General features: G+C 51.9%; 7 protein-coding genes across 10 annotated transcripts in view; 1 reads left to right on the top strand and 6 right to left on the bottom strand.

Moving 5' to 3' along the window:
* The window catches only part of PAX7 (paired box 7), a 101,686-nt gene extending 34,044 nt beyond the window's left edge, over positions 1 to 67,642 (bottom strand). For 2 of the 3 annotated variants that reach the window (XM_059829956.1, XM_059829959.1), the window contains exons 1-7: positions 67,558 to 67,642; positions 65,340 to 65,575; positions 64,557 to 64,686; positions 63,415 to 63,543; positions 17,085 to 17,284; positions 3,600 to 3,765; positions 2,804 to 3,003 (exon numbers count right to left, since the gene is read on the bottom strand). In XM_059829956.1, coding sequence (XP_059685939.1) covers positions 2,804 to 3,003; positions 3,600 to 3,765; positions 17,085 to 17,284; positions 63,415 to 63,543; positions 64,557 to 64,686; positions 65,340 to 65,575; positions 67,558 to 67,642 — 1,146 coding nt within the window. Of the gene's footprint in view, positions 1 to 2,803; positions 3,004 to 3,599; positions 3,766 to 17,084; positions 17,285 to 63,414; positions 63,550 to 64,556; positions 64,687 to 65,339; positions 65,576 to 67,557 lie in introns of all 3 variants that reach the window. The other variant, XM_059829958.1, reaches the window with a different exon arrangement.
* A 43,835-nt stretch (positions 67,643 to 111,477) lies between these two features.
* Positions 111,478 to 113,979, bottom strand: KLHDC7A (kelch domain containing 7A). Its single transcript, XM_059829842.1, has one exon. It carries the CDS (start codon positions 113,977 to 113,979, stop codon positions 111,478 to 111,480), a length of 2,502 nt encoding a protein of 833 aa, XP_059685825.1.
* Positions 113,980 to 119,385: 5,406 nt separating this feature from the next.
* IGSF21 (immunoglobin superfamily member 21) lies at positions 119,386 to 215,417 on the bottom strand. The gene is made up of 11 exons (XM_059829841.1): positions 215,246 to 215,417; positions 160,230 to 160,343; positions 136,974 to 137,086; positions 129,701 to 129,822; positions 125,509 to 125,627; positions 124,680 to 124,795; positions 123,945 to 124,392; positions 120,480 to 120,565; positions 120,060 to 120,252; positions 119,926 to 119,964; positions 119,386 to 119,459 (listed from the first exon to the last, which is right to left on the bottom strand). Exons 1-11 carry the CDS (start codon positions 215,415 to 215,417, stop codon positions 119,386 to 119,388), a joined length of 1,596 nt encoding a protein of 531 aa, XP_059685824.1.
* A 2,785-nt stretch (positions 215,418 to 218,202) lies between these two features.
* Positions 218,203 to 235,280, bottom strand: ARHGEF10L (Rho guanine nucleotide exchange factor 10 like). Of its 2 annotated transcripts, XM_059830123.1 has the most exons (27): positions 235,244 to 235,280; positions 234,766 to 234,957; positions 234,619 to 234,646; positions 233,843 to 233,928; positions 233,642 to 233,725; positions 233,196 to 233,371; positions 232,637 to 232,753; positions 231,394 to 231,502; positions 229,943 to 230,049; positions 229,645 to 229,722; positions 229,376 to 229,555; positions 229,034 to 229,150; positions 228,852 to 228,944; positions 228,427 to 228,600; positions 227,639 to 227,784; positions 226,895 to 227,079; positions 226,683 to 226,798; positions 226,368 to 226,495; positions 226,175 to 226,275; positions 225,152 to 225,273; positions 224,780 to 224,866; positions 224,434 to 224,663; positions 224,172 to 224,326; positions 222,515 to 222,660; positions 220,957 to 221,131; positions 219,307 to 219,429; positions 218,203 to 219,216 (listed from the first exon to the last, which is right to left on the bottom strand). In XM_059830123.1, the coding sequence occupies exons 1-27, from the start codon at positions 235,278 to 235,280 to the stop codon at positions 218,732 to 218,734; spliced, it is 3,777 nt and encodes a 1,258-aa protein (XP_059686106.1). In that variant the 3' UTR covers positions 218,203 to 218,731. The 2 variants fall into 2 exon arrangements, with proteins under 2 accessions (XP_059686106.1, XP_059686107.1); XM_059830124.1 differs by lacking the exons at positions 232,637 to 232,753; positions 234,766 to 234,957; positions 235,244 to 235,280 and having other exon boundaries at positions 234,619 to 234,628.
* Positions 235,281 to 249,660: 14,380 nt separating this feature from the next.
* Positions 249,661 to 260,781, top strand: RCC2 (regulator of chromosome condensation 2). The gene is made up of 12 exons (XM_059829962.1): positions 249,661 to 249,978; positions 254,195 to 254,288; positions 256,020 to 256,163; positions 256,293 to 256,424; positions 256,565 to 256,653; positions 256,968 to 257,082; positions 257,347 to 257,513; positions 259,114 to 259,294; positions 259,401 to 259,506; positions 259,624 to 259,696; positions 259,837 to 259,914; positions 260,422 to 260,781. Exons 1-12 carry the CDS (start codon positions 249,661 to 249,663, stop codon positions 260,524 to 260,526), a joined length of 1,602 nt encoding a protein of 533 aa, XP_059685945.1. The 3' UTR covers positions 260,527 to 260,781.
* Positions 260,782 to 262,928: 2,147 nt separating this feature from the next.
* LOC132319340 (protein-arginine deiminase type-1-like) lies at positions 262,929 to 269,068 on the bottom strand. Its single transcript, XM_059830046.1, has 16 exons — positions 268,977 to 269,068; positions 267,191 to 267,371; positions 267,048 to 267,120; positions 266,909 to 266,970; positions 266,691 to 266,808; positions 266,479 to 266,604; positions 266,024 to 266,202; positions 265,828 to 265,931; positions 265,646 to 265,757; positions 265,455 to 265,562; positions 265,110 to 265,258; positions 264,820 to 264,964; positions 264,645 to 264,738; positions 264,260 to 264,339; positions 263,251 to 263,379; positions 262,929 to 263,162 (listed from the first exon to the last, which is right to left on the bottom strand). Exons 1-16 carry the CDS (start codon positions 269,066 to 269,068, stop codon positions 262,929 to 262,931), a joined length of 1,986 nt encoding a protein of 661 aa, XP_059686029.1.
* Positions 269,069 to 270,736: 1,668 nt separating this feature from the next.
* LOC104264070 (protein-arginine deiminase type-1) lies at positions 270,737 to 281,062 on the bottom strand. The gene is made up of 16 exons (XM_059829840.1): positions 280,971 to 281,062; positions 278,915 to 279,089; positions 278,368 to 278,437; positions 276,974 to 277,035; positions 276,134 to 276,251; positions 275,891 to 276,016; positions 275,088 to 275,272; positions 274,908 to 275,011; positions 274,462 to 274,585; positions 273,758 to 273,865; positions 273,522 to 273,673; positions 272,211 to 272,355; positions 271,807 to 271,900; positions 271,632 to 271,711; positions 271,072 to 271,197; positions 270,737 to 270,970 (listed from the first exon to the last, which is right to left on the bottom strand). Exons 1-16 carry the CDS (start codon positions 281,060 to 281,062, stop codon positions 270,737 to 270,739), a joined length of 1,995 nt encoding a protein of 664 aa, XP_059685823.1.
* Positions 281,063 to 282,129: the final 1,067 nt, after the last annotated feature.

Below are 282,129 nucleotides of genomic sequence, written 5' to 3'. Positions count from 1 at the left end.
GGCCGGGACACCCAATCCTAGGGTAACTGGATAGCGTGCTGAGCGGCAGCAAATGCTGGGAGCTCTCGGCCAAGCTGGCCCCCACCTCCTTGTCTAAACTGCAAAGAAATCTCCCTCCTGCTGCTGCTAAGGGATGAAACCAGAGAACTGTCTGTTTGCAGCTCAGACAAATTGCCATCATTTTGAGTTCCTAATTTTTTTTCTATCTCCTGAACTCCCTCCTTCCCTGTAGTTGATATTTACCCCTGCAGAGAGCAACCAGATACCACAGAAAGCTGGAGAGGAGGATGAGAGGGTTGAAGTGCAATGGGTTTTACCTGTAATGCCGTGGAATAGCTGAATTATGCACAGATAAGTTACACAGAGCATCCCATATTGAGACCTCACAAAACTTTTACCCACCCTGCTACATAAAAGAGGACACTTCTACGAGTTCCCCTTCATGCCATTAGGGAGTATTTCTTGCATCCTTCCACTAGGAACAGCAGAGGGCTTAGAAAGGCAGGAAGGTAGCACAATAAGTAAATATAAAGCAGTCCTAAAATAATCTGGGTTAGCCTTTCTATGCACAAAAGGAATAGAAGAATTTATATGCTGGTATCTTGGCCCTCACATTATTAAAAGCATTAGGAAAATGGGAATCTCCCCTTCCTGGGGGTGCAAAGCTCTCTTTTCTTCAGGACTGCCAGATAATGTATCCTCTCTTTCCCATACAAAGGGCTTATTGGCTCAGGACTCTATCTTCCCCTAGCCTGAGCCTGGGGGCAGGGTAATTTGGGATAGGGATAAGCATAGAAAAAAGCATTGGTCTGGTCATTTCAATGAGCCTCTGATTTACTGAGCGGGACTAGCAAGTAGATGATGAAGCTACAGAAATGGAAATTGCATGGTGGACTTGCATATGTCTAGTGCTTGCGCAGCTTATCACGTGGATCTCATCCTTAACTTATTCTATGGCGCTAAATTGCACTTGTGATAATCTGAATTAATCATGTGCCCTGGACCATCTAACCTGCAGTCTGCCTTTGAATTCCATACTATGTGCTCATCTCCCAAGCCCAGTGCTATTAGAAATCCCTTGTCAGAAAGATGTCTCCTTATTTCCCCCCCAAATTACTGTTTGAGGCAATATTCAGCCTCATGCCAGTCACACTTCTACACTTTCCATCTTAGGACCATTCAAAAAGCTAGATGTGGGATTTTTATACCATTTCAGAGAAGCTGCAAAATTTCCCTCTTTCCATTGACACTCAATGTTTGTTTTCACACTCGAGAGATCACAAGCTATTGGACCTTAAAATCTATATACCTCTCTGATGTCCCCATTTATTGGGCTCCTCTCTAAACAGTTGTAGCCTTTTCATTTCAGATGCCTACCTAATTTCTCCCTGTAGTTTCAAAATATTTTGCGCTTCCTGCCTTAAATAGCATTATTGGCCACTCTGAAACAACTGCTATAGCGCACTTCATATGTCTCCGTATTTCACAAGTGACCGAGAGCAAAAGTAAAACATATTTGGTACCCCTCCAGGATGGCAGGTACCACACGAATACAAGTCTTTGCTGTTAATTTTCAGCGTACAGTATGTGCCTTGTTCCACTTAAAAGCAAATGTGCATTTGGAAAACAGATTACATCAAGTAAACCAAAGAGAAGGTTAAAGGCTCTATCTAACAAGGTGGCAGAAAATTAGAATTCTTATCCCAGGATAGTGGTAGAGAGAGTGGGCTGTATTCTCAGGTGGCATACATCCTGGCATCTCCACTGACTTCAGTGGAGCTCACCAGCTGAGAACATAAGTCTACTCCCATGACACACACACAGCACAAGCTCAGCACTCTCTAGACCCACTGATGTTGGAGGCTTTCACTTCTCCACACTCCCGAGGCTTGCTTCTCTGCCACACGCAGCACTGAAAAGCCACGCACACAACTGGCAGCAATCTGATCAAACCTGGGACAGGGCCCTTCGGAAGGCAGCTGGGCTGAGGCCTGGAGCACAGATCCCAGAGTCAAGTCGTGGACGCTCTATTCTGAGCTCAGGCAGGGATTTTAAAATCAAGGACGCATTACATGGGGAGGTCGTGGCTGTTGCCTGGTAAACTTAAAACACACATGCTCCATTCTTTTACACAAACAGATGAATGTGAAATGTATCTTTCCTCCTTTAAAGCTTACCTACACCTCTTATTCTGACCTTGTGGAAAGCATTAGCAGAATTGTTTACACGACAGTTTCTCAAAACTAAATCCCAGATCTACATCCCTGTGTTTTGTGGAAGCTCAGATCCATGACGCTTTCCTAAGTAAGGACTTCCCATATTCCAACCAGACTGGGACAAGCTGGCTTTAGCTAATCTCTAGATCAGTCGCCCACAAATCACGGACTACTTCCAAAGAGAGCCTGCAAAAAGTAACTACAAAAGTCAAGCGTGCTGTCACTAGGCTAAAATCCACAATCGAAGGGCCCGCACCTGCACTGGAACTTTTTTGGAGGGCTGAGAAGATGAACACCGATGTTCTAGGTCCTGGTGTTTGCGATTACAGTGGGCTAACCTGAATATGGGAACTAACAAGATACAAATGCTCTGGCAGTACAGTGCTGAGCTCAGGATAGAGATACTGCCGATAAACAAATTAACTAATTGCTTTAACTAGGCAGCCTCCAAGAATTCGTGACACTAACAATAACTCCCTTGTTAACTATAATACACTGTGATAGCCTGAAGCTTGCCCTGCTCTCAGAGGGTCTGGACCAGCCAAATACTGTCAGCCAAAGAAAGAGAATGGAAGCGGGTCACATACCTGTGGAGAGAGGCCATTGCTAACAGGATTCATGTGGTTGGCAGGAGCTGCAGCATTCATGAAGCTGTCCGAGTAGCTGGAGAAGCTGTGTCGGGCTCCGTAGGCAGAGCCAGTGTCAGCAGCGGCGGCTGCAGCAAGCCCTCCCTGGTGCATGGTGGATGGCGGCAGGGGCTGGGGTCTGTGAACAGTGCTTCCCCCATCTGCGGAGAGAGCGTTCAGAGGTAAACAGTCGTGGGGTATTACAGCTGGGACTCTGCAAAGCACAGATTCATGGTTTGGCTATCCTGATCTCAGCTTCTGGGTCCCACCATCTCTGTGCTCCATGTAAACACGAGCATATCATGTGACAGCACAAAATACGCAAATCTGGGATGAAATACCTGAATTTTCTCTTAATTTTCCCCCAGACCGAAGCCATAAATTCTTTTGTAAAGACCAAGGCCAAAGCCAACTGGAATTAGCAATAGTGCTTCCACTAAGCCCCAGTATGGAGTTTTATCCAGAACAAAGGATCGCCTATATGATACTCACTTTGGACTGACGTGCTTTCCATTTCAAAGCTGAGCAGAAAAACCACAGTCATGAGACACATTGACACAGCAGAAAGGACCAGGAGACAGAGGAGAAAACTGTGGAGTTTCCATTGACTTGAGGAAAAACCTGGTCTTCCCAAGTAAAGGAAACCCACCTATGTATTAGAAGAGTCTTAGTGGGATGTCACGAATCAGAAAGGGAAGGGACAATGGGATGATGTAGGGCAAGAGAAGAGGAGCAGCGCAGACGAATGGGTGCTCACCTTGGGAAATGGTGGTTGTTGGGTAGGTGGAGTCCGGCAGCTGGTACGGGGGGAGAGTCGGCATTCCTGTCGGCGGGAAGCCCCCCGGCAGCAGGTGATTGAAAGCCGCAAGTTGGTTCGCTCCTGCCTGTTTGCGCCATCTCGCTCTTCGGTTGCTGAACCACACCTGATGGGGAAAGGAAAGACCATGTGTGACTCACTCTGAGCTGCTGTCCCATCTCACCTGGGTTGCTGATGGAAACGCATCCTGAGTTACAGCACTGGCCAGAAATAGGTTCGAGTCGCTGCCTGACGCAGACTTTGTGAGTAATCGTCTCCGTTCCTCAGTTTCCTTTCTCCCAAATGGCAATACCACTATTGCCCTGTCGCCTGGGTGAAGATACACGCATTTAAAATTGTGAAAGGTACTACTAAGAGCATGGGAGGGTGCTATCGGCAGTAGGGTGAGATGAAGAGGAATAATTTAGCTTGTGTATTCCAAGAGAGTCTACACCAAATAGATGCATTGCTACCACCTGGCCATTCTGCCTTGTTATCTGACAACTATGTGAATTATGCTGAAGGATTAAGTACCATAATAGCAACACGGCTGCACTGTTAGGAGGGATAAATAGACAGATTAGCATCATGGTTTCTATGTTAGACAAGCTAAATAGATAGAACCGCACCGGAGGGAATACAGGGTTTTCTTAGCTTCTCTGTACTGCAGCAAATCACTGTTGTCTGTATGCTAAGACATGCTCTCCTTGCAAGAGGCACTGCAGTGTGCACTAGAATTGTACTGCAGCCAATTTAAATCTCTGTGCATTAAAATAAACCCAGTATTAATGCATGTGCAAAGCTGGGCTCATGTTTCCTATAGTGGCAGTCTACCTGTAAGACTCAAGGGGAGATTTTTCTAAATGTATTTGTCTGCCCTGATGTGTTTTATCACGGGCAATCTCCCTTCTGCATAGCGGAAAGGACTTCTCAAGCTGTCTCGTGGGCTTGGTTTACTTCATTTAAACAGACAGGCTCTCAGGCCCGATCCCTGTTTGGGGTTCAGAAGTATGCGGATAAGCTTTCAAGCCAGATGAGAATGCAGCTGCTGGACTTTGTGAGGCCTAAAGGGCTAGAAAACATGATTGAATTTCACAGCAACAAGAAAAAATGGAGCAAAAATCAAGAGTATAAAGCATTCGGGGCGAAAAAATCCTCCATCAGGCTTCCAAGCTGCTGAACCTCAGATCAGAAGCTGGGGTTACAAGGGTTTGAGGCACTGCAGTCCAAACTGCCCCCACATCTTGTGAACCACAACAAAACACTCTTCCCTAGATACAGCAGAACCTTAGTCCAATGTGCCTTGCACTTCAGACATGATCCAAATCTCAAAGTGGGTATCTTTCTTTGGCCTTTAAATTGAGTCCCCCTGTAAATGGTCACTTGTTAGTTTGCCTTTTTCTTACTGGCACCTGTGCGTATGTATAATTCACTTGGCACGACAAGACAACATGTTTTCACTGAGAGATGCTTATTTAATGGAGTGTCGGCTCTCAGTCCGCATGCACTGCAGTGATGCTTGCTGCAAAAACAAGCATATGCTGAGCTTCACACACAAATTCCTGTGAGGTTCTCCAGATCACAGTCTATTATTGCTCTGTCTACATGTAACTCATCTACTAGTGTGCTGTGGAAACAGTTTGATTAAAAGCTGCTAACGATAGTTGTGTGTGACCTGCTGATAATGGCTAGGAAGGACCTAGTCCTGGGCAGTCCTTCATGTCACGCTGTTATTTACGTCCATGTACAGTGAAAACAAAAAAAGCCTGGTTTCCTTTGGAAGAGCTGGTCTCAATTAAACCCCCTGAAATGTATACAGGGCTGATGTCAGGTCCTTGGCACATAACACGTCTTTTTACAGACCTGTTCCTACTGCACTTCACTACTGGCTGAAGCAGCATAACCTCTTAGCACCTTCCAAAAGTGTGACAGAAATAGGTCAGCTTACATCCGATCTGCATTGATCAACAAAGTCCATGCAGGTCAGAATCTCTGTGTCCATTTTTGGCACCAAAAGTTGCTAGCAAAATCTAGGACAGAGTTAAGAGAGAGAAATGAATGAACATTAAGGTCTGTAGCACTTCACAACCCTTTTATGCAGTCTAATCCGTGGCACAGTTTCTAGGAGCAGTGAGCAACACAAATTAATAAATAACCTCTTGTTTGCCCTGGTCATGCAAAGAGGACAGTCCTGTCCTTTTCTCACGCATGCATGTATGTGTAGTTCATGCTTTGAATTAGGGATGGAACTTGGCTCCTCCTCTTATATAATTTGCTTCCACTTTCACAGTTAAGGACATAAAAACTGAGTATTTCTGTTAGCTGAGCATAAGGAGATAAAGAAACCTTCTCTCTGCAGAGAAAAAGGCCTAGTCCCAGGCTGGAAGAGCTTCCACTCCAAAAAAACCCCAAGATGCTGAGAAGAGCATATAAAATTCAAACACCTGAAGGGAAAACATAACCAAAGCAGCTCTGAATCCAGGAATCGAGAGGAAAGGAGAAATTGAACTCCAAGAACGTAAAAGCCACTCCAGTGATTTCTGACACTTTCCCGACATCACAAAGGGTGGGAAAGTTCCTTTTTTATAACCAAGAGCCAGATGCTGGCAAATCCACTCACAGGATTAGAAGTTCAGAAGAAACATGTGGAGTGAGATGGTCTAGTATGGGACACGTTTCTCCAACAACATCCCCACAAGTACTCGGCTCCCCTGTGGTGGTTTGTCAGTTGGCTTGGCTAACATATGATCAAAACACAACTTTGAAAAGATTTGCGTTGTCTTATGTTACACCATGTGAGGTTATTGTCGTCTGTGCACCAACTCGCACGTTTGCATCCGTTGTTCAGAATTAAAATGCACACGTGTGTACGACTCCTCCCGTCTTGCTTCTCCACATCCAGTTAAGGGTGTGTAGTTCCTTTATTTTTTAAGGGAGATAAAAGGGTACGCTGGATCCTTTTACAACCAGGTAGAGTTGTCCAAAAAGGCCTGTGCACGGGCCGCTCTTGGGGTGTCTTGCATACTTCGGTCTACAATGCGCATGGGCTTGTGAAGAAAGGCAAGCTGACTTTCAAGACAGCGGACTATCACCAGAGAAAGTAAGTCAGTTCTTAATTATGCTACGGGCTCCTTCTGTGACTTTGGAAAAGCTATTGCTTTTCTGATTTGAAGTCAGTGGAAACATTGCTGCATTCAACAAAATTTGGTCCTTACACAACCCGTGCATCAGATCACCACCTCTAAACTGAGGATAAAAAACACGTTTTCTTACAGTTCCATTTATTTCCACAATCAGCCATCTGAGATAGAGGCTCTCTTTAACTGCCAGTAGGCACCATACCCAGTGCAGCAAGATCTCTGTCTTGGCTACAGCCTCATAGCAAAACAAATAATAAATTATAATGATAGTAAATACATGTGCACCAAATGAGATTCACAACTACATGCTTAAACGTAGTGCTTCCTAACAGAGCCTGGCTGGAGAATCGAGCCACAAATAGATTGAAACCTTCCACAAAGAAATTGATAGGATTTATCTTCCTGTGCAGAGGAAGGGACATTTCATGGCCCAAACAGGTTGATTCTGCCCCTTATTTATAACCCACAGAAAAAAAGAAGATCCATTCCAGCTAATGACGTTAGCAGTTCTTTCCCTTTCCCCGCCTTAAAGGTGGCTCAGGCCTTTATGCTTATAAATCATTTTATTGGTAGTTAAAATATAGAGGCTAGAGCATCTAACTGTAATGCGAGGCGCACTTCAAAGGGAACCTCCTTTCATTTCACAACAGTTAAGGTTTTATCAGCCACTAAAGATTCCCCCTGCCAGAGGATCCTGTTACACCATGTTAAGCCTGGGGTGAAGGCTACGGCTGCTAAAACCAGACCGATGAGGAAGAGGAAGAAGTTTTGAAGCTCCTGGTCTGCCTATGAAGACATTGTTCTAGAGGATGCTGGGGCTGCACCACATGAGTTTTATTGCTGGGACAAACGTAGCCAGCGCTTGGGAAAAGGGCTGTGTGAAGAACCCAACAGCAGAAAAACCAGCATGTCAGAAACCTGCTTTTTCTTAAAAAGGCAAGTTCTTCGTGATCATTTGTCTGTGCATAGCAAGGAGATTCTGCGCCATGTAAATGTGCTGCTTTCCAAGGCTACGGAAGTATAATATAGGCCACTGAAGACAACAGTTTATACCTGCTAAAGACATTTGGGGCTTTTGTCCCTATGAATTATCTTCCAAATAATGTATTAAGTAGACAGGAGATGCGTTATAGAAACTGCTCAGCTCTACTGAGGGGAAGCAGATAAATACAAGAACGCCCTTCTGGAAAATAACTTAAAAGAAGATATCCAAGTGAGTTCTTCATGTTCTAGTCATGCCCAGGGTCCAGATAAGACCAGAGTCCCTCACTGTGCTGCGTGCACCTTGCTCAGTATGAAAGCAAGCTGCTACAAGGATCCTGAACGCTAGATGTTCACTGTAGAATATCACTCAATCTGCTACCTTCACCATCCCCTTCACAGATGGGAGTGGGAGGCACGACGAGAGGAAGAAGCCTCTCCAATTCATCACTGTCTGCCTTGCAGAACCAGCTGATTTCAGAGGAGCCCATCCTCCCAGCCAGCTTGGGTTTGGGGCAAAGGTTAGCACTGGTTCTTATTTAACCTGAACGCCTGCACCCAACCCTGCCAACGGCCGGCCCGAGATGTCCCAGCCACTTGTTCTCAACGAGCAGAGCAGCAGAGAAGGGCTGCAGAGACAGCTGCTTGCCAGGATGGGGCTGGACTGAATTATCCCCGCCGCTGCTGAGATATGGGTCAGCTCCCACAATTTGTCAGACAAGGAGAGGAAAGGAAGGTCAAAAAGAGCCTCCTGTGGGAAAGAAAGCCTGTTGTGTTCCTGCTCAGCCTAATCAGGACTTGATGTTGGAGAAAGATAGATGGGATAAATGAGCTCATAAATGGAAACAGGGATGGAAAAGCCAAGTTGTGCCTTTGCTCTTCAGCAGAATGGAAGAGATGCAACATGTCTTTGTTTTCACAGGCCCAAGAGGTTGCAGAAACCAGGTGGAATAGAATCATGTGGCCATTTATGGCCCAAGCACACCAAAAAAAATTCCACCAAAGTCAGATGAGGTCCCTCCCCAGGTTGCATACAGGCAACTGCCAAATCAGGTCCTCTCCGCGTTCTCCTTTGAACCAGGGCAAATCCCTGCAGTGCCTTGCCTTGTCCACACTAGTCATAAATGCTGCAAATCCTGGCCTTCCCAGGAGGCTGATGCAAAAGGCTTTTAGAGGGGAACTCTAACAGCAACAGCAATGAGAGACTGGGGTAGTTATTGCTCCATTCAAATGCCTTCTTTCAGATGGTACTGAGAGTCAGCCCTCCCAGACTGGAAAGGGCTGAGATGCTACAGTGAGTTGGGATCCTGTAAGTCCCTACAACAGTTTAGTAATGATGGCGCTTCCTCTGCCAGGTGCCGAGGAGTGCGAAAAACAGACATCTGAGACATACAAGCATCACTGAGACTACTGAGATAATTCTTTACAGAACAAGAAAAAAGCCCATGAGAGTGCACAGATTTTAGGTACGTAGATGTTTATCTGCACGTGTATCTAGTGACACTTTGGTTCAGTGCCTAAAACGCTGAGCCTCTGTCACTTGTGGGTGATATGGTTAAGATAAATATTAAACAAGGTTAGTGGAGCAGAACAAATGACTCTTCACAAATGAGATTATCCAATGAATTTAGCCTGTATTTCTTCTGGCATACCCCAGTTCCTGAAGCTGTTAGCTATTTATAACAATCTACTGAAGAATTTGAGCAGTTTGTGGTATGTGGATTTTTTTTTTTTTTTTAAACAAACCATTGTTAGCAGTGAAATATTTGATTGTGACATTGATTACTTTACTCTTGCAATATTCTTTCTAATCTTTGAGTGACTCTCTAAGAATTAATCACGTCACAAACACTTCCTCAACCAAAAGCCCTTTAAATGATCATCACAGTATGAACACTTCATAACTGCTAATGGATTTCATACTCCTGACGGGGAAAGAGGAGACAGGAGAAATGGCATAGATCTGTCCACTTTCACACTGAGACATTCTAAGCCCAGGTTTGAACTCCTGGCTTCACAGCTCCATGCCCAACCCTGCCCAGTGGCCCAGCTTTACCACTTACTGTAATATAAGTTAATAATACTTACAAATAAAAAAAAAATATCATTAAATGAAATAGCTATTGGATACTGAATGATTGTTTGCAAATGTTGTGTTTTCCAGCTCTACATTTTACAAACTATGCTTCTCAGTGATTACTTCAGTTGTCAGAGGAAATTCTGTTACAATAAAATAAAATTTAAAATAAAACCTCTGTTTTACTTATCTGTTTATCTCTTTACAAACCCTGTGTCTGAGGATGAACGGGACTTGTGGAAGCTGAAAGACGTCAGGATGAGTCCACTGCTGTCAGAAAGCAGCTGCAAGGTAGTGTATTTTATGAAGTGCTTTCTCTCCGCTCAGACGGCCAAGTCTTAATGGTGTTAGAGTTGCATTTAAACGTTTCAGAAGAGGCTTTGATGTTCACACCTCACGGAGGTGAATGAGATGTTGGGGGGTAGATTTCCTGCTGCTGTTGTTTGGCTAGAGATAGGCTGGGCTTTAACAGCAAACCAGCAGCACATCGATTCCCACTATAAAAATTTTCTTTGCAAAAGAAAAAACTATGAGCTTTTAAAAATAGCTTAAGCGCTACGGGAAGTGGCTCAAAGATTAAAACACCCTGGCAAACCCTCCTCCTGATTATTATAAACATTTTCCATTGTTGACCAAACAGAATCTATTTAATTGGTGTCCCAGTAAACAGAAAGCCTCCTTAGCTGGGGAGATTGAGAATAGATGAGAGCCACGCGTGCTGGCTGCTCGAAGCAACGGCACACTTGCTGACTGGCACACTCTGGGTGGTGGCTCTGCTAGAATCAGAGGTTCAGCATAGGGCATACGAGCAAAGCGTATGAGAAATATTTTGGTCCACGCCCTCGCTGGACTGGAAATTTTGCGATAAAGGTTCCTCTCATAAAACCTCTGGGAGGCCCTATTTGTTTTTAATACAATGGGACAGACACTCTGCTGCTATAAATCAGTGCAACTCCACTGACTTCCATTTAGACCAGCTGAGTGTGCAGTGTTATAGACAAGCGCTTCATCCAAGGAACTGGGATCTCGTTCATTAGTTTGGCCTCTGGGCCCTCTTGCCTTTGTAACAAAATCAAATCATTACCACATTGTTTAGGGGATCCCTTTTTCAGCTTGTGACCGTGAGGCTGGCAGTTCCGCTCCTTGGTCCAAAGCAGACCAAGAAAAGCAGACTCAGACAAACAATCAAAAAAGTCAGTTTCAGGTTTTGCATCTCAACACAAAAATCCACAGTTTTATCTAAAAATCACGTTTTACTGAACTGAATGGATTCCTCCATCTGCAGAAGCCAGCAAGTTCAAAGGAGCTCTTTCTGACATAAATTTCTCCATTTCTTTCATACAGATTCCCTGCCCCACATGTACAAAACAAGCTGGTCTTGTCAAATTATGCTGCAGGTCCTGAAATTTAGATTCATCCCTGTTGATTTCAACCAATCTTTTGCCAGAAGGATTAGGCTTATCATTTTCATCTTGAGTAAAGTATAATATACTTAATGAAATAGTGCTGACTCTCTCCAGCAAGATGCCCTCAGGCTTACATAGCTGGGACTATGTCCTCTATCAGCGGGACATTTCTATTTCCAAGGGGGCTGGTTACTGTAATTCTACTACGAATACCACAAGTGCTGATGCTTTTCTAAGCAAATGCTTAGATACAGACATAGGACGTGCTTGCCATTTTAAGAGATCATGTCTGGCTTTTCCAAAGTTCAGGTGGAAAAAGACTTGCCACTGCAGTTTGGATACCAGGTAATATACTTCACAGTTTGTTTTTGTTTACTTTTTATGTGACTAGTAGGTGGACTGAGGGCTTATGTGGAGCATATTAGCTGGGGCAAGTATGTAATGGGTTACTCTTTTCTTTAACCCAATTGTATTTCTGTTTCTAATTCAGCCTGGAGAGATGTGAAAGAACAGCAGCAATGCCGTGAGACATCAAGCATCAATTCACTAAGCAAACAGAAAGCAATGTTACAAGACTGCAGCTGACCTCTCTCTCTCATTAGCAGCATCGTTCTGCAGTGACATCTCCATAAGACATGAGGGGGAAGCATCTGGACACTCACCATCTCGGCTACATTCAGCCCTTGCTGGCTTTACCTTACAGAGCAGCTTCTTTAAAGCCGGCTGAAACAGCGCACTACCCTCACCCCGACCTCTCCCGGGAGCTGGATTCTGCTTGGCATCGCACCACCAGTCTCTCGACGTGCCTGGGCACACGCACCGGCAGCGCGGTTCTCACGGACCGGCTGCCACAGTGCCAGGGGCTGTTCTCACCATGGGCCATCTATCTGGACGCTCCGGTGTGCGAAAGCACGGCTGGCCCTGTGCCGTGAAAAACGAGGGTGCCAAGCCAGCCTCTGCCAACGAGAGCCCCAACTGCCGGCTCCTCTGCACAGCCTCTCAGTGCCCCGGCTGCTGCCAAAAACACAGGGCAGCTGTTGTGTCATAACCTCATCACAGCCCTCTTCACAAGAAATGTAAACTAGTCGGACCCTCAGGAAGAAAGAAAACATTCTCAGCTGACCTTTAAGGGAGGGGGGATTGCCTCAGAAGAGCCAGTCTGGACACATCTCAAAGGGTTTGGGAAGCAAAACACCAGGCAAACAGCATTAGGCTCCAGCAGCTTTGCATGACTCCAGTTAATGCTCAGAGCCGGGGGAGACCTGCTTACCGTCATACCGTCCCTTCACATAATACCTTCATCTTCAAAAAGCACTGTCTCAAGGAACAGGATAGACCTTTGACCACTGTGACAGCTGGTGAAAGAGCACTGGGGTCCCCACTAGCCCACAACAGAGATATTTGAGAAGTTCCTGAGAAATCCGTGTATTTTCTGAAAAGCAGACTGCAGAGTACTGCTGGTAAACAGTGGTTTTCAGCTTCTTCACACGGAGAACAGAATTGCTTTGTGAAAATTTTCAAGCAAAATTGAATGGAATTTCTTTTCTGGTGCTCCATTTGGCACGTCTGAGCCACTGCAGCATGATCTAGAATATGGCTGTTTGTTTACTACAGTTCGAAACTGTCTCATAAAATACATATTATGTGAGTAGCCTAGAAATGCACCGAGATTTCAGAGACAGAATTGCTCTGAGCCTTTTTATTAAATGAAACATCCATTTTCTCCCAGGCAGAAATCACAACGGTATCCATCATAAAAATGATCAATAAAGCATTGAGTTGCGACTCCTGCTATCTAGTTTAATTTTGTTATTGAAATAACAGTTTCTCAGTGCATGGAATTTCCTGGGGATTAATAACAGACATCAGCATCACAACGCACCCACCCCTTCACACTTCGTATCTATTTCCAGAAAGCACCCACTGCCCAAAGCATAGGAACTAGGATTAACGTACTTGCTAGCGGTATGCATGCTTGTACCCAGCTGCCTGTGGTATGACCAGCTGAATCACTCGCAGGCGATGCTGAGAAGAAAAAGCTGCCATCTATTTTTTGGGAACAATTTTGGTAGATTTCTGGGAAAGATTTTTGAGATAATACTTTGGAGCCTGCCACATCTGACTCATTTTTGTTGGGTTTGTTGGTAACTAGCCTTAAAAAAGCAATACATTTGGGCAAACAGGTCCACAAAGGGGATTGTCTAGGAGAAGGACTCCCTAGACCCATGACTGATGTACCTGGTGTCTCTCTTGACATTAGCATTGCTTTGAGAAGTCATTTCCACACCTAGACAAGAATTTCCTGACAGAACTATTTTCCTAGTGAAAAACACTGTACGGACCAAAGCTAAACTGTTTGTGAGAAAAGGGTTGTTCTGAAAAATGTCCGTTCTCTAGAAATGCCGGGGAGCAAAGTTTCAAAATTATCACAGAATCCCATTTAGGGGGTTTTTCCATATAAAAAACGTTGACATCATCAGTTTGGTAATTGCAAAAACCGGTGTGAAACCCCAAAATACATTCAAGATCAAAATCAAAGCTTCCATTAAATTCGCTAAGTGAATTGCTTAGCTGTTAGACTTAATTTTTAAATCCATGAACGCTTGGCATTCAACAGATTGTTTTCTGGAAGGATGGAAACGGGAGCTTGCAGATGGGCAAGAATTTCTTCAGTACTGGACAATTAGTGTGGACACATGAGTCAAGACATTGCATTGCACAAAAACAAGTCAGTGGGAATTTCCACTGTTGGCCTCGCTGGGCATGGATTTGGCACTGTAATCCTGATCCTTCCGGAAATCCATGGCAGTCTTGTCCCCGGCTATGCTCAATTTGGGATTAACCTTTTAATGGCTCGTACCTTTGGGTGTCTTGAAGTCTGAATGCTGGAATCCTGCATCTCAACCACACAGACACTGCAGTGACCTTGCAAAAATATTGCTCACCCTCCCGTGATCTTCCTAGCAGATGAGAAACCGGAGCCTGGAACTGCTCCCCCCCACCACCCCCTCTTGTTGCTCAGCTTGTGAATTTTATTAGCTGTCAACGTGTCAAACTTCCACTTAGCTGGACAGCTGCGTGACCAGCCAGACTCTGAGGCCTGCCAATAAAGTTTAACAGAGCTATCAGCTTTTCACGTGGAAGAGATTATGGTACGTAAATACTCAGGTATCAGAGACAACGAATGACACTTAGGTAAGTTCACCTTTCACATCGTGAAGCAAAGAGAGGTGAGAAGAAGAAAGAAGCAAAGATAGACAGGCCGGCTTATTTCTGTTCAGCGCTTGTACAGTGATGAGCAAAATGGGATTCCAGTGCAGGGATGTTGTGTATATACGGTACAGTAAGAAAGCCTGCTAGCAACACCTGTGCTGCGGTTTAGAGACTTGGGTGTGACCCGGGGAGTGTCCAGCCACGGCTGCGCAGCAGACAGACGGCACTGAGATCAAGAAGATGGATGAAACAATGACCAGACATTGAGGAGCAGCGAAGGCTGCTCTCGAGTCTCTTCTGTGACTATGGGTCACAAAATGCTTTTCATACGTCTGCCTCCCATTTTACACGCTAACATAATCAGCTTTTGGGGACAAGATAGATGGGTGGATGTTGGCATGGTCCTTAACACCCAGAAACCCTGATCTCAGCTGGCCCTAGTGTTATTACAGCCATCTTTAATCCAAAGCACGTCTCTTGGCCTTAAAAACTCTGTTGAGACAGGAGTAAGACCATAAGGTGGTAGAAGATTCCCTGCTGGACGGATACATGTGTGGATGTGTGTGGCTTTTTTTTTTTTTTCCACAAGAACTTGATTGACTAATGTTTGTAGGTCCCGAGAGCCAGTAAAAGATCTGCTCTGATATCCAGAAAATTTTACAAGAGGCGGCAGGCTTAAAAGTGGTGGGAAGAAGCTGACTCTGCCAGGATGTCGGAATGAGAAAGCCATCAGGAATGTGCCTTGGAGAACAGCTGCTACTAGAGCCCTGGCAGGAACCTCCACGCAAGCTGCCTGGGAGCAAGTAGGGGGATTCAGAGATCACAGCTTGAGACGAGGGAAAGGTTCTTTATTTATTTATTTATTTAGCTTTCCCTTTCTCTGCTTTCGCCTCCCTCCCTTCTCCCAGCCTTGTCACAGTGAGGTCAGAGCACCTTGGAAAAGAGAGAATCTGCCTCTGGTTTTTGCACTCTCTGGCACTTCAGGGCTTTTCCCTTCCTCCCCAGCATGCCCTCATCACGGCTCCTGCAATGCACGTTTCTCTCACCCCATAAGAAGGTGTTACCTAAACTCTGTTTTCCCCTGAAACTCCTTTTTTTTAGTCTGTTTGCCACAGAAACATCTCTTTTTATTTCCTCCTTAATATCTTATGCCCATCTACAACAAGCAAGACCAATTAGAAACAGAATATGCAAAACAAAAATGGGGGAATTTACACTTTCCAACTTTTGCTAGCTTAGTTGCCTAAATGAGCCACTTTCCCAGGCTCCATCTATCTATGAACCTACATGGCTAGCAAATTAATACTATCACTGTTGAACACCCTGGCATGGTCTTTTGGCTAAGATAAAAACTAGAATGAGCTTAAAGTCTGCTAGATTTTCCTTTTTGCAGTCTCCATAGCCACATCTTGAGGGATGATGGATTCAGGAAAATCCAGTACCTCTCAAGAGAAAGCTGGAAGAAGGTGAGAGGCCATCTGCAGCACTGCTGCGACTGGCCTAGCACTTCTTTGGGAAACAAGGTTAATGGAAAAAGGCCTTAACCAGTGAATGTCCCAGGTGTGGGGGGAAATGTCCATTCCCAGACAGCTGGTGGAAAACAGCAAAAAATTTTGGTGGTTTTGGCTTCTGAACAAGCACATCAAGCTCATTATCTGGAGAACCACAGAACACAAAAAAGCCTGTTTTGTTTTGGAGGAGCTGGTTAACTGACTGAGAGTTTCCCTGTCACAAGCCTGGAGCACTCTTTCCCTCCTCTCTCAGTGCGCGCAATTCCACTCTCGGCTGCATGCACAGAGACCCCTGTGCTTCTCCTGAAATCTAATCGCACTGGCCACACGGAGGACGGACTGCTGGGGTCTCCATTTCACTTCTTTAACCCAGCACAATCCTCAATCCCTCCCCCTTTCCTTCCCTTTCCCCAGGGGACTCTATTATACCCCCCGATCTGTTCACACTCCTTATCCCTCTGCGTGTTTGCACACACTGCTGACCCAGCCTTTATCTGGAAGACATAAGGGTCTCTGTGTGGAGTTCCCACAAGGGCTATTAATCGTGTAGATGTCAGAGTCCCCCGGCTCCAAACCCTCCCTTCCTGCTCCTCCCCTCTTCTTCCCTCCCTCCCACCCTTTTTGTGCTCTCTGGAGATCGAGGAAAAAAAGTTTTATGAAAATTCACACACAGAACTTGCAAACTTTGCAAAATATGATCTGCTCCCCTGGGCAAGGTTGGTAAATGGTGTGATTTCTCCTAAAACACCAAATACAAACATACACACACTCTGCTTCCTCCTAGGCAAATGGAGGAATTTCCTTCAACAGAAAACAGAGCTAAATGCCTTGCCAAGTTAGGGAAAGTTTGGCTCCTGATCCCAACCTGGATGGAAACCCTCCAGCTGGTACCTCTGCAACGGGCCAAATCCAAATGGCATATCTGCAAATCCATGGGAACGTGGGAATCTGCAGAACTGGATTTAAGTCTCAGATCCTTGTGGATGTGGCTCCAGAGAAGCACGTCCACATTACCACCTTTCAACACCCTCATCCCCCGCACTACCCTCTCCTTCCTCAAAGTAAACAAGAAGCTGTGCCACCAGGCTGACTTGTCACACACTGGCTCTAGTCCTTACCTGAACTCGGGCCTCAGTGAGCTTGGTTCTCTGAGCTAGCTCTTCTCGTGTGTAGATGTCTGGGTAGTGGGTTCTCTCGAAGGCTTTCTCCAGCTCCTCCAGCTGCTCAGCGGTGAAAGTGGTTCGACTGCGGCGTTGCTTGCGCTTCAAAGGCAGGTCTGGTTCGGATTCAACGTCAGAGCCTTCATCCAGCCTGTTACCTGGGGTGGGAAAGAAATGGGAGATGAGGTTTGCGTGGTTAAAAGCCACAGGGAGAAAGGCTGTTGGAAGAGTTAAACAGCCCAGCAAAGTAAATCTCGGTTCTACTGTGATGGCGTCCATCAAAACAAACACTCTGTCTATGTACAATACATCCACCAGTTTTCTACTATTTCTGTAGTTTCCTGATATTCTTTTCCCCACTTTGTAAAAAGCCCACCCATCAAAATCAGAACTGTTTGCAGGAAAGGGATGGTTCAAAGTCCAATATTCAAACTGCTACAGTGAAAGAACTTCCAGTTGTTCACTTATTTCAAGAAATTTCCATTTTTTATTAGAAATGACTGTGTTTCAGAGTTGCCCATTTTACATTGAAAAGATGTAGAAGCTGAAATGAGCACGTAAAAAAATTCAATGCACGATGCTTTGACTTGCGCAGCCTGATTTGCTCTTGTGTTTTGTCAAGTATCAGTGTTTGAGATTTCATTTTTTTTTTAAACCACTTCAGGAAGAAAAAAAGAAATATTAGGAATTATTACAGCTGGGAAAAACCTTTCCAACTCGGCTTCACCTCTGGGTCAGGCTGCCCACAGAAGACAGTTCCCCTTCGCTTAACTTCCCAAATTCCAGCAGGAGTTTCGCACAAGGCCAGACTCCTACAGCATTAAGATGCCAGGAAATTCCTTTACCAATGCCTAATTGGTCACTTATATCCTCCACCTTCACTTGCCCTAGACCTCTGCCTTTCCCTTCTCCCTGCCTTGAGCCCTGGACCACATCTATTGCCTCCTGATGCCCTCAGCAAATCCGAGTAAGTATAGCTGCAATAAGTAAGCCCAGTTTTGATTTTTATTTTTTTTTTTGTCCAGAGATAAAGCAGAAAGCACTACATTGATATTCACCAAGACTACAGTCAGACCCAGTGGATTTTAGAGGGGACGCACCGAGAACAGCATTAGCTGTGACTCTAGTGTTCACCAGAGGCCTCTCACAGAGCAAAGCCCGAGTTTCAAACATGTGCGATGTGCAGGTTATCCGTTCCCTGCGGTGCAGATGTTGATGTATGGAGGATCTCAGCCAGGCCAAAATTTTATGTCTGCCTTTGGGACAGTGAAAAATGTGCCACTGGTTCATTGCAGCAGAGAAGGAAGAATATGATACATTAAACCTTTCAGCTAGGTGAGACATCTGGCCTCGGTCACCTTTTCCTTCTCTCTCATGAAAATAGGAGACTCATTAAATGTGCACTAATGTTTTTTCCCCTACCAAGCTTGACTGCTATCTTTCAGACTAAGTCTGCACAGGCAGACTGAGACCCAGAATCTGCTTAAACACTGTGCTCACCGAGAAATGTTTTTTCTTTTGGCTAAACCTTTGCTAATTTAGGATTAGAAACAGGACTTACATATGCTCATCTTGACGATAAAATTCCCTAAAGTTACTAATAGTGTTTTTCAGTTCTCTCTTTTTGTTCAGCTCCTATACTATCATCATCCAAAAATCTGCCTTTTTCTTTTCAGAGCTGGGAACGGCAGCTGCGATTTCCCCAACAGCTGCTCAAGAGTGGCTGCAGTTTGAGGAGTACAAGGCAAATATCCCATCGGAGCTCGCTTGTTTATACTGAGATCACCACAAAATGCCATTGCATTCAGCTTGCTGCAATACAAAAATGCTTTTATGTCTCGGGGCTTCACGGGGAGGATGCGGTGTCAGAACTCGGCTAACTACAGTTGCACTGGAGTCAGAGAAACTCTGCTGCAGAGGAGTGGATGGCTTGTTTTGGGGGCAAACACATCACGTTATAAGAGGTTTTCCCTTCTTCTAGCTCTGGCTTATTAATACACAGGGTCTTTACACACATTCATCTTTTTAGATCAAGAACTTTTTATTCCTCACTGAAGTCAGTGAGAAATTCACTGCTGACTTCAGAGGAGCAGCATCTGTCCCACATTTTAAAGACAGTTTTACTGTACATGGAAATTTGTTACTAAACTCGCTTTTTGGTTATGTCCATTTTCTGGGCAGGTCTAGAGTCTCAAGTGGTGTAAAAGGAACATCTGTACTTGAAAATAGCAGCTCTCCACATCTGGGTCCCAGATGATTCGGGGCAGGTAGAAGCACATCTGGACCTTGGAGTACCATGCTGTGCAAAAGCACATCTGGAAAGCTATAGCATACAGTAAATTTCTTCAAGTGAATCATTTAAGTTACCAACTATTCTTGGTTTAATTATTTAGTATCTTTTCGAAAATATTTGATACGAAAAAAAGTAAGGACAGAGGTGTGTTTGGGTCTGGGATGTGAGGGGGCCAGCGTGAGGAAGTGGAAGGAAAATACACAAAGTTAAATGTCATTTAACTCTGCAGCTGAGCATATTTCTTTACAGTTAATACACATTTCCATATAGTTAGTATGCATGTTGAGCAGCAACTTTCAGCCTGTGAGCTCTTTAGCACAGGAATTGTCATTTGCGGCATGTGTCATGCCTGGTGCAACAAAGCCCCAACCTGCTTGGCAAATACTATGGTGACAGCAATGTCAAAATGACCTTTTTAAGATTAACTCTTCTCTTGGCCACTTGATAGTAATGCTGTAGCATCTGCTCATCCACTTGATTGGTCCAACTGCTTACCCAGTATACAACAAACCTGGGATCCGGTATCTCCCCAAATGAGGAAAAAAAGTCTAGAAAAGGATCTGTAACGTGTTTCATCTCCCACACTTCGCTTTGCTCACTTTTTTTGCTGCAAAAGTCTGGAAGGGAAAACGGCCAAACTGTCTTCAATAGCTTTATGCTTCTAATTAAGAATCCCTGATTTGGCCACAAAGTTTTGGGAGAGGAAAACCGATTGTCATGAACAACAATCTGTCCTATTCACAGCAGCATCGGCAACTGCGCTGGCCATCATGCTAGCTACAGGGTTAAGAGAGTAGAGAGCCAAACCTTGCAATGCAAACTGATGTAACACTTTCTATCCGCAAGTCTCCAAACAGCTCCCGACTGGCATTATCTCCATTTTACAACCGTGGCAAGGATGGCGGAAGTCACCCACCTACGATCACCCTGTGAGTCAGGAGCAAAGCTGGGAAAAGTAGCCACAGCTCGTCGTGCCAAGTCCGAGGCTCCAACAACCCGACTACAAAGATGAAACCAAGAGAGCAAGAAAAATCCCAGGGTATGTCTGGAACCAGCTGGTCTTAGTACGATGCAGCTGCTGCTGTCAGACACAGATTCATTAAATAATATAGAAAGTCTTTCAGCTGAGACAGACTGCAGTATGAGTCTATTATCTAACGCATCCTCTATCATCAGGGGACAGTCTCCCTTACCTGCCTAAGATGCAACTTGAGGATCTAACAGGTCTTTTCCATACGTAAACAGCTGAAAGCTGCGGGACAAACCATTGCCACAATTTCCACAAAGTTTCTGTGCAATGAGAAGTTTTACAAAGCTGCAGGAGTAACTCAAGAAGACTCCCTCGCTAGTCAAGCCCAGGGGGATTCATCCAAAACTTGAATGCTTCATTTTTTGCTGCACATCCCTGTGTGAAAAATGGATGCATGGCACTGCCAGCAGCATGAGCAGTGGGAGAATCCCAGTTTGCAGCCTCCAGCACAACGGGGCTACTGCCGTAGAAATAATCATTAGCATGCGCTGGTAGCATTTTACACTTACTCAGCACAGACAGCAATGAATACCCTGTAAATACGAAGGTGGAGAAATAACTAGCAGCAGCTACTTGTGTGGCTTACCAGTCACTAGTTGTGATGAAGGATGGGAAACAGCTAGCTGTCCGATATGCAGCTCCCCTAGGATATCATACTGGCTAAAGATTGACAGAAAAGAACAGAATGGAGAGGTGAATGGAGGGAAAAATCTCACGGGAGGACGAGTCAGAGAAAAGGAAAAACTAAGAGACAAGTGTGTGTATTATAGGACACACACACTGATCCCACTATGTTTTATTTTTTTAAGAGTGAGTCCATCTTTATTATTTAGCGTAACTGCTCTGTAGCTCAGAAAGAAAAAACCCAAACTGCTCAAATCTCTTTGCTTTGCAAGACTCTGAGAAATAAAGAGACATAGGCTTCATTATGGGAATGAAAGCAAGGTTGCCAGTGTGAAAATTCATAAGCTCTTCCCTCTGCTCCGGGGGTCTATTAAAACGTGCAGTCACCTTCTTGGAGCAACGATACAACACGGCTCGTGCAAGGGGGGAGAGACGACCACGTGGAGGGACTTGTTGAAGGTTTGCGTGGACCACTGTCAAGTCCCACATCTTCGGGGAGGATGAGCTGGGGAGAACCAAATAAACCAAAGGGGTTCTTTCTCCCCACGGAAATGAGTGCAGCCAGAGCATGTGCACAGGATGGCATAAGAAAGCTGACAAATATAAGCCTGGGCTTGTCCTAGGACCCATTCTAGCATGAGGAAATGTGTAAATTATGGCCCACAAACTCACATTCCTGAATAATGCTGCCGATTCAGGTTGGGGTACAATTAGCAAGAGCTGGGCAGAGTTCTCTGGAGGGGTTTGAAAGGAATAGAAGTAGACTGGAGCTCAAGGAAGGGAACAAGAAAAACGGTCTCTAATTATGGACTGGATGTGTCCTCCCTCTTCCCATTCCCTTCATCCTCTATTTCCCTTCCTCCCCCTCCGCCTTTCTCCTCTCCACCTCCATTCACTGCTTCTGGGCGCCTCTTAGCCCTGGAGTTAAATTAATCAACAGGATTAGGTGGAATCGGCCACAACAAGACCCTCCAGGCTCAGACTGAGCCCTTGATGCTCTACAAGGACCTGCTGCCTTGTCTTGAAGCACCTTGGTGCCGTCTGGAAGGATTGGCAGACAGGACCAGACATGAAAACGCATTCATTAAAGTGGGGATCGGATTTTGTTAGAGGGTAAAGGGGAGCTGCACATTCTCTCCTTCAGTATTTCTCATTTCATTTCCTCTCTCTCTTTCTCTCTTGCTTCCAGCTGCACCATCCTAAAAATTAAATGTGTGTTGGAGGGGAGAGATGAAGAGGGGGGAAGGGAATGGTTTTGTGAATAGCTTAGCTTTAACTGCACCTTTTATGCTGCAACTGGCTTTAGCAAACTCACCCATGTACTGCTGGAGCAACGGCGATGCTCTATGAAACCAGATCTGGAGGTGACTGGCTGGGAAGCTAATGCAGCCACAGGGGAACTTGGATTTAATGGCATGAGAGAAGTATGAAAATCTCACTTTGAAGGTACCAGCAAGATCTGAGCACCCCCACATTACAGCCCTGCACCAGGTCCCCCCTTCTTCACAATGCTCTCCATCCACCAAAGCTGTCGTGCTTAGTGGCCCCAACAGCTACCCCTGCATAAACATATGCATGACATTTTTCCAGTCCCATACGTACCTGAACTTCAGGTATCTAAAATAATTTCAGGTTATTTTATGGTGGAGGACAATTAAAGAGTCTCTCAATGACCTTGAAAAGGGCAGGCTTCACTTGCCACGTGATGCTTTTGCTGCCTGACATTGCCTTAATAAATGGAGCCACATTGCCATGAGGCAGTGAGGAGGTACCCATCTCCCAGGTGAAAATATCTCCCGATTGTGGGTACCTTGTCATGAGGGCCTGAAATAACAAGATACATTATAGCTGAGATCCTTGCTGTGGACCTCAGCTACAGTACATCTGTGGAGCAGGAAGAGTGGGACTGCACACCTTGCACTTTCTACTCCCCCAAAAGAATGTGGGAGGAACAAGGATCACCAAGATACAGCTGTTTATTCACAGAGCATGTCCCCTGTGCTGGACACCGCAGTCAACAGCTTCAGAAGCAAGAGCTGAAACTCTCCCTGACTTCTTAGCATCTGCCTTTCCCTCTGGCAGAAAGCAAACAAAACCCATCAAAATGCAAACAAGACTATGAAAAGCCTGAGAGAAGAGTGACACAGTGACAGCGTCGCAGGCACAGAATTGTATTGCCTTGATTTTTCTTTCCAACGTGAAAACCAGAACAACCTTTTCTCTCTCTTCTTGGAAAATGATGAAGTCCTCAGTTCACAATGAGAGAGAGGTGCATACGTGTGCACAGAATAACCCCCGCTCACCTCCAAACCTATATAACAGCAGGTGGGACTGCAAAGGGGGACAAACATGTTTCAAATTCATCTCTTGCCCACCTTTCCCCTGTCCAAGCACATTCCCAGACAAAAAAACCCAGTAATCAACACAGCACATACAATAAAGCTTGGGTTTCCCCCTCCCTCCCCTTTCCAACCTGTAAACTCCCCATTCTCCAGCATTTGCTCATGCCTGCGCAGCTGTATTACAGTTTAACATAGTTTAGAGGGCTGTGGTGTGGAGCAGCGGCAGAAAACGAATCACATAATAGTTGATATGCGTTTTAATCAAGTAATTCGGCCCAAGCAGAATGACAGTGCCTGTTGGTGGGGTGCCCTTGAATACCAAACAGACTGGGTAGCAGGCCTAGGAAAATGAAAAAGTCATTTACAGCTCAGCTGGGGACTGCAGTGTTCAGCAAAGCATTAGTGTGAGGGCCTTAGAAGATAAAGGTTTGGGTATTTTTCTTTTTTTTTTTTAATTCAGGCACTGAACTGGCCAGCTGTAACCAAACGACAGACTGAGGTAATGTCCATTATGGGCTTTACAACTTGGAAATAATACTCACAGTGGAGCCGATGCTCTTGAACAGGGAGGCAAAGACAGTATGTATCTGTCTGTCTGTCTGTCGTGAATACAGAAAAGGGGGGGAGGCAAAGAGAAAGGTGTTTCACAGCTGGATAATTCCCTCATCATGTCAAGATCTCTACTGAATGAGCGAGATCATATGTGGAAGGAGAAGCTGTAGGAAGGAGGGAGAGAGGAAAGCTGGAGGTTTAATGGGTGAAGAGGGAGCATATGCAAAAGGTATCCAAATGCGCACACCTCCCTGCACATGGGTGACGGGACACAGCCAGCTAGCTGGATGACCACAGCGAGAACCACACAACCTGTTCTGGCTTGGAACGAGGGATCCGATGATTTCTCTGTGTCTGAAGCCCAAAGATTTACCCGGAAGGAGCCCCACATCCCCATGCTGGGCTTGAAGACTCAAAGGTGGTGCAACATGTTAAGTTTTACATGGTTCTGGCTGCCCTACTTCCCTGAGCACTCACCCAACACTTACTTTCCTCTCAGCTCTGCCAGAATTTGCCTCCTAACTCATGGACTGGTTTGGGGATTTTAAGAAAACTCTTATACAGGAGTATCTCACCTGGCACTTGGCCATGAAAAACATATATCCCTCTAAAGAAAAGAATATAAATTTCTCTTTGGTTAGGGTGCCAGTTTGGGACGCACAGAGGTCCAAAATCCACCTCCATTTTCCACTATAAAAATCCCTACATCTCCTTGAACAAGTACCTTAGCCTTCTGGGCTCAGTTCTAGCCAGGTTCATAGGCACAACCACAAGTGGAGCACTACAAGATTTTGGAAGGAAAAAGCTAGAGAGACCCTGCTTTCCTTGGAACAGTCATCCATCAACAAAAGCCTCTTGCCAATACAAGGACTTGCACTGAGTGAATACATATCCAACAGTTCTCTCTGCATCAGTTGCAGCCATTCCAGGTAACTCCGTTCAGGTTGGGAACGTACCTTTGCCTTGAAACTGGAAGCTAAACTAGATGAAGGCTTTTCCAAGCCCACAAAGAAGGAACTGCATCCCTAACCAGATGCTCTTTCATAATCCATGCCACGTATATAGACCAAGCAAACCCCTTGGCTGACGTACACCAGTGCCGTTCTGGTAAAAGCCAAGAAGCTGTACTCATTTATCTCGATGGAGGGATCTGGCCCCGGAGGCTCCATCTACTCTGCATGTGAAAGTAGTAAGAGACATCAGGGCCCCAGCAAATCCTACCGCAAATCAGGGTCTGGCAGCGTAGGTACCAGCTGCAGTGCCCCCACGCAAAGACACATGGTCACAAAAAACACAACATATTCTGTTCCTTGCGAGTGGTGAACAAAACCAAATCATCCAGAACATTTGGAGGAAGATAGGGAGGGAGGGAGGGGAAAAGACAGCCTACGTCTCCAACAGCCTTTGTTAATTCCCAGCACTGGCCTGAACATAAACAGATGGAATATCCATCAACTCCAGTCGTCTTTTCTTTTCTTTCAACTTTTTTCTAGTTCTCGCCTCCCTGCCCCCTCCACCCCTAACACTCTTTCTTCTGGCTTTTGTTTGGCCTTTTAAAGAACCCCGAGGTAATGAGGCCTGCCCCAACTCCCCAGCACATCTGTGAAGTCCATAAAAGGCCCCTTTTTCACTTCAATATTCATAGCCGTGTGCTTGTGGCAGGCGCAGGATCCAGTGGAGGGCTGTACGAGAGGGACCGCAGGGGCTTGCTGGCTCCTCTATTTGAATTGAAACGATGTAGTTAGAGAGGCATCAATAGTGCTCCCAAAATCAGGAAGCAAAGGGAGACCAGCTGGGATACAGGGGAAATAAAGAGGCAGGGAGAAGAAAAGGTCTGCTCATTTTCTCTGGATTTTTCCCTTTTTTGCTTTCTTCCCTTTTCAGCTTCATCTCTCCAGTTCCCTTAAAAGAATTTCTCATAGACATAGGGAAGTTGATGGAGCAGTGCAAACATGTCCCGTTCAAGGGTCTGAGCTGCACAGGAGAACTGGGCATAGGTACCTAGGATGCTGGAAGCCTGCTAGCACTAAGGATGGGAGAGCTGACCCTTTGATAACCACCCTGACTTACAAGTCAAAGAAGCAGGCAAACCCAAGACAGAGTACCTGGCCTGCAGTGTACAAAGCCAGGCCTTTGATCCAGGCAAGAAGGACTACTGTGTATATGGCACCTGGGGCTGAAAAAACAGTAGGTGACTGACCAAAAGGGAAAATTAAATGTACGTGTTTAGTTTGGTACTGTTGTTTCAGCACTGCTCCTGCCTGGCAGAGGGACTTAGCTCTTGCCTTGGGCAGCAGTATGGCGTGACCCCAGCTCAGCATGCAGCCTCTCTCCCCGGTGCTCAACTTGGGTCCCTGACTCACCCACTAAGTTCACACCATGCCTCGGCTAGGTTGAAGCTCCAGCTGGAGGCCAAGGAGATGGAAGGAAACCCCAGTGACGCCCAGCTTGCTGTAATTCCACTCTTTGTGCTCCAGCCGTGCCCGTTTTCCCCCAGCAGCAAGCATGCATAACATCACAGACACTATAGTAAGGTGGTGAACCTCCAGGAGCCCGTTACACCAGTTTGCCTCCTCATTCTGAGCACAATGCAGTATCTAACTGCTCCCCATGTGCGTTACGACCACCCTCCGAGGGTGCCTGGAGGTACAAATACCGTAATAGAAAAAACACTGTACTATTCAAACACCTTTGTGAAAATAGCACTCAGATCCACAGGAGAGAGACTCGGAACTGACCCCAGCCAGATGACAAGCATCTCTGGCCCTTTTACCTCGGTTCTCATCTTCCGAAACTTGTGTGCTTCTATCCCAGACCCAATCCCCCATCCTTAATCTATTCCAGTACTTCTTACTTAGTAATTTTCCCAAAGCAGAAGCACCATAGCTGTCTCAGATGTTGGTGATACCTAAGCAAAAGTTACCTTTCTCCAGCTCTGGGCTGGATTCCACTCGGTGTAACGCGTTCATCAGCACATCATGTATGCACAGACATGCCATCTCAGATGTCTAGCATCCTAGTGAGGCACACAAATCCAGGTTTCACAGTTTCTCGTCTGTGACAACCTCTGCTCCCCCTGGCTTTGTCCCAGCATGGCTCTGCTCATGTACTTGAAGTACTGCCACCCCTTCTGTTCCAGTTCTGGGCCCCACACGCTCTGCCAGCACATCTCAATCTTGGCCGATAGCTGCCTTGCTATTCTTACCCTGGGGTCCCTGCACAGCTCTATCATTGCTCCTCCATCCCAATTTGCAACACCCTCTTTTATTTTCATCCTAAACCTCTGTATAGCTCTGCCAACAGCCCTTAATCTTGTCCTGTAGTTCCTCTGCTGTTCCAGCCCTGGGCCTCCCTGGCTGGGTACATCAAGTTAAAGACCTTTCAATATAAGACCCTTTCAGGAAAGATAAACAAATTTAACCTCATAAACCTTTCCCAATCCTGAAAAACCAGCCCGTGAGAATGAGGCACCAGAGACCACTTAACCACACATGAGAAACACATTCCTCCTGCTGTTTGCAAGCCCTGCTTCATTTATCTGAATGTCAGACCGACCGCCTGAAGCCAAGAGGTGTGCGAGAGCGGGCACGAGCAGCCACTTCGCTTCCTTTACTTTGTCCTCAACCGTGTCTTTGAAAACAGAGGGATGCAGCAGAAGTCGTTAAGGCAGTTGTCCTCTGAGAACATATGATTCTTTTTCCCCTCTTCTGCTTCCTTCCCTTTCCTGTGTCCTTGTGCTTTTTTATTTACATATACACACACACAATATAGATACATATGTGTGTATCTATATGCACATCCTCTCTCACTTCACTGCTACTTTCACTTGCTTTCCTGCTCTCTCTACTGCACTTCTGCCAGCTCCTCCATCTTTCTCTCCGTATTTACACCCCTCCCCTGCCTACTTTTCTCCCAACACACACAAACACTCACGGCTTTACATTAATTTCAGCCCACAGAGAAAACACCAAAGTACATGACTGTAAAGAGCTCTGGGAGTGAAGGACCCACAAGCAGAGCATGTCCCTCGTCAAGTTGGCCAACAGCAACTCCGGCTGCCACTAAAAATGTGTTGAGAAGCTGGACTGTGACATTCGCCTGCAATTGAACCCCTCTGCTTGTCTCTGCTGCTCTCTGCTAGCCGAGCCAGGAGAAGAAAGAGAAGAAAGAAAAGTATAGGGAGGAGAGAATGCAAGTGACAGAAAGAAGGATTGAATGAAGGAGTGAAAAGAAAGAAAGATATCCCTGCGCCGCTTGGTCCTTTATCAGCCCTGTCATCTGGTGCAGGGCCCTGTTCGCATTGTCTCACCTTGGACAAAACAAAAAGGCGTTTTTGTGCAGATTCCTTTAGAGCTGCCAGAGCCCGCACCTTAGGGGGTCGCTGAGGGCTGAATGTGCAGCTGACAGCCCTGCGCAGCCCGATGTGATATCAATAAACTCCGACATGTCAACTCTTCAGCACAGCTCATGTGGAAGGTACGGCTTGAATATTAAAACCTCCAGCGGCCGGGAAATAAGCCTGGGGTGGAGAGGGGGGAGGAGGTGGCTCAGAGCAAGACGAGGTCGACGAGCGAGGGGGCTGCGCTAGCACAAGCTAGGGGCAATGCAGCCAAAAAAAGAGACACCATTACAGATCTGCTACCTGCTGTCTCAGTAACTCTTCAGTGTCTTTTTGCTTTTATCCTTGGCCACCAGCGAGGACAAGAGGCATACAGGCTTGTATGGTGGCTTCCACTACGGGTCCTGGGACAGGGATTCTCTTTGAGAACCAAACTGGACAGGAGCCCAACAGCCAAAACAGAACCTGTGCACACCTGCTCGATACTACCTACATCCTCCCTCCTGCCTGGCGGACATCTGCTTCAGGGCAGGCGTAGAGTATGCACGAGAGCAAATATACTACCTCTTCACACACTGCTGTTTATTATATGATGGTGCTCAGAGGCACCCACCAGTGACAGAGCCTCAGCTGTGCTGCCAGCAAAACTTCCAGTCCAGAGTGACAAGCCAGGCCACAGAAGCGCCTGTTTTGCTGATGGAACACTGAAGCCCAGTAGCAATTTTTTTGCCGCTTCTGACACTGGAACAAGATGCTTTCCCAGGAGAGTAGGCACAGCATCGTGACAGAAGTACTGGTGAACTTTCGTGCCTGTTAGCACTGGCTACAAAACGTTTTCCTCTGCTGACACTTTCCATCACTAGGTTCCAGAGTGAACATACCCAGCTGAAATAAAAGAGGCAGCTCACTCCAAGAGAACTGAACTGTGTTAAGCTCAGAGGCAAGCTAGGCTCTCTGAAGACTACGTAATGTCCACAGCCTTCATTTCCACTCAGATCACAGCTCCGAAGTTTTATTTTTGCAGTAAAGGATGGATCATATTTTGCCCAAATTAAATACTTGGAGCCTCAGATGCCCATTCCTCTAAAGGGGTGGGGGGGAGGCCAATCCCACCACTGGAGCAGAGCTGTGCTGAACACGTCCTTTAGCCCTGATGAAGGCAGGACACAACTGTCCCATGAGGCCACGATCAAGACAGAAGTAAGTTTCAAAGTCTCCAGCCCTACAGAAGAGCTTTTTCAGGAGGTAGATAGCTATATATGCATGATATTCTGTGGGGTTTATCTGCCAAGTATTTCTCAGGATGCATGACTTCATTCTTTAGGTATTTTAAAATGTAAGGAGGGATCTTTCAGGACCTTGCGATGATCTCTTTTCCTCTTGGATTGTGATCCTATGAGGCAACTGTGCCCTGACAGACACACAACATAAGCTGAAACCTTTCACAACTACTTCTTGCTTGGGAATTCAAGATGAGGAGCAAAGTCAAAAACATTTCCCACCATCATTAAACCAGAAGGATGTGTGCAGCAGAGCTCTGCTCTTACCAGATGGAGAGACTGAATATGTACAGAATAGTGTTTTCGCCTGTCAGTCACAGACAGGAACAGGTATTTCTGCCACTAGATCTATTTTGGTTAGAACTGTGCAGATCTGGAGTTTTCCAGTTTGTCAGTCAAATCCCCCAAATGCAGGGAGGTGAGAGTGTTTCAGGATAGCCTTAAATAATTTCTGTTTGACTGGACTGTTTGGGTTTTTTTAAATAAAGAATCAAAATATTTTAATCTAAGGTAGTAGAAACATTTCAGCTGACCTGAAATGAAGAATCTTACTTTATTTTCAAGTTATTTGATTAGAATTTTTTCCATTAAGAAGTAGGTTCATTTCACAATGAAGTTGGGATTTGAGAAGACACTGAAAAGCCCTTGTATTTTTTTGATTCCTCCCTCACATGTGGCCAGTGGCTCTGGGATCTTTGCAGAGGCCTCTGGTCTTGCTTTAGTTCCATTTTGACCATGTGCCCTTTGCCAGTCACAGAAATCAAGCGAGCCAAGAGTTGGTACTGTGTTGTTTAGAAACGTGATGTCTCTAACATCAAACTGATGATTCCCCCGTGTCTACTACTGTGCAAAAAGGAAAGGATTTGTGTGCCTGGCTCTCTGAGACATGCAGTCTTCTGTGGCATGAGCTGATCTCTGGCAGTCAAGCCAGCAAGGTGGTGGGCATGTGAAATATACCTCATGAGCTACATGTAGGACTGGCACTCGCAGCTAACAACAACAGAGTCTGAGCAAAATCAGCAAATAAAATGGATACTAATGACTCTCACTCAAAAAAAAAAGTCAGAAACCCAAAGAAACCTACTTGAAAACCAAGCAGTGAAGTGTTAGAAGAAGAAAATTCTCACCCACAGCTTGAACGGACACAGCAAGTGCACAAAGTGTCACAGGAAAAATATTTTTCCAGCTACTGATGAGCCCACATGAGAATCGCTCACCCTTCAAGGGGCCCGGTAATATGTAAGTTAGTTCCACGCCATGTACAGTTTTGAAAGCCAAGCACTGACCATGCAAAAGCCTAACCCCTTTCATCCACCCCTTCTTCCCAACCAAATTTTACAGACCAGAGAAAATTAGCTGGAATGTTTAATGAATCTTTTGATATTCATACTTCTTCAGCTGGTAAATAATTTCATTCTGCACGCTGAGGACATTCAGGGTGCAAGCATGGAGATTTTCCTCTTGGGATAGGGTAAGTTGGCTTAGCTAAATTAAGAAATTACCTCCCCCTGAAATTTGAAACACTTCAAAAATGCAGTTGTCTGAATTGTCCAGATTCTCTGTGTTTCAGAGTGTGAGACAGTATTAACCGTTATTTGTATTTCTGTAGTTCCTACAGCCCATAACTAGGGTTAGGTGGGGGGGTTGCACTGTACCAAAGCAAACATGGACAAACGATGGCAGGAGGACAAGACGAGGCAACTAGATGGTGGAAATGCATTTTTACACGTCTGAGTCAATACTGGAAATAACATTTGGATGTCCTGGCTCCCAGGTGGCTGCTGGGTCCACTGGCTGATCCTTTTTAAATTATAATGCCAAAAAAAAAATTAATGACTTGGCCTGATTCCTTGCACCTTGCCAGATGTGCTGCATAACTCCTCTATTAAGTCCCAAACTCCTGGTTAGGTGAAAACATACCTTTTTGCAAGACATCACTCTGCTGAATACCACCTGCAGCTCTAACACATTATTCAAGTAATTGATTAGCCTGCCCTTCTTACTTCAACACTTTCCTCCGTGCCTAAAGATTCCCATTTCATGCTTCAAAAATCCCAGAGAGAACAAGTCTCTTGGGCTGCATGAGTTTGCTGGACAGCCCTGGAGCCGTTCGCAGCCGTAACAAGGCAGACCCCTCTACTAACCAGCCGGCAGAGCATTCAGATGCCATCTAGCAAATCCATCTAGCATCAGCAAAGGTTTGAAATCAAAGATGCCCTTTGAAAACTAGAGTGTTTATTTGTTTTAATGGGTGTTTTCTAAACAGCAGAACAGACAAGCCAATATCAGAACAACTTTCTCCACAATGCAAAATTAACTATGCAGGAAGACAGTCAGAAGAGTTGGCAACAGACCTAGGTGTGAAGCCCCAACAAAACACAAGCTGAAGAGCTGGACCTACTCCCTGGATATTAATTTTAATCCCGGGTGTGCTGTGGTTTCAGTGGGAAGAAACCCCACCGGGATATTCAAGCATCGGGCTCCAATTGGCAGCAGCAGGAGCCGAGCCCCGTTCTGGGAATGGCAGGGCTGCCCCGGGTCACGTAGCCACCGTTCCACTCCCCACTGTGAGGGGCCCCAGCGCTGGATATTTGCAACCGGCTTTAGCGTCACAGTGGGAGCTGGAGAGGACTTACCAGCCCTTTGTGATGGATACGCTTTTCGGTCCAATGCTGCCAGCGCTATCGCTATTAGAAATGCCACCAGAATACAGGATAGATTTTCCACTCCCTTCTCATCCATTATCTTATCTGTCTGTATTGTCCCCTGTTTGGTATTGGGCTCAGGGACAGCTGACACACACAGACACAACTCAAGAAGTTCCAGCGAGCCTTGAACCTCGTCGCGCAGGCCACGACTGGACCTTTTAAAGGCACGCTTTGCACACTGTGTCTCTGCGATCTGCGCGAGATGCTGATATTTCTGGGAAAAACTTTGAAAGTGCGGCGCATGCCCTGCACCTACTTAGTATTAGGTGGAGGCACCCATCTCAAACTAGCGGAGCCTGAGTGCTCCCTTTGTACCTATGAACAATCTTCCCCTCGCATTGATTATTAAAGATTTTGGCTCACGCTGCTGACTCCATGGGAGCTTTGTCGCAGTCGGTGCTGTACAGAGCCATGAAAGCACGTGGTAGTACCTGGTCCACAAGCAAATACCAGCAAAATCCAATGTATATACATTTCAACAGCTGGGTCAAAAACGTTCATGTTAAGTCCAAAACAACCGCCCATAGCCAGTCTTAGAAAACCTGTAGGAACAGCACAGGTTTTTCTTTTAGTAAAAGTGCAATCTAATATTATTTTCCTGCAGAATTTCACTTGGATCAGTTTCATTCCCAGAGGACAGAGAAGAGTTTCTCTACCAAAAACTGAAGTTTCCATCAAGAACACATACAAACTTAGAGGCACATATTTTTTTATCTAAAAAAGTAGCAGTATTTATAAAAATAAGAATTTTTAGGCACAGAAATAATGAGATTTAGATTTAAAATATTTTCTCAGTCCATAGCAATGCTACATTAAAATAGTTCCTTATAATTTGTTATCCATTTTCACAAAACCTAACTTAGTTTCTTTAAATTTTAATCCATTCTAAACACTCGGAATTCAAAGTTTTTGTTGATGTTACTCAAGATATTTCCCAAACCTGCACAATGTCACCCTCTGCTGACGCATTCAAATAGAAGTTTTTATAACAAAAGAGATAAACGGTCAATTTAATCCAGTATCCTGCCCCTGACAGCTCCCAATGCTGGATACTTCCCGACAGAGACATAGGCTACTCCGTAATTATCTCCTGCACCATTACTTCTGTTGAGTGAAGGGTAATCTTCCCAGTGCCAATTAATTCATGGCCGACTTGCAGAAACCTGGATTGCTTTTTTCATTAAAAATAGTTATTCAGTACGTAGGATCAACTGGGGCAGTACCCAAAAGTTCAGCTGCTCTCTGGGACAACTTGAGCCTGAACACCTGGGCTGGAAGAAGTCCCCCAAAAACCTCAGAGAAATCAACATTTGAAATATGTTTACATAAATAAAGAGGGGAAAAAAACTACGAACACTTCATTACTTGCCAGCAAAATTCTGCTATGAAAACCGAAAGTCTGAGAGGAGTTAGAGGCTATCTACATAAGGTCATGAATAACTATTCTTTATTAGAAAAGCTTTTATATTCATGAGACAAGGCCCGAGGCCCCTTGCTGATCTTCATCCCTCCTTGGCTCACTTTGCAGAGGTGCTCATTTAATTAACAGTTTGTCTTTTGACACACAAAAAAAAGCACAGATTTAGCACTAGGCTCTTAACACTTCCTAAGTCCTGTTATCCTGTTCTATAACTTTTAATTTGAGATTGAAAATATACTCAAATGCTTTCATCTGGTACTTACTGGGTTCAAATGACCAGGTAAATTTAAATAGAACAATACATATGACTTACTAGCAAAGGTACACACCTAAATAAAGATGGTGAAAAGCACAGTAAAGGCTAACAAACTATATACCAATAATATATGAACCTCCTTATATGCTTACATATTCTGTACACGATACCTAAAGATCTGGGCAGACATGGAGAACAGGAACAGGACTGGGGTAAGTAACAAAAGGGATAAATATAAATTACAGGCACGTGAATGAAATTGTGCTTCTGAGGTTCTTTGTGACTTCAAGTGCCATTGACAGAAGCATTTATAGCACTCATCTTGTGTCCTGCTACAGTGTTGAGCCAGTCGGCTCTGTGCTGATGCCTTGTAACAGAGAAGTGGGATTTATCCTAATAAGTGTTCTGGAGTTAGGAGTTATAAAGCCTCGCTCCAAGGTAGCTGTCACTTATCAGGTGTGCAGTGAATGTAGGCAGAAACAGAGATACAGGGGACTACATGCCTGGTGGGTTGACAAATGATGGGTGAGTTTGCTTCTTAACCTAAAAATTGTCACTAGATGGAGAAGAGAGAAAGTGGCAATGGCTGAAGGCAAGAAGTGTACTTTCATCAATATGCTAGTACCTCAAAATAAAACAGGAGGAGGGAAAAAAAAAGGAGGGAAAAAAAAAAAGGGAAGTCTGGAAGTCCTTGGGGATGAGATCATCTGTCACCACAGGCCAGCAGCGCTGTCATGAAATAAATAAATGGTCTGGATTGTCTGCAAGGGTGAGTACAAGTCAGTGACATTGATCTGCATGTCCATCTGGGTGAAAACTTGTTTGTGGGCAGACCCTTCACTCAGTGAAAAGTGCCTCCTATGGCTCCTTCTGCCCATCATTGCTTTCTCCTTTCCTTAAGTCAGAGATAATGAAGTTACAGAGCTCGCTAAGAAGGCAAGGAGGTTTTTTCCTAACCCTTCAGCTTCCTCTGAAACAAACCCAACAACAACTCAGCTGGTCTTCCTCTATTATTTTTGTTGGAGAGACTCCCCCAGCCCCTCCCTATGGATCTGCTGCTAATAAGAGTCGTGTAAGTTTGTTGTACACCTGCCAAATTTTCGGATGGGACCAGGAGCCAGCTCGCATAGTGGTTGTTTTTCCTGGACGAGAGACCCTGCAAAGGCAGGCAGGAGTGCAGCAGTACCTGAATGCTGGGGCTGGAAAACATGGTAGTAACCGCCTTGCACTCCACCACCATGGTGGGAGAGGGAGTGGGAATAAAAGGGAAGGAGAAGGATGGAAGAGCACAGGAATATTAGCACTCAGTGAAGAATGCCCTTGGAGAGTATTAAAAAGCAAATCCAGCCCCTGTGAGGTGCTTTGGGGAAAGAAGCAGAGGCTGAACCTAATGCAGTATTTACTATGCGGTATTTACTGTGTGGTATTTACTGTGCGCTGCTTTTATTGCAAAGCACGGATATTTGGGCTGTAGTAGCGCCCGGGGCTGTACAGATACATGAGCACAGCAGCACATGAAGCAAAGGAAAGCCCTGAAAGGGCTAAACCGACACACCAGCCAACTCAGACGCCTCTGGGAGCACTGCCTGGAGGCAGATGGCAATTTCAGCACAGACTGCAAGAAGGGCTCTGACCTTGCCGAGGCTGTAGCAGGTCCCCGGGTCCCCGCAGGCTGCTGGAGTAGCACCACGCTGTGTCTGGCTGGCTGTCCTGACCGCTGGACCACACCGCTCTGTGTGGGCTGACCGCAGCAAGGCTGCTCCTCCGATGACTCACCACACCGCAGCCGCCCTGACAGGCCAGCTATGGCCGCCCTGACTAACTGCCCACACCAGGGCTGCCCGGACTGGCTACCTGCCCACATTAGGACTGCCTTGACTGATTAACTGCCCAAATCAGGGCTGACTGACCCTGCCACAGCCACTCTGCCAGACAGACAGACCAACTAACTGCCAGCCCTGCCCAGACCACAGGCCGCCGAGCCCAGCAAGCAGAGGACCACCAGCAGCCTGCCTCAGCACTGCCACGCAGCTGCACCCCGACTGCCTCTTGTGAGCGGCCCGGGTCCCCTCAGGTGAGGTGGTGTGTTCCCATTGGCTCCCTGCCCTGCAGGCCCACCCCCTGCGGGTAGCCCCGCCAATCAGCACTGGGCAGGCACCCGGGTGTGGTGGAAGGTGCCAGAAGCAGGAGGTACCTCAGGTGCCTGGCGGTCATTGCTGCAGGGACTCAATGGCTGTTCCCTCAGGGACTCAGTGCCCGTGGTGGCCTGGAGAAGGGCTGAGGGGGTAGAATAAACTCCATTTTCCCTCAGCCGAAAGAAAGCAGGGCCCTGCCTTAGCTTCCCTCCTGCCTGAAGGCAGAAAGGGGTGGGGAACACCTGAGGTGTCCATTTGCTGTGAGGGAGCGGAGGGCGGCTGTGCATGCAGGCCCCTCGGCGTACCTGATCTGGAGGGTGACGACGAAGGGGCCACGGCATATTGATTATACCCATGTTATAGCATCATACCTGTGCTGTTTCACTGAGAGGGAAATTTGGCTTGTGTGCGTAAACCGTGGCCTCCGGGCTGCCGCTCACATCGCAGTGGAATCAGGGGGGCACGAGCAGCCAGAAGCTGATGGGCGGCAGCCGGGTGAAAAAACAGGGTGGGAAGAGTTTTTAGGGAAGGGCGGTTTAAGGGATTGATCTCTGAGATTTGGGAAATGGTTCACAAGGGGTGAAAGAAACGGGAGAGGAGAGGCTGGGGGGTGCAGGGAGCGAGGACGGGCAGTTATAATCAGGGTAGATTACACAGGTCCTTATGGAGAAAGAGCAGGATTTTGATGTCTCCCTGAAGAGAGAGAGATGCTCACATGAGGACTCGAGGAGAAAATGGATTTTAGCAGAATATCTCTGAATAACCGAGAAGCCGGGGAGGAAGAAATTCACAGCAAGAAAAAAAAGACTTAGTAGGTCATCTCCTGCACACGTCAGTCAGCACAAGGCTGTTCTTGCCGGTAGGAATTTTTCCTCCAAAAGTCGATAGTTCGGTTTAAGTCCCAGCGCTTTCTCTAGTGTCCAAATGCCACAAGAGAGGGAAATCCGGGCAGTCCGACTTCACTAACCACTAAGTCCTAAAATCTTTTTTTTTTTTTTTTCCCCCTGTCCCTATTTCCTTTGATTCAGACAAAACTTCCTCTGAAGTTGAGTGGACCAAATACGAGAGCATTTACTCAAAGCTCAATTCAGATGTCACTGGGGGTAAATCTCCATAATGCCAGCTGGCGCTTGCTTGAGTGAGCAGTCATTACTCTCTAAGTCGGCCGCCCAGTAAAACCTGAACCGGGCCCGCAGGAGGTGTAATGGTAAAGGGGCAAGCCTGATATTGAGGAAAATGGGGTTCAGAGCATCATAGACTTTTATTTAATTAAAGGCAAACCGTTTAGCATCTGTGTTTGCAAACGTGGATCGCAGCAGAGTCCCCAGGGAAAGGCAGTTTGCAGATATTGTGGTAATAAGACCAGGCACGCAGCTTTCTCCATAAATTGTACCAACTAAGACAACTCAGTTCATGTCACAGCATCCCGATCTGCTCTGTTGAGTTGTCTGCAGAGAGCTTTAATTGTAATTTACGGAGGCTAAGTGCCTAATAGTGAACCGGTATAAAAATCACAGGCTCTGTTGAAATTAGTGGTCCGCTGGTATAGCATGGTTAAAAATATGTCTCACAGGCTGCTAGGAACTGAGTGAGATGTCCTTGATCTTTCTTTTTTTTCACTCTGCAGGCAGGACCTCATGGTTATTTCTTCCAGCTTAAACAATATAGGACACATTAAAACAGAACAAAGCAAAAAAGCCCGAACCGAAAACCTCGATGGTAGGAGGGGGGGAAAAGTTAGCGAAAACTCAATGAAGGCAACAGCCGTTTCTTCCCGCCTCAGGTCTGATTCAATCAGGTCTTTCAAAAGAAACTCCTGTCACCACAAACTGCCTTTTCATGCCAGATTCCTCCGGCTCCCCCTCTCTGCCCCATCCCAGCGACTTCCAACAGCACCGATCAATCTCCAAGCGACACCCTGCTCCCCCCGCTCCCAGCTGCCTCCAGCCACCGCCGTTCCCAAGCAAAAGGCAGCTTCACCCAGGAAGGTGGTGGAAAAAATGTGGACAAATTTCTGATTTGCAACACTCTGGGAATGGGTTTATTGCCATTGTTTGAGTGCAAATGTATAAATAAAGCAAAACGAAGATTCCAGGGTGAGTCCGATGAAAAGCAGAAAACAAGAAATTTTATGGCCATAAGTGGCGTGGGCTAATGGTGATTTTTGAGGCACTGGACCATGGTAGTTACTTAGCTAAATGATTGCTGTGAAACCGGGCAAGAGGCTTATTTCTTAATTACTGTTACATATTATGTCAAGCTGACACTTCAAGGCGTGCTTGGGCACTGATAAAGTTAGCCAAAAAAAAAAAAAACCCCAACCAAAACACCCTTACCATTCTGAGAGGCTGTTTTTAAAGCGTGTTGCTTGGGGGTCACGGCTGGCACTGGGAAGAGGCAAGGCTGGCCCCCAAAAAGGGGTGCAGCGGGCTCACACTCTCCTTACCTCCAGATCCGTAGGGTAGGGCAGGATTGGATAAATCGCTGGGAACCTGGCACCCTTTCAGCTGGCTGAGCAGGAAAGCAATAGGGGACTGGAAGGAGCCAAGAGGGCCAGTGGCACTAGGACAGGGGAAGGGGACAGTCCCTGCTGTCTGGCCGTTCGGAAAAAGCGAGAGCCATATTTTCCTCTTGGCTGCACGGAGCCAGCCCACCGTTTTCGGAGCCCAGGATCTATAACCGGGAGCGTAATTCAGCCCTGAAGAGGGACACGCATGGGATAGATCATGGAGCAAGGCGAAGCAGCGTATTGTCCCCATCTCAGTGCAGCTCCTCTGATTTCTAGTGGCCACAGAGCTGACTGGGCTTGCGCGCAAAGCTCTCCAGAGTCCTGCCAGGATGCTAACCCCCTCCTTCCTCGGCAGGTCCAGGTATTTGAATTCAGTTTCCCTGGGGCCACCTCTTCGCTGCTGTGCCCTGAGAGCAGCGGCTGGCAACTGCTTCTCTTTTGATCGCTTTGCCCCGATGTAACATTGTGGGTAATGTGGGGCACGAGCAATCAAGCTGCTAATTCCCTGCTCTCAGACCTGTCTATCTAGCCATCATCAATTATATTACATGTATGCTTTGGTCATGTATAGCCCATATGTAAAAATCTCACTTGGAGGTATCTCAAATTTACAGTTCTTTATATATCCCGTAGGCTTACAGTCCCCACAGGCTGTAATTCTGTTACTTTCAAAATAAATATATATGTATAGAGTTCCCCAGATACTGTCCTCTCCCTTGCTCTTTGCCCAGTGCACCAGGAGGTGTACAAATCCTGAACAAAAGCATGGTCTCTGCACTAAAATGTTACAATCTGAGCACGCGTTTTTGTCGGTGTATTTCCTTCCCAGTCCAGACCAGTGCACTCCAGGAGAAGAGAGAGAAATTACACATTTGCAATGCCTTGAAATCATCGGCTCACCGCTGGGTTGAGCTGGATATAAACAAACACCAGAAAATATTGAGCTAGGAGAGATGGACAGAGTGGCATCACAGTCCCTGTTTTTAATTTCATTTAGATCAGCCAAATCAACACCTCTGGTGACCCTTCCGTTTGTGGCATGCAAAATCCAGATACTAGATGTACAGCTAGGTCAGCTTTACCCTATGTAAGTTGATTATACCCTACATTTAAAAAAAACACCCCAAACCTCACTGTGCAGGAATGCTAACAGCAAAATATATTCACAGGTTATTTAGTAACCTAAACTGCATAATTGCAACAAGTAAGCTCATCCTGAGGTGTTTAACTTATATTTTGTGAGCAGAAAATTCTTCTCCCTGAAAAAAGAATGGAAAATGAAAAGTCCTTGCTGAGACTCCTTCTCAGACTGAGAAATTTCATTCCCTTGGAATTAGTTTCTGTCCTCAAAACTCCTCTGAACAAATGTAATTATTTGTAAATCGCGGGGCTTGCTTCGCAGCTAGCTGGCCATGCTCCCGAAAATGCCTTGGTTGCCCATTGATGTTGGAGAACAAGTAAGGGCACTCTTTCAAAACTTCAGGAAAAGGAAAAAGAAAAAAAAAAGAATACAAAAAGTCAGGCTTCTTTTTTGCTTTTCCTTTCAGCTCTTTGGAATAATTTGCCTTCAAGAGCCCTGGATTCGCTCCAGTATTTTTGAGGTAGGAAACATGCAGAGGTTTAATTCTTTATTGACTCCATCAGGTTCAGGTTACATGTTGGGGTATAAAATTATAAACAAATGGACGGCATTTACATTTCTGAAGTGTTTCCAGTCCCCTCACCCTCTCGCCCCTCTGAAAGGTACATCAGAAGCCGTGCCGCCTGGGTAAAGGGAGCCAGGTGGCTTCACCGATAAACAAGACATCCTTTCTACCCTCTTCCTAGCAGTGGGCTGCTCTCTCCCTCGGGTCCCTGGCTCGAGTCCAAACTGAAATCCTACGTGCACTGAGCAGGTCAGTCTCAGCTGAGCCCCGAGGAAATCAGACTTGTGTCCCAAACCCAGAGGTCTGAGCAATTATGATTTTGTAGTCCTGGTAATGTGGAGAATAAGCTATAAGTTGCCTGTTTGTGTGAGCAGGTCACCCCTAATGGGGATCAAAGAGAAGGAGTCAAAGAAATGGGACAGGAATATGCCCAGTAATTCTTACTGCAGCTCCCTTAGCTAGTGCCACTGCATTTCTGGGGGAACATTGATCCAGATCAGCTCGGCAAACAGTCCCAGAGGTGTTTTCTCCCCTAGTTGTAAAGAATTGCCATCACTCACCCTGTTGTCATATTTGTGACTAGGAAGTGAGGAAATGGAAATTGTGAAGTCGTACAACTCTAATAGAGGCTTATGGTTCCCAGAGAGAGGAGGGACAAAGTGACACCGGCGCCGACGATGTCACTTTTTGTTCTAATGCGTTTCAAGTAGACAATCCTGCCCAACCCTCCAAGCCCCCCGCAAAGATCAGAGGCTTGAATGGCAAGAACATGCAGGCAACTGGAGGGAATGCTGGAATCAAAGCCAGCCAAGCCCAGTACAAATCACCGACAGCCCGAATTTTCCCTTGATATCACCGTTTGTTATTAGTGCTCGGAAGTGCGGCAGTTCTCACGATGACATATAACCTTGATCATTAAATGGTAACGATGCCGCTTCGCAATTAGTATCAACATGCTCCTTGGACATCACTGCGTGACTGCCAAGGCAGTGCAAGATGTAGCAAGGGCTCAGCTGAAGATCCCGACTGACATGTAACTAGTGCAAGAAGCAAGAAAAGGAGTCTGACTGCAACAGGGCAGCTTTCCATGAGGCGGACTCTCAAACACCCAAAATGGCAACAGCCTTATGTCTACTGAGTAGACTTAAGGGACTGATAATTATTAAGAGCCATCTCCTTGGAGCCTTGACAGGTACATCATCTTCGCTATTTCTGAGGCATAGTGAAGAAGTGCTAGTCCAGAGCTGGTTCACATTCACCGACTGAATTATTAACAGCAGCTCTTGCAGCACTTAGATGTTTCTTAGACATCCTCCAGCTTCAGGAGACGTTTAGCTAACCCAGAGCAGCAGCGGCATGTGTTATTATCGCAGGAATGAGATAGCTTGGTCATTTTGGTTCCCCATTACGCTAGGCACTGAATGAATGCACAGTAAGAGACTACCCTCGGTCAGACGAGACAGAGGCGGGAACTGAAACAGAGCCACGGAGAGGTAAAGCAGCTTGGTCAAAGGCAAAGCAATCCAGTGGCAGAGCCAGATTTTAAGCCTTCAGAGCCATGGTTCAGTTCCATATTCTTTAGACAAAACAGACAGCACATACAAAGCAGGGCCAGGTTGCATGTTTGCAGATTAACTAACCTGGTGGTGGTGAAATAAAAATCAGATTTTTTTTTTTAAATCAATATCTAGAGTTAACAGATGAAGTTTCTTATTTGGTGCAAGCTAAAGTAGGTCCATCAAATTCACTGGTTTATAGCAGAATCTCTCCCTTAAACCCTGTGTGTGAGCACAACTCTGCTACAGTGAGTGTATAAGGAGATCCTGCACCCTGTGGAATGCTTATTGCTAACTTGTTCAGCTGTTCACTTTTAGAGGAGGTGGTAGTGGAATTATCTTCTTAACCATGTCTGTGTTTCATACCGTGAGGCTGCTCACATGTATAAAGTTAAATATGGACATAAGTAATTGCAGGTTTGGGACATGAGACAATAAGGACCAAATTTTCAGTGGCTAAGCCTAGGCCTCCAAAACTGCATGCCTTAAATTGGGAGATGCGGTTATGAATGATCACGTTTTCATATGCCCCAGAGCTCTGAAATACACACAAACATATTTTGCATGCGCCAACCTAAGTTCTGGGCAATGAAACCCAGGCCAAAAATGTATGGATATGGAGGGGAAGTAACTGATCCCTTCTCTGATCCAAATGAGGAATCTCCTATGAAATACCCTGTTTTCCTTGCACGTAAGGAACATATTTCTAGATTGATCCTCATGAGATTTCTTAGATGTATCGGCGTGGACAATTCTTACCAACACAACGGGGCAGAGAGGGGAATCATTTGCCAAGTCATCCAAACGCTACGCCTAGAAGTGTATTAAAAAGTAGGAGATGCAGAGCTTGTGGATCGCAGACCCCAAATACCAAAAGCCCCTCCTCAAATCCACAGTTGGCGATCTACTCAATTTACAAAACTCCGTGAAGCAAAGCCACTTTACATTATTTGAGAATCTGAGTAGTTTGAGCCTCAGCACGGAGATGATTTGTGAAGATGGAGGAGGCTGTGATTGAGGGGGGAATTCCACGAGACACAGGTTCAGCTCCTTCTTTAACTCTGAGCTCCCAATGGGATATGAAGTGACATACCTATCCAGCCTGTGCTTTAATTTCCCTACCTATAAAAACACCGATTGTATTGCCCTTCTTCTGGGGTAAGAAGGGCAAAAATCCAGTAACGATGCGCGGGTGAGTATATGACATATGTGTTCCCAGATAGATTTTCCAGCTGGTCACATTTCCCTGTGACCTTTTAAAACATTTTTCTTGCTGCTACAAATACGAAATGCCTGTTACTGAGTGGAATAAACCAGCGAACATCTATTCAGTGCTTGCTTGCAAATGAAAAAAAACCCACCCACAACATTCAGAAGAGATACAAGTGTTCACAGGAGCCTTTAAATATATATTTTTGGGTTAACTGTGATGTTGCCTGTAGCTCTTTATGGCACTTTTAAAGCATCAAAGCTCAGATTTGTTATATTGAACCTGGAAAGCTTCAAAAAGTTTTTGTAAATTAAAATTAAGAAAAAAAAAAAAAAGAAGATACCAAAAGCTATGAAGTGGTATTTTTCAGATGGGAATGTGCTTTGATTTCAGTGGTTAATGCAAATAATACTCTCTCCTCCTCCTCCTCCTTCGCTTTGCACCCCCAACAGAGTTTTCAGTGCTGCAGACGGAAGGTGGGGAAAAACAAATATGACATAAATTGTCTTGGTAAACAAGTAAATAGTGTCACTTAACTCTTCCCCCTATGACTCCTTGCTGGAACTCGGAATTAGTTTATGGCAGGGCTCTGTCAAAAGGCCCCCCTCCCTGGAAACAGAGGTGAGACCTCAAAAGCCATTGTCTCTTTAGTTAATTAATTAAGGTAATATTGAGTAGAGCTTTGCTTCTAAGTTCAAGGAACCCAGCTGGGGGCAGCAGCCTCTTGTTTGATGCCATGAATACGAAGGAATGAGCTTCGGGCCCTGCATTAAAATCCAAAATCATTTAAAACGCGCTGGGGAGGAGGGGATGGGGGGAAGGAGCTGGCGGGGGGAGCCCAGTTTACGGAGCTTTACAGCAGGGTCCAGCCTTCTTCAAACAACTACGGGGGGTCACTTTGCATTTTACACCACCGCCAGCTAAGTGGCGACCAGTTCCTCGGTTCGTGGCTCTTGTCTTTCAAGCCTAAGACTAGAGGAGGCTGTTTAAGTTTTGCAGAGCTGATTTCTTTCCCTGCACAGCCTCCTTCGGCTGGGGAATGCTTCTTACCGGTGCCTGGCCCAATCCCTATAAATGTCATATTGGTCAATTTTGCTTACATGGGGAATCCTCTCACAGACATGGGATGGGATGACTCCTTTGGATAAAGTCGCCCACAAACGTAAGCCTTTGCAGGCCTAAGCTGGAAATGTGTTTTATTTCCAAGCAGCATCTAGTTGTTTGCTCTGTGAGCTGATTTGCCTCTAAAGAAGAAAAAGAAAAAGAAAAAAAAAAGAGAAAAAGCCAAATCTCCTGGTCCATATTCAATCTCTGGGTAAAACTCCTGCAGATACCATGGGAAATTTCCTACGTAAAACCACCAGGTTTTGAAGAAAAAAAGGCTGTGGATGGGGCTCTGCTTAGTCATTTTTACACAAGGTTCCAGTCTTGGCTTTGCCGCTGATACACCATGGGAACCTGGGCAAGCTGCTTCACTTCGGTTATCCCCCGGCTCTTTTCCACGCTGCAAGCTGGCTCTGGCCGTGCAGCCGTACACTGCCTAACGCACCGGCTGCAAATCTCAGTCGCGGCCCATGAAGCAAATAATACTCATCCATCCCATCCGCAAAGCAAAGCGTGATGCCCTGCCTCCATCCCTAGCCTCATGCCGCAGGCTCCCCGCGCGTAAACACGCATCTATTTCTTTCGCTTTTCCTACAAAACAGGAACTAACGAGCCAACGGGTGCGGGATTTAATGCCTGGAGATCGCATGATCTTTGTGGATTTGAACCTCTCTTTTTCCCCTCATCCCCACAGGCTGTGTGTTAACGCCTGCCGCTGTGTTAAGTCTAATTTAGTTTGGTATCTTCTCAGGGGAGAGGTTGGCTCTCGTCTGTCCGTGGCTGCCGAGCGCCGGGCACACCAGTGGCACTGTATAAATAACAGCGATCATAAATAGCTGACAACACCTGCTGGTTTTGAATCGGCAACAAGTGATAATCCTGCGAGCAGCTAAATGGGACTTTGGGATTGCGGTATTGGCCTGGTTAACTGGTTCCTTGGTTTGATTATGTGTTTGTGTTTTCCCATTTCTTTGTTGCTTTTGAAATGCCTCGGGGAGCCACTATGGGAACAGGAATGACCCAAAATCTGTTGGTCTTTCATCACATCAACTCCTCATCTGTTTCTTTTTTTCCTCTCCCCGGCCCCATTTGCGATGCTTTCAGGCAAATGTACCTTATGGAAACCCCAAAAGGAAATAATAAAAATATTCCTGCACTTGAGGGGCTGCAAAGGATCCCCTGTCCTGCAAAAACCTGGGCCCATCAGCAAGTCCCTTTACTCGTATCCATAAAATCAAACGTGGATGCGTTTCCTTGGAGGGTCAGAGGCCTGATTAATTCTAGCGTGGGGCCAAATTGCCATGCTTCTCTGAAAATAATCCCTACAAACAGGGCTTGGGACTGGGCACGTGGGTAGGTTTGTTCGGGAGCTGGTCTGAGGCACTAAGATGCTGCCACTGCCCGCGTGCCTACGCACCGTCCCTTTGCGGAAAGCATCGCCGCCAGTAAACCGCAGCTGAGGGTGGGGATGCTTGACTGATGCTAAAGCCCTTCTTGGGTTTGCAAAGAGTTAAACAGCAGGACTGTCACCAAAACTGGGGTTGGGGTTCCTGTTCCCTGCAAACTATTGCCCTAGCTGATTAAACAGGTATTTCCCTAACTGGGAAACGCTTCTGGTTTGGTTGTTTTTTTTTTTTTTTTCTTTTGCTCAGTGTTTCTTCTCCTCCCTGTTGCTGTTTCGGGGTGGTTTTTTTTAAATAGATTGCTTTTGCCCCTGTGGCTCCGTCTCCATTCAGGTCACCTCTCCAGGAGCACCGCGTCTCCTTTGGAAAGCACTAAGTACAGGTTAGGAGGGTCATAAGTCGCATAACCCCCTTGAGGGAAGTTTGGCTTTAGCTAGCCATGAAATAGCAACTCTTCCGCTGCAGAGGGGAAGGTGAGGCTGGGGAAAGGGGGGTAATTTTATTATTATTATCATCGCTTGACCTCCCAACCCGGCGCTCGGAGCTGTCTCTCGTTAAGAAGCGTGCAGACAGGCTCTGAAAGCACCAGCGACCCGCTAGACCGATCCATCATGCCAGTTATCAGCCCCCAAAACACCCTCGCTGTGGCAGCCGGGCCGAGATGCTCCCACCTCGGAGGGAACCCCTCGACATGACAATGGGGACCCACCAACTCCCAGGGCTGGGATGTGAAGGCGAGGACCGAGGCGTTTGGGTGGGCTGGAAAATCTCTGCGTTCAGGTTTACGCCCTGCCTGGGCTATTTGCTGTGGTCTACGCCTCTAGGAGTTATTTCGAAGGCCAAAGTGATGAGAAACTCACTCTTTCCCTATTTTTTTCCACTGTCCAGGCAACAAAATACCCTGAGATCATAGAGCTAAAATGCTGTCAACTGCAAACACACATTAATACCCCCTCTCCCCTCCCAAGGCTTTAAAAAACTTTTCTGAATTAACCTTAGTGGAGGTGGAAAGTGTCTGAAAGAGGCGAAGAGGGGGAACCGGGCGCTCGTACAGCTTGTTGCAGTTTTATGGGAGAAACCAAAGCTGCTCGTTATTACCCAAATTTACCCAAACGCTGCTCGACCCTGTCCCCTCCGGCCGCGACACAGAGTCTGGAGCCGGCAGCGGTGCGTGAAAGCAAGGAGACCCGCAGCAGCAGGTTTGGGCATTAATTTTGGGACTTTCCTGGGCACCCATCGCCAGGTTTGCAGTCCCCTTGCCTCTCTCCGCGGGATGCTCAGGGCGTTTCTCCCCGCCACCTCAAGGCCACTATCCCGGGGAAAGAAAAAAAAAAAAAATAAAATAAATCCATCAAAGCCTATTAGTTAAATTGCTCTGTGCAAACCTAATTGACCACGAGGGATCTCCTCGACAAGCAGGCCGTAAATCGCGATTTTAACAGCGACGGGGGAAAGGAGAGAGGAGGAGGAGGAGGGAAAGAGAGAGGGGGAAGAAAGTTTGCGATTGCTGGGGATCATTTTAGGCGACGGCCTGGCTGGAGGCTGCGGAGAAAGGAGGGCTGATCTGCAGCATATGGTGCAAAGAGCCGGTGCTGGGGGTGGAAGAATAAAAACCCCGAAGGCCGCAGATCCTCAGGAGCTATTTATTCCTCCCCCTGCAGATGTACATTAATGCAGGAGGAGCAGGGGGAGCAGATCTTTGGGTTGGAGAGAGAGAAACAGCGCTCCTTCCTTTTAACATGCTGTTGTCTGGCTTGATCTTGTCACTCCAAAGGGACCCATTCAGAGGTATTCATGCATCTGCCTCGGGGGGACAATGGGACCTTAGTTTATAAACTGTCTGTCCAGTTGCCTGCGGCCTTTAGTCCTTTTGTTTTCGCTTCTCTTAATAAACTTTTTGGGGGAGTTCATCAATACGCTTGAATAGCTGATGTTCTCATTCTCAGAGAGGGGAATAACAGAAGGTCTCGAAGGGTGTTTTTTTTTTTTTTTTAATAGGGGTGGGGGTGGGTTTTTTTTTTCCCCTTAAAGGGGAACCGAGGCTTGAAAAGCATCAGAATAAACCCTTTAAAAAAAAAAAAAAATCTGAATCAACTCCAAACAAAACCTCTATTCAAAAGAGATGGAGAAATGCGCAACATTTAATTGCCACCCCCCCGAAAGCAATTTTCGTCCTGCCGACAGAATTAAGACGATCTCCGACTAATTTTACAGCTCTCAAAATATTTTGGGTAGGGGAATTGGGAAGGAATTTCGGAGACCAGGCTCATTTCCAGGGGATTTAGGGCTGAAAGCTGGCTCTAACCTTTCCCCCTCCGTTCCCCCCCATTCCCCCTTCCCCCGGCAATTGCAGAAATCGCAGCCCGGCAGATACATTTCCCCCACACACCCCCTCAAATCCCGGGGAACGTCCCCAAACCGAAGTCGCCCGCCGGGCCCGGCCCCTCGGGCAGCCCGCGGTGCCCTCCCCTTCCCCGGCGCCTCCTTTGTAGCCGAGCCCGGAGGCGGCGGAGGGGGGGGGGGGGTGCGGAGATGCCCCTATTTCTAAGGCACAGCCCCCTCCCCGTGCCGGCTCCCCTCTCTCCTCCCTTGATTTCTCTTTTAAGGCGTTTATTTTCCTGGCAGCCCCTTTCTCCCGCCCCGCGAAGCCGAGGGAGCCCGGCTGCAGCCCGGCGCGGAGGCGATGCTCGGCTGCCCCCCCTCCCCACCTCTCCTTCCCGAGGAGCCCCCCACCAACCGCTCTCCCCAGTGACTCCAGTTCAGCGTTTTAAGGCCCTAATGAGTGTTGACAAGTTTAATGAGTTTGTTTTAAAGAGGAAAAAACTGGTCAAGTCGAGATTTCCGAGTCAAATCCATTAGGAGATCCCATTCAAACCCCTCCTGACAGCTCAGCCGCTCTCACACTCCACCAGCCAGCGCAGGGCCGGGCTGCTGTGCCAACCCGATCCCCCTGCCCCACCGCGGGGACCCCCGCCCCACCGCGGGGACCCCCGCCCGGGATGCGGCGAGCCGGCGGTGCCGTTGCCCGGGGAGAGCAGCCCGTTGCCGGCGCCTCTTTGCGGGGACGGACCCCGGGTTGCCCGGGATGGAGGATCGGCCCCCCCGGGGAGGGGGCGAGCCTCGGGGCCGCCCCCCGAAGAGGCTGGAGGGGGCTTAGCCCCCCCCCCCAGGGGGGCAGGGAGCCCGCCCGACGGGGCAAGGAGCGAGAGCAGCCGGCGGCCAAAGGGGACCGTCCAGCCAGGCAATAACCTCGCATTTCTATAGGAAATTTCATTAAACGCCCCGCTATCCCCCCCCCCCGTCCCCTTTCTGTCTCCCCCCAACCCTCATATAAGCAAACAGCCCCGCGAAGCCGAGGTGGAGGTCACGTTAAGTCATGCAGTCTGACTTGGTGAACTTTGAGCTGGGTGATTAGGAGGGGGGTTCTCCTTTTTCAATTTCGCCACTTCCTAGGTCTCTCCATTGTTCCAATTCCAAACAGCTGCTGGTGCTAATCTTTCGGTTATTTGCAATCAGGAGGAAGAAATACCCACACCCTAGAGTGCTCCGGTATTAGCCCTGCCAGCGGAGTAAAGAGACCACTGGAAGCTGGGGAGATGGAGGAAAACAAAACAGACCCAAGTTATTGAACTCAGTTTGACTCTGAGCCTTTCAGGTACCTCTCAATCCCAAAGCCGCGCCGGCAGAAAGCCATGGAAATCAGGCTTACAGGTACCACCACATCACTTAAGGCCAGACCTGACTTCTTTATTTTTTTTTTTTTTTCCCCCCCAAAGGTTAAACTCCTCCATCCACTTAAAGTCTGGCCAGGGCGGGAGGGGAGCGGGGAAAATACCAACCCAGGGCGAGCTGGGAGGAAAAGAAACGACCACAAAAGCCCAGTTGGAAGCAAACCTGGAGAGCTACGCCCAGGAGGGTTTTTCTCGAGCTGGCTCTGAAGGATTTTTCTTTTTTTTTTTAAGCTATTATTAAGAAGGGAAGGAGAAACTAAAGGCTCGAAGGGACCTGCAGTTCCCTTGGTGCGGGAGAAACCGTCCTACTTAGGCGTGTGGAGGTGGCGATACGCGGGAGTGCTCTGCCCCGTACGGGTGGGTCGGATATCCCCTTCTAACTCATTTATTCCCCTAATAAATGGGGCGATGGGTGCCGGGTAATGATGGGTGCCGGGTGGTGATGGGTGCCTACCCTGAGGCATCCCGAAGGAGAGAAGGGAATCGCCCCTCGCATCCCAAACAGCACCGACAACTCAAACCTTTGCCAAGAGCCTTAAAAACCGACCTCCTAAAATTGCTGGGGTGGCCCCACGCGTGTCCAGGTCGGGAATAACCCCCCCGTTTTCTCGGGGGTTCATTAATATGCGGCCCTGGCCCTGCCGGGGGGGGGCCATTAGGCCCTGATGGTCCCACCCAGCCCCTGCCTGGCCCGCAGCCCTCTCACCAGCAACGCGGAGCCTTTATTGGTTTACTTAGGTGTTAATCCCTTAACAATCGAGTTGTCTGACCACGGAGCCCCGTCTCTATTCTTGTTTACATCTAATTACGGGGCTGAAATGCCACTTCCCTTCCCAGCCCCCCCACCCAAGCCTTCATTTCACCCCCTTTAAGCAGGTAAAGCCCCTTCTCCCGGGGAAGCAATTGAGGGTAATTACGGCGGCGGTGGCTGGGCAGCATCTCGGCCGGCTCCGCCGGGAGCGGAGGGCTGGGGGAGAGAGGGGTCTGGGCACCGAAAAAACTGCCCCCCGCCCTTGGAGGTGGCGTGGCCCTTCTCTCCTGCATCCACCCTCCCGTCCCCCCCGCCCCGGGGGGGGGGTCCGGTCCCCGAGATGAAAGGACGAGCTCTCCCATCCCGGTGTCCCAACCATCTCGGAGCTTCCCTTAATTCAATTAAACCTCCTAACTCCAGGAAACCAGCGGAGATCCACCCGAGCGAGCCCGTAGCCGGGGCTAACAAAGGACCTTTCTTTCCAGAGGGTGCAGGGACCCCGCTGGCCCCCGTGTCCTCCGCACCGGCGAGTCCTGCCTCCTCGGGGTTAACGATTCCGACACCGGCTGCGAGCTCCGGGACTGCAACTTGGCTCGGAGAGCGGCTCAGCCCTGGGGCAATTCCTCTAAATCAATTTTCAAAACAATCAGTTTAGGGGCTTTTAATTAAGCTTTAAAGCGGTGGTTAAAAATAGCAGTTTACTTCTTTGGGATGCAAACTAGGCTAGCGTAAAAATAAATCAGAGAGACGGGCCCGCTGCCTTTTGGGATTCGGGGAGACGTAGATTATATACGTCCCAAGATTACGAGGATTTTTTTTTTTTCTTTCTTTCTTCTAATACTTATTCTCTCCCGCAGCAGCTGCTCTTTCCCTGCCAGGCAGCGAGCTGGCCCTGGGACCGCCGAGCCGGGGGACGCCGCGCAGCTTTCCCAAAGCAAAGCAACATTTCGGCGAGGAAACCTCGCCACCCCGGTCCTGGGGCAGGTTCCCCGCCTTGTTCTGTACGCCACGAAGGGGAAAAAAAAAAATAAATAAAAGAAAATAAACCAAATTCTCCGGCTGGGTTTATGGCAAGGAGGAAAAGCCCAGCCAACCCTTCAGCCCGGAGGTGGGAAGGCTGCAAACCCACCCTGCTCTCCCCAAAGATGAATTTCGCTTAAGAGCTGAATTTAGGCTCCTTTTGTGCCTTTGTAGTTTAAATCGGATCCTCCAGGTTCTTCCCACCTCCCCGCCACCCTCTTCCTTTGTTTAATACTTCTGTGATCACAGCAAAAGGGATGCTCGCAGGGCCCAGCCCGAAACACACGCTCCGCACCTTTAAATCCCTTAAGCTGGAGCAGGTTTTTGGCTCCCCAGCCTCGGCCGGGAAGCAGATGCTTAAACGCAGCTCTTGCACCAAAAGCAGCTCTTTAAAGGGACCACTGCGTTAGGTTGATTAAAGAGTAATTAAGGGCGGCGGGACTCCTTTGGTACCGCTTCTAGGACTCTCCGCACCCGGAGGATTTCTCCCTAGGTGACCCGGAGAAATGACAGATAGGGCTGAAATAACTTTTGTCCACGACGGGCCGGGATGAGCCTGGACCGCAAATCCCCGCTCAGCAGTGGCTAATGAGGCAGTCATGCAAAACGCAGCCAGTTAAACCTGAAAAGCAGCGGCGTGGGGTGACTTCTCCTCCCTGCCAGACCCGCGGGGGCTTCGCAGGCAGGTTTCCCCCCCCCCGCATCCCCATCCCTCGCAGCCCCCCAGTTCCCAACCTTTCTGCGGGGAGCCCCGGGAGCAAGCCCGGCTCCTCGGCCGAACGCACAGCCGAGACCTTGACCCAGTTTATTCCCAGTTTGGGGAGAAAACCGTCTCCGTGCTGCAGCAGCGGGTTGGGGGGGGGATTTTCCCATGCCCTGTGTGTCCTCCCCCAGACTTTGGGGGGAGACTTATCTTGGGGGTACCCCCAGTTTGGGGAGAGATGCTGCGGCCAACCCGGGGAGGATGCGCAGGTCGGCGGGGTGGGGAGCCCCGCACCATCCCGGCCGTGTCCCCAAGAAGCAGGGCTTGGGTTTCTCCCCCTCTTTTTTTTTGGGGGGGGGAAAGATCCAAATTCTCCATGGGGAAGAGGGAGAAGAGCTTTAAAAAAAAATTAAATCTCGCCACGAGGGGAGACAAGGGGGTCGGAGAGCGGGTGGGAGCTTTCCCCGGTCAACCTGCTCTCGGGCGGGGAGGGAGAAAAACCTCTCCACAGCTGGTTTCATTCCCCCAAAAAGTCTCTCCTTCCCCTTCCCCGCTACTTTCAAAGACTTGCTGCTGCTGCTTTTCCTCCGCTCCTTCCCTGAGCATCCCCCCCCCCCCGCAAGCGCCTTCCCCCCCTTTAGATCTCAGCGTGTTTGCTCTTGACTTCATCCACTAAGTCAATAGTTTGGAGATGCCCTCATCCTCAGAGGCCCGAGCCCCCGTGTCCCCTCCCTGTTTTCTCCTGCGGATAATGGCAGCCTTTTGTCGTGTAATCAAGCTCCCGAGGGGTTGGGAGACAGATATAGATTCTTGGCATTTGTCGGTGAAAATGAAAGCTGGATTAGGCAGAGGCGGCTGCACACTCCATGGTAAAGGACAACAACTATTCCCCCATTGAAAGTCCCATTCTGGTTTGGTTATTTTATCTTTAAAAGTTGTTTGTATTTCTAAAGTGGCTATTGATGCACTTAGAAAGTGTAGCAAGCTGTAAAGCCTCGCTTCAAATGAAAGGCGGACAAAAAAAAGAGGAGGTTAAGGGGAGAAAACAGAGTGAGAAAAAAATACCGTCAGCCGTCAGAAAAGGAGGGGGGGGAGAGAGGAGGGGGGGGGTGGCAAAAGAGTTAAAAAGATCAAATTCAGCCTGGGTAAAGTTTAAAATCGGAGAGAAAAGTCACGAAGTCACAGCAGCCGGGAGAGGAGCGAGGGCGCGGGGGTTTGGGCTCCGCTGTCGCCCTTCGCTGCCCGTTTCCCTGCCCTGGGCAAAACCCATCACAATATTTAGGTTTCCCTCCTGCGCATCGAGCTGGCGGGGAGGGGGGGGGACGGGGATATTTTTTTCTCCTCGGGGACACTTGACTCTTTGCAGCTGAGCTCTAGAGCCGAGCAGCTTGCTGCTCCGCGCCGAAGTTATTTTATTCTTTAGTTGATGGCAACCACCACCCTATTTTTCTCCCTGACCGAGATTTGCTCAGACGCTCTTGCCAAGCAGAAACGGGAAGATTGTCCTCCTCTGCACTATTAACCTCTGAGCATTTTCCCTTGAGGAGCACGGAGATTTTGACACTCTCTCTCTATAATTTTCCCCCAAACATCACTCGGGTTTAACCATCTCGGATCCCCTCGTCCTTTAGACGCGTCTTAATCTGGGGCTGCACCGTCTCTCCCTCTTTACACACCCCCCTCCAGCGAACAGGGGGTGGCGAGAACCGCCTTATTTTGTTTGTTTGTTGAAAAAACAACATTTGTTAACCCCCCCAAAAAAACTTTTCTCCTCCTTTTGCTGCAGTTTTAGGAATGGAAATTGCAGCTTCCCCGCTGCGAGCATATTCAGCCGCACGCACAAGGGAGGGTTTGTGGCTGGAAGGAGATTAAGGGGAAAACTCCGGGAAAAAGGAACAGAGCACCAAGGTACAACCCCAATATTCGCATTCTCGGGAAAAAAAGAAAAAAAAAAGGAAAAAAAAGCTTCAAATAGCTCAATTTGCTGCTATTTAGCATCAAACAGGCGCCTTCTGCAGAAGTGGGGAAAGAATTTAAGTCACTGCGCAGAAATAACGAATCCCTCCGGAAAACGCCAGCTTTTTACTAAATCCCCGCGTCTATACGTAGGTGTGTATATATATATATATATATAGTCCTTTAAAATCACCAGCAGCTCGGGCTATCCGCCCTCTCTTGGCTAATTTACACCATACAAAGGTTGGGGGCTATTAATCCCGTCCCCCCCAGCCCCCATTCCTATTCATGTCAGTGTTTCTTTCTTTTTCCGAGCAATCAAATGTGCCGGAGACAATTGTAGCGAATTTAAACATGACTGTCCCCTGAATATCCCTCGACATCGAAGTGTCCTTTGTACCTTCACCCTCTCCTTTTAAAGACGTTTATACATTTAAAAATGCAAAATAATGCAGCCGGTGGATCTTTATTAAAGGGCAAGGCGAGGCTCTGGGTGGATCGATTTTTCACAAGGAAAAAACCAAAACAATAATAATCTTTACGAAGTTGTTTAACAGTGGGAAGTTTCACGGCCGATTTAAGACCCCTTCTTCTAACTTTAGGCGAGGCGAAAATCACCCGAGTATTTTTAACTCCCCTCGGGGAGGAGTTGCTCAAAAGCAGTTTCTCGTTGAGCAATCCTGTCGAGTCAACTTTCCTCCCTCTCCTTTAATTCCCAATAAAAATGCAAATCAATTCGTCCCTATAATGGGAACGGGGGAGGAAATAAATAAATAAATTCCAGAATTGCGGTCGCTCCGGATTTTCCCCTCCAATCCCCGTTTGGAGGCGAATGGAAGTGGCAGCGGGGCAGGTTTTCCCCTTTCCCGTCGAAAATAGGAAAATAACATTTTTTTCCGCCCCCCCCCCCCCCCCCCGCGGGGTTTGGGGACCGCAGTTTCATAACTGGCTTCCCCCCTCCTCTCCCTCCTTTAAAGATGCCACCAGGTCACTTTGATCCGCGGTCTTTAGGGTCTCCGGACAAAGGCGGCAGTGAAGGCTGAAGGCTGCCGGGGGTGTCCCCCCCCCAGCTGCCCGCACCCCCCCGGGAGGGAGCCCCGCCGGCAGCCCTGCCCTCAGCCCCGCTCCCCAGGGTCAGGCAGAGTGCTGCCTTCCAATTTTAGCAACAGCAACAACAACAACAAGAAAAAAAAAAAAAACCCACACAAGAGAAGAGTGAAAACCAAGAAGGGTTTTTCCTCTCTCTTCCCGAGAGAGAGGGGAGCCCGGGGGCAGGGGACAGCCGGCTTCAAGGGGAGAGCGGGTGTAAAAATAGTTTGCCTTCCCCTGCCTCCGCCGAACCCCCCCGAAACCTCCCGCGGGGCATCCCTCCGTGGGGCCGCGGGCATCCCTCCGTGGGACCGCGGGGCATCCCTCCGTGGGGCCGCGGGGCATCCCTCCGTGGGGCCGCGAGGCATCCCTCCGTGGGGCCGCGGGGCATCCCTCCGCGGGGCATCCCTCCGTGGGGCCGCGAGGCATCCCTCCGTGGGGCCGCGGGGCATCCCTCCGCGGGGCATCCCTCCGTGGGGCCGCGGGGCATCCCTCCGTGGGGCATCCCCCCGTGGGGCGGCGGAGCGTCCCTCCGCGCCCCCCCAGCCCACCTCCGGTGGGGCAGGGCAGCGGGGGGCCGGTGAGCCATAGGAAAGGCAGCCCCCGCTTTGAAGCCCAGCTTCCCCCCCCCAAAAAAGGACCTTTTTCCTCCGTTGGCAGGTGGAGGTGCAAGGGGAGCATCCCTCGGGTGGGATGCTCTCGAGGGGAGGGGAAACCCTCCACTTCCAGCGCGACCCCCTCGCCTGACTAGCCCTCTCTCCGAGGAGACTTGCCTAGTCTCCTCTAGTTATTTTTTTAACATTTTTCTTTCTTTTAACCAGGCGCTTCCCCCCAGCCGACCCCTCCAGGAGCCCCAGAGCCCCGCAGCCGCCCGCAAAATGGACGAGCTAAGATGTCTCCCCAGCTGCAGACTTCATGAATGAGCCACCCCCTTCCCCTCTCCCTCCCCAGCTCCGGCTATAGATTGATGGATATAGATATATTTCATGAATGAGCCGAGGGTCCTCCCCGCCTCCCCCTGCCCCGGCTATCCCTGCAGAGCCTCTCGACAGCAACGGCCCTTCGCAGCAATTCATCACAGGACCCAGAGCCATCCAAGCAAATAATATGGAGCCTCAGATCTCGTGTGTCCCACAAGACAGAGCGCCCGCTAATTAATAGACAGTGATTCCTGCGAGCAGCCCTAGCAGTCTGTAATATGATGAACTTCCTTTGTACCGGTGTCACCACAAATGTTTCTGATAAGGAAAAGCATCCAAGGATCAAAGACTATAAGCTTCTCAATTTCCTCAAGCTGCCTCTACTTTTCCTCACCTACTTTTTCTTTTTCTCTCTCTTTTTTTTTTCCCCCCTCCTTCGTCCCTTCCCAGCCCCCCCCCCCAAGAGACGGTATCCCCTCCCAAGGAGACGGTATCCCCGCAAAGAGACGATATCCCCCCCAAAGAGACTATGTCCTCCCAAAGAGACGGTATCCCCCCCAAGGAGACGATATCCCCCCCAAAAGAGACGGTATCCCCCCCAAAAGAGACTATATCTCCCCAAAGAGATGGTATCCCCCCCAAGGAGACGATATCCCCCCCAAGGAGACGATATCCCCCCCAAAAGAGACGGTATCCCCCCCCAAGGAGACGGTATCCCCCCCCAAGGAGACGGTATCCCCCCCAAAAGAGACGGTATCCCCCCCCTAAAGAGACGATATCCCCCCCCTAAAGAGAGGGTACCCCCCCAAGGAGATGCAGTCCCCCTTCTCCCTCCCGCCAGCCCCGAGGTCCGCTCAAGCGCAGGGGTCAGTCCCCGTCTGTGCCCCCAAAATATCGGCAGCATCGTTTGCACCTTCATATTCTGCCTTAAAAAAAAAAAAAAACCCAAACCAAACCAAACCCCCAAAAGCTCTCGTGGTTACCGCCCTCCCCCGCACCTCCTCAGCCCTTCCCCACCTCTCCCCAGCTCCGGGTGACAAATGTCTTTATAAACAGGCATTAGCTGACATCTAATTTCTTTTGTGGCGAGATCACGCCAAGTGCGAGCGCGGAGGCGAGCCCTCCCCAGCGAGGGGACCAGCCCCGGGGCGGAGGAAGCTTTTTGGGGAGGGGGGAGATGCCGGCAGCCCTGGGGAGGGGGGGAGGGATGCAGCAAACCTCCCCCCCGGGGGTCACGCCGGCAAAGCTGCATCCCCATCCCAACCTCCTCTCCCTCCCTGAGCTGCACCTGCGCTTCCCAATTCCTTCATTTCCTTTTTTCCTGGGGAGGAGGGGACAAGGAGCCCCCCCAAAACCCAACCCCCCCGGGCTCTGCTTGCTCCACCTGCACCTTCAGGGCTCCGGGGAGGGGGAAGCGGTGCCCGGCCGGGCAGGAGCAGCTCCCACCCGGGGAAGGGGGGGTTCCCCTCCCCGTTCCCCCCCGGCTCGGAGCCCTCCGCTGTTTCCCGGTCTGGGACACCCCTCCCAGCATCTTCTCGCTGTAAAAAACCAGAGCCCAAACCAGACTGAAGTTCAGATTAAATAATAAAATTAAAAAAAAAAAGAAAGAAAAAAAAACCCAGAAGCCGGTGGTGGAGAAGAGAGTAATGTGGCAGCTGATTGAAATGGGCTTTTTTTTTTTAAGAATAGTCTCTATAAATGTATAATATCTCCAAAGCTCAGGTCTTAAGAGGGTGCCTTATTTGCTTATTTCTTTTGTAGCAAACGTAATTTTCAGAAAGATACTTCCCCCCCCCCCGCCTTACCCTAATGCTCAAGTAAGTACCTTACAGCTTTAAGGCTAGTGTTATATGTGCTTTAAAATCCTGCCATGTAAATTCCCCTGAAAAATTTGGAAAGCTTCTCGGGGGGGGCTTGGGGGGGGGGGGGGGAACCGGGGGAGGGGGAGAAAGGGGAGGTTAATCCGGGTTTAATGCTATGATGCAGTCACAGGACCAGGGCTAGGCTGATTGTGTTATCTCTTCCCAACATTTGGGTCTCCCATATTTCACCCAGCCAAATAGCTGCGAGAAAAAAGTGCGTATGGAGGCACTCCTGACGCCTCAGGAAAATATGTTATTAATATCTAAATAACTTCCCAATACTGTCTCTAAATCTCCCCTTCACCACTCCAGATGATGAATTCGTTTGAAGTGTTCTCCCGTCTCATCTTTTCAGTGTCTCTCTCTCGCTCCCTTTTTTTATAACCAGGCTTATTTCAAACTGGTAAATATCTAATTCCTTTAACCACACTGCAGACACGTCTCTCCCCTCTTATATACAATTCTCATTTGGAGAGATCCCCATATACATGTCTCTATAAAAGAGAATAACACACACACACACACAGCCTTAAACTACTTCTTTAAATTATTGGGGGGTTAAGAGGGGTGGGTTTGGGGGGGGATCCGTTTGGTTGCCACCAACCCCTGCACGCACCTGGATCCCCCGTTGCCCTCGCAGCCCTCCTGCTGACTCCAACCCCCCCAGTTCTCCCCTCTCCTCCCCTAATTCCGGGCGAAAACTCGGATTAGAAACAGACCTTACCGCCCCCCCCCCGCCCCATCACGGCACCCATCGCCCCCAACCCGCTTCCGAGCCCTCCCGGTGCTCTGTAATCTACCATCCACCTGCAAATTCTAGATTATAAGGTCTAGAATGTATTTCCTTCCCCTTCCGAGCTGAACCCCGGGCACACCCCCCCCTCCCCGCCAGCCAGCGCTCCTGGTACCAATATTTGCCTTCTATTTTCCCCGGTCTATAATGGAACCTATTCTTCTCCCCCAAAGAAGGGGAGGGGGGATGATGTAGAAAAAGAAAAATAAAAAACAAACCCCAAACAAACCCTGGATCACAAACATCTCCCTTATATTATTTCACTTCCCACTGTATAATTGAACCTCTCTCCCCGCATCCTTGTCTTAAGTTTGTTTTTTAAAACGTCTTGTATTAGATTGTACTCGTTTATTCCCCCTTCCACCCTTATCTCTCCTCCTCTCTTCTCTCCTTCCCGTCACACTTGATTTAGGCAGGAGTTTATCTTGCAAACATTTGCCTACTTTGTTTATGTAGACCAGGTTCTGCAGCTACTTGTTCCCGAAAGCCACTGTTTGCCTTTGTAATTGTTATCTGTGTTTATTGTTGTACCTCATTTGTCTCAGCTTTTTTTGTGACATGTAAGCTCCGTGTGTGCTCACATCCAGCCCCCCCTTCTCCCTCTCCCTGCCTTTTTTTTTTTTTTTTCCCTCCTTTTCCCTCCTCTTTCTCCCTGAAATATGCACAGAATAACTCAGCCTAAAGCCAATGAATTGCTTGACACTACCCTATCTCTCTCCTGCCCCCCATTATTAGAGCTGATCCCCCTCGCAACACTCACAAATCCCGCCTGGTCTCTGTTTGATTAGATTGCCAACCTTTCGTAATCCCTTCATTTGATGAAGTGCCTGTCCCCCCCCCCCTAAACACACAGTTACAGGGAAAGCGCTTGTTGGTTTTAAATCGATGCAGATTGTTTGCTGATAAATTCGCTCCGTCTCCCCTCTCCCCCCGCCCCAGCTTGGGAAACAAAGCCCCTTTCCAGCTGGGGGGGGTCCCCCTCTTCTTTCTCCCTATCCTTTCCCCCCCCTCCGACCCTAATTAAATTTCCCAGGACCCCGTACCCCCCGTCCTCCCGGCTCAGCCCCCCCAAACCCCATCCCCAGTGGCAGGGACTGCTACCGCCTTCAGTGGTTCTCCCCTCCAAGGGTCCCAGTCCCCCCCCAACTCCTCTCCGCACCTGTACGCGTTCCCCACCCCCGAGAAAAAAAACACCCCTCTGCTCCCCCCGCCTTTCACCCTCCCCTGTCCCCGTCCCCCGCGGTATTTCCACGCTGTCACGGGCCGCGGGTGGGTACCGAAGGAAAAAGCCGGCGGCGATCGGGGGGAGAAACTCCGTGCGGTAACGCGGAGCTCAGAGGAATGACATGCGGGGGGGGGGGGGGGGGGGGGGAGAAATGAATTCAACCCACCCGCGGGTCCCCCGCTGCCCCCAGCAGCCGCGGGCGGGGCCGGTGGCCCCCACGCGTGACCGTGGGCTGAGCCGCTCAACTCCCCTCTCCCCCGGCGCGGGCAGATCGCCTTCCCCGTAACCCCACGGGCCCCCCCCCCGCCGCCTGCTTGCAATTAGTACCCCGCCAGGATGAGCCCCTTGAAGGCTGAGCACCTTCCCCAGCACCCCCTCGGATTTGGGGTTGGGCACCCACACCCCCCCCCATCCCGGGATCTGCGGGGAGAACAGCGCATCACCCACGCGTGACCCTCCCTCATAAACTCCTAATAAATAACAACAACCACAAATAATAATAATAATAACTCGGTCTTAACAAGGAGAAAAAAAAAATAAAATAAAAAAATAAAGCGAAGCCTCATGAATATATGCCCAGGGCTAGCTGGAGTGAGCCGTTTAAAGATGAAAGTGCAAAGAAATAAAGGCTCAATTTAATCTGCCTTAAACCCCTTCAACTTCACGTTTGTGCTGGGAACTCAGAGAGTGAGTACTGATTGGGGATAAATACATTTCTTAGCATGCCTTGGAGCTATTACACCCTTCTCCAACACAGCTCCCTATTCAACAGCCACAGTTTTCATTACCAGCTCTAATAAGTCTTAACGTTATTAAATGCCAAGCAGACGATAGAAAGAAACAGGCGCAGGGTGGAAGCTTTCTTTCCCACTTAAAAAGAGAGAGCATTTAGGGCTGTCTTCCTCCGGCTCCCCGCGAGGAGAACCCGCAAATGGAGCGAAGGCGTTTGTCAAGAGGAAAAAAGCCCCAAACAAAGTTGCTTTTCCCCCCACCTCCCCGTCGGCAACCGTCATAAAAATGTATTAAAAAAGAAAACTCCCCCCCCACGCGAGAAAAGCGGAGCTGGAGGACAAGTGTGGGGAGGGCGCTGGGATTTTTACTTTTAACGCAAAGCTCGCGGGAAAAGTGGTAGGGTGAAAATGGGGTGGTGGTAGTGGGGGGAATCTCTCCAGAATATTATTCTTTCCGAGCAAAAAAATAAAGAAAAGGAAAAACAGGCAGCGCCCACTCACCGCCTCTGCGTGTTTTACAAGTCGGATCATCAATTACCTTAATTGGGGCCATTAAAACTTTTCCAGACGCCAAAATAGACGTTGTCGGCGGTAGATTTGCTTTATTTATTTATTTTTATTTTAATGCTGATTTTTTAATTGCGCCCGAGGGCGGCAGCGCGGGGTCCCACCGCGGCCAACGCGCCGCTCCCGCGGTCGCTGCTCCCCCCTCCCGCACCCCAAACCTCAGCTTTTTCGGGGGGTTTCTCCCCAAAATCTCCCGAGTCAGGGCGCGATTACGGGCGAGGGGAGAAAAAAAAATAGAAAACCCACCCCAAACCCAATAAATCCCGATTTATTGGTTTCTCGCCCGGGCTGGGAGAGGAGCGGAGCCTGCGCGCTCGGAGGTTACGCGGCGCTCCGCGGGCTCCGGCATCAGGAATTTTGCCCAAATTAGCGCTCGATTCAAACCTGGTTTCACGAAGAAACGGGGGCTCGTGTTTTATTTCTCCGCGATATTACCCACGAAGGAAGAAGAGAGAGTTTTCTTTCGCTTAGTGCCGCGCACTCCTGCGTGCTCGTAGGGGATAAAAACCTTCTTTAAAAAGTTTTTTGATTTTGGGGGTGCTGATGGGGAAAACACGCACGGACAAGGGGGAAAAAATCATTCCGCAGTTTAAAAATAAATTATTTTTTTTTTCCGAGCCACGATTCTTAAATAAAATAAATCTTAAACCCCCCAAAGCTCCCCCCCCCCCCCAATAAAATCAAAACCACCCCAAAGTGATGGGGGGGAGCTTTCGGCGGACACAATAGCCCCGATTTGCAAATGAGCATCGCCTGTTTCCAAATCACAAGCAACATTTTGCAACGTCCAACGGCTCGCCTTTTTCCAACAGACGGTCCTATAATATTACAAAACTATCTAACAGCAGGGAGTTTTGAATAATTTATCTCCCTTTCTTCCCTTCCTTGGCCCTTTGTCCCAACTTTTTCTCCTCCTTGCAGAATTTTGAATGAGAATAGACAAGCCCTCCCTCCCCCATCCCTTTACTCCATTTTTAAGGCAGCCTAGGGTTTTTCCCCCTTTCCCCCCCCTTTCTTTTTTTTTTCCTTTTCTTTTTTTTTTTTCCCCCCTTTTTCTTTTTTTTTTTTTCCTTCGACTGTTTGCTTTTGTGGCCAGGAATCTTTTGCTTATAAAGCTTCAATAGACTTGAAGGTCTTTGTAAGTGAAGTTCATCTTCAAGGTTGGATAAAAGAAAAAGAAAAAAAAAAAAAAAAGGATCGGATCCTTAAAGAACCCCCTTTTGTGCACCTTCATTTAAAACTCCCAGGAACGTTTGATGGTGACACGGAGAAGCTTTTTGGGTTTTCTGCCCTAAATTCCCCTCCACTTCAATACTTCCCCACGTTGTCCCAAAAATGGGGAAAACTTTGTGGCCAGCGAGAAACTTTGTGAGTGATCCCCCACCCCCACCCCCGGCCTGGGGACCCCCTCCCCAGGGCAAAGGACTCCCACCCCACTCCCTCTTGGCCCGACACCGATACCGCAAATCCCCCGAAACTCCGACCGACCCAATGCCGGGAGGCCTAGGCCATCTTGCCATCAATTTTGGAGAAAAATAGCAACCCCCAATTTCTTGAAGCCCACCCCCAAAACTTGTATAACTGCTGGTTGTCCCCCCCAAAAAAGCACCGAGCTCTGCGCCACGAGGAAATAATTTTCTGCCTAAACCCACACGGCAGCTCCTCCTTCCCATCGCTTTAAACTTCCCCCTCTTTGCAAACGCCCTCACTGATAAACCTCAATTCTGCCCCCTGAAAATGCCACCTTTCTGCCCTTTTTTTGGGGGGGGAAGGAGAATCATCGCCCCCACCGAGCTCGCCAAAAATAACCTTACACGCGCCGCAGTGGCCGGGCCTCGCTCCCCACCCCACGTTCGCAGCACAGGAGCTTTAAAAACCTCCATTTTTCCTCCCTTGATAGAAGACCCCCAACCATGGGGGGGTGACCACAGGGCCCCCCACCCCAGCCTGGCCTCAAGCCCTTCCTCTGAAATGCCTGGTTGATTTTTTTTTTCCTGATTTCATTTAGGGGTGCAGACCCCCCACCAACACCCCGTTTCCTCCCAACAGAGGACCCCCCCATCTCCCCCCGGCGCTCCCCCGGCAGCGGGGGCTCTGCGGCAGCCCCAGCGCTGCGCCCACCCCGGCTTCTCTAATTGATATTGATTGGCCAAATCGGTCAACTGTCAGCCGGAGTTTCAGGGGACCACTTAGAGAGCGGGAGAGAAATCTGTTTAACAAATTCATTTAGGAATCAGAGAGGCCTCCCCCCCCCCAGCCACCTCCTGTCCCCCGCTATAAATAATTGATCCAGAGCAAAACACCGACAACTCTTCCTCCTGGGAAAGCATCCTCAGCCCGAGGGGCTGGGGACCACCTTCCCCTCCCTGCGCCCCGCATCACGCCCTCGACGCTGCCATCACTCATTTTCGGAAAGGACAAACGCAAGAGGCTCTGGAGCCGTCCCCTCTATTCCTCTTGGCAGGGAGGGACATGTCCCCTCTCCCAAATGTCCCCTCCAGCTTAGGCCCAGTGCACGCACGGCCACCTTTACCTTTGTCGCCCAGGATGCCGTCTATGCTGTGCTTGGCCTTCTTCTCCCCATCTTCCTCCTTCTTGTCGCAGTCCTCCTCTTCCTCTTTCTTCCCGAATTTGATGCGTAGCACACGGCTAATCGAACTCACTAAACCTCAGACAGTCAAAGACAAAAAGGCAAGTATAAGCTGCCTGGGAAGGCAAGGTGGGAGCCGGCTGGGAAAGCCCAAGCCGGGGCTGCGCGACTTGGGCAGGAGGCCTTGCACAGGCGCGAGGAGCATCTGCACCCCCTTTTCCCAGGGGTACGCACCATCCCGGTCCTCCGTGCCCTCCGCAACCTCCCTGGGTTCACCCCCGCCATCGCACCCAGCCGCCAAGCTGGACACCCAAAGTCGGACGCGCTTGTCACCGTCCCCCTGAGACACCCGGCACGAGCAGCGCCCGGTTGTGCGCAACACCCCACGGAGCGTCGCGGCCGGTGCATCACCCCGGGGCGCGCACCCCCAGGGTTACCGCCTGCTCTGTAACAGGGGAAAGGCCCCCCAATACCCAGCTTTCACCCCAGCCCCAAATGGGACCCTCAGCCTGGAGTCACACCCGGACCCTGTCCTGGATCCTGCTTTGGGGAGGAGATGTGCCCTGCAGAGAAGGCTCAGCCCCCCGAAAACAGAGGGGAGCTCTCAGCCAGGACCCTGAAGAGCTCACACCCCCCGATGTTGGGGTACAGGGTCGCTTTCCGCCAGCGATGGGGATCCCTGGCCGATGGATCGCCGCTCTGCAGCCCCCACTGAGCAAGCAAGTCCCAACAGTGCAACCGGGGGCCCCCTTAGCCCCCGGATTTGGGGTCTGCCTCCATGCACGCTGCCTCCACGCCGGGAGCCCCCCTGCTTTCCAGGGAACTGGAAGAAGTCGGGAGAAGGGCTTTGTTAGTGTTTGTTTTCCCAGCGGACGGCGGCGCGGCCGGGGCCCAAACCCCTCTCGCCTGGTGTTTATTTGCTGCTGTGGGTTTGCTTGGGGGGATATTTTTCCCCCCCTTCCTCTATCAAAGCAAAGGCCGAGGGGATGTTTGTAGCCCCTGGAACCATTTTTGGTGGCGATAATCATTTCCCTCCGTCTTCCTAAGGGTATCGGGGTGTCCTTCTTGCCAAGCTGCCTTCTCACCTGAGGGGACGGTGCTCCGGTCGCAGTGCCCATCCTTCAGGAGCCTGTCTCGGATCTCCCAGCTAAACATCCCGGGGTTTTCCCTCTTGTATTCCTCGATTTTCTTCTCCACGTCGGGAGTCGCAACCTGCTTTTGTGATCAAGGGACAGCGGTGCGCGCCCGCGTGTGCAGAGAGAGGGAAGGGAGAGGAGAAAAGGAAAAAAAAAAGCGCTTTTAATTGAAAAGAGAAGCTGTTCAGCTCGGTTCAACCCTCCTCACCCTGGCTGCTGGTTTTGGGGCTAAAGATAGGGATTTGGAGGGGGAAAAGGAGGAAAATAAAGCTGGGGAAAGGCCCTCCTCTCCCAAATGTTGGCCACCCTAAAAGTAGAGTCTCTGGGGGCTGAGGAGCCCTGAGCCCTGGGGGGGGAAGGAGGCTGGAGGGGGTGCAGGGGATGTTTTTTTGGGGTGTTTATATGCACCCAGCGATTTATTATTCCCTGAAACACCCCGGCTTGCCTCCTCCCCGCACACCGGGGCCGAAGCGAACGCTTGAACGCGCGCCACTTGTTGCACATGGAGAAAAAAAAAAAACAAAAAAAGGAAAAAAAAGAAGAAAAAAAAAATCACTTTAATTTATTCATAGCCTTCAACTCTGTACCCATTCCTCCCCATCCGAGCCCGCAAACCGCAGCTTGCTTAAAACCCCTTCCCCTCTTCCCCTGCGTGTCCACCTGGAAAAAGTTACACCCTTCCAAAAAGAACTTGGGAATTTTTGGCAGTGGGGGGGGACACACGGCACTCACCCTGGGCTTGCTGCCCCCGATGGCTCCGGGGCGGATGGAGCCCGTCTCCTGGTACCTGCAGAGGATTTTGGAGACGCAGCCGTGGGAGACCCGCAGCTGCCGGGAGATGACGCAGGGCCGGATCCCGTGGTGGGCCATCTCCACGATCTTGTGGCGGATGTGGTTGGGCAGCGGGCGGCCGTTGATGAAGACCCCTCCGAGCTGGTTCACCCTACCCTGGCCCAGTGGGGTGGAAACTGGGGAGCCAAGGGGAAAGAAAACGCGAAGTCACCCAACAAAAGGGGAAAAAACACACACACACACACACACACAAAAGTTATAAAAAGGGAAAACCCAGCAAAACCCCTCCCCGCACCTTCAGCTGCTCGCCCGGTGTTTGAATTTCTAAAAGAAGGGAGAAACCTCTCACCCATCCCCTGACCCCGGCGTTTCTCTCCGCATCACGGGAGGGGGAATTTTTTTTTTCCCCCCATCGATAGAGGGGAAAATAAAAGCAGCCCGCGACCCCCGGGCCCCTCGCCCCGCTCCCCGCTATCCTTCCGTCCATGCGTATATATATATTTTTAACATTTCCCACCTATATTTTCAATCATAGCCGACGGTTTTACAGGCAACGATTTAAAACCGTTCCGCAACCCCCCCCAAATTTCCCATTTCCCCCCCTCAAAAAGCGCTCTCCACTCCTTGCTTCAAACCACGGGGCGCTCTGCTTTCGAACAAACTTTTGGAAATAACTTCTTAAAATACCCTCGAGGGGCTTTTTGGTTGGGTTTGTTTTTTTTTTTTTTGGGGGGGGGGGTGTTGGTGGGGTTTCGTGAAGCGGTTTGGGAAGGTGCGGAATAAGCGCGGATCCTCCGCGGCCGCGCTGCTTCCCCAGCACCTTGCGCGGCGCATCCCCGCCCGGAGCGGGGGACCCGTTAACCCCCCTCCCCGATTTGTTTTATATCTCGCCGTGTAGATCTGGCAGATTAAATATGATTTCACAGGCTGGAAATTAAAAAAAAAAAAAAAATAAAGGGGGGGAGAGCAAAAAAATAAAGTGGTGGTGGGAGAACTCAGCTGGGTAATTTGCAGAGGGGCTGGAGGGGGCGAGGGATGGGGAAGGCGAGGGGGGGGATTTTGCTCTTTATCCAAAGAAAAGTCGTTTCCAGAAATTGCCTCGCGATTTAGCGAGAATCATGCACCACTAATTCCGAGTCACTCGGCCGGCCCTCCCTGGATATATCATTATCGACAGATAACACTCGAGTGGCCAATTTTACATTCAAGAGGTCCTAAACCCGCCGGCCGCTCTCTCTTTTCATTATTCCCAGTCATGTTGTGCAAATATTGTTGTAATCCTTTGATCCTTTCCCTTGCCGTCTGTTTTACTTCATTTGCTACAGAAAAGCACTTCAACAAATCCCCCCAGCTTGTGTGTTTTGCAGCCTGCGTGGTTTTCCACAGCTTTGAGTTTCCCCACTTGATCACGGGCTGGATGAAATTTTCCTGTTTAATAAATGCGGGGAGAGGGGCGGGGGGGGGGGAGCTCTCATTTTCCCTTTTTTTTAAATTTTTTTATTTCATTTGGGTTTTTTTCCCCTCCCGTGCGTGTGTGCCTAGAAATAATAACCCCGTAGCACAAAGAACAAGCAGCTGATGGGGAAAGTTGAGGCGCTGCGAGGTGGGGCTGACACTCAGAGAGGTGACAGCTACAAAGTCCCCCCCCCTTTCCCCTCGCCAGCCCCGGTCAGGGACACCTCGGCTGCCCGCAGCCGGGGGGATGCTCTAGCTTAAGGGTTTTTTTTTATTCCCCCCCCCCCCGAAAAGTTGAAAATAACCCATTTAGTTGGTTTTCCCCATCTTTCCGGGGAGATCATCGGGATATTTGCGGGTTTAAAAAAAAAAAACCCACTCAAACCATGAGAACCTGCCCCCCCCCCCCGCCCCAAATCATCTGCGGGATGTCTGAAACGCCTCGAAATTGCGGAGAACCCCCCCCCAAAAAAAAAAAAAAAACAAACACCCAACCCCGGTGATTTCGCGGGGACGGAGCAACTACAGCGGGAAGGAGGTGAATAAATACCGGCGAGAAGTTGGATGCTCCGCTCGGGAAACCCTCCCCGGCTGCAAAGTTTAGGTGTACCCCCCCCCCTTCCGCAGCCCAGCGCGGCCCCCCCCGGTTGTAGCGGGGTGCCGGGGGAAGGGGTGGTGTAGCGGGGTGCTGCCCCAGACCTACCTTCCAGGGGGAAGCCTGTGCGAGGGTAGTTTTGCCCCGGAGCCGGGCGCATCATCCGAGGCACCGTCCCGGGCAGAGCTGCCATGGTACGGGGGGTTCGGGGCGGCGGAGGGGGTCCGGTCCAAACCGGGGCTGGGGGGGGGCACCCCTTGGCCCCGGGAGGGGGTGTGTGGGGGGTGTGTGGGGTCGCTTCTCCTCGGAGCCGAAGCGCTTCTCTCTTCCAGCCCGCGGCTGCAAAATAAGGGAGAAATCTTTGCTCCAAGGGAAAAATGAATGGGAAAAAAAAAAAAATAAAAATATAGAGACTAGAAGAGGGGGTGGGGAAAAAAAAAAAAAAAGAGGGGGGGTGTCACCCACCAGAAATTCCTCTTAAAGTTTCAGGGCTCTGGCACAAGCGGCCTGAGCGGGCGCTCCGGAGGAATGTAACCCGGAGCGCCGGGAGAAGCAGGCGCAGCCCAAGTTGCCTCGGCGCTGGGCTGGGCTTAGGGCGGGGGGGGCAGCCCCGGCCCCCCCTGATTTTGTTGCTGCCTTTTTTTTTTTTTTTTTAAAGTGGTTGGTGCCCGTCGCTTAAGGGCTGCTCCTGCCGGGGGGGGCGGGTGGGTGGCGGGGGGGGGGGATGTCAGATGGAGGGTTTGGAAGTTGTTAAAGTTGGGGCCGGGGGGGGCCGAGCGAGCTGTGATAGGCTCCGGCTCCTTTCTTTTATTCATGGCCGGGGAAGGGGGTACCACGGCGGGGCCGAGGGACCAATAAGAGGCAGCAGCTTCCCAAGGCGCAGGCAGAGCCACCGGCTCGCCTTATTATTTTTTTTTTTTTAAGATGTTATTATTCATTACTAGGCTTGGCTTCCTTTTGATGGAAAGCTGGGGTCCCCCTCCGCCGGTTTGAGACTAGATTGGGGTGAAAGGAGCGAGGAGAAAGTTTAGGAAAGGGCTGGTTTGGGGGGGGTTTTGGGTGGGGTTTGGTTTGTTTGGTTTTTTTTTTTTTTTTTTTTTTGCCTAAGAAAGTTGGGCGCACCCAGAGCATCTCTGCGGGTCCCGGCGGGGGCTGATCCCGGCCCGGGGGCTGCAGCAGGGATTAAAAAAATAAATAAAATAAAAATAATAAAATAAATAAAATAAATAAATAAAAATAATAAAATAAATAAATAATAAAATAAAAATATAAAATAAATAAATAAATAATGAAATAAAAATATAAAATAAATAAAATAAATAAAATAAATCAAATAAAATAAATCAAATAAATAAAATAAAATAAATAAAATAAATAAAATAAAATAAATAAATAATAATAAATAACAAAATAAATACCCTCCTTAGCTGCCTGCCCGAGCCCGGCCCTGCCCGCCTTCCAGCCGGCTCCCCGGGGGGGCTGGACCCGCTTTCACCCCCTTCCCAGCGCTTTGATGGGAGGGGGCTCCTCCTGCCCCCCTCGCCCCTGGGCCAGGCACCCCCCGCACCCCCTCTCTATGGGGCCGGGGAGCAGCTGAGCGCCCCCCCCCCCCCCCCCAGGTAGCTCCCTGCGCACCTCCCTCATTAACACCCATCTTTTAATTAAGAGAAAGGCTCCGAGCTGCCCAGCTAGTACCATTTTGGGGGGACACACACAGCTTCGGGGGGCGACTCCGGTGCTCCCCGCGGTTCTCCCGCGAACTGCCCGCTCGCTCGCTCGCTGACCCGGCCCGGGCTGAACAAATAGCCAATGTTTTCCCCCCAAAATGGGAGCGGGGCAGGAATCCTCCTCGCAGCGGGGCATGACGCCAGCGCTCGCGAACCCTTTTGTTTGCAGCTGTAAAAGGACTTGCCGTGCAAACCGCTGGAAACTTCTCTTCCCCCTCCCTTAAAAGCATCCCGGGGGGGGAATAAAGCAGCCAGCGACACTTCTGACCCGTCTGGACCCAAAATGTGGTCCCTAAATCTCCTCCCTGTCCCCCCCGAGGGCATCACCACCCCTAATCCCGCCCCCCCCCCCCCCCCCCGCCTTCTCCCGGTGCTGGTTTTTGCTTTGAAATTAAAGCCCCGGCTGGACCCCTCCCAGTCCGGCCACATCTTCATCGCTCATCCTCTTCCTCCCCAGCCGCAAAGCTCAACCTAAACCCGCACCCGCCTGCCTGCGCGGCCCCGAGTTGGGTTTTTTCTCCTGTTTCCACGCCTAAAATTCGCCCAAACCCCCCTCAAAAAAAAAAAAAAAAAATCACGGGACGTGGGAAATGCACCATTGAAATTCTTTCCAAGGTGTCAAGTTCCTCCCAAAGTCTCCAAATCCCGGCGCAGCCCCGACTTTGGGGCTCCAGCAAACGAGAATCCAGCCTTTCTCCTCCCCAAAAAACGCCAAATCCCGAAGTTTTAGGCGGAAAACTAACGGGCGGAGCGGGAGGGGCCGACAGCCCCTTCCCCACCGCATTCCTCCCGCCCGGCGGTAATTCAATTATTTGCCTTTCATTTGCTTAGACGGGGGGAAAGAGCCTGGGAATAAAGTTGAAAATTAAATGTTTCTGCTCTCCCAGCACCGGGGGAAGATTAAACCGAAGCACCCGAGTCCCTGCTTTCCCCGCCGCTCTAGGGTTACCTCGCCGGGAGAAAAATAGCTCACATCAAACACAGCGTTTGTTTTCCCTCGCCCCCCCCCCCGCCCCGATTTGGGGTAAGATTTGACACTTTCAGGCAAAAAAAAAAAAAAAAAAAACACACCAAAAAACCCACAACTTCACTTTCTCCTCCAGCACTTGCTGCCGGCTCCGGGCAGCCACTAAGCAAAGTGGCTTAAAAAAATTAATTCTAAATTGTTTTTTTGGTATTTATTTCTCTTTAAGCGGTGCGGTGGCATGTGGCAGCAGCCCCTGATTATTTTTTTTTTTTGGGGGGGGGGTAAGGGGGTGACAGGGGACTGTCGCAGCCGGAGGAGGGGGGGACACTCCTGCTGGAAAGCAATTTCACAAATCATTTTTCTAACAATTAAGGAGTGTGCAGGGGTGAAATGGCGATTTCACGTGCAGGTCTGGGGGCCGGGGCTGTTACCTGCGCACCCAGGCACCCAGCCGAGACAGGGGGGAACCCCTTTTAATTTTTTTTTTATTTATTTTCCCCCTTTTTTTTTTTTTTGCCCAGTGCTCTGCTTCATTACCCACGTTCACAAAAGAGGGACCCCTTCTTTTCTCTCCCGGGAGCAGCGAGCAATAGATTAAAACAAGCATCAATCAGGAAAGGAGCAAGTAACCGCTTAAAGGAGCAGGGCGGAATTCCTCCCCGCTTTCCCCCTTCCCTGCGCATCTCCATGGTTTCCTAAGGTATGTTTCTGGTTGATAAATACCGTCTATCGCTATTCCCTTCGGAGGAACGGCTTGGAAATCAGCGCTGAAAGCCGACTCATAAGTAGAAAGGAACAGGGTTGCCTCTTGATGATGATGATGATTTTTTTTAGGAGCATCCCTCGCCCTCAGCATCCATCCCCTGCATCCCCCGGGAGGGGAAGGGGCTTCTCAGGTGCGAGGGGTCAGCTGGACCCTCGGAGGGGGCTAAGACCACCCGGGGGGGGGAAAAGGGCTGGCGAGCCAATTCAAAAAAGATGCGGACAGGTTGGGGAAACATGCCCAGAAACCCCCCCGGGGCACAAGCACCCCCAGCATCAATCCCCATTAATTACCCTTCCCCTCAAAAGCAAGCCCCACTCTTTTTTTCGGGATGCCATCCCATTTCCCGAGCGGTGCGGATCTGGGAAGGAGAAATCTCCTTTGAGATGCGTCTCATCTGGTCAACTAAAACCTGAAGAATTTGATCACAATCCCCCCCCAAGTAACAAAACCCCGCCCGGGGATGAATTATTTAATGAAAAGTTGCTGCCTTCTGCAATTACAAGAAGATTACTAATGTGGGAAGGTTTTCCATTTGAGATCTCGGAGTAATAAGCATTATTTTTTTAAGCGATTATCCAATAAATCTCTCTTTAAAGGGCGATAAATCCACCTTGAAAACCGGGGATTTAAAAAAAAATATTTCTGAGGGACTTCCGCATTTTTTAAAATGACCATTGAAAAAAAAATGGTGAGAGGGAGAGTAAGGCATTCAGCCTGAAGTGGTTGTTTTTTCTGAAAACCCAGAAAGGAGAGAAGAAATATTTGCAGGAAAAACGGGCTGCCTGGTCAAAAAGGTGGCTGCGAGCTGGAAAAGCAGCTCCCGGTCCAGGCCCGGGGAAGCCACGTCCATCCATCCTCAACATCACCAAAAAAATTCATTTTTCTTATTCGCATTAAAGCCCAGGAGCTGTCGAAGGAAGTGGATGGGATTTGGGAGCAGCCGTTCGGTGCCTGACCCCACTCAAGCCTCACGCAGCATCCCCGACCCACTGACGCAGACGTGTCCTCCCGCGCCCCAGAAGACCCCAAGTGTCCCCGGGTATCGGAGGTCCCCGGGCTCCTCCAAGGGGGCCGCAGGCAAAAAATGAACCGTGTTTATTGCCGAGCTCTGCTGCAGGTGGGTCAGAAGAAGCAAAGACAGGGTAGGGCAGGACAACTGAAGGTCTTTGCTTGGTTCCCTGGCTCCGGAGCACGGCCCTTGGGTTGGTCTCATTCTCCTCCTTCCTCCCCGTTCTTAGGGGAGCAAGGCTCTGCTTGTTGGCCAGAGATGCTCTTAACTTCATTACTGAAGGAGAAAAGTTCTGTGCAATGAGGCCGTGGGGTTTTTGAAGCCCTAAAGCAGGGAGAAAACAGTTTCTGCTGCCAGGACTGTTTCTAAAGGAAAAGTTTGCACTTGTTTTTAGCGCAGAGTGCTCCTCCACCATCAACCCTGACCCCGCAGTTTGCAAGGAACGGGGTTAGCCGCGCTATCAATTTGTGCATGTCACAGAAATTAATTTCTTTTTTTTTTTTTACTTTCCCAGGGAAGGCAAGACCCAAACCCAAGAATAAAACTCCTCCAACTCCGCTCCCCATCAGGATGGCGAACAAAAGGCAGAGTGCCACAACACCAGCAGGCTCCTTGGATCTGCCTCTCCACTGGGTCAGGTTTAATTTGCCCAGGGTGCGGTATTAATAGGATGTAAGCTGCGCCCTTGAACAATTACCTTATCAAAGCATAACATCTATGGAATGAGCAAAGTATTTTCATTAAACAAATCAAAATAATAAGGCTGGCAATGGCCTTGTTCCTTCTTTGAACCTCTAAGTGGCTTTAGAGATATTCAACAGTACCGCACCAACTTCTATTCCACTGGTAGTCCCTGCTTAGTTTTTCTAAAGAAGATTAACTACTCCTTGCTAAAAGGCTCAGTTCTACTTTTGTCAGGGTGCACAGACTAATTGGGTTTTCCCTGCATACAACGGGATTCCTGTACTCCCGCTACCGGTCTCGCTTCCCATTTCGTGTGGCTTTTCAGGACAGGGAGAACACTTTCCTCTGTGCATTTGATTTCTTCAGTGTTATGGATTAGAAATAACACCCTAAAATAGGACCTGACCATGCAGGGAGAACGATCACGTTGAGATGCTGCTGGAGCAGAATAAGGGTGCAAGGAAGAGGGGGTTTTCCTAACCTGGACCTTCCTGGAGTTCAGCAAATAAAGGATTTTCAAGGGAACAGGCTGCTGGAGAAGGTGGCAAGGGACACGGCTGGTCCCGGGGGGAAAACGCTGCAGCTGGGCACCCGGGGCCCGACGTGCTTTAAGAGGAAAGAGGACAGCCTCAAGCAAGGGGGATCGGGATTTTAGGGTGCCTTTCTTTTCGGGACGCTCAGCTTCAGGCATGCTAAAGATGGATTTACAAAGGAAAGCGGAACACCTGCCCTCAAATAATTCAAGCTGCCTCCGCACTGGATATAGATCCAAATCCCTTGTTATCTGCCTCATAACTCACCTGTTCCCGGATTAGTCCCACTCCAGTACGAAGGGCCAGAACATTTCTCACCCCCATAAAGACATCACTCTTCCTTCCCTACACCGCGGGGTAAAGAAAGCGCGCCCAGCCGCCTGCACCTAACAGCCCAGCTACTCGCAGCCGGCTGAATTTTTGGGGAGCCGAACCGACCGTAGCTCGAGTCCTTCACGCAGGCAAGAGAGACGCCAAGCTCAACGAAGCCCTCGGAGAGCCGGGTGCAGCCGAGCCCGGGGCTCGGATCTCCCAGCCTGGCCTGGCCCCAGGAGGCTGCCAGCGCCGAGGAGACCACGGCAGCAGCAAGAAGCCCTGGAAGAAGTCACGAACACAGAGGGGAGAAAACGCGAAGGGTTGGGTCTGGTCTTTCCTGGAGTGTAAGGAATCAGATGGAGCTGAGCTGCATATTTGTCTGGGTGAATTAAAAGCACAATCCTCTTTTCCCAGAGGGAGCAGTTGCTTCATATTTATACATTTAGTCTTACAGGTGTAAAATAGCTTCCCTTTATGCTTATATAATAATTTTTTCATTTGAATTTCAAGGCTTTATTCCCTTCTTTGGATTCAGGTCTCCTACCTGAGCCTGATTCTCCATATTGCCATTAATTCCTTCATCACAGAAATGAATTCTGTTCAATTCTCTATAGCAGTTGTTAAGGTAGATCAAAAAGTGCATTTGCAAAGGTTTCTTCCCCTTCTCCCTTACAGTTTCCAGCTCACCTGTGTCCTGGAAAGACTTGGATTTGAAGCCATAGCACTATTCACCACCAGGTCCTCTCATTGCAGAGAAGAAAGGGATGGACAGGAGCCCTTTTTCTCCCCCCGAGTTCACAGCTGCGGTATTTCACCCTGACTGGGATTAATAAGGTTAATTATTGAGACCAGCTGCAGAGACAGCTTCCCTGTCCCACCAGGTGAGTTAGAACTGGGTGAGACCTGGCCCCCATTGAGTTGGAAAGCTGAGACAACAGCAGAACCCAGGATTTCCATGAGGAAGAAGGCAAGGAAACAGAGAGATTTCAGGAAAAACTTCAAACACGCCGATTTTAGCAACACCAGTCCCGCTCTCAGAGGCACCATTTATGCAGAGCTTCTCTAGGCAGCTCACACTGGTGGTAATGGGAAACCAAGCAAGGCTTCCCTGCCTCTGTCAGATGCTTCCCTTTCTGATGGAGAAAGGCTTTTCCCAAGAAAAGAGGAATTAATACACAGACAGTGATTCAGAACAGCTAGTAAATAAAGGAAGAAGTTCAGTACTGTGTTTTTTCACACCTGTACATAATGCATAAGGTGACTGTAACCACACGGTACCCTGAATCCAGCTCGTCTTTGCACCATACCTTATGGAAACGCAGCAAGAACAGCTCAGCTAACCAGCTTACTGATAGAAATCAAGCAATAACAATAACACAAGACTCCCACAGACCATAACAGCCTTCAAGAAAAATGACACAATTCTATCAGGCTTGCTGCTGTAACCCCACCAGTATTCAGACTGGTTACTTGGAACCTCCTTGTTTAAAGCCCATCATTTAAAATTGCTTGGCATCTCAGTATAAAACCTGCTTTTTATTCCCATTTCAGTTTAGGTCAAGCACTGAGCTCTAGCATTGCATAAGTGGAGCTGCTTTGTTGCTAACTATACCATTGCACAAATGTATTGCTACAGCAATAAAAAAAAATAACTGGAAAGCCTCTTCTAATGCTTAATTATAGTCTTGAGAATCAAAAATCCCACCACACACCTTCACAGCTTAACTATAGCTAACAAACCTTGGGATGGTACATAGCAAAACAACATAAAAACATTGTTTTGCTGAAATAATTGATGGTCTAGGGTAAAGCACATACCAAGGAATGCAGGTCAGAATGCTGCCCAGGTATGGGAAAGGGAAATCCTGGAACCATTGGCTTTTATAGCGCTGGAGCCCTCTCTGGAACCGGTCCTATAGGAGAGGGCACGGCACACCTGGGCTATATAAGCTCCATGTGTGATTGCTTGTGGGGCTGATTGGGGAGGTGCTTGGAGTTTGGGTTGGTTGTTTTGGGGCTTGTAAGGAGTACAAGCAGATGAAGAAAGCTCTCAGAGAGTGTTTAATGTAATTCTTGAACTTCTTGTTAAGGCTACTAGAAAGCTTAGGAAAGGGATATGTGTAAGTGGTGGAAGCGATCGAGGTGTGCAAGCTCTGGAAAGCTTCATTTTTTTCCTGGGCTGGCTTCTACAACCTCAAGGTAGGTGCTCTGTAATTGCTTGGCTTTTTTTCTTCTAAAAGCTGCTAATTCTGTAGCTTTATTATTTGTGTGTTTTGTCTCTGAGCTCAAGACAAACCTGATGTAAAAACTCTCTTAAAGTAGTTTAAAAAAAGGTTAGTGTACCTTTGAAAAAAAAAGTTTTTTTTGTTATCCTTAATTTTTTTGTGGCTGAGCTGACTATTTATTGCTCCCCTCTTGTAGGGGTTTCCGAGGTGGGTGGTGGAAGGTTAGTGCTGGGAGGGCAGCTCAGGTGAAGGAATATGCTGTAGTAAGTGACCTTACAGGGAGTAAGGTAGTAGTAAGTGACCTTACAGGGAGTAAGGTAGTAGTAAGTGACCTTACAGGGAGTAAGGCAGTAGTAAGCGAGGTTAGGTCTTGATGGGTGGTTTCGGACAGGCTGGGAGGGCTTTCTTTGCTCTGAGCCCTGTGCTGGGGGGTTTGGGAGAGGATGTTCCCAAGCATCAGCAACACAGCTAAAGATGGGGATGTAGGAATAGACTGAGCTCCCTGGGAACGTTTCTTACATTAGTGATAAATATTTAATGTTCAGTTAAAAAGCACGGGGTGAGTAGTGTGAGCCTGGAAGAAGCTAGTTTAGAAGCAAAGCGACCTGTTGTCACTGAGCATGATTTACTTCTAAGGAGGCTGGTTTGCCAACTTCCCTTTGCAGTGGTAGGAGAGAGTCCTTCTGGCCGAGGCACTTGGCTTTATCCTTAACATAATGGATTTAATTCTTCCTCTTGCTATAGATTTCTTTATTTAACTTTGATGGGACCTTTTAGTAAAAGCAGGGGAATATTTCTGTTATCTCCTCGCTGCCTCGTGTGCGAGCTCTATGGGGCAATGATGATTTGCAGATCCTCCCGGGGGCTGCTCCCGAGTTTCCGAAGAGTCGTAATTCTGCAGTTTCCCTGGTGGGATTTGCATGAAGCTGTGCTTCTCTTCCTGCAAGCCGGGCTGAATTTCGGATGCTTCCAGCGCTGGGGAAGAGAGAAGCAACAAGCACAGGGGAAGAAAAGGTTAAATCCCACTGAGCAAACCTCCAATTCCCCTCTTTCATTCCCACCAGGTAGCTTCTAATTACTCCAAAAGGAAAAAGGTCAGGAGGTGGGAGGAGGCTGCCACAATAGGGAGGAAAATGTTTTATTAGCTAGTAAGTTAAGGGCTCCCACCCCCTGCCCGGGCGTCCCCCTGCACCCCGCTACTCTCTGCAGTCTTAAGACTCTCAGCAATGCTGAGCTGTTTGTTGTAGGTGATACCTTTGACGGTCAGGTATTTTTTAAAGTGGAAAAAAGTCCCTATATTGGTTGGTTATATATGACTTTAATGCTAGGGTGTGATTTCCGTATCAATTTAGATGAATGCAATGCCATTAGCTTGGGCAGTATTGCGTGGAGAAGAGCAGCGCTCTCCACTTTGGAGCTGCATTTGATTGTATTAATGGTGCATGTGGAGCCCGAAAACTATGTCTCTGTCTCCATCTCTGCCCCGAAGTGCTTGGGATGAGGGATTATCTTCTTCCCAGGCAGGCAGTAGCGATATGTCCTGCTTCTGTAAGATGCTTCCTCTGAGCTCTATTGTAAGATCTTGCTAAATTTGAGATGAAGCTGTTTGCTTTCCTCATGTGAGACTCAGTGGTGTTTTGTCTTCCTTTTAAAATGTATTTTTCTAGCTATTTTTTCTCATCCTGTAATAGTGATTACACCAATTCACAGTGAGACAAAACATTAAAGGGGAAAAAAATCCCGGTCTAAGAAATGCATATTTTTTTTGTCTGAAGGAGATAAGTCTTCAGAAACACAGAAAGAAATTTGCACGCGGCTCAGCCTCGTAGTGCTTAATCTCATGCAATAATCGCTGCTGCTTGGGTTGGTGGAAGAATAATTAAACAGATATTAAAATTGCAATCGGCTGTCACTGAAATCTAATAGGGAACGCCGGGTGACCAACATCTGAAGGGCTATCTGGGGGCGAGGAGTCAAGGGGAGCTTTCCCTGGCTGAGTTTTCCCCATCCCCGATGCAACAATTTGGATCTGGAGTTGGGGGGTGGTGGTGGTGGGGTTCGCATGGGTGCAAGCTCTGCAGCTGGAGAGCCCACAGGAGCAAACGGTGGGATAAAACCTTTTAGACCATCTGAAGTCTGTATGTATAGCGGCGGTTTGCCCCTGTGTAGCCAAGTCTGGACACAAGGTCTCTGATCTGGCTGACGCCGCTGTACCGCAGCGCATCGAGGATGCTCTTGACTTAGTTGAGCCTGGTACCGAGGTGTCAACCGTGTACAAAGTCCACGAGATCCTTTGCCGGCTGGCTTTAACTCTGAAAAAGTGTTTGAAAACATCAAGAGAAGGGAACGTTATATTATATTTAACATTAAGGAAGCAAAGGATCGACTTGGGCTCGGAAGAGCCCCTTGGTGCGCGGCTCGTGGGGGCTTGTTTTAATTTGGCGCTGACTTTTAAACATGATTTCTTTTAGTTGAGATCAGTTCAGGGGCCTGAGATGAAAGACAATCTGGTCACTAATGCACCGTAAAGCAGGGGAGAAAAAAATCCACTGACAAAACCAGTAAATAAGGCAGGAGGGTATTTTTTTTTTTCCAAGAGTCAATTCTAATTTCCTGAATTTTCATTAGAAAGGAGGGGAGAGGTTTTATTCTTTCCTCTTAATTCCCCACCATAATCAATTGTTTTGCTTTAATATTTGACATAGGTGACAAAGTGGTGAAAGTAGGTAATTTAATTTTTTTGCTTTCAACGTGCTTAAGGATTTGAAGAGTGGCCTCCTCTTTCTGACACCATTAAAGCCTACGGAGATGTCCGTCCGCGCTGGGAGGAGGGTCATGCCCATGTGAAAGAGGGCATGGTAACGGTAATACCTGACTCCTCGGACAGCAGTGGTGCAGGATCAGGTCCCCGTAAGAAAAACAGGGGAGGAGATTTTGATCTGAATTATTTTGGCCAAGATCCAAAGTAACCCGTTGACTTCAGTGCAGTTACTCCGGCTGGATGGATGCCCGGTGTAATGGAAAGCAGGGTTGGGGGGCCTCTCCTAAAAGCAGATATTTAACATTCACAAGTTACTTCTCAGCATTAGGAAAAACAAATTAACAAGCCTCCAAAAGGATTTCTTCTCCTGGAACAGTAAAATTGCTATTTTTTTTTCTTCCCCTCTTTGTCCCTCAAAACTAAAATCTTTCTGTCTTCAAGATGCTTTTTTTTGGGTTTTGGATTTTTTTTGGGAAGCCATTACCTGTATAATTTTTTAAGCCCATGGTTATATTAGCCTTGGATGATGCGGTATCTGTAAAAGAAGGGTCTTTTGCTCTAACATGCTGCCTGCACTTGACTGTTTCCTATTGATAGGAGATAGAGCAGCATGGAAAATAGCCTGCGCGAGGCCAGGTAAAGGGAGGGAAGTTAGCCAGTCTGCTCAGCATATAAAACCACCCGTTCCCTTATCATAATCCATAGACCCACTTTCCTAACATCACCTCCGCTCTTCTGGGGAGAGGTAGAGCTATCTTCCCAGGCTGGAGAGAGCTAGATAGTAGACGAGCCGCACACTTATCGCCCAGCGCAGCGGGCGTAATGGGAACTGAAAATTGCTCTAAAATAAAGTTGCTGGGGAATTAACTTCTAAAGGGTGGAAATCCTCGGAGGAGGGGGGGTTTGGGATCGGTACAGAATTAAAATCAGGCTTGTGCTTGGTCTTGCTCTGTTCCTGGGGAGTTGAAAGCCTCAGGTTGGCCAAGTTGGTTATTTTTTTTTCCCCCTGAAGACTTCAAGCTTTTGTGCAGTAGCTCTGATGGATCAGGCCCTGGAAACGCACTCCTAATGAAGGGGAGAAGGGCAGTGTGATGCAAAGCTGTGTCGCAACCCCACCGCTTTGGAGCGTGTCTTTGGGCTGACCTCGCTGGCCTGTGCCAATGCAAAAAGCACCCAGCACCTTCCTGCATTCATTTTGCTGTTGAGCGCGGCTGGCAGAGCTGAAACCAGAGCACAGCTTTAAGCTGAGCCTTCTAAAACCGGCTCCTGGACTTTGGCAAAACCACGCAGACCTTGCGTGGACACCGGAGACTTCTGCCTTCTCCCGGTGCCGGCTCAGCAGAGCGTTTTGCCTCCATCCCTGCTCAGTCAGCAGTCGCAGATGCCTGCGGGGTGTCCTCTGAAATTCAGGGGGGTTTAAGCTGTGCTTAAAGCAATTTTGACTGAGCAGGGGAGCCTAGTTAGCCTCCGCTGGAGGTAGTTAGGTATTTTGTGGCTGTGGGGCATGAAGGAAAGTGCTGCTGGGAGGAGACAGTCATGTAGGCAGACCAGGGCGGTCAGGATAGCCAGCTGCTCCCTGTAAATCCAGGGTTTTGGGGTTTTTTCCCAAGTTTTTAAATCTAGAAAGAAGGGTTGTTTTTTTTTTAGTTGGCTTGGCTCTATTGCAGTCAGAAGCTGTCTTAGTCCAGAGTTTAATCTCTTTTCTTCCCAAGATCAGGCTTGGAAATAAGTCTAGAAAAACACCCTGAAGTGCAGGTTTAATTCACCCCACCTCCCTGGAAAGATGCTTTCCTGAATGGGATAAGACCTATTGGGTGAAAGAAGAACAGCTAGCAAAAAAAGTAGTAATCTGGAAGTATATTTACCCTATCGTAATCCCAAAGAGGTCTCTGGATCGAGCTGGTTTCAGCATGGGAGTCACTGCGATGCTCCTTTCCCCTACAGCAGCCGTCGCCCAGCTTCAGCGAAGCCAAAAGACATTGTTATAACCAATGCATTGAGAGTGGAATAAAAATAAATCGCTAGTAAAATCTCTAGGGGATGCCGTGTGAATGGGAATGGAAATCGAGCCTGGCATACGTTTTTATGGACTTCAATGGCATTGCACCATGTTGTCCCCACACTTGCTTTTGGTGATAAATTACAGCGCGTTTCTGACAGGGGTGGAATGATTAAGCTCAGATGTCTTATTAAGATCTCTCCTTTCCAAAATGTCATGTTGCCTTGATGTTTAAAGGTCTCCGTTGTGCAACAAACACGGCATTGTGGAGAGCAGCAGGCTCGCCGGTGCGGGCGGGCAGGACCCGTGCGGTCGCGCTGGGAAGCACGTGGAGGGGGAGGATTGGCAGCTCCCCTCTCGCAGCCCGGGCTCTTGGCTGCTGGGGTCCCAACCCCACCGATGGCCCCGAGAAGAGGAGGAATGGGATGAGCAATGCGGGGCCTGGGGTGAAATTTGCTGGTGCCTCCAACCCTCTGTCTCCTGTGCCAACTCAACCACCGGTGCCTTCGAGTACGCCCACCAAAGTTCTCAAAGCAGGTTTGTGGCCCCTCTCTGTTTTAACACGACTGCCTGCATCTCCAGCACCATGTCCTTGCCCTGTCCCGTATCGCTGCCTGAGGGATGCGCGTACCTGGAGCTGCAGCTCATGCAGGATCAACACGTGGTCTGAGAGCGGTGTGCTTGGACGCAGCTCTCCGTCGAGGGATGGAGGAGTGTTTGAAAGCCTCCTCGAGCCTCCTGCCCCTATGCCAGCCCTTTGCAGAGCCTGGGACAACTGCAGGCTGCCTTATTCTTGCTGCTGGTCATTGAGCAGCGGAGGTGGAGCTCCAGTTCAAGTCCTTCTGCAGCATTAAGAATATATCGGTGTCCTTGTAATGGCACAAGCTTAGCGTGTGGTGAAGCATCTGGGTACATCAGGAGCTTGGCAGCACACCAAGCCCAAGAGGGCTGTGCAGGGGAGGCTGGGGCTTGGTTGCCCTCCTGGCCACGGTGCATCTGCCGGGAGGAGGGGGTTTGGGAGCTTTCAGGGGGAAAGAGGTTGTCACTTGGGGGTCACTAGTGTCCCCTGCGTCCTGCAGCGGTGACCAGTTGCGCAGAGCAGCAAAGCCAGTGCGGCACCGGAGCTGCGAAGCGATGCTCGCCTTCCCTTCTTCCGAGGGAAGACCTTCCCTGGGCTCTACCCGAAGTTTGCCAAAGCTGCTCCTCGAAGCAAACCGCTCCTCCGTTTCTCACCTCTGCCATCGTTTGGTGTGGGGGGAGCGGGGTGGGTGCGGAGCAGAGCATGGCCTCGGCTGCTCTTCCCGGGCGCTGGTCCCCGGCTGGGTGCCCGGCTCTCCATCAGCAGATGCCTGCTGCCACCCGGTGGCCTCGGCCGGGAAGTTTCGGGATGCGATGCCCTCCTGCCTTGCTCCCAGCCATCCTCATCCTCCTGAGCGGCTCCAGGCTGGACCTGGGTCAGTTATGGTCCCATCCCGGGGATGTAGAGGTGTGGGGTGCGCTGGTTCTGCCTTCCCAGGGGCAGGGAGTCCGTGTCCAGAGAAGGGCGACGGAGCTGGAGAGGGGTCTGGAGCACAAGTCTGATGAGGAGCGGCTGAGGGAGCTGGGGGTGTTCAGTCTGGAGAAGAGGAGGCTGAGGGGAGACCTCATCACTCTCTACAATGACCTGAAAGGGGGTTGTGGGGAGGGGGGTGTTGGTCTCTTCTCCCAAGTGACAAGTGACAGGACAAGAGGGAATGGCCTCAAGTTGTGCCAGGGGAGGTTTAGGCTGGATATTAGGAAAAATGTCTTTACTGGGAGAGCGGTGAAGCACTGGAAGAGGCTGCCCAGGGAGGTGGTGGAGTCACCATCACTGGAGGGGTTCAAGGAACGTGTGGCCGTGGCACTGCGGGACATGGTTTAGTGGGCATGGTGGGGTTGGGTTAAGACTTGATGGTCTTACAGGTCTTTTCCAACCTTAGTGATTCTGTGAACAAGGAGATGTTTTGGAGAAATTGGGTTCCAACGAGTTCTTGGCATCTTTGGAGCAGGGTTGGGGTGCGTGACTTGGGTTTAGAGCCAAACTGTCTGGGGGTCCCATATCAACCAGCTCCTTCAAGGCTTATTCTTGCACTTTTTTTCCTGCAGTCTGGAAAACTCGGCGGGAGTGGGGCCGGGACAGGACACAGGACAGGGAGGGAAGTAACCTGATGCTTTCTAGTTTTTTTTTTTTCCTAAAAGTTTAGTGTGATTTGGAGACTTCATTTTCTCCTCACTGGTTGAGCTTTTCCTTCTGCCTCTGGTTTGTCTGTCTCCTCCATTTGCAGTCTGGGGGACCTCCTGTGTATTTCATGGGTTCTTTGGGGTGGCAACAGGGTCAGCTGCCCCCCCCAAGCAAGTTTGGGGGGAAAGGGAATTTATGCTGACTAGCTGTGGGACTGGGATGCAACTGCTCTTCAGTTAGGCCATTGCAATCAGGATGTGTGAATAGCCCCCTGGTTTTTCTCTTCCTCCCCCAAGGATTTTAGGGATTTGGTTTGAGTCTATTTCTGTTTTATGCTTTTTTTTGGGTACTTGAGCACACGTTGACCCCTAGCTTTGCTTTTAAAGCAGGTGCTCATGTGTTTTACCGAATTCAAACTTGACTTGAATCTGACAGAAGAAAACCTCAGTGCTTTTTCTGTTTCTCATGGTTTGATGCAACAAACTAAATACAGCGGTACAGAATAGGGGGTGGGAGGGCCAGGACCTCACCTAGTCCTGATGCCTCTCCCAGCAACTGCCAATATCAGCTTAGAGGGGCTCTGTGTGGGTCCTGGGTGCTGCGGCACGGGGTGGTCACCCTTCCCTCCGCCTCGGCTTGTAAATCAGGAGCTGAGAGCGCAGCAAGTCCGCAGACGAGCCGCAAGCTTGGCTCACGTGCCGTGGGAAGTCACTCATTTCCTGCCCTGGGCTCTCCGGGGAGAGAAGCCGCTCTTTGACAAGCTTCTTAATTAGCCAGAAAGTTGGGTCATAACCACTGCTGTGTCTCCCCTTGTCATGGTTAGACTCCAGGGTGTGTGAAAAATCGAACCAGTACAATGAGCGTTTAGAGGAGCTCATGTTAATTTTAGAGAATGAAAGGAGGAATTTTTTTTTCCCCCTTGTTGATAATGATTTTTCAATACCCTCAGGAAAGGAAGAGAAAGGGGTCTCTTTCAAAAAGGCTTTAAAAACATGTCCCTCCAAAGTGCCGGTGGTTCGGGAGGGAGGCACTTGGCTCCTGGGCTGATGCAACAGGCTCCTGTACAGGATGTCTGGGGCTGTAGGAGCTTGGGCTTTGCTGTGCTCTTTGCAGGGCAATGCAGCAAAGCTAAAAGGAGATAATTTAACCCTTCTTTTTCCCTTGGTAGCCCAGAAGTGGTGCATTTAAATTGTGAGCAGTGAGTGTGATGCAGGATGGTTTGGGCAAGCTCTTGGCTTGGGGTCAAGGTCAGCAGATCCCGATGCTTGGTGAAGCATGTGCTGTGATCCCTGTTTTGATCCCACTGGCTCGAAACTTATTTTTTTCCCCCTCTACTGGCATTTTGCAAAGTACAAGGCACGCTTTCCTTGCAGCTGGGAGTTTGATGGCAAACCTGAGGATTCACTGAAGCCTGTTCTGGTCTAGGAGGGAACAGTTATGACTGTAACAGGGTGGATTTCCAAGATAATCATCCAGACTTGGCCAGTGACTTGCTTCTTACCTTTTTCTTAGCCGGTCTTCTGCTGTGCCTGAATCTGAAGCTCCTTAAGACCGTAGCAGAAGCTTGAGGTCACTTAGCCCTTCATGGGATGGGGAGATGGCCCGTCTTGTACTTTGCAGTGTCCTTGATACTTCACCTGGGTATTTGTCATTGATGTCCTTAGGTGCTAAAACATAGTCCTGGTTGCTCAGACCCTTCCTGCAGTGCCTGATAGACTTGATGGGTTGGCACCCGTGTGCAGCGAAGATGGGCCAGGGCTGCTTTGCAGATGGTGGGGTGCGGTATGCAGCAAGGATTGCTCTGCCTTCTCTAATAATGTCATTACTGGAGTATCTGATTGCAGGTTGTGATGGTGAGGAAAGGTACTTGAGCATGCTTTAAATACTCTCAGCAACCTTAGGTATGTGTGGAAGCCTTGAGAAGGGGTGTCTTAGGCTAAGGGCTTAGTGTTTTGTGCGCGAATGAGATCTGTCAGACTTTCCCCTGGTGCCAGTTGCCTTGCAGACCTGGAGGATGCTGGACTTAGTGCAATTAGCAAGGGCGAAGCCCCCGATCCTGCTTCTCGGAGCACAGAGCTCCTGGTTTTGATGGGCTAAATGTCACCTTAGTCCTTTGGATATCCTTGTCTGGGGGCCCTGGATGGCACGTTGTGTGGCCTCGACTCTTCCCAGACCCAGTGTCTAGGCAATGAAGCCTTGCCATCAAGGCTGACGAGGCATTACTGGGTGCTGAGTGTGGTTGTGGCCTCTAGCAGGAGCTGCAAGCAGAGTTTGAGCGTGCATCAGTGTCTAGTGTACTTGCAACGCAGAAGGGAGCTGAGGCTGGGAAGGACCTGCCGGAGGTGTCACCCTCTGCAAAGTGAAGAACTGAGTGTCCTGGGAGCTCTTTTTCCAGCTTAGCTGCATTCCTCTCGGCACGAACAGCTGCGTGAAGGGTCGGAGCGCTACAGGTTGTTTGTAACCCTGCTCTGTTAGTGGGTGACTTGGAAAAACAGACCCAGTTCTTGCTCAGGCCCTTTATAGATGCTGAAGGAGGCAAAGCATGATGTGTGACCAAGCTTTTATTCACTTCAGCCCCAATCTCCTTCTTCAACCATCTTAGCCAAGTTATTTCTGGAACTTGTGCCTCCTTTAGCTGCTATAATGTTCAAAGCTTTGTTTATACAACGAGAGCAGTTAAAATGATGGTAAGTGTCGTGCACAGATTTTTCTCAAAGGCACGGGAGTCCAGAAAAATCTGTATTCATTCAAAAAATAATCATTACATGGAAGGTTTCAGCAGCAGTGAAAACAGCCCTGCAGTGTTCCAAGCTGAAGGCCCGTGCCAAGCTGCTGAAGGTGAATGTCAGGTAGAGTGAAGCTGTCTCATTGCATTTCTCAGTTATTGGCTCACCCTGCCCTGGGCACGCTGCCATCCCTCCCTGCAACATCAAGCTCATGTTCCCTCTGTCTCCAGAGCCATCGAGCTACTGTGAGCACGTCCTGCCTGCCCTTGGGTCTCTCGGGGTCAGATTTGGGTCAAGGTTAGGTTTGAACTTTCCAGATTCGTGGTCGACCTCCACCAGCTAACAGGATTGCTTAAAGCAGAGTCCAGATGCCAAGAGGTGAAACGTTGCAGGTTTATCTTTGCGTTTTGGATTTTGTGTGGGGGGGAATAGCTGGGATGGAGTGTGCTGGAAAGCCTCGCTTCTCTGGCACAGCAGAGCTCTTCGTTGTTGCAATGAAGGCATCAACGTGCAGGAGTCATCAAAACTGATGGCAAAAAGGTGCTTACACTAGGACACTTCTTATTCTTTAGAGCAAGAGTAAATTAAGGTACACAAAGCCAGAAAGCAGCTTTGTGGTGTAGAGTGCTTAAGATGCAATAGATATATCAGCTATGGATGAGAGCTGAGGCTCAGAGGAAAGCAAATCTCTCCAGAAGTCTGGTTTGGTTAGAGGAGATGCAGGTTCATTGCTCCAGCCCCTTCCAGAGTGAAGGCGTTGCCTGATGCCACTGTTAATGCAGCAAATGTCAGGCCCAGAAGGTCTTATGTAGACACTAGCTCTTCATTAACCTTCCTTAATGGGGTTGGAGCAGGCAGAAAGCTGCCTTGTGATGGGGTTCTTCTCTCTTCCTTCCGACGGAAACACTTACGAAGACTAAAAATGGGTGGGAAGTCCATGTTGGTGCTGTGAAAGCGAGTCATTCCTACATCATCATGCGAGTTCTGGGTATGGTCACCTGGGTTCAGGAGGTCTCGGAGCATGAAAAGGTGGAGGAAGTGCCCCTTAAGGCTTTCCAGTTATTTTAGAGGGAGATTATAGTATGTAGGAAAAGGGAATTCGTCTCATCTGGGTAGACCTTTTCCTGTATTAAGGTATAGGGGAAAAAATGAATTAAAAGGGTGAAATCTTTTGCCTAAGCTCCCAGTGTTAGTGGCAGAGTAGGAAATATCTCATTGTGGGTAAGAGTGGAAACAGAATAAATGTCCGTTTACCACTGGCACTGTCGACAAAAGCTTTAATCTGGGTATTTGTCTTCTCCGAGGGCTGGTCCACGTGAGAGCACTCTGCCCAGGGGGTGGTTTGGAAAGAGAAATATAAGAAATAGTAATGAAATGGGACTGGCTTCCAAGGGCAAAGCTCCTTTCAAATGTCTGTGTGTGCATCTCTTCTCCTGCCTGGTCTTGCTAGAAATGTCCCTTCAGAGTTGGTGCTATGAATTCAAATGATGACTTTGTCTCTCCAAATCCTGTTAAGAAATCTCCTAAACACTGGAGAGAGATGTCAAAGGCTGAAGTTTCACCCTGTACCCCTTCCCCAGACTGACTTCAAATGCTTCTCCTCGACGGTCATGAGATGATAATTGATTTGAACCCTTCATTCCCACTTGACCTTTTAACAAAAGCCAAGTCATGTGTCCCTACGACATCTGTACGTATTTGCAGACCAACACCACCAGGCCCACAAGTACTCTATGACAGGAAACTTGCCTTGTGCTTGTTGCTTTCTAAAAGGCCAAATTTCAGCAATTTTGATGCATTTGAGATGTTTGACCTAGTGCATTTAGGAGCTGTGTCCTTCAGTGTGTTTCTGCTGCTTTTTAAGGTGGGTGGCCCCGTGAAGAAATAACAGATGTTGGGGGAAAAAGCCCCTCAAAGCTTGTAGAAAGCAATCTGTACAGGTAAGGAAGGAGTAAATGAGGGAGGAGATGCGAGGGGATAGATGGTGGTGGCTGAGACTGAAAGCTGGTATGGAGAAAGGGCAGCTCCTCCACCCGGAGAAGTGGAGCGCTGGAAACTGTGCGGCAGAGCGGCGAGGAGAGTCAAGGAGCGTGGGCTTTGAGCCAAGACTGAAGTGACTGGGAGAGAGCCAGCGGCCTTGGGGCAGGGGCTGAGGGAAACGGGGGGACGAGCTCCCAGCGCTGGGCCAGGAGATGCCTTGCTGGTGCGTTACCTCCACCGCTTGCCATCAACCAGCTATGGAGAGAGGCTTTGGGGGTAGATGTTGCTGGAGATGCAGGACTTGTCGCCTTGGGCAGCTCCATGAAAAAGCACGTCTCAAGGTGCTGCTGGCTTTGGAGGAGACCCAGAGAGTCCTGTGTCTTCGTACCAGGTGGGCCCAAATCACTGCAATGCACAAAGCCCTGATATGCTCTGATCTGCCACAATGCTTGGCATCATCAAAGCACCAGGCAGGCGCCGGGAAGCTGGCCACCTCCGGAGCTGGGCTTTCATGCAGGGTGGGTGCTTTGCGAGCTTCTCACTGCCTGTGCTGTTGGGGGGGAAAAACATCTGCAAGGACTTTATCTGCCGGGCTGGGAACCGTCCTCCTCGTGTTGCTCCTGCTGCTCATTGCATCTCGCTTGAAGCATCTCTGCAGGATGGAGAGGGGGGAAACACAGTGCTGCTGGGGCAGTTGGGTTTCTGCTGTGGGGCAGGGGGCTTCCCATCTGCAGCTCAGTTCCCCCAGGGGAGCCGGAAAAGTGCTTTGTGGTCCTTCTGAATAACTGGAAGTGTATTTATAGCCAACCTTGGGATGTTTACTGCTAATGAGACGCACGCAGGGCTTCAATCATATGAGTCAGTGTTGGCATTCTTTGCTCAACTGATTGTGTTTGTTGCTGTTAGCGGCACGCAAGGGCTTAAACAAGGAACAAAGCTCCGGGCTGCCTCTTTGGAAGAGCTGGTGGTCAAAACAGGTGAAATAAAAAGCCTTGGGGGGTACTAAAGGTGCATGGAGGGAAAGGGACTTGCACCAGGTCGCAGCAGAGGGTGGTACCGGGTGCAGGATGGATGCATCTGGGGAGCTGTGTTCATCACCTTCCCTCCTTGCTGTCAGAAACGCACAAGAGGTAGCAAAGCGTAGCGTGGGGGTCTCTGAGGATGTGTTGCCGGGAGGTTCATGTGGATTCAGTTAGGGGCGTGAAATAGTGATGCTGGTAAGAGCGCTCCCGTGCCATTTATCACTGTCTGGGTGGAGGGGTGTGGGAGATGGGTGAAGCCAGCTGACAGTCCTGCTTGGTAGCTGTAACACAGGAGTGAATAATGACAAGTGAAATCCCACCTAACACACAGCCCCCTTCTCTCCCGGCTCACCACACGCATTTCTCCACTCAATCCTGTCCTCTGCTTAGCACCTGCAACACCTCCAGCCCTGGAAAGAGGGGCTGGGGGTGTTTGTCAGCTGCTGTGAGAAATGCCCTTCATTCCTACTCAGAGCTCCTGTTCCCGGGCAGAGTCATTTGTTTCTCCAACAGAGGATTTTTTGGTAGGTCTCCCGTGCCAAGATTATGTCAAAAGGGAGCTAGGGGAGCAGGCGAATTTGGAAGACAGATGTCTCACCTGCTATGTCATGTTAGTGTCAAGGCACAGAGATCAGTGTGAATGGATATTAAGCTGGGAAACACAAGGCGGGGGGAAATAAGGTGCAGACGTAAGAAAAAGGTGCTGTCACACTGTCTGCTTGTTTGATGCAGAAGGTTTGGAGCAGCTCCGCAGTAGCTTATGAACACTGCACGCTGTGCTGCTATTTGGGGTTTATTTATCATGATTTAGTGTGATGAAGGTCATTTGAAGGCAGAAAGCAGCGTCGCTGCTTGAGGGTGGGTGCCTTCTGCCAACCATGAGTGGTCTGGCAAGGTGATGAGCTTCTGGTGATCAATATCCTTCGTATTCATCCTGTCTGGCCAGGAAGAGTGAAGGTCAGGGCTGGCTGAACCTGGGAAACTGAGCTAAAGAGGGACCGCTTGCACTGAAAGTGAGAGGTGGTAAGGGCTGGTGGGTGGGTGGGTGGATGTACCTCCTGAGAAGGAGCATCCTCCACCTGCAGTCCCACAGCCTGTGTCTGGGTGGGTTTGTTCGCAAGTCCCTCTTGCTCTGGGGTTGACTAACAAGGTGTTGCCTCTCTCTAACCCGCTAACAGGCAGCCAGGGATGTGCATTTGTTTGTGCTCTGAGTAGCATCTTCGGGGATAGAGGCAGCTGGAGGTGGGCAGAGGTTTTGCACCTCCTATTTTTGGGAGGGCAGGCGGCACAGGGGGCTCTTAGGTTGAGAAAACCAAACCCCCAACAAGAAATACTCAAATTCCCTTTAGGCTGAATAGCGATCATTCCTGAACCTGTGCCTTAAGCAAGGAAAGGACAAAACCCTTCATTTCCCTCTTGCTATTCATGTCCTTGATGTTCTGCCTCGCTTGGTTCCTGCTGAACAGCCCATGAAGCCTTGGTGCTCTCCTTCATGGGCTGTGGGCAGATGGAGCATGTCTAAACCTACGTAAGCACCAACCGCAGGGTCCAGAGAGCAGCCGTCTCCTTCTGTCAGCAGAAGGACCTCTTGAACATCTCCAACAAGCAGAGTAAATCCATCAAATGTCTATGAAGTGGATGGAAATCGGGTTAAGAGGCAGGATACGGGCTTGAGGGAAGGTGGTTGCAGGGATGCTGTGGTAGCCCTTGCTTCTAACCATGTTCTTTGGGGGTGATGAGATATAGGGAGGAAGATGTTTTGAGCTAAAAGGGCAAGCTTTGGAGAAGCCCAGGGCAGGGCTGAGCAGAGAGGCTGGGTCTTGGGGTTCTGACTCCTCTGAAGTGCCAGGTTGCTTGACTTGGTGTCTTTTATGAAGCTCTTGTATGATTAATCACCAGTAAACCAGGCTCTAGCCCAAATTATTGTCATCAGAGTCTTGTGCATGCCACGTGGAGCAGCCTCCACTGACGTGGGAGGGGAGGTTTATGTCCTGCCCTGGGGGAGTCTGAGTCTCAATTTGAGGAATCAAGCTGGTGGAGCCAGAGGCTTGAACAGCTTTGAGGTGCTGCAGTGAGAACATCAAACACCAGTTCAAAACATCTTGGGTAGGAAACCAGCTGGAGCTGGGTTAGGGCAGTCAAAGTAATTGAGACTAGTTGGTATACAAAGGTCACATTTGTGGCTTTTTCCTCCCTCTGGTCTCTTGCTGGACCACGAAAGCCTCTGAGAAGTTTGCCCCTAATTAGCACGCTGTCTGTTGAACAAACAGCCGTTGAGCCCGTGGGTCTCCACTGGCTCGAGTTGTGCAGCCTCCGGCTAAGGGATGTGGGAGACAAACATCTATTAAATTAAATGGTTTCTATTTTGATCTTAGCGGTAGCTGTGATTGGCTCCAAGTCATGGCCAGGGATGCTTGGCAAGCACGTGGCCACTGAAATAAAGCAGTCCATCATGGTTACGCATCGTAGGTGCTACATTGCCACTTGAAATGCTGTTGAGTCTGGAGGAATTGACAGCAGAAGCTGTCCACAAGGATCTCTGAGATTGGGTCTGAGTTTACTTCATATCCATGAACACTAATGGCACGAAGAGCAGAAGCAGTAGCCGTATTCCTATCTGGTCTGCGGTCACACTGTGGAAATAAGCTGATTTATCTGTGTTAGAAGTCATTATATACATAAATGAGAATAACTTGAGTCATTGTCTGGCTCTAATTTCTTTAAGCCATGATTCAGTAACTAAGTACATGTGCTTAGCTCTAAGTAAGCAGCACTACTTGTGAGCTTAGTGAAGTATTTGCAGGGTTGGGGCAGAAAACCTGTCTAAAACCTTCTGCAGTGGTGTGACAGCACCGATTTGTGCTCAGGCACTTCATCGCTAGCTAGGGACAAACGCAAGACCAGTACTCAAAGCCTGTGGTGTAGCCGTTTATAGTCAGGTAGTCTTATTAACGCCACAAGACCTGCTCTTTGCGTAAATACTCGTTGCTGCGTGTGAGCGTTTCAGCGGTCAGATTCTGAAGAAAGTCTGGTGTTGCTGCCGATCCTATGGGACAGACTTGCACGGGCCAGTTGGTGACAAAAGCTTTGTGCAAGTGACTGGATATAGATCTTGCATGTCATGAGGGGACGCCACGTGATGAGGAGAAACGGTTGTCCCCCTTCTTGTTACTCAAGGCTATAAAAAGTTGCCCTGACCCAGGTTTTTCCTTGCATGTAGCCTCTGGTCTGGTGTCTGGCTTGGATAAGTGGAGCTTGCATATATATATATAAAGTGTCAGGAAGAGGAATAATTAGCGATCTGAAGATATTTATAATGACTTTGCTCTTCATCTCCTCTCCCTGCAGCCATGCATGTGACCCAGCCTCTGCACTGGATAGACTTGTTATTGTGGTGCCTTGGTCACGGTGGGTGCTGCTGACAGATGATAGAAAGATGTCAGGGAGCCCATCAAAGCTGACTTTTCACAGGGAGCCCTTGTCTGCGTGGCGTTCCTTGGCCTGACATGAAATGAATTTGGGGCAGCAGGGGGGAAGCCTTAAATGGGCAAGATAAATTGGAAAGCCTTCTGGTCATTAGATAAAATAGTGTAGTAGAAAAAACCCATGAACACGGGGGCCTTTGCTAGATGATGAGGTGGGTTATTAGACTGACACGTGCATAGGGATGCACATGATGGGGAGTGGAGGGGTGACAGAGGCCATGTCTTGAAGGCACTTGGGGCATAGGCAGATGGGGTGAAGCCCCTCTGCCCATGCGGTTTTAGGCAAAGCCCTTCCCTTGGAGAGAAAACACTGGGCACGGACAGCTGGGTTAAATCCCTAAAATTCAAATATGCCTCTAAGTGTGGCCTTGTGTGGCTCCAGGAAACCTTGTTTTATTACTCATGACCATATTTTCCAGGTGGGTGCTGGAATCTCTGATCTTCCCTCCTGCTCTGGGCAGCTCTGTGTACTCCTCTCTGCAGCTCAGCACCAGTCAGTAATGTCCATCTCGAGTTCACCCAGATAGGTAGAAAGACTTATTTCTATATACTTCTCAGCACATTACAGCTTTCTAACCTATTTCTGACCCCTTCCCCAGGGCCAGATCACTTTGCTGTGCATTGCTTAAGGTTCATACCCAGGCAATAAAATAATTTTCCCCCTAAAAAAAGCAAAAAAGGGGAGAAAGACGTCTTTATATCTCCCGTTCAGTTGGAGAGCATGAGATGCCCCCACCTCCTGGATACCTGCGTGAGGCTCTTTATCACAGCACGCTGTTACGCATGCAGCTGGTGGAGATGAGTGGTTGCAGGGAAGATAAGGAACCGAGTCTCAGGGGCTGTAAATTATAGCTGTGCTTACAAACTGGCTGGCTGGCGAAGCAATGTACTCGAATATGTGAACTGGAGCCAGGCAGATTTATGCCACAGGCTGAGGGTGCCAGATTTGCTGGGTTTTGCTCGGGTGCCGCCGAGGCATGCCTAGCCGCAGGAGAACAGCTATCCAACAACTCCCTGGCCTTTAAATTTCCAGGGTCAGCCATGTGCTGCCACCCTTGCTTGAATCTTGCTTTCACTTGGGTGATTAGCTAGTGATAAATGTCAAGCGAAGAAGCTGCCAGCTGTGCTTATAGGCAGGAAGGCTTTTTCCAGCTCGGAAAATCCTTCCGCATGGTATTCAGGATATAGGGTGTAGTCATCCTTGTACAGGAGACCCTTTCCTTTGGTTAGGAGCAGAGCTGCATTGTTTCATAGGGAAAAGGCTGGGGAAAAGCTGTCTATTCATGCAGGCTTTTAAATCCTGATCTTTTTTTTAATGAGTGCTCAGCTGCTGTAGCTCCTGTGTAAGCCCTGGGTACCTCTGTGCTTGGAGGAAGACCTCCGTAAAGAAAGCAGAAGTCTAACAGAGTCACTGATGGATCACTTGGGAAGAGCTAGCTATGTAAGATGTGCTCCAAACGAGTTATTCCTTGCAGGCAGGAATGATGAGGCAATGCAGCTGCTGGTTCCCATATGCATAAAGCTCTCTAACCTTTGGAATATGTAGCTTAGTTAAATATAATACTGCTAGTATCACTTTCCCAGCTTGTAATGTGCTTTTTCAGCTCTTCAAACAATCTCACGCCATAAGCACACCAGGAGGCAGCATCCTCCCTGGGGGAGGATGGGAAGTTCTCAGAGCTATCTCAGATGCCAGCGTTAGAAGCCTATAAATAGATGTTTTGGATCCTCCTGAAATACATCATGGACATAAACGATGCTGAACTGTATTCAACAGTGATTCTCCAGATCTGTCCCGTCACTGATGGGGGCTTGTGGTTGATGCTACAGTAGAAGCTGCTGACCCCAAGACCTTATGGATGTCAAGTCAGGTCTCCATAATCCTATGAAAGAGAAGTTTGCCTCTTAAAAGCTTTGGGTTGGTAATAAAGATCGATGTTGGCTTAAGATCTACTGTGGAGTGGAGGGGTTTTAGAGGTCTGGGTGTCTAATCTGGCGCTGGAGTTGCTCATCTGACGGTTTGGAGCCTGGTAGCCGAAGGGTAGGTGGGACACCGGAGAGGACTATTTTAACAAGATGAGGTGACTCTCTCAATATATCCCGTACGTTGAGCTCAGAGCAAAGAAATAGCACAACAGTTGCCTGACCACATGCCCTTCAATAACCTGCAGGACCCTTTGACCTAAGGGAGGGGATGTGGATTTCTTTGCTTCCAAAAGCGTTGGCTTGGCTATCACAGCATGTTTTGGGCCAGCTCAGTGCAAATTTGTCCCTATGCCAGGTAGGGGTGTGTGTGTGCTCAGGAGAAGTTAACAGCACTGTCTGCTGTCCTGCTCAAGCTCTTGTGTTTCAAGTAAGCCATGGCTGAAGAAAGAAGCTGCAATATTTGGCTCCACTGCTCTCTTCCCCATCCGGGTGCCCTTGTCCTCAAGGAAACATGATCGGACCTAAAACTTCTCCCTAGGCTTGATTTAAAAAACACTTCGTTGCAGTGTTGAGAAGAGCTATTGCCTTCTTCAGGGTTTCTTCTGAAATTAGGAGTGAATTCTGTTGCATAGACACTTAAGGGTGTGCCAAAGGGACTTAGAGGAGCATTTCTTCTCTCTCCTTGTCCTCTTTAGGCTACAGTCCCTGTTCCTCCTGGCTTGCTGGAGCAGACCAAGATACTCTTTCCATCAGTGCATCCTAGCTGGGGTCAACATATCTACATAGCCTTGGCCAAGGGGTGATCTTGCCTGTAGTAGCTTAGCTGAGGTCTCTTCTTTAGGCTGCCCTGGAGAGTCTTCTGCTTCTCTTCCCCCATGACCTCTCCTGCACTGGGGACTACAAACACAGAGAAATGTCATGTATCTGCCCTGACCTGCTGCTCTGCTGGAGGCTGCTTCAAGGCTTGATTTCCACCGGAGGTTCCCATCAAGCTGGGAAAGAAGAGCCAGCATGACCATTGCTTTCAAGATGACCAATAACTTGATATTTGGGCCAATTCCTCGCTCTGGCAATTAAAAAGAGAAAAGATGTGGGGGGAGATGGCCTTTAGAAATTTCCAGATGAGACTGGCTGGAGGTTTTTCCTCCTCTCGCCTTCCCCAGTATGTTTTGTGTGATTTCCTCCCTCCAATTATCCTGGGCAATACCATCTCTCCTTTCATGTTGCACAGAGATGCCCTTTGATTCTCATCTTTCTGGCTGCGCCTCATCAATTTGCTCAGCTGCATTTTTCTCTAAGGTTCCCATTCCTAGTATTTAACTTTATTTTAATGCTTGTTTTCCTTCTAGAGAACATCTGCAGCAAAGTGCTGTCTATTTTTCCCCCCTGACAGCTTTGGAAGATAAGTATAAGGGGTTAATTGTTTTCTGGCTGCCTAAAAATGAAAATACAGAGAGAAATTATCAGTGAGGTACATCACACTGAAGAGGAGGAGTATTCCTGCATGCTCACTTAACAGCAGCAAGTATTATCTTGTTCCTAAACATGGTTTTGAGTGGGTTGATAGGAAGAATATGCCACTGAGTAAGCACTGAGCCTTGTCAAATAGTGATTTCCAATACAAGCTACATGATGGCAGACTAAGGCAAGCTATTGCCTGTGAAAAGGCTTATTAGTATGCCGTGAAGTGCTCTTTCTGACAACTTCTGGGCTGAACAGGGCTCTTGGGAGGGATGAAATCACAAAATACACTGTGCATGGGGGTCTCGTAGTCCTCTAAATCAGTCTTACCCTGCTAGAGCCAAGGGTCAGATCATAAATTGGCCAAAATCCACTGAAATTACAGGGTTTTTTTTACAGCTGTACTCTGCCCTTTCCTTAGTATATGGGATGAATAGTGTTGAGAAATGAGTGTCCTTCTCCACCATAGAGTGGAAGAGGGAATAAAGGTCTTGGTGTGACCGAGGGTTTGGGAGCTGTGGTGGGACTCAAAAATTACTGTGTGGCTTAAAAGATTTTTGTCAATATGGTTTTATGGCCCAACCTGAGCCTCAAGGGTGTCCTTTTGTACCTTCATGGTTTTTCCCGCAGAAACATGCAATCCTTTGCTGCGGCAGTAATAAACCTTAGAAAAACAGTAAGACTATAGTAAGATTGAAAGATGAAAACTTCTGAAGGATGCAAGCTGCAGATAAAGTAGGAGAAAAATACGGATGGAAGAGCCAAAAAAAAATTAGCATGTGTTGTCTGGTCTCATACTGCTTAAAGATTGAAATAGTTGAGGGAAAGGGGGGGAAAATAATCCCCTTTTTAGTGCTTGCACTCAAGCGAGGAGCCACTAGATGGCAAGAACACCCTGCCAGCAGTTGGGCTGCACTGTGAGGATGCTCAGAATGGTGATTTTTGGGGAGATCCTGAGCCACATTTGAAGTCGGGGTGTGTCTTCCCTTCCAGCACCGTCTCTGAGTGCATCCAGCCCATTGCTGTGACATTTAGCTTAGGGTTTGTTGCATTCTTAGCATCTCTAATGTGTGCATGGGAGGGCTGGGGTAAAGCAGTGTTTTAACTTCTCTGCTCAATCAAATACTTATGTGGGCAGGGAGAAATCTTCATCTGGTGTTGCACTTTGTTGTAGTAGCTGACAAAAAAAGCTCTTTGGAGGAAGCTGCAGGGATAGTCCGTGACCTGGTCAGTGGTCTCACCAAACCTTAAAACCTCTTTTCATGCTTATTCTTGGGCTGCCTGATTATTTCTCCTTTCTTCCTTTCACTATTGTTTCTATCTTATGCAATATCCTCCATTTAAATCACAAATATCACACGGCTAATGAATCTGGCCCTGATAAAGGCTTTGGGAGCATCTGGGGCAAGATGCAGGTCAAGAGGGTCCCCAGCTCTGTTTTAGGGTCCTGACCATCTGCAGGAGACCTCCTGGGCTGCCTTTAATCCAGTTTTATACCCTATTTATAAAGTCTAGTTCCCCTGAGGAGAGGAAAAGCACATCAACCCAGGCTTTCCAGCCTTGTCTGCAGGCTCCGAAAGCTCCATGGCAGAGTGCCTCAACCCAGGGCTGAGTGGTACAAAAGTACCTGGAGTTTGGTTAAAAGACACCTTGACCTTGGTAGTTTTTTATCCAGGACCTTCTAAAGACACCTTGACCTTGGTAGTTTTTTATCCAGGACCTTCTAAAGACACCTTGACCTTGGTAGTTTTTTATCCAGGACCTTCTAAAGACACCTTGACCTTGGTAGTTTTTTATCCAGGACCTTCTAAAGACACCTTGACCTTGGTAGTTTTTTATCCAGGACCTGAATTACTCTGGGGACAGGATCTCAAGCATGTAGTGAATCACAGCTGGTGTCTGCTTCCCTTTGGAAGAGAGACTTGTGGCTTCATTTTTAGCCATGCCCCTTGCAAGAAGGTGCCCTGCAGCCTGCCTGGAGGGTACACCCCAAGCTGGGGCCCTCTCCTGCACCGCCCCGTGTCCCTGGGGAGACGCAGGGATGCTCAGAGTTTGCTTTTCCTTTTCAGGACCGGTGAGAGCAATTGACTTTTCAGGCATCTCCTCTTCAAGACACATTCATTTTCCACCGAGGGCAAGCGCTGATGTGTGCAAGGGGATGGTGTGGGTTTATGTGTTTATAAACTACTGAAGACATCTCCTATCAGTGCTCTGCGCTTTTTATTGGCCATAAATTCCTGTTACTGCAATGCTCTATTGCACCGTAAGCAGGCAGGTGGCTGCCCCTTTTACAACCCTTAAAACGCTGCATTTCTCACCGGCTCTTGGTCTTCATCCTTTTACGCACATCCAAGGAACGGAAACGGCTTAAAGCGACTTCAGCCAGATGATAATAAATGGCAACCAGGAGTCACCTCTGGGGGCTTGGACTTGAATGGGGGGTGCGTGGTGAAGGAAATGAGTTGCTCTACATGGAGTTGACAAACGTCTGCATTGCTGAATTGCTTTGCCATCCTTCATGGTGGGAGAGGGAGAGGTGAGGGCATTGCAGAACTCGTGGGGCACCAGGGCTGGGAGGAAGGAAGCAAAGCAGCCGAAGGAAGCAAAGACTCTATATTAGGAAAAATTTCTTTACTGAGAGAGTGGTGAGACACTGCAATAAACTGCCCAGGGAGGTGATGGAGTCACCATCACTGGAGGTGTTCAAGGAACGTGTGGCCGTGGCACTGCGGGACATGGTTTAGTGGGCATGGTGGGGTTGGGTTGGTGGTTGGACTTGATGGTCTTACAGGTCTTTTCCAACCTTAGTGATTCTGTGTTTTGGGGGGCTCCAGGGCTGAGAGGGGGTTGTGGTACCCATGGGGAGCGACCTGGGGGTTTGGGCTTCTCTGTGCCATGTGTAACAGGTCTGCCCTCGACTGGCACTCCTCTGTCAGGGGGTCTCCATGGGGCTGCTTAGCTGCTGGGCATCCTCTGATGCTAAATTACCTCTGCAAGCAGCAGTTCACTGGTGAGTGCAGAAAGGCTGCAGGTATGGATTTAGACTACTTCTGCAACTGATCTCTGAAGTCCACTGCTCGTTTTTAATGATTTCTCTGGCAGTCGCTGTTAGAGTTCTCGTTCGAGTGCCTGCTTCTCTCAGTGCTGCGCTCGGGAGTTCATTATCTCGCTGGAGGGCAATGACTGAGACGAGGGAGTCAGCGGTGGGGGGTCTTGGGAGATGGAAACTGCGTGTGCCTATAGCTTCTATGTCCTCGTAGCATCCGTCTGCTTCATGCTGTAGAGACCGTGGTCCCCCTGAATTGATGCTCATCCAGGACTGCCCAGTGCCTGGTCCTGGTTTCTGTGGGATGTGGTCCAGGGCCGTTATCAGTGGATGCTGTTCTTGTTTTCTTCCTTTTGTTATTGTTTTAGGAAGGGGGAGCTAGAAAACCTGGCGAATATCTCATCTGCCCCATCTGTGGTCTTCCCGATGTCTTTTGGTGAGCAAGGGGCTCTCCAGCCATCCCTGGGATGCGGCCAGCAAGCTGGAAGCATCGAGGCTGAGCAGCGCATGGATGCCTTGGGCTGAAGACAGCCCCTGGGTGCTCTCTGGAGAGAGGGGGAAGCACTTTTGGGAGCAGGGTGGGACTCACTTTCTGGTTTCTAACAAGGAGAAGGAAGGAGAGGTGGCTGCTTGTGCAGGCTGCAGCCCAGGAGGGGTCAGCACAGCCCAAGGATTGGGAGGGGAGCAGGCAGGGGATGCCCGGGCAAGGGACCAGGGGAGGGGGGGGCCAACACAGAGCACTCGCTGCTCTGCTCTGCACCACCGTCACTCAGGGCATCGCTTGTACCAACCTCAACGGTGCAAAGTACAGGGCAGTAGCCTTGGGGACTACATCGGTACCTGTTAGGATGGTTCAGGTGAGCACCATTGGCCTTCCCTGGGGAGCTCAGATGAAACTTTGGCCCTCAGATGAAATAACACAACGATGGGCAAAGATGCTAATGAATAGCAGAGGCGGTGTGGGGTAGGTTGGTGATAGGGATGCTCAGCTGCAGGCTGATATTACTGCCAAACTGCCCGGCGTATGGGTTTCAAAATGCCACTGCCTTCTAGCATCGTGGCCGTGACTCCGGCTCTCTTAATTCCTAATTGCTGGGGGGGCCTCAGCTGCCCTAGATGAATCCTCTTCTTGTGGTGCTGCCTGCCCCAGATGCGTGCTTCCCTCTGCCAAGCTCCAGCAAGGCTTCAAAGGCTTTAGGATGCAAATCTCCATCGCCAAAGCATCCAACAGCCAGAGAGGGAGAGGGCTGGGAGAGAGACGTCTCCCGTCTGTCGCAAGCCCGTCTGTCCTTCTGCGGGGTGGAGGGGTTGAGCACGAATGCGTCTCTTTCTTTTTCCTCTCCTGCAGAAATGGGATGCGCTGGTGCCGAGTTCAGGGCCTGAACAGATGGCTTGGACCATGCCAGACCTTCGCACCGGTGCTGGCTGGCGAGGACAGGGAAAGTGACACAAACCAGTTGCTAATTAGTAATTAATCAGTGAACCATGCTGAAAGCAGGAGGCTGCAGCAGATGATGGGGATGGAGGGGGTGGACAAATGGATGGTGCCCCCGGGAAGGTGCAGATCAGGTGTTTGCAGCCTCCGTTGATAAACCAGACCTGGGATTTGCTGCTCTCTATCCTCCTCCTGTCCTTGCTGGGTGTTTGCCCAAGCAGCTGATTTTTAAGAGCCCAATCCGGGCCCCTTGCACGGGGCTTGGGCACAAGATCTGGGGGCTGGTTTGGAGCAAGCATCCTCCTGCTACGGCATCCATCCTTGCTCTGGGATCGCATGCGAGGGTTGTCAGCAGCACAGAGGGAGTTTTCCTTCTTCTTGGTGTAGCGAAACCCTGAAGGCCACATCTCAGAATAGGAAATGAGTAAATATCTCCAGACTTGGCCCTTCAGGTCGAGGCATGGTCATTGCACAGCGCCTTAGCGGTGGAAGAAAGCGTCAGAGGAGGTTTTGCCCATGTCCAGCTTCCCCTGTGGAGCTCTCTCAGTGCTTGGTAGGTCTCTGTGAGATACGTGTTAGCTTGTCAGGGTGGACATGGAAATTTCCATCTTCCTCATATCCCGGTGTAATGCCTTTGGAACTATCTCATCCATCCATTTTCCCTCTCTGATTCCAGTGGCTCGTTTGCAAAGAAGGATAACGGCCCGCCAAGGCTGGCTCGTGATGCAAGCTGCTGGTTTGGGAACTCAGGGATGGAGCCAGCAATGGCTACGATGGGACGCAGCCGTGCCTGGGGTACCCCAACACCCCCTGAGCATCCACCCAGTCCTTTTTCATGAGCAGTGGGGATGCAGAGCTGCATTCTTCCCCTGCAAAACTTTTCAGGCTAACCTGGAGCCAGCTCAGCTTTTCTTCCGCTCCTTGGGTTTCGGTTCTGCTGACGTGCCCCAAGAGACAACTTTGCACCTTCCCCGCAGCAGAACAAGGAAAAATTAAACGGAAGGGTTGGTGCCGAGAAAGCAAAATGAAAAAAAGGCTGTAAACCAGAAGTGACTGGAGTGCTGAGGTGGCTCTGAGAGCGTCTTGCTGCTGTTTAAGGGACAGAAGTGCCTAACGCGTTTGGACAGGGCTGGTGATGCTCGTGCTGCTGGCGGCTGTGGGACCCCCCTCCTACGGCTCTGCCCCGGCCAAAATTAACTTTTCTTGATCCAGCAGTAACTTTACTGGGGAGCCCAGGCAGTTCCCAGCTTTTTGGAAGTCCTAGCAGCCCCCCAGCCCAGCAAGCGGGGGGTTATGGAGCAGCCCATGAGCCCCCAAGGGATGAGATGAGGTTTCCAGGTTCAGTTTATCATGCCAAGTCCGGGAGTCTCCATCTTTTGGGGCTCCTGAGATGCCAAGCCTCATACCCATCGCTCTCCTGCAGCTCGGGGGCTGTTTCTGGCCTTTTCCCTTGGGATTCAGCGGCCTGAGTCTGGCTGCGCTTTCTCTGGGGCAGGAGCAGACCGCAAAAGTGCCAAGCCCCTTTTTTTTTTCCTTTTTCTCCTATCCCCTGTAGTTGCCGTATTCCTTGGGTTTTTTTGGCTCCAGAATATCTCCGCAGCTGATGCATTTACACAGTCAGTTAATCCAATCAATGCCGGAGTCAGCGTCGGAAGTCTGCAGCAATAGCCTAGAGCGACATATTTAAGCTTAAAAGGGCAGCGACCTCGTGGCTCCGCTCTCCTGATCTGGATCTGGGCTTTGCTCCCCACCTGGCCACTAAATCATGGGGTTACTGAGGATGCTGGAAGCAAACGGGGCCCATTACTCTCTGCCATCCGCCTGGCTCACCCCGACCATCCTGCACCTCCTCTCCCTGCATATACTCACCCCAAATCTTGGCCCAAAATTCATGTTTATGGAGGTGGCTTGCGGGCTGCTGGCTCCTCCCTGCCCATCCTGGCTGGGAATCGCCCGTCTGCTGCTGTGCTTTACCGATCCAAATAACCCTTGCAAGCAGCTGGACACTGCAATGCATCATTTTTTTTTTTTAGCTCCCTGACCCTTTTTTCCGAGCTGGATGATCTGCGGAAAAAGGTGGGGAAAGTGGAAAACTTCCCCTGCTCCGTAGGGAACCAGAGGGCTGGTGGCTTGAAGGACTTGGGATGGCTGCAAACATCTCGGCTGGTGGGGAGCAGGGCTGTTAGGTGGTCGGTTCCACGTTACTCCTGTTTATTATCTTTAAAGCCAGTGTTCTGGAGAGCTGTGTTTCTTGCCTGATGCGGATTAAGGTATTTGCAGGGCCTGGTGATGATAGATGGGTTTAAACAGCCCGGTGCCCTCGCGTTGCTGATGGAAACATCAAGGTAGAGAGGCCCCTGCTAATGAGCCACCCTGCCCTAACGAGCTCGTGTTTACCGCTGGGGAAAGAAAAAAAAAATAAAAGAAAGTCAGAAAGTACAGCCATGCTTCATTGAGACATGATTCTCTTTTATTAAGGGTGGTTTTATTACGGGTGTTTTTCCCAGCCATCCCGACCTGCTATTTCAGCCCTCGTCTGTCATCCCAAACGAGGAAGGGAGGAGGGGTTGAAAAAAAAAAAAAGAAAACAATTAACTGGGAACAAAATACTTGTAATGGCTGCATTTTAATTACAAATAAAAAGCTCTCCAAATAGGCCTATCATGCAGAAATAAAAAATTTCAGATGCTTGGCTTGGTGCAGATGCTTTTCTTTGCGCAAATGGCTGTTACGGCTTCATCTCTGTTTATTCGGTTGCAAAGAAAAGAGGGGAGAGCAGCTGCGTAGCAACCCGGGAGATCTCCTTGCAGCACATCTGGTGCCGGCGTGGCCGTATCCTCGCCTTGCCTCGATGCCAGGCTGGGAGTCCCAGGCTGGGGGTGCAAATTGAGGGGGTTAAAGCTGATGTGGGGAGCAGGCGCTCGGGCATCCGACCGCCCAGATGCGTCTCCCTTGCTCCTGGGGCCAAGCCCCTGGCAGGGCAGTGGGATTCATCCTGCATGGGTGAGGAGGGTAGTAATGGAAAATTCAGCGGTGTGAGCGGCTGGGTACCGGAGAGATGCTGCTGTGCCGGGAAAGCTGCATCCTCCTGGCAGTAGGTACCAAAATTAGGCGCAACAGGCGGGATGCTCCCCCCAGGGCCGGTTCCTGTATCCATAGGGCATCGTTTTCCCAAGGCAGAGCATGCAAACGCACCCATCCCAATCCGGCAAGCCCGGGTTTCGGAGCCCATGAAAAATTATTACAATCTACAGCCACAATGAGTCAACCCCCCTGAATTTAACTGTTATTTGCAGGAATCTGGTTTCTATATGGAGCTGGTAGCGCTGCTTTGGTGTTTCGGGCATCCAGGATTCTCTCCATGTGTGTTTCTTGTCTATGTCTGTGAAATGATTTTTAACGAGGAGGTGCCAGTTAGTGGGTTTGCGGTGCAGGTGTGACATGGCCAGGCTGGAAGGGAGCGAAGGGCGAGCATCACGTGCGATCACTGCTGGGGATGCCGGCGTCTCGCATCCGCGTCCACGTGAAACAGCTCAAGGAGGGAGCGGGGGGACAGGGTACCACGTTAGTGGGGATGGAGGCGGCTGCGTTGGCACCGGTCACCCGAAGCATCCTCTATCCTTGGTGATGGGATGTCTGGGGTGAGATCCATGTATAATAAATCCTCCAGGATGGTCGGCATCCAAGCGGAGCGGCTGGAAAGGCTGGGCCAGAGGCTTTGCAGCTGCGAATCGATAGTGCATACTGGGGCTTGCAGAAAGTTTCAGCCTCAAATGAAATGCGATTAATTCACTGCAAATTCAACCGATGGAAAATCAGGAGGGCTTCCCTTTAACCTCACTGAGTTCTTTAATTTCGTGTTGATTTGCTGGCTGGGAATTGGAAAAGAGGAAATAGGGAGAATTCTCTTCTTTTTTCACCTGGTTTGATGCAAAATTTGACCCATGGTAAGACGGACATGGATGTTTGAGGACTCTTTGCAATGGTAGCAGTGTCTTTTGGGAGGGAAAATGGTGCTGCTTTGTGATGGATATAATACTTTGGTAAAGTTTCTTCTTTTTTTGGGAGGAAAAAAAAAGAAAAGAGGCTTTATTGTCACCAAACCAAGTGCAAACCTGTTTCCAGTCTGAGGTTTTTAATTCTCCCTGTGAATATTTTGATTGTTTCTCTACTGGATGCTGTAAAAAAGCCACTTTGCTGGCATTTCATCCTGCTCTTAGAGACGGAGGCATAAACCTGGATGCCTCCCACTGAAACTGAGGGGGTGGTGGTGGCATGAAACCGATGTGAACCTTTTCATGGAAGGTTTAAACAAAAAAAACCCCCAAACCCGGCAGTAGAATTGGGAAGCCTCAGCCGTGAGCAAAATGACGGATCGAATTTGCATGTCACTGAGATTCAGTGAACTGCTATTGTGTTGATTTTTCTAAAGATCCGCAGCCATCAGAGAAATGCAACATAATTGCTGCCCTGTTTATCGATGGCGGGCACCGAAAATCCATCGTCGCGGCAAATTAACTCCCTTGCTGCCAAAATGCGGCCGAGCTGAAGCGCTCCTCCCTCCACCTCCATCGGCTTTTAGCTCTCAAGCCACACTGGGATGTTATTCCCCACAGCATCCAGTAGCTCAGCTCCTTCCCGATGTGGAAGGCATTTCTACTGATTCATAATTATATTAATTTTCTCTTTTTTCAGCTTTCTAGCTGCTTTCTTAGCAGCTGTCAGGTATCGATAGATATTGCAATAAATGCAATGCCCCTGCCACATCCTCCAGCATCTTCTTCCTCCCTCCAGGAGAGGAAGAGGAGAAGAGCTGCCTAAGTCCATGCTGTTGGGAAGGGAAACACAGCAGCTGCTGCAAGCTTGGGTTTTCCATGGGATGGCTGGGATGGAGCCAGTGTCCCCCCTCCCGGGACCCTTCCCGGAACCTTGCTGGCTCTTGGCACCGGCCCTAAGCCCTTTATCAGCCGTGGCCAGTCTGAGCGCCTTCGAGCTCGGCTGCGTCGCCGGCTGATGCCGAGGCTGGCATCTCGCTTCCCACTCATGGATAAGGCAGGGGAGTGGGGTGGAGGGGGTGAAAAATCCTCCCGAGCACAGAGCTGAGGGCTTTAAGCAGCAAGTATGGGGAGGCGGCGTGAAAAGGTCCACGCTGGGGATGCCCGTGGGAGCTGGAGGAGTCAGAGGTGATGGAGCTAAGGGGTTTTCGTGCAGGGTGTGATCCCTGGGCTATGAGCTGGGTCTAAGCAGTGTCGAGAAGCGCGGGGCCGGGAGCTTTTCTGCTACAAGCATCCCATTGACCTCACGTGCCTTGCCAGCAAATTTCCTCACACCATATTTGTGCTGTGAGCTGTATATAGGGGCTGCCGGTGCGGCTTAGAGGGAGGGTTTCTTGCTGCTGGTGCCTCCTAACCAGTGACGACGTCTTCAAAATCCCTCACTGAAACTAAGCTGGACTAAACCTAGCACTTGTGGCAACGGCAGCCACATCGGGGATCTGCTCAGGGCGGCTCCCACGGGCTGTCTGGTGGGGTTGGTGGCTCCGGACCAGCCACGAAGGTGGAGGATGCAGTTCACTGAAGGCACGTGAGGCCCTGAGACCTCTCTGGTCTTGTGTCCGGGCTACTTTTTCCTGGAGCTGGTGCTGGGCAGCCCCAAAGACCTTTGCAAGCAAAGGGAGGTGGGGAAGAGACCACAACATCCACGCTGCGGTGTGCAACATTAACTAGGGACCGCAGCATCCACGCAGCATTAACCAAGCTGCCTTTTCTGAGCTGTTTTGGAAGGAGACAGCCCCTTGCTTGGGCTTCTCTTGGCCGCCCCATCCCTGCATGGCCGATATGCTTCGCTGCTCCCATCTGTCCTGGACCGCTCACGGGATGGATGGTCCTCACACTTGGCTCTGATGGGCAATAGCGGACAAAGCTGGATGCACGTGGTGCAGTCTGCTCCGTCTCCTCTTAGCCTGGCGAGGATGTTTCCAGCGTGATGCTGTCCTTTGGTTAGAGACACCATAAATTAAGCAGATATTTAATGAAACAACAAGAACAAGCTGGGAGGACTCTGAGATCCTGAACTAGAAGGACCTAAGGGATAGGCTTCACCTTGGCTTGAGATGGGGCATTTTGTTGGGCAATCCCTTGGCCACGGATAAATTGAGCATCCCATACTGCTGCGGTGCCTGCTGTCTCCTTGGGGTCGGATCCAGGACGACCTGTGTCCTCCTTTCCACCATCGTCGATGGGGCTTGGTGGGGTGCCTTGTTCCCCTGTGAGGGGTTACAGAGCTCTCAGGGGGTGAGAGATGCTCTCACGGGCACGGTTTGGGTGATATACATGCAGCAATCCATGGGAGGTGTGTTGCCGCTCGCCCCCCTGAGCAGGTGCTGCAGGCTGGGACTGAACTAAATACTAAATTTAAATGTCTCTATTTCTGGGGAAGGCACACAGACCCGGCACTGGCACAAACCCTGCGCTGCTTTGCCAGGCCACTTGTTTCGGGGCAAAAAGACAATTTCTGCCAAAAGCTGAGCCTGGCGTGCGGGAGGTGCAAACTGAACAAATGATGTTGATTCAAAGCAACCTAAGCATCACCCAAAATCTGAGCTAAAAGGCTATTTGCCCTGGTGGGAACTGAGGTATTTTTGGGGCAGTGACCCGACATGAAGTCTGTTGCCCCCAAACCACACGCTCACCCCCCTCCATGCCCAGGACATGTTGTAGGAGAGCGATGAACCAAAATAGCTGATATAGTAATAAATCTGGTTTTATTCAGCTGGATGGAGGCTTCTTTAGAGATAGCATCTCCCCAGGTTGCCTCAGGGCAAGGGGTTTCACCCCCGGCCTTGGCACCTCTAAGGGACCTGTGGATATTTTCAACAAGGTCCATGAAAGGCAGCCGAGAAGAGCCCAGCCGCTGCTTTTCACCTTGAAATCACTGCCCAGTGCCTTGTGTTTTTGGTTGAAAACCAGCTGGAAACCATAAACACCCCTATCCCCCTTCTGCAGCTCGAGGAGTTTTCCCTTCTCCCCCTCTTTGGCTCTTCAGTAAATAAAAATGAGCTTTATTGATTTTATTTCAGTAACGGAGAAATAATTTGCCTTTGGCCCGAGCTCGCAGGATACTAAACTCCAGCCAGGAGTGTGGTTTTGGGTTTTTTTTCTTCCTTTTATAGCGTTTCTGATCTGTGTTTATGATGCCAGCGCTGACACATCCTAAACTACAGTGTGGCTATAACCCCCGGAAAAAACTCCCGGCGGGATTGAAATAGTGGCTGGCAAATGTTCCCTCCTCGCTGGAGCCTGTGAATCAAAAACCATCAACGGTTTAAGCAAAGGCTTGTGCCAGGGAGGGAGAACTTACGCCGGAGTCGATGCATATTTTATCACCGCGCTTATTCACTCGCAGCCCTTCTCCCTTCGAACGCCGCGCGGGTTTTAATTAAATAGTCATTGGCGAGGCTGTTATTCCACCTTGGAAGGCCTCCAAATGGCTGTGTTTTTTCCCCAAAACGATCACAAGGGGATGTGCTCCCATCCCCCCCGTCCTCGCCGAGATTTGTCTTCTGCAAATACCGCTAATTATGTTTGTCTGGCCGGACGCTGGCTCTGCGATAACATCTTTCATTAGCACTGACCTCTCGCGCTCGCAAGGGGCTGGCTGACGTTCCCGGAGTGGTGCCTTGCGGATGCTGCCAAAAAATGTCCCTTTGGCACTGGGCAAGCAGGTCTGGGTCTTGCAAGCGAAAGGGGTCGTGTTGAGCCTTGGTTCGTTAGTGTCCGCTTGTAAACGAGGTTCTGCAGCCTGGGTGCATCTCCCTGTCTACACAATTGGGTTGTTTCTGGTTGCAAACCAGAGCGGAGAAAGGCTGAGGTTGGTGCCTCCAGGATCAGCTCTACCAAGGGGCTGCTGGTGGCCATGCATGGGTGGTCGACTTGGATTAGGGGCAGGAGGGGTGAAGAAATGGGTGGGAGAGGACAGGACACCTCTCCTTGGCCGTAAACATCTCATGGAGGCTCTCTTGTTGGCGACGCAACCCGTAGCAGCGTAGGTGTTGCTGTAGGCAACTCTCCATAGGGTCTAGGAAAAACCACGGCTGGAGGTTGAGAGGTCCCACCTCCCTTACCAGCACCTAGAGATGCTGCGATGGGTCTTTCCCTTCCCCTGGCTTTAAATTCCCACCCGGCTCCTCAGCCACTGACACGAGTTTGCTCCTGCTTGTCGGGAACGAGATACTTAATTTGTCAGTTCGCTACGCTTAATATTTCTTTCATGTATCCCGTCGGTTTTAAATGCAAAACATGTCTGGATAAGCTCACTTTTTTGCTTTTTGTTTTTTTTTCCCACCCTGCTGTAGCCGACACATTGAAGGTAGCCGTGTTTAACTAATAAAAAAGATTTTAAAATGCTGGTTTTGCACTTCTTTAATTGACTTCCAATTTCCATTCACATGCAGCCTGGCACATTGCAAAGGAAAAAAGAGCACTGAGCAAATAAGAAATGCGTCACTCCCTGGTTCTTTATCATAATCAAAAATGTAAAAATTAAGAATCTGAATCAATGTACATTAAACTATGTAATTGCCTAAATAAACGTGGCGGGGGTAGATAATAGGTCTTCCTGATTAGAAGAAAATACCGAATTTAGTGCAAAGGTTATATTTGGTTGCAAAGCAGCACGGTTTAGCAGTTGCACCCTTCTTTTGGGAGATAAACCAGGCAGGGGGGCTCAGAGGGCAGCAATGGGTCCAGCTGCTGGTGAAGAAGGAGCTCTCTGCTGGAGAGCATCCTTGGTGCCCATCTTGAGGGAATTATAGGGATGGAAGAATTGCTAGTGGATGGTGGAAATTGGTTTTCCCAGCTCTCACCAGCCCGGTGGTGTTGTGTTTTCTCTTCCAGCACCCAGTCCTGGGGGGTCCCTGACCCAGCGAGGGTCCCAGATTGCAGTGACCAGTCTTGCAGCAAGCAAAGAGGGTCCCAAGAGCACGACCCTCCAGGTAAGCCCCCAGTCTGGATGGGTTTATTGTGACCTCTAAGTATTTATCGTTACTGGAACTTGCTCCAGGTGGTTTGTAGCTCATGGTGCACACTGTGGAGTTTTATTAGGATGCACTGCCTGCTTCCTAACCCTTTTTCTCCGTAAATCATGGCAGCTTTGCCAACCCCATCAGCAAAATAAATAATATCCCAGTGCCGCAAGCTACACTGAAACTGCTCAATGGTCTTATGGTTATCCCGAGAGCTGCAAGCCCGCAGTTTGAAGCCGCTGCCCATCAGCAGAAACACAGAGGTGGGTGTCCGGCACTGTTGGAAATCAATGACCGGGATCCGGCGGTGGTGGCAGGAGTTGGCTGGTGACGCCGCCGTTGCCACCGTGCCTACCAGCCCTCCAAAGGCTCCTCCCCTGCACTGGTATTTGGGAGCAAAAAAATGTCATCCAGGTCTGAGTATTGGTTTGCATTTGTCCTTTCCCCTTTGCTTTCCCTTAACTGCAGCCAAAAGTCATTTCACTGTCAACCACAGGATCGCTGCATGCTTTTTGCTCCGGACCTGGTTGTCCTTCCCTGCAGAACAAGCAGTGCTCCAGCACGGGATGTCCCCAGTGCTTTTAATCTCCAAAATGCCTCCCCAGGCGAATCACGTTAATATCGGAGAGTGCAGGAGCGGGGGGAGAGCTGCCCACCCACGGTCGTTGTTATTCATCGCTCACGGTCACGCTGGGGAATGAGGAAAAGCTGCTGGGTTTTGAGGTTGCAGCCTGGCAGCAAAGAGTTAAAGGAAAGGTGAAATATTAAGCGACAGCAAAGAGGCACTGTGAGAAGGGCAAGATCCCCGGAAAGCTTTTATGGGGATGAAAAAAAAAATCTGTCGCCTGGAAGGGCTCCAGCTGCCCGGCTCCCACCCAGCCAGCGTGCCCGCTGCGCCCTAGCACCCAGCCTGCCGTGGCAGGGATGCCGAAGGGGCCGAGTGCTGGAGCAGGAGTGCTGATGGGGATAAGAGGCTTTTGCAGGTCGCAAAGGGGCTGGGCTGCTCCCATGAAGCAGCTGGTACCTGGGTTTTGCTGGGGGAGAAGTAGAGATGTGTTGCAGCATGTGTGAGCCCATCTTGTTAAGCTTGCTGCTCCGAGCGCTGGCTATGGAGGTAGCTAAATAACAAGGAGTTAAATAATAATGATAATAATGAGTTTTTCTGGCTCATAAGGTTTACCGGCCCAAGCATCCCAGCCAGAGAGATGCTGGGATGCAGGAGGCTGCAGCCCCAGCACATTGTTGGTGGGGTGGTCCTCCTGCGGTGGGAAGAGGTGGCTCTAGGGCGGCTGGAAGAGGCTGGACCCTGGCAGCTTTTAGCATGAGGAGAGAATGCATCACCCACCCTCCATCAGCAGAAGCAATGTGCTACAGCTAACGAGCAAACCTCAGAGGTAGGGTTAATTAACGTAGCCTCCCAAGGTCTCCTAACATGGATGGATGCCACTGACCTTCGTAGGAAGCCCTTGAAGGCAGAAACACGAGGCCTCCAGGCAGTGACTGAGAGAAGTTAATAAATACTTTTGGGAGCACTTTGAGAGAACATTAACCTAAGCTCTCCTAAACCACCGTGAGCAGCAAGGCGTAAATGGTGATACCATGGGCTGCTCCAGCACCATCTCTTATCTCCAAGCACTTCAAGCGCATCCATGACTTCGTGCTCATGACCTGCTGCCACCAAGGAGGCAGGTACAGGAGGGTTTTGTCCGTCTGGGAGCTGTTTTTGTCCGTCTGGGGCTGACAGATGACGGATGACGAGCCATTTCTCTAGTGGCTAGAGGCGAAGAAAATGCAATTACCCAAAGTAGGCTTTTGGCAGGATATGAAGGCAGCAGAGTGAGGTCAGTGAAACCTGGGGAAAAGGGTATGAAAGACGGGCTGCTCACATCCAGAGCCCTGCTTTGCTTTTGCTTGCCTCCTCAGAGACATTGTTTGTGCAGTAATTAGCGATGTAAAACATGCATCGGCCTCTTTGTTCCCATTAGGCTTGGCTACGGCTTGAAATGATGCGCAACAGTAGCCCATGGTTAATTTTACCAAATGTTCACTTTAATTTCATTTTAAGACCAGCTGTCTATAAATCTATAGTGCCTATTTACATCACGTGCATATAAATATATATATATATATATAAAAAACTCTGTGCTGAGGAGAAGGTAACAGATAACAAGGCACTGGTAGGAGCAGTGCACCCTCTGGCCCTCAGCCTCCGACCCTGGGATGAATTGTGTAGGCAAGCCTGAAGGCTCAGTGTTGGCTTGATGCTGATGGGACTGACCTTTGAGTGATACCTCCTTCGGGATCAAACCTCCCTGCGTGTTCCTCCACCCTAAAATCCCCCGTGTGTTGCATGTCCAGGTCAATATTAAACAGCTGGTGTGTAAAGCAGCTACTTATCGGGAAGAGCCTGCAGGGAGCTGTGGTTTATTTGCATCTGAGCAAGCACACCTCTGTTTAAATACCTCTAAGCAAACAAGTCCACCCAGCTCCTTGCTTTGCTCTTCCTTGTGTCTTCAAGGCTGGGTTTACTGGCAGTACCCAAGGGCAATGTGTCTCCTTCCTTACTTACGGGGTCTGGGAGGATGCTTACTTGATGGTAGGTATGGGTAACATTTCCCTGGTAGTGTTGGTCCCATGCTATGTGGACCAATGTGGGCTGGTGGCTTCTTCTACCAGCTTTCACCATCGTATCACATCTGAGCCACCACCACTGTTGCATGAGACCCCAGCATGGAACCCTCAAACCTGTGTTTGTGCCATCCCTCCCTCTGGCAGCACCAGGACGGCTGGGAGGAGGCTGCCACGGGGCGATGGGAAGGGCTGCAGCTCCTTGGTCCCAAAGCGTGGTGAGATGTGGTCAGCCAAGAAGCGTATGTGGAAGTGCCGGCTGACACAGTGGACCAGGTTGCCCACCACGGCACACTGGAAGCTGGACAGGTCGGGCACAGCGTAGGCAGCACACTCATACCATAGCTTGGCCTTGGCGCTGCAGCGGTAGACGCTGATGCCTGTGCTGCGGTGGAGGTCAAAGCGGTAGATGAAGCCATTGGCACTCACCATCTCGGCTGTCCTGTCCTTGCCACCGCCGGCTGGGCTGACCCTCCAACTGTCCGAGCGGGCGGTGTAACGCAGCAGTACGTAGCGCAAGGTGCCCCCCGTCACGTAGATCTCCCCGTCGCACACCGTGGCCGTGTGGGCCACGGCAAAGGTGTCATGGGGCAGGGGTGCGGTGAAGGTCCAGCGGTCCTGCCGGGGGTCATAGCGCTCCACCGTGCAGAGGCACTCACCGCCGATGGCGTAGAGGTGTCCATCCAAAGCCACGAGCTTGCAGTGCGGCCGTGCTTGGTTCAGGGGGCAGATCTCCCTCCAGATGTTGGTCAGGGGGTCATAGCAAAAGACACGGTTGGAGGGTCTCTGCGTCCGGCCCGTGCCCTCGCAGCCAGCCACCACAAAGAGGTAGTTGAACATGCTGCACATGGCGCACCCCCGGGAGACCACCTCCGGTGGCACGTGGCAGAGGTGATGCCAGCAGTCCCCTCTGTCATCGTAGTAGCAGAGGCGGCTGGTGTGGAGGCCGGGCTCCTGCACGTTGACGTCTGCCACGGCCACGTACATCTTCCCCTTCATCCTCCGCCGCAGGATGAGCTCCCGCTCGCCGGCGTTGAGGCGGCTGTAGATGGAGGGTGTCCTCAGCACCTGCAGGTAGTTGTCACTCATCACCTTGTAGGCGGCCTCCTGGAGGTGGCTGAGCTTCTGCGCCTTGGCTGTGCAGAGGACCTCATAGCAGTTCCCCAGGTCCAGGTGGGTGGGTGGTGGCATTTGGAAGAGGTCAGCACTGGCCACCAGCCCTGGCCGGGGGCTTGCAGGTGGTGTGCCAGCTAGTGTGGTGGCCCCAAAACCCTCCATGGGCAGCTGAAGGTGGGGACTGTCAGCAATCTGGAGGATGCTGTCCTTGCGGCCAGGAGATGGTGGCTCAGGGGAGATCTCCAAGCTCCCTGTAGGTGGTGGAACTATGGAGGAGGTGGTGGGATCCCACGTTGCCGACACTGGGTCCAGCTCCTGGGTTGCAAAACTCTGCAGCTCTTCATTGACTCGCTCCGAGCTGCAGTGCCGGGATGTTCCCAGAGGGATGTATGGGAGAGACCTCTTCTTCGACACTGACTGGGAGATGGACTGGACGTAGTAGTCGTAGACTTTGCCTTTGAGGCTGGGGACCAGCTGCCTGGCCCCGTTCTTCGCCCGCCGCTCGGCGATGTAGTTCTCCTCCACCTGGATCTTTGTGACTGAGGAGAAAGAGTAGGAGGCATCCGACCCCACGTTGCTTGCTGTCATTGTTAGCCCCAGGTCCGAGGTGACGCTGAGGGTCTGGATTGTCCCCCCACGCGCCTCAACCTCCCGGCTCATGCCTCCGCCAGCCAAATCCTGCTCCGTGCTTTGGACATGTCCGTCACCAGCCGTCTGGGCATTAGCAATCCCAGGGGAAAGCCCGGTGCTTGGGGCGAGTGTGCCTTCCTCCCCACGGCTGCTCAGTGTTTCGGCCGTGTCCCCAGGGTCATAAGAGCTCAGCTTGCTTCCTGGCTCGCTTCCTGGCTCACTTCCCGGCTCACTTCCCAACTTGCTTCCTGGCTCGCTTCCTGGCTCACTTCCCGGCTCACTTCCCAACTTGCTTCCTGGCTTGCTTCCCAGCTTGCTTCCTGGCTCGCTTCCCCACTCGCTTCCTGGCTTGCTTGCCAGCTTACTTCCCAGCTCACTTCCTATCTGATTTCCCGGTTCTCTTCCTGGCTCACTTGCCGGCTCGCTTGCCGGCTTGCTTCCCCTCCTGCCCATCCCCGCTCTCCTGCAAGTCAGCCCCAGTTCAGAAACCATCTCCTCTCCTTCCTCCTCCTCCTCCTCCTCACCCCCTGGCAGACTTTGATCCCCCCGGAGAGGTGTGCGCCATGTCCCAGGATCGCTCGCTTGACCGCTCGCTTGTACATCCCCACCATCCCTCCTCGCCTCCTCACCAAACACCCTCCTCCGTCGCAGACCTGCCGCACCATCCTCATCCCCATCCGCATCCCGGGCAGAGTTTTCCCTCTGCTCTCCTCCCGCGTCGGCCGGCGGGATTTTGCCCCTGGCAAGCGAGCGGGACTTATAAAACCTGTACGCCAAAGTCAGGAGGAGCAGAGCGGCGGCGGAGAGGACCAGCTTGCCGGCCAGCTGCATGTCGGACTGCCAGGGCAGGGTTACCCGCTGGGGCATTTTTCTATGCCGGGAACGCGGAGAAGCCGATTAATGATTGCCGAGCGAGCCCGGAGCGTGGAGCTGAAGGTTTGGGGCAAGGTGACTTTGAGCGGGCAAAGCTGGCAGGAGATTTCCGGACAAGCTTTGCATGTTTGGGATGGGCTGGGCTCCAGGGAAAAGGTGCAGCCCAGAGCTGGCGGCACAGAGCCGGCTTTATTAGCCTGGTAAACAGAGAGGCTCAGAGAAAAGCAAAAGGAAGCACAAAGGGAGGAAAAGTATCTCCTCCCAGCAGCCCACTGGTGCTGCCTCCCCGTTTCTTTTGCTATTTAAAAGGGATCATGCCATGGAAGGGGAAAATAAGTTTTTTTCATCCGGGAGAGGTCCCTCATCCCTGGATGCAGGCACGGGGAAGGGAGGAAGAAGCAGCCCAGTGCCGGGCAGACCTTTGGTCCGACGCCGAGCAGCTGCTCCGTGGCAGAGGCGGGTGACTAATTCAGTGGCCTTCGTTTGTGACATGCTGGCTAACGAAGGGTGACGGGAAGTAACCCTAAAGCTGCTGGGGTCTCTTTGAGGCCAGCTTGGAAATGGTCAGGGGAATTAAGAGCCGGTGTAAAAGGAGATGGGGGCTTTGGGAGGAAGGAAAAATGCGGCACCAAAGAGCAAATAAAGGCAGGAGTGAAACTGCGGCTGGTGGCCGCTGCGTTCAGAGACCTGCATCCATGTGCACAGGGGTGAACTAAGGGAAGTAAACAAAAGCATCGGGACCAGGAAGAAATTTGGGCTTGGAAGGGATGGGAGAGATGTGAGTCGTCGTTTCAGATTGATGCGCTGCTGCGTGTGGGATTTCTGCAGGGATTGGAGTCACTGTGGGGAAACTGAGGCACAGAGGATGCCAGACAGTGTCACGCTTGCTTCTTTCTCCCCCTGGAAAGATGTTGGTGATGTGTCTGGTTCTGATCTGAATCTCAAAGATTTAGGGGAATTGTTGTCCCCATCATCCCCGAGGCAGCCGTGTCCCCACGCCTGGACCGCGGCGGGGGGGGGGGGGAGAGGAGGGGCCCTGGGGAATGGCATCCCTCTGCAACCGCCGCTAAAATGAGCTGAATTCAAAGGGATAAAATTAATTTCCTTTTCCCTGAGGGGAACATCTCGCACGCTGAGAGATGCATAAAGAAACGAGGCCCTCCAAGGCTGCAAAGAAACAGCCAAAATGTGGGTGGGGGTGGGCGGCCGCTCCTCTTTGTATGCGGGGACTCGCTCCCCACTAGCTTGGTCCCAATCCGGTGGGATTTGCCGGAGAAATGAACCCAAGTGATGCTAAAACAACTCCCTGTATGACGTGTGGGTGTGATGGGTCCCAACTGTATGGGTCACGGGTCTGTGAGGTGGGAGGAGGTCTCGCCATGGGTCTTTAATGGGTGGTGGGTGCTTGTGAGCTTACGCCCGGCGTCCGCAGCCTCCCAAACCGCATCCCATGCAGCAGTTGATCTCCACCAGCCGTTGCACGAGCTCAGGCACTGCCTTTTGCGATGGGGAGGAGCATCTGAACCTCCTTGGGGCACGATCCCCAACATCACCAGCATCTGCAAGCGCTGAGGTGCCCTCCCTGCCGATGCTGAGATGCTGAATTTCACCCGATGGCTTCGCACGGGGACAGTGGTAGTGCCGAAGGGGATGGGGGTGGTTGTATATCTGCCACTAGACTTGCTGTGGATGCTTGTTAGGTGGAGGACCACGTGCTCAATAGTGTAATATTTGTATATGTAGAAAGAGGATGGAAAAGAAGCAGAGGAGTAAATTCCCTGTGCTGGTTTGGCACTCCGGGACACCTGTGCGCATCCCTGCTGTGAACGGGGAGAGCCCACCAGCGGCTTTTAGGGGAATATTTGGGAAGTTGTCACCTTGTATGGGTCCAGAGTGGGGAAATGCATCAATAAAGAGGCTGGGGGAATGAGGATATTTAAATTAAAAGCTGGACTGATGCATCCTGCTCAGTTGCATCTCGAGCTTGGGCCAGGGGCCAAAACAACACCAGCTAAAACCCACCCAGCCGCTCCCCTCCAGCCTATTTGGCATGGGGACATCAAATCCATTGCCTGGGGGATTGGTCCACCAAAAACCTCGGGAAGGTATATCCTTCCTGCCTGCAAATGCGGAGGGTCCCAAAGCCGAAGTTGGAATTGGGGCAATGGGAATGTGCATCAAGGCTGGACATGTGTTTTGGGGCTCGGCTAATTGGCAAAGGGTCTGGCCACCGGTGCATGACCATGACCCTGGGTTTCTTCATCTCTCGCTGCCGCGGTTTTTAATCTGCAGGTAGAGCTGCAAAGATCCTTGTGTTTGTGAGCTGGGAAGTATGAATTATGTATGTGCTTGGTGGCCCTGTGAACCCGGCCACGGCAGTAACTGTGCCTGGTAATGAGGTGGGGGAGGCAGGGGAAGCACCGAGCAAAGCCCACCATCACTCCCACTGGCATTCCTAGCTCCATTGAGCCGGAGCATCCTCAGTTTTGTGCCCCCCCACCATCTCCCCACCGATATCCCAAAGGGCTTGGGGCTCAGATGTGCGACATCCTTGAGAGATGCAGGGCTGGGCTGCCAAAACCCCGACCGGCATTATTGCCAGGATGAGGGCGGTTATCCGCATCACCAGCGGGTTTTTATGGACCTTGGGTTGGCAAAACATGGAGCGCAGGGGGAGGCGAGGGCGTTTTGGGCAGGCAGTGTGCTCTGGGTGCTGTCACCTTCACAAATGGCAGGATGGGGACCAGAGCCTGACTGTCGAGTTTGAGCTGCAGGGGATGAAGTCGGGAAGGAGGATTCCCATGGCAAAAATTCAGGTCCGACGTATAAATGTATATTTATCTATACCTTGCGGTAAGGAGTTTGAGTGGCAGTGTAAGGGAGCAGGGGATGCAGCCGTGACGCTTCCGAGCAGCAGTGACGTCTCAGCACTTGTGACTCTAATTGAATGTAATTGCCTCCTCCAAATTTTGCTAAAACCTTTTCAAAGTCCCCTGAAATTAGGGAACATCGATAACGCCGCTCCTTGGGGTTTTCAGCTCGCGTCATCTCTAAGAAGCACGATTAATTTTTTACAAGCTAATCATATCTCTTAGGCAGGTTGTCAGCTGTGGATCCGTCATCTCTCATCAATAATGAAACAACCTGAGCAGCTCTTTCCCCCCGCCAGCCTCCTGCATTATTCACTGCCAGGTCCTCAAACAACGGGGTGGGTGGTAGGGGGGAATCAGGGATTTAATTGATGTCCTTTGTAATTACCTGCAGGAAGGTGGATGGGGACGGGGAGGCAGGGCTGGTAGGTGGTGGGTGAAGGATGAGAGGGGCAGGAGGTGAAGGCAGGGTCCAGCACAGCGTGGGAGGCTTTCTTTGGCTCGCTGCTTTGGTGGGGTGGCATCTCTCAGTGTCCCTCGCTTCGGGGACTTGGGGGACTTTGGGAAAGCAGGCAGCATCTCTGCCCAAAATGAGGAGAGACTCCCATGTCCCCTCGGTCATCGCTTTGGCTGTGCTGGTGCTGAGAAGGTCTCATCCTATAGCCTGATCCATCACCATGGGAAAGCATTAAGCATCCCGAATGCACACAGAGGATTTGGGCTACCGGCCCTCCGAGCCCACCGGTCCACTCCCAGCTGCTGGATGGGAAGGTCACGTCACTCTTGAGGTGGCACCAAGCAGAGCCGGTTGATGGTGGCACTGCCTCTCTAATGCTCCTCATTTCCATGGGTCCGGGCTAAAATCACCACATTTGCATTTAAATGGAGGTTTGGGCATCTGTAAATCCCCATTTTCAAAGCGAGAAGGCCTAATGGTTGTTTAATCACGTTGGGATGAGGTCCCCACTAGGATCTCCAATCCAGCGAGGAGGGCGAGAAGCATCCGTGCTGTGGTGGGGGGGCTCTGCTGCCTGCTCGGTAGCACGGGGGTAAACTGAGTCATGTGGATTTCCCTAAAAAATAAAGGTTCCCCTAAAAAAATGAAGGTTCCCTTCTCACCCAGGGAGCTGCGAAGGGCTGGAGCAGTGAAAGTGGTCGGGGACAGAGTCGGGGGGGTTCAGGCAGCTGGTTGGAAGGGATCCATCCAGATGCTTGGATGCTGCTGCTTTGGGATGAAAGAGGAACCGTTGACCCTCCTACATCCCAGCCAGCCCCAGTCTGTCCCTGCATTGCTGCCAGGGAAGAAACTCCTGAGCCGTTGCGTGTTTGTTCGGCTCCTTTGAGGCTGGGAAATCGCTCGCAGCAAGGTTGGCAACAGAGCATGGCAGGGGCTGAATCTGCTTAATAATAATTAATCATAATAGTAATAATAATGCTTAGCACTCGTACGGGGCTTTGGAAGATGAAGCACCGCATGGTTGCTGGCTAATCCTCTAGGATTAAGAGTTCCCCGGGGAAAAGGCAGGGGAGTGCCCTGTCCTCGGGCTCCTCTCCCCCCACATCCGCTCCCCAGGGATCCTGGCTCAGGGCTGGATGCTCTCCGGGCACCGTGGGGAGGGAAAGCAGCCAGGCAAACCGCCGGCATCCCCCAGCACCGAGCAGGATTGGGGCAAACCCACCTGTTTTTTGCAAAGAGCCGTCCTGCAGCAGGATTAACGCCGTACCGGGATGTGTCCGGTGGCACGGGGTACCATAGGAATGGTCAGGATCTGGCCATGCTGCACCGTTATCTGTTTCCACGGCGACAATTAGCCAAGAGGGATGGGGAGGGTGGCATGGACCAAAAACGGGTGCAGCACTTCAAACACGGCTGGTGCCTCCGTGCCGGCGCTGCCCGATGGGACGCGTGCTGCCCACTCATGTGTGAGCGCTGACATTTTGGGTCGGGAGCCGCCTGTCACCAGAGATTGGCCGTCCAGCCCAGGACGAGCGTTGTGCACGGCTCCCGTCTTCCAGCAAAGCTGATTTGCCCCAACCAAGGTCCTGGGGTATAAGGCCAGTGATCCGCGGCTTTCAGGCTCCCAGTGCCACCGTCCACGTGTAGGACTCGTCCCCAGTGTCCCTCATGCTGGGGACATGTGTGGTCCCTACCCTGGGGAGCTGAGACCTGAAGCAGCTCGGTGCAGTGGGAATGGTGTAAATAGTGATTTTTCCAGCAGAAATCTGGCCCCTGCATAATAGACACCCCCTCCCCAAGACCTTGCAAAGCCTCTAGGTACCCCAAAATCATTCTGGGTACCCCAGGACAAGGCAAAACATTAAGCACAGCCTTCTACTGGGCAAGATTTTTCTTTTTCCTTTTAATTAAATTGTCTGAGGAAGCCAAGACACAGACAGAAAGAGAGACCGAGACTGTAAATAGTATAGAAAAAAAAAAAAAGAGAGAGCGAGAGAACCAGTTGATGGAGGTGTAAATGCCAAGTGGAGCCGTACGGAGGAAGAAGAAGAGGAGGAAGAGGCAGGCGAAGCTTCACGTTAGCTCCAGGATCACTGTTAGGGTGAGCGCCAAAACTAGTCTGAAGCCGCAGTGGCTAATAAGTGAACCTAGGCAGGAGGAGAAAAGAGATGGGGAGTTTAGGAAGCCGTGCCTCAACGCTTGGGTTCAAAGCAGGATGGGATCACCACCTTTTTTTGGGGGGGATCCCCCTTCTAAACTTGCTATGCAGCTTGCATGTGGTGGGCATCGGGTCAGGCATGCTGCGGGGAGCATCCATGGGGCCCCTTTTGGTGCACGGACATCCCTGCTGCCAAGGGCAAGGGCTTGGGGCGATGCAGGGAGAGATGTTCAAGGGCTTGGGGTGATGCAGGGAGAGATGTTCAAGGGCTTGGGGTGATGCAAGGAGAGATGGCCAAGGGCTTGGGGTGATGCAAGGAGAGATGGCGAAGGGCTTGGGGTCATGCAAGGAGAGATGGCCAAGGGCTTGGAGCGATGCAAAGAGGGATGCTCTCTGCACGCTCCTTCCCTCCCTGGGCAGTTTCAGGTCAAAATACCAGTCCCACCATCACTCACCATTGGAGTCCTCTGTTCCTCTGGGAATGTTCGGGTTTTCTAATGGGAAAGAAATAGCAGAGAGACAGTTTTATTGCGGGGGAGATGAGTGAGGATTTGTGGAGGGAGGGCTGACCCCCGTGGTGTTGCCATACCAAAAACGATGAGCCGGGTGTGAGTATCGGTGGAGCCCAGGGGGTTCTGGGCAGTGCAGCGGTACATGGAGCCATTGAGCTCAGCCGGCACCCGCTCCAGCACCAGCTCCTTGCCGTCGTGTTCAGTGCTGCCGTCGAGGAGCCGGCTCCCCACCCGGGTCCAGGTGAAGAGGGGCTCAGGGAAGACTTCATTCTGTGGGGAGATGGGGGGCTGTGAATGGGTGTAGGGGGTGAGTAAGCCCTGCCTCACACCTGGAGCAAGGACGGGGTACAACCGAAATGTCCAGGTGTGCATCAGTGTAGGGACCATGATGCAACCCAAGGCCACCAAGCCAACCCCATAAAGTGCTGGTGTGGATGCAAGGTTGTCCATTGGCACGGCATCACCCCACGGCGATGGGGGTGGATGGGAATGCTGACCTGGAAACCCTGCACCAAGATCCGCACAGTGTCTCCGACGCGGGCTCTTGTCGGGGTCATCATGATCTTCGGGCCCTTGGGAGCAACTGCAAGGGAAGGGGACAAGAAGGGACATCAGCCAAGCGAGGGGTTCCTGGTGCTGATGAGTGCCCTTGGCTGGGGTTAATGATGGTTTGATGAACGATCGTGGTGAGGGGGTGGCACAGCATGTGCCAGCTGATGGCTGGGTGATTGATGGACAGGCTGACGGGCGTCCAAATGACTGATAGACAAGTGGGCAAGGACCCACAGGCGGATGAATGGGAAGACTGTGAGATTGATAGCTGACTGTAATGGGATGCACTGATGGCCAAGGATGTATTTCCCACCAGAGCTGCCCCCGCTCAGAAACGGCGGACAAAGCGGGGGTCAGGTTGGTTTGATGCCTTGGAGACAGGCACCTCATGGAAAGGTCCCATGTCAAGGTGGCCTCGGTGAGTCGTGCAAAAGTGCTGTTAGCATGGGAGACAGCCACAAAGCCTTGCTGGCACAAAATGCCAAGCACAGCCCTGTAAAGAGGAGAGGACCCCTTTTCCCACACCAGACTTGGGGTGCCTTTGCCCAGTGCATTGCGGGGGGAGAAGCAGTAATACAGCCAGCCATGGTGGGGTGACACCACACTGGGTCTGCTCCTTGCTCCCAGCTGGGTCGGGGTTGCGTGGATGTCCCTTCCTGGGCCACAGGTGGGATGGGACAGCCCCAGGAGCTGCCTGGACTTTGCATGGAAGGACCCTTTTGCAGGTTTGAAGGGGAAAATGGGCAGGAGGGAGACTGGGTTTTGCCAAAAGTGGGTGTTTCATCCTTTGTATATTCAACGCCGCTGTGAATGGGACAGGCTGAGCCTGGACGTCACCGCAGCATGACACAAAGGGACAAACAGCCACCAGAAAGCATATTGGTCTGTGGTGGTGGGTGCTGGCCCTTGGAAAGGGCATCCATGGCCCAGGATGCTGTGCATAGACATGGTCCAGAGACCACGGTCGTGCACCTGGACTGCAATATTCATGCAAGATCCAATCCTCCGGTGTTAAAGCAGGGGTGATGGGCTGCAGGTGATTACACCATGCTATGGTCTGTACGGAAAGACAGCTTTCTGTACCAAAGCAAGTGGTTTGTCTGGGTTTCAATGTGGCTTTTATTGAGAGTCTATATAGTGTATATATACTATTTATATATAGGGAGGGGGTTAATGGGGGATCTGCTGTGATGGTGCCAAAAACCTGGGTGTGGGCGGTGGTGGTGGGGCGCCCAGTGAGGTGCATAGGCTGAAGGCATTTTAGAGGATGAGGAGGACTGTGGATTTGGGGGGGCAGTGTGGGGTGAGCTTTGCCATTACAGGTATTGGAGCTACTGGGGATGAAGCAGCAACCCATCAAATTCTTGGCCTCATGGGGAGCCCCAGAGAGTGGACACCTGAGCTGCAGAAGGTGTGAAAATGCAGGACTTTTAGGTTATTTTTTGACTGGTTGTATGCTGGGAGAGAGCTTTAATGCTCAGTGGGCAGGAACAGATAATGGAGGGCCATCTATTAGCAAGAGAGCTGCTGCCCTCCTTGTTGACTGCCAACCTCCCCTTGACCTCCTCATTGCCACCAACCTCCCACTAATTGAGGTGGTTGATGAGCTGAAGGAAAAGAGACGGAGTACCAGCATTGAGAGGCCTCTGCACACTGAAGCCTGTGCCAAGGATGGGTGGAAAGCCAGCGAGTCAAAGCTCTCCAGGAGATGGTACATCGTTGCCGATGCAGCGAGCCAAGTGCCCTACTTGGCCAGGAGCAAAGCCCAGTCTTCTCCACCCAGCTCGAGGGGAGGAAGGCTGGAGCAGCCTACCCAGGAGGGTGCCCTGAAGATGGGCCAACTCTGGTGGAGAGCTCAGCCTCTTCTGATGAGGAACCAGGAGAAGGGAGGGGAGCCCCAGCCTTACCTGGGGGCTAGTTGACCAGCCAAGGTGGGGCAGAAGTGAGGGGCCCCACTAACTACTCTTTTCACCAGCTCCCACAGTCACTTGTGGAGCTTCTGCTCTTCCAGGGTCCTGGGCATGCTGGGAGCCAACGGGGCGGCCCTGGCCTCAATCCCACCACCCTATCACAGCTGGGGCCTCACCAGCCCCACAGGCTGCCCCTATGCAGGGGCCAGCCTGGCCCCTCACCAGCAATCCCCACTGGGATGAGTTGGGTGGTGATGGCCAACATGACATGTCCTCAGGTCTCCTGGGACTGGGTATAGATGGATGGAGCTGATGTCACTATGGGATGAAGGTGTCTGCCCCTGCCCTAATATGACCCCAGTCCAGAGGAGCTCCTGAGTCCCATCTCTTCCCAGATTTACACCCCATAGGAGGTAACATTAAGGGGCTACCAACTTCCTGACCTGCCATGCAGGTAACCAAGGCAAAGACCCACCTAACACCAGGTCCCCCACCCCAGCCCCCGCCCCCAGCTCTAACACCCCCCTTCCTGCTCATCCCTACACGCAGCACAGCCCTGGCTCCCCCCCAAACCAGCCCCTCGTTTTCCCCCCTGCCCCAGTCCTGTGTCACCTCGCTATATGCAAACACTCATCCTCTTTTTACCGAGGGAGCTTCGCCCGGCACAGATTCCCCAAAATCTAGGGCTGTGCCCACATTACCCCCTGCCACTGACATCGCTGCCTTGCTCTGAGACCTCAGAAACCTCGATTCCCCCCTAAAAGCCCCACGCATCACCCCAAACCTTCACTGCCTGAGTCTACAGCCCCCTCCCAGACCCATGCCTATATCAACCCACCAAAACCCACCCTATAGCATCCCCCATGGCTGGGGGGCCCTCAGCACCCCCGTCTGCAGGGCCAGGGCTTGCTCCCCTTTATGGGGCACTCTGAGTCTGTGAGAACTTGGGGGGCAGCAGCCCTGCAGCCTCCTTCCTTACCTCCCCCACGCACGAGGGGCTCTGCACCCCACAGACCCCAGGACAACCCCACCCAAGCACCCTTATTGCTAGCACCCAGCCCTGCCTCGCCCCCCCCCAAACTGCCCTTGCCTTCCTGCTCCTTGCACCCCCTCCTGCCCCACACAGTCCCCCCACATGCTCTGCCTCCCCTACGACACACAGCAAACCCCTTCTCCTGCCTGAGGGACCCCCCCAAACCCTCTGCCCTCACTCCTACTTTTGTGAAGCCCTGACATCGCCTCCTCCTATCGTTGCGCAGCCCTACATGGTACCCCGCTTTAACCCACGGGTGCTTGAAAAAAAACCCAAAAGAAAAGCCAAAGTGCAAAAAGTGCCAAAAATGCACAAAAAAAAAGCAAAAAAAGCAAAAAAATTTGCAAAACAATGCCAAAAAAAAAAAAAAGGGCAAAAAGAAAAAAGCAAAAAAATTGCAAAAAGTGAAAATAAAAAGCAAAAAAGCCAAGAAACCCCCCAAACCCTGCCACGGTGGCCGTGCTTACCGAGCGTCACCTCGGACTGCATGGGCATGGAGAGTGCCGGGTGCTTCACCTCGCAGCTGAAGAGCGCCTCGTTGTCGATTTGGGGGTTCAGGGTCCAGGTGAGGGTGGCCCGCGCCTCCACCGTCCCGTCGCTGACGGGCGCGTGCGTGTGGCGGAAATAGTAGATGGGCTCCGCCACGTGCACCCATCGCGGGAATTCCCGGCTTACCACCGTTTCGGGGATGGTTTCGGTGACAGGACCCCGCTCGGCTGCCAGCCCCCGCGGGGGGTCTGCCGTGGCCGGGGCTCGCCCGCCTCCCACCTCCCCTTCAGCCGCCAGCGATTTCGGCACCTTGGTGTCATCCAGGTCGCGGTGAAGGAGGTTACGGGGTGCCCAGCTCCCGGCGCCGGCCGGCGGCTCCGGCAGCGGGGTGGCCTCGATGGGCTCCCCGTCCCTCTTGAAGTACACCTGCGTGGGGACAAAAGGGACGGTGAGCCTGGTGGGGACAGCCACCACCCCAGACAACCGCAGCATCCCATCCCCTTGGGTAGCTTTGGATGGAGCTCCTTCCCAAGGTCCCCAAGGAAAGATGCTGCAGGACAAGATTTGGGTAGCAGGCAGCGACTTGCCTTATTTTGCCTCCAAAAGCAGCACATATGTATTATGTATTTTTAATATATATATTTTTTCATGCTTGCTTCATTTTATATATATATATATCTATATATGAAAGATTAAAGACCCTGGGGGCTCACCAGCGGGGCGGGCTTGCCGCCAGAGACCACGCACACCAGGGTGAAGTTCTGCGCCTGGTAGCGGCTGAAGGGTGCTGGCGTGTCAGCAGCAAGCACCGAGATGGACGTTGGAGGAGCTGCCGGGGAGCAGAGCCGAGGTGTTAGCACAGCGTCCTCGACACACACCTCTCTCCACCCCTGTCCCCATCCCCGTCCCCATCCCCACCCTCATTCCTGTCTCCGTCCCCATTTCCATCCTTGTCCCTGTCCCCATCCCCATCCTCATCCCCATCCTTGTCTCTGTCCCCATTGCTGTCCCTATCCTTATCCCCATCCTGGACCCCATCCTCGTCCCTGTCCCCATCCTCATGCCCGTCCCTGTCCCCATCCTCATCTCCATTCCCATCCCCATCCTCGTTTCCATCCCCACCCCTGACCCTATCCTCATCCCCGTCCCCATCCTCGTCCCTGTCCCCATCCCAATCCCCATCCTCATCCCCATTCCTGTCTCCATCCCCGTTGTTGTCCCCATCCTTATCCCCACCCCTGACCCCATCCATGTCCCTGTCCCCATCCTTGTCCCTGTCCCCATCCTCGTCCCTGTCCCCATCCTCATCCCTTGTCCCCGTCCTCATCTCCATTCCTGTCCCCATCCTTGTTTCCGTCCCCATCCTTGTTTCCATCCCCATCCCCGTCCCCGTCCCCATCCTTGTCCCTATTCCCATCCTCATCCCCATCCCTGTCCGCATCCCTGGGGATGGGAAAATGAACCAAATCCCTTCTGTCCCCTCACCCCAAGACCCCACAGCCCTTTTCCCTCCGGTCCCACCCAGCCGGGGGCTGCACTCACCCATCACGTTGAGGAATATGTTCCCGGAGGCCAGGACCACTTTCTCCCGTGTGGCTCGGTCGTAAATCCCCACGTGACACTCGTAGGGACCGTTGTCCGAAATGCGAACCTCGGGGAGGCTGGGGAGGAGAGACAGGGCTCACCACTTGCTCCCGCTCCATCCTGACCCTATTTTCCTGGGGGACGCAGCGGTCGGCATCCGGATGTCAAGGCGTCGGATGGGGTTGCTTTTCGCCGGTGATGGGGATCAATAAACTATTAATAACTGCAAAGGCTGCAGGAGAGAGCTGTGTAATGCAATTTAGCAGCTGGAGTTTACCGGCACTGACAGCTCCTCGGGAGAGTAAGTAATTGCATTATTGAAAGGAGAAGCGTACAGGAGGTAAAGGCACCGCCGAGAGCAAAAACCCATGAAGCGTGGACATGAAACGCCTGCGAAACGCCGATGTTAAAGGCTCGGCGCCGGACGTTACAGACCGCTTGAGCGATGCAACGGCTGTAACAAAGCCCGGTGGATAAAAAGCATCACAAGCCCAAACTCCAAGCAAATCCAGAGCACGCCTCTATCAATATATTATCTAGATTCTTTATATAGATACAAAAAAAACAGGAGAGGAAGAGATGTGCAAAAGGATTGGTGCTGCTGGAGGTGGAAACGCTCATGCCAGCTGCAAAGGAGCTGCTTTGCTGACCGGCAGCATCCCGCTTTGCCGGTCGGCAGCATCATCCCTCCTCACCAGTTGGCAGCATCTGCCTTACGGACTGGCGTCATCCCACCTCACCGGCCGGCAGCATCATCCCACCTTGCCGACCGGCATCATCCTGCCTCGCCAGCCAGCAGCATCCCACCTCGCTGGCTGGCAGCAGCATCTCGCCTTGCCGCTGGCAGCATCATCCCACCTTTGCTGGTCAGCAGCATCCTGCCTCTCCAGCCGGCATCATCATCCCACCTCAGCGGCAGCACCATCCCACCTCGTCGGCCGGCAGCATCCCACCGTGGCAAAGAGGACGGAGGCAATTCCTGCACTGAGCACCCAGCAAACCACCTCCAGCTTAAAACCCCCCACCTTTCCGGACAAATCCAGGCATGCACCTTGCGGATCTTCCCCGGCTGGGGGTGCAATCTGGCACTGATTTGCCAGACCCTTTCCAAAAACCCATGGCTGCCTTCCCACACCTCCTCCTCGCCGCGCGAGCCCCCCGCCAGCACAAACAAGCCCCCGTCGAAGCGAACATTCACTTGGCAGCTCCTTTTAATGGCCACAACGCTTTCAACTAAGCCTCCACCATCTGTTCCAGCCTCTAATTACCCACGCGTGGAGCGGGAAATCATCCACGCCCTTCGTTAGCGGCATGCAGGAGCGGTTTTGGTCCCCACCAAGCTGGGGACCCTCTCCATCCTGGCAGCTGCCCCTCGCCGTGAAGGACAAGCCCTTTGGGTTTGCACGCAGATTTGGGTGTAAAATGGTCCTAATTGGGTCGGTTTGACGTTTCTGCGCTTGGTAGGGACCAGAGGGAGGGGACCCCCAGCCCTGCAAAGACAAAACGCTGCCCGTCGCGTCCTTTGCGTCCTCTAAGCATGCTGAAAATAAGGAAAAAAATATTATATAGATATTCATAAAGCAGTGCCTTACTTGACGAGGGTGGGTTTTTAATCAGAGGAGGGGAAAAAAAAAACAGGGTTGGATATCTCCCGGCTTTGCTCTTCACATCTGAGCGGGCGGCGTTCAAAGCCGCTGTGAAAAGAGGCAGCCCCGGCAGCCCTCTGCGCCGCGCAGATAAGAGCCGCGCCACCCGGGATAACGCTCCATGGGACGGCACCGACGTGACCGTGCCATTACGAAGATTAAAAAAAAGAAAGATGAAAATACAGAAGGGTAAAATGAAAGGGAGAGAAAACCTGAGTGGCAACGGCTGGGAAGCGACTGACCCATCACCAAACCCTTCCCAATATTACTCCTTTTCTTCACCAGAGCCCAAAATAAGGCAGGACCCCCCACAAAAAAAAGCATCAAGCCAATGATTCAGAAAACAAGCTTTTTTCATAACCTCTCAGAAATATCTCCTTTCTCCCCAGGCAAGTTGCTGTTTTCCTCTGAAAAAAGGCAACTGTGTGAAAAGACTTTTACCGCGAACATCCCTGGCTCCACGGACGATTTGCCGGCGTCGTGCCGACGATTACCAATGCTTTTAAGTGCTTGGTCCTAGGGCGGTGAAATTTTCTGCTCGCAGATTCTATTAGTTCTACAATATACGGTGAAAGGGAGAAAAACGGAGGGTTTTGAGCCAAAAAAAAGCAGCTGCTTTGCCTCGCCGGGATGGTGCAACGTGCCATAACAGGGTGAATATGGCATGTCCTTGTCCCTTGCTCAAGGGATGCTCGTGATCTCTCGCTCCATGCACAGGGGATGTTTTATTCTGGTTTAATTCTCCAACGTTCCCGGTGCTCCCTGCTAGAGGAGAGCAATGGCCAAATCCAGCGCTGAGCAAAACCGTTGGGTTTATGGCAGGCAAGCAAGGCTGTTGAGTTAGGGAATGTGTAATCCGTTTGTGAAGTTGCCGAAACATCCTCCAAACAATAATTAGTCGTGTCAGAAATTTGTACAACAGCCGAGCGAGCAGCTGAGCGGAGCCCGCGCTACGTGGGGAAGCAAAATTTGAGAACCAGAGCAGCTCCTAAGCATCTCCTGAACATCCTCCTGAGCAACCTCTGATCATCCCCTGAGCATCTCCTGAGCATTCCCCTGAGCAACCTCTGATCATCACTCGAGCATCCCTTGAGCATCTCCTGAGCATCCTCTGAGCATCTCCTGAGCAGACTCTGATTATTGCCTGAGCAACTCCTGAGTATGCCCTAAGCATCCCCCTGCACAACCCCTGAGCATCCCGAGTATCTCCTGACCTTCCTGAGCACCATCTGAGCATTCCCCTGAGCAAACCCTGACCCTCCTGAGCATCTCCCTGAGCATCCTGTGAACATGTCCTGAGCATCTCCCTGAGTAACCTCTGAGCATCTCCTGACCCTCCTCCTGAGCATCTCAACCATCTCCTGAGCACCTCCTGAGCAACCCCTGAGCAACCCCTGAGCATCACCTGAGCAACCCCTGAGCATCACCTGAGCAACCCCTGAGCATCTCCCAAGCAACTGCTGAGCAACCCCTAAGCATCTCCTGACCCTCCTGAGCAACCCCTGAGCATCTCGAGCTTTTCCTGACCAAGCCCTGCACATCCTCCTGAGCAACCCTTGAGCATCCTGAGCATCCTCTGAGCATCTCCTGAGCAACCCCGATCATGTCCTCTCCAGCCCTGCCTTCCTGCTTCTTTTCTCCACTCTATATTCACATTTATTCCCATGCAGCCATCTAACACACTTGCTCTTGCTTATAACAAAACATAGCTCTGAGTGTAGCAGAAAAAACAGCAAAAAACCTCAAAAATTCAAATTCCAAAGAATTAGAAAGAATTTCATGCTTGCACACGTGCTCATCTGACGGGACAAGCCACGCCGAGCCCTTTCCAACCCGTACACGGACATTTGCAGGTGGTATGCATCACATCACCTTGAGGAAACGACTGGATTTTCCCCACCATACACAGAATTTTTATTACCCCGCGCTGGGGAAAAACGAGCTTTGAAATCCGATCAGCAAATTCTAATTTAAAAAGGAAACAAAGGAAAAAAAAAATTGTGAAAAATAAATACTTCCCCCCAGCCTTTTTGCTTTGAATAAAGTATCCCCCTGAAATTTTTTTCAGGCTCCAGTTTTGGTTTTATAACACCAGCAATAAAGCAAGTGTGTAATTAGTAATAAAGTTGACACTCCTGCAAGTGCTTTCACACTTGGAAGAAAAGCAAAGACAAGCTTCCATGCCGCCTGTTTTATAAGTATTTTTATTTTATTTTGGTGTCTTTCTTTCCCAAGCCTTGTTTTTCTCTGCCCATTTTCACCCCTGGAAATCTCTGCCGATGTCACCTTTTCCCTAGGGACAAGCAGGACTTTGGATATTTGGTGACGGCGCATTAAGGGACGATAATTTCTTTGCAATGCAAAGATACCCCACCGACAGCCGAAGAGGACACGTCGAGTATTGCCATAATACCCTCAACTGCCCCCAAATGGGGACAAATTCCTAAAAATAGGCATTAAAGAGCAGCCAACAAGTCAAAGGAGGTGATATCGGGGTGACTTACCGCACGGTGGACTGGTAGACCAGATCCTCCCTCTTCCGATAATTCTCCATGTGCGAGAAATTGGTGGAGAACATGGCATCGAAGGTGAAGATCTTCTGCTTGATGGTGCCACCATCGGTGACCTGCAAAAAAACCCCCGTACGTGAGATGCCCGTCGTCCCTTTTGCAAACACACGAGCAGCTTTGCACCCGCTTTTTAATGTTTTAAAAGATTTTTATTTTTGATATTTTTATTGTTAATATTTTTTCGTTAATATTTTTATTGTCAATATTTTATTTTTAAGTATTTTTATTAAGATTCAATAAATACTATTTATTTAGTATGAGCCTACTGACATTAAAAGCAAAACCTGCGCGTTTCTGTCCAGTTATCACGTCGCCAACTCCTATCTCCAGCTGCTCGCTGGGGTTGTAATTTTTAAGTGAAAAAAGGCTCTTTTTGGGACTGGGGAGGACTCATTTCTTCCCTGTGCCCCTCAATGCCTTCAGATTTCTCTCCCCCTCTTGCAAGGAGCAATGTTTAGTACAAAATTAAGGAGGAAAAGGCAGAGGAAAGCAAGGCAGATGGGAGATGGGCGTTCTGGGGCTAGAACAGCTCAGATCGATCCATCAGAGGGTTAGAATAGTCTTTTTTAAAAGGCCAGGCACTGGAGAAGGGGATTTTGAGGATTAACTCCCCAAAACCAGCAGCTCCTGGAAAGAGACCCCACTCTCCCCACCCAGGGCTTCTCTCCCCTCCTGGGCGAAACTCAACGGTCACTCCAAATTTTCTCTTTTCTCCCTTTTTTTATGGTAAAAATGAAGCGGAGGGGAAAGCTGTCACTAAAGCCACTGCCTCAAATTTATTCACCGAGGCTGAGGCTTTTATTGCAAAGAAAATACACGCTGGCACGGACGCGGGATAAAGAACTGCAAGAAGAATTATCGGAGCTGTAAATCTCCGGCCTTGGGAACGAGGGGAAGTTTTCAAGGACGCGTCCGATTTTTCCCGACTTTTATTTACGCCCTGAAGCTGCTTCTGGATTGAGATGCTCAAAGGGTTTTCCAGGGATTATTTCTGGGGATGCAACAGAGGATGGGGATGCTCAGGGGAAGGGGATGGGGTGCCGTGGAGGTGATGCCCATGGACGAGGAGTCTCCAGCCACATCTGGACAGATGTTGGCGAAGCAGGAAAGCCTCGAGCTAGATGGAGGATGGGAGCGGGAGGAACACAGCTCAAAGCATCCCTCACGCCGCCACTCGCCCCCCGGGACCCCTCGCATCCCCCCGAGGATGCACGGCGAGGGAAGATAGCGCAGCCCGGTCGCATCCGGGCATGCAGTTAATAGGCTCCTATGAAAAGGCGCATAGAAAATAGTCTCTCTCCAGGGATTCGACCTACTTTCAGCCTTTTATCTGCACCCTGGGGTCAATTTTTTTGGAGAGGAGCTAGATATAAAGTTGGTGAACCCACGGGGCATGCGGGAGCGGCTGAGCCCAACGCTTCTTGCCGGGAAAAAAAAAGGATGATAATTCGGCAGCATCCGATGGCGATTGCCCCGAATTATGTGCCCACACCAAGCAGCGGAAGGCAAAGGCACATTTAAGGCACCGGAGCCAAGCTCAGGCAGCCCGAGGCTGCCTGCTGCATTATTTATAAACCCCAGTAAAAATCTTATTCCTTACAAAAAACCCGGCGATTGCCACAGCGCGAGGAGACATTAACCTCCCGCTCCTTCCCGCTGGCGCGGAGGCAGCCCCCTCCTGCCTCTCCCCTCCGTCGCTCTCACCTCGCCGGCGGTTTGCTGCCCCCAAAATACGCCGTCCCCATTAATATTGCCGGAGCCTCTCGCCGGGATGCTCAGTGGGTGAGATAACTATCCGGGAGTGATGGATGGGGGACCAAGGGGATGGGAGCGAGGGATTTTGGAGGACAAAGCGGGTTGTAAAGGGACAGGAGGTCTCCATAGCACCCTGGGGCATGGGACATCGCTGGGCTCTGCTCCGGGTTCCTTCAACCATCTTCGTCCTGGGGCTGAATTTACACCCTTTCTCCAAGCAAATGCAACAAGCACTTGTGATGGGAAGAGGCAAAACATCCCAAAAGGGGCTGCAAGGGGCGACTGCAATGCTTAGTGCGCTCAGGGGGTAGCACCGGGGTTTGCAGCATCCCACGTCACAGCCGCTGGGAGAAATTCATCACATTGGAAAACCCCTTTTTAGCTTTTTTTCTGCCTCCCTCCCCAGCTCGCTTGAGCATCTGCATTTAGCTCAGCTGGCTGAAATCCCCCCTCCCACCCTGAGCTTGCTGGACCGCTTGGTCCTACCTTGCTCAGAGCCACCCAAAACACCGCAGGCATTAAATTTGGCTTCCAAAAATAAAAAGTAGTTGATTTATTTGCCCAAACCCAGATGGTTTGGTCCCAGAATGAGCACCACGACCTGTCTCCATCCCCTAAAGGGCAGCACCCATGCCGGTACCCCCCTCTCCGCCATCGCTAAACCACAGGCATGATTAAATCCATATTGCAAGAGGGTCGCGTAATTTTGGGAGGTGCAGCCCGGGCTCCCCACTGCCTCCCCAGAGCCGGAGCGATGCCCTCGCCCAGAGGTAATAGAGAGCTCAATAAACTGTGCTGATGCTTGTGACCTTCTCTCCTCGCCTGAGCATGAGGAATTAAAAGAGTTCCCCATGCTGACATTTAAATTATCATCTCCGAGGCACGGAGACGACCCAGCCGGCGCGTAGATGAATGGCACGAGTCAGACCTCTCGCAGTTACCAGCCCAAGATCTCTCCATCAGCGGCTTTGCTCAGATTTTAGAGAATTTCTCTGCAGCTGTAAAACTCGAGATTTTCCCCGAAAGGGGAGCAGGTTTATAAATCGGAGGCACGACCTGCCATGAATTGGGTTGGCTTGAAAATTTGGAGGGGGTTGCACATTTCTGGGAGATACTTTCCAGAAGCAAGAGGTAAAAAGCAGCATCCCGGTGCCTCCAGCCTGGCTCCTCCCAAGCATCCCTAAACCAGCATCCCCAAATTTGCCAAGGCTCCGGGCTTTCCCAGCACCATCGTAGGGTGTCGGAAGGGCTTGCAACAGCCTCAGCACGTTGGGTGCCCTTCGTTTGGCTCCTCCACCCCGTCTTCCCCCTCTCCTGGAGCCGCTGCTGCTGCAAGCAGTGACTTTATCATTGTCACCAGCAACATTTCCCGCTCGGAGCCACCGCGGGAGCCGCCGGCCGGGGCTGTAACATCTCATTTCTCCTAATGGGCAGTGGCAGAGGAAGCCCCCGCGGGGACCGCGCTTTGTCACCATCCATCAGGCGGCTCTGAGCGGTGCCGCCAACATCTGTAATGCGTCAGCCCCTGCTTGCCATGGCCGCGGGTTTTGGAGCCCCGGGGCCTTTGCTGGGCAGGGACCAGCCCGATGACACCCTGGATGGAGCAAAACGCTTTGCAATCCCCCCGCACCGACCCGGAGAGCTTAAAACCAAGAGCTGTTGCATGAAGGATGGAGCGAACGGCTTGCAGATGGGATGAGGGGGACCCCCGGGGTCATGGTGTACGTCCCCTCACCTGCAAAGACCACGTTAATGGGTACTATGGAGAGAAGCGCTCATGCATGGGTGCTACGGAGAGCAATGCCCGTACAGCATGGGTGCTACGGAGAGCAATGCCCGTACAGCATGGGTGCTACGGAGAGCAATGTCCATACACCATGGGTGCTACAATGAGCAACGCCTGTGCACCGGCACTGCAGACAGCAACACCAGCCCCGGCTCTGAGTTATTCTCCTTCTTGCTAATTAGACTGAGCACCAAACTCTAATTAATCGAGGCAGAGTGACTCCCCCCGGACCCGAGGGCTCCGCTCCATCCCCGGCTCTCACTGCTGTACATCCCCAGGCCAAGCTCCCGGTCACCGCCGGGCAGAGGGACGGCGAGCGTGGGAGCGCTGCTCTCCGCCGGGGAATCATGCCTGGCCCTCGCCTGCCACCAAAAATCTGCAAAACACTTTTTTGCAATTACCATCATCTCATCCGAGCCCCCGGCTGTGTGTACAGGCTGGCTGCTGCCGGCTGCCTGCTTCCCCCGCCGCTGCCAGATGTCTGTACAGAGCCAGAACAGAGACTCAGAGGATTTTCCCTCCCTCTCCCGCTTCTGTATTTTTTTTTTTTGAGCTCTGTACTGCTGCAAAAAGTAATTTTCTCCCTCCCCATCCCTTGCTGCAGCGTGGCAGTGACCATACTAATCAGGTCTCCAGTGCGACCCCTGAGACGCCTGTGATGGGAGCCAGCTAACAGCCTGACAGCTCTGTGTCTTCCCGGACTCATTACAAGCTCGTTTGCAAGGATGCCACCACCCTCGTCTCCTGCAAGGGCTTTTGGGCACTCGCCTAACGTGCAGGGGTTGGGACCCATGTTTGCACATGTTCTCGGGCAAATCACACCTTCTGGAGATGAATTTACTGCCGAGGGGAGCGGTTGGATATTAATTAACACCTCTGCAGACGGTGCGTGTTCTTGTTTACGCCGTGAAAAAGTCCCTTTGCTCACCCCAGCTTTCCTCGAGTCTTCTGCGTTTCAAGCGACTCAGAGCGGCGGTTCATGCCGAGGGGTTTTCTGACCTGAGAAAAACGTTGTCCCTTGCTGCCACCCCTGCTCACCGTCCCTCGGCGTGGGGGTCCCTGGGGACTTGCTGAAGAGGGAGTCTGGGGGGTCCCGGTTTGCAGCGCAGCGCTTCTCGGTGGGGTTTTACCTGCCTTACCCCTGGTAAGAAGCCCCTTTATGCTTCACAGCCTTCAGCCTCGGTCTGCACGCACCCCAACAGGTTATGCACCCATCCCATGGGTTATGCATGCACCCGACGGGTTATGCACCCACCCTGACGGGTTATGCACGCTCCTGATGGGTTATGCACGCATCCCGTGCGTTATGCAAGCACCCCAATGGGTTATGCACGCTCCCGACAGGTTATGCATGCACCCAGAGGGGTTATCCATGCACCTTGATGGGTTATGCACAAACTCCATGGGTTATGCACGCTCCCGATGGGTTATACATGCACCCTGATGGGTTATGCACGCTCCTGACAAGTTATGCACCCACCCTCACGGATTTTGCACCCACCCCGTGGATTATGCATGCACCCTGATGGGTTATGCATGCACCCTGATGGGTTATGCACCCACCCTGATGGGTTATACATGCACCCTGATGGGTTATGCACGCTCCTGATGGGTTATGGACCCACCCCATGGGTTATGCAGCCACCCCATGCCCTACACCAAACTGCTGCTGAGTTTGCTGCTGCACTCTCCCTCTTTTGCCTTCACCCCCCTGCAACCCGACGTGCACCCCTGGAGCAGCTCTGCATCCTTAAACTCAACGAGTTCGCTTTGCTCCCTGTAAAATAAACCAAGGGAAACGGGAGCCCCAGTGAGCCCCCACAACACCCCGCTCCACCGCTCCAGTGCTGCGCACAAAGACGCTGTCAGGATGATTTACAAATGGTATAAATATAACTCCGCAGCCCCAACATCTCCACCCCGGCTCGCCCGAGACCATCCGTCACCTCCTGCACGAGGGAGCTGCGACTGGGGCTTCGGGCAGCTGCAAAAGTCTGTGAGTGAGACAAGACGGGGGGGAAAAAGGGGAAAAAAACCCAAAATCCGGAGGGAATTTGGGAAATCCTGACATGCTCTGTGAAAAACCCAACTTTCTGAATGCGGGAAGCTCCCTGGGGAAGGAGAAAAAGGGAAGGGGGAGGTAAAAATCCTGGAAGAAAGGGGGATTTGCGGCGATAAAAATAAAAGCTGGGTTATTTTTTCCCCTCCCACTCTCTCTGTGGTTTCTCGGAGCGTAATTTGCTCGGCTGCCCCGGCGCGTCATCCTCTCACCGAGGGCTCCAGCATCCCTCCGCACAGGGGGAGATTATGCAAATCCAGCCCCAGCTCGCGGGAAAGTGGGTTAATCCAATATTACTGAGTGGAAAAGGGAAGGAAAAACCCGGTAGAGATGGCAGTGCCGGCGGAAGGAGCACCGTGCAAAAAGCCTCCTCCCCAAAATAAGGGGCAGACAAAGCCAATTGCAAGCTGCAACTTAGGGTTCGGGACAGTTTTTGGTTTATATTTTGATATTTCTCTGCTTGCATCCCCTACGCACCTAAATACACGTATTTATAGCAAACAACAGCGATGGAAATACTCCTGTGCATGCACCACGCTCCAGCAACTGAATATATATCAGTCCAGAGAGCGCCTTTTCCTATTTATGAACCTGCCTGGATGTGAAGAAGAGCTTTAAGGCAGAGATGCTCCTTGTTCAGGGAACAGAAACAAGACGGTAAAACCAAGAAAAAATATCCTCTGGCAAAGGGCAGTCACTTCATCTGACGCCACCAGCCCAATTAGCTCTTTCTTCGCCTCCTCCGCGAACAAACACGCAAGCAAAGAGCTGAGTTTTTCCCATCCTGGAAAACTTCTAAGTTTTCTCTGATCAAGCCACTGTGGGGGTTTTATTTGTGTTTGGCAGCTTATCCTGAAATTCCCCGGAGAAAGACAAAAATACTGCTCTGGACCGTTATATCTGTGGCTGGATCCAGGCAGATCATCTCATCCGGTGCAGATGAGAGTGATGCTGGTGGGGGGAAAGCTACAGCCTCCAAATCCCCCCTCCCCAAATCAAACCAGGTGCTATAAGTCTTGCTTTGCTCCAGATCAGCATCCCACCTCCCTGGGTATTTTTGGGGACAGGAACGGGAAGGGGAAAGGTTTTTGGGGGAGGCTGGAAGAGCCCGGTGTGAGGAGCCCAGCACTGCTCCCCAAGCCCCGAACACCCTCCATTTTGCATAATTTCCCCCGCAGCATGACAACCACCCTCTTTTTTGCATCATTTCACACCTGGCATGAAAATACTCTTTGCACAGCGGTGCCGACCCGAGCCCCCGGCTCCCAAACCCCGACCGGCACCAACCCTCGGCGCAAAGCCCCCAGCACCGAACCGAGCCTGCCAACCCCAAATCCACCCAGAAAACATAACGAAACGTTTGGAGAAAGCCTCATGGAGCCCTCAGGATGATTGCAAAGCCATTTTACATCTCTCCCCCCCCGCCCCGGTTTTTAAAGGCCAGCCTGCCTGCCTGCTTCGCCGAATCGATATTCACATCAGCGAGAGCGCCGTCTGCCTTTCTCTCCGCCATCCAGCCTTGACCTTCTGTTGTACAGGAGCAAAGCAGCCGGGTGGCTTCATGTCCCCGGCCCCAAGGGCAGGGAAAAGGCTCCGGCGCCGCTTACCCGGTACCAGACGATCTCCCGCATCTTCCCATCCGTCTTGAAGTTGCATTTCAGGGTGACGGCATCTCCCACCACCACGGGCGGCAGCGGCTCGATGCTGACCGTCAGGTAGGCTGGAAAAGTTAAAAAGAGGAGAAAAAGAGACGTGAGCTGCCAGGGAACGATGGGGCGGGGGGTTAAAATACTGTTCTCAAACGGTTTGATGGTATTAATAGCTCTGCCATTGGGAGCAAACGCCGGCTGCATCCCACACAGGGATAACCCATGGGCAAACCCATCAGCGTGGCATCTTGCCCCCTTGCAGTGATGAATTTCGGCTGCTCCCAACGCACCAAAAAAGCACCAGCTAGAGAAAATCCTTCCTGACCTTATTCACCAGCTCATGGTACCAAAATGCAAGGGTTGACCGTTCTGCTGCTTCCCTCGCCAGCTTTGCAAAACTGCCCGCGTTTGCCCAAATAAACCCTGGCCGCCCAGGTTTTGAGGCTCGCCTTGATCCACGCACAAAGTCCAGATCCCACCGGCCACCTTTCCCAGCTGCAAACCCAAGCCCATCCTTTCTACAGAGATATTGGCTTTGACTTTTTCTCCACCATCATCTGCCTCACAGTGGTTCTCTCCTCATTGCAGACCAAGTTCCTCCACTCAGGCTTGTTTAAAACCCTCTAAATTACACATTTCTCGTGGGAACGGGTCCAACAGATTAATCAGAGGGTGCACAAAGCCCAACCTGAGGTTTTACAGCCCAGCCTTGGCCAACCGCCTGTTTCTTCCCCATCTCCCCCATGGCTGGATGCAGGATTTGTCCTCGTAGCAGAGGGAAAATCAGAGCACGGGCAGCTCCGTCTGCCCGTTTTCGTCCCGTTTCCCCTCGATTTGCTGCAAAACCATTGCAGGAGCACGGAGCAGCCAGGGTCAGGAGGGCAGGCAATTGCATTGCTATTTTATTTTCCCCTGTTTCTTCCGGCTGCTGGAAGATGCCAGACTGACAGCCTGGCAGATCCGAGCCTTCCTCTAGCATCCTTGCCCTGACCGCACCCGTTTGACACCATCTCCAACCAGGGCATCCCCAAACAGCCCTTAAGCCATCGCAAAAATCCTTTTTTTTTTTTTTAAATTATTGCTTGCATCAAGTGGAAAAGCAACGCTGAAACAACCCAAAGCGCCTGGAAAATGGGAGCAGGTTTGGAAATAGGGCTGCAGAAACCAAGACTCCTTTGTTGAAGATCCTCCGAAAGCGGGGAAGGTGATTTTAGATGTCCCGCAGCCAGCAATTCGAGGCTCGCCTCACTTGTAAAACAAGTTGCCGGTGTTTTTGCAATAAATCTCAGCCACGACCTGAGGGAGAGCACGCTGCACGCACACGTGCCTGCTGCAACAGCAAGGCAGCGTGGCCTGGCATATTGAGCACGGGGCTGTAAAACTCAAAATCTCTTTGCGCTGCTTTTTTGGGGGCTGCAAAAGCAGGTTTGCCGCTGCGATCGGCTGGATGCAAGGAAATTGGGAAAAAAGTGGATTTTTTTGCTGGTGGTGAATACTGGAGAGTGCTTTGCAGCATTGTGCAGCGGGTGCATGGGAGACAGCAGTGCTGAGCAGGAGTGGGGGCTCAATTAAGGGCTGTTTTCAGCCCTGAAATGATGCACAGCAAGATGGGTTTTAATATTGCACCTTTGCAACCCCAGCCCGACGCCTCTCTCCTTGCCGACAGTGACCCAAATCCCCACCAGCAGCCACGCTCATTCAGGGCCGGCCGCTTTCCAGCCTCTCTCCTCGCCTGGACAGGGTTTATTTTAGCACGCTAAAGCTGGGATTAATTCCTTACGGCTACCAACGCAGCGCGCGGTCCCCTCGAATTCAGGGCTTTGCAGTGATAGAGAGGCGGCGATGGGAGAGGGAGGAGAACGGGGAGGGATGCGAGGAAGTCCAGGCGAGGTCTCGCAGTGGGTGTCCCGATTCCCCCCGCTTTGCTCTTGACATTTCCAAAAGCGAGATGAGCAACAGGCACGAAAGCAAAGGGCGGGGGATGAGCAAACGCTTTGCAGCATGGTGGCATCTGCCCAAAGGAAATCGGGGACGGATCCCCTCCGGGGACGGAGCCTCCACGCGTGCGGAAAAGCTCTGCCTCTTCATCAACCAGCGTTGGGAGCCGGCGGGTGAGATTACATCTCCCTCCTGCCCCCGGTGCGGATCAACGGGGCGATTAAATAAAGCCAGCGGTGGAAGCGACGGGTGACAAAGACAGAGCTAAGATTGCATTTTCCCTTGCGCCCACAAATTATTGAGATACAGGAGTTCCCGGCTTGTAATCGCAGCATCTCCAGATGGTTTTCCATCCCTCTTCCCGTGGCATTGCGTTTCAGACCCTGTGCACGGCAATGGGAAGCCGGAACACCCCCATCCCAGTCCAGCCAGGCGTTTTGGTGGTGCTTAGACCATCTCCTGAGGGTTGGGGGCTTTTTAAAGTCAATGATGGACAAGCTCAGGGTGGCCCCAGCCACCCATCTCTGCTCACGTGCAGCAAATGCATTGGCGCAAGCATTTACCCGAGCAAAACCCACTGCAAACACATCCCCAACCTGCATCTTCTAGATGGCTCAAAAAAAGCTAAAAATGGGCTTTTTTTTTTTTTGCTCTGCTCCCTCCACGTGCTGCAAAACCACTTTGAGATATCAGCCGGGCTGCAGCCCACCGGCTCCTACCTCTACACCCGGTAATTTGGGCTCGGCTGTGCTGGGAGGATATCTGGTCCTTAAAAATAGTGGAGTGTAACCATGAGATGCTCCTGCACTTCTCCTCCAGAGCAGTTCCTCCACGGCAAAGCCAAAGCTCTGGAGCTTCGTGATTTATTGCACCAGTGCCGGGGGGGGACAGGGACCCCGCGGAGGGCTGATGCCGGAGCCCCAGTGATGCCTGGAAGGGGAGGGAAGGTGAAATCCCCCCCGCTCAGAGCAAATTCAGAGCAAAATCACCCCAGAAGATGGGGAAAAGAAGGAGGGAAAGAGCAGGAGTGAGAGGGAGAGCAGAGAGAAGCAGATGCACGGTCCCCAGAGCAGCCAGCCCCCAAATGCTAAGGCTGTGTGTAGGGGAGGGGGAAAAGCAGGGAAAACAAAGCCAGGCACCGAAAAACAAAGCAGGAATCCAGATGGAGCCATCCAAAACCTGCTGTTTTGCTGTGGTTGACGTGCGAATCTCATTCCTCGTCCCCCGCTTCCCTTTGCTTTGTGACAGCGGAGGACAGTGAAGTGTCACCGGTTCTCAAAATCCCTGGGTTGGTCCATTTTTTTGGATTTACTGAGGAGAAGAAACCAGTGGTGACAGGCATTGCTGAATTTTAAGGACTATTTAAACAGGGCTGAGCATCAGATTTGCACCTCCAAAGGAAGAGCCCAACCCAACATCTCCATCATCCTCTGCGTTATCAGCATCCCAAAGGCAGCTCTGAATGATGGAGCTCCTCTCCTTCCCCTTTGCTCTTTTTAAATAAGACATACTTCATACGGAAAGTTGTGCCGGGCCACCCTCTGATTAGGTTCTGACCTATGGAAATTCAGCCCTCTGATTAGATCACATCCCTGGAGAGAAAAGAGTATTTTTGCTAGCGAGCGGTGGGAATTCTTGCGACATCCAGTTTAAGGAAGGGGAAAAAAAAAAAAATAAAGGGAGGGGGAAGGGAGAGATAAATGAAATGTCCTTTTAAATCAGGAGTGACACATTAATAAAAGGAGCACATTGTAACATGCTCAGCGCTTTCAATTACAAAATAGCTGCGAGGGAGGAGGCAGGTTTCACCCCGGCCGTGCAAGCGGAGGATGTGGCCGGATGCTTCCACCGAGGCGCTGGCAGAAAGCCCCGTTTCTGCCCCGTTTGAGCATCCCATCGGGGGTTTTTGCGTGCGAGAGCAGCCAATTGCCCCATGGAAATCTCTCAGGATGCAGCTGAACCCCCCAAAAAGGCTGAGGTCCCCCCTGTCCTGTTGAGGAGAGGGAGTGAGAGAGCGGCTGGGTGGGCGGCTGGCAGCCACCCAAGGGCAACCCACTGCCGCACCCCTGGGTGCCCTTGAAAACCTCAGTGTGATGGAGCCTTTCGGCGTGTCCCAGCATGGCAAAGCAACCCTTCCACGTCTTCCCCACATGCCTGATAATTTTAAGCTACATCTAAATTAAATATTAATGTATTAACATCGACCGGCACTCCTGTTCCTTGATTTCTCACCTCCCGGTGGTTTCCAATAAGCTAACCTCAAACCAATGATGGGCTTTACCCCTTCGGGACATGTCCCCAAGGTTCAACCTGTCCCCATCCTTGCATTTGAGGACGGTCAAGCGGCGTTTCCAGGGATCAGAGCAGAGCAACGCATCGGGCTGGAGCCAGAGGAGAGGACACGTGGGGACGCAGCTGCCCCATCTGCCCCCGCCGTGTATCTCCCCCATCTTTCAGGTGCCGACACGTCCCCCTCGGCGGAGGCGACGGGGAGAGATAATATTAACACATCATTATTTTAATCAGCCCGTGATTAGTGGGGCTCATACATAATTCACACCAATTCCTCCACTGCCTTCCGGCACTCGCTTTTGGAAGCTGGGGCCAGGATGGTATTTCGGGGTGCAAATACAAGGAGGGAGGGGGGAAAAAGGGACCAGCACCCCCCTAATTAGCACAGGGCTGATTTTCATCATTTTCCAGGATTTCAGGCATTTGCTGCTCGAGGCTGCACTTTGCCCCTTGCAGAAGAGCCAGATGGGATGCTAAAGGATAGCACATCACCCCCCCAGAAAAGTGGGGAGCTATCCTGCTCCCTGTTATCCACTGGAGGAAGATGATGGTTAGCACGAGGGGAGATCACCGGCACGCAAGGGTTCACGGCTGTGCGTGAAGCCCCGGGGACAGGGATGCCACCCGCCACATGCCGGGGCTGAGGAACATTAAGTAAACGCGCTTTGACTTGCAGCACTTTGCAACATCTTGTTCATTAAAGATTAAACGCCAGCAGTTGCTCCCGTTCCTGTGAGCAAATACCTTCTCCCTCCCGCCCCAGCTCCGGCAATGCCTTATTTATGATATTCCAGGATGATTTACAATTATAATGTGTTGCTGCCTCTTCTTGCTAACCCGGGAGGGCTGCAAGGGCCATGAACTGGCGAAGGATTCGCATCTGTCCCAATCCGGAGTGGCCAAATTTTGCTGAATCTTGAGCTTTTCCTCCTGGAAAGCTACTGCACTGATATATATTTTTTTTAAATGGAGGAGCAAGTGTTTTAACACAGGTTTAACAACAGTGAGTGGAACGGGATGTGACAGATGGACTCAGCATCGCGCTTCCAAAGGAGAAGGTCCTTTTGCAAAGGAAAAAATGGGTTGGGGTGAGCCCGTTTGTGTTTCTAAAGGTATGAACTGCTTGAGTTTTGCTTGCATTTCTAGCCTTTCCTTCAAGAAAACCAAAAGCTGAGCGCCAGCAGGGCTGAGCATCCCCAAACCCCCCGCTGCCCACCCAAAAATTGGGCTGGTTTTTGCAAAACGGGGCTGTTTTGTGAAATAAACCCGTGAAACCCGGCATCACCCGCTGCGAGGAAGAGCCCTGCTGGCAGAGAGCAAATTGTATTAATACTGTGTAAATAGGATATTAACAGGCCGACCAAACAATTAAGAGCCGGTAATTAAAATTCATCTTCCTTCACACCGCGGTGTATTAAAGTACAAACATTTAATTAGATGCCTCTTACCTCATCCATTTGCATAAGTGGGAGGAAATACTTTGCAGCTGTACCTCTAATTATTCTTTATGAGGGTTGCTGGACCAAACCAGCCCCTAAATCCTTAGGTATTGCAGAGCCAGGGAAAGACACATAGAACGTACAGGGAGTATGTATAGAATATGCTTTGGTACGTTTTTCTCTAACTAAATAGGATGCCATAGGCACATTGAACCCGACAGATCCTGTGGATACGTCTTGCGTCTTGTTAGCTCTTTGTAATGTAAATCAATAATTTTAATCAATACATTGACTGAGTGTGGCCGGTTTGGCCTTTCGACCCCTTTTAAATCAAGATTAACTGAGAAAACCACTTCATTGGGGCTGCTGGGGACAGACAGACCCTAAGGGGTCTGCTGCAGTTAGGATTTAATGATCAAAATCTGCCAAAACTCTACAAAATGATGGGGTTTTTAAGCTTTACTGGTCAAACTTTATCACCGTGTCCCAATCCAAAGATTTTTGCCTTGTTTCGGGGTGTATAATGCAAAAACCAAAACCAGCTTCCAACAACTTCAATGCTGGTGACAAAATCCAGTTGAGATGGGACTTTTGAACACTGTCCACAGCATTCCTTTTTTCCTCAAAACCTAGATTTCTCCTAGAAAAAATATCCTAGTCAAAAAGAAAAAGAAATCAAGCCTAATTTTGTGCTGTGCCATGGTACCCAACATCACTTGGGTGCAGCCGTCTTAGCATCACAGAGAGCATCTTCAACACCGCGCAATCATGTAAGGGCTACCCAAAGAGTTATGTCAATATATCTGCAGAAAAATCAATTTTAAAACCGGTTTTGTCCTCATTATGAACACTACAGTCATTTTTACATTCTTAAGGGCAGAGACTGGATCTTATCCACCAGTGCCTATAGCTGAGCCCTGTATGGTGCAGCAACACCGCAGACTGCAGAGAAACAAAGAGCGAGGCTCAAAATGGATCATGCTGGGCTACAAACGTGTTACAAATGCTTCGGCTCAGTGGGGTTTTCATGCACATCAGCACAACCTCAGCACGGTAAATGACCTCAGACACAGAAAGGGAGAGTTTGGGCCACTTTAGGTATGCAAATGCAATGGGTGATTTGGGTCATGGGAGCCTTGGGATGCTGCGGTGTCTCCTTCTCCCTCTCCAACACCCATCTCCTGCCCCTTCTCCATCACCTCCTCCCAGCATTTCCACCTTTCCCTCTCCCGTTTCCTTCCATCAACTACTCAAGCACCACCTCTATCCATCACCAAGCGCCAGCTAATAAAATAGATGTAAACACCAGCTTTTTACAAGCCCGTCACCACCTTCGGTGCGTGTCTCCCGACAAACAAATCCGCAGCGGATAGAGCCATTCATATCAGCTACGCGGCTTAGGCACGGACCGAAACAAAACCCGCTTTAACGTCTTCATCGTGCCTTTTCTAAGCAAAGGCTCATCGGCAAGGCTGTTCCAGCTCATCGAAGCACAAGATGAGAAAGCCCATTTCTAGCTCAGCTCCTTTTACTCACAGCGCCAACTTAGTGCTTGTACTACATCTCCGTCAAGGCGTTTGACTGCAATCCTCGGGAAATCAGTCGTTCCAGCAAAAAAATTGAAGTTTTGAGGCAAAACGGCTGGAGCAAGCCCGTGCCCTGCTACAAACACCCGGGATGACCTTAGATGCATCGTTTGGGTGCTCAGTGGATCCCTCAACCTAAAAATCAGGCGATTTCCCAGAGAAAAACTCAGAGGCACAACGTTGGCGGCGTAAATCCTGAAGTCATGAAGCCAAGGTCCGCATCCTGCCCGCTCCGAGACATGTGAGCCGCTGCGAAGCCAAACCCACCAACTACAAAATGAGAGATGCTTCAGATGGTGGAGAAGCACCAGTTTGGGGCTGAATGCAAGAAAAAGGAGGTTTGGAGGGAAGCAACAGGCACTGGACAACCGGGAGCAGTAGGATTTTGGAGGTACCTACTGGAATGAATGGGAAATATCTCCCATTTGGGTAATATTTCGACACCCCCAAGGTTGAAGACTGACGTGACCCCTGGATGAGCATTTCTCTACACGCACACAGGTGGGAAAAGACCAGAGAGCCAACCAAAACCAACGGCCACTTGGGAAACACCCACCCAAACCCAAAACCCCATAAATCAACCCCAAAAAAGAACATTCAACATGAAGAAGATGGGTCTTACCACCCCACGCAGATTATCAGCGGGGTTGTGCTTGCTGCATTGATAAGTCTTCTTGATATATTGTATTTCATTAGCTGCTACTAGGCCCCCCTGTACAGGCTGGGAAGCCACGTACATAAATTATAGATTGAATATTTATCTCCCGCCGCCGCGCAGATGTGAAGTATGTTTAGCAGCATTTACTCTAGCGCAGTAAAGTTTTATTTATAATTTCTCCCCCCCATGCTGCCGGCGTGCTCAGCGCATTGCCGTAAAGCCAACGGCTTACGACACACGCCTCCATCTCCTAACGATGCTGGCAGGGGGAAGGAGTATATTTTAGTATCGCATCTTCACACTACTGATATTGCCGTTAAAATATAATGCTTTAGCGCAGTGCTGAAGCACCCGGCTGCGGTTTATAGCTACTAAAATTGGGGGTCGTGACCTGTGATGGGTTGTTGGGTTTGTTTTTTTGGAAGGGGACGATGTTTGTCATCATTACGTTGTTCATTGGTCTTGTTCCTTTATCCCCATTTACAGGTTATTTAAGGATTTGGCCATCCTGGGTGCTTTTTTGGGTTTTCAGAGTCCTAAATGGCGTCTTGTGCCAGGGGAGGAGGGAAACTGAGTCTGGCAGAGCCAAATTCCCCCCCAAAACCCAGTGGCATCACTGACTTGGAGCAATAGCTTTGCCAGCACCTCTTGCCCTCTCCCCAGCTGCGCAAGCAGCAGCCGAGGCCAAAATGAAGCCCAAAACACCCCTGGGTCAACCAGGGCCTCAGATGCCCCGTTTTTTAAATGGCGATCATGCTCTTCGTTTGCATGTATGCATATATGCAAATAGGGGCTGATTGCCTGCAGCGCAGCCTGCCATTCGTGCTGTTTGAAAAACCCTGCACCAGCTACATAAGGCAGATTCCTCTAAACCCAGACTTGCTTGCACCCCAATTTTATTCCCAGCCCATGAGCTAAAGCCAACAGATTTTGGCAAAACGAGGTGTAAGGGGTGGGAGATGCCACCCATCCCCATGCATGCTGCGTTGCACTGGCTCTAAGTACTCATCCCTCCCCTCTCGCCCCAAATTTTCCCTTCCCCAATTAAGCAAACCCAGTTCCTGCAGGATTTCTCACTCTCCTGCGGATTTCCTCCACGGCACCTGGATTTTCCTTAAAGCTTTCCACCCAAAATTGCTGCCATCCCCCAGCCTCAACTGCAGAGCAATAATTCTCTCCTGCGTGCCACTTCTGCTAATAACTCCCAGGAGAGATTTGCTTTCTCCTTTTTCTAATAGCGCCTCATTGCAGATCCTAATTAACCTCGAGACCTGCTAAAAAAACCCCAATTCTTTCTTATTTTACCCCGTTATCGCTCTTCCCCATCCTGCACCGTCCAATGTGGACCACTTCTCCACCAAGTGCAGTAAGTGCATGTATTTCCGTGGAGAATTGCAGAAGGGTCTTGTCTTTCCCCAGCAAATCCCGAGCTCACTGGATGAGGAATTTTCCTACAATCCCACTTTTGCAGAGCAGGAGCGATCGCCGGCCACCGAATTCAATGCAATGCCTCCGGGATGGTGCAGCATCCCCCCAAAAACCTTGCAATAGAGCACGATACCTCCCCAGTGCCTGGGCCCGAGGTGGGTTAATGCTCGGGGCCGGGATGCACAGGTACCCTGCCACCTTCGCAGCCTCTCCAGGGCTTGTGCATGCTAAAAATTCACACCCCCTCTGCTTTTTCATTATTTTTAATCAAGTGGCATCACGGTGAGGGCAGCGGGATCTGTTAATCTCCAGCAACCCCCCCCAGTGCAGATGTGGGGTTTAATCCGGAATTAAGTGTGGCAGGAGAAGGAGATACCGTATCTTAATCCTGCGCTGCAAAGGATTGGAAACGTTTTTTTTTCCCCCACCAGCAAATATCCAGACCCCCTTTTCCAGCAACAGGCTCAGCTTTTCATCCCAACACAGAAGAGATTCCCAATCAGCCGGATCCCTTCCGGCATCTCTCCCCGTGTTGGCATCAGGAAGATGCAACATCTGGATGCTGCCCCCGAGCAGGGAGGATTATGGAAAACCTCACCTGGGATCACGGGTCTCGTCTCCAGCCAGTGCTGAAAGCGCCGCTGAGCAAAAAACCATCCCGGAGATGCAATTCAGGAGTAAAAAAGTAAATTATTTGTATCCAGCCTGGTTTGTTAGAGCTCCAAACTGAAGCTGATGGATTGGATACAGATGTTGAAACCTGGAAAAAAAGGTGCCGAGCCCCCGGCAAAGACCTCTGGGTGAACCGGGGAGGGACTTGCCGGCAGCAGCCGATGGTTTTGCCGCTGCTTCGCCCTCCGTCGGGGTGAGGATTACGCCACCGGCAGCTAATTATTTGAAACCACGGCTCGTGGCGTTAATCTAGGCTGGAGCATAATCCCAGCCAGGGCTAATTAGCAGAGCTGGAAGCAGCAGGGAGCTGCTCGAAGGGTGCCCTTTGGAGCGAGTCCTGCTCTGTGCCTCTGTTTCCCCACTTGCAAGGGGGAAGGCAAGACCCTTTACAAACCCATCTGAGAGCCGGCAAAAATCCCATCCTGGAGTGACAGCAAGAGGTTATTAGAGATGCTACTCCTCTGAAAAACAAGCACACTTTTGAATTTTCCCATCTGGAACCCCACAATCCTCCCTAAACCTTCTCTTCTTCCAGTTTTAGCGGGAGATACACAGGCTTGTGCTGGGCAGAAGCGGGAAAAATAATTAATTTCACGAAAGAACGAGTATGAGGATTTAGGTTTAGATGTTGCCGTCTGGTTTCCCACCAAGGTAAGAGTCCCGGCAAGGTACCGGTGGGGTTTTGCCATGCCAAGGTGGCCAAGGTGGCCCAGAAGAAGTAGGTGACCATGACCCTGATGACAAATTTGCTTATTTATTTCTCTATTTGCAGGAAATCCAATTATCCCATATTTTTGATTGGTGACAAATGTGGCAGCCATCGATTCTCCCTCTCCCTCCCCGGGTGTCTGCCGTGAGCAATCTCTGCCTGCACCATCAATTCCTGTGCCGTGTAACTGGAAAGGGATTATTATTATTAATTTTTTTTTCCCCATTTTCCTTCTGAACGACTTCTCCAAAGGCACAACCTCGGGCAGAGGAAGGGGGAAAATGAAGCCTGGTGCTGGGCAGAAGTCCCAAGTGCTATAAAATCCACTTTTTTTTTGCAATTTAGAGGGTGATGCGCAGCTTTTTACCCCGAAAGCCATCTCAGAGGAGCCTGGGGCAGCCAGATCGGCACCGCTTTTAGCTGAGCTGGGTGCTAAAAAGCAGCCAAAGGCACCCTGCTCCTTTCCTCCACCCCTGCAAAACCCTCTGTGCTCGCACGGGGAGCGCTCCGGAGGCAGCCCGTGTCTTCTACTGGTTGTATGTGGGGAGAGGGGATGGATGGAGGGACAGGAGGATGGAGAGAGGGGTGGAAGGAGTGACAGAGGGAGGGATGGAGTGATGAAGGATAGGATGGATGGAAGCATAGAGGGATAGAGGAAGAGATGGAGGGATGAAGGAAGGGATGGAGGAATAGAGAGAGGGATGGAGGGATGAAGGAAGGGATGGAGGGATAGAGGGAGGGATGGAGGGTTGAAGAAAGGGATGGAGGAATAGAGAGATAGAGGGAGGGATGGAGGGTTGAAGGAAGGGATGGAGGAATAGAGGGATAGAGGGAGAGATGGAGGGATGAAGGAAGGGATAGATGGAAGAATAGTAGGATGGAGGGATGATGGAAGGGATGGAGGGAGGAAGGGAGGGAGGGAGAAGAGGGGGATGGGTGGAGGAAGGGATGGAGGAATGAAGGGATGGATGGAGAGAGGGAAGGACACACAGACAGATGGAGGGGTTGATGAGACAGATACCTGCATATCCTACATTATAACTGACATGACCAGCTCTGGGCTTTGGCACTGGCCAAGAGATGCTCCTTCACTTGCTCCCGGGCACTGATTTGGCCGAGGCGGGGAGGCAGCCACATCCCACCCTCTCCCTCACCCCCGCCACAGGCTTTTTCCCCTTTTCCCTCGGTACGTCCCTCCAACTCAGCCTCCATCCGCTGCCTTTTCTCCTCCACCTCCACTACCCCTCGCAGTGCTCACTCTACAAAGCAGGATTGCTAATTCGAAGCTACCCTCTTCTCCCCGATTTACGCTCCGTGATTAATAATCCCTTTGCTCTCTCAGTAATGCCGCGCCGCTAATAAGATTAAAACGTATCTCCTTCTTACAGCACCGATTCATAACGCTGATTTACCGTTACTTCTCCGCTCTCACAGAGAGGATGCACATGGCTGTTACCTTAATCCCTATCCATCTCCGCACCGTTGAGAAATAACTGCTAATTAATACCTTTCTGTTTCCCAACTGCTTCAAGATACGCCCGGCTATCAATATTTGTCTGGCTTTTTACCGCTGATCTCAAAGGCTGATATAGCAAACTCCCAGCCCTGCTCACTACTTTAGCTCTGCAAAGGGGATGTTGGCATTTTTCGGGGTCTTTTCCCCCAAAATGGTGACATCCCGGAGGTCCTCCCACCCCGGGCGAAAGCTCCCTGAGATGGAGCAAAGCCAACAAATGGGGGGAGGCTTTTCTGAGCATCTTTTCATGGGGATGTGCTCATCTCCATCCATGACTCAAATCCCTCCATGGGGTGGCATCTCCCCGTGGCTCCACTTTCCTACATCCACCCCTATTCCTGCATCCATCGGCTATTTCTGCAGCACAACTCCACATCCCCAAACCAGTTTACATATGGAGCATCCTTAAATAAACCAATCAGTGACATTTTTCACCCCATTGCCTATTTTTGTGCTCTTCCAGGAGACCCTGGACCAGCCCTGCAGCCAACCCAAGCAGTCGGATGCTTTGGGAACAACAGCGATGGCAGCAGGAGCTTGGGAGGGAGGGAAAAAAAAAACCAGCAGAGCCTCTGATCTGATGAATGTGGCAGGGGAGGCCGATGCTCTGCTTTTAATAAAACATAACGAAGCGTAGGATCATAAAATATTTCCTTTAATTCAGTGCTCCCACGAGGGTGGGTAATAGAGGCTGGGTAATGCGGTAGGCTTTCCTTGCGGCTCGCCGGGGGGGAAAGCACAGCTGGGGTTGTTAAACAGCCCATTTGCAAGCCTGTAAGTGCTCTCCTTCCCATCCCCATCCCATTTCAGGGGGCAGAAAGACGGGGGGCTGTGCGCACCCTCATAGAGCCAAAGCGCATCCCTCCTGCTGTGCGTTTCAGGAGGTCCCCAGCTCCCAGAGCCACATCGCTTTGCCCCGCCGGGACGGGCTTGCTGGGATGGAAAAAGGTGAAAATGCAACTCAAGGTGGGATGTTCAACTCCCATCCTCATCCTCAGCGAGGACCTGGGTGTCTGAGCTCATGCGTGTTGTATATGTATAAATATATATATACACAAATACACATACACAAGTACAATATATAAAAATATATATATACACACACACATCTCCGAGGTGGCGTGGCATAAATGATTAACATTCTCACGTTAAAAATCTCTCTGCATCTGCTTTGTCCTACACCCGGCGCTAAATATAACCATACAATATGCTCTCTCCCTTCACCAGAGAGATAACATTGTTTAAATAAGCCCTTTCAATTTTAAAGAGTCGGGTTGTTTTCTCGCAGCAGGAAGCTTTTAGCAGATCAGGAGGCGGAGGAGGGTGGTCCATGCAAACAAACTCAGAGGCACGAGCATCCCTAACATCCAAGTGCCCAAATCCTGCCTCCTCCAAATCATTTCCCACCATGAAGTCGCCCAGATATGTTTTCCTGCTCCAAAAAAAAAGTACTAAAGACACATTTCTAGGAGCAGAAGGGTTTAATTTGGAAACCGGGCTCGCCTGCGCTTCCTCAAGCATCGCTCCGCTCCCACGCCGCTGCTGTAATTGCAGCAGCGTAAATTCACTCTCCGTCAGGAGGAAACCCAACTATCTCCAGCCAGTTTGCATACATCATCTGCTTGCAAAGAACTTTCTTAGAGAAGCAAAATAAAAAAAAGCCGTAATAACGCAACAAGAGGCAAATATAGCTTCAAAAGAGCCACCTCAGCCAGCGCTTATGGAAACCATCTCATCATCAAGTTGCAAGGGGAAGACGGCTCGCGCGGAGACGAAGCGCTGGAGGTTTTTCTCCGTGAATGATGGTCTGTCTGGAAGGCGAACCAGCAGCGTTATCACCCAGCCTTTTTCCTGCTGGTGATACATCTTTTGCATCCTTTCTGGACCAATATCTACCCATTACATGGTGCTTCTCCATCAGCAGATCTAGTCTGTTGTTCACCCTATGTGGAAAAAACCCCGCTCCCCAGCAGCTTGCTGTATATATTTTGGGGTGCCGGGCAAGGCAAAGTCACTCAAATCCTCCCACCGTGCTCTGAGCCGCCACGTCCTTCTGCAATGCAACTTGGCAGGTATATCTTTAGGAAAAAAGCAAAAAAAACCCAGCCAAATTCGACCACTGGCTCTTGGGATGCTCTCGGTGCTGCAAGCGGGGCGTGGGGGTGGAATGGCAAAGCCTGCGTGCGCGGTCCTCCTCTTCTAATAGCTTGTGCAGAAGCTAAATCTGCAGGGAACGGGACTTTTCTGGGCTTAAAAATATAAGAAAGATGCTTGATGGAGCAGAAAAAGTATCTCAGGTCATGGTACATCAAGGGACGACCTGAATTTGGGCTGGAAATCTTCCTAAGTGCGACTTAGAGCCAAGCTTTGAACCCTGCTCTCTGGAGGTGCAAAGCTGGGATGGAAACCTAAATCACTTGGCCATTAAAATCCCCTTCCAGACCATTTCCAACCAAGCCAAGAATTATTTTTTGCAGTAGAAAAGACGCAGCCATCAGCCAACTGGTGATGAAGAAGGTGCTCCTCTCTATGAGAGGGCTGCGCTCACCCACATCCCCCCCACCTCAAAATTGGGGTGATCCTGGTACTTTTGGTGATACCTGCTGAGCTGGAGCCTTTTTCTCCCCCTCCTGCTGTCATGGCCCATCTCAGCCCCACTGCAAAGAGCCAGCAGCTCCCAAAGCCATTGCTCGGTGCCCGTGACGATGACAACTGCCAGCCAAAATCAACCCTTTCATCATCTTCCTCTTTTCAAGCATTATCAGCACCGTGAGCAAAACACACCTTGGGGACCAGCTAGGTATTCTCCCCAGCACGAGCACCATCAAAAGCAACGTTGCTACCAGCAAATCCAGGGTTATCCCTGAAACCCATCCCCCAAAAAAGCATTTCCACGGATGGCAGTCCACCTAGGAGCGAACCCAAGTGCCACCCACCATGTTCCCCCTGCCACCCTGCATCCCACCCAGCACTCTGCTCCCCCAGGGAGAAGCAAACCCCCATCATGGAGCATCTCTGCATCGCTCCAGCCCCGTCGCTGCAGATCCCTTTGCAAAGAAACAAATCGGTATAAATACACATGGAAAGCAGGTGCATCCCAACGGAGGGTTCTCCAGCTCCCGTTTTCCCTGTCCTGGCCAGATAGGATGCAGCATCAGGATTTATCTACAAGTACAGGGAGGCGGAGCGGGGCTGGAATAACCGCTGCTAATCCCCTTCGCCCTCCCCTCCGAAGTACATTGTTGAAGGCATTACATAAATGGGAAATTATACAGAGGTTTGGGCAGGAGAGGAACTAAATCCCTGCTTCCCCTGCTCCATTTCGCAATGCCTCCGAGACACCCAGTCTTTCAGCCAAGAAGGGTTTTGCAGATGGAGATGTGCTCCCGGCACCAGAAGAGACGAAATGTGTGGTCCAGAGGCCGGGAAGGGCTCGGCGATGCCACGTTTCCACCTCCGCAGCCCCTTTCCATTGGGTTGCAATGTTCCTCCACTGGGAAATGTGGTTTTTCCTGATGTTCCCCAAACCTCCTTGGAGTCGAGGGCTAAATCCCTGCGAAGCCAGCAGCCAAATTCCCCTCCGGGCAGTCTCCGGCAAGCAGGGCTTCGCTGTGGATTCAGCCCAGTGCTGGAAAAACCTCGTTCCCTGCTTGAAACCTCCCTCGCCGGAGCTGTCAGGACCCTATTAATGATAGTTTTGCTTCTGGCTAATAAAAGCGCTAATTGCATTTCAAAGACCCAGCTCCGGCACTGGCTTCTGCTGCAAACACACGCGTACCCCAGGTGTTAACGCTGCGAGATCGCAGGGACGCAGCAAGGAGGGTCACCCCAAAAGGGCTCGGCGTCACCCTACTAGATAAGCACATCAGGGAGGGCTCTGACGCAGTGTTTAGGGGGGATGAACCCCATTTCTCAGCCAGTGGAGAGTGAAAACAAGCGGGGCGTACACCTTCCCCAGTCCAAATGGCTCTGCAGACCCTAAAAACCTGATTTTATAGAACTCCTTCACAGAGGGAACCACAGCGGGCGGTTGTTGTCCCCACACTTTGCTATGAGCCTCCTGCCCTCGGCACTCGTGCGGCAAATCCCGTCCCAAAAGCGTTGAAACCAAGCCCGTGATTGACGGTTTATTTTAGGAAGGAGTCGGGAAAAGTGGGAAGAAGATAATGCCGGGGAGGGATAATGTGAGCGCCAGTCATGAGTTAAAAACAAGCCCATTAGTACTCCAAGTGCCTCGGCAGAAAGCAAACAAAAGGGCAAAGAGAGCAGCTTGGCAAGGGAACAAACCCAGCCGCATCAGCTGCATCCTCCCCGCTCCGCTCTTTGCAGCGGGATTTACGAGCCGGGAAGTTTGCAAGCCGAGAGCTGCACCTCCTGCCTCCGAAAAATTGGGATTTGGGGGCTCCTTCCCTTGATTTTCCTCTTCGCCGATACCTGAGCAAAGAGACTGACTCAGCATCACTGAAATCAAGGTTTTCACTTAAGAAAATAGGGGGAAACACGCCAAGCACTGAGGAAATCCCATCACTGGCAGGTCCCAAGGGGGTGGTGCTTCATCCTCCCTGTGCATGGTCCCAGGCAGGTCCTGGCCATCTCCATCCTCGCCAGGGTGAGGTTTCGGCTCCATCCCCACCTCCCTGGAAGGCTTTTCCCTCGGCAAGCGCTGCAGGAGCCTTAGCATGATCCTTGCCCCTGTCTCAGCCTAATTCCCAAGCCATTAGCGCATCTGGATCAAATAAAACCTGCTCTTATCCCAACGCCGTGGAGAGCTTTTCATCGGCAGATCTTAAAGCGCTTGGCAAAAGGAGCAAGGCGAGAGCCGGTCAAGCGTTCCCAGTGAAGGATTTTCTGACAGAAAAGACCATTTCTGCAAGGACAACCAGAAAAAAAGGCAGGTGGGGCATGTGAAGCCCTGCAACGTCTCCACGGGAAGGGCAGGCTTGTGAGAGTGTGGTTAAGGTCACGTCTGGATGCTCCATAAACCCCATCCATGCAGGAGCTGAGCTGCATTTCCACGTCGCTCAAGCCTGGATGCAACACCAGGGTAGACTTTGCCTGGAAGTGCTTGGAAGCATCAGAGAAGCCACAGGGCACATATGAGGGGCTGTGGTGTATTCAGCATCTTGCATATAGCATTTAGCATATAGCATGTAGCTCCTTGCATTAGCATGTAGCATATAGAACCTTGCATTTCGCATGTAGCAGATGGCATGTAGCACCTTGCATGTAGCACGTAGCAGATAGAACCTTGCATTTCGCATGTAGCACCTTGCATTTGGCACATTGCATATAGAGCCTTGCATTTCGCATGTAGCAGATGGCACGTAGCACCTCGCGTGTAGCAAATAGCATGTAGCACCTTGCATTTAGCATGTAGCATATAGAACCTTGCATTTAGCACTTAGCATGTAGAACCTTGCAGATAGCATGCAGCAGATAGCACCTTGCATTTAGCACGTAGCATGTAGAACCTTGCATTTAGCATGCAGCAGATAGCACGCAGCAGATAGCACGTAGAACCTTGCATTTAGCATGCAGCAGATAGCATGTAGAACCTTGCAGATAGCATGTAGCAGATAGCACGCAGCAGATAGCACGTAGAACCTTGCATTTAGCATGTAGCAGATAGCATGTAGAACCTTGCATTTAGCATGTTGCATGTAGCAGATAGCACGTAGAACCTTGCAGACAGCATGCAGCAGACAGCATGCAGCAGACAGCATGCAGAACCTTGCATTTAGCATGTAGCAGATAGCACATAGCACCCTGCAGATAGCACGTAGCACCTTGCATTTAGCATGTAGCATGTAGCAGATAGCACGTAGAACTTGCAGATAGCACGCAGCAGATAGCACGCAGCAGACAGCACCTTGCATTTAGCACGCAGCAGACAGCACATAGCACCTTGCATGTAGCATGTGGACAGCACACAGCATTTGGCACACTGCGCACAGCCTGTAGCACACTGCGTATAGCAGGGGCTGCTTAGCTCAAGGCTCTTTGCAGCAAACCCAGGACCTGTAGCACAAGTCCTTATTTCAGCAGAGAGGGGAGCGACATCCCCAACCCAAACCCTACAGCATCCCCAGGCTTTATTTTTTTGGGGTGCTAATAATGTCAAGGGATTACTTGCTGCAGCAAGGGAATTTGGGGGATAAATACCCCAAAACCAAGCTCTGACACGTGAAGGAGCTTCGGAAATACTCAGGAGCAGCCAGGGACCAGCCACGATTTAATGCATGAGGGTTTCCGTGGAGAAATGAAGCCCGGAATATCTCCGCACCCCGAAGATGCTTATTAGCTAGGAAAGGTACAAGGCGAGGGGCAGATCCTCGCCTGTGTTAAAAGCTTTTTTGAAGAGCTCGAGATTCAAACCGGCAGCTCTAAACCACTACAAAACGCAGCTGGTGGGAAGAGAAAAATTGGGCTAATTGGGGAAGGGCAATCAGCACCGTTAGGAGGATTTTCCGAAGGGGCTTGGGCTGCCTGCGTGGCCTGGATTTACCCGGAGAGCAAAGCATAGGCTTCGTAGAAAGGCAGAATTCATGGAAATAGCAGGAAAGGAATAAAAAAAAAGGTGACCCTAAGCTGAATGCAAGATTTGCCGGGGAAAAGCACGAGCAGAGAAGGACGGAGGGAGCGTGGGATGGCTTTCCAGGTCAGTGCTGCGCGTTCGCAGGTGAATTAGAGCAGGTTTTGCTCCCACGTGGCGCAGAGGATGCTCCTCCTTTCCCCTCACCCCCCCCCAGCTTGCAAACTCCCACCAAAACCCTCTTCCTTTAAATAAGCTCAGCAGAGACGCGAGCAGGTGGCTCCCATCACCCCGGTAAAAGATGCATGCCGGTATTTTCCTACGGAAAAGAGCAAAATGAGCTTTTCCAGGCTTGCAAGGAGGAGGGTGGCATGCGAGCTGGGAAAATCCCTGCGAGGAAAAGCCTCAGGGGGTCCCTGGGAAAGGAGAGGGGGGAGAAATTCAGCTTGTTGATAAAAACGATAACTGTAAAGGGATTTTTCCAAGCTGGTTTTTTGGCTTGGAGAAACGGCACGGGGATATCCCTAAGGGCAGGTCCCTGCTAAACCCAGCGCCAGCAAACCTGCCCTTTTGGGGCAAAGCCCAGAAAACCCGTAAGCAGCTTCAAATAAGGAGCTAGACTTGAATTTTCCCCTTTTTTCCCATCGCAGGAGGTGCCGTGGGGAGGGGAATATAGAAGCTACAGCAAACCGCTCCGATAAGGACCATATAAATACCTCGCCGAGATCAAAACTCGACGTATTTAGCGCTCCCTTTCACATTTGCAAAACACAGCTCTGATTTTACACGGCTGTAAAACAAACCCCCCGCAAACATTTTACGGGAACGTATTTCAGGCGACAAGCTGAGCGCCGGCTAATCAGCCAGCCCTGATTTCGGCGATGCCAAGAAGTCATCGCCCTGTCTGCAGATGGGGCCTCCCCGGCTTTCCAAAACCGGGGGTCCCGAGGCTACGGCTCCATCGTTATCCGTGATCCAGCCACGTTTTTTCATCTCGACGGCTCCTTAACCCACTTAGCCCTGCCCTAGGCAGCTTTTTCTGGTCAAGGGAAGAGATGGAGCTTGTTACAAGGAAAAAGCTGTATTACAAAGGGTGATGCTCCCCGGAGGGACGTATAACGCATCGGGAAGGATCCAGCCGACCTACCGCGCAGCGAGGAAGCAAGCAGCTTCGTTGGGGTAAAGAAAAGGGCTTTTCATGATGAGGCGATGGATGGAAACCCCCAAAAGGCTCCCACGAAGGCGCAGATGCTTTGCAGGACGGGGAAGCGCTTCCGACGGATCCCCGGTGCTCTCTCCTGCCAGCCGGCAGCGGGACCTCGTTGCTCCTCCTGGATGCGGCAGCGATGGGGGCAGCTGCCCGCCGAGCCGGCACCGTGCCATATATAAGGTGACAATAAAAATAGGCGAGATTCCCCCAAAAATGGCTTTGGAGGCATATGGCAGACGCCGAGGGCAAAGGCATTTGTAGGGAAGAGCAGCGGGAGTTTGCGTGTCGGGCACGTGCCCCCCTACATCTTCCCAGGCGATGCGACCGGATCCTGCTCAATCCCTTGGGAGCAAAGCGCCGGGATGGGGAGGGGACAGACCTCTGTGGGCACGTCCTCCCTCGCTGCCACAATGCCGGCAGCTCCAGCCAAAGATGCCGTCAACCACGGAAAAGCCATCTGCCCGCCGAATTTCGGGAGCGGCGCTTGGTCTCCGCAGCATCCTGCTGCCCGGAGCAAAGGGAGGCATCAGGATGGGCGCACCCACCCCAAAACCAGGCTTTTTGCAACCATTTTTAGCTGTTTGCTGAAAAAAGCAGAGGGCAAAGTGGCTTTTTTGGGACAGCATTTCTCCACCGAGGGCTAGGAGATACTTAAAGCAGCTGATTCTCAGGATACGGGAAAGCAGCAAAGTCCCAGCGGGGTTTTAAGAGCCAAAACCCGCCTCGGGGATGTCCAAACCCAAGCGCTGCCCGTCAAACCTGCCCGCGAGACCCGGGATCCTCCTCCCGCGTCCCTTTATAACCCCCCTGGGGCTGCCGGCTTCTTCTAGACCCGCCGCAAACCAACTTTTACCTCTTTATTTCCCCCCCCAAATAGACATTTCCAACACAGATTTCCCCACACCCGCTCGCCCGCTCTCACAGATCAGCAGCAGAAGAGCGATCGCCCCATTTGCAGCGATACAAAAATAGGAGAAAGGGAGGAAAAATGATCCATGCGCCGGTGACGGACAGCTTGCCGCCGGGGAAAAGCCGGGGGGACGCGTTGTTCCTTGAAAATTATCTACCCGTGACCTTAACGCTGTGGTGGAGGTGGAGAGGAGATCCAGGTGGGAGGCAGGACTGGATCGGACACAAGTTCCCCCCCCTCCATGAGTCGCCCAGGTTTTATTATTGTCCGCGTGCTCTTCGGCAGCGGGATGCCAGCGGGATGCTCGGGATGCACGGAGCAAACCGGGGAAGGGGGGAAAGGGCAGCAGCCGCAGCCCGGCAGCGCATAAAACCCATCAGGGGGATGGCAAAGAGGGATGCAGGAAATGCAGGATGCCTTCCCACCCCTGGTTCAGCCAAATCCGAGCAGGGCTCTGGCTAACCTCAGTGGTCCGTGGTCCCCGAGGGATGATTTTGGAGCTGCTCGCGATGGCAGGGAAAAGAATCGGCTCCTTTGTGTCAACCTCTCCCCGCTCAACCCCGCAGAGCGCGGCCGCCGCTCCCCCTCCCCGCGCCCTGCAGCAGCTGACGGCGGCTTTCCGGAGAGGAAAAAGTACATTATAAATAATAATAAAAAAAAAAAGATACCGAGCAAGCTCTGCTCATCCCTCCGTCACCCGGCGCTCGGCAAAGCCTCGCAGCCTCAGGAGAGCAGCCAGGTCTCGCTGTGCTCATTAAAGAGCGGCCATCTGAGACCCCGCAGCGGGTGATCTGGGGGGGCGCGGGGAGGGGGAACGCAGAGGGAAAAGGGGGAAAGAGGAGGGAGATTGCCTTCAAACGCACAAGAAATTAAATTGCACGGCTACCCCTCAGCCTCCGGGATGCAGGGAGGGGAAAGTTTCCTGCCCCGTTAATTTTCAGCTCCTGGGAGCCCCGCTTTTGGGGATGGGGTGTGGAGGGGGCTGTTATTAAAACCTCTGCGGAGCAAAGCGGGGGGTCAAGGTGTTCGTTTAAGAGCTCAGCCAGCTGCAAACCCCTGGGATGGCGGGGATTTGGGGGGCTGCTTCTCCCCGCTGGGTACCCCTCCCTCCCAACTATGGGGTTTGGGGCACCCCCTGCATGCCCAAGAGGCAGGGTGGGCTAGGGTGCCCCTGGGTGCTGCGCCCCCCCCCCCCGATAAAAAGCTGTAGCTCATGGGGGTCCCCAGGGCACAGACCCCCCCAGTACGGCATGAGCAGGGCTGGGGGCTGGAGGAGGACTGGGACTCGCAGCCGGAGCCCCGGTACGGAGCAGCAGGGAAGGGGGAGACGGGTCCCCCCCCAGTGACGCTGGCTCAGGGGCGAGGGACGAGCACCCCCCCGTCTTCTCGCCCTGTCCCCCAGCACCGGGGCACAATTACCGGGTCCAAAGCAGGTGCCCTATTATAGCTGCCCTATTAATGGCTGCCCCATCGACGGGTCCGACACCAGCACCCTGTAAGGGGGTGCCCTGTTAACGGGTCCAACACCAGCACCCTATTAAGGGGTTCAAACCCAGCACCCTGTTAGGGGCTGCCCCGTTAACGGGTCCAACACCAGCACCCTATTAAGGGGTTCAAACCCAGCACCCTGTTAGGGGGTGCCCCGTTAACGGGTCCAACACCAGCACCCTATTAAGGGGTTCAAACCCAGCACCCTGTTAGGGGGTGCCCCGTTAACGGGTCCAACACCAGCACCCTATTAAGGGGTTCAAACCCAGCACCCTCTTAGGGGGTGCTCCGTTAACGGGTCCAACACCAGCACCCTATTAAGGGGTTCAAACCCAGCACCCTCTTAGGGGGTGCTCCGTTAACGGGTCCAACACCAGCACCCTATTAAGGGGTTCAAACCCAGCACCCTGTTAGGGGCTGCCCCGTTAACGGGTCCAACACCAGCACCCTATTAAGGGGTTCAAACCCAGCACCCTGTTAGGGGGTGCCCCGTTAACGGGTCCAACACCAGCACCCTGTTAAGGGGTTCAAACCCAGCAGGGTGCTGGGTTAGGGGGTGCCCCATTAACGGGTCCAACCCGGGTGCTCCATCAGCAAGTGCCCTATTACCGGCTCCAAACCCATTGTCCTATTAACGGGTGCCCTATTCCCAGTGCCTGCCCCCCCACCCTGCACCCTCGGGAGCCCCCCCCCATGAGCCTCGTGGGGAGGAGGGGGGGTGCAGAGCCCAGAGCCGCCGCACACTTACCGGGGTGCAGGTGGGCACCCCCTTATTTTAGCGGCCGTGGGGGGGTCCCCTGTCCCCGGGGGGAGCGGGGCGGGGGGGTGACACTCACCCAGCGCCAGGTGGAGGAGGTCCCAGAGCAGCAGGCAGAGGGGCAGGGGGCTCATCGTCCGCATGATGCCCGTGGGGGGGGCAGCCCCATGGGGCTCAGCCGCGCCCCAGCGCCCTGCCCGGGGGGCAGGAGGGCATCGCGGCGGGGGGGGGGGGGCTCAGCCCGGCTCCGTCTCCCCCCCCGTCCTCGGCCCGCACCCGCCGCGCTGCCGCCCGAAGCCGATTGATTGCAGCGGCAGCGGAGCGAGTTGGCGGCCGCCCGCCCCCGGCCCCCCCCCCCCGGCTGGGCCCGCCCCGGTCGGCCCCGGGAGGTGCTGGGGGGGGCGGGAGCGCTGCGCGGGGGGGGCGGGAGGGAGTGCGGGGTATGGGGGGGGCGGGAGGGATGCAGGAGGGGGTGCGGGTGGAGAAGGGGGTGCCCGGTGCGGGGGGGGGGGGGGAGAAGGGGGTGTCCGGGGGGGGTGGAGAAGGGGGTGCCCAGTGCGGGGGGGGGGGGGGGGGATGGAGAAGGGGGTGCCCGGTGCGGAAGAGGGGGAGAAGGGGGTGCCCGGTGCAGGGGGGGTGGGGGAGAAGGGGGTGCCCGGTGCGGGGTGGGGGGGTGGAGAAGGGGGTGCCCAGTGCGGGGGGGGGGGGGTGTGGAGAAGAAGGGGGTGCCCGTGCGGGGGGGGGGGGGGGATGGAGAAGGGGGTGCCCGGTGCGGAAGAGGGGGAGAAGGGGGTGCCCGGTGCGGGGGGGGGGGGGGAGAAGGGGGTGCCCGGGGGGGGGGAGAAGGGGGTGCCCGGTGCAGGGGGGGTGGGGGAGAAGGGGGTGCCTGGGGGGGGTGGAGAAGGGGGTGCCCGGTGCAGGGGGGGGGGTGGAGAAGGGGGTGCCCGGTGCGGGAGGGGGGGGATGGAGAAGGGGGTGCCCGGTGCGGGAGGGGGGGTTGTGGAGAAGGGGGTGCCCAGTGCGGGAGCGGGGTGCAGGACGGTGGCGGGGGGGTAACGCGGTATATGGAGTGGGTGCGCGGTGTATGGGGGTGCGGGGCGGGGGGGGGTGCCCGGTGCGGGAGGGGGGTTCAGGACGGTGGCAGGGGGGTTAACGCGGTATATGGAGGGGGTGCGGGGTGTATTGGGGGGGTGACGGGGCGTGGGGAGGAGGGGGGCACTGTATGGGGGGCGCGGGGTGCAGGAGGAGGCGTGCGGGTGGGGGGGGGCAGGAAGGGATGCGAGGCCGTTTGGAGGGTGCAGGAGGGGGAGCGCGGTTTAGGGAGGGGGTGCATGGGGGGGTGCACAGTGAGGGAGGGGGTGCAGGAGGGGCTGTGCGGTCCAGGCAGGGGGGCACGGTCTGGGGAGGCGGGAGGGGGGGGCTGTAGGAAGGATGCTGGATGCAGGCAGGGATGTGGGGGGCAGGATGGGGAGGAATGCAGGCAGGGATGTGGGGGGCAGGCAGGGATGTGGGGGGCCAGCAGGGATGTGGGGTGCAGGCAGGGATGTGGGGTGCAGGAGGGGGCAGGATGCAGGCAGGGATGTGGGGGGCCAGCAGAGATGTGGGGGGCAGGCAGGGGGGCAGGATGCAGGCAGGGATGTGGGGTGCAGGATGGGGAGGAATGCAGGCAGGGATGTGGGGTGCAGGCAGGGGGATGGGATGCAGGCAGGGATGTGGGGTGCAGGAGGGGGCAGGATGCAGGCAGGGATGTGGGGGGCCAGCAGGGATGTGGGGTGCAGGCAGGGGGGTGGGATGCAGGCAAGGATACGGGGTGCAGGCAGGGGAGGAACACAAGCAGTGATTTGGGATGCAGGCAGGGATGTGGGGTACAGGCAGGGATGTGGGGTGCAGGCAGGGGAGGAACACAAGCAGCGATGTGGGGTGCAGGCAGGGGAGGAACGCAGGCGGGGATGTGGGGTGCGGGCAGGGATGTGGGGTGCAGGCGCAGGTAGCCAGCAGGAGCCCTGAGGCAGCAGTTTCCATCTGCCCCCCCTTCCTTCAGCAACTCCCCTCTCCCCACAGCCCCCCAGCAGCCGGATCCAGCCCTGGAACCATTCAGTGTCCCCCAAAACCATCGGCCGGTGGGGATGCACATCCCTCCATGGCCCTGCTTCGCAGATGACCTTGTCTCCCTCCAACTCCCTGGATTTAATTCGTCCCTGGACACAGGGGAAGCTGCGAGTGCTGTTTATGAAGAGCCCAGGCAGGAGCGGGATGGCCGGGGCAGAAGAAGAGATTAGGGGGCTGGAGGAAGCTTTTCCTGGAGGTCGGAGGCCTCTTTCTGCTGCTATTCCACCTTAGAAGCAGCGCTTCCCAAAACTGCGCCTCTTTTCTTTGCAAAATCAACTTTTTTCCCCGTTGCTTTTGATTTTTTTTCCGGTCCCATGTGATTGCCCCGTCTCCCTCAACACCTTTTCTTACAGCCCTCGAGCCCAGCTTAACCCCACCGCTTCCCAAAATCAGGCGAACGCCCCTCATTTCCAGCCACACAAAGCCAGCCCCATGCAAAAAAAAACCCCACAACCCACCCCACTATCCTCTTTTGGGGCTTATATTTGCAAAAAAAGCACCGGGGCAAAAGGTTTCCCTGGGATGGGGATGGGGAACAGACCCTGTGCTGAGTCTTCGGCACAACCAGTGACACCAGTCTAATGAAAACTGGTGGGTTAGGGCTTGTTTCTTAAATAACCACCCTGAAAGCAATCAGGCTCTGCGTAGATCAGCGCAAAAAAAAGATAAATAAAATCAATTAGTTGCTGAAATTCCTTTGAGTGAGCTGGATTTTTCTCTCCCTTCTCCCTCTGCCTTTCATCCGCTGGGAAAAGTCACGGTTCATTCTTGCACGGAGATGTCTGGAAATCAAATCTCGCCTTATTTGATCGTGGATTTGACAGGCCCCCAAGAGACATTGCCTTTCCTTTACTCTCCCGGGAATATAATAGCCAGGGATAGGAAGAAGCGGCGCTCGCGAGGCCGTATCCCAGCAAACCCAGCGGACACTAAAAAAGCTTCAGCCTAACTAGGCGGCCCTGAGGTAAACCCGAGTTCAGCCAAGCCAAGCGCGCTGCTGTTGTTTGAAAGCCGCTCTGCCGGGTTAACAGCCCGCGCTCGACTCAAATGGCGCTGTCAGCTTCTGTAAGAGCCGCTCCTCCGAGATGCCTCCACCGAGATGTGGTTTTTGCCTCTTCTTGCTTTGCCGTGCTGAGCCACAACCCCCCGGCTCCATCACTCACCATCCCCTTTTTTACTCCCATCCCAAAAGCTGGGATATTGCTATTTTTCTTTGGAGATGCACAGAGCAATTTTTTCCACCCTTGGATGCAGTAACCCATAGGTGAGGTGCATAAAGAGGCGAAGATTTTAGGCTGGGAAGTGGAGAACGGTTGCCCGGAGAAGGAGGTTTAATAGCTGCACTATATCACCTTGCAAAATAAAAATTAAAATAAATAAAAAAATCCCACGCCTTTCCAACCGGAATTTTAGCCCCTTGCAGCTCCGGCTCTGCCTTTTGGCTGCACAACCTTCCCCCGGAGGAAAAGCGATGACCCGGTGGGAGAAGCATAAACTAAATAACCCGAAACGTTTAGAGCAGGACTTGTTTTCCCGTGGCAAAGCATCTTTGGCAGCCTCCAGATTTAGTATTTGAGCGCAGGGAAACCCAGAGAGAAGCACGCGGGCCATCAGCCGGAGCCCAGGACATTGAAGGAGACAGTAAGTGATGTAAATTGGTGGATAAAAATATTGCTGTTTGTATTGGGTGTCTGGCTTGGTTGGGTTTCGCCTGGGTTTTAATTTCGTGTGAATACAGCGGCTGGTAAAAGCTACTCGGTTGACAGCCCCGGGGGCTTTGGTCCCCTGGAAAGGCATGAAATGAGCCGAGCCGATGGGGAATGATGCTCCTTTCCCAGCTAAACGCAGCCATCAGGACCGTGAGGGGGGTTATTCCATATCTTTTTAATAAATAAGGGTTTCCCCGCAGCCCCATCCCATTGCAAAAGGCTGGATTCGCTTCTTCCAGGCATCACGCCCTGAAAAAAATCACTATTTTGGGATGGAGTGTCGTCCTCCCGTCCTTCCCATCCTCACGAGGGACGGATCCAGCCTGGAAAACTAGGTCCAAAGCCTCATCCCCGACATCCTTTGAGAGCAGCTTAAATCCAGGGCAGAGTATTGCGGGCGAGTCTCCTCCGTCTGTCCTCGGTGACCCCGATTCGGCACAAAAAAAGGCTCCAAAAGGCAAAATTTCTCACCTCCTCTTTCCTGACCTTTCCAGAAGAAGCCCGTGTACTAATTAGCCGAGTAATAACGTGGCGAGGATGCAATTCCTCATTAGCTTTTGAGAGATTCCCAGCTACATGACTGATACGCATCTACAAGAAAATTAACTCGGGCGCGAGGGCTCCGTAATCAAGATTAATGAGGAAACAGGCAAAGAGCAGCACACGGCTCCCCGCTGCCCTTGGCGGGGAGCTGAGCGCCTCCCAAAATGGGGCGAATCCCAGATTGGGGAGATGCTCCTCGGCAGAGCGAGTTGGCGGAGAAAGTCCCGATCAAGCCTGGAATAACCCAAATTTTCCCCGTAGGTGGGAAATCTCTACGTAACGCATTCAGGATCTCAGCCGGTCCCTAACGTCCGGCTCCTGCACTATCCCTAGTGCTGGAAAATGCTTGCTGAAGTAAGGAGTTAACTTGTGTGATAAAGAGCGATGCAGAGAGTGCTCATCTCTGGGTCCTTGGTCTCCAAAGCTCCGTTGCTTATGAGCTAAAGCGACATCAATCCATCCCAAGAGCATCCTGTGGCATCCCACTGCCCAGTCTCGGCCGCATCCTGCGGTCCCTATTGCAAAGCCATTGGGAGGGAGAGGAGATACTTCCCACGTTGCCTGGAGAGCAAAACCTTTCCTTTTCCCACCCGCTTTCCCGTTATCAAAGTCGTGGCGCAAAGGGGTAATTAGCTGCAGATCATTCCCATTAGCGTTATCCTTGTCTAATCACCCCACGGAAAAATGTACCCCACTAGAGCGTTCCCAGACCCCGGTTCATCCCTCTTTGCATCCCTCGACGGCTTGAAACCTGGGGCAAAATTAAATCAAGCCCCAGGTGCCTGACTTCAAATAATCCATTTTTCTCCTTGCAAGTGGTTTTCCATCAAAAATAGAAATGCCAGCAGTCAAAAAGCAAAAAACCATCGTCACGGGATGACCCACCACGCCGTGTTTAACTCAAAACATTTTCCTTCGCCGCAGTAGCCCAAGGTCCGGCTTTTCCCACCCGCAACATCCGTCTTTCAACAATAAAAGCCCATTGTAAAATGAAACATTGATGTTTCCAAAATGCAGCTTTTCTGGCATTCCTGCCCGAAGTTTTTCTTAGCAAAGCAGCTGGAGCCAAAGCGCCGTTTCCCTGGTTAAAAAAATCTCATTGCATTTATTTTTAGCGTATCGTTGAGTGCTGAATGCCCTCGACCGAGTCCGCTCTGGCCAGGTAACGTGAAGCATCCGAGCTCTATGATGCAGGAGGGAATTAAAGTGATTTTTTTCAATGCTTTTCTCTTCCCTTGACAAGCCAAGTGGTGGAAAACCACGAGGAGCAAAAGAGCATCATCATGTTAGCAAGGGGCTTTTCATAGCATGCACGCCGTAATTAATAAACTATAATTGATATGCTCCGGCATTGATGCAGAAGGGCAGGAGCAAACTCCAGAGCCCCTGAACCCACAGCCTAAATGTGCATAAATGTGCTTTTATCCCCAGATCTCTCAAAATTAAGGTATTATTCAACCCAGCCTCTTGCTTCATCTCCACCATGCATTGAGTAATTTCCAGGGCTGGTGTCTGGGGCCATCGTTATTCCATTATTATTTACAATAATAATTATAAATCCATGCTGGTGGCTAATACATTTTAAAAGTCCTTATTTCGTTCATCTATGCACCAAACCGGCATCCTATAGCTAAATATATGGTCACACAAGAGGGAGAAACAACCCTTCCATACGGGCAGAATTCAGAATATAAGTCCCCATATGTTCAGCCCCGTCCTTCCCCCGAGCCCGTGAGTCAATATTAAGGCTGGATTTGCTGTTTTCCACCAAAATGAAGATCTGGGGGTGTGAAAAAACCCTCATTTTTAAAAAACACTACAGTATTTCATGCCTGTAAGTCACTTGGGAAGGGGTTTTGGGCTTAAATGTCATGTTTTTAGAAAAATTGGGCGTATTTTGAAAGGATTAGCGTGGCCTTTCTCTCCCTCCCCGCAAATGGAGGGTTTCAGTTTTTCAGCTGGAAAGAACATTTTGTTACAGAAATCCCTTCACTTCTGCCTTGAAAAAAACAAAAATTGAAACATTTCGGCTGCCTTTGAGACTGAACATCTCAGCTGCTCCGATTTTCCCCCCAAACCCACGGTTTGCCAGAAACCTTAATATTTTCTTTCCTAAAATAACCCTTCTCCCCCAGATTTGGCCCCAAAATTATTTGCTGTATTTGGGGGCTGTGCTTTGCCCAGCATGCCCAATGTTCCTGCAGCATCCCCAAGTTGGAAGGGGAAAAAAAATTACTTTAACACCAACCGCCATCGGAAATATTTTGCTTTTTTAATGGGATGCTCATCCCAAAACCACCTCGATCAGCCCACAACCCTAAATTTCCTCCAGACACCTCCAAGAAACATCTCCCATTGCTAAATGAATCCTCCAAGGAGCTATATAAATATAAAAGTGTACATGCATTGATATATATACATATAAGACGTTTGAGAGGACGTCTTTGCAGCTGTATAAATAGGTTGATGACAGCCATGGGGTGGATATAAAAAAGATTACAAGTTGCAGACACCCTTTCCACGGCATTTTTCCCACCTCCATCCCCACACATCTTGCAGAGGGGATGGAAAATACCATTCTCCAGCCTTCCCCTACCCATTTTCACTCTAAAACGATGCTGTTTGCACCCAGATGGGTTAAACAGCCACAAAACCTGCTCAGGACCAGGCTCATGGCTTTATTTTTGCTTAGGCTGGTGAGGGTTACATCCATCCTCATCTTCACCAAACTAATTGCCGCCCAATAATGTTAGATACAGACAAAAATGCTCCTTTTTTCCCCTTTTCCCCCAATATTCCCAGTTCCAAAAAACCCCACTAATGCCCAATCAGGACCCCTCAGCCTTGAAAATGGGTTAAAAAAAGAGTAGGCAACAATTTTAGCATCTTTTTCTGATGCTGGCAGCCATGCTGAACACTCGCTTCAGCATTTTCCCCCCGTGGGCTAGCTAGAAAAAAAGAAAATCGCTATAAAAATGAGCAAGTGGAGAAATAAGAGCAAAAGCGTGGCCATCGCCCGCCTCACCCATCATTCCTCCACGTCTAGGACGAGGGGACAGGGGACCAGGCCATGGGGTGATGCTCAAAACCCTGCTGGCTTTTGGAGCATCTCAACCCTGTGGTGGCCAATGGATGGGGCACTGCCCTGATGTCACTGTGTCCCTCCCATTGGCTCCATCCCCCTTTTCCACCCTTGCAAATCTGGGGCAAACCCTCTCCCAGCACAAACTGGGTTTCCCTTGCAGCAACCAAAACCAGAGCAGCACCCTCTGCTCCGTTGCAAGCGGGTTGCAAGACAAAACCCCAAAACCTCAGAGTTCTGCAAAAAGAGATGGCATGCATCCCTCCTGCGCACAAATAACGGGGGTTTGCGATGGAGCATCACCTTGGCGAACAAATAATGGGGGTTTGCGATGGAGCATCACCCTGGTGAACAAATAACGGGGGTTTGCAATGGAACATCGTCTTGGTGAACAAATAACGGAGGGTTGCAATGGAGCATCCCTCCTTGAAAAAATAATGGGGGTTTGCAATGGAGCATGACGTTGGTGAACAAGTAACGGGGGTTTGCGATGGAGCATCACCTTGGCGAAGAAATAACGGGGGTTTACAATGGAGCATCACTTTGGCGAACAAATAATGGGGGTTTGCAATGGAGCATCACCTTGGTGAACAAATAATGGAGGGTTGCAATGGAGCATCGTCTTGGTGAACAAATAATGGGGGTTTGCGACGGAGCATCACCTCGGTGAATAAATAATGGGGGTTTGCGACGGAGCATCACCTCGGTGAATAAATAACGGGGGTTTGCAATGGAGCATCCTCCCAGCAAACAAGTAACAGGGGGTTTGCAACCCAGCATCCCCCCACTGAACAAATAATGGGGGGTTTGCAAGCAATATCCGACAAGGAGTGAGGAGAGGGAGGGAATACCCCCCCGAGCCAAGCTTGTCGCGGTTTTTAGCAACTGGAACAAATCTGAAGTGTCGACCGAGACCGTGTTAAGCATTCGGGGAGACAAATGCCAGGCCTGGGAATAAAGATCGGCTGCTCCCGTTTATTTCCATAAGGCAATAATAACCCGCGCCTTCGCTTTATGAAGTCAAATTTGTTACGGCAGATGAGCTGTAAAAAACTGGGGGGGGGGGGGGGGGGGAGGGAAAAAATAGAGGCTATAAATAAATTTGTAATTTTAACATGCATTACCATGTAATTGAGAGGTTAAAGGATGGAGCTGGCACTGGGTCAGAGCTACCTGCAGGCTCCCATGGGTTTTTTTGGCCAAGCTACGAGCTCCTGGGAACGGATCCTGTTCGAGTCTGATGGTGGCTTTGGCAGGGCATGGAGGAGCCCAGAAAAGAGCAGGAAAAGAGGTACATAATATTTCCCAGTCACGACAAGGCACGGGGAGTGATTAGCAAGAAAGCAGAGCCAAACAGCCGCGCCTCAAAGCTCCTGTACTGATGGGAAGGCGGATTTGGGATTTAAACATAGATATCTATAATTTGGGGGCTGAGAAATAATTGCAAATTTATCCTCGATATGCACTGAGGGCTCCAGGAGAGCAGTCTGCCCTCAGATGGGCACGGGGCGGGGGGTTGATTTCTGCTTGGGGAGAAGGGCTTGAAGCGCAGGCGTGAGGATGTTGGGGATAAAATGGGACCAGTGGATGGATGCAGCATCCTTCGGGATGGAGGCATTGCAGGGAGGAGGGACGGTGGGTCCCAAGCGTTTGCAAAGCCCCAGCCTGGTTCTGCAGAGCTGGCACGTGGCAGCTTTTAAAAAAAATATAAATCTCCTCGTCTTAATGGTCAGGGCCACTTTCACGGGGGAAATTTTCAGCGCAAAACCAGAAAAACCCAGCTGCTGCTCCACGCAATGGGGAAAAACCCTCAGAGCATCTTGCCAGACCCAAATCCGACCCACACAACGTGTTTCCATCCTCGAGCAGTAGCAGAAGATGGACAGACACACGGACGGAGGGACAACCGCCTTTTAAAAGCAGAAGGCAGCTCCCCACCGGCTCAGGGCTGATGCAGGTGGCCATAAGCCATTGGGATTTTAATACATTTTGCTAAAATATATTTTGGAAGCGTCTCCCCCATTGCGGCTTTGCTGGCATGGCCACACTTTGGGGCCGTTCGCTTTGCAAACGGAGCGAGGGGCGACTTGGGGAGCGCGCGGAACTCCTTCCCATCACGCTGTCCACCTTCCCATTACCTATTTTTTCCAATATTTTACAGAGCCTTTTTCCCTTCAGGTAGCAACGATGCCAGGGTCAGCAGAACCCAGCCCCGCTGCCATCTCGGGCGTAGGGATCTCTGTTATTTATTTACCGACGCCTGTCATTATCTCTCGCTTGCAAAAGGCTGTCAGGTCTTTTTTGCATCTTGTGCCTTGCTCCAGCGTGCCTGAGCTCGCTTGCATTTCAAGGAGCTGATCTGGGGCTTATCTAACACAGGTTGGGGGTTTATGGGATGTTAATAGGACAATATATATATTTTTGTGCATGGAAAAGTCACTTCGTAAAAGGGCTGTATCTTGGGGAATAAGGCGGGTTCATACCCTGAGCGGTGTTTCCTCCCCAAACGGGGACCGAGGAGGGATGCTGATGGCAGCGGGAGCCTTTCCAGCCCTGCCCACATCCCCTTTTGACCTCACCTCCTCCGCAGATGCCCGAAACCTTGGGAAAAGCCAAGGCTGGGAAGGCAGAGCTCAGCGGGACCCAGCCAAATGCGATGAGACAGGTCCCCTCTAGCCCTCGCCCGTCTCCCTGGCACGGCAGGAGCAGGGGGGTGGCTGGCTCCTACGTCCCCCCGCTCCTCATTTCCCTGCCCATAGCAAGGCAAATACATCCCCGATACATTTGCAGAGGGATTTCCACGGCGGAGGGGCTCGTCTGGGGGTAATCCCGGCTGGCACCGGGGCGAGTGGCTTTTCGACGCTTCTCATCGCCCACCTCCACGGGAGCAAACAGCAGCCGACATCTGTTTAAACAGAGATGCCGTCGGGTGCATCGCCTGGCTGTTTACACTCCTGCAAAAGCAATATCACCCAAGCCTCTCTCAGCTGTCATCTCGTTTCGCATCTCATCCGTGCCTCCTAAATTCTCTTTGCATCCCACGTTATGAGGTTTGCTTCCCTTTGCAGCACACCTCCTAGCATCCATAGCCTGAAGGGATTGCCCCGGCCGCCCAGCCTGGCTTTTGCCTGGGGGAAAATTGTATTTTTTCCAGCAAATTCACCGCAATCCCTACGCGCCGCTGCTCCAAGTCACCCTCTGTATCAACACCACCGGGCCAGACCTACACCAGCTGCATCATCCAGACTTTCCTCCCCCTCATTTGCTTCCAGCATCCCTATACCGGCTTTACTTTCATGCAGCTTTACCTCCCCAGCCCATAAATCTGCAGGTTTGAAGCAACTATAAATTTTTTACATATTGTCAGGGGAGCTCTTATAATGTCTGTATCACCTTGGGCACATAAGATGTTTCACAGAGCGGGGAACATCCATCCATCTTAGAAGAGAACGCGTGTTTTCTGCTTTAGATGCTGACTTTAAGCACTGTCCATCACCCAGCGAGAAGTACAGATAACAGGCAACACACGCTGACACAAACAGGTGAAATTCAGGCACCGGGGAAGTTTTCAGCCAAGTTTTCCATTTATTTCCACAAGTTTGAGGCTCCTTCCCAAAGGTGTAAATGGGATTTGCTTGTTTGCGTGCATTTTTTTGTCCCCAGCAGCAATGTATTTGCTTTCCGCCTTGGAAGAAAGGTGAATTATGCAAGCTCCCCCAGCAGCTGGGTTAGCAAGCACTACTGCATGCAGGAGAGCACAAAAAGCTCGGTTTTGACCCAAATTGAAGACATGTAGGTCAATTCCTCAACATTCAGGTAAGCAAGATGGGCCCATGATGGGACTCGCAACATCTCTTTAGTGCATGCCTTCCCAGTGGGGAGGGATGGGTGAGGGAAAGGATGCTTTTTGGCTCAAAAGCCTCAAAATGGGGATTTTGAGATGACTGACCAAGCCAGCCCCAAATTTCAGGCTTTGGGCACAAAGAGGGACAAGGAACAGTTGCACAAGATGGGTTTCCTGAGGGAAAACGGGTTAAAACAAGCTGTCCAACAGCCCTGCGCTGGACCCGCTGAATACCTTACGGGACGGCTCGTTGCTCACTGACACCAAAGCAAAAATGAAAATAAAAGTAAGCTTTTCTTAGGCAAGCCCAAGAGGACTCAGTGGTTCATTGCTGCCGCACCGGAATATAGGGATTGCTGCCAAATTTAGGAAAAAAACCACCAAACCATCCTCCCACCCCAGGGCCCATCGCCTTCACCCGCGGCAGATGCAAAAGCAGCCGGAGGATGAGCTCAGATGCAAAGCATCCGTGTGGCGGGTGTCAAAAATTCAGCGAGATCAATCACGCTCTGATCTCCAAGAGCATCCTACCACCGCAGGTGCTCTCCTTCTTCATTAAGGCCACGTTAAGCAACACATTTCGAGCACAGCACAGGTCTTTCGAGCTTAAAAACACAACCCCGAGTGCTTTCCGCATCGCCCGTCTACGCCTGCTCTGACTCCAGACGACTCCTTTGGGAGCACTGGGATGGTTTCGCTGCTCGAGGTTTAGCAAAAAGGGGGAAATAATGGAGGAAAAGCAAGATCCCGACTCCTTGAGCACCCCTGCCTGTTTTACCTTCAATATTTTTAACGTGCTCTTCTGCAGTGGGTTTTCCCCTCCCCGCATCGCTGCTTCACCTCGCAGCATCGTGAGCGAGATGTAGCAATGCGGCTTGTGTATCCTACTAAAAGATATTTAATAAATATGCAAATCACTCCCCGCATCTCCTCGGGCAGGTAAGGTGTGCGAATAGGCTGTAGTTAAGTATTAAATCCATCCACCGCCAAGTACCTGGAGAAGAGCAGAATAAACCGGAGCTGAAGTTTGCATGGAAACAGGGTAAAGAAACGCATCTGACGGCGGCGGGGAAGCTTTTCTCATTGAAAACCAAATCCAATACACCTTACCATAGCACCCACCGGTCCGGATGTAAGTGAGCTGCAAGAGAAAACAGCTAAAACCACAGCATATAGACTTATTATGGACCAGGCGCATGAAATTTTCCTTTTATCAAGTCAAGTTTTCCCCATTGGGTTTTTGCAGCATTTCTCAGCCCCCGACTCCTCTTGCAGGACCGCCAGTGCCTGATTTCTCATCTTTGCCCTATTCTGTATCTCCCAGGTCCATAATACCCTTCCTACCAGGCTCTCCTCTTGGATAAATAAGTCCAATCTTCATGATCGCTCTTCAGAGGTGATTTTTTCCAAGGCAGGCGGACTTCATAAATGGTTCCCCTGAGGAATAAATCGCTATTTCCGCCCCCAGGCTAGCCGGAATAAATACAACACTGAGCAAACCCTGGTATGGGAAGAGGCAGGCAAGCGCACCTATGTAGGTGTCTTATCACTCCATGCTCTTGAGCACGCTGTGGTTTTCCCCTATTTTTCACCCAAACCCTCCCAAATCCAAGGAAAGTTGTCATCTGTAGAGAGGGCAGGAATAGGAGCACAGCTTGGATTTGAAGCCAGGCCATCAATTTACAGGATTATCCCTTACAATGTCGAAACCTGTTACTGCACCGGGTATTTTTGCCCTCCAAATCACTCGATTTGCGCAAAGGTTGTAAGAAAATACTTCCACCAACCCAGCGTAAACGCTGGACTTGCCAGCCTGTGAACTTTGCAAGCGTGATCCAAATGCCTTTTTATTCCCCCTTTCTTTGAAAGCGCCGAGCGTTCCCCCCTTGCCAGCTACCTGCCTGCATGCAAAACCCTGCCAGATGGCCCATTGCTGCCTGCAGCCAGCTCCTGCCCGTCCTTGCCGGTGCTGGAGAGCAGACCTGCGCGGCCGTGCTCCTGCCAGACTGCTCCGATGGGAGCAAACCCTAAACCTGCCCCCGCCAAATCCTCTAGAAAATTACAGAGGCAGCGATGTTTTGCATGGGGACGGAACATGTCCGCGCATCGGAGCCGGCAGCAATTTGGGAGAAGGCACATTTTCACATCACGCGGGGCAAGGAGCCTAAAAATGACCTCGAAAAAGAGCCACAGCTTTCCAGAGAGAAACAACAGGGCTGTCAAGACAGGAGGGGTTTGGTCGATTGGATGCACAACTCAGCATCAGCTCAAGCCGTGGTGTTGGCAGCCAAATATTGCAAGTAATAATGTATAGAGCTGACCTTAGATGATGCAGAAGAGCAGCCAGGTCCTGTGCCTCTCCCCCGCCAACCAGACGAACAAGCAGTATTTTGCTTTTGCAGAGCAAAAGAAAAAAAACCCAGTTATTTTTCATAAGAATTGTTAAAAAAATGTAATAAACAATCGTTTTGGCACTACGTGGAGCTTTCGCTCCTCCGCTGGCGCCGGTGAAACGAGCACCAGAGCACCGCGTTCCCCGGTGCTTTTGAGCAAACCCAGCAATAATAAATCAAAGCCAACCGCTGCAACCTGCCGTGAAGCAACGAGGAGCCAAAAGGGAAAGAGCACAACCCAGCTCACGCGGGGAAAAAGCCAAGAGGGGATGGGAGCCAGTTGCTTTGCATGAGCGCAACACCTCGCCTTGAGCTCAGAGAGAGAATTCTGCTTTTTAAGGGTTTTTTTCCCGAGCCTTTCAGAGGAGACCTTGCCCTCCTCGAGCAGTTTTACAGTGAGCATCGTGTTTGGTGCCTGTCTCAATTCTGGGCACATCCACAACCCTGCCCAGCACATGACTATTTTCTTTGGAGACCTGACCTTGGTATGTAATGGGCAGTTTTACGAGGAGGAAAAGCACCTTGAGGAATTTGCAGAAAACTCACTTTTAGCAAGGAGATATCTTGCTTTCCTTTTGCTTTCTCTGTTTATGAGCTCTTTGGAGATTTGGCTAGACATCTGCTCGCAAAGGGGCAGCTTTCAGGGATGTTGCAACATGATGGCGAGCAAAGAGTCACCGACGATATCTAACCTGGGTCCTTTCTGCTCCTTTACACCAGCAATGGGATCCCTTCAAAATAAACCTTCTCCCAAGAGGATTTCCAGCTAAAGAAGTGGTGGTGGGGGGAATCTTACTACGGCTGAAGAGGGGAGGATGAAAGACAGAGCGAAAAGCAAGAGAGAAGCAGTTGAATTTTAATGATATCTACTTTATTTAAAAGGGAAAAAAAAAACCAAACCCAAAACCTTGGGCATTTGCATCAAAGTGCCTGCCTGTAACACTGCCAGGAGAAGGTGGTTGGAAAAAGGCCACAAAAGGAGCTGCCCCTTTGCATTTCAGCTCCGTGCATGAGTTACGGTGCGAGTCCCGAGGACGCTGGGCTTATCGCTCCCGATAAGCTGCTTTTTATAGGCCTGGCAGCGAGATGCGAGAAAGCAGTAATTAAATTTTCACGCGGAAGAAGGCTTCTGCCTTGCACCCGCATTGGGAGAAGTCAGCATAAAACATAGGGGTGAGCCAACGACGGGGGGATTTCAATTGTATTTAGGGCAAGGCAAAAATACTAGAAAAACATAATACTTTTCAGCTCAAAAAGCGAGGGCAAACCTGGAAGCACCTTCTACCCCCAATATTAATCCAGCTGTCACCTTTTTACCCACTAAACATGCACAGAAACCCCAAGAAGTTCATGAGCGGTGCAAATTCAACCTACATACACCAAGCAGAGAGACTTGTAGCTAGGTAATAAAGCCACTGCACGCCTGGAAATCGGCTTGGAGATGTGGGTAGACCCAAAATGACCTTGAAAATGGGTCTGTTTAAGATTCCCAACCCCTCCAGAGAAGCTTAAGCCCATCAAGGACATGGGCAAGCAACGGGACATGGTGGCCTAGACGCTCCAAGAAGCTCTCCGTGTAGTCAACCCCCCAAAGCCACTACTTGAATGAGCCTCCACCAACACGTGACGCTGCCAAATTTCGTGGGTGATCTCCACTGAGTTGCTGTCATGGTTGGCCCAGGTCCAGCCACCCCACATCCCAGGGGAAATGTCTCTTCCCAAGGCATGAAGATGAAAAAGAAGTTGCCAAACACGAGGAGGCCAACATAAGACGAGCAGCATCTCCTCCCAGGATGAAACCCAACCCTGACAAACGCCCATTAGCTTCAAAACTGATGAAAAGCAGGGGAGCAAAAGGGGTAATAAGCTGTTTTCAGGTGGAAGATGCAATGAGATGCCCTACTCAGGCAGGTGCTTCATCAGCCAGAGGAAAGGACTTGACTCCTGACTATTTTATGAGGTCTTTTACTCCATTCCGCGGAGTGTTTGGCTGTCTCGAGGCTCCAGACTTCCAGTCGTTAGAGACAGTTATCTCTATGCGATTTAATTAAAGTCTAGTGTTTAATGACACAATGTGCTGCTAATTATTTTTCACTGGTTGTCAGGAGGCTTTTTTTTTTTCTTTTTGGTGGTTGCAAAGCAAAATTTAATTATGGCAAAGAAAGCGCGGGGGTGCTATCTTGAGGGCTTTAGGAAACAGCCTTGGGTGGGCAAGTGGCGGATCCAGCTCTGCTCAGTGAGGACTATGAAAAAGAAATACTGTCTGGAGGAAATCACCACCACATAGGGACAAGAAATGGGGACCTGAGGGACACCTCTGGCTTGGTCTGCTCTTACTTGGCCAACACGGTCATGGAGAGACATGAACAAGCCAGCATGTAGGTGCATCCTAAATTTCCATGTCATCTCTGAGACACGGTCTATGGAGGAGCTACACCATGGCAGCAAGCAGGAGTTTCGGGGTGAAGTAGAGCCTACAGGATGCAAACAGATTGGGTCACCCCAACTCATAGCATGAAAACTGGAGACAGACTGAGTTTGTTCACACAGGAGAGGGCTCCTTGGATCAACACAGTAAAATACTGACTTTTCACCTTAAAATAGCTTCCAACGCAGCAAGTCAAGCCCCTCTTTCAAGCTGACCTTTTTTGGGGAAAAATCTGTTTGAATCTCAATCCGTTTCTTCTTTCAAGCTGAATTATTCCCCCATTGGAGCCTTCATCGTTCATAGGCTACCAAATACGTTCACTGGCAATTTCAGCGCTCTGCAGTTTCGCCTCGTCAGCAGAAGAGGGATTTGGGAATCCTGTTTTCCCCTCCCTGCCTCCAGCCTTTGTCTGCTGGGAGATTTCCCCTCTCTAAGCCTCAGTTTCCCTGTAAAGTCGAGATAATGACGCACATTTATTTTGCAAATTGCTTTGATCTCTACTGTTGAAGGGTGTTCTGCAAGACTTAATTACATGTGTCACCACCAGCCTTTGCTGCACACATTAAAGTATCTTAAGCCGCCTAGCAATGCAGAGGAGATCTGTGCAGAGAGAATTAAATGTGCAATATGCTCATCTGAGAGCCGAGTTTTGCAGTTTTGAAGAGGGTTGGTGAAGTTTTTCAGCTGATAAGTAGCTTTGAGAAACTCCCCGGCATTTTTGCATACGTTATTACGGTTTTTCCCTTCGATATTAAAACATATCTGCTCGGCACCGCACTTAAGAGTTGGCAGTGGCTCTAGAAGCAAGAGTTTCTTTTAGCAAAACGCAGGCAGATCCCGTTTTGCTGCAGATAAGTCCAACTTTTGAAAGCTAATCTCCCCCCACTGGAAATCGTTATTTTCTTGACATCTTTGAAACGCCTACGTGCTCAAATGGCACAAGCAGCGCACGGTGACACCCAATAATTACAGCTGGTCAAAACATGGAATTTCAGTCCCACGAGAAATTCTGACATCCTGAAATTTGCAGGTTTGTTCCAGCTGACGGAGAAGATATCATTGCAAAACTGCCCACGGATGTGGGGAGGGGTTCTGTTTTGGAGCAGCATCTCCAGAAAAGTCTGGGTGATGTTACAAAACACTTTTTGCAGAGCTTTAGTATTTTGTTAGCGCGTGATGTGATAGCGGGCGAGATATTAGAAGTGTTGCAAAAGCATAAAATATTCCTTAAATCCCCCAAACCTGGGTGATCAAGGGGAAGAACCTGCAAGAAGTCAAGCTGGATGATGCATTTCCCCAGCATTGACGAGATGAATATTGCAAAGACATCCAAGATCATTTGCATCCTTCTGCCCACGACTTTCCTCCTCATCAGCCATCTGCTACCCTTGAAGGGCTCGTGCTCTTTGGGGAGAGGTTTAGTTTCCACGGCTGGAAACAGCGAGAGGAGCTGGAATGAGAGCAGCAAAAAGTCCAGAAGGAATTTGGAGGTCAAGGATGGAGCCAACCCAACGTACTCCAAACATCCTTTTTCCTAAGGGCTCCCCGCAGCCTTTGCACGCACAATAGCAAAGACAAAGAGAAAAGGACGAAAAAGGCCCAAAACGCAAAAGAAAAAAGGGGAAAATGAGGAAGGGAAGAGAAGAGCAAAACACTTCCCAGGGAAACGCATCCCATCCCCAGTTCCCACCAGCATGGTAGTGGGCAGGTTAGCAAGCGGCAGCAGCAAGGGCTGAGCAAGAGCTGCCGGTGCAATTATTTTGGGGAGAGGAGCGTGGCTTGAGAAACTCGTTGCCATCCTTTGTGGATCTTTAATGAACCTTTAAACGTGCCAAAAAAAAAAAACCCACCCAAAAAACAAAAAAACAAAGAGGAAGGGAAGTGAAAAGCTCTCATTAAGGCTTTTGGCAGATCTGATTAGTGGTTTTAGAGCCCTAAACAACCGTTTAATTGGTAAATCCTCCGGCAGCCAAGGAAAAGAAAGGGCTGGGCACAAAAGCGGACTGTTTTCCTTGTTGTTGGAGAACTGCTCCCTTCCTCCCCGGGGAGAGGGCAGGGCTGGGCGACGGCATTGCCAAGAAAAATCAAATATCCAGCAGAAACTCCCCTCCTCATCCTTTAATCCTGCTCTCTCCGTAAGCGGTGCATCAACTCTGCATTTCTCCATCTCGCCCAGAAGCCGAGATGCTTCATATTGCAATAATAGAAAGGGCATTGAGCCACGAGCAGGGACCTCACCTAAAAGCAGTTTTTTAGTGCTCGGGGGTAATTTGGGCCGATGCTGAAGGCTGTGGCCGCATCCCCGGCCACATCTACAAACGGCTGACGGCGGCTCATTTCAGGTCTTGTTTCCAGCTCTGAGAAACTACACAATAAAGTAAAAGAATAAAAAAACCAAGCAGAAATAACTAACCAAGCCGCAGCTGCACGGGCTGGAAGCGCAGCCAGGGCAAAGCCATCCTTCTGCACATCTCCATTTGATTGCCGGCACCTTTCTTCTCCGCTTGAGCCTTGGTAACCTGGAGAAAGCAAACTTCTCCAAGGCGGCTGAGCAAATCCCTCGTGCTGTGACTCATCCGGCAGCCCGATTTAGCTGCTCTTCCCCACGCACACCGTGTACCCCGGCACGCTGCGAGCTCGCCCCGTTTCCCTGTGACTCAGGGTCGCTCCACATTTGGATGCATCCTTTGCAACTCAACTCTCCGCAGCCCCGTGCTCGAGGCAGCAGCGTGAAAGTCGGGGTGGTGGGTTTGTTCCCTGGAAAAGTGGGGTTTGCAAGGGGGCTCCCCGTCCCCCTCCACCCCCCCCAAAATCACTGCAAGGCTGCAACAGCATCCCGTGCAGAGGGAACCCTTGCAGCGGGGTTTTCACGCCGCCTCCTGCGCAAGCGTCGCCGGCTTCGACCTCCTATTTCCCCTATTCATCATCCTCTTTGCTATTTCAGCTTCGTTTCACCATCTCCATCCTTCACAGCCCTATTCCCCGCTCGGGCTGTGCCCCCCTGCGAGAGAGATGCCATTGCCGCAATTAAAACCATCGTTAGATTGGATGCTGCTTGCGCCAGCATCCCTAAAACCTGGGTACCCACAGCTTTGCCGACGGGAGCAGCAGCAAAGCGCCGCGGCCGAGCATTGCTCAGCGTTTCCGCCACTCCTCTGCTTGCCCTGGAAATATTTCCGTGCAAGCTGTGCTCCGGGCAATTTGGGAACCCCAGCTCCTCCCTGCCTCCTGCTCCTTCACTGCCTTGCTGCCTGCCTTCGTTGGAGTCCGTAACGTTGCGTCAGGGATTAATTTGGCCCCGTGCCTTCATTTCCATCTTTGGCCTTGAACGTCCTTTGAGCTCCTCTTAAAAAGAGATTGATTAATAGGAAATTACTCAAAGTCCTTTTAGCCAGCGCCAGTTTTGACACCGAGAAGGAAAGGGTAGGATGACAGTGCCCAAGTCAAACATTTGCCAAATTAATTCCTCTGCTAGAAATTGTTTCGGATTTTGAGTATTTTTTTAAAAATCCATCACACAGTCATTCTCTAATTAGCTCGGTGTTGCTTGGGTGAGGACACACTGATCTGATTTATGAGGAGGGAAAATATTTTAGGTAAATGCCTTTTCACACCATCCCAACACAAAGGAGAAGAAAAAAACCCGACCTTGTGTGGGAGACCTCCAAAAGCTAAGAAATGCCTTTTAAATGACACGAGAGGGGGAATTTGGTGTCGGGTATCTGAGAGCAGGCAGGGATGGGGTGTGGGCAGGACAGGCAGCTGGCCACAGCCTCGGGAAATCGCATTAAGGCCGCTGCTGCTCCGCAGAACTGCTGCTAATGCATTAATGCTCCATTTAGGATCAGGGCCCATCGATCCCTCATCTCCGAATAATTAATTCAAGCCCCCAGTGGGTTAATATAATTTCTCCATGCTTGGAAACCTTCCCGTTACCAGCAGCTCTCCGCACCCCATCCCTGTGATGAAGGCATCGAGGCTCAGCACCCCTTCTTCCCTCCAGGTCTGCATCGCTGCCCTTTACTCCCGGCAGAGCATCATCGCTGCCAAGGGCTCGACACCAAAAAAATTGAAACCTCGAAACCCAGAGAGCCCAAACCGCAGCTCCTGAGGATGCCGAATCAGCTGGATGCCTCTCCCCTGCAACCCTGGCTCTCAATTTTGCTCAGGTTAATTAAAGGAGGGAGAAGATCCTATCTTCTGTGGTCTCAAACTTACAGTCACACAAGATCTGTCATTGCCCCAGCGCAAATTAGTTGCTTTGCTCTTGCAAAAACCAAAAACCACCCAAATTTCCTGCAAAACTTATTCCCTTTTGCTTTTCCACGTCGGCACCATTAACCCTATCCCATCCCCTTGGTTCGCTGGGGACAGATCTGGCTGCATCATCCCACGCCAGGGAAAGCCAAGCCTATCCCACAACACGCGCTAAGTTGGCAGAAATCCCCCCAAAACACTTGTGTGCAGCATCCCGGCTGCTTGCTGCACGCCGAGGAGCTTCCCACTCCCGCAGCAATTCCTTTTCACTGGTGGGTGAAGCCGTTCCCACCTTATCGAGCACTTTGGCACGCAAGGCATTATATAACCCCACGATATTAAGATTTTTCCAGCCCCCGTAGGATGCCTATAAATAAGGAAAAGAGCTGGGGAACCAATCCCACTAGAACTTGGTGATGGATAAATCCACCCCCTGCACCCACGTGCAGCTAAAACTCCCTGGGGGAAAAGAAAAGGGGTCCACGCTTGGCTTGAATTCAGCCCAGCACCTAAAAAAAGCCCCCCAGGATTTCACCGCCATGGAGCGGGTAAGGAGCAGCCCCCCAAAACTCTGCAGGCTTGGGGTCAGCTGCCTTTCTGCTCCCCAAGGCGAGGTTGCATTGCCCACCCCGCTCAGGAGCTGTATCTGATGATGCGCACAGAAAAAAACCCACCCAGAACCTCCCCATCCCTCCCAAATCCTCCTTCCAGAGCGAAAAAGCCTTACTCCAAACCCAAAAAGCCGCTCTCCGAACCTCAAACCACCCCGACGTTGGCATGCAAGTTGGTGGAGAGGCCACGAGAAAAAATGGGTGAATTTAGGGAGAAGAAAAAGATGGATTTGGGGAGGAAAAAAAATGGATTTGGGGAGGAAAAAAAGATGGATTTGGCGTCAGGGCGGGTAAGGGGAGACGGGAGGAGGATGCCAGGGAAAGCTTTGAAACTAAATTTTGCATAAATCGGCGCTGAGATGAACCAAGTCGGCAGGGACGCGCTCGAATATCGCTCTGCAGCGTGTGCCTTCATCCCGGACAGCAAAATTGCGTTTATCTCACCCCTCTCTTTGCATTTCTTTGGGCTTCATTCATTTAAGGTTGAAATCCGTAAATGGCCTTTTTCTCCCCCCGACCCTTCCTGTCTCTTCCTAAGCTGCTCTAATTTCCCAACAAGATTTATTCCAGCTACTTTCACTCCTGTTACTGATGATCCTGGCTCAGGAATTGTCGCCGGAGGATTTGCTCTCCTTTCATTGCTCCACAAGCACAACGGGTAACAGAGGCTGGCAGAGGTGAAGAAATCCTTCAGCCTTTAAAAATCCCATCTTTCCACAAATTCCCAATGTTCCCCCATCACCAAGACCTCGGATGTGGTTACAGCCATCCACCACGCAGCAATTTTCCCCCCAATATCCACTTTTCCATATTATTTCTGGTGATGGAAGAGCAGCAAAAGCTGGGGTAAAAAAAATAAATCACATTTTAAAGGGAAAGCGTTAAAGCAAGGAGGGGGTTCAAACACAGCCAGCCCTGGCAAACCCTGCTAATAGAGATTCAACCTTGTCTTTAATGGGATAAAAAAAAAAAATGGGGAAAAAACATATAGGTGATAGAGAGAAACTAATTGGGTGGTGTAAATGTTGCGTTTAATCCAGATTCTGGGATAAATGTGTCCCCATGTCACTAAATGCCACCGTTTTCTTCTTCCTAAAGCCCTGCTGTGCCCCAGGAGGATGGGACCAGGGGAGTGGTTTCTCCACAGGACATCGATAAACGCTTCTGCCACGACTCAGGAGGGGGAAAAAAAAAATATATATATATATCTCCAGAAAGTCTGAATACTGAAAGCTTTTAAATAATGATCGGTTCAACCAATGCATTTTACTGTGGCTTCAACCATTTCATGCTTCCCTTCTCCCCCCTGCCTGTTCTTTTTAATTTTTCCAAGGAAAAGACCCCAAATTTTAAACACGGGTGCACATTTGAAACCCCCCCTCCCTCGACCTTCAGCCTTCATCGCCCCCCTGCTCCACCTCTTCCTCCCCCGGCTGCTGCCGGGGCGATGCTGAGCCCTTTCGGGAGGTGTAGGCTGTAAATCAGCCCGGCTGCAGCCCACTGAAATGCCCGGTCAAAAAGGGGAAAGACTGATGGAAGTCTTATTTAAACATTTTGGAAGTCATTTGGGGGCATTTAAGTCTTTCTTCATTTGCCGCCGGTCGCTCTCCGGCGAGCCGAGGGCCTGAAAGGAAGACGGATAGCCGAAATAAAGCTTCTAATTGGCACCTCTTTCCCTGTCTTTGGCCAATTTCGAGGCTTAATCATGATGAATAAGAAGGAGACGTGGGCTGAGCGGCTGCTGTGGCGCGGGAGGAGGCGGCGGGATGGGAGCATCCCCTCTCCATCCCAGTTTCCCGCGTTTCCATTGGCACCTGCTGCCTTTTATCTGCCACGTTTCAGCAGGGACGCTGCATTTTGCTCCCGATGGCTATCTCCTGGGGAAGGCGAGAAGTCGCTGGGCACGAGCCGAAGCCTGCAAGCATCTTTGCAGACTAAAAAAATCTTTTTTTTTTTTTAACAAGACCTGGGAGATTCAGCCAAGCAAGAACCAGGCAGGACATCGCAACAGGCTCCATCCTTGGTCTCAATCGGACCCAAAATCCCAATGTGCCCATCCCTTGTTGGGATATTTTGGCACTTTGGGGTGTTTTTTATGGGAAAAATGCAACGTGCCACTATTTCCCGGGAGCTAAACCTCATGCAACCAATTTTCCGCAGGGATTTAGGGTGGATTTCCTAAAAATAAGCTTTTCTGCAAGCTCGTGGCAGCCTCCTCCAATGCATGGCAGCACCCCACGCCCCCTTGCAAAGCGCAGCCAGATTTATGAAAGTTCAGATTATTTCGGCTATTTCCAGGCAAAATCACGCAACATTTTCCTAGCGCCCATGCAACAGAGCCCAACATCCCACAGCTCCACCCCAAGAGTGGGGAAGAGGCAGCACGCTGACTATTTTGGGGCTAAAAAGCAGGGAATCAGAGCTGAAAGCTGCAGGAACTGTTTCACCTAAAAAAATCCCATCTGTCGGGTTCGGTCTCAATTCCCCAGGGATGAGCTGATCTAAGGATGCGATTTTGGGGCTGAGCATCATGCTCGGTCCCCAGACTGGTCCCCAAAACCCCTTCCTCTGAGCACGATGTGCCCTTGGATGGCTTTGCCCCCCCCCTTATTTTTCTACACCATGCCATTGCTTTATTCATCCAGATTTGCATTGATTTTGTCATAAAACTGTATGAATTCTGCTTCGGGAGAAAAAAAATAATAATAATAAAAATTAATATCATTGATCTGCTTCTTAATTCGGCGCTGAGCTGCAAGACCCCGTAGCGGCTCACCCCAGGATTTACGCTGAGATTGCAAGAGCTCAGCCTTTTTATATTGTATTTTTTTGGCCTTTTAAAATTATGTTTTATGAAAGTCACTGCTGTGTTTGGAAGCTCCCATCTCTCCTGGCCATGCAATAAAGGGGTTTTTTGGTGCATCGCCCGCCACAGGCACCAAAGGGGCATTTCAGAGCTCTTTTATCCCAAATAGCATCATTCTGGGTCTTATTTTAGCCTCAGCCGCCCCAGTAACCTGATTTTTACTGGGATCCAGTGGTCCCTCCATGCCCCAGTGCCCTTAGGAGGAGCACAGCTTAACTCGACATCCATCCACCTTGGCCAAATTGTTCAATAACCAACGTTTTTGGGCAACGCAAGAAAACACCTATTTCCCCTCCCTATCCCCGCACGCACTGCTATGGAGTAGGGTGCAAAAATCCATGTAAAATATAAAATCGGTCAATTTTGGTCTGCTATGGGTGTCCACAGCAGCTGGTGTAAATTCCCCCAGGTCCCATTGGTTGCCAAGGAGCGACACCAATTTACACCCGCTGGGGGAACGGCTCCTCTATATTTGCTGCCCGCCTTTGGCAGATCAATGTCCATCAATAAATATCATTAAATCCCAAATCTACAATAAATCAAAAGGGGGGTTAGTCCCAAGAAGAGGAACAGAAATGTGGGTGAGACTTGGTTTTATTTGATTTAGGAGAGCGATGCAACAGGCTAAAGTTGTTCTTGACAGTGCAAACCCACCTGGGAGCTGCTCCCTGAGCGAAGGCAAAATATAAACCAAAAAACCGTGAATTTATCTCATGCAAAAAAAAAAAAATATTAGGGTTGGGCACAGAGGAAAAAACGCTCAGGAGCTGGTTATCTTGTCTCTAGGGAGGATATTCCCACCTTCCCTTTGCAGGGTGACCTGCATTGCTATAAATTCCTTGAGGTACCTGTAATCTCCTGCGTGCAGCAGGCAGCACAAAGAAACCCGGGGTTTTTTTTGCCCGATGAGCAACACCTATCCCGAGCAGATAACCGACAAGCTCAGAAACTCGCGCCCCGCAAATGCGAAAATTGGATTTCACTGGTGTCTTCAAAGGGGAAAAAAAAAAAGAAAAAAAATCAAAGAAAAATCCAGATTTCCCCATCTCTCCAGAGGAAAACTCCTCCAAAAGCATCAGTTTAGGCTTTTCTGAAACGTTGGCTTATGTATTTCAAAACCAAATTGAAACCCAAATGCTTCAAAGTGGGGGAAATAAATAAATAAAGTGTTTCAGTTTTGGGAAAAAAAAAAAAAAAAAAAGAAGATGAAACAAAGCATTTCTGCTCTCTCTGGACTTTCTTCCCCAAGCAGGATCCTGGCAAAACCAGCAGTATTTTTGCAACGTATGAGGATTATTTTTTTTAGATTATAATTAAATCGAGATGTCTCCTGTTAGATGTACCAACCCTCTGCCACCTTCATGCAATTCTGTCTCTAAGGCTGGATTTGACACGAATTGCCTGGGGACTCGAATGCATCTTTAGGAACCAGCTCCTTGATTTTGCAAATTAGAATTCTAATATATTAATGCACCCAAGTCATGCTTTTGTAAATGGGACCTTCTTGCAGTGCCTGTGTGAAGCAGGGATGGCTCCAATGATGGGGACGAGCTCTGTCCCTTGATTTTTGGTCTCACCTGTGTCACCCAACAGTGGCCTCCAGTGTTGTCCACCACCAATAAATACAATTGTGGGGTGAGATATGGTATTTCTCCTGCTGGCAGGTGCCTATTTCCCCAGCCTGTCAGGTGCAAATGAGATCTTCATCGCAATCTTCTCCGTGAGCATCTTCTGGTGAGATGTCACGGCCTCGGAAACGGGCACCGTGCTGCTGTAACGGCAGCATTTCTCCTGGCGCAGAGCCCCACGTTCTTCCCACCTGCCAGTATTCATAGCTGGAACAACTCTATCAGGTCCCACGACCACCCCAGTGCTGACGTGGGTGTCCTCCAAATACTTGGGCACAACCCCAAACTCCTCAAGCTTTGACCAGCTGGGCTCCTCCATGACCTGGGGTTTGGGGACAGGACACCACACCACGGGGTCCTTTATGGGAGGGGAATGGCTAAATTTTCCATCATCCAAAGGCAATATTACCATCAAATACCCCCAGGAGATGCCAAGGTGCATGTCTTGGCCATACTCCTCATCTTGAACAACCCCATGCACGCAACGGAGACGTGCAACTGCTTTTTGCTGCATCCCCCCGGCCACACAGCACCAGGTTTCCTACGGGACTGATTATCTCAGGGTGAGCGAGCAGAAGAGTCCTCCTGAAATGTTGATTGCAAAATCAATAGGCGTTTCATTTTAATTGAATTTCTCAGCCGGGCAGGAAAGCCTCTCTTCTTGCACAGGGACTGTGGTGTAGACAGACAAATGGACCATCCCGTTGTGGTCAGACAAGCCGACGACTCAGGTCAATCCAGTCTCTGGTGAGCGTAACAGCCCACGGACTTGAGGGCAAGATGCTTTCATCAATGAAAACAGCCTGAAATCACCCAAATCTCACTTTTCTTCTCCTACCTCGTCCAAACCACATCCGAGTGCTGTCGCCACCAGCTTCGGGTGCATCCAGCAGGTCTGGCTGCTGATTAAAAGAAGGGGGAGAACTGGAGAAACTCATGAGTTATAATTTATTTTTCTAAGACACAAGGATGGGGATTACACGATGCGATGGTACAGGTGACCCAGAAGGCTCCAGCCGGTGGTATATCCCTTAAATAACCATCATCGCTGCCGCTCGGCTCCAAAAGTTTCCGAGGAAATAGTCCTGCCTTTAGCCCTTGGTTATGCCAAAGAGGTTTTTAGAGGGATGCATTTTTTCGCTTTCCTCGTTCAACCCCTACACAGCATCCACCGGCATGCCCAAACATCATTGCTGAAGATATTACCCACTAAACCCCCTAATTTTCCTGCCTGCATCTGCCTCCACAGACCAGCACGCGAAATTTCAGATGCACAAACTGGATCGATACCGGTTTGTTTGACCGCCCACGTTAATTTGCAATTTGGATGCAGAAACCGCTCACGCGTCGGCAAAAAAAAGGGAACAGAAAGCAGGCGGGGAGCAACCCCCGGGGCTTTGAGGGTTTGGGGGTGGCTGGAGAGACGCGCATGGCTCTCATGGAAGATGAGCAAGACCCCAACCAAACCCGACCTTAATTCAGGCTCTGGATTTAGCAAGCGCTGCCCCCCAAAATGCCTCAGAGGGGGAGAAAGACCAGCAAAGCCCTCCCTAGAAATATTCCTACCCTTGTCCCCGGAGGACATCCCTTCACTGCGGGATGAGCAAGCGCTGGGAGAAGCTGACTTCGGTAATTGCTGTCTCTAAATGTCTACAGGCAAGGGCCTGACCGGACAGCAAAAAGCCGATGTCAGGTTAGCCATCTTTCACTGAGGTTATTTAAAAGAAGAAAATGGCATTTACATGCCATCTTAACTAAAAACTCATTCAGATGTGTCAGTTAAATTGGCATTCTGGGAATTTCTTCTTCGGTGAGAGCAGATTGAGTCCTGGTGTTCCTATAACAACTCCTCAAATCCAGTTACGTGTTTCAGCTGGTTTACACATCCCCCATCCTCAAAACAGACTAAAATACATAAACCGTAACTTTTGAACCACTGGTAATCTCGCAGATTTAATTCTGTCTTAAGGATGCTGCCGAGACGGAGGCTGAGCAACAGCCCGGGGGGTTTTCGACGTGACCGCGCACCTTGATTGGCGTCATCATAAATCACTGCAAGCCATTCATTATCCCCCCAAATATTGTGAGCAGATGTGATGTCACCTCCACGCACCCGTCAATCACACCTACATAATCAGGACAGTTGATTGACGGCTCGGGATAAGAGTGTAAACAGATGCACTGCAGGTAGCACTTTCTACCCATCAAGTGGGGTTTTTTATATTAAAGTGAACAAATAACGCAATGGTTTTAAGACACGGGAAACAGGGAAACTGCTTATTCAGTGCAATCGCCCTCCCAAAGCTGCTCCGCGTCCACCTCTGCCAAAAAACCAGCCGGGTTTCAGCAATGAGTTGGGTTGAGGGACCAATTTCTCATCAGGGGTGGAAAACCGTCCAAGCTGTTCTTCTGCAAGCAGCTTTTCATCAGGGCGTCTAAATAACAAGCGGTGAAACATCTCAGAAGTGTTATAGGGGATTTAGATATGGGATTTAGAGGTGCGCTATAGTCCAGCACCATCAAGCTTTTAGATATGCAAAGATGCGTCATCCAGAGGCAGCTGATGGCGATGGACAGGTTCCAAGGGATGGGGACAAGCATCATCCCAACATCTTAATGCCAAGCTCTCTCTCCCAGCTCTTAAACCCTAGAAACCATCATCAGGAGGAAGACTACCCAAAAAAGGATGCACATCCAGCTCTGCCTTGCACAGTTCTCCATTGCCGGGTCACGAAACAGCTGGAAGGACCCATAAAAGCAGCAATTGCAAATATTTTTTGCTATTGCAAACATTTTGCATGGGGACATCATGCAAACGCAATGCAACGGTGTCCTTCCAGAGAAGCATCAGCTGCTGATGCACCAGCTCCAGCCTGAGGCCCAGAAATCAGGGATAGAGGGGCTTGGTGAAGCCATGGGGATGAGTACAGCATGTCCTCACTCTGTAATTACAGCTTAGCCGCTCCGGAAACCAAGAATAAAAAGCAAAATTCCCAGATCTTGATGGTCCTCTGTCACCAGCAATTAGCTGTGAAATCTTCCAGCAAAGCAGGTCGCCTCTGCGACAATATTAAATGGCTTTTTTTTAAGGTCAGGACAGAGCAGGTTTGGGATTCAGCCTTCCCCACCTGTCCAAACTTGGACATTGAGTCATTTTTATTCAATATATACCCAAGACTGATAAATCGGATTTGAGTTCATAACACCCAAATGCACATCTGAGATGGGACCATCATGGTCCTCAATGCTCAGCATCCTCCTCTCCACCCGGGTGATGCTCGCGTGATGGGTCTTCACTTAAATCCCAGTACAAGCCAGTCTGGAAGCAAAATGAACCTCCAAAGCCCCAGGTTTTGTTGCATCCCATCCTCAGAGCTCAACCTCGGGGATACCGGAGGGGTTTTCCTCGCACCCAAACACCCGGGAGCTTCGAGCTGACATTTCCCCAGCGTGGAAAAAACCAGAGAGCGGCAGATCCTCCCCGTGAAAAAAAACAAACAAAACCAACAAAAAACCAAACCCAAGGAATTAGCGGCTGTCGTACAGATCATATTTTATATTTGTGTTCAGATAAACACGGATTTTGGCTCCCTGCCCAGGCCGGCAAAAGCTTTTATCTCCCGAGAAACACCAGGGACCGGGTGAACTTTAAAAAAAAAACCCACCCAACATCATTTCCCACCACCTCCTGCCATCTCCCTCCTCCAGCTGGGGAGCGTTGTTGTTTCTTTCTCTGTAGCGAGTTCATTGCTTAAAAGTACAATTTTTTTTCCAGGTTTTTTGCTTCTCCCCCCGCTCCCCCCAGTTCCTCATGCTAATTTATGGAAATCAAATGGCGCCTGTTCCCAGCCAGGGATAATAAAGGAGAGGTATTAAAGGGGAGGGGGGAAGCACAGCAAAGGGGGGGCTGTAAATACTAATTGTTCTATAAGGAGAAGGCGGTTTATTTTCTTGCTAAAGGGAAGGTTATGTTTAATTAAATCTGCTTGTTCTCTGCTTTTAAATGAGCTCCGAGCCTCCGTTATCGGGCAAGGGGAGGATGCTCCGATGTGCCCTCCTTCCCCAGGGACTGCGGTTGCAAGGGAGAAGGGGGGACACGACGGCCAGATCCCGCTCATTGCAAGCGCGTTGGTGCATGGGTGAGCACCCATATGTGAAAGTGGCCGAGTTGGGTGCAAATTTGATGAAGAAGCATTTTGTGCTGGGAAACTCAAGCAACGCACATGCTTAAGCATCGTATTTCCCACACACGTCGCTTTTGGGCCACACACCAGGTTGCGAGCGTGCTCGAGGAACTCTCGGAAAAGAGCAAGGAGCCAAATCCAACCGGGAATTTGAGAAAAAAGCTCCTTCACCAGCAAATTTGGAGCGACGCAGCCCGTGAAAAGCTGGAGATGCTCCGGAGAGCCCCATTTACACGGCTCGGTTGCTGCATCCCTGCTCACCCAGCATCACCTCCGTGGATGACGGTCCCTCCCCTCTCATCCTCCTCGAGTCCGGATTTTGGGGGGGTTTTATACCTTTTTATTTTCTTCCAGGTAATTAAATACACGCCGCTGGGTGCTGCGAGGTGAGGCAAGGCGTTCCCGCCCCCTCCGATAACATCTCGGATCGTTCAATTCTCATTACTCCAATAATCCAGATCTAATTTGCCGGGAGCCCGGCGCCGAGTCTTTCGGCACTTCATTAGGGTGCGTGAGCAGCATTTCATTACCGCAACCCCTGCCACCATCCCCAGCAAATTTCCCTTTGGAAAAATCCAAAATAAAAGCCTAATTTGCAATTCATGCAATCCCCAGGGATTTGGCTGATTTCTCAAATTGATTTTCAGCTGCATGGGGTGCAAAGTTTCCGCTACCCAGACCCAGATTTATTCGTGCTCCCCCGGTTCAAGCTCATTTTAGCTTTTCCTGATGGGTCCAAAAATTAACATGCTTTCATCGGGATAATTTCTATTTCTTTAAGCTTTATGTGTTCATCCAGACCCAGCAATTATTTCTGGAAATATATATTCCCATGGGCCAAGGGACCCCATTTGTAATCCACGTGCAGCTATCCCCCCCCCGCCCCCAATCCATTTGAACCAGGCTCTAATGTGCACAGAAAAGGCTGAAAAACATTATTACAAGCATTTTCCTTCAGGAAAAGCTCACCTTTAGGTGTTTTTTTGGGGTGAAAACCCAGGTAATTACATGGATAGGTGGGGAAATCTTAAGGGAGGAGCTGCCTGGATTTGGGAGCATTAGGGAGGACAGAAAGTGAAGTCAATCCCATACATGAATCGATCGTTAGGGGGTTTGGGGAGAAAATTAGGGTGGGTTATTCTGCATATAATCCAGTTACAGGGTATCCCCCATGTGCCACAGATGCAGCCGATTTAAGGGCTCACGAGGGCGTTGGGTAAGATGAGCCCCCGTTCCAGGCTCTGAAAGCATCTCCTCTCCGCAGGCGAAGGGACAGACGAGGCAAGGAGAAAGGAAGATGGAGCGGTACGAGGCGGGGGGGAGTGAGCAAGAGCGCGGGCTGGAGTTATTTATAGGACACGGTTTTGTGCGGGAGGAGATAGTGATGCCAAAAAGAGATGGTAAAAATAATCCCGGAGACAGGTGCCGCTGCCTTGGGGAGGAGGCTGCTGCCAGTGACAGCTTGGGGAAAGTGCAAGGTAAGAAAAGGGGAAAATATAATAAAATAATAATTAAAAAAAATTTGCATTTCTCTGTATCATTTCTCACCCGTGCAGAGAAAGCCCGTCCTTTGCAAAACCGTCGCGCCACAAAATTGGAGGTTGGGCTTTATGGACTTTCCTTCTTCCTGCAAAATCGGGGTGCACCGATGCTGCTGGCTTGGGTTTTGGGGAGTCAAGAGCTCCCCGACACCCAGATGAAGGACCGCGCAGAGGATTAGACACAGGGCACGACCACCGACTGATTCCCAAGGGAAGGGTAGGGAAAGTAACCCCCTGGATCCGACCATGATTCCCTGCTCACTTTGCCCCATGGATGGAAACCCGAGTCCTGAAAACCATTTTCCACAGCCAAGCTTCTGCTCAAAACTGTATTATTAATTAAAAACCCCCTTTATTAACTTAGCCTGCAAAGCTCTTACCCTTTCCATGGGGGCAACCCCCCCACACATTATTTTGAGCAAAAGACCCATTTTGCCCGGTATTTTGCCATCAACAACCCCCATGGAGATATTTGTGCCATGTTATGTGCTGCAGGGTTGACATGGGGAAGGGACCACCCCATCCCCACATCTGTCCTTTCCCATCCCTACATTGCACGGATGCAGCTGGCACCAAGATGGCTCTTGCATATCTATATAAAAAAATATATATAAAAATAGGAAAAGCCACCACAAACGAAGGAGGGGATTAATCACGCTGCACGAGGAGGGGGGAGGCGGCGCACACTCCAGCTCCAAAGAGCCTCAATCGGATAATCAAGGCGAGCGCTGGCAGCGAAGTGGCATCTCGACGTCTTGTTATTCCTTCCGCGACCTCCTCCCCTCCCCTTTTTTTTCCTGCACGAATCCATCTCCTCGCCCTCTTTTCCGAGCGGCTTTCATCAACTTGTCACCCAGCGACAAGAAGCTGGGCTGTGAGCGCAATGCAAAAAAAACCCCACACGTCGGTAAGAAGAGGAAAAAACCCAAACAATAACAACCTAAACCCACCCAAAGCTTGATGATCCGTCCCAATAACATGAAACCTGGGAAGATATTCCTAAACTGGCAGTGTTTTTGGCTGGAAGAGCTGACGGCAGCTGCTCGCACTCAAGTGAGCAAAGGCAAGAGGAGAAGCAAGCGAGAAGATGGGACAAGCCTTGCCGCAAGCGCGTGAAATGCGACGCGCTCGTTCCTGGCTTGCATCGAAAAGAAAAAGCTCTAGCACGTGCTGGGATGGAATTAATTTTATTTGCAAAGTAGAAAAAAACCCTTGCTTTTATTTTCCTTTCCCCATTTTCTGTTGGCCTGGGAAATGCAGAAGGATGAGGCCAGGAGGGATCTCCACTGCTGCTGGCAGCACGGTCCCGCGCCTCGGCTGACAAGGGGAGGACAAATGAGAGCGTTTAGGCAGTAATTAGGCAGTAATGACCTACTTGGAGGTCTCTACCATGCAGGAAATAACCTGAGCCGGGACTCGGGCGAAGCGAGCTTGAGTGTACTCAGCAATTTATCAGGTTATTGCCAGCTCACAGGGAACTGGTGACCGAGTCATTAACCCCATTATGGACTTCTGCTTCTCATAGATACCTCTTTTAAATAAAACGCCTTTTTTTTATAAAACCCAACCCCTCAGTTCCTCTAAACCGGGAGCTGCTAGGCTCCTTTAGCATCTTATAGCAAAGCAAAAAGGCATCATCGTGGGTGCTTGAGGATGCACAGCCACTTTTGCAGAGCCAGTGTGCAAAAAAGGGGTCTTTAGCCCCAGATTTCCAGCTGTTGGAGGCTTTTCTTCATGCCTGATGAATGCACCCACCCCCCGAACAGAGCCTTTAGTAATACTTAAGCATCTTCCCATCGCTATCTATAGATGCTCTTACTTAGACTGAAGGAATTGATTGTACTTTTGGGGGAAAACCACATCTTTGTCCAAGTTTCATATTTATATACTGCCAAGCTCATGCAATTTTAATAAGGGTTTTAGCAAGCTGGCTGAGCTGGAGCAAAATCGTATGCCATCTCCTCCTTAAATCCCTCTCTGCCAGGTACGGAGCTCACCTGGCTCCAAGAGACCCCCCCCAAACCCAACTGGAGATACTCAACAGGACCCTGGATGCTGGCAAGGGCGTTGGATGGGATCCCATCCTCCTGCGAAGGAGCTGGAAATAATATGAGCCATCCTGCATGAGGTTTCTAGTAATCCTGGGGAGGTTTTTTTGGCAGGGAAGGCCGCAAAGACAAACCCCCACGCTGCACGGAAGCAAGCGTTTCCAAGCCTGGCACCAACAGAGCTTGGTTTCTGCTTTCAATCCAAATTCAAGATTTTGCTTCCTTCCAGTTGACTTGCTCCTCACAAAGACGCCGGTGGGATACAGGCAGTTTGTAAGCAGTAAGGGGAGCAGACCTTTCACGCATTGACTTTTTTGGCCACCCTGGCATCCAACCAAAAGAGAAACCCAAGGTGGGCTTCACCTTCACCACCCGAGATGTCTTTTAGATATTCACATCTTGGCCATGACCTTCACGCTCTTAATAGTCAACCGGGAAAAAAGGAGATGTATGAGCAAGAAAGCAAAGAAAAAGGACATTAACCCAAGATAACAGCACCCTAAAGGCACTTATTTCTCTCTGCTGATCCTTAAAGGAAAGTGCACAACCTGCTCTAGTACTGGTATCTTCACCACAGGTACCTAAACGCAAGAAAAGCACATTCTCCTCCCGCAGCATCCCCTCTCCCCAGGCTTCAGGGATTGGGTCCTCACCAGGATTTAACAGAGCATGGCCATCAGAGATGCTCGTGGCACGGAGCATCCTTAATTACCACTACGCCCCATTTACTCTCCAGGGTGGTATCATCTTTGCAGCGTCACTGCAATGCCTCATCGCAGCATTAATGCGCTGTGACTTACATGACATCTGCTCCGCCGCGCTGCCGTGCCCCACGCCCGCGTATTAACGCAACCGATCCAGTCCTCAACCTGTCATGACGCCTTAAAATCAATGGCGGGACGACTCCGGGTTGCACAAGGCAGCCTGCAAACAGCATGAATAATTCATATGCAAGATGCAGAGAGCGATGCGACATTGCCGGCGCGTGCGGTGGGGATCCAGTGAGGTCTGGCAGCAGTGTTGGAGCAAAGTGGAGTGAAATGCATTTGGCAAACAGCTTGATTGCCAAAGAAGAAGGGAAGAAAAGGTTAAATAACGATAAACAAATCAATATATAAAAAATAAAGTAGCTTTTGGCTGGGGGAAGCACTTGCGCTGGTTCCTAGAGGTGCATCCTCACACCTGGGCACGATGCTCCGGGATGAGCAAAGTTTTCTCTTTCAAGAAGGAAATCACTCTTATTTTTGTCGGATTATGAGCATTAGGTGCAGCACAGGGTGGTTTGGGAAAAAAGCCACCAACATACCAGAAACAAGGGATGCTGGAGAGAGGAGAGACGCAGCACATGACGGGGGAGAACCCCAGGCGGCACAAGCCTCATACCAAGTAATTATTCTCAAAAAATACAACATTTCACCCCAAATATTTCCTCTCCCCAAAAACATTTAAATCCACATGATGCAGAGTGGGTAAAGCAAATAGCCGGGCAAGTCCCATGCACTTGAGATGGGAGGAAAACAGCCTCGAACAGGGCTTCGCCTCACGCCGCTCATACTCGAGAGCCTCCCAATTTCATTTTAATTTATTTCCCCCATTTCTTCAGCATATGCAACCAGGAAGCTTGCATATAAAGTGTCATTAATGACCTCAGTGTGGGCGGGGATGGGGTCTGCATCATATTCCGCAAGGATCCCAAGGGGTACTTGAGTCTTCCTGAAGCCTCCGACCCTGTTAGTGGGTTTATCCCCAAATTACGGGGGATTATTTCTCCCCTTCTTTCCTTCCCAGATGCCAAATAAGAAGCAGAGCAGGAGAGGGAGATGAGCAAGGTCACCCAGGAGCCTTTCCAAGGGTTGAACACTAAATCAATGCTTTTGAGCTCAGTTGCATGAAACTTTTTTGGGATGCTGGGACTTTTGGGCAAAACACAAGCTGGTAAGTCACTGCGTTACCCAACCGCACCTTTTTCAGTGCCTGCAACATCATAAAGACAGCGGTTTCTGCTCTCTGAGCACCAGCAAACCTTTCTGCTGGAAAAAAGGAAAGGAGAAAGAGTTTTGCGGGCAAAATCCTGGTGGAGGAGATAAGGGCATGGCTACCTCCTTGCCATGAGCAGAAATGTTCCTAAATTGGGACATAAATAACGGGGCTGGGTGTGCAACCAGAAGCCAGCAGCTCCCTGCAGCCTCACCAGGACGTTCACCAGTAACGCTGCCACCAAGGGAGACCAAAAGGCCAGGGACAAGCCACGTCACAGTTTTTGGGGCCATGAAAAACCCGTTGTCACCTGGAGCATCCCCAAGAAGAGGGCAGGGGTTTGCTCCTGAGCCAACAGGTAAACCCAGGTTTGCATTAAAGGACCACGATGGGTGATGGATTTGCGTTGGTTAGAGGCACGGCAGCTCCCAGGCGTGTTTCTGCTCGTTCCCTATTTCAATTTCCTCCCATCACCAGTTTTGCTTTCTAAAGCAAATCATTTGTAGTGAAAGCTGCTCCATTTGGACAATTTCAGAACATAAAAACCTATTGCAATCACTCCGAAACATCTTCAAAGCGGTGCTGCTGTCAGTCAATCACCCTTCCTTACCTCCACAAAGGCACTCCGCAGAAAAAAGGTACGTCCAAAACCACTGACAAAATTTAAGCTGCTCTTCAGTCTCCCAAATCAAAAGATCTTTTATGAAAACTGAACCACTTACGAGTCTATATTTGAGGGGGTTTTTTGTATCATGGGATCATTTGGCTCTGTAGCCAGACTTCTCCGTAGGACCACAAAGACTAGAAAAAACCCTATGGCTTAAAAATCCCCCAAAACCTAGTTTTTTCCCTCCTGACCATGTGCCATAGCATCTCAGCTCTCTGCTCGGAGGAAGAGGGGATGGGAAACGTTGGTCCCTGGAGCACCAGGCATGCAGGTGTAAAACAGGCTGCAAGTGGAGCCAGTCACAATCTATTCAATCTCCTTTTTTTTTGGATGAAAAATTGTGTTAAGCTAAAATTTGCGCAGAATTGGGAACCCTCCACGCTTGTAATTACTTACTTTAATGTGCTGTTTGACAGCTCTCGTGATTATAGTGGTTTTAAGGCTCCCGGCATCTCATCATCGCACAAGCGGCTCAGGCTTCGGGAAGAGAAACATGAATTTCTCCCCCTTGTGATTGCACAGAAAAATCTTGGGAATTCAACCAAAACGTGCCCGAGCTGGAAGATAAACGGGGAGACCCTCCACGCGCCGCGATTCCTCCTCGTTATCTCCGAGCCCAGCTAATTCCCACCAAGCTGCCGCTAAACCATTTACTGCGTGAAACGGCACATCCAAAGGGACTGTTTAGTTCTTTCCCCTCTAACCAGATTAGGCAAAGCAGCTCTTCGGCACGCCGGTAATCCCAGCTGGCGTTTGCCGGGGCCGGCACCTCCTGTGCTGAGCCGGTGACCCATGGTCGAGGACCTACTCCGGTTTTGGACAGGGATATTTAAGGTTAGGAAAAAAATATGCGTCCCCAGCTCTGAGCATCAAAGCCAAGAGGAGCTTTGTGATATATCCAATGGGGCACCCAAAAAGCCTTCTTGAGCCCCCGCCCGGATCTCAATTTCTCCATCCAGACAGACAGAAGACCAAGCCATGGTGTCCACCACTTGGGTTCAACCCCTCCAAAGCCCAAGGCCCCCTGGAAAAACCTTTAATTCCTTATTCCTTTTGCAGAGCACCAGGAAAACCCCATCAGGGGTCCAGCAAGGTGCAGCAGTATGGAAATATCCATCTTTTCCCAAATCCTGACGTATACAGTCCCAGCAGGACCAGAAACGGCTTCCTCTACTGCAATTCCCATTCCCCCACCCCAGGCGCGTGCAGACCTCCAGATAAAGACATTTTCATATTTAAAAGTCTCGTTTGCCTTGTCTGCACTTTTCCTACTGATAATGAAAATGTATTTACATTGGTGGATTTTAATTTAATGAAACGATGCTTCCTTTTCCCCACTTAAAAGCCTGGTTCTTGCATTTATTTCCTGCCATCGCCTGGTAACACTTGAAGCAAGCAGTTCAACCCGGGAACTGAGAACATTAGTATAAAACACTTAAATTATAGGTAGGGGAAAAAAAATGCAGACAATAATAGAGGATTGCAAGTTATACGGTACGAGCAAGGGAGTGACGATAGAAACGCTCACGGTCAAGGGTGAGATGAGAAAGGCTGTCTATAAATTAACTCCACCTGTGTCTATATATACCTGTGCTGATCAAGCAGCGAGCAAAGTACACAGTGTTCTGGTGAAATGAAAGAGAAGGGAAGAAAAGAAAAGTGTAGAGGGGATAAACGGACAGTGAGGGCGATAAATGGGATGGAAACGGGTCCAGCAGCAATTCTGCAGTCCCTTCCCAGCATCTCCCAGCCCCGTGGATTGATGTAAGGATGGGAAATAAGAGTGAGAAAATAGCTATATAATGCAGATTTGCAAAAGCAGCTTTGACAGGCGGAGTAGAGGGGGAGATGCTTCGGGCACAAGAGGCAGCAGGTCTCCCAAAGCAATAAAAATCGCACCCATCCCTGCTAACCTGCCCTTCTTTTCCCTGCACAGCCTAAATTCGGGGTCTGCAGCACCCCTGGGGAGGCAAATATCCAGCCTTGGAGCTGGGAAGCTCAAGCACCTGAAAGGCATCCTCATCTCACCCCCTTTTGGGGCTCGGAAGAAGGAAAATTGCACCAAAAAGCCAAGTTTTGGTACGCCGGAGTGGGAGGTTAATGAAGGACACATGGACAATATCAAAAAAAGATGGTTATCCTTTCAGAAAAACAGGGTTTTACCTAAAAATATTGCCCCTAAGCCAGGCTGTGTGGTTTAGACATGTTTGGTGGCAGGTCCCCAGTATACCCAGTTCCACACCAGCACCCTGCCGTTCAATATACCAACTTTGCAGCTATTTTAGGAAAAAAACCAGCCCGATTTCACTCAAGTCCTAAATGAGCACATCATCCCATAACACCTCCATTAGCCAGCTTACAAATCCCTCAGAACTACCCCATTAGCTACTCTTTCCTCCTCGTTTATAGAAGCCCGGTGACTTTGCTGCTGCAAACCCACACCGCTACATCGCTTTCCATTTACCCTCACACCCATTAGCAAAACGAATTAAACTTTATGGCACGACCAGTTCCCGTCCATCTATTCCCCGGGATGTTTTGTATTTAGGAGGAAACTAAATCCACAGAAAATGCACCGTTTTCCTCCTTTACAGCCCAAATCAAGCCTTTATTTTAGAAATTGGAAGTTGCATGGAATCTCTGATTCCTTGCCTTGGGATGAGCTTTGGGGAAAATTCAGCTTTGCTCCACTGAACGTCACCCAGCACCGGTGTTTCACCCACATTCAAAGTGGTGGAAACGGAGCAAAAAGGGCTGATTTTAGCTTTTTTCCTCAAATCTGGGGGGTTTGGCATGCGTTGCAAGCGCAAGCTGGTGCAAGGCAGCACAATCAGCATGCAGGAGGCTGCACGCAGGAGGCGGCTAAAGGGATGCGCAGCCCCCGGAAGCACAGCGTCCTCGGGGAGCGGACACCGAGCAGCATTTCCCACCTCCCACATAAACGCCCTAATTACAGGGCCTGCTAATTAAACTGTTTCTTGGGCCAGAGGAAGGGCAAAGTAGAGCGGAGCCCAAAAACCAGGACACCAGTGTCATGGGGGGACCCCAAAAAGCAGGTCTGGACGTCAAACATGCCCCCAGGGATGCGTCCCCCATCCCAGGTACCACATTTATTCCAGCAGTTCGGATAAGCTCTGGACCAGGCTGGGATATATAGAGCAACTCAAGCAGACGATGAAATTCCCCCTTGGTGGGATAGGCAGCCAATGCAAAACACATCACAGCAAGGAAAGCCCATGAGAGAAGGTCAAAACCTCCTTTTCTGAAGCCCACCTTCTCCAAAAGACCCTACAAAGCACAAACCCACCTGTGCCAAAAGACTTCACAAAAAATCTCCTTCCTAAAAAACATCATTTCCAAAAGATCGTGGATTTAAATCACGTTAGGAACGTACCGTGCTTCCTTCGGTGCAGGAGGTGAAGAGCTGCAAGAGGAGTCCCAGCTTTCCTTCTCCAAAACCAGCTCCTCCAAGATCTCAGCTCCTCCAGGCATGAGCCCACAACCGGGCAAAGCAAACTGGTGAGGATTAGGCTTGGTACAACTATTTTTTCCCTAGTCTGGGGGGAAAAAAGACTGAAAAGACCAGCAGTGAGAACCTGAGCAGCCTCTCCAGCCCGGGAACCATCACAGGTACTACCCGCTCCTGATGAGCTGCAGGTGATGCCCCACCTGGAACTAATAAGGTCCAGCCTCCCCACTTATAATTGGCTGCAAAAATTAAGGGGAAACTGCAAAAAATAAGGGGAAACTGCAAAAAGCAGCTGCTGCTTAGCAGGAGCAATCCCCTCCTTTTGCAAATGCCCATTGGGAGAGGTTTTCCAGCTCTGCTGAGATCAAACTCAGCACCTAAACCCAACTTAGGCTGAGCTTAACTCCTTGCCCCCCTATTCATGCTCTTCCCTTGCTGCAAAACTCCTCTCCCTTATTGCATTTTAAAAAGATTAAGTTTAAAATTTTAAGGAGGCGGGAGCAGCCCGACACAACCTGGTGCACATGTTCGAGGTGCCCATCGCAGCTCTAAAAGGGACAGATCTCAGTATGATAAGAATCTCAGTATTATAAAAATCTCAGTGTTATAAAAATCTCAGCGTTATAAAGGGGAGCAGGGAAAATAAAGAATTTTCTTGCAATAAATGGGTTTTTCTCCTTCTGTTTCCAACCTATTGCAAAGCAAAATATCCCATATTGCAACATTTTGCTGAAATAAAGATAAGGTTTTAGCAGAGCTGGGGCCATCTTCAGCACTCCCAGTGTTTTATTAATAGAGAGATTTTTTTTCCTTTCCCCGGGCTGGCTCCGACTCGTGTCACCGTCTCGGTGACACCGATGCAAACAGGAGAGGGATGCTTGCGTGGGGCGATGGATGGAAACAAATAGGTCAGGCTGTAAAACAAGGACAGGCTGTCACCCAGGCACGGGGACTTGCTCCCGCGGTCCTTGCTTCATCTCTCAGCAGCTGCAAACGGGTTGGATCCAGCCAAAATTTAGGCACTTTAGTTCTTGCTAATCATGGCAGCGGTGTTAGCATCGCCACGGAGGTGCTTAAGTGCTTTGCTGGCTGGGTTTGAGTGGGATCTTTCTGCATTTATGTGTCTTTTGGGAATCTAAGGGGTTTTTTTCTTTCCCTTGGCTGTGTAATGGGAACATTACAGATGGGGCAAATATAGGGACAATTTAAAGCAAGTCATTAAGCAGAAAAGTCCTTGAAGTAAATAAATCCAGGGCAGGGGGATGAATCCGGCAGCGGGAGAGGCTCAGAGCAAGGCAAGGGAGCTAAATACAGGTTGTTTTGGGGCTGACATACCCCCCAGCTACTAAACACACCCCAAAAAAGTCCTTATTTCATCCCATTGCAGCATCCTGTCCCATCGGGACTTGCACTGCTCCGTCTCAGGGTATATGATACTTAGAGAGAGAGAAAAATGGCTTTTTCCCATTATTTGCAGCTTTTCTCTTTCTCTCCTTCTCTGTTAAGGTCCCGGTTACAAATTGACTCAGAAAAGGGGAAAAAAAAAGACGCAGGAGCTGTTCCCAAATCAGAATTATCACCAAGGTTATTTTTTTGCAGAGGACCAGCCAACTCACCAGCGGAGTGGAAAAACCTCAATATCCCGTTATTTTTAACCCACAAAGGGTCAATCCATCTAAGAAAGGCAGAGAAAAAAATATCAAATAAAGCCATTACATCCCATCCCCGCCCAGCCTGGACAAGCCACCATCGGGTAAATGGGGGAAAATTGCAAGAAGGTGCATAATGACCTCGAGTTATTTCCGAGCGATTACGGAGGATAACAGTTATTACGGGCAAGAACGAGGAAGGTCGAACGGCCTGATCCTGGTGCAAGGCAGCTGTGCGGCTGTTTTCACGGGGAGAGGGGGATTCTGAGTCTCCGAAAATATCCCCTCAGTGAAGAACCATTTTCTAAACCTGAGTTGGTGTGGGAATAACCAAGCCTGGGTCATGCAAGGGGAAACTGCCCAAATTAAGGGTGTTTGGGGGCTTGCAGCGCTGGGAAGGTGCTACCATGGGCTGATGCTCTGCTACAGCATTCCCCGGGTGACCCTGGGCATGTCCCTTAGCCTCTGCTCAAGATCTGCCTCCAACCGCTTCAATAAAACCCATTTATTTTAAATAAGACTCCTTTTCCTATAGAAGAACTCATCAAAGACATCAGTTTTTAACTTTTCCTTGGAGAAATATCTGAAAAACCCACCATATCCAAGCCTGCAGAGCAAGATGCCAGGAGGATGCGGAGATGGGACAGGGATGAGCAGGGAAATAAGGGAAACCAGGAAAGACATGAAATTTGGGAGCACCAACACCCTCCCCGCTCCTGCCAGTGACACGTTATTCTACTCTCCCATGAGGGACACTAATTTTTATGGTGAAGCACACTCGTCTCCCTCTTACAGGAATAATTTAATTAACTTGGAGAAATGTAATTAATTTTAATTGTTCGCGATAATTCATTGTTTAATACGATATTAATAATTATTAAAAAAACCCCTAATACCCAGTAACTGTCCTATAATGTGCTAATTAAACTCTCATATAGGAAGCACTTAATTTTAAGCGTTGGGAAATTATTTCTGGTCTCCGGAGCCTGAGTCAGCGACCCAAGAAGATGGAGAGAGGCGAGAAGGGAGGTGGGGCTGCACCCACTGCACCCCGAACCCCAAATCCACCTGAAGCCGTTGGGTTGGGTGGCGATCCACCTGGATATTCCTTTTCCCTGGGATTTTTGGCCTCCTGAAATCATCTGCGTGGGGTCCATCCCTTTTCTCCAGCAGCCCATGCTCCCCAAGAACGATGCTCTGTTGAACTTTGCAGGGTGGGAAACGTTCGTTTCCATGTCCTTTGCCGTTCTCATAACCATCTTAAGTACTTAAATATACAATTTCCATCTAGGAATTACATGCTGCTGGCAGCCTTTTAAACCAGGGAAAGGACCCCCCGTGGAACTGTTTGTTTTCTTGGAGTGGTATCATCTTCGGCGAAGGATTTGTCCTCTAATTGCACCATCTGTGCGTTGGGAAGACGCGATCCGATCCCTCAGTTTGCTAATTTTTTTCCCCTTCTTTCTCTTTTTTTTCCCCTGCCTTGGAGAAAAGCTCTTCAATTGCAGGTCCCGATATCCCCCCAGGTCCCAGGACTTGGATGCCCAGACCCCCCAAGTCCCGATATCCCCCCAGGTCCCAGGACTTGGATGCTCAGACCCCCCAAGTCCCGATATCCCCCCAGGTCCCAGGACTTGGATGCCCAGACCCCCCAAGTCCCGATATCCCCCCAGGTCCCAGGACTTGGATGCCCAGACCCCCCAAGTCCCGATATCCCCCCAGGTCCCAGGACTTGGATGCCCAGACCCCCCAAGTCCCAAAATCCCCCCAGGTCCCAGGACTTGGATGCCCAGACCCCCCAAGTCCCAAAATCCCCCCAGGTCCCAGGAGTTGGATGCTCAGACCCCCCAGCCAGAAGACTCCCATTTTGGGGTAGTTTAGTGGGAAATACATAACGGGTACCAAATCAGCACCCAACGGGGTGTGGGACCCTGATGCACCAACTGTACCCCTCTCCTCGTGCGCATCCCTGGGTCATGATCCCTCCCTTGCCACAGCGGGACAGACCCACAAACCCCTAGGGATGCACCCCAAAAAGCAAGACCACGATGCTCCCAAGCTGCAGGGCCAAAACGGGGACCGAAGCAGCAAATTTGGGGCAAGGAGCTGATGCCCGATGCCGGCTAGACACACGTTTGCTCGCAAAGCGCCCGGCGCGTGATGGTGATTTGACGATGGAGTAGTTGAGGGGCTTTGCTGCACTCAGAAGAGTCGGTGCTCCCAAAAGCATCGATTAAATCCTCGCTGGAGATGACAAAAAGCATCTCCATCCTCCCTCGCCCACAGCCCACAGCACTTCCCCGGACGGTGCCGTGAAGACCTCACAAACCTTTTTTATTTTCACCCATTAAGGGCTTGATTTCTGAACATCCCTTGCAAAAAGAGCCTCGGGGGGGGAGACACGCACATCTCTTGCTCTACCGACGATGCTTCAGTCGCAGTGCAAGCGCAAAGCCTTTGCTAAAAATACCTCCGTCTGCTTTGATGAGGCAGGAGACAGCGGCTCCCCGCGCCTTCGGCAGCCGTCATTAGCAGCTCGCATCTGCCTGGCTGGCAGCAAACGGCTCCTTTTCCATGCTGAGGTGTTAAAAAAAAATAAAATCTATATACATAATAAAATAAATAAACCCGCGTCATTTGTTTTACTTGCCAACCCCGGAGCAATGGGAGATCTGCTGCAAAGCACCTGTTTGCTGCTTTCCCACCTCCCTCGCAGGTGGGTTTCGCACAGCTTGGGGAGAAAAAAAGAGCGTGCGGGAGAGGAGAGGGCTGGCTCCGTGCAAAATAGCAGGGGATGGAGTTAACAAGGGGAAATAAACCTCTTAAACCAAGTGGGGTGGTGGAAAAGCAGGACCTTGGCATCTCTGCAAGCTGGAAGATGCTGGTAGACACCACCCAAGCCTCCATCTCATCATCAAGCCTCCATCATGCACCGGGAGAAAAAAATAACATTTGATGGACCGAACCAGTCTTCGGCGTCTCCCACACCGTCCCACTTTGCAAACTATTTCTTTATTGCAAGGACAGTTTTGGCAGAGCAGATCCTCATGGGCAATCACCTCAAGAAGCCGGCAGCAGGCAAAGGACCAGCCACCTGCGGAAGCCGGTTGCCCCCCTAAACCATCATGGCATCCCCCCATCCCTCTGGCACATCACTGGCAAGCTGCAATTAGCGCCAGAAGAAATAGTCTCACTGTAATTAGTGTCATTTACTTAAAACGCTTGACCTTGAGGAGGTTTTGCATCGATCTCAGCTCAGGCTTTGGGGGATTTGATAGCAGCAACATCTCCCAAGTGCACGTAAAACCCCCTGTCTTCCTACCAACCCTACAAAACCTTATTGAGCTACAGGAGTTGGGTCTCCAAATTAATTAGGGGGCTTTGTTTTGCTCAGGGAACAGGGAGGAAAGTGGGAGCAGACAGCTGCTGGCCGGGCACCAGCTTTGCAAAGGGGACTCAGAGCCTTAATTACTCCTTTCTCTTGACCTCGTTGCACCTTGAAGTGTTTTAACATCCCTGTTGCTGGCGGTGGGGATTGATCGATCATCCCTCCTTTGGCGTCCAGACGGCCTGATTAATGTAACACTAACCAGTCGCTCCCTACCCTGGGGAATTAATCACTTAAATGTGGGAATTACTCAATAAACCGTTCAAACCCGCAATAAACCAAGCCATTAAAAATTAATCGTTAGACATCCCTGCCATGTAAACATAGCTAATAAGACGGGCAGGGAGCGGAGAGGGGGAAATGGTCCCGCATAGCCTGTGCTTCCTCATTCTTGCCCTAAAAACATCATCAAAAAGCCCAGTGAAGGACCGATCTCTTCCAGCCGCGTTCGAAGATGCAACCGAGCCAAGGACCGGCAGCTCAACGCCGACGAACTGGCTTCATCTCCCCCAGGAGAAAGGCAAGGGGTTTTATTTTAAATCCCTTTCCTCCCATAATACATCTGACACTAATCAGGGTTCCAGCCCCATGGGAATCAATGATTAATGATGTTAAATATAGCAGGAGATTGCGAGGGTAAAATTAGGCGCCATGCATAAAACATCACAGCTCCTTGTTAGATAGTCAAATTAGACTAATGGTTTGATGTTCACGCGGGCTCTGGCCCTGTAATTATGAATGGACCGGCTAACCTCCTCCCCAGCTGCACGCGGCTTGGATGCTGGCGCTGAGAAATAGCCCGGGCTTGAGCTTTAATGAGAACACGGCGATGGTAATTAGAGCACAAGGGCGTGCGAGGATGGGGCTGAAGGTGGACCTGGACATCCTGAAGGTCGAGGGTGTGGTGGGGACAACACTGTCCCGTCGACCGGCTCTTTTGCATCCCTGTGGGTCTGCTGCAGGACGTGGTCCTGTACCATGATGGGATGGTTGGGGTCAGCATCGTTATGGGTTTGCCATGGGGCCAGCTATGGATTGGCTTTACCCAGCAGCATGGCCATCGCTCCAACATCCCCTACCAGCGCGGCAAGAGCTTTTTGCTCAGCATGGTTTGCAAAAATCCCCCCCAAACCCCCCCAAGTCCCAGCCTTGCAGATATACACCATCATCTTCCACCCCCCGGTCACTAATTAGCTCCAAGCAGCTATTAAGGAGTGCAAAGCCGGGGACAGAAGGAGGGGGAACGCAAAGCCGTCAACATACATAACCAGTTCCTCCAAAAACAGTGCAGAGAACACAAATCTGGCTGTAATTAATCTCATTATCTAGGAAAGAGAGAGACGCGGAGCGGTTGCGTGGCTTGAAAGGGTTGACAAAAATGGGAGTATGGGAGGGATAAGCCTTTGTGAGAGTTTAAGCGCGGACAGCCACCAGCCTTAAAGCTGGTTTCAAGGGAGATCAGAGCGACAGGGAAATAAAGACAGGAGGAAACCAGCCCGGAGGAAGCAAATTCAATAACGTCTTATTCCACGGCCCTTTTGCTTAAGAAGTGAGACAAAAATAGCCCAAAAGGGCCAAAACTGCCGCTCATCACCACCACGTTGCATCCTGTGCAAAGCCCAAGCAAGCGGCCGGGCGTGGGATGGGAGCATCCGCGCTCCTCCTCCAGCCCAAAGGGCCGATTCCTGCCCCGCAGAGCTGCACCAGGACCGCATCCAGAGCATCCTTCAGGAGAGGTATTTTGGGGCAGGAGAGCCTTTCTCAGCGAGCCGATGGCGATGAGGTTGCACCCCACAACCCGGAGCAAGGCTTGGAGCCAGCATCTACCGACCAATACCTCCAAAACCATTATAAACCAGTTAAACAGCCGTGGGGCAGCGGATGCCTCCCCGGGCTTCGGTGTGTAGCAAGACCCCCCAGAAAACAGCCTTTTTGGGGGAAAAAAGGGGAAAATTCCCCCTCCCGGTGCTGGAGGCGGCTGGCGGGGGAGAAAAAGCCCCCCGAAAGTTGCAGATGGCTATTTTGTGCTGTTTCGGAGATTGTCAATTGTTTGCAGAAGAGGAGATTATAGCCTGTCAGGCAACCTGAAACCAAGCCAGGCGGGATCTTTGCAGTCTTAAACCCCTGAAAACGAGTCAGCAGATTAAAAAAAGCAGTTACCAAAAAGAAAAATAAAAAAGCACTTTTTTCCCTCCCCAGCTGCAGAGAAGGGGGAGACGCAGCCCCAAACCCATCGCTGCCTCCACCATCCCCATGCCGGGGAATTAACGCCAGCCTTGATGAGTTTTTTCCTGTTGCATTAGCGTCTTCATTTGCTCCCCCGGCTTTAATTGCAAAGGGCTGGAAGGAGGCAAAACCACCATGCTCAGCCCTGAGTTCAAGTTCCCATGGCCTGAACGTGGGTTAATTGGAAGCAGAAGGAAATATCAGAAGTGCAGCCCAGGCATGATTTGCCCCCCAACATGGGCAGAACATCACCGTTAGCAAAGGGCAAAGGACCTGGCCACTCTCAAACAAGCTTTTTTTCCTCCTCGAGCAGGATTTGACCTTCCCAGAGCTTCAAATCCCTGCCGAGGAGGCACCTGCCCTGCTACATCCCAACTCAGCCTGGGCACGTCCTCACCACCAGCTCTCCATCCTCTCCTGGGGATTGCTTTTTTTTCCCCCCCTCCGGCATTTTAAACCTTCTTTCCTCCCCCAAAATTCCCACCGCGCGGCATGACCCAGCGTCGCCGACAGCATCCTGCTCTGACGAAGGCGTTTGGGGTCCGGCGCCGGCAGCGGATCAAAACGGCTTTGTCAAGGCGGCTGGGAAAGGACATGTCCACATGACAGATTGGGGTTTGTCGGAGGTGTGTTTTGGCTAACAACCTGAAAATTGTCATTTTTTGACAAGGACTTCAAAAAGCTCTGACACAAAGAGCGCTTAAGCCTTGTTTCTGTGAGAGGCTCCTGCGAGAGTACTTTTTCCCTCGCTGCTCGCAGCCTGCAATCCTATTAGGATGGTTTACATCCCTGAGCCGGGGATGAGACCACAGCGATCAACCCAGGGCCCCCGAATCCATACCCAAGGGGGTTACAACCCTCTTTTCCTTTGCAAGGCGTTGCAGTCCCCATCCCACCCTCCCTGATCAGGAGCATCTCCATTCCCCCGCAAACCCCCACAGCTCTGCAGCCCTTTGCATCAGCACCGTGATGCAAAAGCAAAGCCGCCACGCTCCCGGGGGAGAGCTACATCCAACCCAACGAGGAACGGCAACCGATTGACTCGTAGTAAGAGTCCAATAACGTCTGGGAGATTGCAGCTTTGATAAGCACTCCGCTGCGCAGCTGGGGTCAACCACATTAGGGGAATGTAATTAGACTAATAAATCCTTATTTTTTTCCTCCTCGTCAGGGGTACAAGGAGCTCACCCGGGGAAGCCGTGGGTCCTTGGCTTGGGTGGATTTAAGCACTCGAATCCAGTGTTTTGGGGTTGCAAGCTTAGCAAACAGGGTGTTATCACTAGGCTCTCCAGCCCAGTTCTCCAGCCTTACTGGTCCCAGTTGCGATCAACCATGAAGGCAATGATCCGCAGGGGGTTGAAGAGCAGCAGCTGATCCTGCACGGGATGCAACCAGCCCTGCCACACATCACCAAACATCTTTCCGCCTCTTTGGGCGAGACTGCCAGGAGCCTGGATCGCATCCGTACCCCCAGCAATAGCGGAGCTCGCCGAGAGCCGTGCTGAAGGCAACAGTTGGCTTCACCTTCCCCGTTGCCTCTTTTCCGCTTTCCCAAACCTGTAGCAAAGCTCCCCAAAGGCAGCAGCTACTTCTCAGCTCACCCAACTTCTCCTCTTGGCAACCTTTGCTGGCAGAGCCCCATCACCAGGAATAGCAACGTGTGCGGAGGTCCAGCTCTTGCAAACAATGATGCCTGATTAAGGCAGCTGCCTAATATCCTACCCCGGGAAGGGGAAACTCTTCCCAGCAGCTCCAGCTCCCGTTGAAACAAGACGTGAAGCATCTCAGGTCCAACTTTCCCTTCCCCACACACCCACCAGCATGGCTGGTGGTGGCAGAAAGGCGTTTGCATGGCAAATGCATCCTCCAAAAGAGCAGCGGGGAGCAGGACAACCCTTGGGCTCTGCTCAGCATCCCCGTATCGCTGCTAAAAAAAAAAAATGCCCAGGATGAGCCCACATGAGTTGCGTATGCTTTGGCTATTGTGCCATCCTCCAGCCCCCTCCTTGCATGGAAGGTACTGAAGCAACTGCTTCATAGAGGCATCATGAATCAGCCTTTAATATAGCGTACGTTGCATTATTTTTAGCCAGGGACACTATTGTATTGTGCTTGTGCGCAGGAATCAGACCATGAAATTGGCTGGATGCAGACTAGTCGTGTTTGTCAGCATGAACGGGCAAACAAGCAGCTGAGTCGTGCCAGGGTGAAATGTTAAAAGCGTTTAAGTGCCATTTAATGGCACCTGATATTAGCAAGCTGGGCATTCAAAAGGATGTGTGGTTATTAAACGGTGGCCTCGGCGGCCGACCCCAATAGCCCCGGTCAAGTCAGGAGCCAGGGTTGCCCTAAAATTAACCTGCCAACCCAAATTCAGAGCCTGGCAGGGTGCCTATAGCAACTCTGCACTATATAGTGGCTATCGGAAAGGCAGCACTGCCCTCGTAGCAAAATACAGCCGGCTACAAGTGCTCAGTCCCTAGCTCAGCAAACCGGGGCGTTGCAAGCACACGTGGGAGCAGAAAAACCTCTTTTTTAGGACAATTTAAGCCCCTGGGGCTGGATCACCCCCACTGGGGTTGCAATTGCTCCAATACAATTGATAGTTGCTCGATCCCAAGGATGCTGGGAGAGGCGTCCCCAAGCCTTGCAAGGGCTGGGGGCAAGGCTAAAGCAGGGTGAAATATCTCCGATGAGCATCCCAGATGGTGACGGAGGCTTCGGCAGCTTTATTTGCTGGCTAAAGAGGGAAGAAATCGGGGTCCCTTCCACCCCCTCCACGGTTTTGGAGGAAGAGGAGTCAGAAACTGAAATCCTGCTTGGAGAGCGTGGAGCCAGGAGGAAAACCAAACCCCTCCAAGATATCTGAAGAGGGCAATCACGGCTCTTCTCGCAGCCCAAATTGTTAGTTTAGCAAATTACTTTTGAACAGCCCGTGTTTTGACATTTCTCAAGTGTTTTGCTTCCCTTCCGCCCAACTCAAGGTGACTGTTTCCAAGCTCAAACACTCGGCCAAGAGCAAAATAAGAGTTTTGGAGCTTGGCTTCCCTTTGCTTTGAGAAGCAGCCAGTCAAGACACCAAAAATTATGGGAATAGGGACAACCCCATCACCCCCCCCATCTCCATCCCTCCCTTGGGGTCACTTATGGGGCTGCAAAACCCCCATTACCTGGGACAGGAGAACCAGAGGAGCAAACCACTGGTGCAGAGGATGGGAACTCATTTCTACCTCTGCTCTGCACCCGTTACTGCACTTAATTAAATTAAAACCAGCTGAAGTGATAACAGCTGGGGAGGGGTTATTATTGGCAGCCAGATGTCTCTAAAAAAATTAATGGGGAGTGATAAAACCAGAGCCATCAGCTGAGGTTGTGCTGAAGATGCTCCCTCAATGCCTTATTCATGGCAGGAGTCAACCGGGAGCAGCAGTCAGGTCTGTCCCGCTGCTCCAGCGTTCGTCACTTCATTAAGGTTTAAATACAAGTGTTGCACTGCAGAGGCAATTAGCAGATGGTATTTATTTTGCCTGCAGTGGAGGACGCTCTGCTGCAGAGCACCTAGCTGAAAAATGGGGGGGAAAAAAAATCAGGATTTAGTGTCCAGAGTCCCTATCCCCATCTGTGATGCTGGATCTCTATGGCAGCTTTGCTAAGCCTGAACCCAAACTCAGTTTCAAGCTTCACGAGAGCTTATTTCTTCTGCTCTGCTCCTCTCGGCTGCTATATTTGATGTCTCTCACTCGCCGGTTCCCCAGGGGCAGAGGCTGGAGGAAAGCTTGCGAACAAACACGAATTTCTGGAGCTTTTTTATCATCACTCCCGGGGTTGAGACAGCTGCTCTCCGTGCCGGAGCCGTGTAGCTGGGCTTTGATACCGAAAGCCGCAGCCCGGCAGGTCGCTAGCTCCCCTGCTTGCTTTAGAAGCCAGAGACAAAGATACAAGGGAGGATATTTTGCACCTGAAATTCATCTGCGTTTGCTCCCGGTGGCGTTGCCTGCAGCTGGTTTCGGTGGCGATGAGCACTGGGAGAGCAGGCTCGCTCCGTGCAAGCTGCACTTGGCCTTGCCCTAACCCTAACAGCGGGCACAAAAGCCACGGAGGGCTGCAAAAGTGTCGGGGTTGTCCCTCTGCAAAGGGGATTTCGGCGTGCATGGCTCAGGGATGTGCAAACGCCGGTGAGAGGGGTCAGCTTTTAGCAAAACCCCTTCCAGTCTGGCTCGCCGGCTCTGGTCCACCTAAAAACCAGCCTCTGCTTTTGCTCCTTGCTCCCCCCAAATTGCTCCTTGCAGTTTGCCCACGGAGCAGTAACGCACCTCCACACAGGGAAACCCCTCCATTGCCCATAGGAAAGAAACTAAAAAATAAAAATACTGCCTTAAACAGGCTTTGGAAACGTCCCCGGCAGGGCAGTGGCAAGATGAAGAGCCATTTGGGTGTCACGAGCATGTTAAAGCTCAAATAAATACCTTGCTGAGGGTGCTGGCAGGGCTGATGGCTCAGCAGGGAAGGTGGGTGGATGTTTTCCAAACTTTCCCAGGGTTTACTATCCCTTTTTTTCCCTCTTCCCCAACTCTTTTTGGGTTAAAACCCCAAATCCCAACTGGAATCAAGCCCCAACTGCTCTTCCATCCCCAGGAAAAGCAATGCACGTGGCACACTGAAGGAAAGAGGGTGTTTGGGGCAGGACCCGGCTGCTTTGGGAAAGCAAAGCCCGGCTCGAGGGGGAGGATAAAACCAGTTTCAAGGCAACTGAGCGGAGACTGAACATCACCCCAGCTAAGCCGGGCACTGGGCTGGCAGCCAAACCCAAACCGGGTTACCGCCGAGCCTCAGCGTGGCTTTTGCAAGCCCCCACGCTGCCAAAATAGCCCCTCTGGGGATGAACCCCCAAGCCCACACCCCTTCGCTGTCCCCCTTGCAATGCCAAACACCCCCCCAGCCACCCTGCGCGGCTGATACTGCAGCATCTGTGCCCTTCAGCAGTTGCAAAGGTGAGAAAATAAAGGTGTAGAGGTAGAGATTGCTCCCCGTCGCTGCTAAATCTCAAGGAATAAATAGCATCCTGCGGAATTTAAGCATCCCCAGGTGAGCTGCCGCCCAACTCCTGTCTGCTAGCAAAGAGGGGTGCAACGTGCCGGCGTCGGAGGTGCCCCGGGCAGGGGAAACCCTCTCTTGCCAGGCTGAGGACGCAGCCAGGCACCGGCTGGTTAAGCATTCACCAGCACTGGGATTATTACCTGCCATTCAGTTGGGTTTAATCCTTCCAAATTGCCAAGGAAAAATTCACTTGGAGGCATTAAGAAGGCGCAAATATCGCCTGTTAGCCGCGGGGGGTGACTCCAGCCCGCCGTTCTCTATCGGTCCCCCCACCGCCGCACCTCGGTTTTGCTGAAGCTTTTTTGTGCCAACACCCCGAGAGTTTTTACAAGCCGAAACGACGCAACCCCGGGGAACGGCTCGACGTTTGCAGCAGCCGGCCGCGCGTGCGAGGGAAAATAAGCCGGAGATGCAGCTGTGGGTTGAAATATCCCATCTATTTTTTTTTTTTGCCCCCTGCAATCCAGCCGGGGGTAGCATCCAGCCGTCCACCTGCAACAGGCTCTGCACCTTGGCACCCATCCTGCCGCACGCAATCCTCCCTCCTCCCTGAAAAAGGCTTTACGGGAGCATCCAGTCGCCCTTCTGGGGCATCGCGTTTTGCTACCAGTTTGTTTAGAGCAAGAAGAGGTTAGAATAAAAGCTCTGCAGCCCGTCTTTTTTAAGCAGGCAGCCATTTCCCCGCCGGGAGAGCGTGCAAAGAGCCGCAGCCGTTAACCCTCCGCTTCAATTAAGAGGAGGGGGGTGAGGATTCGCCCATCCAACCCCGGCAGCTTCAATCATGTCAGATAAGCAAAAGGGATGAGCGAAGGACGCCGGCTCCTTGAGTTGTTTTGAAGGGAAAGCAGATTTAGGGGATGAAGTGATGCTCGTGGCCATGCTTTGCAAGCTCCGGTCCCGAAAGGTGCCGCATCCCGAGGGAGCCCAGAGCTGCAGCAGCACCCCAGCACCTCCTCCACCAGCCTGGAGTCGTGAATTCCCTGCATTTATCCACCCCGGTGACCTGGGAAAGCCGTTCCCAGTGGGATTTTTCCCAGATTTTAGGGGATGCCCCTTCCAGGTGGTCCAAAACGGGATTTCTCAGGCTGATAAGGAAGCCCGTATCCTTATTTAAAAGTCACTTTTGCTCGTAATGGAGGCACTTACCCCTCGGATACATCATCCGCCTCGCATGGGTTTTATTGCTGGTAATAACTCCCAGAAAGTCCTCAACAGATGGAAATTTTATTTGGCTAATCACCGCTGTTTGAGTTACGGAGGGGAAGAACAGCGCTGGGGGGGTCGGGGCTGTGACCCCCAAAGGAGCTGGGCGAAGGCGTAAATTAGGGATGCTGTGACTTTCCCGACCTATTTTTATGAGCTTGAGGATGAGGGAGAGGAGAGAAAAGGCAATTTCTTCCTACCCAGCAGAGCTCCCGTTCCAGGAAAAATAAGAAAAAAGGGATTTTCAATTCTTTTTTTGCAGTTAAACTAGTCTCTCTGCGCTCTTCTGCCTGGGAATGACAATTGCCAGCCTGTTCACTTGTGCATTATGGCCGCGGGATATATATATTTTTATATATATAGGGGGAGGTAGTACTGCATAAGCCTTTCTAGCACTGCTTTACATGTGTAACCACTCCTCAGACATGCTTTTTTTTGAATACAACCCAGCTGATTCCCATGTAAACCACTCCAAATCCCTATTTCCCCGTGGGGATCACGCGTGTGACGATGGCCTCGCTACCGGGGCTGCTGCAAAAGGCAGGTTGGAGCCTCAGCCGCTGCAGAGCCTGGCCCGAGGGGGGTTTAAGGGCCGGATCCTGAAGGATTTGCAGTAAATTTGGTGAATTCTGGAGGAATATATCCCAAATGGAGGTTTTTCATAAATATAGATCATTATAGATGTGTATATACCAGCTCTGGGCTCCTTGCCCTAAGCAGGATGGGAGAGAGGGACTGGATGAAAGCCCGACCCAAGATTAATTTATTGCTGTGATTAAGGTCTAATTAGTGCAAAGAGAGCCTTGGAAATAAAGAGGTGGTGTTGCAGCACCCCAAAAGCAAAGGGATGGGGGGGAAGTGGAGCCTCTCCTGTGCTATAGCCTGGGGAGGGGGGCATGCAAGAAGAAAAAAAAAAAAAAGAAAAAAAAAAAAATATAACCAGAAAGGATTTCAACAGCAAGCAAGGATTTTAATCCCTACATTCTTCCCATGCCCAGCAAGGGGGAACTATCACCCTTCAATGGGTGCTCGAGGAGGTGGCACCCACCGAGCGGGGAGGGAAACTGAGCCCAAGGGACTTCACCGCTTGCCGCGGCAAGAAAAACATTTACAGGTGGGGTCTGGTTTGGCAAATATTTCTTTTTCAGCAAAGCTTGCTTTCATCCCACCCGGCAGCCACTTGTTGTGCTTGATGGAATAATTTCCACGCCGAAAGCCCTCCGGCCACCACGCTTCCTCGGGACTTAATAACCAAACACCTTCAGAAAGACCTTAACTTCATCCTGTGGAAGTATTATCCTCCTTCCCTGCTGCATATATACTGGTTTTACATATATATACACATATAAAATACATAACGCGTATACATGCATTATTTGAGCGCTCCTAAATGCAGGAGCAAGGAGCATTGCCAGGGACGCAGCACCCAGTGCAAGCCCCCAGCCCTCTCCATCCCAGCCCGGCTCCTGCACCCCGATTTTTTTTGCAGCCATTTAATTGTTTTTCTCTTTTAATTGCTCCTTTCAAGGCAGGTTTCTCGTCCCAAATCTCAGGCGAGCCCGTCTTCAGAGCGGTCCTGCCTTTGCAGCTCAAAGCAATTTCTCCTTTGCTCCTTTCCCCCCCGGGCTCCCACGCTGCTTGTTATGATGATGATGATTATTATTATAAATTTATTTCTATTTTTTTTCCCCCCACAGCTTGCAAGGAGGAGGGGGGAAAATCCAGGAGGAATCAAACCGGCTTGATTAAAGGCGACAGAGGGGGTTGATGGGCAGCGAGGAAGGCAACCAGCTTTGCTTGCATCTCCTGGGGAAGCACAGCGAGGTTTGCTTTCCTTTGCAACCCCATGTCCTGACCACATACCCCTCCTAGAAACGTCCCAGATTTGTTTTCCACGCCAAAATATTGGGAGGGCGGAAAGGAAATGTCTCTTCCCGTGGCTGCGACCAGCTCAGTCGTCTCATAATCCAGTTTATCCCCTGTGCAGACACCCTCTGCGTGAAGGACGTGGCTGCTCCGGCCACGCTTCTTCCCTTTGCAATGGGACGTTCAGTTAGCAGAGCAGGTTCTTTAAGATGAAGAAAAAGCCACAGAGATCCCATCGATCGCAGCCCGACATCTCCATCCTCTTTGGGACATACCACCATGGCATCCCTGGGAGATGCCACCATGGCACCTTCGGGACACACCACCATGGCATCACTAGTAGGAGATGCCACCATGGCATCACTAGTAGGAGATGCCACCATGGCAGCTTTGGGACATGCCACCACAGCATCCCTAGGAGATGCCACCATGGCATCTTCGGGACATGCCACCACGGCATCCCTAGTAGGAGATGCCACCATGGCACCTTTGGGACATACCACCATGGCATCCCTGGGAGATGCCACCATGGCACCTTTGGGACATACCACCACGGCAACCCTCAGAGATACCACCATGGCACTTTTGAGACATAGCATGACATGCCCTGGGGACATGCCCTCCCCACAGCAGCTCTCCGGGGCAGCCAAGAGACCCCACCGAGCTCTCCCCACCTTTTCCCCACCGCAAGAACTTGTCCCAAGGGCCTACAACCGCCTCTGGGCTGGTGGCCAAGCCACAATCCCACCACAGGAGCTGGACCATGGCACATCCACGACCCTCTGCCCACCTACACCCTATGCTGTGCTCCAAGGTGGAAAGCATGGCCGTGCATAATTCATCCCCTGACCTCTAGCCAAGAACACATCCTTAATCCCCGGGCTGGGGAAAGCTGCGCGGTGTTGGCCACTGGCCGGCCCAAACCAGGAGGAGCTTTTTCAGTCACCTGGGGGGGACTTTAGGACAGCAGCTGCTCATGAAGCCATCACTCTCCATCCTCTTGGCAACCGGGATGAGGGCTGAAGGCTATCCGCCACCGGGGTCTGGGCAGGGCTTGGTACCAACCGAAGAGGATGGAGGAAGAGGAAGGTGGGAAAGGTAACTCCAGCTGCGTACGGATGGGTGAAGAGCCTGATTTGGGTGGAGGCTCCTACATTCTCAGGGGTTAAAAGCATGATGGAAGAAGCTCCCCGTTGTCCATACCTGGTTTTGGCCATGCTGGCACAGCAAATGCCTCTTCTCATCCTCTGTGGACTATTGCAAAAGCAACCACGAGGATGCTTGCACATGAGACGTTCCACGCATGATGCATCCCCCAGGGACAAGGGTCATGAGCCTGTTTTTCCTTAAACACATCTGAAAGAAAAAAACCCACCGCCCAACCAGTTCTAACCCTTCAAGGTAGCAAAAATCTCCATTTTAAGTCCAAAACCCACCCCCCTGCAAGGTCTCCAAAGCCAGGGGGCTGCCCCAAGCCCCTTGCAGCCCCGCCCGGCAGCATCTTCCAGAGAATAAGCAAAACATCTTTCCAAAACCAGAGCCCTGGGGTTTTATAAATTCATTTGTGTTGGCGCAGTCCTTAAAGGGAGCCTTCTGCTTAATAGCGTTTGCTGGGAGTTTGCAAACATCTCCTGCAACAAGCTCGCCGGCTGCCCTGGCACAGTAGCATCCGGGTGAGATAATGAGGCTGGAGGAAGGGATCAATACAGGGAATATCAAGAAGAAAAAATAAAAATAATAATAATAATAAAAATAAGCTTGGGAAGATGAGTCTTGGTGCAGGACACCCATCCCCAGCTGGGATTAGAGGGAGCGGGCTCAAGTCTTGCAAAAAGCATCTTCTAAAGGGTACCAGCCTAGAAACATTTGCATTTAATGCGCTTTATGGTTTCAACAGAAAAGATTTGCCGCCTGTGCATGGGAGAAGGCGGTGGCCCTGCCCAGGGCTGTCCCTAAATGGGGTGGGATTGGGGTCAGACCACGCTTGGTTTAATAACGCTGCTCATTAAGGCAGCAGCAACCAGCCCTGTTGGCTTTGCCGGTTCCCCTCTCCTTTGGGGAGCACAACACCCACCGATAGCGGGCAGCATGAGAAACGTCCTCATTAGCTAAAGGACGTTATTTTGGGACGAGGGAAAAAAAATCCAAGGTGGTAGAGCAGCCTCCTGGTGCCATTGAGCCATGCACGGGGGGAAACATCTGCAGCGGCATCCCCTCCATGCTTCAAAAGGAGCAGCACAGCTCGATGTAGCATCCTCGTTTGGGGGTATTTTAGATGAAAGTGTAGCTGAGGCGGGACAGCCTGTAGGGACGGACGGCATCTGCGGTCCCACAGATTGTTTTTCTAACACTCCCTCGCTAAAAAAAGTGCAAACTCCACTGTTGGTGTTACAGACAGCATTGCAATTAAAAAAATATATATATTTTTAACTGTGCGGTTGCAATCACATAGCATGGGAACTCCCTACCATGCCATGGGGCAATATCCCTCTAGAAGCACCTGCTTTCCCACACGCCGATCCCAAAGGTGGCAAAATCACAAAGGAAAATAGGAAAAACAGGTGGAAAAAAGCCACGAGCTCCTTGACACCATTCCCATAGGCATCACTGATGCTCGCGAGGATGCTCGTGGTCCTTCGGCTGCGGCACGCTGCACGGCTGGTCTGGAGATTTCGCCACCCTCTTCATACTGTTTCATGCAGCTGAGATGGGGAGAAAACTTAATCAGAAAAGACTTTAAGGGCAAAGAAAGAAAAACCCAGCAAAGCACATTTGATGGCTAATTAGAAAAATACTCAGAAATCGGTGCATGGCGGATAATCTTCGCTCCCCAGCAGCAGGAGCCGCGCCGTCCCATTTCAAGGTTGAGCGGTCGGGAATATCAATCTGATAATTGTAATGCTACAAATGAAAATCAAATTGAAGCCGGTTAGAGGATCGCATTATAAATTGATTTAGTCCTCGGACAAGTTTCCACCTCCCTGGCCCCGGGTTTCTCCGTCGAGGATGGAGAGAGCCTTGACTACCAGAGATGCAGGTGATGGGGTACATCCTTCTGCCCATTTTCCCCTCCATCCCACACCATTTCTGGGGGGGGGAAAGGGCATTTTGGGGCTTCCTATTGATTTTTGAACATGTGCAGCTCCAAGGGGGGGGTATATTAATCCCTTGGGATGTTGTTGCCGAAGCAAGGGAAAGAAAACATCTGCACCCAAAACCAAACCAGGTTACAAAATACTGCAAGGAAACACGCCGATTCCTATAGGATTTATTTCCACGCTTCCAAAATTTTCTCTCCTCCAGAAACCACACGTACTCAGCTCCCAAAAACAGGGGATTTTTGTACCAAATATCCTCAAATTCACAGTCAAAAACCGGCTATTTCAGCAAAATCCCCATTTCGGCGCAGCCGGCACCCACTGAGTGCTCCTACCACTATTTCTGCATCTTCAAGTGCCCCAATATATACAGATTCCTTCTTTATACAGGTAATAATATACATCATATTTATATATATATATTTTTTTTATATATATATATTCACACGCAGACACACAGACGCCTTCGGCCGAAGAGCCGGCACCTCCAAAGCCCGCAGGGAGGTCGCCGTTCCCGCCGTTAAAAAACTCCCCTCTCCCCATGCACAAAGCTGGTTTTGGGGGAAAAAAAGCTTATTTTTCAGTTTTTTCCTCCTTAAAAAAAATAAAGGGTGATGCACCCAGGGCAGGACCACCCCCGGCAGCTTTTGGGTGGCTTTTTGAGGTAGGTGCCAGGTGGGTGGGGGAGTCCCAGGGTGCTATAGCATCAGCGGGACCTGCCAGATGAGCAGGGTGCTGTCGGCATCGCCGCCCCGGCGCGGCGATTCGGCGTTGAAGTTACGGTAACCCCGACCCCCCGAGATGATGGCCACAGAGGAGATCTCCTTGCGTGGGGTATCACGGGCGCAGGGTCGGCTCCGCACCCAGACGTCAGGGTCATCAGCCATCTCGTAGATGGAGCCGTCCTCCTCGGTGTGTGCCGGCGTGCTGCCGACCGGCGCTTCCCGCACCGATAGCAGCTGCCCGGGGAGGTGGGAGGTGGATCGGAGGCGATATTGCAATAAAATCCCTTTTTTTCTCATTTCCCGAGGCGGGGGACCGTCCAGCTCTGGGGGTTTCTCTTCCTCACCCTCCTCTTCCTCCTCCTGGTCGCCCTTTAGCACGTCGGGGGCCAGGGTGCTCAACGCCACCGCCAAAAACTCCACGGGGCCACCGTGCCCGTTGAGGGACACCATGCCTTTCCCTGCCGAAAAAGAAAGAGGGGTTTTGCTAAAAATGAGCCCAAACATAAGGTTGCAACCACGTAGGGAGGGGGTGTTTTTGGGGTGCTCACCGGTGATTTTGGGGATGCCCTCCAAACGGGGCACGGGCAGCAGCACGATGATGCCCTGGTCGGTGCCCACCCAGAGCGAACCCTGGCAGATGAGGAGGCTGGTGACACGGACGTGCTTTTGACCTGCAGGAGGGGGGGAAAAAAAAAAAAGAGGGTGAGGGATGATTTTGCAGCAGCGTCTTGCCAGATAACCCATCGCCAGCGGGTTTTTCATGGGGAACGCACTCCAGAACCCCCCCAAAAGCAAGCAGCATCTTTGCACGGAGGTCTCCGTGCCAGGGAGAGCGCTAAAAATATAAATAAAAAAAAAGGAAAAAGAGAGAAAAAAAAGTGAGACTTCTAATGGCAAATGAATATTTTATCGCCGGGACTTAGCGCTGCGCGACGTCGGACTCAGCGAAGCAATATATCTGCGGAGATGCAACTCCGGTTTCTCCGGGAGGACTTTATTAATGACCTGTCGAGTTAAAAAGGATGAGGGAGCGCGAGTTCAAAAACGCATTAATACCCAACGCTCACTCGCCCAGCAAGAAAAGGAAGTGATAAATATTTTAACATGCCCTAAAAAAAAAAAAAAAGGAAAAAGCGACTTACATGAGTATCATGCTTATAACTAATTACGCAATTATGTCGCTCTGTAGCTGGAACAAGGCAGGAGACAACCTTGCAAGCCCGGGGCGGCTGAGCCGGATGGGTGGACACGGCTGGGAGACGGTGCTAGACGGTGAGGCGGGGAAATAAGGGGTGCACTGGGCAATGGCAGTGGGGTGCATGCATGGATGCATGCACGGGTGCAAGGATGGGGTGCAAGGATGCACGCACAGTGCAAAGAGAGGGTGCATGGATGCGTGCAAGAATGTATGGGCACAAAGATGGGGTGCAAGGACGCACACACGTGCAAGGATGGGGTGCACGGATAAGGTGCACGCACAGGTGCAAAGATGGGATGTACGGATGCACGCATGGGGATGAAGATGGGTGCAAGGATGCACACACAGTGCAAAGATGGGGCGCGTGGACGCATGCAAGGATGCACACAAGTGCAAAAGATGGGGTGCAAGGATGGGGTGCAGGGATGCACACAGTGCAAGGATGGGGTGCACAGATGCACGCATGGGGATGAAGATGGGTGCAAGGATGCACACACAGTGCAAAGATGGGGTGCGTGGATGTATGCAAGGATGCACACAAGTGCAAAAGATGGGGTGCAAGGATGGGGTGCACAGAGGTGCAAAGATGGGATATGTGGATGCATGCACAAGTGCAAAGATGGGTGCAAGGATGGGGTGGGCAGATGCAAAGATGGGTGCAAGAATGGGGTGGGCAGATGCAAAGATGGGGTGCACAGATGAACGCACGGGTGCAAGGATGGTGTGCACAGATAAGGCGGACGCACAGGAGCAGAGGGGCAAAGATGGGATGCACGGATACACGCGCAGGTGCAGAGATGCCACCAGCTCCATCTCCGCAGTCAACGAGGGGAAACCCCAGAGGTCCAAGCTCAAACCTTTACACCGTTAACCAGATAAATTCCTTGCACGGTTTCTCTGCAAATCAGCACAGCCATAAAGCAAAGCAAAACATCCAGGGGGTGATGCCCCAACTTGCCCATTAATTGCAATTAAGAGCTGGGGGGAAAGGGGAGCTCACCCGGCAGGACGAAGGTGGTCTTGGTGGCGATGTTGATCTCCTGCAGATGCTCCAGCGTCTCCGTGTGGAAGAGGCGGATGGAGGAGCCGGAGGAAAAGGCCATCCAGACCCCGCTGCCCGCCTTGATCATGTGCGTGACGCTGGCCTCCGCGTCCGGGTGGGCCTCGAAGGTTTGCTGCCAAAAGGGGAATTGCAAGAAGGAAATCAAAGGGTTACTCCCCAAAATTGCCGCTAGCTCGGGCTCTCTCCAGGAGCTGCTTCAGGGCTGCAAAGCTGTGCGGGGAGGGGACCAGAGTGATCTCGAGGTCCTGTTCCTCCTCACCAGCTCTGGCTTGGGCAGAGGACACTGAACCCAGCCCATCTCCAAACCCCTCTTGGACGTTTTTTTGATGATAATGCAGCCTTTCCCACCCCTCCAGGGTTTTTTTTTTTTTCTTCTTTAAAAGACTTATTTCCCAGACTAGATGCATCTGTAAAACCCATCCCAAGATGGGACACGACCTTCCTGCTTCCCTCCAACCCCCAAAATCAGCAATTAAAGGCTCAGCCCCCCCTGCAAGAGCTATTTGGGGATCACGGACCGGTCCATCTGCTTCCCAAGCTCCCTGCCGGAGCATTTCCCTATCAGACGCGGGAGGCAAACTCCAGGAAAAATACCTTTTTGCAGCAAAAAAATTGCCCTTGCTGCAGATTTCCCAACATAAAAACTCATATCGAAGGATTAAATCACTGGGGGAGAAACCTGCACGCAGCGACTTCGCCTTCATTTCTTCTATGGCTTTGAAACCTTATTTTTTTGCTTTAAAAATTGCTTTATATAAAAAAAAGAGGAGCGGGTATTGAGCCCCTTCCCAGAGAGGACCGGCATACAGCATCTCCTCAAAAAGCTTGCACAAAATGGGGGCGGATAGAGGCTTTTAGGTGATCCCCACCTTGTTCCCGACTCCATATGGCATTTATTCCCTGAGGGTTTATTCCCAAGCCACCGGTCCCATCCGGGCAGACCCAAGACCCTATTACACAGCTCTCCATCAAATACTATTTACACCATCCTCCAGCATCCCCCACCCTATTTTTTTTCCCCTCCCCCATCACTTTTCTTCTGCAAAAATTCCCACCCGGCTCCTGTCATAAATAAAATCGGAGACTGAAAACAAATCCAGTCCCCGATGCATTATTCATCCTCGGCACCGCCGTTAGGCTAGATTTACGACAGCTAATACATGCAAACTAAGTTTGGGCACTAAATGTGAAAATTAAAAGGTGAGAGAAAGGTGTTTTTTTATTAAAAAAAAGAAACTATTCAGCATTCCCTGTTTTTGCAGCTGCGGGAGATGTCTCAGCATCCTCCTCCTATGACCCGATATTGGAAGGAAAGGACCCAAAAGTGATGAAAGACAGCAAAAAGCAGCGATAAAGGGTTGGTTTGGGCATTGCATGGGCAAAAACGTGCCCATGCACGTGCATCCTTTGCGGCTCAAACCAGCGTGACCCCCCCCAAAGCCACTGCTGCGTCTCCCCGCGGATGCAGCGGGGGGGTCCCGGCAATGCTCCCTACCTGGGCGCGGAGGCTGGTGGCATCGAGGACGGTGACCTGGTTGGCACAGCTGGCCCAGAGGGTCTCATCCAGCGTCAGGAGGGCTCGCACGGGGCCGGTACCCACGGCCAGGCGGGTGGGCTGCTCCGCCGGCTCCCACAGCCCCCCTAGAGCAGAGATGCGGGGATGGGGTGGGGTGGGGGGGGCAAGAAGATGCTCAGCAAAACAAAAAAAAAAGCATCTTTTGATGCAGCTGAAACCACCCTAAACGGCTGCTGGGGTCGGCCGCAAACCGCTCGTGTCCCCAGTGTCACCCAGGATGCCTCCGAGCATCTTAATGCCACATCCAAAAGGACGGGGGGGAGCTCGCACCCCCAGCCTCAACCCCCCCCAAAGCCCCTTTGCCCCCGTGCAAGCAGGTTTTTTAGCAGCAAACAACCGGCCACCTGCAATGCTCGGGCACATTCCTCGCTGCAAAAGCCAAAAATTCCACCCCCCCCCTTTTTTTTTTTTTTAATTTATTTGCTCTTGAAGCAACACTTCAGCACCGATTCATCCAGGGCCGATCTGGAGCGTCCCTGTGAACAGCATCCAGTCTGGATTTGGATGAATTCCCCACCACCGGCGGCTGAGCAGCTTCAATAGATAATTGCTCTCCTTCTCTTATTTCCAAAACAATTTTTTTTTTAACTAAAACCACAAGATCCAAGGGATAAAAGAGCCCTTTGGGTGCTCGGACCTCTGCTCCCATCGGCAGGAGTTTGCAACCGAGCCGCTTTTCAGCGAATCCTAATTTTCCACCTAAAAACGAGCTATTTTGGGAAAGCTTTTTCCTTCCAAAAAGATGGGGATAAGATTAAAAGCCCCACCCCGCAGCCCTGCCAGCAGCTTGCTACCTTCGATGTGCATTTGTGCAATCGAGATTAAATTAAAGCCACTTCATTAATTGCCTTGAACGGTCGCTATAAGGTGGGAAAGGGGACGCGCAGCACCCCAAAACGCAATTTAAGTGGCTTTACTGGCTCTGGGCTGGCCTGGGTGCTGCTCGCTGCAGGTTATCTCAGAGCAAATGGGTGGTTTTGTCCAAAAATAGGCCAACGCAGCACATTATTTGAGGCTCTTTCCTCCCCTCTAGCGATGAAGCGAAGGTATTTAACAGCCCAGGCGAGGAAGGAGCGGGAGCCGGGGAAAATAAACCCAAAATCAAGCTAATAAAGGAGAGGGCTTTTGCACGGATGGGGTTTGGAGGGAATCAGCTTGGTTTATAGCACCAAAAAGGTGATTTTTTTTTTTTTCTTTGAAGCCAAAAAACTCTAAGGGGTCCTTGTGCATCCCGGCATTGGACCCTTCCCGCAGCTCCCGAGCGCGACCGCCCTCCAAGCAAACCCTTTGCTGCGGTATCAACCCCTCACCAGGACCATTTTCCACATGTTTTCCCCCAAACCGAGCCCCTCTCGCATTCACCCTGGCAATGCAAAATAGCAATTTCCCCCCCTCGCCCCCCCGGGCTGCAAGGGAGGGGGACGAAATAATGGGGGGGAAAAAAAGGAAAATGGTTATTTTTACCACCATTTTAGCAGCCAGCACACCTTGCCGGCTTGAAGAACCTCCTGCTCCCTGTTTTTTAGGGTGGCCCACCCAAAAGCCTGTCCGAAAGCGTGCGCGGGGGTGCCCTCACCGTTGCTCCTGGGGTAGGCGGCCACGGTCCCATCCTGCAACCCCGCAAACAGGTACTCGGGGCTGTGCTTCAAGCAGAGGACGGGTTGCATGCCCGGGCTTTTACAGGTCAACAAGCACTGCGTCCCCGTGTCCACGCTGCCGTAGACCGCGATGCTGGGGAGGGAACGGGGGGAAAAAGAGATGCAGGAGATCGTGCCGGTCCTCTCGTCAAGGTTGGGTGCTGGTGATTGCACCAAAGGATGCAGAAGATGAGGGCTCACCTGCCGTCCCGCAACCCCAAGCACACGGTGGGATGCGGGGATGCGGGGGGCTGTTCGGTGGTCGGTCGGGGTTCCTGGGTGCCTGACGGTTCCCCCTGGCCCGTCTCGGGGATGTACTCCATGCACAGCACCGGCGAAGCCACCGGGAAGGACTTCACCGTCCGTGGCACGGCGCGGTTGAGGGAGAAGATCTCCACCTGCCCCCCTGCGCCTTCCTGGCCCCCCCCAACCTGTGGGGGCCAGAAAATGGGTGTTAGCACCAGCCATGAGCACCGGAGAGGGGGTTTGCAGCCAGCGTGACCCAAACCCAGCGGTTTTTGCCCCGTTTTGGGGCCGTTTTGCTCACCCAGAGGTAGCCCTGCGGCAGTGAGGTGCTGACGGCGGAGAAGCCCAGCAGCGAGGACTGCACGGGGTTGTGCACCGCGGCGCCGAGCTGGGGGAGAGACCGGGGTATGGGGGGGGTCCATGACACCCCCAACTTACCCCAACGTGTGCAGGGTATCGGTGCACGCCCCAAAAATCAGGATCCAGCCAAAGCCCAGCCTGTATTTTCAAATTTCCAGGATGGATGGCACCAATTTCTGCCTTTGCAACCAACTTGGCCATCCCATCCAGCCCACCCACCGTGGGATTTCTGTCTTTATTCCCCAAAAATGATGGATGTAAAGAGGAAGGAGGTATTGGGGGGGTTGGAGAAGAGGTTGGCCATCGCTCTTACCTGCAGATCGAGGGCCTTGGAGGAAAAGGCGGGCATGTGGCAAGAAAGGATGGGGCACCAGAAAGGAGCTTTGCTCTTCTTGTCTTCGTCGGGACAGAGCCAGCCCGGCTGGTTCTCCTCCCCTGCAGCGAGAAGAGGAGATCAAGGACGGCCGAGACACCCCCCAGCATCTCTCCCTTCCCCAATGGGACCCCAAAATTAGTAATTTGGGGTGCAAGGCTCTCATCTCCAACCCCAAATCACCATCATCTGCGGACCTGGGGCACATCTCACCCTTTTCCTCCTAACTATTGCACCCCATCACAGCACGCAGCCAAGCAACTGCCTCGAGCAGCAGCAAAAAAAGGCCCCAAACCCAAACAATATATATATATATTAAAAAAGGGGGGGAAAACCCCCCACCCTAATGTGTTTCTTCACATTAGGCTTTAATGTGTTTTCATTTCCAACTTGTGGATACAGGATTATCCCCCAGGCATCCCAGATTAAAAGAAAACCAAAACAACCCAACACAAACTGTTAAAAACAAGAGAATCAAAAATCATTCCAGCCCGGGGGGATCTGAGCACTCAAATAGAATTTCAAGTTTTTTTTTTTTTCTTTTTTCCATTAAACTTCTTTTTTTTTTTCTTCTGCAGCGGCTGGTGGAGTTAAATAGGAATAGGGATAGGGAAGTCACAGGAGGGGCGGCTCCTCCCTTGCTTATTCATCCCTTTTCACAGAAGACGTGTCAGCCCCATCTCTGTTGGCACGAGAGCCAACAGAAATCCATCACCACGCGACACTGTCCTGGGGATGCCACCCGAGAGCAGCAAAACGCAAAGCATTTTGAGCCAGAATGACCGATTCCCATCATTCCAGCATGCAAACCCCCAAAAGGTTCTCCATCACCTTGCTCCGAGTTTTTGCCCCTGCCCCGTTTCGTGTCGGGATGCTCGGGGCAAAGCAAACTCCCCTTCTGCTCCCAAATTTGGGTTTTCAAAGCAAGGGTGATGGCAAGCAACACGCCGCAGGGCTACTCACGCAGTCCTATCTTGGCCAAGTGCAGGCGGTTCACCCAGGAGATCTTGCTCAGGGGGTTTGGAGTGATGAAGACCACCATGACGCTGATGGGACGGCCAGACCTGCATAAGGAAAGCATCACCAGGTTGGGTCTTCAGCCTCCTCCTCCTCCTCCCCAGGGTGGGAAGAGCCCACCCATGATCTGCAAACTCACTTGTCTGGCTTCCCAGGCAGCAGGAGACGGAGGCGGCACTTGTTGGCGGAGTGGATCTCCTCCTCCTTCACCTTCATCATCCTCTGCAAGGCCAAGCACCAGTCCTGGGCCACCGTCATGTTCAGGTTCTGGGGGAAAAGTCATAAATCATGGAAGTGCCTCCAAACCAAGCCTGAATCATCCCCACATTTCATCCATGGAGCTCAGGAGGATGAGGTGTCCAGCGGTCCCCGAGGAACCACATGGTTAGTGCTAAGCGCCCAAGCTTGGTTCTACCCAAATCATGAGTTTGGCCACACTTTGGAATGTAGGTACCTGGTAGGTGCCGTGCAAGGTGCTGATGAGAAGGGTGATCTGCTCCACCACCGCCAGGTCCTTCTGCAGGTCCTGCAGCTCCTGGAACAGCCGCGGTGGCCCCAGATAGACTTTATCTTGGGTGGAGAAATGGAGAAAGGAGGTCCATGGAGGATGCTCCATCCCACCCCACCGAAACCAGCCCAACAGCGGATCAAGGGATGGGTGCTCACTGTGCGAAGACTGCCCGGCCGGCACGTGCTTCTTGGCGCCAGCGTTGTGGATGACGACGTTGTCCTTGTCGTAGGCACTGCTCTCCTGCCCCACCTCCACCACCTGTACCTGCGGGAGGGCCGTGCTCCACTTCACCACGTATTTGGGACCCAGGGGCACCAGGCTGCTAATTTCCAGCTGGCATCTGCCAGGGGAGGATGCAAAAAATATATGTAAATAAATCAGCAGGCACCACGGCTTGCCCCGCAAGCCCTTGCAAAATGCGTGTCGCTCCCCCCATTTGCAACCCCATGCCGTGCACCGGTGCATGCTGCACCCCCAAACGTGGGGCACGCAACCACAGCAGACCACGCTCGGCACCTACCCGGGGTTCACCGGCCTGGAAGAGGGGAAAAATGATTAATAAAGAGGTATTATGGGGAGCTCAAGGAGGGTTTTCCCCTTTGCAGCGTCAACCTCCACCAAGCCCTGAGGTCCCAGCAAGTTCCCGGACCCCGCACCGGTTCCAGGACCCCACAGCACCAGGGGATGGAGGCTTTGCATGGAGGCATGCCAAAAGTAGGGGGCAAAGCAACCCCAAACCAGGTGGGCTCCCCTTCCAAAGCAAGGTGGGGTGGTTTTAAAAGCCTTCGGGGTAGAGCTAGCAAAACGCACTCAGCCCAAAATATAGGTGGGGAAGGGGGAAGGTCGCTACATTGATGCTTTGCAAAGTGATTTGGGGGTCTGGGGCCGCCGGCACGTACTTGAAGTTGATGTTGGCGCAGACCAGCATGTCGTTGAGGAGGAAAACCTTCCGTTCCTTCGACTTGATGAGCTGTCCCCGGTCGCCGTACACCGTCTCCGTCAGCGTCTCACAGAGCAGGAGCTGCCGCTGCCCCGAACTCAGCAGCTGCAAAGGGGATGGAGCAGGAGGGGGGGCTCAGTTTAGGGGCTCTTGCAAGCCTCCTGCCCCCAAATTTGGGTTGCTTTTTCCTTATTGCAAGGATTTTCCTCCAACCGGGACCACGCACGGCCCCAAGCTCTGCAGAGACGGCCGTGCAACATACTCTGAGGCTGCACAAGGCAAAAACCCTTTGTGCCCTCTATGTCCAACCACCAAGACAGCAGAGCACTGAAAAACCAACGTGGTCCTTTTGCAGGTCCTTTTGGGTCTCTTTTCATCCCCGACCCTAAATCCTGATACCAGGGCAGAGCTGGCGGGTGCCCCCACTGCAGTTTCTGCCACCACGGCCATCCCCAGCCAAGAATATGTTGCAATAGCTTCATTTAGGGTTGGTTTTTTTTTTTGGCCACCGATGGTTGCAAAATCAGGCAGATGAGACAAAGCAGCTCATCCTTGTTTGCCCCTGGAGGGGAATTTCCCCATGCCAGCCTCAAGATTTGCTTTTGCTCAACGTCATTTCGAAGAAAACAGGGATCCTGCCTTCCTGGAACCCCCAATGCAGAGAATAAGGTGGAAGCTGCAAAGCTCAACCACCAGCTCCAAACTCCACCCATCACGAGGATGAGGACATGAGGCTGAAGGACCCACCTTGTTGAGGCTGCTGCGGTCGCTGATGCTCTTGCTGAGCTGCTGGATTTCGGCGACTTGGTCGGCCAAGCGCTTCTGCTCGTTGAGCTTCTCCGCCAACGTCTCCAGCTCGGTGAGGGCCAGCTGGAGGGACAGGCGGTCCGCGTGGCCCTTGGGGGTGTTTTTTAGCATGTCCTGGGGTGGGGGAAAGGATGGGGGACAAAAGCCACCCCGGTAAAATCAGTCCCGTTGGGGATGATACAATTGGAAGTGCTTTCAGCACCTCCGAAATCAAAGCTTGCAAGATGATCCTTGGGAAAGTCCCCAAAGCTGCAACCAAGCTCCCAATCCAAAACCACGTCCCTTCCTAAACTCTTGCCAGTAGCACCCAGGCTGCAAAAAATAGGGTGCAAAGCAAGGTGGGTGCAGGCACCTCTCACCCGTACCTGCAGGAGCAGGATGAACTGGGGGAACCTCTGGATGGGCTTCACCATCAGCCCGTAGAGCGTGACCCGGTCGGCGCTGGCCATCTGCCTCTTCTGCAGGGGGAAGAAAAGCAGAAAAAGAGGAGTTTTCACCCATAGTGGTGACGGGCAGCACCATGAGTCCACTTTTGGGTCCTGCTGACCTTGAGGAAGTCGAGGAAGGCAGGTTTGGTGAGACAAGCCTTCTTGATGAGGGACATGGCAGTGGTGAAGTTGTTGACGTAGTCGCTGTAGACATCCAGCACCATCGACTTGGAGAACTGGGAAGAGGGCAGGAGGAGAGCCGCGATGGCGTGGGGCTCCCCCAAAAAGAGGGGCCGGCAAAGCATGGGGGTGCTCATGTATTTTTGGAGTGATGCTGAGGATGCTGGTGGTACCCCAGGTTGAGGCTGCATCACTTAAATCCTTCAACTCCCCCCCCACCGCTATCATTGAGAGGGGTCAAGGGGGAGGTTTGGCAGCGGTCCCCCGACTTTTCCTCCTACCGAGGCCACGAAGAGGTCCCCGATCTTCTCCGCCGAGTCCCACTCGGCCACGCGGGAGGCGAGGGCGATCTGGAACATGGAGTGGCACTGCAGGATCTCCTTCAGGCGAAAAAACACCACCTGGCACTTCCGAGCGCTCAGCACCTTCGGCTCCATCTCCATCAGCGGGTTCCTGTAATCCTGTGGGAGATGCCGGTGCGTCAGCATCCCCACATCCCTGCACACACCCCCCCCCCCCCCAGAACGCCCCAAAAAAAGGGGTCCCCCACCTGCAGGATGCGTTTCAGGGAGTCCACGTAGCTCCGCTCGCTCTGCACGATGGATCCCAGGATGTGTCGCCGTACCACCTGCAATGATGCCGGGGCTCAGCCGTGGCGTCCCCCCCACCCCGAAAAATAGGACTGGGGTGGGGGGGGCAACGTGGGCACAGCGTGCTGCAGAAGTGCTAACGCAGCGGCATCGTTTTCTGCTGACTCGCTCTTTTCCCGGTTGCTCAATCACGGGACCAAGGGGAAGCCCTGCCTCCCTCCAAACCCCCCCTGAACCCCCAAACCGCCCCACACCGACCTGCTGCGGGCTCAGCCCCTCGGGCATGGGGCCCAGCTCCGGCGGCGGGTGCTTCATGTCGGAGACTGTGACCTCCAGGAAACCCGTGTCCTCCTCCTCCGAGTCCCCTGCAGGGGAAAAAAACCAACCAAATGCCCAAAACCCCCAATTTTAGACTTTTTTTGGTCTAAAGAAAAGCCCGCAGCCCCCTCAGCTGCTTGGCTGGGATGCTGCGGGGGCTGCATTTGGGTTGGGAGCTGCAAGCGGAGATGGAGCCCAGCGTCCTCCCAGCATCGCCTGTCTGTCCCCAAGCTCCGGCCACTGTCACCGGACACCAGCATGAGTCAGGCTGTGAGCGGGGACAGAGCCAGGTCCCCATGGGGAGGGGACAAAAAGGGTCCCCGTCCCCAAAAAACCACACTGGTTGGGGGAAAAGGCCCCCGTTCTCGCTCCAAGGGTGGGTGCGAGCAGGTAAACTGGGCGGGGGGAAAAGGAGCCAAAAGCAGCACGCAGAAGAAAACGGGGAAGGCGAGAGGCGAGCGCCCGCTGCCCAGCACGGTGATCCCTTACCCGAGGCCGAAGCAGCTGAGGAGGAGGAGGGTGAGTGAGCCAAGGCGGCGTCGCAATGCAAGGACACCTTCTTCCACATGGCCACAACGCCCCGCTACGGCCGCCCCATCCCCATCCCCTTTGCCTATAAATAGCCGGTAACGGGGAGGACCGGCCGGGCTGGAGGGGAGGGCGCTGGCGGCCGGGTGACCTTTTTCCTTCCCTAATTTTGGCAGGGAGGATCGCCGCCCTTGGCTGCCGGCTCCGCGAGCTCCTTCACCCCATCTCCATGCCCCGGAGACGGGATGCTCTACAGCAACCCCAGGGATGGGATGCCCTCCAGCACCCCGGGGACCCCGAAAGCATTCAAGCCCCTACCCCGGCGAGGCTAAGCCGCGTCGGGGACATGCAGCAAGGCCGGGACACACACACTGGATCCCCCGGGCAGCCCCGGCCGAGCCATGAGGCCGCCCACCGGGATCCTACCTCCCCCGTGATGCTCCAGGGAGACCCTCGAGCTCCAGCGGGCAGGCGGCTGTTTTTCCGCCTCCGCCGCCCTCCTCCTCCGCTCCCCATCCCCTACACGACAGCGGGAGGGTTAGGAAAACACCCCAAAATCGGTATTTCAGGGCAGATCCCGCTCTGTGTCCAAGGAGGGCACCCATAGGTGCTGGTGGGGTGGGGTGGCTGTCCTGCTCCCAAAAGGACATGGGTCCTTGGAGCAAGGAGGGAGCCAAACTGATCGAGCTTGCACCGGCATGCAAAGAGTAAAAAAAATCAAATAAGAGCTTAAAACGCAGAAAATAAATCAACAAAAGGAAAAGCTGAAAGCCATAAGGATTCATAATGATTTTTTCCAAAAAATACCCTCCAAAAGGCTTTTTTTTGGCTGTCAAGAACAAGGGGGGCCGTTCCCCACTTACCCGGTGCTTCTTTCCGGTGCAGAAATGTCACCTTCCTCATCACCGCAATCTTGGTCTTCTCCAAACCATCCTTGGTGCCGCTTTTGGCCGCTTTCATCAGCTGGGTCATCTGGGCAAGGGGACGAGAGGGACCAGGAGGCTCGAGGCAGCACCGGGACCCCATTTCAGGTCCGGACACAGCAGTGCCATCTCCTTGGGGACGTCGCCTCTGAGCATCGTCCCCCATTTTGGGTCCAGATACAGCGGTGCCACCCCCTTGGGGACATCCCCTCTGAGCATTGTCCCCCATTTCGGATCCGGATGCAGCGGTACCATCCCCTTGGGGACATCCCCTCCAAGCATCGTCCCCTATTTCGGATCCAGATGCAGCGGTACCATCCCCTTGGGGACATCCCCTCTGAGCATCGTCCCCTATTTCGGATCCAGATGCAGCGGTACCATCCCCTTGGGGACATCCCCTCTGAGCATCGTCCCCTATTTCGGATCCAGATGCAGCGGTACCATCCCCTTGGGGACATCCCCTCTGAGCATCGTCCCCATTTTCCCATGCAGCCCAAAGGGGAGGAAGAGGAGGCGCGTGGCGGAGGAAGAAGGATGCTCCAGCATCCCTCCTCCCTCCGCAGGGACACGGCCGCAGGCAAGCAGGCGTGGGCAAAGCGGGAGCATGCAGCGAAAGCGAAGAGGAGGGAGGGAAGGGAGGCAGGAGCGCATCCATCCCCTCCTCTCAGCCGGGGTTTTATGTGCGAGAGGGCAAAGGGTGGGGAGTGTTGGCCTTTCACACCTCAAATCGCAGCGTTTTTAGCCCAAGCTGACGTCAGCATCGCCGTCCCAGCCCAAACTGGCCATAAACTGCCAACCTGGATGGTTTGGGACTGGGAAAAGCTTTGCACTAAATTTCTACACCTCCCAGGAATCTCCTTCCCCACCTGATTTCCACCCTGTATCAGGGGGAAAAACCTTCTCAGATCCATCTAGCCCGCGGGCAACCTCGCTTGGTCCAAACGCCCCTTAAAAAAAAGAAACAACACCCAAAAAGCAAATGGTTTGGGCAGCTGGAGGACGGGGAGCTGCAAGACAGATGGACACGAGAGGCAGCTTCGCGATGCTTAACTCTTTTTTTTCTTTTCTGGGGGATAAAATGGGATGAATTCAGCCTAGACAAACTCCGGGAGGGGATTTTTTTTTTCTCCCCGCCCTGGGAAATTTGGGGGACAAGGGACGTGGGACGGAGGAGGGACAGTACCTTCCAATCGTACTTCTGCTTCAGCTCCTGCATGTCTCTCCCCCCAACTCTTAAAGCCAGGATGTCCCTCTTAGTCCTGGCGTATCTCTCCTTTAGTCTATTCAGGTCTGGAGAAAGCTGAGCCCAAAGCAAACCAGGCGGGAGGAGAAGGCAGAGGAGGCGAGAGGAGGCAGAGAAGAGATCCAGGTAAGCAGCCAAAAAAAAAAAGAGGAGGAGAAATCATCCCAAAGCAGCACAGTACAGGCAGCATCTTCCCAAAAAGTCTGGCTTTGCTCGAGCGGGGAAGGGAGCAAGCGCAGGGAAAGGCAGCAGCCATGCTCCAGCAATGCCGAAGTACAAAAGGAAAGGAGAAAAAAAAAAAAGGGGCAAGGAAGAAAAAAGAAAGAAATGAAACCACCGAAGTTTCGGACTGGCTTTGCACCGCATGACCCCGGGAACCGCAGCATCCTCTGCTTCACGTCCGCGGGAGCAGCCAGGCTTGGTGCTCCAGTGCCTTTATACAAGCAAACCCAGGGAAAAGAAAGGAAAATAATAATAAAAAAATAAATTCAAGCATTACCTTGGGCTGGAAGGACGCCCGCTGCTTGGCCGGCTCAGCCTCCGGCTTGGTTTCCTCGCCCGAATCCTCGCTGTAGCTCTCGAACTCGCTGGAGCTCCAGCCCAAATCCTCGCCCGCCCGCGGCCCCTCGCCGCGCTGCACCTCCTCGTAGATCAGGCTGCGCCCCGTCCCCGGGCCTGGCAAGCAAAAACCAGCTCCTTTGCCTTCCAGAAAGGCAACTTCCCCTCTCCAGGGACCCACAGCAGATGCCCCATATCCTCAGGGTCTTGCAACCCCTCCAGGAGCACATCTGCCTTCATCGCTCCCAAATCCCAGCGGTTTTCCCAGGGTTATTCCCCGCCCTCTGCATCCTCTTCTAGGATGAGCGTCTCCCTCCTGGAGCGTGCCTCAGTCTGCCTGGCTGGAAAATGGGCTCGTGGTCCCTGGGGAACCCCGGGGGTCCCTACCGTCCTGCTCGGCGTCGAGGGTTTCACAGGGGACATCGTCGTAGATCACGTCATCCTCCACCGCTGGGAACTCGAAGAAATCACCTTTGGGGGGGACAAAAAACCCCCCCAGGGACTCAAGTCAGTACCCGAGGATCAAGCCAGGATGGAGAAATCCTTCCCAAGCCTTGGCAGGGGATTTTTCCCAGCATTTTAACCCACCTCGGCGGCCGCTTTTCCTCTTCCAGGTCTGGGCACCGATGTGGGGGTCTCCTCCAGCCTCCCCATTGCGCACCCCCGCCGGCAGCCTGCGGGGAAGGGGGTCAGGGAGCACCCCGGGGTGCAAACCCCCCGGGATCAGGTGCACCTAGCCCCCTCACCCCTCCCCATCGCCCCCCCGTTCCTCTTACAGGGGTTCACAAGCACGGAACAAAGCTTGCACTCCCGTCCCCCCCATCGCACATCTGCTTCTTCGTGCATTTGGGGTCACCCGGCTTTTAGGGCCACTATGCAAAAGACCCAAAAGCAGCTTTTTTAGCCTCAGCCCGTGTGCTGCTGGAGGGCAGGAGGATGCACCAGCATCAGGGAGCACAGGGAGAGGGTCCCCATCCCTGGTGGGGGTCCTGCCCCTCTCGTTGCACCCCCTGCATGCTCCGCTGGGGGGGGACGAGCTCTTCTTGCAGCCAAATTTGCATCTTTTCCCCCCAAATCTGCAGCTGGGGCGAACCCCAGCCCCCTTCGAACACCCGTCCCAGTTAACCACGGACCCCCGATGGTACCCAAAGCCCCCACAGCTTCCCAGGGCTGCAGGGTGCACCCCAAAACCCCGGGGCTCTCCTGCTTGCAGCCCCTTTCGCAAGCAATGTGGAGAAGCTGGGGAAACTGAGGCACGGCGTCAGGCTGTGACATGCCAAATGGGGAACGACAAACCCCACAGCTGTGCTTTCTCCTTCAAGGGACTCAAATCCCCCCAAACCCCCCCCCAAAACCCCACGTACCCTTCCTGGGTCTCTGGCACCAACCCGTCTGCGGGGAGGAAAAGCAAAGAGAAACAGCGTTGGCACCCAGGCTCGCAGCGCTGCCACCCTGGGCACCCAAAGGGGACACGGTGGGGACATCGGGGACCCCCCGCCTGCCCTCCTCACCGACGCCGGAGCTGGCAGCACGCCGCCTGCGAGGGGGTGCCCGGAGGACCGCTTCGCCGCTCGGCTCGGCCGTCGAGTCTTCTTCTTCCTCCTCCTCCTCCTCTTCCTCGCTGTCCTCAAAATCGAAGGCTTCGCCGAGGTCCTCCTCCCCGTGGGGCAAGGGGCTGGGGGTCTCTGGGGCGAGATGGTCACCTGTGAGCAGAAACAGTGTCACCCGGTGTCCCCCCACGGTGCTGCTGTACCCCAGCAAGGAGGGAGGGATGTGGGGGACGGAGGGAGGGATGTGGGGGGACAGAGGAGAGCATCACCCCCAAAAAACCTGCAAGACGCAACAGCCCTTTGTGTTTTTACGACCCCGGGAGGCTCCGATGGGGATGCGTAGGATACCCCCCCGGTGATGCACCCCACTTTCTGCACAAGGCTGGGTGTCCCCCCAAAAAAAGAACACCCCCCCCCAGCTCTGGTGGGTTGACAGTACCTACTGCGGGGTGGGGGGGCAGCTCGGAGGAAGCCATGGCGCAGGGGGTCGGGATGCTCCACCTGGGCCCTTCCCCGAGGCTTTCCTACGGGAGAGAAGGAAAAATGGGTTGAGAGGGGAGATCAGCCCCTCCAAATCCATTCCCGGGAGAGGAGGCAACGTGGGGAGACCCCAGGTGGGATGGACCCAGCTCCGGCTGCTGCAAAACCTTGCAAGGAAGCAGAAATGCTCCTCCCAGGTCCCCGTTGGCACGGCAAATCCAGCCCGTGCATGGCAAACCTATCCCACGCACGGCAAATTTATCCCGTGCACGGCAAATCCAGCTCCGAGCATCAAGCTTGAAGGTCTCGGAGGGCGGGAAGCACCAAGCATCCTCCTTGTGATCGATAGCTCATCTGCTCCGGTAACCAGAGACGCCCGGCACGATGCCCTGAAAGGTCGCCAAGAGGAAGAGGAAGGACGGAGCGGGGACCCCTGTGCCCGAGGGACGATGCGGCGGAGAGAAACGATGCCCAAGAGGCTGCAACGAGCAAAACGGGGCCAAACTGCTGATTTGGAAGCAGCAACCAGCGCACGACGGATGCCACCACGCTGCTCCAAAGAGCCATGACCCCCCACCACCACCCCCAGAGACCATTTCTCCCTCGCCTGGACCGTTATTTCCCCTGGGAGGGGGATATAGGGGATGCACAGTCCCAGGATGATCCCAAAAAATGGATCTATTTATTCCCTCTGTGCCAAAACCTCTTCGAGCTGCAGCGCAGTGTGGGTTCAATTGCCCCACGGGGGTTTGCAGCAAGCCATACAGCTCCAGGGCCTATATATATATACACATATATATATACATATATCCCACTGAAAACCCACTCTGCCCCCCCCAGCACGGAGCTAAAACCCATCCGACCCTTTCCCAGCCATAAAAAATAAAAATAAACCTCCTCTTCCCCTCCTTGACCTGCGTTACCACCGCAAACATCCTCTTCCAGCCACTTTTGCAACCAGCCCGTTGCCTCCGTAAACACATTAATAGGGATTTATTTGGGAAGAGGACCTGGGACACTTTTTTTTTTCCCCTCTTCCTTGAACTCTTTTCCCAGCCCCGAAACAGAAAGCGGTTGGCAGCCCAGGCTGCTCTCGCGTGTCACCTAATCTGCTTCCCATTAGCGTGGGAGCAGGCGATTCCCTTCTCTCCCCATTTCGCAAGCTCCGGGTTTTATCCCTACGGATGCGATGCCAACCAAGCCATAAATCCACCGTAACTCAGCCCCACCAGGAGACGCGACGGAGCGGAGGACCATAAGCCATATTTCTGCAGCGATGCCTCCAAAAACAAAAAAAAAGCAAAGCAAGGAGGAAATAATAACACCTGGGTAAAATAAACCCAGCAAGGCAATGCTGATGGTTTTAGCCAAAAACCAGTTTGCTCCGCTCTTCCAGTAATCCGACGGCTTCCGCATTCGGAGAGGGGAGCGGGAGGACGGTGCGAAGCCGGGCCCTGCGGCTCAGTCCCGATTTTATCCCGCCAGCGGGGCGGGAGAAGGTCACTTCCCATTTTGACAGTTGACATAAGCTCCCATCAGCCCGATTTGTCCCAGGGCTGGTTATTTTTCCGGCTGCGAGCACGGCTGCCGCCGAGGAGAACGACCGGCTCTCCAAAACAACCCGCCCCCACCTTTAATTGGGTCTTGCTAAATTAAGAAAAAAAATGGTTATTTTGCATAATTTTTCATAGTAAAACTGCTATCGGCGGTAGGAGCATCCCGGTAGCAAAATGCATCCCATGGGATGGGGGAAAAGCCGGTGGGAAGGGGCTGCCTATGGGGAGATGCCCCCGGAGCAGCGGTGGATGGCAGAAAAGGGGATGCAGAATAATCCCAGAAGGACGCGGGGATGCAATATGATCCAAGAAGGATGTAGGGATGCCACATCATCCTTGGAAATAGGGATTTAAAGCCCAGAAGAGCTGCCGGGTCCTCATCCTGCCGCCTGCCAACAGCTCGAGGCAGCACCGGCAGCCGCGGTTCAGCCCCGTCTCCCTCCCAACCCGGGCGGGGAGGAAAAATAAATAGAGCCGGATCTAAATAAAGGCAGAAGAGCAGAGCCATCTGCTAAACCCAGCCCGACCCCGCGCCTACCAAGCTGGCAACTCGCGGGCTTTATTTTGTTTATTTTTAGCCGCCGCGACGGAGTGACAGGTCGCAGCTGGCGGGGACGGCTGCCAGCCCCCGGGGAGCGAGCCCCGGCTAAAGCATCCTCCGCCCCCTCCCACCGACCCCCTTTTTCCTTTTTTCTTACATATAGGGGCTGGGAAAAAAAATAATCCATAATATCGCAGCAGGGCTGCAGCCAGGATTTACCCTGGGAATCCCTCCTGCTCCTCTCCGCATCCCCGCCACCTTAATCCCTCCTTAATAAATAACCCCGGCGTTATTTATAAGGGATGGGGGGGGTTAAAAATTAGAATTAGCTTTTGCCTCCCAAGAGTTTCCTCCGACTCCTTATTAATTCCTCCAGCCGACGGTCCCGCAGCCCAACTGCGGTTTCAATGCTTATTTCATCACCTGGATGATTTTTCCACCATCACCTTGGCCAAAAAAAAATAGAATTAATTCAGATTATTTCCAGCGTGCGGGATGCCGGGGAAGGCGGCGCGGTCCCCAGAGCGCAGCAGGGATGTTTTCTCCCCCGAATCCCAGTCCTTTAAAGTAATAATTTAAAAAAACAGCAAATATTTGCTGCAAGGTGAGGGGTTTTTCCAGCCCTAACTGGGTCGGCGCAGCGCATTATTGGTGTTTTAAGGGTTGAGTGGTTTATTTCCCAGTTTTCCAAGGGATTCATTGCGGAGATTTGAAGGCATCGGTGCGGGAACGAGGGCTCCGGTGAAGAAAAGTTATCCTGCGTCTTCAAAATTCCCCCAAAACGGGGGTTTGGATGCGGTTGGCGGAGGCAGCAACAAGGGGCGGCTCGGCAGGAATGAAACGATAGCAAAAGGATGGGGGGTTCCCCCTAAAAAAAAAAAGGCACAATATGGATTATTCCTTTCTCCCCAAAAATAAAAAAAAATGGGGTTTCCCAGAAAAAAATATCCATGAATATTCAAGATTCAAGGCGATTTTGTGATTATTTTTTTATATCAACTCTTGCCAAAAGGCATCAGCCGGTGGGAAAAGCTCTTCCCGAACACAGTGTTTCCCTCGAAACGGCTCTTCTGGGCAAATAACCTGGCAAATATTCCAGCTAAAAACCCCAGACCTGGAAAACTGCCGCCTTTTCCCTTTTTATTTTCCTTTTCAACATCGTCGACGAACCGGAAAAAATCCATCCCTTGTCCAGCTCGCGCCGTGAGAAGTGCAAACGCAGGGGAAAAAGGGGAAGAAAAAAAAAAGATCAGTGAAAAATAAGAATTACAGCACTTAAATTAAAAAAAAAAGAGCCTGTTTTGTAAAGATTTCTTGCAAACAGACCCAAAAAGCAATGAAAAAGCCTTATTTATTGCCAAAAACCTCCCCAGTTCGATGCTTATCCCAATTTTGACCTTTCGATGCTTTGCAAAGTAATTGCCGAGTTCACCCGCAGCGAAACTATCCCAGGAAGGAATTTGAAGGGAGAAGAATTTTAATCAGAAATAACCAGGGGGGAAAAATAGCAGAAAAATGGGTTTTTTTCCCCCTATTAGTGTTTCCAGCTCAAAATCCCCCACAATTTGGGGGTTTGCTTTATTGCAAAGCTTCAAATTAAACCCTCTCCTGCCCTTTGCAAGTCATTTTTCCTCCCGCCGATGCTCTGGGGTCACCTTATTTTGGCTGAAAAGCGACCCAAAAATCAGCGTCAGGTGGTGACACTGACAGATTTCAGCTCACCCTCCCCAATATTCTTAATTTCCCTTAAATTAAATTTCCCTTCATTTCTTAACTTCCCTCCCTGTTTTGCCAACCCCTATTTGAGCACCCCGTAAAACGCTGCGGTTTCCACCCCGTAAATGCATTTCTTCCCATTTTTGCTGATATTTTGGGGCAAAACCTGCTCTTTACAAGCCGGCATCTCGCTAAAACACACTTAATACATTAAAAAAACCCAAACTGGTGCAAACAGAGGGGAAAAAAATATTGCAGCGACTTCAGCCCCTTTGCAACCCCGGCAGTGTGCGATGCAACCTCGCGCCCCAATGCAACCTCGCGCCCCAATGCAACAAATGTCCAAAAAAAAAAAATCACTAAAAGGGGGAAAACTGCCATTATTTGTTGTCAAAATGACCCTGGAGGAAGCTCTCCCTGCCCTGAAATTGTGGTTTCCCGCAGGTGCTGCAAATCCCAGCCGGGAAAACCCAGGAAGGATTTGGAAGCGTCGCAGAGTTTGCAAGAAAAAAAAAAATAAATAATGGGGTGAAAAAGCCCAGGAACGGGTGCGGAATAAGCTTGCGGCACCGAAGCCCACCTCCTCCCTCCCTGTCGCTGCTTCTTTTTGCTTCTCTATTTAAAAGCAGTCAAAAAAATATAATATATATATATATATAACAAAAGCCCCAAACGCTGGCGGCAGCGGGGAGGCGGAGGGCGACCTCCTCCCCCCGCAAGAGGCTGCGATAACCTATAGATATGCATTATATATGTGCATATATAGGGATTTACGGGCGAGGAAGGGAGGGGAGATGGGTTTTGCTGACCTGGGAAGGCCGCGTCTCCTCCGGCTTTGTGTCCGCATCGGCCGAGCAGGCCCCCGGCGAGGAGGCGACGTCGGGAAGGGGTGGAAAAAACCCCAACCCGATGGGGATGAATCCCAGCGTCGCCCGCAATGGGCTGCCCAGGGTGGGTGACACCCAACTGGCACCCAGTCCCCCACCCCAACACCCCCGGATCCCGGCGGCCGAGGGCTGGCAGCCGGATGGGAGCCGCGGTCCAGCGGCTGTACCGAGGGATGCCGGGATTTTGGGCAGCATCTCCCCCCTCCTCCTCCTCTTCTTCTTCCCAGGCAGCTCTGATTTACACCCCCGGTGTTCCCAATCCTCATAAATAACCCCCCCAGCAGGATTTGGCCCCCTCCTTGCCTTTTAACCCCCTGTACGCCGGGGCGACCTGTTAACCCTCTCGCCGCCGAGAGCACCGCCCGTGCAAAAACAGCCCGGGATTCGCAGCCGGAGCTTCTGAAAGTTCCAGGGAAAGAGGATTTTCTCCGGGATATTTTACATCCGAGCCACCGGCTGCGGGGCCGGCAATCCCGAAACACCGCTCCGCATCCCTATTTGGGGGTATTTCCCCCACGCTGGCTTTTCAGGCCCTAACCCCCCCCCAAAAAATACACCGTAGAGCAAAAAAATGACAAATTAAGGGGTGCAAGGACCCCCATGCATGCATTTATTTAAATGCAATAGCCTCACCACAAAGTGCACCCGTCTTACCTATTTCATCAGGGTTCGGGGATGTGTTTTTCTTGCTGGGAAGGAGTTTTCTGTCCCTGTCACGGCGTTACCCGCCGGCACACCCCGGCTGCTGCCGCCCAGCCCTGCTGGAAAACTCCCCTTGCAAACAAACCGAACAGCCGGCAGGTTTATCCCAGCTCGAAACCAGCCCAACAAGCCCGGCAAAAAGAAAAAAAATTAAAAAAAAATAATCCCAGTGCCCTTCGGATGACTCGCAGGCAGCTGGAAAAAAAAAAATTCCACCTTTTCCTTTAGGTAATGGCATCGCTGCCCTGCCAGGTATTGCTGCCGAGCCCTGCCAGGAAAACCTCCCTGCAAGTGGGAACAGGATCCAAGCGCTGAGCATCGTGGTGGAGAGGACTTTATCCTCGCTGTCCCAATCTTTGGAGGTAGGAGACCCACCACAGCCTGGTTTTGGGGGGGCTGTGTAGCAGCAAAAGCATCCTAGCGCCAATCACAGAAATTAAAGTTATTTTTCCAACCTTGCAGATTGGATTTCGATCCCGAATCAAGCCTCCCTTCCCCACCCCGGAAACCTCGCCGCAAGGACTTAAAGCCCTCCCGAAGGAGCGAGGGGCTATCGCACCCCAAAACCAGCTCCGCAAAGGCCGCAGCGAAGAGAGACGGGAGCAAAGCGCACCCCAAAGTGCATTTTTCTTTCCACCAGCCACGCAGAAATGCATCCGCGGGGCGCAGGCAGCACCGAGCAGAACGGTCCCGCTGCACCCGCGGTGGGGGACTTTGCACCCGCAGCCGGCCCTATATAGTGCCGCCATACATCCACGCGGATATATAGGGACTATCCCTCCTGGTGAGTCAGTGCTGGCGGGTAATTACCCGGTTTGCCGGCACGGTTGCGTTGGCAAAGGGGGGTGACGTTGTGCGCACCCCGAATTACACTCGCGCAACCCCTCCCTGGGCGCCCAATGCACCCAGCAGCGATTTGCAACCCCCCTTGCAGGGGTGCACCGATGCACCCTGGAGTATTAACCTCCCTAGCACCCACAGGGTGCCCCCAGCCCCCAAAAACTCACCCTGGGCTCAGCCAAAAATAAGAGCAATGAGAGATTCGCTCGCGTGTTGGCACCGGCGCGGTGCCCAGCGTGCCGGCGGCACTGACTCAGCCGGGGCTGGGTGCCGGCGTCAGCAGGGCTGGGCCACCCTGGGGTGCTGGGAGCTGAAACAACCCCCAGAAATAAATAAATTAAAAATAAAAATAAACTATCACCCTGCAGATCATCTCCTCTGCAAAGCACGGGAGGGTGCTGGCTGCAGCAACCAGCCAAGAGCCCCCCCCAAACCCCCCTCGCAAGGCGCAGGGTTGCATTTTTGCAGCAGGACTGCCAACACCTACAAGGGCTAAGGATGCTTTTCCAGCTCCTCGCTCGGAAGCAATCCCACGCACCTCCTGCTTGCACACAGGGCAACTCTCCGTCGGGCCAACACCCGCCCGTCACCTCCAGCGACGTGGTTTTTATTGACCCGCGAAAGAGCGGGGATGCATCTTGCGGGATGGGGGTCACCCACCCGTGGACACGGCGCTTGAATCCCGCCTGCCAGAGGGACGATATTTTGGTTTTGCATCGAGGATCCAGACCTTCACCCCTCCAGCAAAGCACCCACGGGATATTTGGGCAAGCAAACGGCTTGCACCTCTGCTCAGCCCTTAAATAAGCTGCTGATGGAGCCCAGCTGGCCTCATCCTGCACCACCCCCTGCGAGAGCCACCGACACCCGGTTTAAAATGCAACCCCCAAGCAAAAACCCGCCCCAGCAAAAAATTAACCCCCCTCCCTGGGCAGATTTACAGCCTCCCCATAAAGCTTTACAATATATAACGCACCAGCAACTCAATAAACCGGTTTTATGGGCGTGAACGGGGACTTTTTCTGAGGAACTCGAAATATTTGGCATTTAAGCGCGCCGTGCGCTTGTATGCCATACGGGGTAGGAGTGGGGTGCATGGAGGGAGGGTGTTTGTTTGAATATATCCATTCCGTGTGAGAATAGAGAGATATATTCCGCGCGATCGCTGTGATTGGGGTGACGGAGGCGGCCCGGGGATGCCCTCTGCCGGCATCCTCCCCGGGGAAGGCTTTGGGACGCCTTCTCCAAGCGGTGTCCCAACTTCTCCCAAGGTTTTTTTGGAAAGACCTTGCAGGGAAGCACCAAAAGCCAACGGCCGCGGCGTCACGGCGTTGCTAGAAACCCCGGGCAAAGCCGCCGGACCTCTTGGCGCGTGGTGCAAGGGTGCGAGGGAGCGGCTGGGCTGGGTTTGCTCTCCGGTGTCCCAAGCGGAAACCCCTCGGAGGCACGCGGATGCACGCTTGCGAGGCGCACATTCCCTTTTTTAGCTCATCCCTTGTTTCCTCCGCATCTCCCGGCCGTGCAATTCCCAGCAAAACAGGGTTCTTGGCAGCAAAACCCTCCCGAGACTCCATCTGCCAGTCGGTCGGAAGCAAGCCGGAGCTTAAATTCCCCTCTCACTTGCACTAAATGCTTGGGAAAATACGACGGACACTTCGCCCGGAGGATAAATCACCTCCCAGGGCATCAGCAACTTGCTTAAAAACTCCGGCGGTGCAGCCGGGCTGCAAAAGCAGCATGAAACGGGACTTGCATTTACGGCGGCAAATCTCCCGCTGGAAGCACCAGCCGGATTTTTGCTCCCTCGCTGCAGGCAGAGCATGCAAATCCCCCTGCACCCATTCCCACGCCGCACCCAAAGCCGCCCTCTTCCCCCGCCCCGGGGGCCGGGGTGATTTTTGCAGAGGGGTCTTGCTGCGAATCCCCTTTTCCAATTGCTGCGGGTGCATCCCAAATATCGCCGTCCCTAGGGATACCCCAAATATCATCGGCCGGGGATGCGAACCCCCGCGGCGGATCCAGGATTGGGGAAGGCGAAGCAAAGCCAAGGTTATCCCAGGTGAGTCGCTCCCCATCCCCACACGCCCCTTGGGAATGAACAGGTAAGACCAGTTTTTCCTTATCCCAGGAAAAACCAGTTTAACCCACGGCCTGACGCAACCTGCCAAAGTCGCCTCCAAATCTTCCCATCCATCCCGTGTAACCCAGCCGGCATTTTGGGGGGAAAAAATATATTTTTAGGGATAACGGGCCGGGGTTCCCAGCGCCGGCAGGGTTTTAATTCCATCAGGTCGCTACGGGTTTCATGGAAAACCCCTAAATAAATGGAGTGTCCCCCCGCCCCGCTCCTGGAAGCGACGCTTTTTGCTTGCATTTTAAGCAGAATCAGGACAAAAAACTGCAAAATAGTCCCCAAAATATCTGATTTTAAGGCAAAAATCTGCCGTTGAGAGGGGCAAGCCAGTAAACGGGAGGGGAATTTGGCTCGGGTGCTGGGGCTGCACCCCCAAAACCCATCCCCGGCAGCGCAGGGGAATCATCACCGCCAAATCCGTCCTCAGCAAAAGCCCGTTCCGACCCCCGGCGTGGCACCGGCGGGTTTTTTTGGGCGCCGGCGGTTTGAGGCCGCCGTGGCCCTGCCCCTGCCTCGCCGCATCGCGCCGCCCCGTTTTTCTCCATCCAACCTTTGATCTCCCAAATCCCCCGCCGAGCGCCGGCGGGCCGGGAGGTCGCCGCGCTGAGATGCAGCGTGGAGGAGTTGGTAAGTAATACGTTCATTTTTCTCCCCGCTTGAAACCACCCCCAAGGATGTTTTCCTTAAATAATGCCAGGGGTTGCCAGCGGTTTGGTGTTTTACGGTGTTTCTCGCAAACGGTGCCCACCGGCATCCCATGGGCCCAGGTCGCCAAACTGCAAATGCCTCACAAATTGCAATTGCATCCCATATTGCAAATGCATCCTATATTGCAATTGCATCGCAAATTGCAAATGCATCACATCTAGGAAATGCATCGCATATTGCAAATGCATTGCATCTTGCAATTGCATCACAAAATCCAAGTGCATCCCATATTGGAAATGCATCCCATATTGGAAATGCATATGCATCACATATTGCAAATGCATCCCATATTGTAAATGCCTCACAAATTGCAATTGGATCACATATAGGAAATGCTTCACATATAGGAAATGCATCCCATATTGCGAATGCCTCACAAATTGCAAATGCATCACATATAGGAAATGCATCACAAATTGCAATTGCATCACATGTTGCAAATGCATCACATTTTGCAAATGCATCCCATATTGGAAATGCATCCCATATTGGAAATGCATCATCCCATATTGGAAATGCATCACATGTTGCAAATGCATCACATCCCAGGGACAGCAAAAATGAAGCCGCTAAGGAGGGCCGAGGCAAATGCACGCGTCTTCCCCTCCTGCAAATCTCGCCTTGCAAGAAAGGGAATCTTCCCCTGGTAAAAAATTCTGCAATAAGGAGAGTGAGCGCGTCTTTCCTCCCACAATAAAGAAAAAAATCTCTTTTTTTTGGGATGGAGCGCGTCTTCCCTCGGCGATAAAACTTGCTTTGCAAGAAGGGGAGCGCATCTTTGCCCCCGCAAAAATCTCGCTTTGCAGTGAGGGGAGGAGTGCACCCTTCCAGTGCAAAACCACTTTGCAATAAAGGCAACACGTGTATTTTTTCTTTGGAAAAAATCTCTTTGCAATGAAGGGGAGACGTGCATTCATTTCTTGGAGAAAAAACCCCTGTGCAATGAAGGGAATACGTGCATTATTTCTGGGGGAAAAACCCACTGGCAATAAAAGCAATACGTGCGTTTTTTCTGGGGAAAAAATCTCTGTGCAATGAAGGGGAGATGCACATTCATTTCTTGGGGAAAAAAACCCCTTTGCAACCAGGGGCGCAAGCTCACGTTTGCTCTTGCAAAAAAAAACCCCCAAACCCTTCTCCCTCGCAACGAGGCGCCCATTTTCCTTTGCAAAACCCCAAAGCCCTTGGCAAGAAGGGGAGTACGGGCACCTTTGCTGCTGCAGAAGGGGGACCCCTTTGATGCTGCAGAAGAAGGGGAACCCCTTTAAGCTGCAGAAGAAGGGGAGTCCCTTTGCTGCAGAAGAAGGGGAACCCCTTTGCGCTGCAGAAGGGGAACCCCTTTGTGCTGCAGAAGAAGGGGACCCCTTTGCGTTGCAGAAGGGGAGCCCCTTTGATGCTGCAGAAGAAGGGGACCCCTTACACTGCAGAAGAAGGGAAACCCTTTGGTGCTGCAGAAGCAGGGGAGCCCTTTGCTGCAGAAGAAGGGGACCCCCTTTGCGCTGCAGAAGAAGGGGAACCCCTTTGTGTTGCAGAAGGGGACCCCCTTTGGTGCTGCAGGAGAAGGGGACCCCTTTGTGCAGAAGAAGGGGACCCCTTTGCGCAAAAGAAGGGGACCCCTTCCTGCTGCAGAAGAAGGGGACCCCTTTGCGTTGCAGAAGGGGAGCCCCTTTGCTGCTGAGAAGAAGGGGACCCCTTTGTGCAGAAGAAGGGGACCCCCTTTGCTGCTGCAGAGTAGGGGACCCCTTTGCTTCAAAAGAAGGGGACCCCATTGTGCTGCAGAAGAAGGGAACCCCTTTATGCCAAAGAAGAGGAGCCCCTTTGCTGCTCAGAAGAAGGGGACCCCTTTGTGCAGAAGAAGGGGACCCCCTTTGCTGCTGCAGAAGGGGACCCCTTTGCTTCAAAAGAAGGGGACCCCATTGTGCTGCAGAAGAAGGGGAACCCCTTTATGCCAAAGAAGAGGAGCCCCTTTGCTGCTCAGAAGAAGGGGACCCCTTTGTGCAGAAGAAGGGGACCCCCTTTGCTGCTGCAGAGTAGGGGACCCCTTTGCTTCAAAAGAAGGGGACCCCATTGTGCTGCAGAAGAAGGGGAACCCCTTTATGCCAAAGAAGAGGAGCCCCTTTGCTGCTCAGAAGAAGGGGACCCCTTTGTGCAGAAGAAGGGGACCCCCTTTGCTGCTGCAGAAGGGGACCCCTTTGCTGCAAAAGAAGGGGACCCCATTGTGCTGCAGAAGAAGGGGACCCCCTTTATGCCGAAGAAGAGGAGCCCCTTTGCTGCTCAGAAGAAGGGGACCCCCTTGCACTGCGGAAGGAGACCCCTTTGCTGGCTGAGAAGAAGGGGACCCTTCGCGCTGCTGCTCCGCTCCCCCTGAGTCTTCCCGGCCTGGAGATGGCGCTGTGCGGGCCGCCGCGCCGCCCTGGGCAGCCGCAGGATGAAGCGCTTTGCTTTTTTTTTTTTTTTTCCTTTTCTTTTTTTTTTTTTTTTTTTTTTTGCCCCCCCCCCGCCCATCCATGTGTTTCTGTTTTGTATCGCAGCGTTTGTTCTGGCGGCTCCTATTTACATTTTAAGTGCATCTGGTGGGTGGGCGCGGGGGGGGGGGGGGGGGGCGGAAAAAAAAAGGCAAAAAAAAGGGAAAAAGGCCAAAAAAAAAAAATTACCTTTTTTTTTTTTTCCCCCCTGCAACAGGAAACACCACCAAAAATATTGCAAAGGCCCCGAGTTGTTGCTTTCTTTATGCTGCACCCTTCGCCCTAAAAGCAGGTTTGCAATTGGGGGGGGGGGGGGGGGGGGGGGCGCGGGGAGGGGGGGGGAGGAGGAGGGGGGGGGGGGGGGGCTTAAAAAGCGTGGGGGGAGGGGAGCCGGCAGCGGCTCCACGCGGGGCAGTGGGGGCCCATTGTTCCCCGCAGCCACCCGGGGGGGGGTTAAAAAAAAAAGGGGGGGGGGCAAATGGGGGGAGAGGGATGGGGGGGGCGCTGCGCGGGGGGGTTTGTGCGCCCCCCCCAAAAAAGCACACCCCCCCCCCCCGGGTAAATAAAAAGGGGCAGAGGGAGGAGAAGCGTGTCCCCCCCCCGAGAGCAGGTGGGGGGTGCGGGGGGGGGGGGAAGGGATCCTGTGCCCCTCCCCCCCCCCCCGTGCACAGCTCCCGTCCACTTCCCGGGGGGGGGGGAGGGGGGGCGGCCTTTTTGTCTCCGGGACGGTTTTCTGCCGTGCACCCCCCCCCGGGTTGTGAATTCCCCCCCCCCCGGTGAAGCGTCCCTTTGCAGCCCCCCCCCCCCCCCCCCGAAGCCCCCTTTACCCCCCCCCCCCGTTTGCAAACTCCCCTCTGCAGCCCCCCCTCCGCGGACCGGCCCTTTGCAACCCCCCGGTTTTCACCCCCCCCCCGCAAACCCCCCCTTTGCACCCCCCCCATTGCACCCCCCCTTGCACCCCCCTCTTTGCACCCCCCCCTTGGCAACTCGCCCCATTGCAACCCCCTCTTTGCACCCCCCCCCTTGGCAAATCGCCCCACTGATTGCCCCCCCACTTTGCGCCCCCCCCTTAGCAAATCGCCCATTGCAACCCCCCCATTGCCCCCCCCACTTTCAACCCCCCCTTTGCACCCCCTTTTCCAACCCCCCGCCACAAATCGTCCCATTGCAACCCCCCGTTGCCCCCCACTTTCCAACCCCCCTGGCACCCCCCCGTGCAAATCCCCCCTTTGCCCCCCCAAAACCCCCTTGCACCCCCACTTTGCAACCCCCCCGCAAATCACCCCATTGCAACCCCCCTTTGCACCCCCTCTTTCCAACCCCCACTGCCCCCCCACTTTCTAACCCCCCCTTTGCGCCCGCCCCCCTGTGCAAATCCCCCCCTTTGCCCCCCCTTTCCAACCTCCCCTTTGCACCCCCCCCTTTGCCCCCCCACTTTTCACCCCCCTTTGCACCCCCCGTGAAAATCCCCCCATTGCCCTCCCCTTTGCACCCCCCCCAGTGCCCCCCCTTTCCAACCCCCCTTTCCAAAACCCCCATTGCCCCCCTTTTCACCCCCCATTGCACCCCGCCAGTGCCCCCCCTTTCCAAACCCCCCATTGCCCCCCCTTTCCAACCACTCCTTGCACCCCCACTTTGCCAGCCCCCTCTTTGCCCCCCCTTTGCACCCCCCAATGCCCCCCCTTTCCAACCCCTCTTTGTCCCCCGTTTGCACCCCCCCCTTTGCACCCCCCCATTGCCCCCCCTTTCCAAACCCCCCCTTTGCCCCCCTGCACCCCCCAATGCCCCCTTTCAAACCCCCCCTTTCCAACTCCCCCTTTCTAACCCCCCCTTTTGCCCCCCCTTTCCAGACCCCCTATTGCCCCCCCTTTGCACCCCCCCTTTGCCCCCCTTTCCAAACCTCCTATTGCCCCCCCATTGCCCCCCCTTTGCCCCCCCTCTTTGCACCCCCCCAGTGCCCCCCCTTTCCAAAGCCCCCCATTGCGCCCCCTTTCCAACCCCCCCATTGCCCCCCCTTTGACCCCCATTGCCCCCCCCTTTCCACCCCCCCATTGCCCCCCTTTCCAACCCCCCCTTTGCCCCCCCCTTGCCCCCCCCAATGCCCCCCCCTTTCCAAACCCCCCATGCCCCCCCCTTTGCACCCCCCATTACCCCCCCTTTCCAACCCCCCCATTGCCCCCCCCATTGCCCCCCCTTCCCCCCCATTGCCCCCCCCTTTGCCCCCCCCTTTCCCCCCCATTGCCCCCCCCATTGCCCCCCCATTGCCCCCCTTCCCAACCCCCATTGCCCCATTGCCCCCCCCATTGCCCCCCCCTTTCCCCCCCATTGCCCCCCCTTCCCAACCCCCATTGCCCCATTGCCCCCCCCATTGCCCCCCCCTTTCCCCCCCATTGCCCCCCCTTCCCAACCCCCATTGCCCCCCTTCCCAACGCCCATTGCCCCCCCTTTCCAATCCCCCCTTTGCCCCCCCCTTTGCCCCCCCTTCCCCCCCCATTGCCCCCCCCATTGCTCCCCCCTTCCCCCCCCTTTCCCCCCCCCATTGCCCCCATTCCCCCCCCTTGCCCCTCTTTCTCAACCCCCATTGCCCCCCCCATTGCCCCCCCCTTCCCCCCCCCATTGCCCCCCCCCTTCCCCCCCCCATTGCCCCCCCTCTCCCCCCCCATCTCTCTCCAAGCGCTCTTGGGGGGTCCCCCCTCGCTCCCCCCCCCTCCCCGTTCCCTCTCCCCCGGCCCCGGGCGCGGAGGGCGGGCGGGGGGGGGGGGGCCGGGCCGGGCCGGGCCGGGCCGTGGCGGGCGGGTGACGGCGTCGCGGCCCGCGGGCAGGCGCCATGCCCCGGAGGAAGGCGGCGGGGCCGCCCTGGGACGCGGGCCCGGGCAACGGGGCGGCGAGGCGGAGGCCCGGCCCGGCGGCGGCGGGAGGGCGGCGGAGGCCGAGGCCGGAGCGCGGCGGCGGCAGCAGCGGCGGCAGCAGCGAGGAGGAGGCGCCGCGGGAGCGGCGGGCGCGGGCCGGCAGCCCCGGCGGGAGGCGGCAGGGCAGGCCCGGCGGGGCCGGCGGCGGAGCGGGGGCCGGGGCCGGCGGCGGAGGCGGCGCGGGCCGGGGACAGAGCGTCGTTATCTGCGAGCCCGAGCACAGCAAGGAGCGCATCGTGAGCGGGGCGGCGGGAGGGACCCCCCCTTTGCGCCCCACTGTTGAGCGCCCCCCCCCCCTTGTGCCCCCCCCTTGTGCCCCCCCATTGAACGGCCCCTCTTTGCGACCCCCTCTTTGCGACCCCCCTTTGAACGACCCCCGTTGTGCTCCCCCTTTGAGCCCCCCCCTTTGCGCCCCCCCCTTTCCACCCCCCCATTGAACGACCCCCCTTTGCGCCCCCCCATTGCGCCCCCCATTGAACGACCCCCCTTTGCGCCCCCCCTTTGCGCCCCCCCTTTCCACCCCCCCATTGAACGGCCCCTCTTTGCGCCCCCCTCTTTGCGACCCCCCTTTGAACGACCCCCCATTGTGCTCCCCCTTTGAGCCCCCCCCTTTGCGCCCCCCCCTTTCCACCCCACCATTGAACGACTCCCCATTGCGCCCCCCCATTGCGCCCCCCATTGAACGACCCCCCTTTGCGCCCCCCCTTTGCGCCCCCCCTTTCCACCCCCCCATTGAACGACCCCTCTTTGCACCCCCCCTCTTTGCGACCCCCCTTTGCACCCACCATTGAACGACCCCCCTTTGCGCCCCCCCCATTGAACCCCCCCCTTTGCACCCCCCCTTTCCACCCCCCCATTGAACGACCCCCCACTGTGCCCCCCCCGTTGCGGCCCCCCCCTTGCACCCCCCCCCTTTGCACCCCCCCATTGCACCCCCCCATTGAACACCCCCCCATTGCGCCCCCCCATTGAACCCCCCCCTTTGCGCCCCCCCTTTCCACCCCCCCATTGAACGACCCCCCCTTGCACCCCCCCATTGCACCCCCTCCCCTTTGCATCCCCCCCTTAGCACCCCCCCTTTGCACCCCCCCTTGTGCCCCCCCATTGAACGCCCCCCCTTTGCACCCCCCCATTGAACCCCCCCCTTTGCACCCCACATTGGACACCCCCCCTTCCGCCCCCCCTTTTGCGCCCCCCCTTTTGCACCCCCCCAACCTTGCGCTCCCCCGATTGCGCCCCCCCCATTGCACCCCCCCCTTTGCACTCCCCTTTGAACCCCCCTTTGCCCCCCCCTTTGCAATTGCGTCCCCCCCTTTGCGCGCCCCCCCATTGCGCCCCCCTTTGCGGTCCCCCATTGAACCCCCCATTGCGCCCCCCCCTTGTGCTTCCCCCATTGCGCTCCCCCATTGCACCCCCCCTTGCCCCCCCACTGCACCCCCTAATTCAACCCCTGTTGCACCCCCAATGCACCCCCATTGCGCCCCCCATTGCCCCCCATTGCACCCCCTTATTGCACTCCCCTAACGTCCCCCCCGTTGCACCCCCACATTGTACCCCCGTTGCACCCCCCCATCGCACCCCCTAATGCACCCCCGTTACACCCCCACTTTGCAACCCCCGTGTCCCCCCAATTCCATCCCTCAGTGAACCCCCCATCACGCCCCCTTATTGCACCCCCCCATTGCACCCCTTAAAGCACCCCCATTGCACCCCAATAATGCCCCCCTTAATGCCCCCCCTTATTGTACCCCATTAATGCCCCCCAATACACCCCATCATTGCCCCCCATTGCACCCCAGCACACCCCCTTAATGCACCCCCACCGCTCCCCTTCATTGCACCCCTTTATTACACCCCCACGCACCCCAACACCCCCCAGTGCACCCCCTTATATTTGCCCCTTCATTGCCCCCCCCGATGTACCCCCAAAAAGGCACACCCCCTTCACCGCCCCCCATCGGGGCGCTCCCGCGTTGCCCCCCCCAAGAGTTTCACCCCATTTGCACCCCCTAAATCACTCCCCCAACTCCATCCCCATAGTGGGTACCCCCAAATTGGGGGGGGTACCCCCTTTTCCAGCCGCTAGCCCCCCCCTTTTGTCCTAATTCCTGCCGAGGGGAAATCCCCCCCCCCTTTTGGGTTGATTTTGGGGAATTGACCCATTTGGGGCTTTTTTTTTTTGGGGGGGTGGGGTGCGGAAGAAACACCCAGGTACAATATCGGGGTGCACAAGCGGGGGGACCCCCCGCCCCACTCCAGCCTGCACCCCCTTTGCATCGCTCCCGTTTTCCCCCTTTTTTGGGGGGCACCCCCCCATGTCCCCCCCATTCCTGATGTCCCCTGTGTCCCCCCCATCCCCCGTGTCCCCCCCATTCCTGATGTCCCCCCCGTCCCCTGTGTCCCCCCCGTCCCCCACATCCGCTGTCCCAGGTGTCCCCCATGTCCCCGGTATCCCCCACATTCCCCGTGTCCCCGATGTCCCCCACATTCCGCATGTCCCCAATGTCCCCCGAGTCAGTGATGTCCCCCCCCAACTCCCAATGTCCCCCACATCCCCCATGTCCCCCACGTCCCCCACACCCCCCAGGTCACTGATGTCCCCCACATTCCCTCTGTCCCCGATGTCCCCCATACCCCAATGTCCCCCACATCTCCTGGGTCACTGATGTCCCCTACGCCCCCTGTGTCTCCAATGTCCCCCATGCCCCCGATGTCCCCCACATCCCGCAGGTCACTGATGTCCCCCACATTGCCTCTGTCCCCGATGTCCCCCATGCCCCCGATGTCCCCCACATCCCCCAGGTCACTGATGTCCCCCATGCCCCTGTATCCCCAATGTCCCTCGGGTCATTGATGTCCCCCACATTCCCTGTGCCCCCCATGTCCCCTATGTCCCTCATGTCCCCTGTGTCCCCCACAGCCCTGTGTCCCCCGGGTCACTGATGTCCCCCACACCCTCGGGTCACTGATGTCCCCCACATTCCCCATGTCCCCCATGCCCCCTGTGTCCCGATGTCCCCCGTGCCCCCTGGGTCACTGATGTTCCCCGTGCCCCCTGTGTCCCCCAGGTCACTGATGTCCCCCACATTCCCCGTGTCCCCGATGTCCCCCGTGCCCCCCCCGGTCACTGATGTCCCCCACATTCCCCGTGTACCCGATGCCCCCTGTGTCCCCGATGTCCCCGATGCCCCCCGTGTCCCTGATGTCCCCCGTACCCCCTGGGTCACTGATGTCCCCCGTGTCCCCATGTCCCCCATGCCCCCCGGGTCACTGATGTCCCCCGTGTCCCCATGTCCCCAGTGCCCCCTGGGTCACTGATGTCCCCCACATTCCCCATGTCCCCAATGTCCCCCATTTCCCGATGTCCCCTATGTCCTGATGTCCCCTGTGCCCGCTGTGTCCCGATGTCCCCCGTGCCCCCCATGTCCCCGATGTCCCCCGTGCCCCCCGGGTCCCCATGTCCCCCGTGCCCCCTGGGTCACTGATGTCCCCCGTGTCCCCATGTCCCCTGTGCCCCCTGGGTCACTGATGTCCCCCGTGTCCCCATGTCCCCCATGCCCCCCGGGTCACTGATGTCCCCCGTGTCCCCATGTCCCCAGTGCCCCCTGGGTCACTGATGTCCCCCACATTCCCCATGTCCCCAATGTCCCCCATTTCCCGATGTCCCCTATGTCCTGATGTCCCCTGTGCCCGCTGTGTCCCGATGTCCCCCGTGCCCCCCATGTCCCCGATGTCCCCCGTGCCCCCCGTGTCCCCATGTCCCCCGTGCCCCCTGGGTCACTGATGTCCCCCGTGTCCCCATGTCCCCCATGCCCCCCGGGTCACTGATGTCCCCCGTGTCCCCATGTCCCCAGTGCCCCCTGGGTCACTGATGTCCCCCACATTCCCCATGTCCCCAATGTCCCCCATTTCCCGATGTCCCCTATGTCCTGATGTCCCCTGTGCCCGCTGTGTCCCGATGTCCCCCGTGCCCCCTGGGTCACTGATGTCCCCATGCCCCCCGTGTCCCCATGTCCCCTGTGCCCCCTGGGTCACTCATGTCCCCCGTGTCCCCATGTCCCCCGTGCCCCCCGGGTCACTGATGTCCCCCATGTCCCCGTGTCCCCATGTCCCCCGTGCCCCCCGGGTCACTGATGTCCCCCATGTCCCCATGTCCCCATGTCCCCTGTGCCCCCTGGGTCACTGATGTCCCCCGTGTCCCCGTGTCCCCCGTGCCCCCTGGGTCACTGATGTCCCCCGTGTCCCCATGTCCCCCATGCCCCCTGTGTCCCCATGCCCCCCGTGTCCCCATGTCCCCTGTGCCCCACGGGTCACTGATGTCCCCCGTGTCCCCATGCCCTACGGGTCACTGATGTCCCCCGTGTCCCCGATGTCCCCCGTGCCCCCTGGGTCACTGATGTCCCCGTGTCCCCCGTGCCCCCCGGTCACTGGTGCTCTCCCCGCTCCCCGCAGAGGCTGGAGGGCTCCAGGTGCCGGGGGCAGCTCCTCATCTTCGGAGCCACCAACTGGGACCTGATCGGCCGCAAAGAAGTGCCTAAGCAGCAAGGTGAGGGGCTCCAGCGGAGCCCAGCCCCCGCCGCCTTTTAATTAATGTCTTTTTATGCTTTTATACTTAATTTTTTTTTAATTACTATTTTTGGGGTTTTTTTTAAACCAGTTGCATGTCGTCATCTGGGATGCGGGGTGCGCTGGGTGTCCCGCAGAGCAAAATAAGGCGCTGCTTGGGTTTTGTGCCTTTATATTTAATTCATTTTTTCTGCTTATTCTTAATGCATAAACATGTAATTAAGTTTTAATTAATTAATCTTTTTGGAGGGTGGGGGTTTTTTTACAGTTGCATATTGTAATCTGGGCCCGAGCTTGGGGTGCAGGGAGCACCGGATCTCCTGCAAAGCAACGTTCCTCGTTTTTTATGCATTTATATTTTAATTATTTTTTCTTTGAATTTTTCTGCATTTATGTTTAATTGTTATTTTTATTAACTAATATGTTTGGAGGCTTTTTTTCCCAGTCGCAGAGCGTAATCTGGGCCAGAACTTGGGGTGCGCTGGGTCTCCTGCATAGCAAAATAAGCGCACTGCTTGCTTTTGATGCATTTTTATTCCACTAATTTTTCTCCTTATTTATCGGCGTTTATATTTAATTGCTAATTTTATTAATTAATATGTTTGGAGGCTTTTTTTTCCTGGTCACAGAGCGTAATCTGGGCCAGAACTTGGGGTGCACAGGGTCCCCTGCATAGCAAAATAAGCGCACTGCTTGCTTTTGATGCATTTATAGTTGATTAATTCTTCTGCTTATTTATCTGCATATATATTTAATTACTAATTTTATTAATTAATATGTTGGAGGCTTTTTATTCCCATCGCAGAGCGTAATCTGGGCCAGAACTTGGGGTGCACAGGGTCCCCTGCATAGCAAAATAAGCGCGCTGCTTGCTTTTGATGCATTTATAGTTGATTAATTCTTCTGCTTATTTATCTGCATATATATTTAATTACTAATTTTATTAATTAATATGTTGGAGGCTTTTTATACCCATCGCAGAGCGTAATCTGGGCCACAACTTGGGGTGCACAGGGTCCCCTGCATAGCAAAATAAGCGCGCTGCTTGCTTTTGATGCATTTATAGTTGATTAATTCTTCTGCTTATTTATCTGCATATATATTTAATTACTAATTTTATTAATTAATATGTTGGAGGCTTTTTATTCCCATCGCAGAGCGTAATCTGGGCCAGAACTTGGGGTGCACAGGGTCCCCTGAAAAGCAAAATAAGCGCGCTGCTTGCTTTTGATGCATTTATAGTTGATTAATTCTTCTGCTTATTTATCTGCATATATATTTAATTACTAATTTTATTAATTAATATGTTGGAGGCTTTTTATTCCCATCGCAGAGCGTAATCTGGGCCAGAACTTGGGGTGCACAGGGTCCCCTGAAAAGCAAAATAAGCGCGCTGCTTGCTTTTGATGCATTTATAGTTGATTAATTCTTCTGCTTATTTATCTGCATATATATTTAATTACTAATTTTATTAATTAATATGTTGGAGGCTTTTTTTTCCATCGCAGAGCGTAATCTGGGCCACAACTTGGGGTGCGCCGGGTCCCCTGCATAGCAAAATAAACAGCGCTTCTTGCTCTTTACGCCTTTATATCGAATTACTTTTTTTCCGCTTGTTTTTCACGCCTTGCCGGTCAATTCATTTTTTTCCTAACTCATGGATTTATTTTGGGGTTTTTTTCCCCCCCCTTTTTTTTTTTCTCCCCTCCAGTTGCCTATCGGAATCTGGGCCAGAACTTGTGGGGGCCGCACAGGTACGGCTGTCTCTCAGGAATTCAGGTGCGGAGCGTCGTCTCGGGTCCCTGCGCCGCTCACAGCCTGCTCATCACCGCCGAGGGCAAGCTCTGGAGCTGGGGTGAGCGGCGGGGGGCACCCCAAAAAAACGCCCCCCCCCCACCCTTGGCTGCAGCCCGCCGTGCCGCCGGCGGGCTTCGTCCTCCCGGGTTTTTTTTTTTTGCTGGCAAACCGGGCGGTTTTGGGTTAGGTCGCAACGAAAAAGGGCAGCTGGGCCACGGGGACACGAAGCGGGTGGAAGCCCCGAAGCTCATCGAGGTGTTGGGGGGCGAAGCCATCGTGCTGGCAGCCTGCGGCCGCAACCACACGCTGGCGCTTACAGGTCTCGAGGACGGGGGGGGGGGAAAAAAAACCTCACATTTTGCCCAAATTGTCTGAAATCGGCCCGTTTTGCCCCAAAAACACCACTTTTTTTTTTTCTTTCTTTCTTTTTTTTTTTTTTCCCCCGGGGGTGCGTTGTAGAGAGCGGCTCCGTGTTCGCCTTCGGGGAGAATAAAATGGGGCAACTGGGGCTGGGGAACCAGACGGACGCCGTGCCCAGCCCTACGCAGGTATCGCCGCTCCTTTCCCCGCTTCCCCTCCTGGTTTTGGGGGTGAAAACCCAGCAGATTTGGGGGGTTTCTCATCGAAAAGAAAAAAAAAACCCACCCCAACCCTGGCAGAGCCCAAACCCCTTTAGGAGGCGAGAGCATCGCTCTCGGGGAGGGATTCTTTGCAGCCGCCGCGCAAATAAACGCAAAGAGGAATTTAAACCCCAAACCCCGGATTTGAGGATTTGGGGGGGGTTCCCCGCGGGAACCGCGGGGTTTTGCCTTTTTTTTTCCTCCTTTTATTTTCCGAACCCGCTTTTCCGCTTCTCCCGCAGATCATGTACAACGGGCAGCCCATCACCAAACTGGCCTGCGGGGCCGAATTCAGCATGATCATGGATTGCAAAGGAAACCTCTACTCCTTCGGGTGCCCCGAGTACGGGCAGCTGGGTACGCCGCTTTTTTGGGGCGCTTTGCTGGGATTTTGAGCTATGACAGGCTTGGGGGAGAGGAAAAAGGGTCCCTGCCTCAGTTTCCCCCATTTGGGTGACCAAAGCATCCCTCCTCTTTACCTCCAGCGACAGTAGCGGGGCGGGAGCTGCAAATAAAAAGGGGGTTGCAGGAGGAAGGGGGGGATTTCTGCAGCTGGCTCGGAAATAACGGGGTGTGTTGGAGGGGGGGACGCCCCGTTTTCATCCCGCCGCTCGCCCGCAGGGCACAATTCGGATGGGAAATTCATCGCCCGGGCGCAACGGATAGAGTACGACTGCGAGCTGGTGCCGCGCCGCGTGGCCATCTTCATCGAGAAGACCAAAGACGGGCAGATCCTGCCCGTCCCCAACGTGGTGGTGCGGGACGTGGCGTGCGGGGCCAACCACACGGTAGGCGTGAATGTTTTGCGCTTAACCGTAAATCCCCGCAGCCTGCGGCGATTGCTAAGGATTTGCAGCGTGCGTGTAGGGGGAAACGTTTGCAGGAGCGTTTAAGGAGAAGAGATTTGCAGGGTGAGCGTAAGGGTAAAAATCTGCAGGGCGCATTTCAGGCCAGAGGGTTGCAGCGTGCGTTTAAGGATAAATATTTGCGCGGTGCATTTAAGGCTGAAGATTTGCAGTGTGCATGTAAGGGTAAACGTTTGCAGTGTGCATTTAAGGCTAGAGAGTCGTAGCATGCATTGGAGGATAAATACAGCGTGCATATGAGGATGAATATTCGCAGTACGCCTTTAAGGACGGAGGTTTGCAGCGCGTGTTTTAAGGCTAAAGTTTTGCGGCGTGCATGCTAAGGATGAAGATTTGCAGCCTGCGTTTAAGGATTAAAATTTGCAGCGTGCATATGATGATAAATATTAGCAGTGTGGGTGTAAGGCTAAAGTTTTGCAGCATGCGTAGATGTGTAGAGATGTGCAGCGTGCATTTGAGATTTGCAGCGTGCATTTACAGGTAGAGCTTTGCATTGTGCATATAAGGATAAAGATTTGCAGCGTGCATTTAAGATTTGCAGCGTGCATTTACTGGTAGAGATTTGCATTGTGCATATAAGGATAAAGATTTGCAGCGTGCATTTTAGGATAGAGACTTGCAGCGTGCGTGTCGGGATAAAGATCTGCAGTGTGTGTTTAAGGATGAATACTCGCAGGGTGCATGTAAGGCTAAAGATTTGCAGGCTGCATTTAAGGATTGAGGTTTGCAGCATGCATTTAAGGATGAATTCTCGCAGCACGCATATAAGGGTGGAGATTTGCAGGGTGCGTTTAAGGATAAATACTTGCAGGGTGCATTTAAGGACAGAGTTTTGCAGGGTGCGTGTAAGGATCAAGATCTGCAGGGTGCAGTTAAGGGTCAAGATTTGCAGCATGCGTATGAGGATAAATATTTGCAGTATGCCTTTAAGGACAGAGATTTGCAGCATGTGGTTTTAAGGATAAAGTTTTGCGGCGTGCATGCTAAGGATGAAGATTTGCAGCCTGCATTTAAGGATTGAGGTTTGCAGCGTGCATTTAAGGGTAAATACTTGCAGCGTGCATTTAAGGGTAAATACTTGCAGCGTGCGTGTGAAGGTAAGTATTTGCAGCGTGCATTTAAGGATGAATACTTGCAGGGTGCATGTAAGGCTAAAGATTTACAGCATGCATGCTAAGGATTAAGATTTGCAGCGTGCGTTTAAGGATTGAGGTTTGCAGCGTGCATTTTAGGACACATCTTGCAGCGTGCGTATGAGGATAGAGATTTGCAACGTGCATTTAAGGACTCATCTTGCAGCATGCGTATGAGGATAGAGATTTGCAGGGTGAGTTTAAGGCTACAGATTGGCAACGTGCGTTTAAGGACAGAGATTTGCAGGGCGCGTTTGGCGTTCGCAATACGCACCCCATTCGATGCCGTTTAATTGTGGCTGCTGCGGCTTTCCCTGCGCTGAGTTGGTCAGGTCTCAGCTGCTGACAGCGCTGGGGCCGGGGTGGGGGAACCGTTTCTCCATCCCCAGCTGGTCCTGGACTCGCAGAAGCGCGTTTTCTCCTGGGGATTTGGGGGTTACGGGCGGCTGGGCCACGCCGAGCAGAAGGACGAGATGGTGCCTCGGCTGGTGAAGCTCTTCGACTTCCCGGGGCGCGGGGCGGCGCAGATCTACGCCGGCTACACGTGCTCCTTCGCCGTCAGCGAGACAGGTCGGCATTGCGGCGTTTCCAAGCGAACGCGGCGGTATTTTGGGGGGGGGACAATGCATGCTCGGGGAGGGTGGCGTGGCTTGACGGGCGATGTCGGGGTTTGCAGGCGGCTTGTTTTTTTGGGGTGCCACCAACACCTCCCGAGAGTCCACCATGTACCCCAAAGCCGTGCAGGACCTCTGCGGCTGGAAAATCCGCAGCCTGGCCTGTGGGTAAGTCCCACCCCCCGCAACCCCTCCAATTTCCCGGATTATTTTTGGGGTGCAGCTGCCAGTGGGGATGTCGGGGGGGCGGGGCGCGGGGTCACCCTGCCTTGCACCCCGCTGCAGGAAGAGCAGCATCATCGTGGCGGCGGATGAGAGCACCATCAGCTGGGGTCCCTCGCCCACCTTCGGGGAACTGGTAAGAAGGATTTACCGGGGACCCCCAACCCCTCGACACCCCAAAACGCCCCCCCAGCCGCTAGCAGAAGGGACCGGCTGCTTCCCCCCGCCCCTCCCACGTTGATTTTCCCCCCCCTCTCCATGGGATGCACTTGCCAGGGCTACGGGGACCACAAGCCCAAATCCTCAACGGCCGCCCAAGAGGTGAAGACCCTGGATGGGATCTACACGGAGCAGGTGAGGGGGGGACCCCGCCGGAGGATGCTGGAGGGAGGGCGCGTGGGCCCCCCCGAAATAAATACGGTGGTTGAGGCGGTACGCAACTTATAACACCCATGGGATGTTGGAGGGAGGGCATGCAGGCTCCCACCCCTTAAATAATTATTGTGGCTGAGGCCGTACACAACTCATCACACCCATGGGATGCTGGAGGGAGGGTGTGTGGACGCCCCCCTGCAATGGCTGAGGCTGTACGCAACTCATCACACCCATGGGATGCTGGAGGGAGGGTGTGTGGACGCCCCCCCTGCAATGGCTGAGGCTGTACGCAACTCATCACACCCATGGGATGCTGGAGGGAGGGTGTGTGAACGCCCCCCTTCAATGGCTGAGGCTGTACACAACTCATCACACCCGTGGGCTGCTCGAACACGGTCCTGGATAAAAGCTGGGGTGGGGGGGAAGCAGCGGGGAACGAGGCACGTGACCCCGTGCCTCAGTTTCCCCCCTCCGCCCCCATCCCAGGTGGCCATGGGCTATGCCCACTCGCTGGTGATCGCCCGCGACGAGAGCGACGCCGAAAAAGAGAAGCTCCGCAAGCTGCCCGAATACAACCCCCGCACCCTCTGAGGGGTTCCCCCCCTCCGCCGGGACCCGGGGTCCCCCCCAAAACCCCGCTTTTCCAAGCCAGCCGCGGTTTTAACTACCTGTTCTCCCATTTCCAAAGCCTTGGGGGGGTTTATTTCCTCCCCCCCCGGCTTTTTTGAGCTCCCGACCGTAGCAGGACCTTTTGGCACGTCCAGGCTTAGTGTTTGGGGGGGGTCTTTTTATAATTATTTTAATTTTATTTGTATTTTTCTCCATCGCTTTTTATTATTTCCCCTTTTCCCGGCTACAAACATCCCCGGCCGTGGGCTGGGGGTAAAATTGGGGACCTGAAGCAGCTGCAAAACACCTTTTCCCCCTCCCGCCCCCCCCAATATTCCTATTTTTGGGGGGCTTTTTTCCCCAAATACCCCCCCTCGCTTTGAGCGCTATAATTGCATTTCGGGGCTCCCCTCCCCGCCGTCGCAGCCCTCGCCCACCCCAGGGAGATCTCAGGGATGAAGAGGGGAGCCCGAAAGCTTTTGCTCGGAATTTTTTCTTAATTTGTTTTAATTAGTATTAATTATTTCCGCCTGGTATCGGCCCGGAGTCCCTCCTGCGACGCTGTGCACTGTGCTGGAGAAACGAGGTGCCTTTGCGAGCAGAGCCCGGCTCTGCCTCCGCGCAACCCCAGGGCGATTCGGCTTTGGGTGGTGTTGGGGTTTATTTTATAGGTTTTTTAATTTTTTTTTAATTTTTTTTTTTTTTTTTTTAACAATTCGTCGGGTTTCTTTCGAATTTTTCGATGCGTTTTATCGGGTGGTTTCGGAAAGCTTTGCCGCTCTCCCCGCCGGGTCGCGCTGGGTGCTCGGGGAGGGCGGCGTTGGCGCCCGTTCGGGGAGTTTCGCAGTTAAAAAAAGGGGGTTTTGGGGGTTTTATTTTTATTCTTATTCGCTTTGGGGTTGGGGGTTATTTTGGGGGATTTTTTTGGGGGGTGTGTGTTAGAAAATACCCAGGACAGGGAGAGCAGCTGGGCGGAAAAGGCAAATATTCCGCTTTTTTTAGCAATATTGGGGTTTTTTGAGGGGTTGCGGCACGAGCGGATGCCGCAACCCCACTAAAACGGGGTGAAGAAATCACCCCAAACCCACTTTTACTCCAAAAAAAAGCATCATTTTGGGTCATCTGCCCACCAGAAGAATATTTTTAGGAGGAGGCTCGAGGAAGAGGAGAACCCCAAACCACGAGACTCTCGGAACAACTCGTCCTTTAGCTGCGCGGGTCCTGGGTTAGTGCTGTAATTGTCGTCTTCACGGGGTTTTTTTATATTTCTTGGAGTAAACGTTTAAATAAACGACGTCATTGTGTACGCCCCTCGCGCCGCTCGCTCTATCCACCCGTTTTTTTGGGTTTTCATGTAAATTTAATTAATTGACCCAAGGGGAGGTGCGCGGGGGTGCTTTTTCCTCCCCGCCCTGCACGCCCAGCAGCCCCAAAACCAAATCGCCCGTCGTTAGCGGGCACCATCCTGCTGCCGACAGCACCCTCCATCCCAAAATATCCCCCCCCCCAATATTTCCCCCTAATATTTCGCAGGTGGGGCGCAAACGCAGGGCAGTGCCTGCATTTGAGTGCGCGCGCGCGCAGTTTTGCGCGCGCCCGTGCATTTTTTGCACGCGCACACGGGGGGTTCGTGCGCGTGTCTGGCGCTGCGCACACGCGCGTTTTGCGCGTGCAGGCGCCGTTTTGCAGGTGCACGCTTGGGTTTTGTGCGGGCGGGCGGCTTTTTGGGCGTGCATGGGGGGTTTTGCGCGTGCATGCGTGGTTTTGTGCGGGCACGTGCGTTTTCCTGCGCGTGGGGTGGTTTTGCGTGCGGGTGGGGGGGGTTGCAGGCATTTCTGTGCACGCCTGCAGGTGTATTTTGGTGCATGGATGTATTTTTGTGCAGCGGGTGTTTTTGTGCACACACAGATGCGTGGTTTTGTGCACGCACCTGTATTTTTTTTTTGCACGTGTGTGGTTTTGGGTGTGCACACGTACCCGTGCGCAGGTAGCTTTGCGTGTGCGTGTTTTGGGGCACGCACGTGTATTTTTGCACATGCATTTTTGCGTATGCATCGCTGCAGCAAGACAGAGAACCGTATAACCCCCCCCCAGCACTTTTCCCCCGCCCAGTTTAACCATTTTAATTTTACGTGCTGGGCTGGGAGAGCAATACCCCTGCGCCCCAGCGCCACGAAGTGTCACCCAGCGAGCGCAAAAAAAATAAAACCATCTTCCCGTTTAAAATTAAGCTTCAAACCTCGCACCCAGCAAGAGGGAGGCCGGCAGAAAGCTGCAGCCCTTTTATTTCAAGCGCAAGCCGAGGGCCAGCGCCGCCGAAGGCACTTGGCAGGGATGGGGAGAGGGATTTGGGGAGGAGGAACCGCGTCAGTGCCGCGGTCGCTTCAGGGCACCATGTGCCACCATTTGAAGGCGAAGGGCTTGCGACGGACGTTGGTGCCGCAGTGGACCTCCCCGGAGAGGACGTGGTAGGAGAAGTAGTCGTCGATGAAGGTGCAGGTGAGGCCCAGGGGCTCCAGCAGCGCCCGCACCCGCTGCTCCAGGCAGCACTGCCCACCCACCAGCGGTCCAAAGGGCTTGGGGATGCCCAGGTGCCTGCCCAGCACCAGCATGTTCACCTGCAGCACGCGGGGTGCTGTGAGAGCGCGAATCTCCCCCCAAATCGAGCCCCGGGGGTCGGGGCAGGGGGAGGATGCTGGGCGTTACCATGTCGGGGAAGAAGGCTTCGGCACCGGTGGCCACGTCGCCTCGGAAGAGCTGGGGGATGTCGAGGATGTCCGGCTCGGCCAGACCCAGCGCTCGCTTCAGGATGTCCCTGTTCCAGCTGATGCAGCTCTGAGGGGAGGGGAGAGGCGTCAGCCGTGGGGCCGGGGAGGGAGGGACAGAGGGATGGGTGGATGGACAGAGGGAGGAATGGGTGGAGGGATGGACAGAGGGATGGAGAGATGCATGGACAGAAGAATGGACAGAGGGGTGGACAGACAGGTGGAGAGATGGAGGGAGGGATGGGTGGATGGACAGAGGGATGGAGGAAGGAATGGGTGGATGGATGGAGGGATGGACAGAGGGATGGGTGGATGGACAGAGGGAGGAATGTGTGGAGGGAGGGATGGAGAGATGGATGGACAGAGGAATGGATGGAGAGAAGGCTGGACAGAGGGATGGAGAGATGCATGGACAGAAGAATGGACAGAGGGATGGACAGAGAGGTGGAGAGATGGAGGGATGGGTGGATGAATGGACAGAGGGATGGAGGAAGGAATGGGTGGATGGATGGAGGGATGGATGGAGGGATGGGCAGACGCAAGGAGGAATGGGTGGGTGGATGGACAGAGGGATGGGTGGAGGGATGGACAGAGGGATGGAGAGATGGATGGACAGAAGAATGGATGGAGGAATGGATGGAGAGAAGGCTGGACAGAGGGATGGAGAGATGTATGGACAGAAGAATGGACAGAGGAACGGACAGAGAGGTGGAGAGATGGAGGGATGGGCAGAAGGAAGGATAGAGGGATGGAGAGATGGATGGACAGAGGGATGGAGGAAGGAATGGGTGGATGGATGGAGGGATGGACGGAGGGATGGGCAGATACAAGGAGGGATGGGTGGGTGGATGGACAGAGGGACAACCGGATGGGTGGATGGTTGGAGGGCTGGACAGGCGGATGGAGGGACAGGGCAGGCTGGAAAGCAGCCCCCTGCTCCCCTTCCTCACCTGGACGTAATTATTGAATTTCCGGAGGCCTTCGTTAGCCAGAATCTCGTTTATCGTCGGCTTGGGCACCTCCCCCAGTCCTGCAGCACAAATAACCGGGCAGGAATTCTTCCCCCAACCCGTCTGGGACCAGACTGCCGGGTCGGAGCCAGGAGCTCCCCCGTCTCAGGGGTCACCAGCAGCGAGCTCCATCCCAACCCGGGATATCAAATCTATGCAGCTTTTTAATTAATTCCACTTATTTCTGCCCCCCACCCTTGCTGCCAGCACCACTTTCCAGCCATTAGCTGGGTTTTGGGGTGCTGTGCATTACCCACCCCATTGCATTTTGCAGGAAAAAGGGAAAAACAAGCCATCGAGCCCCATTTTTCATCCTCCCCCCTACCCTTGAACATGGCCGCCTCGCCGAACCCCTCCTCTTGCTTCTCCTTCAGGAGCTGGTAGCAGGCGCTGGGGCTGGCCAGGAGCAGCCGAAAACCCTGGGGAGGGAGAAAGGGATGATTTTTGGGTGGGGGTATAAATCTTGCACCCCACTTTTCCCCACCCGTGGGACTCGTTACCTTCCGATCGGGCGCGGGGACAAAGCTGAGAAACTCATCCACGTGGCCGACATGGAGCCAGTCCGAAAATAGCTCCACCGGCGCCTGCACTTGTTGGGCAACGAGAAAATCCTTGACGGCTTTCGCCATCCGCCGGCCGCCAAATCTAGGGGGGGGCATAAGGGGGGGGCTGCCATTTTGGGGTGCCCAAGGTGATGCTCTGCTTGCAACCAACCTCAAATTGTGCATAAAAATCCTTTTTTGTTTTTTTTTTTTCCCCAACGCTCTGATCCCTCCATCCTGCATCTCACCTGGGGAAGCTGCTGCCGATCAGGATACGGCCCAAGGGATATTCCTTGCCCCGCACTGTCACGGGGGGGCTCACCTCCAAATTACCGAAGGAATCGAGGCTGGAGGCACCCTCCGGCGCTTGCCGGGCCACGTAGCCGAAATCGGGGCCCTGGATAGGGAAAAAAAAAGCGATAATGGTTAAAAAAAGCTGTAGGCACCCAAAATGCAGCAGTCCCAAATCACCCTCTGTGCTGGCTCTTCCCTTCCCAAAAATGCACGCAAAAAAATGGATTTATTCTATTTTTTTATGGGTTTGCAAAGCTTTTACGCCTTGCTGGGGAAGGGAGGAGGAAGGGGTCGGGTACCAGGATGCTCTTGACGGGGAAATCCTTCAGCCCCCAGTCGCGGGGCGAGTCGAAGACGACGGGGAAGGTCTTGTGGGGGGCTTGTACGTAGCCGAATTCGACCTCGTCCTGGAGAAGGGATGAAGAAGATGGGGGGAACCCCCCTGGAGCTGCTGCAGCGAGGATGGGGCTGGGCATCATCCTGCACCCACCTGGATCCAGCGGTCCTGGCGGTTCTCCGGCAGCGGGCAGACGGTGAGCGGGCACTTGGCTTTCTCGGCCACGGCACCCACGGCCGCCACGAAATCCTCATTATCATCCACGCTGGGAAGAAAATGGGATATGGGGGCTGACCCAGCACCGGGCAGGATGCGGCCGCTCACCCAGCACCCACCTGCAGACAAAGACCTCCAGCGGTGCCGCCGTGTTGGGGGTCATGATCCACGGAGCCACGCGGAAAACCACCGTGTCGGTGAAAATCGGCGTCTCCAGCAAACCCTGGGACGGGGAGGGAAACAGCACTTGGGCTCCGCTGCCCCCCCGTTACGGCTCACCCTGACTCCCCTCCCCGCCTGCCCCATGGCCGGTACCTTCTCGGGGCTCTCCAGCAGCGTGACGTGGAAAGCCACCAGCCCTGAAAAGCCGACGTCGGGGAAGGCGAGCCCCTCCACGTAGAAGATGCTCTCCTCTTGATGCCGGCTGGGTTTGACGGTGTAGGCAAGCTTCGAGCCCCCCAGCACGTGTTTGTACTCCTCCAGCGCGACGCTGTCTACGGGTGCAAGCACCGTGCAACCCCCTTAAACAGCCGACCCCTTTGCTGCACCGCTTCAGCTCCATTTTTTTGCTAAAATCTTGCAAAAAAGGCATTTTTGATCCCATGGAGAGAGCATGGCGGCGAGCAAAATCACCCAGTGCATCAGATAAACCCCCCCCATGGGATGTAGGTCGGATGCTGCAGAAGCGGTACCCGCTCTGCTGCGTTTTGCTTGAACCCCTATAATTTGGGGTCTCTGTCCCCCCCAAAACCCCAGCGTCAGGCACTCACTGCCGCCGTAGAAAACGCCGACTTTATCAGCGTCGCTGAAGTCCACGTGGAGAAGGAGGCGGTGGCCGGTGAAGATGGTGCGGGGACCTCGGGTCCACAGCACCATCTGCGACATGTCCTTCAGGTCTGGGGTGGAAAAGGGGTGTAAGAAAGGAAAATTTTGGGGAAAAAGATAGGAAAATAGAGTGTTCTTGTATGGGATGTGCCGGTACCAGCGTAGGAGCGGATAGCGGTGTCGCGGTTATCCGGCGTCTCGGCTTTGGGGTCGTCACGGTCACAGTTCACCAGCAGGATGGCCCCGTGCCCGTCGGGACCCCACGTCCACGTCGCCTGTGTGTGTGCATGGGGAGTAAAACGGGGCTGGGGGCCACCGGCCATCACCGCCTCCATCCCACGGTGGTCCCGGGGGGGTCCCACTCCCCCTTTATACCTTATCCAGCAGCGTTCTGCTCGCTGCCCCGCTGCGGCTGGTGTCGGCGTCCAGCGAGACCTCTGCGGGGAGAGGGATGCTGGGGGGGGAGCATCCCCACCGGTGCCACGATTTGGGGGTGTGTGTCCCCCTCACTTACCCACGCAGGTGAGGTACAGCATGGCTCTGCCCACAGGCACCCCGCCGGCCTCCCCGAAATAAGAAATCCTGACCTGCAACAAGGAGCGGGTGCTCGCCACCATGCAAAGAAGGGCTGGATCCTGCTGGGGCACCAGCACCCACCTTTTCATCACCCACATCCTTGCTGAGGGCATCCATGGCCAGCAGCACCTCGGCGCCGGCGGCCAGGGGCCAGCGGCACACGCTGGAGGGCAACTTGATGCTCTGCGTCTCGTGCACCACGTAGAGCTTCACGCCCGGCGTCCCCTGCACGTGGAAGGCGACGGCATCTTTGGGTGCAGACCTGGAGCGGGGGAAAGCCCGGCGAGAGCCTCAGGTGGGGGGGCGTTGCCAGAATAATATAATGTGCGGACATCTGCAGGTGATGCAACTCCTGCCACATGCAAGAAATCCTGCAACGTGCAAGACATCCCGCAACGTGCAATTGCAACAAGTCGTGCAAAATGCAATTAATCCCGCAAAATGCAATTAATCCCACAAAATGCAATTGCAATAAATCCTTCAATATGCAGCAAATCCTGCAAAAGGCATTTGCATCAAGTCCTGCAAAATGCAACGAATCCTGCAATACGCCGTTGCAACAAGTTCTTCAATACGCAACAAATCCTGCACCGTGCAGTTGCAATAAATCCCACAAAATGCAATAAATCCTGCAAATTGCAGTTGCAACAATTCCTTCAATACGCAGCAAATCCTGCACAACACGATTACAGCAAATCCTGTAAAAGGCAATTACAACAAATCCTGCAAAAGGCGATTAGAACTAATCACGCCAGAGGCAACAAATCCTGCAAAAGGCAATAGAAACAAATCTTGCAATATAAATTGCAACAAACCCTGTGATACAGACCATATCTGGCAACGTTCGGTTGCATCAAATGATGAAAAATGCAACAATTCCCACAATATTAATTGTGATAAACCCTGCAACATGCACCAAATATTGAATTGCAACGAACCCTGCAACGTGCAACAAGTCCTACAATATGCAATTGCGACAAAGCCTGCAATATCCCATCGCAGCAGAATCCCGGAGCTGTTTGGGAGGGTGTTGTGGCATGGAGGTGCCCAAATACTCGTGTTTCGCCCCGCGGCAGCGAGTCCTGACTGAGCGCATCGCCTTAAGAGCAAAGCAAAGCTGCGACGATCGATCGGGCAGGCTGCAGCTCGCATCGCTCCGCCCCGGTGCAAGAGGCCACGGGCGATGGGCCAAGGAGCACAATTCCTGACCTGCGAGGAGGGAAGCACGGATCCCTCCCCAGGGTGGAGGGGAAAAACCCACCCCCGGGGGCAGCTGGAGAGGACAGGATGCTGTCAGCAGCGATGGGATGGTGTGTGGCTTTGGATGCATGCGATAAAATGAAAAAAACCCAACTAAGCTGCTGCTTGAGCTGGGCTTTAAGGAAGCAAAAAGCAAAACCTGCTGCCGAAAAGCACTTGAAGTTGGGCAGGGGCCAAGGAGGCAGCCAAAACACCCGGTGCCGGGAGGTGACGCCCCGGCCAGCAGCGCCGCAGCGGTTTCACTCTCCACATTCCCCCGGAACAGGGAAATATTTCCATTTTGCAGCAGGACGCAGCAGCCCCTGGCTGGGATGTGAACCTCAGCCGGAGGCATCCCTTAAAGCTCCTGGGGTGTGGGGGTGTGACTTTCGGCACCCCAAAAACTGCAACATCCCCCTTGGAGAGGTCACCGCCCGGCCGCTGCATCGTGATTTGGAGCATCCCCTTCCTCCCGGGGCTCGGCATCCCCCGGTAAAACCACCCCAAGCAGCAGCATCGCCCCCACCCCTCCCTGAGCTATTTTGATCAGCTTGATTAAGGGGATAAAATAAATAAATAATAAAAAAGCAGATTTTATTTTTTTCCCCCCTGCGTCACGGCCGCTTACCCGCAGACGTCCAGGGAGAGCTCAGTGCCCAGCACGCAGACGGTGCTGGTGGGACGCTGGGTTGAGAGCTGGACGCGGCGCTGCTGGGCCATGCCGGCGGGCCCCCAGGGCACCCTTGGGTGCTGCGACGGGTGGCACGAGGGGATTTATAAAGCCTGGCTGCTGGGAGGGGATTAACCAAAGCCTAACTTAATCCCACCTCCGGGCTGTCAGTCTCCAGGCTGGGTGTGCAGGGTGCCCAGCCGTTCTTCCCAGCAATGGAGCATGAATCACTGGTGGGGGGAAAAGCACCCCAAGACACCCACGAGGGTGGTTTTTTTCTTTTTAAGAAGCTCGGGGGTGGTTTTTTTCTCCCCTCTTAGCACAAAGAGACAGTGATGTGACCGGCCACCCTTAAACCCACGCCATAAAATATTCAGCGTGACACTGGAGCCGAGCTGGGGACGTGCCAGCGCTGGGCTCGGAGGGGTTTTTGTTTCTCCTCCTAAAGGGTTTTATTTGCCTAGCTGGAAAACTTGGCTTTAACTCTTATTTTAGGGGGGGTTGAAGGTGCAAACTGGGAGCTTGCCCCATCCCCTGGGTGCTGCATGGGCTGGGGGGTCGGTACGTCACCTGCGGTGGGGACAGCAGACCCCGTCGCGGCTTTAATTGTCTTTGTTTTAATTAAATCCTCGTCTCGGCGTGGGAGAGCCCTTTGCCGATGCAGCTGTCCCCCCACCAACTCCTTGCGGGGTCGTGCGCCGCTGGAATTTAATATCGCTCCTCGGGGCCGGGGAAACTCAGCAGAGCTGTAACCGTGGGGGAAAGGGGGTTTCTGGGGTTAGAAATCATCCTTTTGGTAAAAAAAAAAAAGGGGGGGGGGGGGGAGCCAGGCAGGATGCGTGACCCTTTTTGGGAGCATCACCCCCTAATTCTCCAGCCCCGCTTGCAAACGTGGCACAGCTTGGAGTAGACACGTAGCTACGCTTTTACACCTCAAAAAGAATTGCTAGAAAAGCAAATTGTCCCCAAAAAAGTGGGTTTAGCCCCGTAACAGCTCCCGGGGTTGCACAGGGCTAAGCGATGCCTGGGGCAGGGAACCAGTTTCAGTTCCTGGTGCCTGTCCCTGCTGGGTGAGGGCAGCGCAGGCAGGAGAGACGGGCAAGGGTGCCAGGTCCGTACGGGGAAATGCCACACTTCAGTTGCAATGAAAAGAGGGAGAGAAAGAGCGGCCGGGGTGGCTGCAAAGGGAAAAGGACATTGTCTCGTTGGGGAAGGTGTAAAATGATTTGCACGAGGATGGGCCTCTGCCTCCACACCGTGCCGGGGCGAAGAGCCAGTCTCCCCCGCGGAAGGTGTTTTTTTGGCTGATATAGAGAATTTGGGGGGGGTTATTAGCTACAAACCTGGGATGAGGGACTATAAGACCCTTTAGCAGTGGGATGGGGCCTCAAACCCCCAAAGCAGCCTCCTTGCTGGCTGACTTGCATGCACCACGCTCCCAAAGAAGCTCCGTGTCTATCCTCCACCCATCACAGTTGTCCCCTTCCCATAAAACCACCATTCCCATAACAAATCCATGCGCTTAAAAAAAAAAAAAAGGATTCAAACAACATTTTTAACCCAACAGCCGAGGAAGAAAGGAGGGGAGATGGGGAAGAGCTGCGCCCTCAGTGTTGATGCAGCTTTATTGGCAAAACCCTTTATTTTGATGCATCTTCTGATGCACCAAATGCACCTTCATCCTCCGGTTGCAGGACCCCAGCCCGTCCCTGGGGGCTTCAGGGCACCATGTGCCACCATTTGAAGGCGAAGGGCTTACGACGGACATTGGTGCCACAGTGGACATCACCAGAGAGGACGTGGTAGGAGAAGTAGTCGTCGATGAAGGTGCAGGTAAGGCCCAGGGGCTCCAGCAGCGCCCGCACCCGCTCCTCCAGGCAGCACTGCCCACCCACCAGCGGTCCAAAGGGCTTGGGGATGCCCAGGTGCCTGCCCAGCACCAGCATGTTCACCTGAAGCCGGACCAAAAAAATCAGTGTTTTCCACCCAAAAGGTGTGTTTGCATCAGGTGTGGATGGAAGGGTGGGAAGGGAGGAGGTGCCGGGGGTCTCACCATGTCTGGGAAGAGGGCATCCGCGCGGGAGCCCTTCAGGATGAAGAGCTGGGGAATGTCGATGATGTCCTGCTCGCTCAGGCCCAGCTCCTGCTTCAGGAGGTCGCGGTTCCAGTCAATGCAGCGCTGCGGAGAGGGGGGACCTGGAATTGCCACCCCAGGCCATCCCGACCCCCCACATCCCATGCACGGACCCCTGGGTGCCCCACTGCATCCTGCCGAGATCCTCACCCACTCCATTGCATCTCATCCCATCGCCCTGAGCAACCTCCCGAACCCATCCCCAACCTCAGGAACCTCCTTCCTTTGGTTTTGACACCTCTGCAGTCATCTCCCAGCAGGACAACGGGCTGGGGTGACCCAGCACCCAAAGGTGCCTGGCTCCTTCATGGCTGCTCTTCTTGCCCACCTGCTTTCACACTGCACAGTGCAACCCACGCTGACGTTTCTTCCTCTTTCCCAGGATCTCTAAAAACGCTCCCCACACCCCAAAATTACCCAGCAATGATGCACAAGCGAGGAGAGCGAATCCACCCAAACCCATGGGTGCAAAGACCCACCTGCACATGCTTGTTGTCATTCCTCAGAGACTCATCCGCCAGGATCTCGTCGATGCTCCTCCTCTCAGTGCCCTTCAGCCCTGCGTGGGGACCGGAGCAGAGCGGTAAGGGACACTGACAAGGGATGCCCGTGGTCCCCACCACACCGCAGGGATGCCCTCGCCCACTCCCTTACCGACGAGCTGCGTGGCTTCCCCGTGGCCCTGCCTCTGCTTCTCCTTGAAGAGCTTGTAGCAGGCATTGGGGCTGGCCAAGAGGAGCCGGAAACCCTGCGGGAGACAGCCCAGGGGTTCATGCTTTGCTGTTGGCGGGATATTTTATCCCAGCATCCTGCCGAGACACACCACGCTGACTCCAAACCCAGCCCGAGGTGTTGCAGGGTGCAAGGGATGTCACCACCGCAGGACGCATGGGATGCCACCCAGGGACTCGCTGTTTTCCAAGGAAGCCACCCCAGAAGAAGGTGCATCATCCAGCCCCCCGCGGGGAGGATGAGCGATTGCAAAAAGGGGCTTGGGTTTTTTTGCATTTTCAGAAGACTCCCCATGCGGGAGCGGAGATTGCTCCAGGGACCGGTACCTTCCTATCATAAGCGGGGACGAAAGTGAGGAATTCATCCACGTGGCCCACGTTCAGCCACTCCGAGTAAATCTCCACCGGCGCCTGCACTTTCTGGGCGTAAAGAAAATCCCTGACCGCCTTGGACATCCGCCGGCCGGAGGCCCTGGGGAGCAGAGACAGGAGGAGAAAGCGGGCGGCCATCACACCCCTCCGCAAGATGTACTCCCATCCTTCCCCCGAACATCATGCCAAGGGGAGAAGATGCGTCCACACATCCCATTTTAATGGGAAACACCGGGAAGAGGCTGGAAACAGTCTGAGTAATATATGTCTATATTATATATATTAATATATAATATACTTGTGTGTGTACATTACATATTAATATAGTATATTAATATAAAAATATATTTATATTATCTATTAATATAATATATTAATACATCTATATTTTATGTTAATATGTCGATATTATATATACTATACCTATATTTATATTAATATAATATATATTTATATATAGGCTGTATATATCTATAGGCATCTGTGCATTACATTCCCTGTTCTGCTCAGGCACCTTTGGATTTAATTTCCCCCATCCCTGTGAATCTTAAATCACTCCTTACGCAGCACTTTGCGCGGGAGTGAAGTTTTCTTAGACAGACAGGAGCAGGCTGGGAAAACATTAATTAAACTTCTTGTAATAAGGGATAATTACGGTCCCGGCGAGGCTGGGAAAATGCCATTTACCCGCCGCTGTAACCAAAGCAAGACCCCCAGCTTGCAGCAGGGCTGGGGTCGGAGCATGCCGTTTCTTACCCTGGACCAAACCCCATCTGGATTCGTCCCCGTTGTTATTTTTCCAGGAAAATAACCTCCTTTGTGGAGGATTTTGCAGGGCGCTGTTGTTCCTGCAGGGCTGCCTAGCACTGCCTGCCCAGAGCAAAACAATTTCCAGTTATTCAGGATTTTACCCTTTCCTGGATTCCCCTGCTTTTCCTTTTAACAAGGAAAAAAGATTAAATAAGCCTGGATGCTTACAGCACTGTAGGATCGGAGCAAAAGCACCAGCGGTTTGGGAGGGGGTAAAAATCGGAACAGTGACAGGATTTTGTAAGGGACAAGGGAATAATGATGCACGTTAAAGCTGGGATTTGATGGGAACTGGCCACAAATTTCCACTTTGATGGGAACTAGCCTCAAACTTCCACTTTGATGGGAACTGGCCCCAAATTTCCACTCTGAAGGGTGCAACGCTTTCTCATGCAAGGATTTTTGTTGCTTCCCTGCATCCCAGAGGGAGGGCTCGAGCCCCCCCCCCCATCTCACCAAGGTAGGGGGCTGCCAATCAGGATCCGGCCCAGGGGATACTCCTTCCCTCGCACCGTCACTGGTGGGCTGACATCCAGGTTGCCAAAGGAGTCGAGGCTGGAGATGTCATTCCCGGGGGGCTCACGGGTCACGTAGCCAAAATCGGGGCCCTAGGGAAGAGGGGAGTGGTGACAGGGACCCCCAGGTGGGGGATTTTGGGGGCAAAAAAGGGGGTTGGCAATGCAATGACGCACCAGGATCTTTTTAAAAGCAAAATCTTTCAAGCCTCTGTTCCTGGGAGAGTCAAAGACGACGGGGAAGGTCTTATGTGGTGCTTCCACATAGCCGAACTCCAGCTCATCCTGTTGTGGGAAGAAGAGAAGGAAGAGGAGGAGGAAGGCTCCTGGAAGGGTGATAGCCATCTCGGCGAGGTGTGTGGTGAGGGTGGAGCAGGAAATTGGGCAAACCTGGCAAAGCCTGGCTGTTGCCCTTAACCCCAAGGGAGGCAACTGCCTTGCTCTTCCAGGGGGTGACACCCCACCCGGCACCGCGGAACCTGGCACAGGTCACCCCCGGGGAAGAAACACGTGGCCACCACGGGCAGGGGAGTGAGGAAGGGACGGGAGGGCTTGGGCACGCTGCGGGGAGCACACGGCACGTTCACCTGGCACACGCCATGTCCTCTTTGAGATGCACTGTGGGGTGCCTCTTGCAATGGGGACCCTCTCGTAACGGGGATCCTGGACAACATCCCTGTCTGTGCTACTTGCCACCACCAGCAGCATTTCCCCGTGCTTTAGTTCATGGTTGCCTGGTTCACCTCTCAGCATCTAGGTGCTTCCCCAAGCAACACAGCTAGTCCCTCCCAGGGGTGTCAGCAATGGCGGTGACACCCTACATGTCCCAGGAGCCTGTAAGGGGCCAGAAGAGCCGCATATTACAAGCATCGATTGATGACCTGGATCCAGCGGTCACTGCGGGTTTCCACCTCCGAGCAGATGGTCAGCTTGCAGTTGGCTTTCTTCAGCAGGACCTGGATACCTTCCAGAAAGACTTCGTTGGAGTCTGAGCCCTGCTGGATGCTGGGGAGAGAGGAAGGAGCGAAGGCTGCAAGGGGGGAACACGAGAAGCACCCCCAACCGTGCAGCGCATTCCTCATTCCTAAATGCGCTGGGTAATAGTCCTGCACACGGCTAGCTCCTGGAGAGGGTGCTCCAGCCTTTCTCCTTGGAGTTGCAGTGAGTGCAGCAGTGCCAGCAGGCTCCCTACCCAAATATTAGGCTCCAGTATAGCATGCATAAAGCCTGGCTCGCCCTATAGCTGCTACTTAGCAAAGAAAGGTGAAAAGCTCCTCCTTGGAGAGTCCCCCAAGGTAGCAGAGCCATGGGTTGACGTCCCTCCTACCTGCAGACAAAAACCTCCATAGGCTGCTGGGTGTTGGGCGTCATTATCCAGGGCGCCACACGGAAAACCACCGTATCCGTGAAAATCGGGGTGCCCGGCGAATTCTGCGAGGGGTGAAAAGTCAGGGAGCGGCAGTTGAAAACCCCACCGCTGGGGGACTTTGCAGGGGACGGGGCAAACCCCACGTACCTTATGGGGGACCTCCAGCAAGCTGGCACTGAAGGAAACCAACCCGGAGAAGCCAACATCGGGGAAAGCCAACCCTTCAACGTAGAAGGTGTTTTCTCCACCACCAACATGGTCCAGCACGTAGGAGAGCTTGTTCGGCCCCAACACGGGTTTGTAGTGGGGGTGTGAGTCACTCCCTGGAGAAACACCGAAATACCCAACCCAAGACGGCGTGACCAACCTGTCCACCGGGCTGGAAGGAGGCACCAGCAAGGAGGTGGCTGATGCCAGCGTGGTTTGCAGAGGAGCGGGTGTGCCTCCTCTTCTCTGGGGAACACACTTCATCTTCCTCGTACAAAGGGGACTCTGTACCCTCAGGACCAACCCTTTTGAAGGTGCGTGGCTCGAGTTAAGCATCTAATGATATACTTGGGTTCCCTGACCTGATTTTCAGCAGGGAGCTGCTGGGGATCCAGTTACTGGGGTGTTCAAAGGTAAAACGCGCTGCCTGACGAGATGGGCTGCTTTGGTGGCTGGGTCATCACCCGTGCCAAAAAGGTGCCGGGAGCCATGTAGGGGTTATCTGCCCCGTGGAAATGTCAGCATTTCAGCGACCCCGCTGAGAAAAGCCTTTTTTTATCCTTTTTCCCTTGATTTTTCCCATCTTCTAGAATAGCAGAGGATCTTTGGGGATAAATGAGTGTTTCCAGCAATTGGAGGTACCCAGCCCTTAGCCACGATGAACAAAAAAAACTAGGGTTCACCCACCTCGGGGTCATGCATGGATATCTGGGAAAGAAGGAAGAAATACTCACGGATAGCGTGGAAAACCCGCACTTTATCCGCGTCCGATTCGGGGACATGCAGGACCACCTGGTACTCAGCAAAGATAGCGCTGGGACCTTGAGTCCGCAGCAGCATGACGGACATGTCCTGAAGGTCTACAGCGGGGAAAAGATGGAAAGAGGGGACGTAGAGAGAGGGGATGGAGGTGTCGCAAGTGGGAAACACCCCGGTGAGATCTTTTGGTTCCCCTCAGGCTGCTGATGACACCTTACCTGCAGAGGTCCGTATGTCCACCTGACCGCTGTCTGTCCCCGCCGCGCCGGGGCTGTCCCGGTCGCAGTTGACAAGCAGCACGGCGCCTTGCCCATCAGGACCCCACGTCCACTTGGCCTGGAGGAGAAGCACCCAAAGGGGATGGGAGCAAGATTTCCCCCATCCCAGCCTCCTCCTGGACCAGGGAAAATCCCACGGCCACACTTGGAGGACAACCCACAACATGCTGTCAAAGCTGGTGGGGAGAAAGCAGTGATGCTTTCAAGCCACTAAATTTCCTAACCTCAGCTTCTAGCAGGCCCAGTAAAGACTATTTCAAAAAGATCTTATCTTCTAAGAAGCCAGAAAGTATCTGCCAGGCCTCATCTGGACAACACTACACCATTTCTAGAAGTGCATCTCATCTCGATGTACAATTTGCGCTGCCGATTGGGCTGCAGCTAATTACCCGGGTGTAAGTGCTTGGGCATATGCAGATTTGTTGCCAAAGGGGTGAATCTCTTGCTGTCTGCAAAACTTGAAGCTGACTCATTTAGTGCCATGTTTCAAGTCCAAAAAGGAAAAAAAGAAAGAAAATAAAAGAAAGCAGAGTATTTTCTCCGATATGAACCTTGGGGCTGGACTGGAGGGGCAGGAGATTTTGGCACAGAATAAGAAAATAAACTCTTTTCCTCCTCAATTAGTAGGTTGAGAATTTGCCATGTTATTTTCTCTAATTCAGACACCAGCGACACCACCCAAGTCCCTCTCCCTCCTGGAGATTTTCGGGGAAGAGTCTGCAAACGGCTGCACCCTGCGTTGACCCGCCGTACATTGCCTACAGCAAAGCTTCTCATTACCTTGTCCTTCCCTTTGCTCTTCACTCTGCCATTACGGCTCAAGTCCACGTCCAGGGATATATCTGAAACATCAAGAGAGAAGGAAGCCACTGGCCAGGGAACGAGCTCTCGGTGGCATTTTGGGCTCATCCTTGGCACAAGCCATGAGTCATCCAACACCAACCCCACCTTCACACCCCAAAGCTGCCCCAGACCCAACGTCTCCAACAAACTGCTGATAGAAAAGCCAACCCGATGGCTTTTTCATGGCTTTCCCCCTTTGGTCTCCAGCTATCTTCTCCCATCTTGGTTCCCCCAGCAGGGACGTACCCACTTCATGGCATATTTTTTGCTTTCACCAATTTCAAGTGTTTTTTGTGAAGCTGAAACACGGTGGAGGCATGAAAGTCTTTTCACCATGGGTGAGCAGACACCTAAGTAATTACTAGGGTCGATGCAACGTTTCAGAAGGGCTTTCCTTTAAAGAGCTCTTCTTGTCCCAAATCTCTGCCTCTGCTGCAACAAAGCAGAGGTTTACCAGCAACCTCATCTAAACCCTACTTAAATCTGTATTAAGCCTGTCTTAATACAGATACTCCTCCAAATGGGATACAAGGCGTGTGGAAAACAGAAGCACTGAAGTGGAGATCGTCCTTCTCCTTGATGCAGAGAGGAGGACATGGAGAAGCTGGAAATTAAGCCCTATATCTAAGCAAACGAAGAGCATTTGTAAGGTGAAAGCCCTGCGGACTGCGGTGGCCCCGGATGGCTCCAGCGGAGCCCATCAGTCATGGGACATGGGAAACCATCAGCCTCTTCAGGTGCAATTTTGGGAGGCATATGCATGACTTAAGGACACAGGTCTGTCATGTGAACACTTTAGAAAATCCCAAATTTGGGGTAATTATTCTATCCAAGTGGAAGGCTCTGCATCCAGACTGGTTGTCTAGACTCCCTTTGTAGTCAGCAGAGGAAAATAGGCATTTCAAGGGAATGATTCATCTCATCCTAAACTTCTAAAATAGGTCAGACAACTACACTTTGGTGCCTATTCCTCTCCACTAGCTGCAACGGAGGTTGAGGAGGGGGACGCTAGGCAAAGTTGGGTGAGATGGTCTCCTTTGGATCCTCTTCCACCAACGCAATGGTCTTGGCAAGCGGAGGAGGATGCTCGGTGCGTGCGTTGGGTGGGGACACGGCCCAGCCTGTGTCTTTTTTGCACCATATAAGGCAGCATAATAACATTTTAATTATTTCCCTTTTGCTTGTCAGCATCAGTCAACACCCAAATCTTCATTGCACATTGCAGATGGGCAGCCCGCGCCCCCCACTTAACTCCCATCCCATGAACCCAGCTAGATCTTGGCATCAGAAAGGGTTGGCCGGGTTTGGACAAGTGTTGCTGTAATACCTACCTACGCAGGTGAGATACAACCAAGCCACCGAAAGCTCATTGCCTTCCCGTCCGTAGTACGAAATCTTAACCTGCGAAGACATCACCAGATCATGACCCAAGTCCCATGTCCCGTCATGCTGAGTAGGTCTTTCTACTCGTTGGGTTGACCAACCAACGCTACACAACAAGCTCTTGGAGGGTTCATCCAAGCCATTCTCCATTAATCATAGTTCAGCCGAACCATTTCTGCCTACTTCAGCACAAAAACAGGCATGGAAAAAGCTAAGGTTGGAGTATTTTTGTCGCCTGGCATGGAGTTTCTGACACCAGCTTTTGCAACCACCGCTACCTCATATTTAGGGCACAAAATGTGATCTCCTTCTCCTTCTTAGTTTCATTTTTCGTACACGATAATTACACAATTCTTTTTGAGTTTGAGTTTTCTCCATGGAAATGAGCCTGATGTCAGCACTACCTAGAAATGCTTGAGCCTGCCCATAATCCTCCCTTCTTTCCTGGAAAATTTGACTTATTTTTCCAGTTTCAGTGCATAAAAAGCAACTAACCTTATTGTCATTGACGGTTCTGCTGGTGACATCAATGGTCACTACAACCTCTATATCGGGATCCAGGGGCCATCTGGAGTTAATCATGGGTTTTGTCATAGGGCTGTGGATGATGTGGACCGTAACCGCGGAGGTGGCATGGACATCGAATGACGTGGCACCTTTGGGGGTAGATCTGAAACAGAGAGCAGCGTTGGGTTGTAGACCAAGCTGTCCCTCCTGTTCTCCTCTGTGGAGCCAAATATTTGAACCCGGAATTTAAATGCAGCCTTAACTGGGTGGAAAGGACTCAGAAACCATCTTCGGGTGATGAAATGCGTCGTCTGAATTTTATATGTATTATCTCTGTGGTGGTGTTGAGCAAGCAGAGCTCCCACTGGAGCTTCGGCACGTCTGTCTGTGGTTAAGCCTAGATTGCAAGTAGCTGAAGTTTGGGCATCCAACCTCCCTCCACAACAGCAAGAAAACCCCCAAAATTTCAGCATCCCACAACAAAACCCCGACAAAGAGCCAGGACAATTTTTGATGTCAACCATCTGGGGAGATGGTTATCACAGGACCATACCCTGACCCAGGAGATGCCCAAACTGGAGCGGAGCCTGAATCCGAGTGTGGAGAACTCGCACCCCACCTGCATGACATCCCTCGCCTTTGAAGTGCTGCCTACCTGCTCATTACAGCCCCAGCACCTCCATCCCAGGAGCACCAGTGCTCCGACCTGTCTGCCGTCAGGAGCCAGCCTCCCCGGCCGCACGCGAGAAGGGACAGGGTGGTAAATTTTAACAATGAAGGCAACAAAAAAGAAAAACCAACACAGAAGAGATTTATTCCCAGTGTTGCTCTTGGCATGGCATCCCTGGTGCCTGCAGCAGCTTGTAAGGGGAGATTAAAGCATCATCTCGCTTGTCACCCCTCGTATTTAACATCATGCAGTGTCGTAAATCCACCTGCATGCTGTTGCACGCTGTGACTTCTCAAATTTGGGTCTATTTGCTCTGATTTTACAGCCTTCACACCTCAGCATCGCCACCGGCTTCCCACCGTGCTCCATTTCCTGCCCCAAAACAGCCCAAACCACAGTCAAAGCTTGACACATCCATCACCGAGTTCCCCCCGGCCAGTGCTCTCCAGGAACAAAATGATCCCATTTTTTTACTTGAAAGAACATCAGCCATCTGCTTTTTTGGACCAAAGCTCAGATTTTGCTACTGAGGAGCCAAATCAGCCCATTTTGGGGCTCAGGCCCCATGTTTAAACGGGACTGAGCTTGCTTTGAGTCCAAAGACAGAAAAAAATTGCAAATAATAGGGTTTATATATTGACATCAGGCTGAGGGGAAAAATAATACTTTTTTAGCTCAATCTGAAGCCCTTCAGGGGGACGACGGCACATCCTGGCCCGGCTCCAATGCACAACCCCAATAATTGCCCCGGATGCGATGCTGACCGGCTTGTCCTGTAGTCTCTATCATTATAAACGTGATTTATTAAATAACGACAACGTAACAGCAGGGTAAATACAGCCTCGTATCTGGCCAATAAAGCAACCCCTGTATTTAATGCCAGAAGAATCTCTTTTTGTGAAATCGCCCATGCCAATCCCGCTGGTGGATTTTTTCTGCCTGAGCCACACATTTTATTCTTTACTCCATTTTAGCTCTGGCCAAGTTGCTCGTCTTGAATTGCTCTTGCCTAATGTTTTCACAGCCAGAAATAGATCCCGCTCAGCCGGGGTGTGCATGGGCTTTGCCTTGAAATCGTCATGGCTCGGCTACGCTTTGACGCCTCGCGTTTGCCAGAGCCGACATCCCTCCTTTGGGTGCAGCTCCCCGTGGCACATCGTCCCCTAAAACAGACCCAGCAGGACGTGTCCCCCGTGCACCAAAAAAAGCTTGCCAAATCCTTGGATGAACTCATGATGTGGGCTCAAAATGAGCTCTGATTTCCCCCCTAGCACCCATTTCTCCTCCAAATGAAGAGCAAAACCACCATTGGGCTCCCACAAAACCCATCAGCCCTATGGAAAATGATGGGCATACCCCGATTCCAAGCCTTACCGGCGCGTATCAAGGAAGACCTCGGTACCCAACACGCAGACGCTGTAGCTGGCATGGCTGGTGGACATCTGCACAACGTGACGCTGGGGCATGATGTGCCGGGGATGGCGGCCGCATGTGAAGGAAGCTGCTGCCTGGCTTTGTAGGTAAACCAGCACGACTGGATTAAAAGGCAGGGGAATTTAACTCCTCCTTCCCTCGATGACGGGGTTTAGCCAGGGGACCCTGCCGTCTCCACCTCCACCACCCAGCAAGCTGCCGCCCCCACTCGGGGAGATGGAGGTGATAAGGCAGCCCCCGGGGGGCACGGGCGGCTCCGGGGAGGGGACACGAGGCAAAGGGGCAGGACGAGGTGGGTGACACCCAGCCCTGCCCTGGGATGCTCGGCAGCGAGCTCTTTCGGGGCTTATTCTCACCTTTTTATTCCCTTATAGCTCCATATAAGGACTCCAAAGCTTAATGCATTAAACATTTCAACTCCTCCTGTTGTGCAACGTGGTTGTTTAGGGTTATTACAATACACGGTATCATTAAAATAAAGCATTTTCTTTAAAACAACCCAAATTTTCCATCTAGCCTCTCTACAGGTGACTCACGGCCTCAGCTACCCCATTAGGGCAATGCCCGAATAAAGCCTAACAAAAGGAAATGTTTGTTCAGGTCGGTCCTTCCCATCATAACAACTCCCGAGGAGCGCGACGGGCAGAAACGGGTGCAGGGAAAACTGGTTATTTGGCAGGCAGGGAAGGGGAAAGAAACAAACAACAACAAAACAACAAGAGGCTTTCAGTGGAAATTAAAAGTTCTTGGTGTTTTGCTTGGACCTTGCATTTCAGGGGAATTGGGTTTTTTTGGGCATGCAGCAAAGCTCCCATGGGAAACATCCCCATCGTTGGAAGATGTCATCTACCAGAGACAGCCATCTCTCTCCGGGCCATCCCAGGAGGCTTCGCCTGCCCGCAAAGAGGGAAACCAGGTGAGATTAATCCTGCTGAAGCTGGACAGAAGGTCTCCGTCACGCTCAGGGATGGAGGCAGCAGCTAAGATAGAGGAAAAAGGCAGCACAGGGACAGAGAACGCGCTGACAGCCCCACTGCCACAAGATTCATCCTCGTAGCAAGGGGAACATGGGGCGATGCGGTCATGTTAGCGATGCAAT

Source organism: Gavia stellata, chromosome 27 (genome assembly GCF_030936135.1).
Source record: "Gavia stellata isolate bGavSte3 chromosome 27, bGavSte3.hap2, whole genome shotgun sequence".
In the NCBI taxonomy this organism is placed as follows: domain Eukaryota; kingdom Metazoa; phylum Chordata; class Aves; order Gaviiformes; family Gaviidae; genus Gavia; species Gavia stellata.
The sequence above is the reverse complement of the archived record's forward strand: the minus strand, read 5'-3'. Positions and strand labels throughout refer to the sequence as shown.

Bases quoted from the DNA above. Each gene is read 5' to 3' on its own strand.
- RCC2 (XM_059829962.1), top strand. From the start codon at position 249,661: ATGCCCCGGAGGAAGGCGGCGGGGCCGCCCTGGGACGCGGGCCCGGGC. The intron at 257,514-259,113 runs GTAGGCGTGAAT...CTCCATCCCCAG, and splicing joins CGTGCGGGGCCAACCACACG to CTGGTCCTGGACTCGCAGAA. The intron at 259,295-259,400 runs GTCGGCATTGCG...CGGGGTTTGCAG, and splicing joins CTTCGCCGTCAGCGAGACAG to GCGGCTTGTTTTTTTGGGGT.
- LOC104264070 (XM_059829840.1), bottom strand. From the start codon at position 281,062: ATGCCCCAGCGTCACGTTGTGCAGATGTCCACCAGCCATGCCAGCTAC. The intron at 278,438-278,914 runs GTTAGTTGCTTT...ATGTCTTCGCAG, and splicing joins GAACCGTCAATGACAATAAG to GTTAAGATTTCGTACTACGG. The intron at 276,252-276,973 runs GTAATGAGAAGC...CTTCTCCTCCAG, and splicing joins AGAGCAAAGGGAAGGACAAG to GCCAAGTGGACGTGGGGTCC.
- KLHDC7A (XM_059829842.1), bottom strand. From the start codon at position 113,979: ATGCCCCAGCGGGTAACCCTGCCCTGGCAGTCCGACATGCAGCTGGCC.
- LOC132319340 (XM_059830046.1), bottom strand. From the start codon at position 269,068: ATGGCCCAGCAGCGCCGCGTCCAGCTCTCAACCCAGCGTCCCACCAGC. The intron at 266,605-266,690 runs GTACCGGCACAT...TTTCCACCCCAG, and splicing joins CGCTATCCGCTCCTACGCTG to ACCTGAAGGACATGTCGCAG. The intron at 265,932-266,023 runs GTACCGGCCATG...TCCCCGTCCCAG, and splicing joins TGCTGGAGAGCCCCGAGAAG to GGTTTGCTGGAGACGCCGAT.
- IGSF21 (XM_059829841.1), bottom strand. From the start codon at position 215,417: ATGGTGGCATCTCCTACTAGGGATGCCGTGGTGGCATGTCCCGAAGAT. The intron at 160,344-215,245 runs GTGCCATGGTGG...CCCCCCGGGCAG, and splicing joins CATGGTGGTGTGTCCCGAAG to GGCGCTGGGGCGCGGCTGAG. The intron at 124,796-125,508 runs GTGAGTGCAGCC...GCTCCCCGGCAG, and splicing joins CATATTCCTCAACGTGATGG to CTCCTCCAACGTCCATCTCG.
- ARHGEF10L (XM_059830123.1), bottom strand. From the start codon at position 235,280: ATGGCTTCCTCCGAGCTGCCCCCCCACCCCGCAGTAG. The intron at 234,958-235,243 runs GTACTGTCAACC...TTCTGCTCACAG, and splicing joins GCCCCCCCACCCCGCAGTAG to GTGACCATCTCGCCCCAGAG. The intron at 227,080-227,638 runs GTACGTGCCGGC...CTCCCCTGGCAG, and splicing joins TGCGCCAACATCAACTTCAA to ATGCCAGCTGGAAATTAGCA.